This window comes from Hirundo rustica, chromosome 5, assembly GCF_015227805.2.
Source record: "Hirundo rustica isolate bHirRus1 chromosome 5, bHirRus1.pri.v3, whole genome shotgun sequence".
NCBI classification, from domain to species: Eukaryota; Metazoa; Chordata; class Aves; order Passeriformes; family Hirundinidae; genus Hirundo; species Hirundo rustica.
Window position 1 is genome coordinate 45,850,020 of NC_053454.1, and position 288,358 is coordinate 46,138,377.

The 288,358-nt window shown below is 36.5% G+C and overlaps 1 protein-coding gene and 1 long non-coding RNA gene across 6 annotated transcripts; both read right to left on the reverse strand.

Moving 5' to 3' along the window:
- Positions 1 to 6,022: 6,022 nt before the first annotated feature.
- SPOCK3 (SPARC (osteonectin), cwcv and kazal like domains proteoglycan 3) lies at positions 6,023 to 173,343 on the reverse strand. Of its 3 annotated transcripts, XM_040065473.1 has the most exons (11): positions 173,328 to 173,343; positions 172,995 to 173,168; positions 111,186 to 111,231; positions 99,240 to 99,354; positions 72,983 to 73,109; positions 54,296 to 54,410; positions 27,103 to 27,222; positions 16,482 to 16,703; positions 10,041 to 10,103; positions 8,740 to 8,877; positions 6,023 to 7,732 (listed from the first exon to the last, which is right to left on the reverse strand). In XM_040065473.1, exons 2-11 carry the CDS (start codon positions 173,166 to 173,168, stop codon positions 7,563 to 7,565), a joined length of 1,290 nt encoding a protein of 429 aa, XP_039921407.1. In that variant the 5' UTR covers positions 173,328 to 173,343; the 3' UTR covers positions 6,023 to 7,562. The 3 variants fall into 3 exon arrangements, with proteins under 3 accessions (XP_039921407.1, XP_039921409.1, XP_058276761.1); XM_040065475.1 differs by lacking the exons at positions 99,240 to 99,354; positions 111,186 to 111,231; positions 172,995 to 173,168; positions 173,328 to 173,343 and adding an exon at positions 86,293 to 86,365; XM_058420778.1 differs by lacking the exons at positions 72,983 to 73,109; positions 99,240 to 99,354; positions 111,186 to 111,231; positions 173,328 to 173,343.
- Positions 173,344 to 191,794: 18,451 nt separating this feature from the next.
- Positions 191,795 to 223,953, reverse strand: LOC120753095 (uncharacterized). 3 transcript variants are annotated; one of them, XR_009207870.1, is made up of 4 exons: positions 223,771 to 223,953; positions 196,430 to 196,526; positions 192,511 to 192,677; positions 191,795 to 192,190 (listed from the first exon to the last, which is right to left on the reverse strand). It is a non-coding gene; the product is annotated as an uncharacterized LOC120753095 (long non-coding RNA). The 3 variants fall into 3 exon arrangements; XR_005700957.1 differs by lacking the exon at positions 196,430 to 196,526; XR_005700958.2 differs by lacking the exons at positions 196,430 to 196,526; positions 223,771 to 223,953 and adding an exon at positions 194,560 to 194,700.
- Positions 223,954 to 288,358: the final 64,405 nt, after the last annotated feature.

Below are 288,358 nucleotides of genomic sequence, written 5' to 3' on the forward strand. Positions count from 1 at the left end.
GGCTCCTGTCTGCATGTAGAAAGAAAAAGACGTATCTCCAAACAGCAGCAAATAATAGGAATTTTGTGCAATTTCATCCCTGCTATTGAAGATGATTAGGCCTTTTTTTTCCTCATTGTTATGTAATGGTATTCAAGAAGCAGTGGAGTGGGAGACAATTTAATAGAAATTGACCTCTAATTAACAGTAACAGACATATTACAAATTTGAAAGAGGGAAAAAGAGAGCTTCTTTCACTCACGATAATTCTCATTATAATTGAAATCCAAGTATGGGCAGGCAACAGCTAGTGCTCATGGTGAAAGTCAATCTATGAATCATAGGACTGAACTGTAAACTAGGGGATCTACTCACTACCTCTTTGGCCTTAAGACACCCTTGTGTCAACACTGATGGTTTTTATCTTTACAAAACTGATATAGGAAATTTCATCAGAAGGCGATACTTTTTCTCCTATTTTTGCTGATTCAAATGAAAGTAACTATGCAAAGAGAGAAAATAGTAACACCATTTCTACTGCATGAAAATCAAGGTATCTTAATGGACAAGGATACAACTGTCAATGGTATTATTCCACTTTTATGTCAGAATCTGAGTAAATAACCCTTTATATAAACAAAAAACTCTGGGCACTTCCTTGTACTGAGTCAAACAAGCATTTGTAATGGATATACTAAAGTACATCTGGACAAACACCTGCTATAAAACTCCTTCTGAGGAATGACTTAATGTGGCAGTAACACCCTCAGCTTCCGGGCTGCTTAATGGTGCAATTCCTATAGATGCCACTGTGGGAACTGAATTCATCTCAGCATTTATGTGTAATTTCTGGTTTGAAGATAAGCTAGAAGGCTACATAGACTAATAAAAACATATGTGGTGAAATTAAGAGGGGACAAAGAAACATAAGCAATGAACTTAAAATCCTCACGCTTTTTAATTCAATGACAAGTTCAGTCAGCTGCTCAGATACATAGATGCTGTCCCAAGACTGTCATATTCTAATGTTTCTCCTGCTTTCCTTTCCTTTGAACTTGCCTTACTTTCAGCATTAGTTGTTATTTGTTCTGGGGTTTTTGGGGGTTTGTTTGTGGTTTTTTGGGTTTTTTTTGGTGGGATTTTTTTTGTGGGTTTTTTTTTTCGTTTTGTTTGTTTTTGTTCTTGTTTTTTAACTAGAAATTGTTTTCCCATGAGCAGAGATTATATTCAGGTACATTATATTCAGGTATGTTTCCAAGGCATAAATTAAAACAATGGTGCCCTGGGGTGACTTTCAGATGCTTGTATCCCCAATTGTCTGTTCTGTTTATGCTGTATATTAAGTTCTACACCTTTAAGACTGGTTATGAGAGTGAAGTGGGGCTAAGAAGTGCAGGGTTTGTTTGCAGAAACAGCACTCACTCCTCCACATTTTGCTCCTGGATTATGTCGTCTGAGGCACAGACAGACAGCAGTACAGAGGATCTCCTTCGCTTTCAGTTAGTTTTTAGTGAGCTGAGGCAGAGACATTCCCTGTTTGTTTTGTTTTGTTTTTTCTTGGGACTGTTTAAACCTGCTCTGGACTGAAAACCCAGAGGAGCACTGGGAGCTCACAGCCTGGGCCTCGGCATTTTCCAGCACTGGAGGAACTGATAAGCGACAGAGGGAGCTGAGCTACAACCCACAGCAAGGACTTTCTCAGTTTTGCCATCTCTCTCCAGAGAGGCAAGGGGTTTTATTGTTTCACATTATTCATTTTTATGCCGGAGGGCACTTTTTTGTTAAATAAATAGGGTTTTTTTTCACTTTTCTCTAAGGAGATTTTTTTTCCCCACACCGGTTGGGGGAGGGGCCATTTAGGTTTGCTTTCCCAGAGGGGTCCCATTCGGAGGTTTTCTCCCAAATTTGCCCTAAACCAGGACATATGGGTAGGTTTTCTTTACAAAATTATTAAGAGTAATCAGTCTTATCTAAATCATGCATTTGAATCTGCTGTGCCTTCAAAAGAGCCTCCTTCCTCTATTCTGGCAGGACTTCTAGGGACAGATCTTCGAGTTCTTACTGCTGAAGGTAGTAGTCCTGCTCAATATTTGATTTCTATCTTTCATTGGAAACTAGTCTATGTTTCCAAACACATGGGAAAAATGAGGGAAACAAATTCATTTGCACATGAAGAAATACAGACCGGTACCATCATCTTGTACTGTTGCATTGTCATTTCACATCACACATACTCTGAGTTACACTAACCTATAAAATGGTGATATCCATTGGGTCACAATTAATCACGATGACACAGCAAACAGACACTAGCTTTGCACAAATCTTCATCATACCACGCAAACGTGAGAACTTCCCAACACAAAATAAATACATAAACTTCCTATAGATACATTTCTGTTGTTCAGGTAGCTGCCACAGATGTTACAGGAGTAAGAATTCTTAAGCCAGTTTAACCCATTTCATATTCAATACTAAAATGTATGCCTCCTACAAACCAAGCATGGTTTTCACAGTAATTTTTTACTTTGGGTGAATTGGCTTGGATTTTACTGGTGGCATCTGTAAAACCATCTCTAAGTTTTGTTTACTTCAACAATGAATGCTTACACTTATAAAAATCAAATAAAAGCTTCACCCAACAGATTTTTGATTTAAACATGTTTCAATTCCTTAAGAATAATGCAGCACAATGGAATTATTATGTATTAATAAAATTTACTGTAGAAGTATAATAAAACTGAACAAGTTCTGAAGACATTTTAGGTAATGCACACAACCAATCAAATGTGACTTACAGTATACTTTCAAAGAACTGCATTATTCTTAAGAAATAAGGATAAAGAACCATGGCATTATGACTACAAAACTAGATTCTTCCTATACATTGCTATTGCCAGGTGTTTTTAAGAACAAGTTGAAAGCTCAGTAATCTTTGCTAGCTTTCAAACAAAATCAACGTATTTTGATAGCCAACACTCTCTTCTTACACCTCAGTCTTGAGAAATCATCTTATGGCCCTCCAGCCCCCTCAGGAATACGGAATCAATCAGAAGCATCCCATTTACAGTACAAGAGAGAAACTCCCTCTTCTTCACAGCAACCAAAGACCAGCAGACAATCTCACGGGAACCTATCAGTATATAAGTCAGTGAAGTAAATAAACTATAAAAAGGGAAAGTAATTGAAGAGTCTTCCCAAAAATGTATATTTGACATCAATGACAAGACCTCTAGAGCAGACCCTCAATGCCTTGTGCAGAGTACAGCCAGCTCTTTTGAACCTACACTTGCCTGATGAGGAAAATAATGACCTGAGTTGGAAGGACGTGGTTTTTGTTGTTGTTGTTGTTGGGGGTTTTTTTGTGGGGGGGGTTTTTTTTTTTGGTGGTGTTTTTTTTTTTTTTTAAAATTCAGCACACTGCTGGATGTTCCACAAGAACAGCTGTGAATGAGGCAGAGAGGGTGAACAGGTGACCTCTCTGTTCATATTAACTGATAAATTTCAGCCTTGGTAAAAACGGTTACAGGCATGTGCACCAGCTTTGTTCATATCCCTCTATGAAGTTTTAATCAAATTTTTATATGGAGTTGTGTGGAAAGCTAGTGAAAAAATATAAAATGTCTTGCATTATTATTAACACTATGGCATTCTTTTTAAAAATAGGCACAAATATTTCACTTGTAAAACTCACCTTCAAGGAGACACACACTGTGTGCAAAAGTTTCTTTTTCAGGATTTGATTCAATTTGCATCTGAAACAACAAAAAATTCAAGTGGAGGTGTCATCTTTTAGTCTAGGCAACTCTCCCATCCTTGCTCTGGTTCCTTAACTTCAGAGTAATTTCTACTGCCACTTGACTGGATAAATTAATAAATTAGCAAACTGCATCCCTCCTGCACAGCAAGTACAGAAACACTGTGTTAACAGAAATCAGATCGTGACAAAAGGTTTAATTCAGCATGTCCAGCATTGTATTTGCCTTCAGGAGGTGGCTAAGTTTTTTAAAACTTGGTGTTTTATTTACTCACCCACTGGTACCTTGTTAAGTTAGAGATTCATCCTATCCACTGCATTCTTCTTCATGTTAATATCAATCTCTCTTCACACAGGAACTTGCTGACAAACTACTTTATTGTCCACCGCACTCGCTGAAATGAAATTGTGTATGATTTGTTACCAATGTACTTAAATTAGCTTAAAAAAAAAAACATTAGAAAGAATTACAGTATTTCAAATAAATTTGTGCTGCCACGGCTTTACTGAAATCCAGTTTTCAAATGCTTTTAGTAATTAGAAATATGTTCACTGCTTTCATGAAGAATCTGTAAATAAAAATACTCTTTAATTTCCTATGAAGCATAAAGCTAATACACATCCTGATAAACTTATTCTACCCAGGCAGTGGAATTTTTAAATAAAAATAAAGGAAATGCAGTTCTAGTCCATGTGCATAAAACAGGCAAAAATTTTCCTACTGTCATAATGATCCACCTTCCTCCGTCTTGTACAATAATCCAATTTTCATATGAGCAAACTAATGACACTAATTCATTTCCTTCTAAACTAAGCACATCTGTGCCTCGACCCAAAATATTCCTTTCAAAGACTATATAGTATTTTATTGCACAGAGCTTGGTATTCCTTACTTTTCAATGAAACTGAGATTTATAATTCCACACATTCTCAGAAGAGTACAAGGATTAATCACTGTGTCTGAAAATCTCCAAATTTATATCACAATCTTTGCCTATCTATAAATACATGTGCAGAACTGTAAAATCAAGAAAAAGCAACAAATGACAGCAACACCATAAAAATAGTCAAGAGCTCCTGACTGCTTTCTGCATGACTGTAGTCATGAGGACAGACATCTGTGCAAATTCTTGCATTTTATGGAAAACAGGAAAAAGCTTCTGAATGCTTTAGGTATTGAGTATGTTTACATTATCAATCCTTTTGCCTTTATTTATTCTAGCTGCCCCTAATTTTCTGCATTTCTTTAATACATGAAAGAAGCGCACAGTGAAGTAGTTTCCAGTTCCTCTGGTATCGTGAAAGATAAGTGACACTACCACATTAATCCACAGACAGTTACCTACCTTTTACAAAACAAAAGGATGTTTTCAAAGGAAGACTTACACTGTATCAGCCTCTTCTCTGGCTTTTCCTCAGGAATATGTTAACAATTCAAATTTTTCTCGTTGTTGTTTTAGTTTTGTATCACAAAAATGACCCCAAATTATCCATATTTCCCACTGTCACTGTTCTTTAGTGAATTTAACTGCCTTGACTTAATTCTGAATTTATGCTAAGTAGCTTTAATACTCAGGGACTAAAATGCATCTATACTCCTCCTTTTTCAGTTCAGTGGGGAATTTTCAGGGAAGAAAGAACAAAAACTTCTTTCAGCAGGCTGTTCTGCATGCCAGTTGTTTTCAGAAAGCTCTTCATACTGTAATCCCTTTAGACAAAACACATTATGAATTCTCTTTAATTCTCCCAATATCACAAGTTTTAATGAAATTCATTTTCAGTTTGTCATCTAATAACCACTTGTCACATACAAAAAATTCCCCACCATAGTATTTACTGTATCAGCCAATAATGACAACACGTTTTCTTCAGCTTCTTTATTCAAAATCAGTTTATATATCAGTGAATTTCACTCATAAGAAACTGTTCTCTGACAAAATCCCACTATCAGAATGGCGAACTATTAACTATCTTTATTTAAGAAAATAACACGACTATGCCCCACAAATTATGACAGAGCTTGAAAAGAAGTCTCTTTATGCAGTGAAGACAATGTCATAGAAGTACATAACAAAGCTCTAGAAAAATCAAGGAAATTACAGAAAACCAGAAGCTCCCTATGTGTTTTGCCATATTCAAGTATTTTTAATGGAAATAAAACATTAATGTCTTTATTCACATAAATACATATTTTAATAGGTAAAATGCATCTGAAACATTAATTCTTCCTGATTCTAAATTTCAGACTATGTAAAAAGTCAAAATGATGGGCTATACTGGCCAAAGGTTGGTTACAAGAGATTTTATTTTGCAAACTATACAGAAACAGTAAAAAAGAAAAAGCATTATACTTTTCAATATTACATAAGATAAACAGCAGATTTAGTATTTACTGTGTAGAAATTAATTCAAATAAGAATCTGATTTTCCTTTTATTAATGATGGTAAATCAGTGATCCACTTTTAAACTATACAACCTGTAGTAATACATTAAACAGGTCACGTCATTTTTATTGTGGGTAGAAAGAAAGATAGGATATGAATGAAGATGGTGGAGTCCCAAAATGTCTACACAATTAATTAACATGCTAACATAAATACAGTGACTAAAATAATTTTCTCTACAGTCAAATCTTAAGTGCTACTCTACACAATAAGTATAATCTAGACCACATGGTAATTACATAATAATAGGAAAAAAATTAAAATAATCCATTTTCTCCATTCCAGCAGCAGTATCTATACTGGCATTAATTTGGTAATTGGGTGTGCTTAGCTATTGCCTAACATCCTATACTGGTATGCATGCTAAAAACCTCTCTAGTTCTATTTTGCAAGGCACCTTTACAATACGTTCTATAAGTTTCTGCACTAGTAACAGAAAACAACATGAATTAAGATAAAGAGCAAAACTATTTCCTGAAATAAGAAAATAAAAAGCATCATTATACATTTATTAAAAACCACCTTGGGGCAAGTGACAATACTCTGAAATATAGTAATGTATAAAGATAATACATTTTTAAACAAATCTTTTTCCCAATGTAAATATTTTACGCTAGTCTGATTAGAGAGAAATGCAGAGAAACCACAAAGGGTGAAAAATGTTTAAGTAAATAATGATAAAGCTTATGTGACCTTGACATGAAACCAAAAAATGGAAGGACAAAAAGATTTTAGATTTACAGAACTGGTGCTTGTCCATGCCACTGCTTTTGAAAAATCCTTTCAATAATCTAGCCAATTCCCAATAAAAACTAAACTACAAATGCAAACCCAAAGGAGGACTTCGCTATAGTTTTCCCTCCTGATTTTTCTCCATACCTTTGGTTAATTAAAGGCTTATTGAGATGCTACTTGTGCACCAATGTTTTTCTACTGCAATACATTTCTGATTCATTAAATGGACAATTTCAGCGCCTAAAACACTGATGGAACTTAAGTCACAGTATGCATTCTGAAGAGGACATGCACAGTTTCAAGTAAGGGCAAATATCCTTTCAGCAGAATTTTGAAGAGACTCGTTGGCTTTCTAGTGTGTTTTGCAAATATATGTATTTTCAGTAGCGCATAACATCTTTTTCCTCAGGCTAGAATTCCAACGTGTTTTTCTTCAGCACAACGCCATTTAAAAACTCAAAAGCACATGATATAATTATTCTTATTTAAACAAAAAAAGTCTATGACTCCAGCTGCAATGTTCAAAATAATCATACAAAATATACATATTTGTTAGAACCCTTTTGGTCTCGGAGAGCAAAGGGATTTTATGAAATATCATTTTGTGAAATTTAGAAAGGTACAATGTATGGACCTCTTAATATTATCAAATATATCCATCATGATCATCGTCATCATCATCATCATCCCCTTCATCTTCATCATCATCTTCAATTTCATCTTCATCGTTCATTATTTCATCATCATCATCTTCATCGTCTGTCCATTCATGGAAATCGCCAGAGGCAAAATCACCTGAAGCCTCTAAATCGATAGCTAAAAAGGTATGATAATTATAGAAAAGACTCACAAGATGCACTATATATTTATAGTACATTTTACATAATCATACAAAAGCCACACCAGAATATTTGCTTTCAGGACAACTACAGAGTGTTACGTTAAAAAATATATATATAAATAATATGAAGATTTATCATAAATTTATCATTAAAAATTCACCTCGATATAGAATTAATTTCTCAATGTTAACAAAAGGAGACAAACGTTATGGATTTGTAGAACTATAATGAGTGCTAAGAACAATTTAAAAAATTTAAGTCCAGCTCACAGGTGACAATAAGGACTACTGATAATATACTCTGCCTATTGTTCACTTCTTACATATTGTCTTGACCTAGATCAAATTGTCCATTTATCTAGAAATTATCCTGGATCAGATGGACAATAGGCCTGAGCTTGTACCTCAAATATTGTATACAACCTACTCCCTGCTTCAGGCTATGTCCTTTTGTTGCAGAAGTGAAAAGAGTCATACATGACTTTTTTTTTTTTTTTTTTTCTCCCCCCTTTTTTTTTATCTGGGACATCAAATAAAGGTGACATGGGAATTCTTGGCAGAAGCTGCACCATGCTGTAGGGAAGGGAAAAATAAGGGAAGATTTAGTGTGCTAAAAGCTTTTGGCAATTCCCTCAAATATAAACTGAAAAAAAGTCAAACTGAATTCAATTGCATGCTGGTTACCCACAGGAATTTCATTAAAGATTCTGGGACTTACCTAACGCTGCTCTAGAAAATTAATTTTTCCTGGGTTTATATACACTATGCTGAGCACATGTAAGGGGTGTATTAATAGTTGACACAGTGACAGGAATTCCAAAAATTAATGAAGCAATAACAATAGCACATTATATTTTGTTGAGTTTTGTATCCAAATCCACATAGTTAGGTCCCACACTTCCTGCTGAAGAAATTTAACCTGCTTGGCAATCAAAGGGAATAACACCTCTAAACAAAACACCACAGAAGGTTCTTAACTTACCACATTCCGCCGCACCGTTTGTTCTGGATCCCGACACTTCATTGCCATACCTGTCCACACACCAGCACTGCCCTAGGCTTCCATGGCACTGACTTGGTTTGTAATACCCATCCTCATCACAGAAGGGAATGTACTGGCCTGCAACACAGATCAATAGAGACAGATATAGATATAAATGTTGAATAAGTATATTAAAGTTCATGTCTTGGCCAATGTCACAATTATAGCAGAAAGCAACTACCTTTTCCTGTTTCATCATTTCAGACTCTACACTGACTGCTTTAGCAGGACTAAATTCAGTTGACTCAAAGTGACTGAATGTAACAAATGTGGGAGAGGAAAATAACACGGTCTTGGACTGGTTTCAAGATATAAAGTGAGTGATCTTCCTTTGAATTTTTTGTTGATCCTGTGATACTATTTCTTATTCTCTTGAATATCTCAGTTCAGATTTTCATGACATTCTGGTGAAAAGCCTCAAATGTAGGACCCACTCCTGAATGGGAAGTTCTATCATCTGTGGAGTACAAACAAGTCTGAATAGTAAGGGCCAGATTTCCTTACTAACAAACTATCAGCTACAATGAGTTATGTATAGTATGTACTTTACAAGCCACTTATTTACACACTATTATTTAATTATTCCACCACAGAACAAAAATGCAGCAGAACACACCACAAAAACCTGTAAAAAATTAATACTAAATTTGCATTTATATGTACAAGAGGGGCTTATTTTGTGAGGCAGTGACTTGCCTACACCTGAATAATCCACTGTTTATCACTCAGACCTAATGGAGACCACAATGAACAAAATATTCATATGAAAGCATTTGAAGTGTGTAGTTCTTGTTAGAAACCATCCTTATGAGAAATATAGTTTCGACTGCTTTGGGCCAAGCCTTTTATTGCAGCTTTTACACAGTGGCTAGTGGTAAATGAAGACTTTACACTTCAGAAATATTGATGCAGTATAAAACTGATTCACAACAAAGATTTCAATTACTTACAGAATATTACAGCTAAAGGATCAGCAGAAATACTACTTTAGGAGTACCTTATGCTGTCCCCCCTGTAACTGTAAAAATGTACCTTCCATCAGGGTAATAAAACAGATGTAAGAGCTTCTGGTAGGTAACATAATAAAACCAAGTTTAATAGCTTTCAAAAATTTCATAAATTTCGTTGCTGAGATTTACTGTGGTCTATCTTCATTGGATTAATATTGATTTTGTGTTGCTGTTTAACTAGGGTTATTTATGTAAGTAATAAAACCTTCAAAAGAATGATCTATGACTCACCTAGGAGCTTCTTTCCTCCTTGCTGCTTCTGAATGTTGCTGAGTTCTGTCTGGCAAGGTGGGTCTAAAATGACATAAAAATGTTAAATGGGTTACACAGTATCTAGGACAGAAAGCACATGACTACATTTTCACAGTTTGCTATGTTGTAAGGTCACACTAACTGCTGATCTTATGAAACACAGACATCTGAAATAAAAGAACTGCCACACCTTGCTACAGCTTCAGAATTATGAATCTGCACACCACCACGGATTTATGCAGAACACCACTCCCAGTTAACTCATCTCCAAGAGAGCATCTAGTCACCAGTCTGGAGGATTGAGGAATGCTAGACCAAAATAGTAATTTTATCACACAACCTACTTTACTGGTCTATAAAAATCAGTGCAGCTGTGAAGCTCGCCTCATGTATTAGCTAAAAACAGGATGGCTCTTTTAATTTCCCCCCTTTTGTCCTTTTTAGAAGTCATGTTCCAATTTTGTATTTCACGTACTACACTAAGAAAATAAGACCTTTTTCTCCACTGAAGTCTGCAAGATTCTGATTCTCTGACAACAAGACTGGATCCTATGGGTATGGAGCCCGATGTGCAGCAAACTAACTTTAAAAATGGAGGCCAAACTTTAGGTGGCTCTAAGAAGCAGAATATGTATTAAAATTCAGATTTCCATTCTTCAGCTACAGCTTCCAAATAATTTAATTTTTTACTGTCCATAAAAGAAAGTCAGAGTATGCCCCATGAATGGGAAGAAAATAAGATGTGAATGCATTTACATCACTGTTCAATGAGTTAAAGAATCAAAGACAGCAAAGCACTAATTAATCTCTGAACACTGGCACTGCCTATCACATTAGACCCTTATTAGCACCAGGGCATTTCTCATTCTGAACCAGCAACAGAAATTACTGAGTTTACTCACAGATGCTTTTAGCTTGCACCATTCCCAGATAAAATCTTACATGCCATGAATATTAAATCCATTTTCTATTTTAGCAGACTCTGGTCATTTGTAATACATCTTTGCCATGTACTTAACTCAAGGATCCCTTTTTTTCCATGCAAGTAGAAAGAGGGGTTCTCAGCTGGTTTAAAGATGAGTAAGACTGGCCCAGCCCACTGATGCAGAACATACATAAGACCATAACCCAGTCACTACATAAGGAACTCTGGTGACAAATGCCTAGATGAAGTGGGAATCAAACATATACTTCCAGTGAGAGCCTCTTGGCTGGCACAGCCTAGTTATTCCAACATGCCTTTGGTATTATCTAAAAGAGCAAATAAAAACTAGTGGACAATAATAACCCCTCACTGGCAGGAAGGTGTTCATTTCTCTTGGTTTTACATTTTAAATAACATTTACATATGCAAAACATTTAAAGAACATAGTAACTACTTCCAGTGGCCTCAACTCTGATGGGCCTGGCTTTTCACACTAAATGTACAACGATTCTTTTTAGAGTGAATGCTTGAAGGGTAGGCTCCACTTTCAAAATACTGTCAACAGGAGTCTTAATGCTAGAAGGAATTTTCAGGAGTTGTCTTTCCAGATAACGAACCAATTTCTCTGCGTGCATTTGAAAAATCACTGAGATTTGACATCACTGGGTGGGTATTGGATTTTAATAATTCAGTGTCTGAGTATTTGTTGAAGCTACATGAAGTTTTACTTTTTTTGTTGTAAGAAGTACTTTGAGGATGATCATGCTCACTATTTCATTATCTTTCAAAACTACGGTCTCTTTATTTCCCAAAATTTGATGACTTAAGCTCTTAATGCTACAACATTCTGAGGATTGATTATTTCTTAAACTAAAGGTATTTTCTACTATCTAATAAATGACAGTCATTTATCATACAAATATCACAGGTTATAAGGATCTGGGAATGGGGTGGATTTGGCAGGGTTAAGTTAGTGGTTGGATTATGTCACAGAATGTTTCCCACCTATTCTATTTTATCCTATCCTTTCCTCAAGATGGGATACCAATGAAGAAAAACTAGTCAAATAGGAAGAATACATGTCATTTTTTTCCATGAAAAACAATCCTAAATCAGAAACATAGATATGCACACATGAGCATTAACACATGGAGATGTAAAAATTATGGATCACACCTGAAGAAAAAAAAAATCTTTTATAGCTATAAATCTTTGGTGGCATAAGTATAAAAAGGAATACCACTAACCAAGAAGTAACAAGGCGACATGAGGTAGTTACTTACCCAAAACACTCTTCTCAGAAATTAGGTCTTCAAGATTCACACTTAAGTTTTGCTTCTCAGGATAAAAACAGCAAAAACACTTAACAATACTAAATCACTCTGGTGCTTAAAACTGTCAAAGAGAGTGGCAGGCTAGAAGTTCAACCAATTCCTTTTGGCTCACAGCACATTCTTTTTCCTCTCTTCTCATATCATAATGCCTCCCTCTTTATTTGCAGGTTAGTTCCTAAGTTTGAAAAGCTTTTGTTTAGATATCTGAAATTATTTCAATAAAAAAGCAATCACGGGACAACTTATGGTAGTCTTGAGCCAAGGAGGAAAAAAAAAAATCCTTTACTAAAATCAGGGTGGTAGCTTCTCTTGAAATAACAATGAATCTGACATAAAGTCTGCCCGAAAATCTGAATACAAATAAGGTATCTAATCATCTTCATCCTTAATCTACTTTCACGGATGAGGGAGGAATTGTCTTTCTGATAATATCCACGCATGGCTAGGAGGGACTCATGAACCACACAACACCAGCCATTCACAGTGTGTCAGCGCTCAAAGTACTGGCGCACACCAGAGTATCCAATGCTATTTATGCCAGACCTCAAGACATCGGCACCCAATCATGTCAAGAAGTGCTTCAAGGCTAGCACAACTAAGCTTTGATCTGCCAAAAGAGCACATTAACAGATGAACTGGTAGGTTTGACAAAGAATGTCTATGATTTTTTTAACAGATAGTCTCAAAGAGCTGTTACCCACACAGTGAACCTCCAGCTTTCAGAGATCCTCCTTCTTACCCAAATACAAAACAGAGATTTTTCACCTATCAAGTAGGTAATATCCGGCAGAGCCTCTAAGTTCTGGAATATGGCCCACTGCAGATAAGGCAGCAGTGACGTCTTGCCTGTACTTGGAGGCAAGAATTACAATTGTTGGACATCCAAGGTTTGTACTTCAGGGTTCTGAAGCACCTATACTACACTTCAAGAAGTCTGCCAGGGGATCCCATTTATGATCATTATTTATCTTGATAACAGCATGTTACATCTTCCTTTGTAACTATCTATTAATATATTTGAAGTCCTTGCAATCTTAAGACCGGCAAATACAAACCGCGAGAATTATTCTTCTGTAAGAGGGACTGTTTTAAAGTCATGAAGATGTCTTGCAGGTATGATACACAGAAGAGCCTCTAGGAAAAAGCATCTAGAGAATTGCTGGACTAATAGATCCATGCAGAGGCCTGTAGCAAAGAAATACTTTGTCACTAAGCATTAATACTCTCAGCAAAATTGGCTACTCTCCTACTCTGAATCAGTGATGCAACAAAACAAGGCTGCAGTAACCAATTGCTGGCAGAAAAAAATTCAACCTATAAAAAGGCCAACATTGCAAAGCCCTCAGCATTTCAGCATTTCAGTAAGCACTAAAGCATAACATTAGCACTGAGCAACTAAGAAAGTAAGTTCTGAAGATGGGTGCTGAAACACTAGCACAGATTGTTGAAACTAGAGGGCCATAGTGACCAAAGTGTACAGAAAGACTTGTAAAGAACACTGTGAATCTGCACAGTGCAGATTTTGATGTATTGCAGAAATGCATTTTAATGGCTTGGATATACCTCAGAAATACTAAACTACATTTAAATCAGAGTAAGGGCAAAAAAAATGCAACAGGCATCACTGGACTGTACTAAAGTGTTTACCAATTAGTCGAGGCAGGACAACTAGTACAGAAAGATCATCTTCACAAGAAAGACCTGACTTCAGGATTCATGAAAAAGTTGCTTATTTGACTAGAAGTTGTCAGCAATGTGCAGTAATAGCTCTAGTGCAGTGTAATCAAGCAGAAAGAAAGAACGAAACAGAGTTTCAAGTACTTGTCTAATCCTGACGGTCTTGCAATGACCATGAGGGGCTCTCAGACAATGACTCAAGAAAATACTATGTACTTTTAAAAAGCACAATGGAATTGCTATCCCAGTATATACATATGGTTGACTAATTCTTGTATTCCCTTTAGAACTTTAATCAACAAAGTACTGCAAAACCACTGATCTGCCCAGAAAGCACTACTAAGCTCACTGAACACAGAGAACTGCTCTACATGGCTTGAAGCATTCTGTTAATATCAACTCATTTTAATAAACATCAGAAAGAAGATGCTGAATTTCTCAGCTTTTCCATCTCTTCGCTATTAACAGTAAAGGCTTCATTAAAGGCCTTATTTAGATAATTCCATCAAGTAAAACATAACCAGACATGAACATATTCTATGGTTCAGCATAACAATGTGAATTACAGCAAATTCATCGGGTCACTAATGCACTGGGGAAGCAGAGCTCAGGCAGTTGTGCAACAGCTAATAATAAGACATGACAAAAGAAGACTAAGACTTTTTTCCTTACACCAAAAAATGGATAATACAGATTTTGATGACATTGTTAATTTTGAAAGATGAAGTACATGTTTCATGTGCAAGGGTTGCTGAAACTTGAGATTTCACTTCACATACATTTAGGAGACAGCTTTTTTCCTATACACTCAAACACACTGTGCTATCAAAGACTACCTAATCTGTTTGAAATCAGCACCTTTTCTCAACACCATTATCAAGACAGTGAAGAAATTGGTAAAAAGGGAAAAGCTTGATAATGCGGGGTTCTGCAATGTGAAAGTATCAGTGTCACTGAAAGATGGATCTGGTGGGGTGCCATTAATAAAATTCTGAAGTGTTTAAATCAGTCTTTACAATACTATCCTTAGTACGCTGAGCAAATATTATGCACAAAATATGTTTATAGGTAAGAAGATGCAGAACTACTCGAAACTGATCTGTGGAGAGGTTTCCTTAATGCCCTGGTTATGCCCTGCAGAGTAGGCCTATACATAATTTGCTGTACTTCCCCTGGCAATAGGAAAGAATTATACTGCCCTTCAAAGACTAAGGCTATAAATAAATTAAGCTGAAATTATTGTGGTCTTTTTTTTTATAGACAAATGAACAAAACATGTTATGTTCTTTACATTACTTCTGGGTTATTTCTAATTTGCTAGTGTTGGTAGCAGTACATATATGCTTATTAAAAAATCACACAAAAGTTCTTGTTCTACTACAAAACAAACAAGGCATTTTTAAAGTTAATATTTAAACTTTTAACAAGAAAGTTACCAAAGAAAAAATATCTGTTATTTAGTATTTACCTACAGAAGTACAGCTTTATTTTTACTTAGATTTACAACTGGCAGATGTAGCATGATAAAAACCTTTATTTCCACAGAAATCAGAATAAAACCATAAATGTTGAATGTTAATGGGAATTTATCATGAGAGTACAAGAGTACAAGTAAGATTTTAAAAACCTATACTAAAACTTTCAAACAGGCTGAATTAGCTTAGCAAACTTTCCACCAAATCAGTTTTATCTCCTCTAACAGCAGTAGAAATTTGAACCCTAGTTGCTGTTTATCCTTCAGAAGAACTCCCTCATGTCAGTATAAAAAATGGCAGGGGTTATTCTGACCAATTTCTCACAATATTCAATGAGTGAATTCCTTGATATGTTACAACTAGCTTGATTATATAATTTACATGATGTTTCACCTATGTCTAAAATTGTTATATAATCCTCAGGCAAATGGCTTGTAGGTTGTGTTTATTTGTCTAACCAAAATCACATCAGGAACATTAACAAGAGATTCAACTAGGCAATAAAAACCAACTGGTTTTAGGCCTAAATGACTGGAAATAACTTCATCCATAATGTTCATTCAGCTATTTTATTAGGCCCACTGAACATTAAGATACCCTACATTAGCAATAAAAAAGTTTATTTTATAATGTAGGCAAAGTAGACTGGGAAAGAAATAATTTCAGTAATTTTGTTCTTTATTTTTATCTCTTTCCCTCTACGTACATACTAAATTTCGCATGAGGAACAATATAGCTGTAAAAGCCTTAGTGGCAGTGTTGCACTTTATTTAGAATCCTTTATTTTCTAGCAAGCCTTTCCATTTAGCTTGAGCTGTTTGGCTTGTTTGTTTGTGGTATTTTAACTTCATTTGAAGTATTCACCATATGTCACAAGCCTTAACACAAATTCATTGCACAACATTTAAGAGCTTGTAGTTCACTGTAATCTTCTCAATATGTTAATAAAAAGCTAAAGCCCAACAAAAAGCTCAGTCATATACACATGCAGGTTGATCTCATCTTTTACCTTGCTGTCTTTGGAAGCAGTAGCACCACTCGTTGTTAGATATCAAACTGTCTTTGTATGTGTCACAAGAATTGAAGAACGCCCTGGTGCACGGCTCATTCTTGTCAAGGTAAATGCTTCCAAGTTCTGACTGATCCAACAACAGGTCATAGTTCGTATCGAGCCTATTAAACATCCAGCCGAGGGAGTCTTTGCAAATTGGCAAAATGCTGGTATCAAATCCTAGGAGGCAAAACAGATATAAAAAAAATATTATACAGGAGGAAAACTAAAGCAGCTGCTGATCCCAGCACCACAAAGAATGCTGCATCATGGAAATAGCTCTGGTGGTACAGAGATACCATAAATAAACAGTGCATGCTATTGGAATGCACGTAGAAATTATATGCCAGATTCACTTTTAAAATCACTAAACTAACCTGCTAAAAAAAATTAAAAATCAATCCTACAGTCCGCCTCAGAAACATTTAGAAATATGAGCTTTCCTGCCAAATACTATACATATCGCACACACGTTATCTACAGTAATAAAAGATATATAATGATTTCCTGGAAAATAATACCGATGAAGAATTTAACTGAAATTATAAATCAGGACAAGGAAACTTAAGTGGTTTGCAAAGTTTACAGAACTAAGAGGAGAATAAATTCCAGGTAATTTGTAGTCCGTGCTTGGGGTCTTTAATTTTCTTGTTCTGATGACATACATTTAAATCTATGAAAAAGGAACATGATAGTTGGGCTCAGCAATGCTTTGAAAATTGTATTTTGTCTTTACATGGTGCACTTTCTATCTTGGAGGAGGCCACGTAAAAGATGATTTCTAAGAGGAGCCAGCTGCCAGTATCAGACTTACCCATACAGCTTGCATCTTCCTACACCACAGCTTGAAAAAATGGCCAAATGGAACACGCTGAGTTAATTATTCCTGTAGCCAGACCTCACACCTCCTATTTATATGTTTCCTGAACTTTAAAGTACATGCAGACTTGCCTATGGACACAAAAAGGAAATGCAGAAACCACCAGGCCTCTTGCCTCTGTTGAAGCAGTGAGCCGCAGATGATAAAAACACTCTCCTTTTCTGGTTCATGTGCAATGAATACAGGACCCAACTGAATGAATGAGGCTATAGAGCAAATGTCTCATGCAGCCTTATTTGTAAAAGGTATCAGAATTATTAAACAGGTGTTTCTCATCAGAAAAAATCTGGAAGGTTCCTCCATCTCAAAACATGTGGCATGACCATGCACATAGTTATTCCACAGGTCAGTGTGGCCAGGCATTTGAGTATACAGCCTAACACAGAACAAGATTTAGTGCTACTATAAACATCATCCCTCTCAAAACTTTATATTAAAACTTACCACTGAAAAAAATGAGATTGGTAGATATGGCTATAGAAAAGTTGACATGAGAGGACACAGGAATTTCCAATTTCTATTGCTGTTGAGAATCAAGTCTGCCTGCCTTTGTTGTTGTTCTGACAACAGTAAAGAAATCTGAAAAGTGCTTCTATACTACTAAACAAGTTTAATGCAATAATTGCATTTAGAAGTCATTAGATGTCCTTTTAGATATATACCTATATCTGGAAATGCTTACTCTGGTAGAATGACCATTTCAGAAAGGAAAAGAAAGCTGATAGCATCAAAAATCCCTTTGCAAGTCAGAGCAACACATAAAATCAGTTTCCCCAGAAATTCTAAATTAACTATGACTTTTTATCAGGGTGATCTCACTTTTTCTAGTTCCCTGATGATCTGTTGTAGTAATTATTATTCTTAAGAAGACAAAAAAAAATTAAGCCAGTTATTTTATATTTATAAAGTTTTCATGTGTTTAACACAATTTAAAAACATACCCAAGTGCCAAGTGTTCAGCCAAAGATCTCTTTCCCTTCCTCTTCAGCCCCTGACAAATCATCAGGACAAAACTTTTTTTTTTGTGGATTATGAAGAGCAGTGAGATACAGGACCCAACTCTCAACTGAATGCATAAGGGTATAGAGTAAATGTCTTATGCAGAATGATTCAGCAGGTGTTTCGGGTTAGAAAAAAATCTGCAAGTTTCCTCCATCTTAAAATATTTTTTCTAAGGATTAATGTTCAGTGTAACATTATTTACCTGTAAGGCTCTGTTCCTGATAGCCTCTTAACATTTTCTCTGTTAATTTTGCTTTTAGCTAGAGATCTTCCTCATGACCTCAGATACCAAAAGAGGTCAACATGAAACATACTGCTACCTACCCTGCCTTTTGTGTGCCTGCATGACAGGAGAAATCATTCTTGTACTCACAACTTTTTTCTCAATTTAGCACTCTGGTCAGCTCACCCAACTCTAACAGATGGGCCAGAAATAGAGCAACTACGATTTCAATTAATAAGATGCCAACTAGAAGGGAATTTAAGATAAAAGCCACTTAAAAGGTGTATTTAAGGATGAACCTTGTGGGTCAAAGTAATTGAAGATAATACCTCTGCATGTGGAAATTCCAGCTTAAGTTTGTTGAAAGAGGCATCTCTTTCAAAATATTTTTAAATTAGCAGTTGTGGTTCATGCTGGCAAAGCTCACATCATGAAGTATTTGTATTTTAGGATACTAGAAGGCAGTTTTATTTTTTTAATAAACTACACTAAGGAAAAGCAGAAATCCCCCAAACATGTGTTTGTTTTACAGAAAAAGCTGAGCTGGAAGGGATCATTGAGTCCAACTCCTCAGTCAGTTTCAAATTATACTTTAAAAAGTACATTTATACACACTATATACAGTATAAATTTATCTGAAAAACAGTGAAAGAGAACTGAACATTTCAAAGGTGTATGCACCACTAAATTAAGGTTAGAAGAATATCATAAAACTGCGTAAGATTTTATCCCTTTTTTTTTCTTGATTTCCTTAACTAGCATTAGCTTGTGATTGGAGTTCATCCTCTGTTCCTATTCGTCAATTTTTTTCTCACTTATTTCCACATAGCTTTTAGATTTTTTTAAAAAGTGATGTCCCACCAGCATCTTCTCTATTACATTTTTCATAATTAAGGACAAAGCTTGAAATTTAAAAAAAATTGCACTGGAGTCAGCAATATAATTAAAAGGCAGATCATTTTATTACAGATCACTGATACCAACATGATTGCACCAGAAGAATGTTATTATGTTCTAATATTTTCAATAAATCCTGTCAAAGTTCAACATAACCATAGCTGAATATTTAAATATAGAGTATGAAGTCTGATATTGATGACATACTCTTCCTAGAAGATAGGAATATATGATTCTGGTATATCAGAACTAATAAACCTACTTCAAACAATAATATTTTATATAAGAAACGCTTACATTTATTAAAACTGTCATATCCTACGTGTTAAATAGCATCAGATACTGGAGGAAAAAAGCACTGTAGATCATGGAGTCTAACTTTCTACTAAACTGTTTGATTTAATAATTTCTAAAACTGAGCATGTTTTACCTTGAAAGTAATTTATGTTTCTTTTTTCAGAGTTCAACTCTGAAGAAGTTTGTATTTTAATTTACAGCCCAGGTATATTTGTTGTAATTTTTACTAGTTTTTCGTTCTTCCTCTTGTTTAGCCTATATAATTTTAGTGTTTTAAACAGATAAAAATCACATTTCTTATTTTTCATTAGCCCTGTTTCATAAAGCCAAAGTCTTTCATAAGCATCAGAAACTGCAATATAGAAATAGGCCAAATATTAGCTTTTCTCAAATAAACAAAATAAATAAAAATGGATCAAGTATTTCAGAGGTAAACCAGGCAGGTGTTGACAGAGACAGAAGCAGCTTTGTTCGATATAAAATGGAGCACATCATCTCTTCCAGAACTGCTACGCCACAAAGAGATCATCACTTCAGGTCTATATACACATTAACAACTCTTTTAGAGATTATTGTGGTAAAATTCTTGGTTCATTTTAAAAGAAACCTAACTGAACTGTCCAAACTTAAAATTATCAGAATTACTTTCTCCCAACAATTACTTGCTTCCTCTATTAAAATATCGATAAAATAATACATCTTGAAGGTGATATGCTTGGGTAAAAGATAAAAGCGTTTGAGTACATATCTAGAGTTTAATATCTGCTGACAGGGGTTGAGACATGAAGGCATCAGGTGTTGCAGAACTAAGAATCAAAAAATCACCGGGTGACCTAGACATAGGCAATTATTTCCCAGATAACATACTATGTATATTATCACTTGGAACACCAACTAGAATGCTGGGTTTACACATTTTTCACAGTTGTAACACAATGCAATAAGCAGAAATGAAGGAATAATTAGTATAATTGAATGACAGTAGTTTATTCTTGATGATTAAATACCAGGACATTATGCTGAGGAGAGCAAAAACTGCTGCGCAGATAACTAAATTATGAAAGATGTTTTTTTGTTTCATTTTAACCACTTACTCAAAAATCTATTTCCACATACCATAATGAAGTGAACTTTTATGCAGCTATAGTTCTGAACACTATCTAAAAATATGAAGTACCGGCTCATGCTCTTTTCCTGGTAAAAACAATCCCAAGGATATTAAGAAATATAACCATACTCCACGGCTTACGTACTGGGCATTCAAAACATTTGCTCAAAAGGAACCAACAGAAATGTTCCTCTTTTTGGTTATTTCTCTGGGGAGAATTTCAAATTTTACCTGCTTCGCAAGGTAAAACTATCGTTTGCCTGCTTATTAAGCACTTAAGTAACGTGTTCATTGAGGAAGACAGCTTTTGAAACCATGTGGAAATCAAAACAGCATACATACACAGGGCTCACTTATTGCATTATATAGAAATTGTTTATCTAGTATGACAAGAAATGCACCATTTTTTCCAATACCAGTGTGCTGTCTGAAGCAATAAAGGTCACTGCAAATCACACATGTGAATAGACACACACATTCTCTTTGCCAGACTCCTGGCTGACATCTAGACCGCAGATTTTACCTGTTCAGTGTGCAAGCTGCATAGCAAGAAGGCTTTCTTTCGTAATGGATTTCTGTAATATTTTGGTTAGCAGAAAACCTTCAGTGAACAGCAGCTCACAGCTGAAGCCTACTGTGCACAAGTCGGGAAAATGTTTCACTTCCTAATGCAATCAGGACAGAGCAGAGCCGGAAAGACTAAAATAAAGAGGACTATGCAGAGGTGAATGCTTTTGTACTTGATCACAAAAGTGGTGATCTTGCTGAGCTTCATCTGGCTCCACAAGAGCCAGGAGACAGATTTAGGCATAACACTCTCTGCCCCCTGTCTGAGGCTGTAATGCATTCCTGCTCACTATGATTACACAGACACGAGCAAAGCCCAGGTAAAGGCAAGACACAAAAACCCAGAACATCCTGAGCTGGAAGGGACCCATAAGAATCATCAAAGTCCAACTCCTGGCCCTGCGGAACATGGAGAAGGTACCAAAGGTATTTTGATAAACCTAAGAAAACTGACTCTCATGTCACAATGAAAGGTACAAGAGAAAGAAATAAAGTACAACTGTGATGTCCCTGTCAAAGTTTGCATTCTGAAGTCTCTTCCAGAAAGTGTTTTAAAGAATTTTATGTGGAAGGGGAGGGAGGTGGGGGGGAAGCAACATGATTCCTATATCTAGAAGCTATCAGTTTCCTAATAGATTGATAGATCAGATAAAATTTGCTATTTGGGAAACCAGAGTTACCATTTCATGAACAGGAGTGACTGCTAGAGGAAAGCAGGTAACAGAGGATAAAGAACAAAAAAATAAAATAAAGACCCACATTTCATTTAGTATAAGAATAATTCTGTACAAAAGATTGAGTCAAAACCAATTTCAGCCAGTAACACTGATGTGGTTCATTAAGAGACTTAATTTCAAGTAGAGATGGATTCATTAAAATTCTTGTTCAGATTTAATTCTAGTCTGGATTTCTTCTTGTAGATTTGTGCATTGAGGGTGCCTTTGTATGGGCTAACCTAACATATGCAGAAATTCATTGGAAGACCCTTTCCTTTCTAGCAAACTAGAACCACGGTTCAGGTTGTTCAGCTTTCTGTAAAATCTTCCGAAATAATCTCAGGAATTAGATGAAGCCATCAGTGTTTTGAGGACATCAAAAATACTGTTTTAAACCACAATTCTTCCCGGCTCCAGAACTTTCCTTACTCTAGGAGTAAGGAAAACCCTATTGTTCTCATGAGTTCTGTCTGTACCTCTGGGTTTTCAAATATACTTTTGCAGTGAAGATCAGGGAAATGTAAGTTATCACTGCATAATACCAGCTTGTCTCTTCATCAATAAGGAATTTATGATAGTCAGAATTAAATTAAAATCTTCAAGCAAAAATCTGAATTTGCTTATTTTGTTTACTTTTTTTTTACAAAATTAGTCTTTTCCTCCCACAATTTCTTATAGGGACTTGTCAATTTTAGTGTAATATTATCTTACTAGGCTAGTTCCAGACAAGACACTTTCAAGTAATTTTCTTCCAGACTTCTTGTATTTTTAGGTTATTTTCAAAATTATTAGTGTATTAGACTCCATCATATTATTTCCAAGCCATAAAAAGATTTTCTATTACCTTTGGTCTTCCAACTTTTAACATGACGAGATGCACAAGTATTCTTCAGAAACAGACTGCTGTTACCAGAAATATTGGTGGGACTATGGGGGTTTTTTGTGCTTTGCATATGATGTATTAATTTTGTGTTTTATCACACAAAATGAATATAGAAATAGAAAAAAATATTTGAATAGACTTTAAACAGGTATATAAAATGTCACTTAATATTTTTAACTCTGCATATTCTGATCCACAAGCAAAAAATAATGGCGGTATTATTGTAGTATGGGGGTCAAATATACTTTTCCCCTTTGTGTCATCTATTTAGACCTTTAAATAGCCCTATGAAAATATTTAAGTATGTATTTAGCACCTGTGTTATTGAAGCTTTTAGATATATTTTATTTGACCGCATCTGGATCCAAAAGGGATTTTGGAAATAATTACTATTTTTTTAAATATTCTGCTCCCAATTACTGATAACATTCTGCTCTGTTATTAGTCTGCTTTGACACTGGAAAAAAGTGTCAGTAAGACAAAATTACCTTACTCTTGTAAAAATACAGCCATGTAGCCACCTGACATTTTTAACTTTTTAACAGCATATTGATGGCTCCAGCAGAACACTACTGTTTGGTTTGTTTAGGTATATTAATGATTGTATGGAACAAAGTGGATTATTTAATGGCTGGAACAACTCCAAAAGCACCACTGAGGCACTATAAACTTGCACCATATCTGCCTTGGTCAGAAGGACTGTGCTTGAGTCTTTTAATATATCCCATCCTAAATGCCACCAGAGTGACAGAAATATGAAAAAACCCTAAATACAAAGAGACAGAGAGGATGCCACAAATTTCTTTAAATGCAGAATGGTTTTTCAGTAAGGAAGGAACTTTATGATAAGAATACAGGAAAGCCTAGCGGAAAAGGGTGACAAAACAGGTTTTCAACTCCCCAAGGGTAATGAACAACTCCATGGATCCGTTAGACTGGACTCTGAAAGGGGAAGTTGCATTCAGGTGGCTTTTTGTTGCAGCTGTTACTCTGCACAGACCACCAAGTCTCATGCGCTAAGTGTAAAGTCATTATACATGATAAGAAGTTATTTACAAGTTTTATTTGTAGCTGTTGCTTTTTGTATTTCCAAACATAGCTTTCCACATTTCCAAAACAGGGACTCGCCAGCGCTAGTATACTAAGATATCAATGTGGCTGGATGCCCTGATATACTTAGATATCAACAGTCTGATGTCTTGGACTTCTTATGACTTCAGAGACAGACATTGACTTAGATATCAACAGTCTGATGTCTTGGACTTCTTATGACTTCAGAGACAGACATTGAGGGATATTACTTGAGAACTTTGCTCTTCAAGAACAGTTTTAAGACTTTTTAAATGGTATTAGAAAGGACTTTACCATGCTAAATGGTTATCATATTTTATGTTTCTTTATGAGTTTAGAGGGACATAGTGACAATTCTCAACAACAGACATGCTCATTTCTCACAAAATGCAGTACGTATTTTGCTGCTTTAAGAAATTCTGAAGTACAGAAATTTACCTAATAGGAAAAACATACAGCACCAGTGAAACCACTTTTAAAATAATATGTGCAAAATCTACAAATGAAAAAACCTACTACTGAACATACAATCATTCAATTGCTTTCTGCCCTATAGATGGACTGAATGCCTCTGTCCCTGTCAAATTATTACAAACATGTAAATATTGTTTATTTATAAAACTGAGTAAATACTTCACAAATAGGTTGTTTAATATCTAAACCCAGTATTTTTTCACAATTAGCTACATGCAGTTTGATTAACTGACCACAGTATGGAAACATTACCCACTGAACAAATTGTTCAAATGTGAAACACTATAGGTTTTGTTGATTAGCTCTTTTTTGAAAAGAAAAAGAAGAAAACATAGGACAAGCTGAATGTCTCACATGTAATAATTTTGTAAAACTTGATTTCCTTTATTTTAGTAAAAAGAAAATAAACATCAAACCAAAGCCTATCATCAAACTTCGATCAAATTTACAACCAGTAATAAGTTAATACTTAGTACAACATTCCAAATTCTGGTACCATGATAAAAACCTAAGTCAAACATTTCTGACAGCATGATGTCAACAAGTAAGTTAAATTCAGTAATATAAAGGAAACAGAATTTCCCACAGAGATTGTAATCTTTTACCAGTTGATGAAAAAGAGCCCTGCAAAGACTATTCTTAGCCATTCAAATCAACTCTTGATTCTATCTCTCAAAAATGATAAAACAGCAATCCAAATTGTGCCTTAAATTTCACGTACCTCCTAAAATATGTGCATTCTGTACAATGCCAAAGGAGAGAACTTTATGATTTTGAAGGCTTCCAAAATGGAGTGTCCAAAAATCCACAAGATTCTTGCATTTTTAGCCTCACATATTGAAATCTTGGATCTTAACTCTAAATATAGTCATTGATTGCTATTATAAAGAAAAAATTTGCAAACATACAAGTGACATAGTAAATATGACCATATTATATCCACATACACATCATGGCACAAATGCCTGTTTCAAGTAGAGACTGTTGGTCTTATCAAAACCACCTGTGTGCTTAAGGAGAAAAGCCAAGGGAAAAAAATCTCACTCTTAAGAACTTTGCGTTTGCGCTACATCTCACTGTATTCAAAGTATTAATTATAAATTTTACTTTTCTTGCATTACATGGAGTCCAATTTCTTGAATCACTTACTTGTTATTTATGCAGGACATAATACTTAATAGTTCTACAGTTCCTTCTTTTATCATTGCCCAAATACCAAAGTAAGCATTCAACAAGAAACAGGACCCCACATGATACTTCAGTTTACCTTCAACTGAGCAATGCACTAACTTACATAATTAGATACATTTGATTTACCTATACAATAAATTCTTACTTAAGGGCTGCAAACTTCGTATTTCTATTGTTTTCAATACTGCATGAGAAGCAGATCACATGCCAGTTATGGGCACCAACCAGAATGTAAATTGGAAATATATGGGTTTAAATGCCATTTTTTTCAATATCAATACAAAGTGGCGTTACTGGATTACCACCTTACCTCAGAAACAATTTTATCAATGTTAAGAAAAATACTCCCAGATAAGACAGAAATATCTTTAATACATTCTCTTTTTACACAATTATTCACATTTTCTTAGTATGAAAAAAATCACACAACGAAATGGCATTTCCAATTAAGTGAAATTAATGGATTTCTTGGAAAAAAAGAAAATGTAATGCTACAACTTGAAACAAACAAAAGTTAAAAACAAATCTCAAATACTTTAAAAGCCAAAAATAAAATAAGTAAGTTAAGAAGCCAGTGGTGGCTAAGTTCTGTGAAACATACTCTGGAAGAATTCACAGTTTGCTCTTCCCATTAACAAAAGGTAGAGTCGTATGGCTTATGAAATCCAATTTGACTCCCCTCACAGTAGGACTTCACTTTTGGAACTATTAATGCACACTTCAGCTCCTCTTCTAAATAAGCCCTTTGATAATCACATTTTAAAATGTAACTACTTTTCACAACAAAAAGAAATCTATTTAAATATTTGAGGGGGTTAAAAACAAATTATGTCCCCTACTGTTTCCACTTCATTAGTATTCCTGAATCTTTTCCAATTTCAAGTATAACCTTAAAAATTCCTTTTCACTTATGAGCTTCTTTTCCATCTGTTTTTCCCTACCAGTACCTATAATGACATCAACTAGTAAAGATGGATCACACATAATTTAAGCTCCTTCATTTTATTTCTTTTAATTTGATGGCATTCACAAATTAAAGCATTGTGAATGGTAGCTGTGCAGCCAAACGATACTCAAAGTCTAAAGTGAACATCCTGTATTAGTACTAAGCCATAAAGAGGAAACTAACTTCAGAAAAGCCCAAAATTGTAGTTTTGTACCCATGTCTATTTAAAGCACACAAGAATAAGGCAGGTGTTAGCAATGGAAAAACAAAAGAACAGAAAAGGATCAAAGAAAACATCAAATAAGGAAAGCAGAAATCACTTACTGCTTCTTTCAGGCCTTTGAACAATCCTAGTCTTCTTATTCTGAATTCCACTTTCATGAAGTGCCTTAAACCAGTCTCTCAATCTGTTTGCAACTTCCCTGAATTCCAGGTCGCTGCACACTGAAAAATAACATGCAGAGTTGTTTAATGTTTTTTCTCCAGGGAGCTAAATAGAACTTTTCAAATTATGCTAAAAAAAAAAAAAAAAAAAAAAAAAAAATCCCTGAACTCCCCACAAAAACCAAACCCCATATAATATACAAACATGTATGTTCCATAGTTTTTAGAATTACTTTAATTCAGTCGCATTGCTTACGCATGCCTTCAGAACCCAATGAAGGTCCTCACAAATAAATACCTGCTGTATAAAGGAATTATAAAATTACAGTTACCAAGAAATAGAAAACTTCCTTTGCAAACTACTATAAACAGTTGTAGCATAGGTATTTTCACATCTTACTGCAGATGAGGCCGAGATACCCATGGCAGTCTTTTGTCTTTTCATTTCCATGTTCATTAAGGCAGTACTAATCCAAGCCCGACCAGAACATGTCAGAGGTGTAATTTAGGCTGATAATCACAAACAGTCAACCTGCTTTCCTATGCTGAGGCACGAAAAGAGGAAATAGGATTGACAGCAAAAGTGTTTCAACAATGCGCTGGAAGTTTATACCATGGAATGGAGTTTCACAAGCCAAACCTGTGAGCAAATAACAGCAAAGAGGCAACTGTACAGCCACTTGGTGATGGAAAGGATGCATTCTTTGACCAGAAATAGCAAAGTCAGAAAAAGCACACCCAACCAAAGAGAGCATCTGTAGTACCAAGAGCAGCAGATTAGTAGAAGACTGGCTGAAGTGCTGTACAGTACGGGCAGTTCGTACAGAAGCCAGCAACAGAAGCAGATTATCAGAGAGAGATGTGCAGTCAAGAGGCTTATTCACTGAAAAGACAAAGAAAGGACATGCTTGAACCAAGTAGATATCCCTCCCAGAACTCCATCGTCCCATTTGTTTGGGAAAAGCTAAGAGAAGACAAAAGAAATAACAGTATCTGGAAGATGACAAGAGCAGAAAAGACACCAGATATATCCTTGCTCAGTTAACAAAGTACCTTTCACTGCCATTCTCAACAGCTATCATTTCCAAATTGGGATCACTTTCCAGGTCTACCAGTAACTGATTAAGCTACAACCTGAAGAGTTCCTACCTAAGCCAGCAGAGCTTCAGAGTGACACTCTTGAAAATAAATCTCCAGTTTGCTTACTTTTCCTTTATTGTGTAGCAATCCAACACATAGTGACATAGCTTTTTTAGCACTTCATTAAAATGAACAACACTGTGAAGCACCTATTTGTATTTTGGAATAAGGACATAGTCAACAACTATCAATGCCTGTACAACTGCACGCATCTAAGCACAGGATTATTTATCCTTTACTTAAGTCCCTCTTGACACGAAAGACTAAAATACAACTACTTAGGTCCCCCTTCTATTCATGAAAGACTAAAACACAATTCATCTTTACATACATTTGTATATGTTATGGACTGACATTTTAGTAAAAATTATGTTTGTGCTTCTCTATTGTGTAACAGAACTATTTATGTTCTGATAATTTATAAGGAACTGGGAAAAAATAATGATAAACAGGCATGTGTACTCAAAAATGTACTACAACAACTCATGTGTACTCAAAAATGTGCTACTAAAACATGAAAACGGTCTCCTGATCCAAGACTACATATCAAAATTCAAACATGTGGGATTTCTATGTTAGCTATAATGACACCTTCCTGTACCAACTCCTGCAATTGGCTGACAGGTCAGCACAAAGAATCAGCTATTAACTTGGGACACTCTGCTCCTCTTTAATTTCTCCTTCCGTTACAGCTGTATATTGGGTTTGAATGCCCAGGTTTTAGTAGCAGGAGGCTACAGGGGTGGCTTCTGTGAGAATCTGCCAGAAGCTTCCTCCATGTCCAGTAGAGCCAATGTCACCCAGCTCCAGGACAGACACACTGCCGGCCAAGGCTGAGCCAATCAGGAATGAGGTAACATGTTCATGTTCAAACTTCATGTTCTGTAACAGAGATGATCAACCTAACAATCCACAATTCACCACAATGCTATTTGCCATTGAAACATGCTTGCTCAACGTTATACTGTATGATGAAAAATTATATTAATTAATTGATACATACTAAAAAATGTTTAGGAATTTTTCATCCCAGTGATGGGCTTGTAAAGATACAGTGTAGTGGAATTATTGTACAAATTTGTCTGTTTTAAAATAAGTCAAGATGCATTAATTCAGATCTATTCAGACTATTATTTCACCTGATAGACTGGAGATGAATATTTAATGGTGAAAGACAGACAGTAAAGGTTGCAGAAGGTTAGACAGTAATCAAAAAATGCATATTAAATCACACGAATCCACTCAGGAACCTGCCAAGAAGTACTTCTGTTTTTGTACAATGCCAATGCAAGGCAATCCTGCTATTAGAATCAATTTTAGTAGCCATTAAGAGAATTAGTACAAGGTGATATGAAGTCACTAGCTCAAAGGTTACTGGAGTCTACTGTCATTTCAAGCAATGAGACTGTCTTCTAAAATTAACAGCTATGGCTATGCAAAAAATGAAGGTATCTGAAAATTTATAGGTACTTAATCCAGCTATATCTTTATGATAAATATTATTTAAATGTTAGGTGGAAACAACTGTTCTATCTGTTTTCACATAAAGTAAATGTTATGATTTGTGCTGGCATTTGAATATACTTTACAGATTGGAAGCAAAATATCTGAAAATGCTGGGTCAGCCTGATTTCTTTTAGTGCCTTTCAACTCAAGCTAATTAATGAAGTAAAAATAGCACTACTGAAAGCTGTAAAGACATGCAGCTAGCACTAGCATAACCTATTAAATTCCCTAACATATTTAAACCAGTCTTAGCGTCCTGACACAACAGAAAGTAAGTTATTTTAACAGTGCTTCCTTTTTATGTAAACACAGACACACAAAAAATTATCTGCAGCTTAATATGTGTTGAATGGACACGAGCATAATGAGTGTACTGCAACACTGTTATATCAAGGAGTAGCTTTTGCTAAGTAAAGGGACATAAATATGATTTAGAAAAAAAAAAGAAGCAAGAAACACACCACACACTATGATCTTTCTCAGCACACACAGTCTCATCCAATCAGGAAGAACTATACTCATAAATCCATGTATACAATAAAATAATCAGGAAGTAAATATAGAGTATATAGAAAACCTGAAGAACAGGGTACATACCAACCATGTTTTAGAGTCAACTGGTAATTACTCCATGTGAGATGGGCAACTGATCAGTTTCTATGTGCTGAAGCAAGACTTCTTGCTATTCAAACTTTTTCAACATATAATCAATGCATATGACTTACAAAAACATTGCGATTAAAAACCAGTATGATATTGTTTGATTCACAGAATCAAACAATAGTGTATGTTAAAAGACACCTCCAGATGTAGTTCAGTCTTACTCTCTGCTAAAAGTAGAGAGTCTAATTACATCAGATTGCTAAGGGCAGTGTCCAGTCATTCATGTCCTGTGACCATCACACAATTCATGTGAGGGTTCCTCAGTGTCTGAGAGACATTCCCTCTTTGAAAGGCACTATTATCAACTGTTTTGAAGCTCTATACTCTTCTCCCTGAAAAGTACAGGAGTATTTCCTTATGCTGTGACTTGAGGATTGCACCCATCTGTCCAGGATTGCCGAACACCCAGAAACCTGGTAAGAGCAGCAATTCTGAATCAGCTGTAAGCAGGATTATTAGAAGCTGTCCACAGCAGATGATCATGGAGCCCCATGTCCTTTCAAAGCTTTACCTACCAACCATGTACTATCATATGGCTGCACAGTAAATGCTGAGCATCTGTTCCAGCACGGGCATTTAAACGTTCTTCTGAAAATACAGTCACCCTAAAACTGCCATCAGAACTCAGTGCTGCCTTTAAAGACACCACTTACATTGTCTACTTTAGTAAGCTGGAACATTATAGCACACGTAACTACTCAGTGACAGCACCCTCCAAGGCTACCGTTCTGCAGAGGTTTGTGAATTTAGGCCTGAGGAACTGATTACTTGGACTGAAAATTCCTGGCTCCAGAATTAGGGCTAGTACCCATGTGGCTAACTCTGTATGCCTAAGAATTGTATGCAAGTGACTTAAAATTCCTGCAATATAGAGCAGCACTTCTAGCTCTGCATCATCTGTCTCAAATAGGAAGAGTAACATATGGCAAAAAGAAATGTGCTAGTAAAACCCAATAAAATTTGGCGGAAGGACAAAAATCCCTCCAAACTTGTAACTAAAGGACGGAACAGTCATTTCAGTTATCTTTCTACCATCCTGGAAGAACAGCTAGAATTTTTTTTTTTGTTTTTTTTTAAAGGCTGTAAACTGACGAAATTCATGCATATATTTCTATAAGCTGGTATTTATCAGCCATCTGCTACCTCTAGGGCCAGTGATTTTAGGAAGATAATACCTTGAAATTAACAAATAAAAGCATTCTGGTTTCCTTACTATTTAGCTAAACATAATGAATTTTCTACTTCGGTTAGTCTATGTTATGAGATAATTAATACAAATGCTGCAGATACCATATCAGGAAACTGCAGCTGCTTATTCTTACTGCCCCAAATTAATGTTCCATACAGACATTCTGCACATGATTAATGCTTCATAAAATGCAAAATGATTTTAATAAATTACATTTTCATAAAATAAATCTGATCTTTTTGTGTCCTCACAGTTTTTAAATACTTCACATTCAAATACAATAATAATTTCTGTGTGCAGGAACAATAGCAGTAACCACTCACACAGAATTTATGTGACAAGTTACTGTCTTTAACTTGTGGCCTTACAAATATATTGCAATTAAATAAGACAATACTGATTCTTTAGACTCTCAGAAGTATCACAGACCTATTGTGGAATTTGCTAATTTATTTTCTGAAGGACAGTCAATGTATATGGCTCTGTTAAATGCTGCTAACCTGTAGTGTTAGCTAACATTTCTCATCGTGCTCTGCTATTCCAAACTATTAATTTCTGAGGATGAAAACGATATTATTAACCTGTAAATTGTGTAATTATGAACACAGCAGAAGAAGACAGCAAATATTCCATTCTAATATGCTACATTCCAAGACAGTTTTCAAATACTCCTGTATGTTCAACTGAATCCAGTATTTCATGTAATAAAATATATGGGAAGTATCAAATAGGGACAGACCAAAAGTTGTGCTAGCAGTGAAAGCTTTTAATAAAACCATAAACCAAAGGTATGGTAGTTTTCAAAATTCAGTTTTAAGGATTCCTGAAAGCACTACACAGTTCTGGGATGAAGTCTGGACGTTTTCCTCCCTTCAAGGTCTCTTCTACTGACAGAGACCTGCAAAGACTTCTTGCATTTGACACACAACCCCTTGAAACATGGTAGACAAAGATAAAAAGATCACTGACCAATGCCCTTTATAAAGAAAATTTTAAAATATTTTAAAATATTTTAAATATTTAAAATATTTTAAAATATGTATATATTATTTCACCACTTCAAATTAGGTATTTTCTGAAATCAGAAATGTTTTTTCCTGATAAAACACTTTAAAAGCATATTACATCAGGTAACCATGCACAGAACCTAGAAGGGAGTGATGGACCTTTCTTTCTGTTGTGAGAGCAAATTATTGCTCCTCATTATGATTATCTATTGGTTTGCACCTTCTCTCTGGCACAGACGGGCAGGACAATTGAGCAGTGGGTTGAACAATCACCCTTTAAAAGAAATTAGGAACAATCTGCTCTGCAAGTGTCTGGCATAAAGGAATCTTAGTTCATATTGGATCTCACTAAAGTCTAACAGATCCCAGGCTGCATTGCAGCAATTTACTTTTTTTCATATTTAGACTGTGATCTGATGCTTTGAACCACTTTGTATTTACTCTAGCTATTTGCTTTTGTGCTTTTTCTGAATGTTTAATCACTAGCATTGCTGTGAACCACGTAAAATTGTTCATTAAAGAGCACCGTTGCCTGTAGACCTTTCAGGGAGGACTGAGAGGACAGAATTACTCCAATCTAGATAATTATTTGTATCTTCCCTAAAGTAAGGCCAACAGAGTTAGACAAGCTCTTTCTCTACTATTGAAGAAACCTATAACAGTTAATCCATTACATAGTAACGTAACAGCGGGACACAATTTCCCTGGCCCAAAAATAACAGGCAGTGAGATGCAAACTCTACTACACTACCACCACCTCAGGGAAATCAGAATGCTGTTTAAGTAAATGTAATCTGCAGCTGTGTCTCCACACAAATTCACTAATCAAAAGTTTAAGGAGAAATGCAGAAAGTAATGAGTTTAAAAAAATATGATTATGGCACAAATACCCAAAATGTTTACAAATGCATACACGAAATATGTTAGCAAAGTGCAATTATGTTTTGCTAGTCTATGCATTCAGCACTGAATGGACTGTTCATTAATGTCTGATGTAGATCAGGGAATTTTTACAAGCTGTAAATGAATATTCATATGGATAGTCATTTATTTAGCTTTGGTAATTTCTAATGTGGTTATTCCTATATGTATTTTAAATCCAAAAATCCTGCATTACCAACAGCAATCCTCATATGTGCTACAGAGAACCTTTAACACAATGGAGTATACCATGTGTGACATAAATCAACATCAGATCCAAACCAGACACCTTGACAGGTCACTCTTGGTATCATTACAGGTTTCAAAAAACCCTTTTCCAGCTGAAGTCTTTCTGCTAGCTACCTGCATGAAGTGCTGTCTGCATGTTGACTTCTCAACTACAGAAGTTTTGAAAAGGAGCTACTTACAGAAGGCACCATGTGTATGCAGAATGGAACAAAGCTCTCCTAAAACCCTTACACTGTTGAAACCAGCAGTAAAATTCTTGCTGACTTCAGTACAGCCAGAATTTCACCCTCATTTTGATGCTGTCTAGACCAACTACTTGGTTCTCTGAAGAGGAAAGGAATGCAGACCCTGATCAACACGGTGATGACTGTTTAAACAATTCTGTTGACATTTTTCACAATGAAAAATTACACTTAATAAATTTTGCAATCTATCAAAAGAAAAGAAAAATATAACCTTTTTGTTTAAAGAAATGACATTATATTTTGAAAAAAGCCTATACAAGAAAATGTGTGGCATTTTAGACAAAATGTGTATCATTAGAATGTACACTGTTTTTCCACATGGTGATTAAGAACCTTTCAAGGCAAAAAGAGTATGGGCAATCAGAGATGCCAGGTAGTAATCTATTCAGTTATAATTTTACTTGTTAATCATAAGCCATGAAAGGCATTTATACTAACTGGTTGTGCTGATTATCAGCACCATTGCCTACAGCTGAAAAGACCTGCCAACTATCATCAACCATGAGCCGCTTCACCACTGCATCTGAGACTTCCAAACTACTGGCCCTAATAATGGCACCACTGTTTTGCACTCTTTACAAAATCTGTAGAAGTCTTTAAACTGTCAGTGACATCAGAAAGAGTCTGAAAATAAAGCATCGGTACCTGAAACTTAAACGTGAAAAACAAAATCAGTACTTTAATTATTTTAAGAAATAATGAAATACCTACTGAAAATGGTTTTGAAGATATCCTAGTAAGAACAGTAAGAAATATTTATAGTGTGAAATTATGTCTATTTTTCACATAGGTTCTTCTATAGGGCCAGCTACATCACTAGGCTATTTAGGCAGTTTTAAAAGATAAAGGCCCTGACAGCCACATGTGAATTCAATGTGGTTAAATGCCACGTTTTGTTATCACTGCACTGAGCTCAGAAAGTTGTTGCTTTTCTATCTGCATGGCTCATTGTCTCACTTTCAAGATGCTGAATATTGCTCCTCAATGACTTTCAAATAGCAAAGTCACATTTAGCAAGGTAAAGCTGAGGCAAATGTGTGCAGAGATTACTGGGCTCAACAGCAGGCACCATCACCAAAAAAATTAACTTGCAATGTAACAGGTCCAAATTTAAGAGTTTCTCCACAGCTCTTATTTCATTAAACAAATAGAAACACTGGTTCCATTTAGTGGGAGTTTTGTCACTGATTTCAGTTTTGCATTCAACAAAGATGAAAAACCCTTACTGCTACTGCATAAAACCTCAAAACTTCCTTCTAGTTTCACAGTTGTAATTTGAAGGCTATTGCTTGAATACCTGAACAGACTTTGGATTTCATTTGCTGCTGTCTGCATATATTAATTGATTAACTGAATGGAAACTATCAACACATTTCAACTTTAAGAACCAATGCTGCTATTATTTCTTAATATCCAATGAACTTAGAGAGAAAAAGCAGTAGTTTAGTCTAATTTTATACTGAAATCCTGTTTTAGAAAAAAAAAAAGTTTCTAGGGCTGCTCACAGATTAGTAAGAGCTGAATGAAAAATAAATATAATCCTACAAAGATACTGTACATGACAGAGTATCTTCTTTATAATTCATAGCAACACCTGGAAGTCTAGTAGGACTGGATGTACTGTGTAATTTTAAAAGGTCATTAAATGTAGAGAATAATTATATTGCTGTGCTCATACTGTTCATCATCTTTGTCGGTGATATGAACAATGGAATCAAGCGCACCTTATCAAGTTTACCGACAACACCAGGCTGTGTGCTGCTCTCAACATGCTGGAGGGAACAGATGGCACCCAGAGGGACCTTGACACACCTGGCAAGTGGTCTCACGCAAACCTCACGAAGTTCAACAGGGCCAAGTGCAAAGTCCTGTGTCATGGCAGTCCCAGGCACACCCACCAGCTGAGTGGAGAAGGGACTTAAGAGGAGGGCTGCAGAGAAGGAATTCAGAGTGGTGGTTGATGAAAAACTCAACATGAGCCATCAGTGTGCAGTCACAGCCCAGAAAGCCAGAGGAATCCTGGGCTGCACTAAAAGGAGCATGGCCAGCAAATGGAAAATTATTCTCCCTCTCTACTCTGACCTTGTGAGATCCCACCAGAGTACTGCATCCAGCTCCAGCGTCCACAACATGAGAAGGACATGGAGCTGTTGGAGTGAGCCTAGAGGAGGGCCACAAGGTTGAAAAGAGAAATGGAGCAACTCTCCTATGATGACAGCTGAGAGTTGGGGCTGTTCAGCCCCTGGAGAAGAGATGGTTGCATGGAGACCTCATAGAAACCTTCCAGTATCTCAAGAGAGGCTACAGGGAAGCTAGAGAGGGACTTTTCATCAGGAACTGTAGTAATGGGAGAAGGAGTAAGGGGCACAAACTGAAAGGGGAGAATTTTAGGTTAGACATTAGGAAGAAGTTTTTTTTATGTGAGGGTGATGAGGTACTGGAAGTGGTTGCTCGGGGAGGTTGTGGATGCTCCAACCCTGAAGAGTTCAAGGCCAAGTTAGATAAGGCCTTGAGCATCCTGCCCTCTTGTAGCCTCCTTTAGATACTGGAAGGCTGCTATAAGCTCTCGCCCGAGCCTTCCCTTCTCCAGGCTGAATAACCACAGGTCTCAGCCCTTCTGAGCATCTTCGTGGCACTCCTCTGGATTCACTCCAGCAGGTCCATGTGCTTCTTATGCTGGGGGTCCCAGAGCTGACGGCCATGACTAAATAAATTTTTTGCATGACATGATGTAGAATGGTCAGCAGTTGTCACTACAGTAATGTAGTTTAACATTCTGTACAAAAAAACTTCAGTACAACTTCAACTAGTATTTTGAAATCAGCCAGTAACTTGAGCTGCAAAAATATTTCTCAAAAAAAAAAAAAAAATTTACATTGAACCCTAATGTTTCTAAGTTGATAAGGGAAGTTACAATAAGAGCAGACTTCCCACCAAACCCATAGGCATTGAATTTGCAATTTAAAATGGTATCAAAACAGTTGTTTAAGCCTCAGAACATAGAAACAAACCAAAACCTCATTAAAGCTTCAAACTTTACAAGAAATGGACTTTCTTGTACGTGCTGAGAAGACTAAAATATGTAAAAAAAATAGAAAAGAATTTGTTATCTTCCAGATACTAGAAATTAAATTTGTGAATTTTGCTGTTTGTGCCTCAAGGTATGTTATACTGCATTTGGGGTAAATCTATTAAACAAGCAAGTAAGTGTGCAGAGTCCTAAATATAATCATAACTTAGTAATCAAATTAAAATAATGCCTACTTACTTAGAATAGTATTTCACTTGGAAGGGACTACAATAATCCAGCTGCCTGACCAGTTCAGGGCTGACCATAACACCATTTGTGTTATTAAAGGCATTGTCCAAATGCCTCTCAAACACTGATAGGATCATCAACCACCTCTCTAGGAAAGTTGTTCCAGTGTTTGACTGCCTTCTCAGTAACAAAATGCTTCCAAATGTCCAGTCTAACCCTCCTGTGGCACAGCTCTGATGCACTCCCATGCATGCTATCACTGGATACCAGGGAGAAGGGCTCAGCACCCTCCCAATCCATCTCCTCAGGCAGCGGTAGACACCAACGAAGTCACCCTTCAGCCTCCTTCTCTCCAAACTTGACAAGCCCAAAATTCTCATCCTCTCCTCACAGGACATTGTTTCTATCCCTGTCACCAGTTTCATTGGCCTCCTCTGGATGTATCCAAGGACCATCACTTTCTTGACATGTGGGGCCCAGCACTGCAGAGAGCACTCAGGGTGAGCCCCCCCAAGGCTGTCACCTCTGCTGGCTGTCTGCTCATGCTGCGCTTGATGCACACCAGGATGGGGTTTTGCCCTCTGGGTTCCAGGGCACACTCTGCTGACCCACACTGAGCTGCTGCTGACCAGCACCCCCAGATCCCTCTTGGCAGGGCTGCTCTCCAGCCACTCCTCTCTCTATCTAGACTTGTGCCCAGAATTACCCAGTAATACTGTTTCAACAGGAGTCAGCACAAGGGAGCTATGACCAAATAGTATCAATGCACAATACCTGATCCACTGAACTCAAAAACACTCCTGCCATGACACTATTGTGTAAAATATCTGATGTAAATAACAGCTGGCCAAAATAAATTAAATGAATACGCAGTATCTAGTCACTGCCTAAAGTCCAAAAACACCCAAGTGCTTGGTCTCTTAGAAGAAGTTAACAAACAAGGAAACAGAAACCATGACATTTCCAACACACTGATATCGATCGCCTGTGAAGAAGATGCAGGCAACAGCTCCTCTGATTCAGTCACTCAACATTGGTGATAATTAGAAGAAACTTCCTGAGGATATAGGCAGTGGTAATGGCCCACAGGGGAGCAATTCACACAAACTCTCCAAAACATCCCTGAAAGGTAGTCAACTAGGTATATTGGGTATCTAGATTTTATTTGTTTCTCATTTACCACACACACACACACAAAATAGGTCAGCTCTTCAGCAGAAGATAAGAACATACATAAATATATGGCTGAATATACACATAAAAAATAGTGAGTTTCTCTCCTCATGTCTATCTAGATGAGGCAGTCAAGCACCTGCCTGGTGGGCACAAAACTATGCTCCCAAGCCAAAGATGTAATTAGAGAATCATCATCTTGCTATTCACATTTTATTTTTTCCCCTTTCTAGGCTGTTTCTTTCTTTAGTCCCTCACATTTTGAAGTGTCAAGAGCTAATGAACCACCTATTATTTGTATTTCATTGTACAACACATAATCAAGGTGTCCCATTTCATCACCTTGGTGTTGAAAAGTTTGCTGTGAAATCATGTATCTGTCACTCAGCACATATTTCTGTGACAAAATTTCTTTTATCATTATCATACAGTTACTGAATGATTTTTTTCTACAGAAAATAATAAGTATTAGTTTTTTGAAAAATACTACAATATAGAACTTTTTTTTTTTTTTCAGAAAGGTAAGATGCTGAACATTTTAATCTAAATTAATTGATGGATATTTATCCAGTCGCTACAAAGAAATGAAGACACGTGTAATTTTTGAGTCCACATGCAACCCTTTTCTCTTATAGCACTGAAAGAAGTAAAGAAATTGTCTCCAGGAAGATGTCCAATTTTTGTATGGCCTAATATTGCACAGAAAAAGTAAATTCAAAGCTTTAAAAAATAAAATAATACAGGCTTACACTAAGATACTGATAGCAAAAAATAAGGCCTCTGTAAAGATCATAATAGGCAGATGTACTTTGTTTTCACCATTACTGTTTGGCTTCCACTGCAAAAGAAATTTCTCATCACTCAAAATAACACTAATAAGCATTTATAATGCTTGATAAGGATTTTATGTTCCATTTTGATTTATGTAACAGAATGACCCAACGTCCATGTGATACACTAGAAAAAACTGCTCAATTATACAGGAAAAAAGTTCCCACATTTCAGGTTTCTAGAATGCTGCTCTTCATCTATCCCAAAACACTAGAAATCAAAAGGAAATTCAGATTATAACAGAACAAGAGCAGAAGTTCTGACCAGACCATTACAGATTCAGCTCTCCCAGAAGAGTGTACCATACAAGTTTCAAGTCATTAAGCTGCAAGCCTCCAGGACACACCAGATTCACAGCACGTGCAGTGCGGGGAATCTGCACATATGGACTGGTGGTTTGCCTGGTGCTTAACAGACACATGCCAACACCATCAATCTCTTTGTAAATGCCTTCTTAATGGATCTATGCATTTCTATTTCCATTATATAAGTCCTTAAACCGCAAAAGGGGCATTCTTCCAGTCTGAAGAACTCTTGCTTCGAGGTAGAGCAATAGAAAAAAAGGAATAGCAGATTGTGCAATTATTCCATGACCTCTGTGGTAATGAAATTCAGTACAATTTTATCTTTATGCCGTATATAGTTAACTTGCTTCTACATATAAATATATATAGCTAGGAATTTAAAAATTACTTCCAAAGCTCCTTGTGTCCTTTGTCCAAATGTCAAGAAAAAATCATTACCCACTAAAATGCTTATTTCAGCATGAATTGAATGTTACACCACTGTGCCTGAAGCAGGTGGAAAACAAAGGCTCTTCTGTAGGCTTTATGATTTGCAAACGCTTCTTAGGAATTTGTATTCTGTAAAATATGTTGGATTTCTAGACTACTGCTATTACTACCGGTCATAGTTTTCAGTGCATCTTTTACATGACTATGGGTACCCTACAAAAAAAATCCACTCATGTCCACAGAATAGTTTCAATGTTCTAGATGCTTCATATAGATATAAAATATGCTTCATATATATATATATTTGTATATATATGAAGTATTACAACATCTGCATTGGGAGTGTATGCAGGCAAACAATATTTTTTTCTAAGAGATTTTTCTTAATGTAAGTTAGCATATAAATCTAGAATCACTGTAAACTGTACAAAGCCAGCTAGGAAATTTATGGATTTACATCACCACTAAAATGACAAAAAAAATTTTGTGATAAATATATTTTGAGCTATAAATCACATTTTCATGACTATATTTCATGCTATATGTTAAGCTACACATTTCTCAACTTGCTCCTCAAATGCATGAGATCAGACTGTATTTCTTTCTCTGTATTTCAGCTAAAAAAGAAAAATATGCATTTGGACATAGAAGCAAGTGTAATATTCCTTAATATACATACACATGCTATAGATAGTTCTCAGACCATTTGAAACCCTTTTTCTCTTTCACAGGTCTTCACAGCTAACCAAAATTGTCTCACTAACTGCTGTGAAAAATGACAAAATCACTCATGAGGTTCTATTATGATAGACAATTTTGGTTAGCTAATTATAATGTTGACCTTTTCATTTTACATTATGTGCATCGAAAGAATTTCATATGATGAAATGTTGAAAGCAGTTGGACCATTTATGCTGGAGAAGAAAACAATGGGATCTTATAATGTGAATAAATATCTGGAGGGAGGACATAAAAACAGAGCCAGGCTCTTCTCAGTGGCGCCCAGTGATGGGGCAAGAAGCAATGGGCACAAAGTGAAACAGGAGGTTTCTGCTGAGCATAAGGAAAGAGCTGTTTGCTGTGAGAGTGACTGAGTTGTCCAGAGAGGTTGTAGAGGTTCCATCCTCAGAGACATTTTAAAGTTGTCTGAACACACTCTTGAGCAACCTCTTCTACGTGGCCCTTCCTGAGCAGGGGGTTGGAGCAAGAGCACCTCCAGAGGTCACTTGAAACTCAACTGTTCTGCTACTCTTTGATTCTGTAATACCAGTGTGCAGCCTGGTGAAAGTTTGGTAGCAGAACATCTCAACAAAAATCAATTCAAGTGATGGTATAATTTAATTCTTCATTTACTGGATCTTTATTCAGATTCTCTGTGCTAGTTGCACAGATTATTTTGGCGAAAAAAAGATATTCCTTTCTTTCTCCTTTTACACTAAGCAAAGTTTTCCACCTCCACCTCCCCCCCACCTCCAAGCTTATTTCTATACTTGTTTCTGGTTTTGAAAAGAGAAATAGAGTAAATCAAAAGCCTGGCCCCTTTGTTATATCAAAGTCTGTTCTTACAAAACACAACTGATTTTAAATCTGTCCCAATACACTGGAGGAATTTGGAAACAGATTTAAAAGAGAAAGGAAAAAATATTTATGACACTAGGTATCACATAAGTAAAACAAAAATAATTTTCAAATAAACTAAAATAGCAAATGAAACAATTTCAGACAAATTAGTAACCAACTGCTTATCATTCACTCTAACTTTCCTACCCTAACTTACAAGGACTAATACCTCAGACTTATGACTTGAAGAGTGAAGTGGTACATGGTATGTGCAAAAATAGTACCAAGTGGCCTAGGGAGAGGAAAAAAGACAGAAAGTAGTAATATATAGTTCTTCAACATAAGAAAACTAGGATGTTCTCCAAAAAGCGAATATACTTCAGCTAGAAAGCTGAATTACAATACTTACTCTATACGGAGTGCTACACTCCTGCTGAGAACCTTTTTCAAGAAACTAAAGAAATCAGTTCCCTGTCATCACTCAGTGACATCCATGAACTTCTAACAACCCCCCCATGCAATGCAGGAAAAACATCCTGACAGACTGGCATCTTACACAACGAGATTCATGTTGCCCACAAATGAACACTGCAGAGGTGCTGGCTGTAACAGGTGCAGGCTGATAATCCTTACAGTCACTGAGAGCTCTCACTAATAATTAAAAGACCATCTGGATGAACTATGGACATGGTAAATCAGTGCTTGCATTACAGAATCTACTTTTAACTCTAGTGAATGAAATTCTAGAGACATCAAGAAATAAACACACGTACACAATAACCTTGTGAATAACTGCATTGATCTCTAGCTTTCTTAAGCAGCAAATTGTCACATATGCTTGTCTCTGATGACTGCATTCTTTAGCTTGGAACACTATATACTGTTGGCTATTGCCAGTTTTTGACTCAGAAAAAACCACTTTCAAGCTATCAATCAGTAATCTTTAAAGCTGGTGGACAACTCTTCTAAAGTATTCCAATCTGTAGTAATTTTCTTTTAAACTTGCTTTCCTAATGTTACATATCTGTCTGTTTTCTATGGAGTCTAGTTATGATCCGATGCGCAATAAAACAGTCAGAACCATCCCCACTGACTTGGATATACTTGTACAAACTCTCTTTTTTTCTCTTTGATAGATTTAGATAGGATGAAACAAAACCAGACAGTATTATTTTTTCTTTGTTTTTCTGAGCTGCGGCAGTATTTTGTTCATTCTGCTAAAACTATACCCTCTTCTTGTACTGCTTTCCCAAAGCTAAACCTTTAGAAAGAAGGTAACTACATAATACCAGCAATTGAGTGCCCTGTTATCTTCAACATATCTTTTAATCCTCTTAAACTGAACATACAGAAATACCACAGAGGTTGACCACCTTCAAGTACTGACCTTAAAAGAAAACTATACCAGAGAAATCAAATTCCTATGAGACATAGTAAATGTCCTTAAAACCTTCAACCACACCTGAATTTGAGACAATCTTGCTGAAGAGACCAAACAGAGCAAAACTGTCCTAATTATTTCGTTTCTGCTTAAAAAGAGTTGTAAAGCAAGTTTAAGTGTTTTGCACTCTACTACTGCTCTCAGTATTCTAACAAACCTCTACTAAAAACAGAATAAATAATGCAAAAAATATTGACAGGAATTATTACTGAAGATGAATCAATCCAGGATTTCTTATGACTTGTACTCTTCGGAACTGTAAATAGAAGATTTGTTTGCTGGGGATTTCTTCCTACAAAAACATACTTCAGCACTAGTAAATCCCAATTATAAAACCATTTAATTTTAGGGGGTAGCTATGTTTTAAAGGTGCCACCATGCTAATGAGCCAAAGCTTAACAATTTGACAGAACTGAACAAGTGCTGATTCCTGCATGTGAGGCGGCTGTAGCACTTGATGTTGCAGTATCAGCAGAACAGTTAAAACGGATGCCACAGCTAATTTCCTGGGTCATGGTGTCTTATGGAAAGAAGTTGGGTTTTTCATTTTCCATGAAGATTTTAATGTTTTATTTAGAGAATTTCTGACACGTAAACTAATCTGCATCTGTGATATAAAATAAAGATATCAAGAAAAAAAATAAAATCAGTATTGTATTTTATGATGCAGACAAAAAGCAACACAGTTGGGTAATTACTATGAGGCACAAAGAATTAATCTAATGATTTTATTAATACATGTTTTCATAATGCTGAATCATCATGAATACAAAAGAAATCTGTACTTACAAAAAATATAAACCCTGCTTTTTGGCAGTAAAAACCTTCAAGATATGAAAATCTATCACTTGAAATAGATTTAGATCATGCTGACACTAATACAATATTCTTACCAAGACTGAGTAAACCTATAGTAACCTATATAAAGACTCAAAGCTAGCAGGACTATTTTGCATGCTAGAATGAGGCGGGGAAGGGGAGGTTGAAGTACCCTTCTTTTGCTTAAAGACACTCGGAAGCATGTAAAAAATGTCCTGGAGTGTTACTGTTAAATAACTTTCTTCTAATAGTGTAAAGTTTTTTTCCAACACTGCATCATCATTTCAAACTTTTAGAAATTATCACAGCTAGAAATGCGTGATATGAACATGGCCTAGATGTCAGTATACCTTCAATGCACAGACAGGCATTCTGAGAGTATCAGTCAATACACGCAATCAATATTGAAAATTTAAAATGCTCAGCAGTGCCTCAAAACTTTACACCAACCAAGAGAACAATGGTTCTCAACTGTGAAAGTGTGTTCAAACATTTATTCAAGAAAAGCAGAAGTTAAAACAGTAAATGAATACTGTTCTTCTGTCTGTATGCTCAGGAGAGGTAAGAAAGATTGTTTTAGAGAAAACTTCTACTTTTATGTGTAAGAATTGATTATATATTTACTTTTAAAAGAAAGAGGATATTGTGTAACCAAGTAAGGATATGCTGATACCGGGTAAACTTTTTTCCTTGCATAGTAAGTTACTGGAATCTTTGCTTAAAATTAGCTTAAGTAGAATCTAGTTACCATGACAGAGGTCATCATCAAAGCATAAATGAAATACAACATGTATATTTAAAAAATAATAAATTGAAAGGGCCACCATATCACCAGGATAGAAACAAACTTCTGTCAATTTCAGTGTAGCAGCTGTAGAAACATCAGCAATGTCTGCCAGAGACAGACATTTCAATCACTGTCTTCTAAAGAACTTTGATATTCTAAAGGAAATACTAAAATTCTGGCAGTTATTAGAACAGTCACTTCAGAAAAGTGATACTGCAACTATTTAAGAGGGAGCACAGATAGTACAGTTGAAGTACTAAAGTAAATAGGATATTGAAGTATTCAAGACTCAATTAATGTTATTGAGAAGTGGTTGCCAAAAGGTTATCACATGTTCTTTAAATACCACTCAGCTTACATCCTTCTTGAAGAGGACTCCATGAATCTCATTGATCCACCTTCAGAAGGTTACTGAACCATCATCAGTCCATTCCCCAGCTTCCTAAGGATCTCAAGTAGCTTCACTGTTCAATAAACTGACATACCTTCAGCAAAAGTAATTCAGAATTAGATTATGCAATTAGCACCACATGTTTTACCTTCAATAAATAAGAAAGAGGAACAAATTAAGTAATTTAAAGTAATTACCTGATTTACAAAAAAACCCCTGATTTTTCTAGCAGTTATCTTCCACTGTTGAGTAATGAAAGACTTTTAAATATTACTTCATATTGATGGTATAAAAATAGTATCAGTAAAAAAAATTACCATCACATCAGTAATTGAGACACAAACATAAAAGCAACCTTAGCTTATTTGTACATTGAATGAACAGAAAGATAATGCTGATCCAGATACTTAGCATATGATCTGCATCTCTTTGGTTGTTTATTCTCAATATAACTACTGTGACACACTTGTAAAGCCTTTAATGTACCATAAGACTGGCAAGGCCACTTCATTTACATAATTAAGGCAATTATAGCCTTTATAATCAAATGCAGCACCATTTTAATGGTCTGGACTGTATTTAAGCTTCTGCTTTATAATCCATGGAAGCAGGTTGGCAAAGTGCAAAAGAAAATAATGAATATATCCTAAAAAAGCATGCTCTCATGACTACGTAAAATAGTTTTAAGGAGTTTGTTGTGCTACACAGACTAAACTTTGCAAATAATTTGCATGTTTTGGGGACTCTAGAACTGAATTTGTTCATTAATTGTTTCAAGATCTACGTTAAAATTATTATAAAACCTAAAATGAAAACAGCATTAATTATCTTCTTTCATCATAACAGCTTGCCTAACTCTCTTCAAATTGCAGCCACACACAAACCACAGGCTGATACACTGTAGATAACTTTTGCCTCTAAAGGCTTATTCACCATTGGGTTCATTGGGGCTTCCCCTCCTGTTAAAACACGAGCGGAAAGGAAGTAAACAAATCAATCAAGCTAATCAAAATTTTCATAATAAATCATTTCAAACCAACCTCCTTCCTATAGAACAATTTTTTCCCCTGTAAAAAGTATATGAACACTTTGTAGTAGTAAGAATACAACTTTGAATGACTGATTATTCATGTCATATATATTGAGTCTTTACCTAAAAAGAACCAGTGTATAAATGACACTGAGTGTTAGAACAACCCCACAGAAATCAAGGATTACAAAAAAAGCAATGCATCCTAAGCACTCACCCCATGCGTACAAGCTCACTCTCACATACTTACAGTGAACCAGCTAGCTTTGCTTGAGATGGAGTTTGGGAAGTTCACGCTGAATTGCTCCCTACACACAGGAGGGACAAGGGGCCCCACACTGTGCCCAGCTCCTCAAACATGCACACCTGTTTGCTAAGCCGCAACTTGCACAGGACACACATGCCCTCAGTGTCCTGTGATAAAAAGAACTCACACAGTGAGCAGAGACACAACACTGGCACTGTTTTAGAAATCAGAAACTATTACTCAAATTATTTTTAACACAAGGCCAGACCTGCCAGTCCAACACTCACTCGCTGGTAACAAGAAACATGTGCAGTTCACCACAGTAGGATAGAACTGCTTTCCACAGTATTGACACCTTAGGAATTCTCCATTTAAAAGTAAATTTGTGGATGTGACATACATACCAGGATTTGACAGAACTGTACAGATTTGAGTACCCAAAAGCTTCCAAAGGCAACCATAAAAAGTGGAATGACTTGGAAATAAACAGGCCAAACGAAAAACAAAGACAAGGTGGTTCTAGGGAGGATTGCTGTTGCAAAGGTGCTTGGAACTGTGAACAAAGAGCTGTTTCCAGTAATGGGTATGTAATATCCTCATCTTCCCTTTAATGTTATAGCTCTTTGCAATATTGACAACAAGCACTCAGTTAACAATCCTTTCTCATCCTGGAAACAATATAATGTTCGTCTTCAAAGCATTCTTGAGTATGTTCTGCAGTGTTATGGGAATTATTTTTTATAAACACAGCCTTTTTTACATAAACATTATTACTATGGAACAGACAACTTTCCCTTAATCATTTACCTCCTCCTTGTAACAGTCAAGCTTTAATTCATTCTGCAATTATAACTTAATTGCAGAGAACATCAAAAATATAGGTCACTGCTGAAGCACATTCCACCTTTTCACTTTTTTTTTTTTCACACTATCAGCTCCACCCTGATCTGAATTAATAGTATTCTTTTTACGAGAATGTCTCTGCCTCATTGCTCTACCTGCATTTGTGGTATCACTTCTTTTCTGCACAACACATACTTCTACCACTTGTTCCCAAATGTTATAATCCCTGCAAGGACAGAAAGAAAAAGCAAAAATTTTTAGCCAAAAGTTCATCTACCAGTATACTAACCAATTCTAGCTATCCCTTTTCAACTACGCATCTCCATTTCTCGAGTCCTTCAAACACAGCCACAGGCCCTTCATCATTTCCACATCACACATGGACAGTACCTGGCAAGCAGCCTGTAAAACTCCTTTCCAATCTTCCCCAGCTTCCAAAGGAAGGAAGCCCAGGTATTGGGTGTGCTCTGGCTAAGCCCAGGCTAGTTGACAAGGGAACCAGGTATTGTGGGCACACAGTCAGATCACTCTCATCCCAAAGACATTCCCTGTCATTCTACACCACATTAGATTTCTACTAATCACACTAGATTAGATTACTACTAATTATGATGAAGCCTCTTTTTAAAAAGCTTTAGCATGGAGCTCAATTAATGAAAAGATTTTCAATTCAATTCTACTTGGCTCAGTGTCACGCAAGGAAAAAAAAAAGGTTTAAAAATGTAAAAGACTCATGCAAAAAAATTTATCTTAGCATTAAAGAAACAATCAATAAAATTAGCTCCACTGAGCTTCTGTTATTACACAAACACAGTGAATCCTAAATAAATGCAGTATTTTACATACACAGTAACACAGTATTTTTGTGCTAGAAAATTCCCTTTCTATCATAGATATGAAAAAATTTACATATTGAAATTATTGTTATAAAGATTACTAGTCTGTTGTCTCAGAAATAACCTACTATTTATAAAATGCCTAGTAAAGCTCTAAAATCCAGTAAAACAATAGTACTTGTTATTAAAGATCAAGTAAAAAACGGTCTATCATTCACCTTATATACAACAGAGAAGAAAAGAACATTCCTAATAAATTAGGCTGACAAAATATCAAGGCATAAAATTGCACGATGGATCAATTTTCACTTTATCTTCAAATCACAATGTATATTTACAGCTCATCATTACTGTAAATGTGTGTAACAAAGTAAAAAAAGGTGAAAAACAGTAGCTTGGATGCTTGGACAATTACAGCTCAAAGATAAATATCATTAAGATTGAAAAGTAAATACGAAGTATTCTAGTAAAAAAAGCAATAAAAGCAAAATGAACATTTACTTGTAAGTCAATACCCTCTGGAGAACTACAATGTATATACAATAATATATTTTAGTTTCACAGCACCTTTAAAATCAAAAGGTTTCAGAAACAGTAATAAAATAGTGTTCAGAAACATTAGTAGAGTAAGAAGGCTTACCTATGGATAATGTCTTTTTCTCTAACAAGGGAACAATGAGTTAGAGTCACAACGTTATAGCCTATTTACATTAAATAAATATTATGATTCATGCTGATGTCAGCAATAAAGGCAAGAGCAGAAATATTAGCCCAGATTCAATTTTTGTTATGAGCCCACAATGACACCAAGTTCAAGCTGTACAGACAAGACAAACTCCTGGATTTCAGCGCTTCCACTGATACCACTCATCGTTACGCTCTTCTATTTCAGGCTTCATCTAAAGACTATATTGAGAAAAATCAGCAAAATCTTCTAATGAAAATGAAGCAACTAAAAAAGCATAGAGAAATTATTTTATTGTTGCATTCTATACAACTATAGTAGAAATTACATAAAAAAATATTACTGAATATAAACGTATGTCTAAGAAGAAGAGTAAATTAGAAAGCTGACAATTACCTAGTGCAAACCTCACTCACATACAACTGTCACTACCGCTTACACTCCCAGGCTACTGAGACCACCTCCTTCCATTTACTGTGCAGAAAAGTTAACTGAGAGCAGTTTGTCCATAATGAGAACGAGCACATTTTCCTTTATGCTTCTTTTTACAGGCTGGTCACTTTATTTTCTGTAACAAGTGTGAAATTAAATGTTATGATTAGATCTTAAAAAAAAAAAAAAAAAACACATACTGCCATATTTGTAAATAAAGCCCAAACAGCACCACAACATAACACAAATTTTCTTTGATGAGTTATTTTTGTCATATTTCAAGTTTGAAAGTTAAATTTTATCCTCGACCACACAGCACAAACCTCTTCAACTTACAGATGGGAAATTTGCTCACTGCCTCATCCAAATGGCCTCTTCTGGCAACCCCATAACTGGTCACTGATAATATCAGGCCTAATTGGCCTAGTACATGTTGGTTTGAACGTGGATTTTTATTCTATTGATGTCCTGTAGTTACTTTTTCAAAAGAGAAAATGGGAATTACAAAACAGTGGCATCTGTCACTGAAAGGCAGAAATACGAAGCAGAGATTAAGGAGTTAAAGTGCTATTTTTGGCCCACAATCCCTTTATTTGTCAAGTCTGGAAAACAGTCAGTGCTGTCCCTGAATGTAAACAAAACGAAAGCTCTTTTTTGGCATCTGTACCTGTACTATATGAAGAGTAGTGGAGGTCATGTATTGAAAAGATGATCCTATGCAAATTTAATCAGAGGATTTGGAATAGCGCTGCTTGGTTGTTTGTCCCTCTGTTTTTCAAACACTGATGCTCACAGAACCAACCAGTATCCACAGTGTCTTTAATCCTACTGTTATTTACCCCCATCTCTACAAAGCAATTAACAATTCGGTGGTATTCAGTATAAAAGAGGATGCAGCTGAGAGAGCAGTCATATTCAGTCATTGAAGTCTTTCAGATATGCTAACTGAAAATACTTTGAGCATGCAATGTTGCCTTTTCACCTCCTCCTGGCAAAAGCTTAGAGTCAAAGAGAAGGACATGTAAGAGCTTCCTTGCTGCCTATGTAGTCCGCCTCAGATGCCAAAACAAGTCCTTTTTTTCTTCCATGAATTTTAACCCCAATCTCTTATTTTAGTGAAAATATCAAGTGAGCTGTCAGCACAGGATTTATTAGGAGATTAACTCAAAAATTATTGAGACTGAATTCTTCTATTTCAATAGCTAATAAAAACGTATATTCAGTATTTTACCAACAATGATACAGTTTTTGCCATTTATACTGCAGGGCCTTCAATTTGCCCTGAGCTTTAGGGTGTCCCAGCTGAATCTTGACCCTATGTCAGGGCAGAAACATGGCCTTATTTCTATGATTAAGATATCCAGAGACGTAACCAAGAAGGATGCTGTACTACCCATCAGCCAAATCCTTGAAATAGACTGTTTGGGAGACCAGGATCCTGGGCATGTCACAGCTCACACTTGTCAGAATGTTAGTGCAGCTTGACAGGGAAATAAAGTACTTTGTCAAGATTTAGTTTTAAGAATAATCAAACTTTCCCAATGTATGTACTCTGGAGTGGAGCAAATTTAAGATAACTGAAAATAGATGCTTTTCTTAGACACCTTTGAAGGTCTTTAACCACAGCTAAGAGCTGTCAGTCATACACTCATCTGCTGACAAAATTTCTGCAGAAATGCCTGTGGTCTTCATTGACCACACTTTGCTTCATGTGCTTTTGTTCTTACCCATCAGACTGAAGAGCAGGACAAGCAAGGGACAGGGCTCACTACATCTCAGAGAGAAAGGACCATGACCACTATTTGAAAGAAAAAAATCATGCCCAGACACTGCCAAGGGGACAAAAGACTCTTCAGTTTTGTAAAAATGTGCAGTGCACAGAATCCTCCCTAGCTTCTGGTCCGACATAAACACCAAGAAAAGCCTCAGAAGTGCTTAGGAAAATAAAGATCTGCAGATTCCAGCTCAATGAAATCCTTTCATTCACAGCTGTGCAACTCAGTAGGACCTGGATATCCCAAATCCTGGCACATACTTGAAAAGGAGATTGGGGCAAAAGCAGGATGTGAGGCAATGGCTATGCTTGGAAAAAAAGATGCTCCCTCACATTCTTATCTAACACATCTGTCACAAGTGGTGGTGCCTCCCCTTCATTCTGCTTTACCTTCTTTTCTCATTGTGCTACTACACAACTTCCTAAGCCCTCCCTCTCTTCTGTACTCTCCATAGTCATTTATTTCTAACTTTGTGTTCCCCTAATACTGCCTCTAATTCTCTGCAGATGTCCCCCTCTCATTTGTCATCCTGAGTTTATTTATCCTTTCTATCTCTTTTTAAAAATTACTGGAGTACCTACTGTAGTTTATAGTTCATATGATACCCACTTCATTATCCAAATTACATTCAAAACAAAGATGGTAAAGGTTTTTATTTTATTGTGGGCTTTTTTGCTGTGGGGTTAGGGGTTTTTTTTTGCTTTTAACTTTTGTTTCTGTTAACAACTTACATATCTAGATGCAGATCAAGTTCTTAGCCCTTTCATTTATGGATTTAACCTGAGACCCTACACATCAGCTGGCTTCAACATTTCTAAACGTATCATTAAAATGAGACAGACCTCATAAAAGCCCAGATCCCCTTACCTGCCTCATGCATTCAGAGATAAGGATTAGACAGACTTCATAGCTCACTTCCAACTAAAAGGACCTTATGATTTCATTGTTAACTTCACATACATTTTAAGAAGAAAATCTGCTTTTCTGAATAGTGGTTTAATTTTGCTCCCCAAACGAGTATAGGAATCCACACCAAGACTGTTTTGGGAAAGTTCATAGACATAGTTTACCCTCCAGATACGCGTCAAAAAATCAGTAATTTCAATCTGAAAAGATGAACAACTGTCCTAAACAGCCTAGGTAGGGGATGTATTTTAGGAAAAACTCACTTCAGCAATCCCTGAAAAAGGAACAGTAACCTTAATTTGCCTGTTTGGCTTCATCAAATTTGTAAGCAACTCACGTGTATATGCAGCTTAGAATCACAGAACCATAGAAACATTTAATTTAGAAAAGATCTCCAAGATCATCAAGTCCAACCACTACAACATTTTACAGAGCTCCATTTAAAGACAAAAATTGTATTCTTATAACTTTCGTTAGAAGAACTTCTCTTGTAAGAAATTTTGTATTCTGTCACAATAAAAGCTGAAATTTCACTGATGATACCAAGCTCACTTTGATGTTTCTCAAGTTTCCTGGCTTTTGGCCTTATAAAGAAAATATATGAACAAATTTCAGCATTGCAACAAAATGTAGCACTTGGAAAAGCCCTGTATTTTACTTGCTCTGACAATCTGTCAGGACAGGATTAGTGTTAATTCCTATACCCATGATACCTTTTTTTCCTTCTCTTTTACATAACTAGGCACAAGTAATCTTGCTTCCTTGGGAACTTAAATCATCAAGAAGATGTCATTCTTAATTTTAAAAAATTCCAATTTCTGAAGCAAAAAAAAATTGCCTCTAGATTTTTTTTCAGTTTTTTAGCACAGGAGTATGAAAAAATAAATATGCTTGAAAGAACACACTCAAGTACAAAGATAACTGCATCGGGTAGAACAGCTTCCAGCAGAGAAAATGCTGATATTATTTTGTCAAAAACTAAGGACAATGATGGCATATTGAAAGACTAACACTGGAGAATGGCAGGCCTGCTACTGACAGAGAGATGCTTTTTGCCTTATTATCTTAATTTCATTTCATGCCCACTGTTAAGCAAATATTCCCATATCCATCTTGGAAAAATTATTGCTAGAGGATGCTGCAACCACATTAAGGTTACACTCACTGTATATCTTATCAAAGGGTCCACATTAGCCACACGATGCCAGGTCTTCCAGTACTTTGCATTACATTCAATAATTCAAGATGATGACATATTTATCTATTTATTTTCAAGATACTACATGAAATTGTAAATTCATGCTTTAAAGCATTAAGAGTACAATTTTGCAGAGGGGTTACAGCACAGGGAGTATTTAATTACATATATTCAATTAATATTTAATTAGACAATCAATTATTTTTCCAAAGACCAAAAAAAGGGACCTAAAGAAGTGTTTCAGAGCAGTTTTTTTAATTGACTTGTATGCCCACACACAGTTTAATCTTTATAGTAGTCATCTTCATTCATTGTTAAAACAATATAGTTTTGGCAGTAGCTACAGCTTATAATGGGAATTAAGACTATTCTGCACAATAAATCAGGAATAGTGCTTCAAACTATAATGAAATATCAATGTTAATAAAGAATGTAATATCTGTTTCTTTTATTGTTATAAGGTTTCTACAGGAAAAAAAATCTCTAAAACTAATTTTGCTGTATTTTCAATGCATTTTACTCATCCAAAGTGTTACTATACAGAAAGAACAAAAAGATGCATCAAACAGAAATCAGTCTAAATAAATTTTTAAAAATGCAGATCCCCAATCATGCTTTTCTTAACAGATTCAGGTCCATGGTAGCCTAAAACCTCATGACAGCTTTTTATTCAGAAGCACCAAAGACGGTATATCATGTTTTGTTTAACAACCACCTTCCACAACGGCCTGAGAGCCACTGAAATACAAATATGCTTAGCCACCATTTTTTCTCTCCAGTTTGCTCCAGTGGCACCCATGGCTAAGAAGAACTGCAAAGCAACTTCTTTTTCTAGCAGCGTGATCTCATTCGTGGTCCAAAAGGAAGCTGATTTACTCCTACCAAGCACTTCTCAAATAAAATCACTTACATAATGCAGCCATTACTAACAGCTCTACAGCTCAACTGCTTGCTCTTAAGACCAGCAACAAGGACTTCCTTTATCACACTTTATTTGCATCTATAACCATCTCAAGAAGTATTAAACAGCAAATGAAAAAAGGAACAGCAGTAACTCATACTACAATAGTTCATTTGAAAAATACCATGGTATTTTACTGTAGGTACAATTTCAAAACCCTTGGCAAAGAAACAACCTTGAACAAAACAAAGCTGGTTTATTCAAGAATAATGAGTGTTTCTGATAACAGTAATATTCCATGTGCAAAATTTCCCTTCCTTCTGGAAATGAGTATTAAAAATATGGTATGAATTACCATCACTCACCTCTCCTGTCACTTCTGCCCGCACTTGTGGATTTGTCAGAAGGGCAAGGGCAACGTCCTTCACATTTCACTGAAATTTGTTTTCCTGAGACACAGGCTTGATAGTCTAATTTGCACTGTAAGGAGACAAAGGCTATCATTAATATAAACATATCTCATTTAAAAATTCAAGTTCTAAGAAATTTGAAGCAATCTCTCATGAAATGCTTAAACCTTTGTAGACAGGTGTGAAGAAAGCTTTTGTAACAAAAATTAGATTATAGGAAGGTACAAAATTTTTGGTTTCTAGCCTGGCTACAGTTTTAGACTCAATTCAAGCATGAAGGCACTTGGGGTGTGAGACTGATTTGAATATCCATGCTAAATGGAAGTAGACTGCACTGGTTTTATCTGTATTCTATGAGCAAATAAACATAGCAATAATATCCATTATTGAAACAAGCAATAAACAGTCATTTTTTTATTGTATTGTATTTATTTATAGTCAATTGACTATATATACTCAATTATATATATTAATATATATAATTCATATATATATGAATTTCTATCTTTAAGATGATAGTATCCTGGTAAAAAGCATTAATGAATAAAATGAAAAGCTGTGCCTAAAGTAATTTTGCATAGTGATTATCTTTTCTGATACAGAAACAGATTCATTTGTGACGTTCTGATCTGCATACTTACAGCTCCAATCCAGAAACCACGTAAAAGCTAACTATATCTGAGGAACAAAATTGTTGTTTCAAGTGTATAAAAACGACGTAGTTAAAAACCACATACGGAGAAAATAATATCATTGTAAACCGTTGTCACTCTTACTGAAAAGCTAAACTTTTCCTCCAGTAAAACTGCTCTTTGCATAGAGATTTTTCTCTGGGATGTTTTGTCAATGTATTTTCAGGAAAAACAAACAAAAAACCAAGGGGGGGAAGCACCTACAAAGAGCTTTTTCAAAAAGCAAAGGAAGAAAGGTTGTCACGGAGAACACTTCATTCTTGAAGAAAAGATGCCAAATGTCTCATTAAATAGGTAAAGGACATAGAAGCATATGAGTCAGAGAACAAGATCAAGTAACAAATAAAAATATGAAGTGTTTTCTGTGCATCACAACACTTCAGAACAATCTCACCAGAATTTGTCTCTTTTATTCCCTGAGTCATATTTTGTTGGGGTACATAACTTCACTGTAATGAAGTTCTATTAAATGAGTCTCAGTATTTCCAGAGAATGCTAAAGTCAAAGTTTCTCTCTCTCCTAAAAATATGTAAGGGGTGGGAGCACTGTAGCTATGTAAGAATCAAGAAGCCTCCTGAAAGACTGCACTTGAGGTTCCCACTAGTACGAAGATGTAAGCGCTTGAAATTTACAGAACTTTATCGAACTTTTTAAGCAGTCAGACTTCGAGCCTTGTCACACTCTCACACAGCTCTATATCCTGCATAACCCAAAGTGTATCACTGTATCAAAATAGCACATTTTTGTACCATTGCCAGTACTAAAAAGACAGGAATTAATACCTCAAATTTTGTGTACTTAAATAAAGTCATTATTGTACTTCAGTTTTGAATGTGCCACCTTTTGCCAAAAAGGCACAGTTAAAGGAAAATGACACTAATAGAATCTTTTAATTCTCAAAAAAAAATCCCAATGTAGCTGTTCCAACTGAAAGCTATATAGCATTAATATCTCATAAAGGATGAGAAAATAGAAGGAAAGCAAACACCTGCCCATGCTGATTTTGAAACAACTGAATACTTTTTCTATCTCTACTATCCTGGCTGTACAGGAGAGTGCTTGCCTTACTATGATGCCCACCAATGCTCTCTCCAGAAAGTACATGGCCTAATTAATATTTTAATGCTCAAAGCAATATTTTGAGTTTGTGGAATTGATTATTGCTCAAATTTAATACTCGTCTCTGTTAAAAAGAGATGTCTTTCCTTTTTTAAGATCTGAGAGTTTTTATTATTCAAACTTAGTTGTTTAAGGATTCAAACCTACAGAGGGTTGTGCTTTAGGCTTTGATTAAACTGGCTGTTGAGATCACCACTTAATATTTGACATATAAATCCATTCCAGGTTTGATTTACTGAGAAACAGAATATGAAGTGTGAAGAAAAAAAAAAATAGTACCTTTATTTAATTTCTGAAGATTTCTTTAATCCTTTCTTTGAGAGATTTTTTTTTTTTTACAGTCTCCAATGCTCCAAACTTTGATTCACTCAAAGAGTGAAGTTGCTGAAGATACGTGTAAATACTTCATAGGCACTTCAGCTAGCATTGTGAGTTGCAAGTTTAGTTTTTTAATTTATTTTCCTTTGAACTTGTCTATTCAGTTCTATTTGCAAATAACACTATACTTATAAACACTAAAAAAACTTAATGCTCAACACCTGGCACAGGTAGAGATACATGAGATACTGAGTGCAAGGTCAGCACACAACACTTTCAAACCAGTACTCTCATTCACAGGTATAAAATTTTACCCTCGCTGAACTCATTTTAAGGACAGGCAGGCAGCGGAGATATATTAATTATTTTCAAAAACAAAGCAACATCATGGTGCTTGCATAAGCTGGAAATGAATCAAGGCAGTTCTGACAATTTCCTATTAGCAGCTAACGACAAGAGGAACAAAACTCTGGTTTAAACCTCTTGACATCATTCCTCAGATTAACAGTGCATTAGGATACTGTAAAGATAGCTCAGTTAAATATTGCTGGGTCAAACTTCCTTCAATGTTGCTCTTAAACTGCTAGAAGAGTAAGCAACATATCTGAAAAACTCCACAGAAAAAGAAATCACTGACACGCAGGCTATGAGGACACAATGAGAAATAGTGGTCAAAAAGGAGAGGTGGTGTGAGGGGATTCATGCCAGGGTAGTAGTCAAAAAGCTGCCTGATTTCCTGACCAGATCTCTCTCCATGAATTTCCAATGGTCTTGGGAATCTGGAGAATTAAAAGGAAGCTGGGAAAAGCTGACCCAGTCCCACTTCAATGCCTGGTAAAATTATGGAGAAGAATATTCTGGGAGTTACAGGAAGACATATGAAGGACAATGTAATCGTTGGTCACAGCCAGGACAGCTTAATGAGGATCAAGTCCAACTTGACAATTGCCTTCTACAACAAAGTTATCCACCTAGCTGACCAAAGGAAGCCAGTTGATATAATCTTTCTGGATTTCAGTAATGCATTCAATACTGTCTGTCTACCACAGTGCCCTTCTGGACAAAATGTCCAGCAGACAGCAGAACGAGCCCATCATGCAATGGGTGAGCACCCGGCTCGTGGGTTGGACACAAAGCACTGTGGGATAAATGGGATAACAGCAGGGGTACATCAGACAGTTACTACTGGGGTTCCACACAGCTCCACTGTAGGGCCAGTGCTCTTCTCAAGGTCCACATAAACAACTTGGATGCAGGACTCAAAAGTATACGAAGTAAGCTTGCCAATGATATGCAGTTGGGAAGAGCTGTTGACTCCCTCCAAGGCAGGCAGAGAGACCCAGACAAATAAGAGGGGTGGGCAATCACCAACTGTATGAAGTTCACCAAAGAAAAGTACCAGATTCTGCACCTAGAACAGGGCAACCCTGGATGTACAGATGAACCGGGGAAGGAGATGCTGGAAAGCAGTGCCGTGGAAAGGAAACGGGGTCCTGGTTGATGCCAAGTTGAATTTGAGTCATTGTGCCTTGGCAGCCAGAAGGGCCAAGCATGTCTTGGGGTGCATCAGGCACAGCAGTGCCAGCCAGGGAAGGAGGGGATTGTCCTGCTCTGGTCTACAGAGGTGGCCTCACCTCAAGTTCTGGGGGCAGTTTTGGGCGCCACAACATAAAGATATTATGCTATTAGAGAGCCACAAGGATGGTGAAGGGCCTTGAAGGGAAGCCGTGTGAGGAGTGGCTGAGGTCACTTGGTCTGTTCAGCCTGGAGAAGAGGAGACTGAGGGGAGACCTCACTGCAGCCTGCAGCTTCCTCCTGAGGGAAAAAGGATGGGCAGGCACTGATCTCTCCTCTGTGGAGACAAGTGGGAATGGACCAAAGGGAATGGCCTGGAGCTGTGTCAGGGCAGGTTTAGGTTAGATATTCGGACAAGGGTCTACACCCAGAGGGTGGCTGGGCACTGGAACAGGCTCCCCAGGGAAGTGATTACAGCATCAAGCCTGGCAGAGTTCAAGGCTCTCGGGCACATGGCGTGACTCTTGGGGGTGTCTTGCGTAGGCCAGGAGTTGGACAGGAAGATTCTTGTGGATCCCTTCCAACTCAGGTTATTCTATGATTCTAGAAGGTTGGAATATGAGCTAAAGGATATCCTATTAAACATGGAAGAGTTTTAGAATACAGAAATATAATAAAAATAGTCATAATATTAAAATAGGCTAAAATATAATGTAATTCAATACAGAAAACAGCTATGGGTCTACGTTACATAGAAAAAATAATCAAGATGTTAACAAAAGCTGGAACAATGGGCTAGACATCCATTCTAAAGGAAAAAAAAAGTCTAGTGATCGTTAAGAACAATTGAGCAGTGTTTAAAAACATTACACCAGGATATATAAATGCTAGTGCAACCTACAAAGCATGTAAGATAATTTCACATAGCTCTGGCAGCACTGTACAGCTTGTGACAAGACTTCAAACAAGACAGGAATTAATTGAAAAAGGAGTAACAGGAATAATGAGAAACCTAGTAAATAGTCACCAAAAAGAGGCTGAAGGACTAGGTCTTAAGAAAAGACAATTCATATTAAGAGCTGTCAAATAGGCAAAAGACGTCTGAAAGGTACCTGAAAAGAATAGTGCGATGAATGCTACAAGAAATGATTGTCTTCAATTGCTGCAGAGAAGTAGTAAATTAGATACTAGGCAGTTTTTTAAAGAAGGGTAATGACATCTTAAAACAAATCATTGGAGAAGCTTTTTGAATCTCAGTAATTGTCTTTACAACCAGGCTTAAATAAATCCATCAGGAATTACACCTGTGCAGCTTATCTTGCTTTGAGAACATGGGTGGATCAGATGGCATCAAGCTTATTCAGTTGGGAAGTATAGTACAGACTTGATACAGGAATGAACTAGTGTCAAGAGATTATTGCTTGCATAGATCTTGTTCATTTACTGAAGAGTTTGAAAGATGTGTAGTGAATGAACAAGGGAGATGGCACAAAAGGAAAGAAAAATAATGCTTGTACTGGTCTATTGATACTAGATAATTTCAGCAAATTTCTGTTTGGGTACTGAGTGTATTTTTGCTCTCCTGAGCCCTTGAAAACATGACATATGATTTGAGAACATGGTAAATATTTTTAGATAAACTAAAACAAAAATTAGTTGAATATATAAATGATTTGCAATGTGAAACATGAGAAAAAAATCTTAAATTAGATATCCACATCTCACATATAATTTATTAGCTTTCATCTGCAGATCCAATCATCTTATCTGAAAAAAGACATCACACAGAGGGACAGTATGTGAGACAGCTGTAAATTAGTTGCTATTTGCAGACTTCTGAAAACATACAGGGAATACATATTAAAGTATATGAGAAATTTAGTTTAACTGTCTGGCTACCATACTGTTGGAGTCCAGGGCATTCCTTTGGCTGCCCTGGAGGGTCAGAGACCTGGACAGGGGGGTCTGGGACTCCGGCCCCGAGCTCAGAGGGACACTGGCTTTGATCTCAGTCCATGGGAAAGGCTTCCAACACTGAGAGATGAATTACAGGCCACAAGAGTATGAAAAATAGTAGTTTAGCTTATCACAGGGTGAAAAACCAGTAAATCTAGGTTTCTAGCATTGAAGTGAATGGGGGCAAGATGGAGAATTTGGGGTGTTGTCTCCTGCCTCTTCTTTCTTCTTCCCTCACTCCATTTCAGCAGTGATGTTGGCACAAAGTAGTTTAAGAAGATTGGGTCAAAGTAGAGATGACCTGTTTAGTATAAGTGACAGGCATTGGCAAGTAATGCTAAATAAAGAATACGTAGCAATTAGTATAAAAGATAACGACAGCCCAGTTCGGGAGGAGTCGTCAGATGTCCAGGCAGCTGCAAACATCTTTGTTGGGCACTGAGAAAATTGTAAGATAAGAAATAATAAACGAAGCATGCAACCTTGAAAAACCAGAACCTGAAGACTCCGTCTCTTCCATCCGTTTGGCACAGAGCTTTGCAGAGGGCAAAAAGACTCTAAAACCACCTGAATGTCGGGGAAAGCACACGACACCATACAATAAAAGACTTGAGAGTGTACTGACAACAATTTCCTGATTAGATAAAAGGCAGTAATGTCCATTCCATGTGTTACGTGAGTGAAGAGCTCCCTGGAAGAAGGCAACAGAATTAGGATTGCATCATGAGTCTACCAAAAAAGAAAGATAAACTCCTTGTGCAGCATTGACTCTAGCATTTCCTGTAATTTTATCCATCTGCTTCTTCTCACAGACTTAATTCTGTTCCTTTTTGAGAACACTACAACCTCAGTGCAAGTTTTTCCACAACAGTACTGACTTGCCAGGAATATCTACTGGCTTTTAAACAAAACTAACCCAAACTAAATAATCAGGATACCTGTGACTTCTCTGGTAAGTAAAGAACAGAGGCTCATGAACAGAAGACTTGAGGGACAATCTGCAGACACTCCCCTCCAATCCCTCTTTTCCACCTGTATACAGCCTAGGAAGCCGGTAGCACATCTGGTACACCCAAGTCTGCACACAAGTCAGCAGAAATTAGCTGCCAAGATATAAATATCTAGATGTCCAGTGAATACTGTGTCCATTATGTGCTTCAAGCCCTTCACGCTGAAAGAATGAAGCTTGGCCAGATACAGAAAACATCCTTTTCTAAACAGAAGCATGTCTGTAATACTGACCAAAATGTGAATTCACTGATAAGAGAATTCACTTTCAGATATTTTCATCTGCTGAGGTGCTGATACTTACAGAAATGCTTTCTAGAACACCATCATATTTAATACTGAACATTTAGTAAATTACTTTTTAGACAACCAATAATTAATATTTATGCAACTGCAGAGTGTCTCATCTTTGAAACGTAACCATCACTTTGTATGTACCTTATATCAACAACAGCTCTGTAGAAGTCCCTTATGTTTTTGTACATTTAAAAATCAAACAGGCCTATCCAATTCTAGAAAACGATACACACATAAATAATTAAATTCAGATTCCTCCTGATAATTATCAGTTCATATGCTACTAATAGAATTGCTGGGTTTATTTGTAATATCTTTTCAAGTTTATATGTTCCCACCAAAACATGCTAGATGATCCACAGTTCATGGTCAGAAGATTTCGGACGCAATCAACAAGATCTCTGAGGAAAGTGCTCTTTGCTAGAGTCGCACAAAGATATTTTTTCCCATATCATTATATATGTCACAGGTAGAAATCTTTCCCATAGAGCCCCACATTCATGCATCAATACGGATGTTTTCTCTCTTGTTAGAACCTGGTATCTCTGCCAGATGAACAGATAATCTCTGATTTTACTCAGTACTATGTGCTTTCAACTTATCTTCACACTCTTTTCTTATAGACATCCCCCATTTTCAAACTTTATTCCTATTTCACAAAGCTTACATACATTCCCCAGCAGAAAATTTGCCTCTGCTGTATTAGGGGCAAATTGTTACGTGAAATTATGGCCTCAGATTTGAGTCGAAGTCAAATATGTAAAGAAAGTATCTTTTTTAACTCAGCGGGTGGGTCCTGTCACCAAACATAGGGGCAGGGTGGGTAAGGGTGAGTGTTGATCAGGTATATTCCAGGTCCAGCTCAACACAGATCATTACTTGTTGCAGAACATGGAAGAGAAGTAAACGACTGCTTCATGCAATCATTTTAGGCTGGCTTAAAATGAAGGTGAAAATATGGCCAAAGTTAATGATGTGGTAAACCTAATTTTGAAAATTTTATGTAATTTTGAATTTCCTTACAAAAAGCAGGCAAGAAGGTATAGAATTTCAAGCCAAATGCAGCTAGGCATAATGCCAAGAGATGACATTTTCAACTAATTCAAGCTTAGGAAAGGAAAAATTAATGTGCAAATCTATCCATGAAGCATCACCCAGATCTACAGATACCTTTGTATCTCATCAGTAACCTGCTAAGTATGTGCATTGCTCACCTAAAAATATGAGTTTGGATAAAAAGCTTTTCAGCAAACAAGTACTACTATCTAAAATGAAAACAACCACTGAATATCTTAACCATAAAGACATGCAATTAGCACTTTGATCAGAGAAAAACAGGAAATGTGTCTACAAACCAAGACCCTGAGCAAGGAAAATCTTTTGTGGATGAAAAACAACTAATGATACATTGTTTATGAAGCTATGAATTAGAGAATACTATTTTCATGAAAAAAACGAAAACCTGTATGCATAGTTTTCTTGCCATCCACCTCGTCTTTTTTCTTCAGCACTCTGCAGTGCAATAGTATAAAATTAAAAGCTTGAAATCACTGAAATCAGGCCAACTAGATATTCAGTGTTCTCTGGACACCCTAGAACAGAAACACGCTGAGAGATGTCTACTGGGGTTATTTAAATTAGGCACCTACTTATCTTTGCTTTCCTACTTAGAGGCTCTTAAAGACACATGATGCTTAGGAGCTTCTGCAAATTCCTTTGAAGAACTTACCTGCTTTTAAAATTGGCTGTCTGAATTTTTAGACACCTACTCAGTTTGGAAAATATACACCTCACAATATTATTCTATACATATTGCAAACAAGCTAACTAATATTTTATACCATTAAGTAAGAACACAAAGCTTAATTAATGGTAAATCCCTACTTGAAATACACTATTTCTAGTAAATTAAGAGTAATTAATAAAAATGATGTTAGTATTTGTGTAAAAAACATAATATATTTCCTCATATCCAGATTAATATTTCAATATTCCTCAAACACAATAAATTGTGTAAAAAGATATTTCAAATTAAAAAGTAAAATTATGGTTTTAAAAACTTATTCACAAAAGGGCTAAAAATACATAACCATGTTTTATATTATACTGACTGACTCCAAAAATATAAACGTTGATGCAGTCTGAAAATTTACTAAAAAGCTTTTAGTAAGCATGCTTAATACACACACACAAAACAAACCCCAAACAAAAACAAACAAACAAAACAAAAACAACAACAACAAAAAAAACAAAACAAAAAATAAAATACCAACCAGCAGAACCCAAAAGAAAAACACAAATCTCTTTCTGACATATACAAGCATATACTTAAATCCAGAAATTCTGGCTCTTATGCAGAGCTCTTGTCTGTATAGCCCAAACCTCAGCAATTAATCAGGCTCCTTGTTTCAAACTTCTCCATCATATTCATCCCACCCAAGCTAGAGATGCACAGATTATGACTCCACACTGTGTTGTATGTGAAATCCTTGGTGTTCCCTATTGCTGGGATTCAGTATTGTGCAATTTGGAGAGATTTTCTTGAGAGACAGAAAAAAAAGTATTGCTCAGACAAAACTAACTTTACACTTTCAAGTTCCCTACAAATTTGAAAATTAACATGCAAAGAAAATTTTTAAAGGAGAACAAAAACATTTCATTCTCCTACACAACCATCTTAAAAATAGGTGACTATATTGGTTCAAATATCAGAGAGCAAAGCTCTTCACTGATTTTCATCTGGCATGCAAATTTCTGAATAATGACAATAATAACACAGAAGTAATAGCAAAGCTGTAAAACATATATAAAAAGACACAAATTGGTTCTAAAAGCGTGCAATTTTTTGTTAAAACAATTTGCTTATTCCTTATTAGCATGCATTATCACTGTATTTTTAATGTGATAGGACTTCCTAAACCATGCTGGCTGATTTCATTGCTAATTAAAAAAGTTCAATTTATCCAATTATATCTAAGTTGAAATATTTATGAAGTTGTATCTGAGCTAAAATAACATCTAAAGGGCATACTCCTTAGTTTCAATTACAGGAAAAATAAGATTAAAAGTACTAAAAGCAACGTGCACAGACCTAGACAGTCCATGCTGGGTTATCCCACCAAAGTTTCAAAGACATTTAAATTATTCTTTGTCAACTGTTGTGGAAAAAAACCCCAAACAAACAAGAAAAAAAAAAAAAAAATCTATATAGTTCATTACAAGTAGGTGAAACACCTAGGCACTCTCAGTTTTCTTATCAGCGTGTTACCTGTACAGCTGTCTGCTTTTTTGCTCACCCAAAAATGTATGCTAATGTCATTTGAACTCCAAGTGCTGGATTTAATTTATTAAAACAGTCTAAAATACAAGACTCCATGTCCTACCAATGACAAAAAATATTCATGAAATTCCACATTTGTACTAGTTTTCACTCTGTCAGGAAAGAAAAACGGTGCTGCTGTACAAGTGGAATTAACATTCCAAAGCGTGACTGTTTTTCACTAGATCACATATCTCTTCTTGAACTTAAAGAGATGTATTTTGTAGAGGTACACAACTCTGCCTAATTCTTTCCCCCTTGTGCTGTTAGTACTTGATTTCTAAAACATGCAAAAATCTTCCCTGTTCTGTGACAAACACATATGGATTAAAACCAGGACAACACAAAGCCCAGTTTTCATATTTTGTTTTGAATGAAGAGCCAAAGCAACAAATTTGGCTGCATCAATGCTTATTTTTCTTTTCCAGTATGATCGTGGTGGCCTAAGATTTTACTTTTTTTTTGCTGTTGTTGACACACCGCTATGATGCAGAGGACGTACCTCTGGTACTCAGTCATGTGTCTAAATTTGTTTTTAATGAAATATCCATGTAGCAATTGGCTCACGTTTATATTATTTCACTGTGAGCTTGCCAGAATTAAAAATACAAAAAAAAAAAAAACACCTCTAAAACCAAAATGTGAGACTTGGATGATGATTCTTTAACATTACAGACATTCTTCCTCATTGGAATCCGATTTAAAAAAAAAAAAAAAAAAACCTGAAGTTTCTCTTTTTCTCCAGGCCAACATGAGTAGTTTATAGCACTACAGCATTGCTGGTCTAAATCTCTGTTATGGTGCCTGAAACCTAAATTTTACAGTATTTCAGCTTCTTTCTAAATGCACATGTAACCTGCACGGACACTGTGTAACAATATCTTTTTAAAAGCTAAACACTTTTTTCTGTTTGATTACTAAATTTAATTACATCTTTTAAATTTTTTAATTTGAATAATTACATTCTTTCTAGTAATTTTCACTTTATTTGCAGTTCTGTAGTTAACTGCTACAGAATCCTTTCACTGGGCCAAGATCTGAGTCAGTTCTTGTCTTCATCTCAACTTCTTTAACCCCATTCTTACCACAGATCGTTAGTATAAACTCTCAAAATCTGTTCCCTAGGTTGATGTTATTTCACTTCATGTCATTTTTAACCATTCTCTTTCCTTATTAAAAGCTTCTTTTCCATTTATTTTAGAAATAAATGCCTAAACAATAGCCTCCCAAGATCATAAAAATCCTCTAAACCCACCTAACCATCTCTTGAATTATTACCATCCTCATCTTCTACTCCACTGAAACCATATGCTTTAATGAGCTTCCACTTAGTAAATCTGAGGCAATTGTGTCTCTTTCTCTGTGATCTCCTTCTTGCAACTGACACAGCTCATCTCTAACTCCTACACTGTCTTCTCAGTGTCTTAATGTTTCAAGCTGTTTCAACACCCCAGACCTTCTCTCTGTTAGTGTCTTTACAGAACTGGTTTCTGCTCCACAAGGCTAACTATGCAAGTTCCTGTGTTTAGCTCCTATGCATTTTTGTCTGCATGTGATGTGGACACACTTTTCTGGAAAAGAATTGCTGTGCCGAAATGATTCAGATTATTTTACTTGTAATTCTAGTTACAACATTTTTAATACTATTTTCAAAAGATTAACTTCTGATGGTTAAAGCTCTCAGAGAAAGACTGTTCTCCATGTAAATATGTATGTCTCTAATGCAATCTAAGTTTAAGAAATCCAATTCTTTAACTATAATTTCCACTTCACTTTCAGAACTGCGGCTTCTCTTGTTTTACTGGCTGTCCCATCTGACAGTTAATTTACATTCCCAATTTTGTATCCATATCCTACAGCTGCGAGAGTTTTTTAATAAACACTTAAGACTACTTTCAGTTACCTGTTTGTCTTAGTCTTTTATTGATCTTTCCTTGCAGCCCAGATGCTTTCTCTTCTAGAAAAAACATAAAACCATTTTAAAATATCACACATGGAATCAGGGTACGACTCCATGTTTGAGGGTTGGAAGGGACCTTATAGATCATCTAGTTCAGATTCTCCTGCCATGGGCAAATAAATCTGCTTTTCTCAAAGCCCCTTCAAAGCTGGCCTTGAACAAGGGATGGGGCATCCACATCTCTGGGCAACCTGTGCTAGCAACTCATTACCCATATAGTAAAGAATTTCTTCCTAACATATAACCTAAATCTACTCATGGTCTATTTAAAACTGTTCTCCCTTATCCCATCACTACATGCACTTGCAGAAAGTTTCTCTCCAGCTGTCTTGTAGGTCCTTTTTCTTGGCTCCTCTATCACCTGGAGAATGAATTTCTCATTAATATATTCCAAGAACTCTCTGGAATGCTTATGCCCTGCTGTGTTGTCCCTCCAACAGGGCAGCTGAAGTCCCCCATGAAGATCAGGGCTTCATGTGAAAGTGAGGCTGCTCCCATCTGTCTACAGAAGCCCTCATTCATTTGTTTTTCCTGGTGGAGTGGCCTATAGCAGTCCCTCACTTTAATGTCACCTGTCCTTGTCTCCCTTTGATGCTGACCCTTAAGCTCTTGGTCAGCAGCTCATCCATTTGGAGGTCCACCTCCATGTAGAGGAATTACATAGATGAAGCCATTGGAAAATATTTTCCAGTCCATAAAGTTGCATTTTCTTATTTTTATTTAAGTATTAAAGTTTAGGTATCTCTTAATGCAAATTCAAGATATAATTTTATATTAAATGAACATGGTATTCTGAAAATGAAAAAGGGAATCAAATTCAATTCTTGCTTGTATAAATAACATCATCTTAGTCTAAGAAATACTGAGGTGCTCAGAATTTCAAAATATTAAAGTTTCAGTAAAGCATTTTTTTTATCTAAGCTACTGTCATCTTTCTCTACAGCTTTAGCAGCTATTTTTTAAACAGTAGATAAAGAGGAGATCAGTTATGTATAATTTGACATAATTTGGAATTTTTAGTACATCAACCCATCTAAAAATCTGGATTAAATAAAGTTAGCCACCCTTATGACATTTGTCTGGGTTTTTTTTTCCTTTTTTTTGAATACCACATCCCATCAATATAAAGATTCCAGATAGAATTTCACGCCTTACTGGAAAAACCCATCCATGTCTGATTTTCCAGCTTTGGCCAATCTCCTTTCCTTCTTTTTTCACTGTTTGCTGGTTTTAAGCATTTAAACAATAAATAACCAGTTTCTACTATTTCTGTAAAGACCCAAAGTGTACTCCAGAATTAATCAAGCATGATACATTTTCTTTTTCTCACTGTCTATTCATCATCTCACAGTCTAATTCAAGCAAAGATTTTACAGGGTTTTCATTGTTTGTGGAGTTTCTTAAGGGGCGAGAATGGTGCAGAATAAGGGCTGGCCATGGTTTGTTGGCTTTTTTTGAGGTTTATTCCCCTCCTCCATTTACATACAATTTTTTTTTTTATTTGCCAGTGTACCTCAGCCACAAGTTCATTTTAACAGTACAACCCAGATTTGGTCTGCAGAAAGTTTTAAATTTTTCCACATAGGAGGGAGTGATTTTGGCTGGGTGTTGCTTGGGCTAGTGACACAAATCTTAATTTTGAGATGCCCCTTTTGACATTTATTAGAGAAAAAAAATCAGTGCTGGTAGAGCACCTGGAAGAAACTGCTTCTTCCAGCTGCAAAAGTAAAATACCTGTATGTTGTCAAACAATTTATTTCAGAGAGATTACATTATTTTATTACTAAAGATGACAGGCAATAATTTAACCTTATTTTTGGCTATATTTCAACTAAGAGTTAAGTCTACAGCAGATTGCTTAGTAACAAGGCAGATAGAAATGGAAAGGCATAGTGGATTAGCCCAATTTAGGAAGTAAGACTGACATACATTGAACCAGGCTTGTGAAAAATACTTTCATTTACTATATAATAGCAATTCTGTTTCTAGCAATCTCTCCTGAAGTAGAAAAGAACTTTCAACAGCTCAGCCATGTGACCTGAAAGCTCACAATACACTAATTAAAAGATTTAAATCAATTTAAGTTATATCAAATCACAATCCTTAAAATAACAACAAAGATTAAAAATGCCAGTATGTTTTTTGTTGTTGTTTCTTCCCAACAAGCCCTCTTACACCAAACACACTGCTAGGAGATACAGATTATCAAGTTAAAATTTTAAAAATACCTGAAATTAATAAAGACAACAATGATTTCAAAAAGAAAAATGTTAAATATGGGATGCTCTGAGAATAAAAACCTATTTTAGATTCAGGCAAAATTATAAAAAAAACTTGAATGGAGTATTAAACTCACTCCTTCACAGAATGTAATTTTATCCCCAACTTTTTCAAACCTCCTCACAAAAAGGAATTGTAATTTGGGAAACTGATGAAAGTATTTGAATATTTAAAATATCTAAATCCACATACCTGTCTATCTGCGGAGTCTTTCAAAATTTTTATCTTCTTTTCTGTACAGGTTGCATCTAAGTCTGAAAAGCTAGTTTAGAGCCATTACTTTTGAAAAACATAACTTTTATTTTTATTTATACATACAGGGTTGTCATCAATAACACAAAGCTTTCATAGGTAGGAGAAAATATACTTCATAAAAAAATCACTAAGAATATGAAGCCATCTTGAGCAAATTGCTGCTAACAATAGAACTGCCAAAGAGATTCTGGCATAAAACCACGGGGCAATGGGCATAATATAAAGATAATGTTATTCCTCCTGTATTTCCAAAATACTGCAAGCACCGTTCATTGATCTTATTAAAGGTTAGATTTTGCTGAAATGGGACTAATTGTCAGCTGTATTCAACTTTAGAGAGAAAACTTCAGTCTGTTATACCAAATACCAGAGCTTAAATCAAAATATGCAAAATCCACTCAAAAGAAGATTTATCTGCATGACCATTTCCGCGCCCCCCCCCCCCCCCCCCCCATTTTTTTTCCTCCTGGCCATTTTTCTGAAAGTCCAGTTACAATATAGTGCAACATGGGAGAATTGTTCCAACAGTAGCATCCAAGGCTGAGTGTCACTGTCTCGTCCCAGTTACACCAGCTTTACAGCACGTGCTGCACAGCAGTGAGCTGCCTTCCTGGGTGAAAAAATGACAGCAGCTGGACTGCTGTCACAAAACAACCAATGAGCTGCAATTAATGTCCTTTTATTTCCCTTTTAATCCCAGGAAAGATAAAGCTACAAACAGGCTGGGTTTTTCATAGTTAATGTCAAGTATATAGGGGTATTAAAGCCTTATGATACAGCACTTCTTGAGAATTCCTAGTGTAAAGATGTATAGTGCACTTCTAATTACCAAAGTTTAGAGAAATGCAGAAGGTAAAAACAGACCAGATGTGGAACACAGCCAGTATTACTTAAAGGCCATTAAGTAAAAACTGTACCGCCACCGTGCCAAGGAAATGGCAGGGTCTCTTCATATGGACTTCTTGCACCATGATTCATGTTCGTGTTGATTATTCAAGGTTTCAGCATGTAATATTTTTGTTTCCACATTCTTGTAATGCTAGGAACAAACACCTTTCACCTGCTACTTCTCTTCTACACTGACTTCATTAGACTGATCGGAGCTGAGAAAACAGTAAACCCAGCCTGGACTGCAAAAATGAGAGGGAAACAAAATATCATTAAATGACACCAGAAAAGCTCAATTTAGGAGAGAGCCTTTCTTTCTAGATAGTCCACCTATTATATAATCTCTTTTTGCTTTCCAAAGCAAAAAACGTGCATGAAATAGCTACAGACACGTAACTTAATTCAAGTGTTTCATGGGCTTGTTCTGAAAAGCAAGGATATACTCCCAAAAGAGCATCCATCTGACAAATATCAACCACCTGGCTGTGTTCTACAATGCTATTACTATTTAATGACGTATTTTCAGAAAATGTATTATACAATTTTCCAGAGTCATTTATGAATGCTTTCTAAATACAAGAAAAGTGCTGTATAAACTCCTACTGGAGCTTGATGCCACAATGAAACAAACTTTGCCTGGAGTACAGGAACACAAATATTTATCTTTAGTCAATTTTTAAAAACATTGCTCTTGAAATAACCTGGCAAGGACCTCTGTTTTGATGTAACTAGCAGCACAGAATATGAAATCCTCACATCACTGAAAAGAAATAAATATTTATAGGCTAATATAGATATTCTGCAGCAATAACCATTTTAAGCATTTTTCTTCAATAAGCTGAGATTTGAAATCTACCATTACAAGGTAGTGGAAGACAAAAGTACAACCTTCAGAATATCTCTGCTGGTTACTCCTGCATTGTTTGCACGCAAGGGATATTGAGGTTGGCTAACATGTACTGCTGCACGGGCTGCAGCACTGACAACGCACTGGAATGGGAGTCCAGTGTGTCTATTTAGTCCACTCATTTCTCATCATTCCCTTTGAACAGCTGTACCATCAGTGCATGAACTGATTTAAAATATCCACATCATATCAGTATTTACAGACTTTTGTACACTTACTCCAGACCAGACCATGAGAGGCCACCTATGGAGCTATTTAAAACAGCATTCCTATACGGTAAAATAGGAAATAAGCAATGAGGTTAAAGTCAGGTGATCTTTGTATTACATTGGGAAGAACATAGGGAGACATTGCAATAAATTAAGTATACGGTATATAAAAAATAATATAGTTAATACTGGATGAGCAGCCTTTTTAACTTATCTACCTCATCTATTGAAATTGCAAAACTGAATATCTGCATTCTATCTGCATGCAGCCTGGACTTGAGAATTAAGGCTGCCTGAACCTTTGAGGGCAAGACAAAGTAAATACTAAATGACAGTATCACCTAATGTCTAGTAAGATGCCAGCACACTTTTACCTCATAAAAAAAAAAAAAAAAGGCAAGAGATTACAGTTAATTAAAATCAGAATACTTTTCAAATTCCTAAAGTCACAGTGCCAATGAAAGGAACTATTTTTTAGCTATGCCAAAGAGGCCAAAACTCATTTGTAGGGCTTCAGATAACCTGGTGTAAGGCTTAGAAATTTTTTCATTGCTTTCCTTAAAGGAAAACAACGATTCTAGACCAAATCCCTAAAATTAAATATTCAAGTTAGTAGGAAAAACATTTTTTAATATAAGATCTAGGATAAAAGCCTAAGTATTGTCAGGGTTAAGGACGCGCTAGCTAAATCTGATGATTTATTTTATCAAGAATAAAATATCCTTGGAGAAGATGTTCAATCTAACACCCAGTCTCTCCTGGAAACTAATTCTCATTTGTAAACTTCACACGTGACTACAGATGCGTAAACTTCAGATGTGATTAATTTGTGATTACCTAACAAAACCCAAAAAATTATGGAAACTCTAAAAAACTTTAGATGTTAGGAAATATCTTTAAAGCATTTTGTTTAAAATGCGATATGGAATTTTTTCTTTGTAAGCAACAACCACAGAGCTTTTTCATCTCCATCAATTTAATCTATTATTATACTTCTCTTGAAGCACTGGATATTATCTACTAATGAAACAATTTGTTAGTGTAAGGACACAGTGTCAGAAAGACAGAATACAGTAGCTCCTTTCACACTGCCGAATTACATGCTGTTTCTGAGAAAAATGGGTTTATCAAGAGCACACACTTTTTTCTGTTAACAAAGACTCAGTTGTTAATGATGGCTGAGCATTCTTCTGCTCAAAGTTTTAATGAAGAATGCTAAACAAATTAATCTGTTTTCAGCATTACGAAGTCACTCCATCTCACAGTTTTACCTCTGCGCTGTACTAATGCAGTCCAAGGATTTTTGTACTTCAGCAGGAGCAGCACAAAATACTTCATCCAAGAAAGAGTGGGTAAACTGATAGTGACATTTTAAGATTATTATTTTATCTCCAAATATGTATGAAGGAAAAGACAGGAGGGTTAAGGACTAGGAAAGGAAGATTTCATTATGATCTTAAAACTCATAATGCACTGTTGCAAGGAAAGATATGCAACAGTCATATTATTACATTTTTTTTCCTGGGTATGTTACATCTATGTCCAAGAGCCTGGAATTTGAAGAACCCTTCAGTGCTTAACTGGAAAATCTGACTTAACATTATCTATTCTATCCCCAGCTGGAGACACCCAACACTTTTTTGCTTACTCAAAACCCTGCTATGTTGTCTTGTCACAATGCAGAGCACTCTTACCCTCTGCTGCACCAGGTATTACTGGTTTATGCTGCTTAGGGTTTGCTACCATTTTGCTTTTACATCATACAAAATACTAGAATTGTTGTAGGTTACATTCTGTAATACATACTTTAGTCAAAACAAATAAATACTGGTTTGTGTTACAATACATTACTTTATTCCCAGGAGCTAGAATTGAATGGAACAATGAAAGATTAATTTAATGCTTTATTCAGTTCTTACCTGAGAAGAGTATGTGTGACCATCTGATCCACAAACAGGATTGGTATAAACTACTGGACACTGCTTGCAGTTTGATGAAATGGGACCACCCCTCCACTGTTTATGGCCTAAACCAGCCTCTTTCATACTGTAAGTAAACAAAAAGTATGTAATTCTGATAAGCAGCAGTAAAAATAGAACATATTCAGGGCATTTTAATGAGCCTTTAAAAACAGTAAGCCATACATAATTTGAACCATAACATTTTTTTTCTACATAAAGGGCTGCTAATGTCTTTGGCATAAAGTTCTTCACCTTTGTACTTTACTCTCCGTCATGATACTTGATGCCTGCATATTATTTCACTTTCTAAGACATACGAGTAGAAAAAGATGATTAAGATGATGCTTTGAGGACTGTTACACTTATTGATCAGTGAAAGATGTTTGATTTACATGGCACTTACTCTTTTTGTTATTAAACAGTATGAACAGAACTACTGTATCAACACTGGTATTTTATGAGGCAACATTTAGGTTTTGGAGAACAGTACCATAAATACTTCTATAAAAACAGGGAGGTGGTCCTACTGTTTGCCACACTGTGAACACTGTCTTTCACTGTTTGCAATTTGCAAAATTCAGTCAACACTCAATATAAAAGTTCAAAGGGAAAAAAAAAAGTTAGTCCACTGGAGCACAGAATCAACCTACACAAGTATATATGTGTATCCTCATATAAATATATATAGAGCCAGATGGATTACTTAAAACTTAGGAAAAGGCTATATACTGGGTCAGACTAAAAATCTAAAGTTACTAGTGCTTCTTCACAATAATTCTACAGTTTTCACTTTGTGGTATACAGCCACCATCATCAGACAGACTTTTTCTCTGTAGCTTTTTTATTCATTAATTTTTTCAATTTTTTTTCCAACTATGAAAGCATTTAGCAGCCACTGTACCCTAAAACAGCTCATTTATGCCCTAAAATATATGAAAAAGTTACTTCTTGCATTTAAATTTAAAATTAAACAATAATGCATGATTTTTATACTAGTTTTTTTCTTCTTGTAATCTTAATGAGGAACCTGAAACTGATTACACTTAGAATACAGTTTATATCTTATCAGGACACGCACAAATGTTCAAACTTATCAAGCCTCAAATCAAATATTCTTAACTGGAGCAGAACTCTCTCAGAATTCTTTCAACTACAGAAAATCAAGAACTATTTTGATAGTAATGAATCCCTGTTTGAGAAGAACTTGTCTGGAGTAATAAAAAGGAACATGAGAAAAACTCCTCATCCTCTGGGTTTTACCATGAGCAGAGCAAAAGGCTAAAAGCACACACTTAACAGTAAACTGTTGATGACAAAAAAAGCAAAAGCCCATTTCCAAGCCATGCTAATGTTTGTACACTGAATAATTTTAGCTGTAAACATGGTCTTTTAGATGAAAAAAAAAAAACACACACCAAACCAAATATCACAGAAGTTTACATTCAGGTTATGCTGTGTAATGAAATTTTGAACTGCATAGATTTTTTACAGTGTAAACAGGAACCTGAGATGCTGTACACAGAAACTGTTGGTTATTGGCTTAAAAAAAGCCAGAAATAGCTTTAGTTATATGTAGAATAAGTAATAAATTAGCAATACAGGAAGATTTTATGCCCACCAGGAAGTACTAAAAGGAAACAATTCAAACATACTGCCTTAATTAACAAGTAACAATCCTTTCTGGTAAGTTGCATAATTTGAAGGCAAAGCAAAACCCATCTCATTTCTATTATAGTAAAAAGAACCTGAACTGTATCTTTGCTTATGTACAATATGTAGTAATAATCAGACTACTGCTGCTCCTCTCACCTGACTGAGAATTTTTCAATCATTCACATGAGTTCCAGCATCATTAGATTATATAGATGGCTGCATCTTTCTCTAACTTCTTATTACTTTACAGCTCACAATTATCCAGAAGTGCTCCAGTAGCCTGAGGCTACTGACAGGATCAGCACCCCAACTACCAACCTGATGCAATTTTTGTTGATCAGAGATGCAGTAACTTTCAAATGCAGTACAAATCAACTGCAAAAGAGAGGAGCTCAACAGAGAGAAGCTCATTGGCATCAGCAAAAACCAGACTGGAAGTAGAATTTGTGAGACACACAGAGGGACTTGCTGTAGATGCCTACAATATATCAAAGAAAGGACTAGTGGTGCATTGTGTTTTAGTACATATGCACCCTTGTGCATGCCCTTGATGATGGCAAGCAAAAACAGAGAAAGGAAAAAACCCTCCCTTTTAGATGGAGAGAAGTAAAATCACCTGAAGGAAAAGAAAAGAGATGTCTCAGAGAAAAAAAATCACAAGGATGATGGAAACTAGAACAAGCTCAGAACATAGAAATTGCAGTTCTGTAATGAGTGGACAGGTATGAAGAAAACTGAAAATATTTGATATAGTCAGATAAATTACCTTCCTCAACTAACCTCTGCTTTGTTAGGTTTTTAAATGCAAATTGTCCCAGGGCACTCACTTCAGCTGAAGAGCATCAAATTTCCTTTTTGACACAGAACTCCTCTGACACCTTCAACAGATCACTGTTACCAAGATTGGCTTCTGTATAACTAACAGTATTTTTGTAAAACAACAGATTGATCTGTATTTTTCCAAAATTGCGATGAAAGGCACAATGATAAAGAAATTATAAAAAAATGATACTTTGAAAGTATCAATCCAGAGACCTGGTCATGGGAATGGTTTGTATGGATATGTATTCAGAAGCTTTAGTACAATGATGCTGAAAGTAGACTGTATTATCAAAGCCACTGAACTTTTTGACTGTCAGTCACTGACAGACGAATACAAAAAGTCAATTAAAAATATTTTTAACGCTAGTTATGGTACCTTCAAGCATTTAATAAAATATCTGAATAATGCATTTTACTTACGTACTCAAACCATTCCTTTCAACACCATTTGACAGCATCAGATTTGTTTCTGTTGACTATTTCTTTGTAATCAGGTGTTGGAGTTGTGTTTTTTACAGCTAGGCAATGATCACACATACAAACTATTGACATGGAAATAACTGAGAAACTACTGTGATTATAAAAATTATCTTGAGATAGGATCATTGATGCATGTCAACAATATCCTGAAATAGGCACAAAACTATAACACATATAATTAGTTAATACTTATGTGAGCTATGTAGATGAAGCACTACATATTACCATTTTAAAATGTTATGACATGGAAAAATTGCAAACAAGGCAGTTATTTCACTTTAGTAAATCGCTTGTTTCTTTCCTGTATTGTAATTCAATATGCAAGAAGAAGACCCATATCACTGCAGCTAATACCAATTTTGTCATTTAATTTTGAAGTTCTACTGCAATCACTACAAATGTTCTTGCCTTGTTCGTATGCTGTCACATCAAATATATGATGCCATGAGAAAGTCGATCTCTTCCACCTAAAATTTCCTGAAAAGGCTTTGGTACCTGTATTGTATTAAAATAACTTACTGAATGCAAGCTCTGCCTTATCTGATACTGTTGACACCTAAAGGGTAAAATTAAATATATGGCTTAATTTACAAGCTGTGCTTCTGATTGCATTAATTTGCATACACCAAACTGTGCACGCCTGCCTAGGAACATAATTAGCCAATCTGCCCAATTACTCTAGCCTATGTACCTGTTTGCATACATAAACTCACCTTCCTGTATACACAGTGATTGTGCCTGCAAATACTTTGAGAATGCTTAATGCAACCCGTTCAAAATTTAGCTTCGAGCAACTCTTTGGCAACATGACTTATTTAATAATATCTATAAAATGCATGAGTGCCCAATTCAATTGGAAAATGGTATTTTATAGCTAGATTTGATAATCTTCAAACACATCTTTTCAAATACACACTGATCGGAAGAAGCCTGAGTTACTAAAAACTAATCTCTGAGAGAACTCTTGTAATTCTTCTCTGATAACTACATTTGCATCTTTAGGAGATTTTAGAGTGATTCCAATTTAGAGAGTCTGCCTGATTACATTTTGCCATGGCCTTTGGGGGGACACAATCAGGCTGTGTCAGATTAACATTATCAGAAAAACCACTTGTATCATAAATCTAAATTGCTTTCTATAAAGTTGCCTGAATTTCCTTCGAAGTTGCCTTTTCACGTAGAAGCCTCTTGAAAGAAAACGACAGTTGTCAATATACTGCTAAGATTTTCTTTCAAATGTCAAAACATCACAATTCATTACTGCCAGCATTTTGGAATATATTATTTTCACTTGATTCTTTACTTTGCATTATTTCTAACAAACAGAAGAAAAATCCATCTGATTAACAAATAAAAACTGAATTAAACTGAGATAAATAGAAGAAAAATTAGTAGGATTAATGTGGGAATCAAAATAAAATATATTTTAGCAACTCATAAATTAACATTGTTGGTAAGACATTTGTATTTATTGATAACCAATCTTAGTGTAGATTGAATGAGTTAGCAAGTGTACTATTTTAATAACTCAAAAAAACAAAGACTGCACTCCAACACAGAAATCATATAATGTTCTAGGTTTGAAGGAACTTTAAAGATCATTTCATACCATGGGCAGGGACACCTTACCTTAACACCAGGTTACTCAGAGCCCCATCCAGCCTGGCCTTGAAGATTGCCAGGGATGGAGCATCCATAAGTGCTCAGGGCAACATTTTTCAGTGCCTCATTACCCTCACAGGGAAGAATTCTTTGCTATCTAATATCTAATCTAAACCTACTATTTTTCAGTCCTATCACTAAATGCCCTTGTAAAAAGTCCCTCTCCAGGTCTCTTGCAGGCCCCCTTTAGGGGGTACTACAAGGTCTCCCCAGAGCCTTCTCCTGAATGGGCCGAACAACCCCCATCTCTCTCAGCCTGTCTCTACTGGAGAGGCGCTCCAGCTCTCTGAGTATCTTTGCAGCTCTCTGAATCTGCTCCATCCCATCCACGTCCTTCTTATGTTGGAGGCATCACAGCTAGATGCAGCACTCCACGTGGGGTCTAAAAAGAATGGAATGGAGGGGGGAAATCACCTCCCTCAACTACAGGCCATGCTGCTCGGGATGAGCCCAGGTCATGGCTGGATTTGCACATGGCCGGGTCATGCCCAGCATCCCCAAGTCCTTCTGGGCAGGGCTGCTCTCAATCTGTCCAGCCCCCAGCCTGTGTTGATATCACCCCAACCCAGGTGCAACACCTCACACTTGGCCTTGTTAAATCTCATGAGATTCCATTCAGATGGAACTTCCTGTCCAATATTATTTATGGATATGCCTCCTACAGATCTGACTTAGCTCCATGCATTTCCTATATATGTAACTCAAAATGGACATATACATATAGCTGAAGCAGATTTTGCTTAGTAAATGCCAGAGATGTGGAAAGCAACTATGTATATAATAGACCTCATTTTCTGGCACAGAAACCATGCACTCAGATTTTTCTGAAGACAGGTGCAAGCTGACCCTTAACCTGTAATAACCTATTAAAATATCTGTTTAAATTAGCAGATCAATAAAATTACCTCAACAGAGACTAGTGAGACAAATTTGCATAAACAATACCTAGATAAAAAGACTATTAAACAAATTTGCTGTATGACTTCTGTGAATTTTTCTCCTTTTACTTCTACCTATTCTACAAATCCCACTTGGAAGTCCTGAACTACAGATGCTGTCAAAACTTTAGATTCACCCACTAAAGGTAAGAGTTCAGCATAAACTATATTCTCACTGTCTCTAAGAAATCTAAGCATGCTGGTCAATGAAGCAGCAAAGCACACTCCATCACCCCACAAGTTCAGACCATAAGAATAGGGAAGGATGGCATTTATTTCCCAGTTAACTCACAGCTAAGTGCCTAGCCTTTCTCCTAAGGACTGAGGTTTTAATACAGCATGGATGAATAACCTTGGCACACACTACTGAGGAAACTACTAAATTGTGAGGAAGGACTATCAGAAATTAGGTAGTGTGGAACCATGCAATGTAAGAAAGGTAAAACTGCAGACAGAATAAAGATCGTTGAACAAGGTTGGACAGGAGCAGAAGGGAAACCAGCCACAAATATGAAAAGTTATAAAATCATAAAACAAAAACAGACAGAAGTTTAAACAACACCGAGGACCAGTCCATTTCAATGAGTCATGGAAGTCAACACATTATACTTGGAACTGCCTGGCCAACAAAGACCCACTGCATACCTGGAAAGACGTGGAGAGCATCATCAGTACAGTCTAACAGCAAATTAATCCCAGCTAAATACCGTGTCCATTGGGCAATAATTATATACTTTTAGGTAGCATGTATTCCGCCTACAGAGCCTTTTTTCTCTGTAAAACTACTTGAATAAAGTGGTCCAGAGAGCAAAGATTACAATGATAGTTTCACAAGGAAACCTTGGATGAAGCAGGTGTTCACACCTGGCAGAATGACCCACATATCACAGGATGGCTAATTTGGCTCTTCAGCACAGCTATTTTGGCCTCCAGCACAGGAGCTGGAGAACAGTAAAGTTACAGGGAAAGGTCTTTCAATTATTTTGAAACTGTATGAAAATGTATCATTATTTAAATGATAAAGTTGCTTACTTTACTAGATACTGTTTCCAAATACCAGATCATACAAAATTACAGTTAACTTCATAATTTTTAAGCTTATCAACTCACCTACTGTTTTTCCTAATTCAAGTTTTTAGAGGACTTCCTGTACTTCACGTAAGAACTAAACATGACTCCTTTCAGCAGATATATGCACTTTTACTCATTCAACAGACGGCAAGAAACTAAGGATCTGCTAACTTAAAGTTACGTAAGTGTTACTAAAAAAAAAAAAAAAAAAAAAAGAGGCTTTATTTTAATCTATAAAAACTTAAACATTCCATCACATATCTCACTAATAATCAACAGTTAATTTTTTCACAATACAAACTGATAGAAATAAAGTTGTAAAGATTTGAATAGCTTCAGTGACTACATGGGATGCTCACAGTTTTAAGTCATTTCAGAACTGAACCCTCAAAAATTTAATACACATTTTAGTTGATATAACATGTACGCAATACTACAAAAGAAATTGAGATTCATACACACAGGTGCCCCACTTTGGTAAAGCAATTATGCATTATTTCGAAATATTTTTAATAGTGTATATTAACTTATGAACTTAGACTTCACCTTTTGATCACCAAGATCTGTAAATGTCTTTCATAAGGTCTTTTTATGCTAATCTAAGTGCTTGACATTGTCATAATGCAGCGTTTTAAAAATTTCTTAGAGATATTTATTACCTTTTCTCAGAACTGTTTTCATTTTATAAAGACAAAAGTATTACCAAACATTTCAAACCTATCATTTTCTACTTTGCAAAAAGAGAACATAATACAGATTTTTCTGTGTGTACTCAGCCTTGCAGAGTTTACCTCTTTGAATATAAATATATTCACTATGTATTAGTTCTATTGGAAACAGACATCAATTTGTGTTCCAAATGAAAGTAGACATTTTTCAACATTTTCTAAAACAGATAACACAGAACCAAAAATAATCACTTTTTTCTTTTAAACATTATTTAATAAAGCAGAAACCTTTTTTTAAAGGCAGCAAATAGTTATCTTCAGTCAATAGACATAATTTTAAGAACTACATCTAATAACTAGTGTTGCGCCACATCTTAAATTCTCAGTAGGTTGCTGAACAGGAATCCAAAATTCCCTAATAGTAAGAAAAGTGCAATAATTTCATTTGATTATCATCACGTAAACAGGAGTCCTATGTCTCAGCATGTTTAGCAATCGCAAAACTGCAAGGTACGGTAATGGTTTAAATTTTTCCATGATTATATGTCTGTTATTGAGACAGAATTCAAAGTTATTAATTCACAATCTGTTTTGCATAATATGATGCTTTCTGTTACATGCATTTGATAGTCCAAGTAAAATCAGTTTTCATTAGAGAGTATCCTAATGCTTCTGATTTATAAAAAACTGGTGAATAAAAATAATTTAAACATAAAAAACAAATCAAAATAAATGAAACAGTCAAATAACTAATAATCACTTCTACAACCCAAAGCAGATGAATAGTAACAACATTTTGACTAATATTACTATGAGAACGTCTACTCCTACAACACTCACTCCTTTATGCTAAACATAATTACAGAATAATTTTTCACTAGAAAATAGTTACAGTTTCCTATTGGCTCAAAACACTGTCTGCCACAAAAATGTTCTTTCACCACTATAAGAATAAATTGATATTCTACTCAGCAGATTCAGAACCCTGCAGAGTGATTCTCTTGCAATTTATCTTCCTCATTGCCTGGCAAGTGCAAGTTGCACCCCTGCTGCCCACACTCACAGCTCTTTCTTCCCTCACGCAGGATCAGTCACAGTGTCTGCTTAAAAATAAAGACAGAAAAGAAGGAACAAAAATCCATTTACAGTAATCAATATCCTAAAGAAGGATTTCCGTTTTCTTCCTTAATATCATAAACCTATGTCTGCTCTGTCAATGACTTAAATTTATCTTCTCTATACTCAACTTTTTAGGTAGGATTACAGGTGGAAAGCATAGGTTATTAATTTCAAATGAACATGCTTGGGGTTTTTTTTCTTTCTGAATAGTAAGTATAGAAGGTAACTAAAGAAACATACTTTGAACAAAAATTGAAAAACTGAAGGAGAGACATAAGGAACTATAAGTCTCTTCAGATTGTATTTAACAATTCTGAGTTCCTCATTACCTGTGAGGAACAATAAACCACTTCTACAAAGAATGCGTTCAAAGCATTCCTGTTCAGGAATCTGAATATCCCTTAATTGCATAAGTTACTCAGGGCTGCCTCAGAGTCCCTTTATGGCACAAAACCTTGCAGCCATCCATTTTAACAAATGTTCTTTGCTCTTTAGCACAGCTTTAGAGTGAATGATACTTCCCTGCTCCCCAGCCCCTGCTTCAGCTTTTATCGTACAGTACTTAACTCCATTCATCAGTGCGTCCATCTGTGTGGTTGATGCTGCACCCACCACCTACAGCTCAGCTTCTTAAACCTGCCAGGTTTAATTTATCATTCTCCCCTCCTTCAGAAGTACCACAACTCATTTGCTTTAAGAGTAAAAGTGGGATTTTTTATTTTAAACTGCTCTATACGTAATAACAGGCACTATGTAATATAATTCTGCCTACCCTGGACACCCATTTAGATTAAACAACTTTGAACTGGACTCATACTCTATCTAAATCAAGAATAATTCTGCTAAACAAGAAAACTATAAGGCATTACAGACCTCTTCATGTATCACCTACTGCCTGGTGCTGAGAAGCAACACAGGGGCACATAGGAATAGGACAAGGGGTAACGTGTTTACACCAAAAGAAGTTAGAGCAGATACAGAAAGAAATTCTGTACTATGAAGGTGGTGAGGCATTAGACAGGCTCCAGACTTGTGGATGGCTTGTCCCTGGAAGTGTTCAAGGCCAGGCTGGATGGGGTTTTAAGAAACTCAGTCTAGTGAAAAGTGTTCCTGTCCATTACAGTGGGGTTGTACTACATGATTTTAAGGTTCTTTCCAACCCAAACCTTCCTATGAACAAAGCTTGAAATAGGCCAGCTGTCTTGATAATTCTAGTGCTAGTATTATTTGCCCTTAATTCAAAGCTAAAATCATTTTAAAAGCATAAAGATAATGTCTGTGGTTACAGATCCTAAGACACAGCACACACAGACAGAAAATTAGGTTATGCAATGGTGCTCAGGATTACAAGTACAATCTATATGGTATTTAAATTAAAACTAAAGAACTATTATCACAAGCCAGTTTTGCTATTGTGGTTAATCCAGGTCACTTTTGACAAAGGCTGTGATTTTTTTAGATGGTGTTGTTAATCAGGTGCTAAAATAGTGCTGCTTTACAGTTCATGCATTTTTAAGAGCATTATCAATGTCTGTGAATCAGTACCTCATAAAAGTTCTATATTCTGGCACTGGTTAATAGCTATGGCATGTCTGTGAAAGAGAGAATTCCTTGAGATCATGTAGACAACTGTCAGCTTACTGTACTGCAATCTTCCAAGTGCTCCTTAGATAGATGGAAGAGTACCTATCAGCACTGATTTTCTCACTCCTGGAGAGGAAGAGGAGGAAAAAAAAAAAAAGAGACAGAAAGGCTTTTCAGCTTAATATTATCTTTTCTGCCAGAATGATGTCTTCTGAGTTTTTGAATTATGCCTGATAGCACCAGAAAATAGGAAGACAGAGCTGACAAGCGTTTATACATAGAGGTCTGCTCAGACAAAATGTATAGCAACAAGTGCATACATAGTTAGACGATAAATGAGCAAAAACGGGTTGTCAAACAATTAGCCATGGAGGATCATCTGCTGCAATATACTAACTTATTATTTTGATATTCTTTTATATTCAAAGAACATAAAACATTTTCTTTTTTATTTTTTTCTCTCCTTCGTTGCTTACTACGGAAGGCAAAGTTTGTCACAGATCATGAATGTTTCTCCTCAGATCTCACACAGCTGGCTCAGAGTAGAGCCTGCCTAGGCAATGACATCCGTGCATGCCACAAGACACCCAAGCCATCGGCAAGTACCATTTCTATTACACACTCACTGTGCAACACAGTCTGTACACCGTGGTCATCCATATTGGCAAATATGCAGAAATTCACTGAACGAGTATGAAAACCTGTTCAGCTAAAACTTCATGGGAGAAGGGAGCAAAACTCTGAAAAACCCAGTTCACCAAAGCATTGTACCAGCTAAATGTACTAAAAGAAAGAGCAGCACCTGCACAGCCTCCATTTTGGCTACATATTGCTTGTGTTTGCCCTTATTCTTCAAAACTTAACCATATTTTGCAACAATACTGATGTTCCCTAAATACTAGTTTTAATTTGTAACACTCTTTTACCTCAGATCAAATTCAAGGATTGTCAACAGTAACTCTCACTGGGGAAAACATTCCCTTAACAATTAGGAAGCAATTTAGCTTTTTTTCATATACTGCAAATGATGCATGAAAATATTAAATTTTTTAATAATAAATAAGTTTTTAATTATTAATCTGCTTTTGTTATAGACATATTAAACCCACAGAGATAGATACAGTTATTGCTGTATTGAAAATAAACCAAAGGGTTTAAAACAAAACTCTGCCACTTTCATAACCATGTATAAATGAAGGTATTTTTAAAACATAAAAAATTATTTGTGCTATTGTTCAAGGCAAGAAAATCAAAGTGCGAAGTTTTCTAGCCTGATAATTCACACTTATAAATAGATCATTTTACAGATGAAAATTTAATACAAAACAGACTTATCCATGATGAAACACATGTGCCAGAATTATCGATGAAAAATTGTCAGCAGTACTGCCAAAAGTATTTTTACTAACTACTGTGATGTTATTTCACGTTATTTAGTCTAGCATGACAGAAATTCTCTTTTATTATTTATGTTGGCATTATATTTCCCCTTATGTCTGTAAGAAAAAACAAGCTCAACCTGATTCCATAAAATACTCTGACAGGCAAACAACTGGACATAACTTCTTTATCTGCCATCAAGAAGTCAGAAATGCTCCAGTTTGAATACCTTTTCTATTAATGCTCATAAACACCAACAGTATAGACTCTTCCTTACTTTTTCTTCCTTCCTCAATTACTCTAACATGGGTCCCATAAAATGGTACCTACAGGATAATACATAATCTATTTCTTCACCATTCAAGCCACCCTGAAGCACCTCTTACTGGATATGACTGAATAAATAATAAGCCATGCTGAGTGAAAACACTAAGTAGAGTGATGAAGTAATATAGAAAAATGAAGAAGATTTATTTGAAGAGAGAGAAAAACAGTAAACAAAACCACAACAAAAACGCTAAAAGAATTCTTAAATAAACAAAAGCATGTTACAAAAGATAAAACAGTAATAATATTTCTGGGATAGTAGCACAAAGGGAAATGCAGTTCTGCTTTCTGGGCACTGTATCCTTGACATCTTCATTCTGCAGCACACAAAATTTTAAAATTCTATGACATTTCAAAAATTATTTCCAACTGTTCAGAAAAACTGAAAAATCAGATACCTAAGGCTTCACCTTTTCCTCTGCTTAATGACTCCTAGGGGATCTACATTTTCATACAACTGGGGGGATCCTGCTGGTGCCTCAGCTGGACACCCCTGGTATTCTGCATAGCATAACACTATACTGATCCTGATTTAGCCGCCTAATTTCATCTTCCAAGTCATGAATCTGCAGAACAAAAAAATCACCACTCAGCCTCACAGCTGAACATGTTTCCAAGTACTTTGCTTTAGAAGACCAACCACATACTCAGCTTTGAAGTCCCAAAACTTCAATGCAATAAGAGTGATAAAAATGTTGTGGTTACATGGAAAAACGAAAAAAATAACCTATTGAGAGATGACAAATGGAAATAGATATTTTCTATCTCCACTGTGAGGAAAAAAAAAAAAAAAAAAAGTCATTTCATAATTTGCTTGGGAAAGCATCTGTTTGCACAAGAGAAGGATTTTATTTTAAAAATCCAGAGAGCATACAGTGCTACTTTGTCCAGTGGCATTTTTCCTTCTCTACTTCATAATTTAGCTCAACACTTATTTTTATTACAATCTTTATAGATTCAGACATATATAAATAACTATCTTTTAATATCTAAATTGCTTTGGTAAGACGGTAAATTATGGTCTCTACTTGGACTAGTGTCCGGTCTGCTGATCAAATATAGTACCTCCTTGTAGAAAGCAGCTGGGAAGCAACAGCTATTCCAATGCAACAGCTAAGAGGAACTCAGGAGTAAAGTGATAGGAGGAAAAACTTACAATTCTATTGCAAAGAACAGGTTTGTCACATGTCAGAAAAATCAACTGTCTTACATGCATGCTAGCTTAGAGGATTGCTCTAGCTCTTCATGCACACAGTTCTCTGCTGCAGCACTTCCTGTGAGAGGAGAGAAATGAGCCAAGACACAGACTTCTTGTTTATCACAGCATAAAAAGAGTCCTGGTTTATTTCTCTTTACAGCTCAGCCATCCTGACTCCAACTATTCACTGGCTCAGGCTGCAGCAGGCTCCTACTGCAGGTTTCCCTTGCAGCCCCTGACTGATGGTTATTTCCCACTAAACTATGACTGCATGCATTAGTTTTCAGACTCTGACTGCAGGCTTTTTCCTGGCTAGACTGTGACTGCAGGTTCCAACAACAGCACTAAATGCAGACCCAGACTGACCTCACAGCAGTGATTCTCTCCCCCCAGGATCCTGCTTCATGGTCCTCTCTCATTCCCTCCTCCTCAACGTTCCTCTTCCTTCATCATCTCCCTCACCAGCCAACCCATCCCCTTTTATCACACTTATTATTAGACATAGCTGTGACTCATCAGGGGTGAGGCTGTATTAGGTAATTAACACAGCTCTGACTTATCAGGGGCAAGGTCACCTGTATTTCCTTCTCCTATATTTCTCAACCTTCCTTTTAACCACAATGCAGACCAAGAGCTCTGTGGCAGTAGTGTCTTTCAAAGTTAAACAGGTTCTTAAAATTTATTTGGAATCTGCTGCCCCATGTATTTTCCCCTGTCCTTTATTATCAGAGTAAATTAAAGTAACTGAGCAATGATTACATAAATAAAATCCTGACAAAGTCATTCTTACTAAGTTAGCACTAACTTAAGTGCCCATTTTCTATAGTGTCTTCATCCAGACATCTCTTTAGGTCTTTGATCCTATTTTCAACAGCTCAGAAATGTTTCTTGTTTCTGTATGTGTCATTTATCAAGATGGCCATAGATAGCAGGGCTATTAAATAAACTGTGAGACCGCATTCAAAAAAATGTTTCTTAACATTTACAAACTATTCTCTTTACCATTCTTTACAAATTTCCATTGTTTTGTTTGCTTTTGTAACTACAGCATCTGCCTAAGTTTTCCAAGTTCTTCACAACAACCCTTTGTGTTTGCTTCTCAGTTGAACATATAAGCAATTACTTATCCTAAGAGAAATTATCTTGTTTTACAATTTGAATATAGGAGAGTTTGAATATATACAATTTGAATATAAGACAAAAATATTGCAGTGTAGGTTAAAAAACGTGCAGCATTTGTACTTTGAAGTAAAGTTATACGATGTCATATAACTTCTAGGTATCTGTGCACATCTAAAATACAAAAAATTCAGCATCTCAAATGTGCAGAGAAAAAAGCCGAAGCTACCTAGAAATATTATTATTGTGACTTTTCTGTGAAAGAAGTGTATGGATAGAAAGCTCAATAGTATAGAGGTCTCCAGTGCTCACTGTAATAATGAATAAGGGAACAGCAAGCCCTCACCTCCTACTTACTACCATGTATGTTTGTTTTATGATATCTAATATCATCCAGAGGATCTTGGTGGTACCTTCATACCTTTTATAGACTCTAGTAGCATACTCCAAATATGCAAAATCAACCACTGATAACCTCAGGATATCACTTTTCCGTAGTTTTATGTTTATCACCCTATTCCCCAGCTTAAACCTCCTCTCAGGCAATCTTTTCTACTATTTGCTTCTACCTCACACCAATGAGTTTGGGGTTGAAGAGAACATCATGTCTGGGGCTGTCTTTAAGAAGGTGGCACAACAGACAAAGCTTGGAACATAATTTGTGTTGAATTTATGGATCAAAACTTCAAAACAGCATTTGTAACTATGCAAATCTTTGTACTACAAACATTCGTTGGCAATTAAAGTGAAAATGATGAAGGCAAAGTCAAGGAGAATGCATTCTTCAAGATGTGCAAATGTTTTCAGAAACGTTTAGGTGCCCAGATCTTCAGCTGACCAAGAAATTAAGTGTTGCCCTGAGTTTTAGCATTCTGATTTGTTTGCATTTTTGTAGTGGAGTCTTCTCATGGATCGTAACATAAACACAGTGATTGTTTTTGCATTCCTCTCTGATGAGGGACAATTGATGGACTTCTAGTCTGGCCAGTGGAGTGGAGAGGTGGCAACCTTATTGTCCCCTCCCTGGTCATTGTCCAGAAGCTATATAAACGAGATCAAGTAAATAAACTTCCCTTCTTTTTGCCCTGAACTTGGCTGTGTATCACTCTTTTAGTGTCCTCGAGCGATAATGAAGTAATCCCTAAATTACAATAATTATCTTAAATGCTGACACTTATGAAACTCTCTGACAAAAAAACCCACGCAGGTGTATTTCTCTATGAAACATCTTTCCCAGAGGCATTATTTCTAAGATTCAAAAGGTTATATTTTACAACAGTTGTTATTTTAGACTCTGAACTAAAATAATCTGCAGTTAATGAAGAAAGAACAATAATGAGAAAACAGAACAGAAAAATGATGTCCTATACACAGTCATGCTCAAAACCGCAAAGAACTAAATAATTTTAAATCACAGTGAAAAAATTTAGCATTGATGTATACATATCCTCCAAAATGGTAATTCTGGACTTGATCCATAGGTGCTATGAAATAGTTTGGTGTTCTCTTAATCCTTCTACGCCATTAGTTAGTGGAGAAAAATTGTACTGAACACAAGAGAATTGACACTTCTTTACCTGTGTAATTTTGTTAGTTTGGTTTGAGGTGGTTTTGTTTGTTTTTTATTGCTTTATGGAACAGTCTAGGAATCACAAGTCTGTGCCCATTAGGAAACTGATATACTGTAAGCACTGTTGTTATTGCATCTGCAACTTCAGGCAACACTCAGGCTATAAAATTAGGATACATCCTGAATGTTAGCTCTTTTGCAATCTTGTAAAAATCCAATATAAATATAAATATAAATAATATAATATGATCTAATATAAAATGATCATATAAATTTTACCCCCTAAGTGTACCTGTGTTTGAATGTTCAAATGTATCATTGAATGTCTGTATTTGAAAGAAGTATTCCTCAACGGAATTGAACCAGAACATGCTGGAGTCACAGCTACTACCTGAACTATGAATTCAGGTTTCCTCAGGTGTAATCTCTTCTTTGCCTCCCTCTGGAGCTCTGTTTAGACAGAATTTGAGTTATTTCCTTGACATTTCTGGACACAGAATCTACACATCACATGGATGTGCCACACATCATGTGGATAGCCTGTACATATACAACAAACCCAAAACAACCATTGAAACCACTGGACAGACAGTGCCTAAATTAAGGCAGTGGATTTCACAGATTTCTGAAGCTTGAAATCCAGTCTTAACTGTACTGAGATTATAAGAATCTTTCATCATTAATATTATTACTACTAATACAGAAGATGTATAGGTGTTTTAGGAAAAGTATTTGTGTGGAGTAAACATTCCAGTATGTAGATTTTTACATAAAATTTAAAAACAAAAACAAACAAACAAACAACAACAACAACAAAGCACTCCTTTTTTTTAGGTAATAAGGATTTAATTCTGAAGGATATAGTAATCTGTTGCAAAAGCCACACACCTAAGTAAAATACTTCTGTTCTGTAGCAGACTACAGCATTTTGTAAAGCAAACCTACTTTAGACAATATGGACACAGGGAAAGGACTTGGTCATTTGATTTTAAACAAAAGAAAAATACTGCCAGACACGAAATCCTCTTATATAATTGACCATGTAACAAACATGAACATTTAGAGACTCCTGACATGCCTTTAGCTTCCTGAGTATGCTATTTGATTTCCAAAAGCAGTAAAACATTTTACTGTAAAGTAGCAATATCTGCACATACTTCTTTCCATGATGACAAACTCCTTAAGCTACTAAACTTAACGTGTTTCTCAACACTGGAAACCTTACATGTACTGTTCTACATAAATGGAAATAAGTACAATGCTTTCTATTCCCTGAACAGTCCTCCTACTCTGTTTCACACGCTATCCTTTTCCCACCACTGGTACATAAGCAAAGCAACAGATGTATTCAGGGCCTAGAAACACCACTTATGAACCACAACCTTCGCATAAAATGAAATGTATAAGAACTGATGCTAGGTAATAATAAGAAAAACCCCAAATTTTAAAACCTGTGAAAGAACCCTTCATATACAAGCATCCTGAAGTTCTTCTGTGTTCCACTGCCAAGTGTTATAGCATTTCAGTAATACTGAAAGACAAAAAAAAAAATCCAAAACCAAATCCCAGAACACACAACCCACAAAGAAACTCCAAATTAAGTATTAACTGATTAAAAATGTTTGCATCAGCTATTTTAGAATTGATAATATTTTCTAATAAAGTACATTGAAAACTGATTCTGACAGCTAATTTTTAAAGCACCATAAAACATATCACAAGCTTAACAGGTATTTTTAGGAAGGGGCATTGAACTGTTCTTGAATTCACTTCGCCTACCTTTTCTAATAAAGGAATATTCAAGATTTTACTCTTATAACTTTGTATTATTTCAATGTTTACAGTTGTACAGTTGTGCTATGGACTGCAATCACAACTTCATAGTTAAGGGCACTGAAGTAACTTAAAAGCACTGTCTTCATCATTCTTCCTGATCTTTTTAACAAAAAAGCCATCTTTTAAAATAGATTCTCAGGAATACTGTAAGGAAAAAGACCATTTTAAAACAACCCAACAAAATCTGACACACCATTTTTTACAAACAGGACATTAACATCCCCCAGGATAAGTCAAAATTGTACACACTAACAGCAAAGCTTTCCTAGATAGTCATGTTTCCTAATCACATTCTTTCCTGTTATCTAGTTTATGAACAGAAATGTCCTAACTCACTGCTTCTAAGGAGATGATACAACTGACTGTGCCTTCAGCCACCAACAGCAAGAAGAAAGAAATACAGCAAGCTGAAATCCATTTTCCTGAAAAGAATTTCAATCCTCATTTATAATCTCATTGCAGGATTTCTAAGCAGAACTCTCATAATCACAAAAATATTCATTGTGTGCACTGATTATCCAGTGTACCCTCTCATTCCTCCAGCCAACTAAGAATCTGAACAAGCTTCTTGCTGGAGCAGGTAGAAAATGAGTAGGCCCAGGACTTATTTTAACTGAAGTCCTTATGATTTAGTCTAGCATAGGGGTCCACATTTTCCTCAAAAAAAAAGGCATTATCATGGATTTTTAAATGGGCAAAGTATAGTAGACAACTCCCGTTCTGCTAACAAATAGAAAACAAAGGCTCTGTTTAGGTCTCTTATTTAATGTCTGCTTTAAAAACAAAACAAAACAAAAACAACAACAACAACAACAACAACAACAACAACAAAAAAAAAAAAAAAAAAAAAAAAAACCACCCACAAAGCCAAACATTAAAAATATTAATATTTTTGGTTTTTACAGATACAGTTTGAAGAGTCCAGGGGTTGGGTAAGTTTTGGGTTTTTTTCCGTAAGGACAGCTATTTTTGAGTTTTGAAGCTGGACAGCAAGAAGTATAACTACTGTATGTCTTAGTAACGACCTTAATGAATAATAAGGCTGATACAGATAACATTAATACTGCAATATGCAATGCAACTGACACAGCTGTCTTCCACCAGTGTTATCAAAAGCTCCATATAGAGAGGGAAGGAATTCCATGGGAGGATCTTGCTTCCTCTAGCTGCGTACCCATAGCTCCTACCAACATGAATGGAGGAAACACAAGCTCACCAAGGAATTAACAGGCCTTCACAACACATGCACAATGTATAATGCACAGTGTTGGTCACCTTTTTTCCTCCCCAATGCACTGAAATGGTGAGTAAAAAAAGAAGCTTCATTTTCTCACTTTAATACATTAAATTGCATAGCATATAAGAATCTCCAACATATTCAAATTTTTACCTCTCTTAAGCACATAAAAGTCCAAATTATTTTCTCAGCAAGTTCAATTAAGTTACGACTAAGCAAATTTCCTTTTCAGTACTTTGTAGAGTGCAAGTATGATCACAATGGCATAGTTACACAATAATTGCTCTAATCAAACCTATATAATGTTAGTATTGTGAATGAAGTAGTGCTGCTCATTAGCCTATTACAAAAGAATTACTGTAAATTCAGCCTACGTGCAGCACTACTTCCTGTGCAAACAAACACAGATAATGCAACAAGCTTGAAACACTGCCAAGCTGGCAGGCTGGCAGCACAAATTATGCAAAGAACCAGAAAGCCTCCAGTAGATTCAATAGAGCTTGGAGGATAAGAATGATTAAGTGTTTCTGTGTACAACTACAAATCACAGTAATGAATCAGACTAAAATTTCCAATAAGGGACTTAACTGCACCAGCTGGCCTTCTTCAGCAGCATTATAATGTGAAATGATGACATCCTAAATAGTGGTGTTTGCAACTTTCACAGAATCTGCCCAAAGAAAGTCTTTTGTTTTCCTTCCGTTTTTCAAAAGCTTGTTTTTTTATGTTGGGTGTTTTTTAAATAATAAAACATTGCAGCACCTAAAATTACAGGAAAGCTACAAAGCTATACGGTTCCTTCTTCTCTGCGTCTTTTCCTTTTTTCCTAACCGAATGAGAAAATCTTCCATATCAGCTCTAATAGATTAGCTTTCAAAACTGCTCAGACTACTTAATACAACTACAGATTTGTAATTACATCCTTTTTCTGTTTTTAATCAGAAATTTAGTCTAAATTAAAAGTCTAAATTAAAACCCCTCTATCCTTTGTTGCAAAGGAGGGGAGATAGCAAAATACATCAGCTTCAAAAACATGTTTTGGAAACCTGGGATATATGTACCCATACAATATGAACAAAAAGAATATATATGCATGTGTACATATTCATTCATACATATGTATGTCAACATATGTACGTACATGTACACATTATATATGTGTGAGCATTTTTCTCACATAGAAGCACAAATAAGCCTCTCTAATATTTGGTTTTCTTGACTTTTTCCACTCGGGAGCATCTCAGCTGTGCAGTACCCACATGCACAGAAACAGAAAAGGTTTTTTGACTTTCTTTCACAGTGTTACTCTGAGTTTCTGACACATCATCCAGGCTAATCCACATCATGCTCCAAGGCCAAAACACTCATCACTTCCAAGCTAAGATGGAACACTTTCCTCAAGTCAACATACTGAGGTGATCAAACACAGGGAAGGACTTGTGATTATCTACCTTATTTAAAATGTATTTAGACTGATTTTACACATTTTTCAGAAAACCGGAAAAGGACAGAGTGCAGGGGAAGATAATGGTCTAGATGACCAATGATTTAACCAAATGAGCACTTCCAAAAGTCATTTAAACCAAAACCCTGAAGGAAGTTGTAACAAGATTAAATGCTACCACAAAATGCATGAAGCTATCCAGCTCCTCTACCTTAATAAACAGGATTAGGTGATGCAACATCTTTACCACTATCAGCTTCTGTGAGTCTGTAATAAAATGATACGCTTTAATAGTGAAACTGTCATACCTTGAAGACTGCACCCATACGCAGAAATATTACAGAATTTTTATTAATCCCTAAATTCAGGTCCTACTCTACACAGGCTAGGTCAGGGAACCATTGTCACTAAATCTAATTTCATTTCACTGAACCCTGAAGAGTCACTAATTCTTAGTGAATTCTGTACTTCTCACCTTTTATACTGCTCACCTCTACCCAGCTGTGCACCTTACAGATGTCCAGCCTGTACATTTCTCTGGAACCCGACTTGTGGAGCTCTAATAGAAGAAGAGCCACTATAATTTTTTATTTCTTACTTTTAACTTTGAGAAATGCTTTCTTATTGTGATTCTCTATCCATGACTGGTGAACTCTCATTATTTTCCAGGTGATCAACATCTGTAACTGAAATGTCTTTACCATGAAAAAGTCGCCACTCCTACCTTAACCATTACTTTAATAAAATGGATTGTGGGGTTTTTTTAGAATTGCCAGTATCACCAGAATCCGTGGCTTAGTTAGTATTTACTGAGAACCAGTTACTACTGCTCCCTACTCTGAAACCTGAGAATAAATGATTGGGAAGGTAAAAAATCCAAAGAAATAGGAAGTTTGATATCATTACACAAGTAAGTACTGTCAGGTCTTTAAACACTGCTATTCCATCTTAACATGTTATGGCAGAGACAGATGCAATATATTTCAGCCATAGTAGGGAACCTTTGTGTCGATCTGCACAATTCACATAAACAAGCTCATAGGAACATAGCAGGACGTTCACAGTGGGGCCAGGGGGATGTCTTGTGGGGAATTCATAAAAGAGACAGATCTACATCTGCCTAGAAAAACTGCACTTCAATGCACTAAATGATTTAATGCCTCCAAGCATTGATTGATTAAATGTATCCAATCGATTTTACACAGTACTTTCCTTCTACTTATGGAAGAAGAAAAAGAGACCAGTTTTTATCAGATTCCACTAGGATCAATAAGTAAGTACAAGATTAGTCACTAGATTCTAATATATCAAAGACACTGGGATTTACTTGAAACATGATTTTTGGCCCAAAACTCTCTCGCAATTTTCAGAACTTGTAGACAAATCATGTTGAGAGAGTCTTCACTGGTTTTCAGCTGTAAGCAGCCAAATCTTGGAATGGGCTATACAATAAGTAGGTCTCAACTGAATTCATCTCCTTTATAAATTGTCTCCTGCAGTGGATTGGAGATAAAAGCAAAGAGAAGCAATTGAAGAAGAGAGAGCCCATACCTCCTCTTCTTTCTTTCACCTTTAAGTATTAGACTTAAGTATTTTTGACAGAGTACAAAAATGATTCCAATAAAAGTAATTCACCTGAAACCACAGGCACTGCACCATATTTACTGTTATGCTTACATTAAAATTCTGGGTACCAACCCTTCCCCATTTTATCAAGTTTTCTTGCTCTTCATCTGCAGCTAACCTACTGGCTTAGAACTTCACCTATACACTGCTTAGTTTAGTACTGCAGCCTATTATTCACAAAATGTCAGTCTTAGTGAAAATTACAGTATATGTCAATATCATAATTGTCCGTTTCAAATCTAAAAGAATGTTAACACATTATTCATCAGGACCTGTAAATCTAGGATAGGTCACCGCTGGACTAACTTTTCCAGTTTTCTGAGCCTGGCTAGCTACCAGCTTCCATGGCCTTAAATAGCTCCCATATGTCATGGTGTCTGCACGTATCCTTTCTTTCCTCGCTCAAAGTGGCAATAAGAAGTACACGGAGATTTAAGGATTTGCCTCTACCACCTGCTGCACTAAATATACAAAAAAGTACACATTCCATTGCGGGCATTATGAAATGTCCATTACCACCTACAGCCATCTCCTCTGACTCATCCCTTTTTATTCCTCTCCAACTGTCTTCTGGCGGAACACTCAGGTAACTTTTTTCCTCTTCCCCAAGATCACAGCAGTGAACTCATAGTTACCAGAGACTCTTAGTACCACAGATACAAGTAACTAAATCTCTTGAGAGTGAAGAGATTGGAATCTAAAATAAGTAGATGATTCCTCTTAGTGTGATGAATATCCTTCCTGTCACTTTAACACTCACAATCAACACATCCCAGTAAAAGCAATATTGTATTTCATATTCTGCAAGTTGTATTCATAACTGAATAAGGTATACTCCAAAGCTTTTCATTATTTCACGTGAAGACCCCTTACAGGTTCATTCCCCATAAAGCTCTTTCAGTTAACCAATAAAGATAAACTGGAAAGCACAATGGGATGGCACATCACCATTCAGCCAAAAGAAAAAGTTAATGACAAATCCCCAAATTTCAAAGAATCAATGAAAATACTATTTTACACCATAGCTTGAATTATCTGTTTATGATGCATTCAAATGCCAGCAGATACTCCCTTTTCCACAGCAATCCACATGGGAATAATATGAACAACATTTATATACATATCCTGCATGTTTCCTCCTCAAGTACATTATCTTTCCTTCACAGCATAGAGCTAAGTGTGTAGCAAAACAGAGCCAGCAGAGATGCAAATGCTGTTACCTGCTACCAACAAAAACCTTGCTTCTTTAAGCACGTCCCTGTGTTTTCAAAGTCCTGGTACTTCCAACTATTCTCATGACCAATGATATACAACACCTATTTCATCCTTTTGTCAAATGCTATTCAGTCTTTCCAGGACAGCATATAAAGGAAGCTCTTGTGCTGCAGCCCTGCAGGAGTGCGCTAGAAGAGGACTTGCCATCTTGGCAGTCTACCAGAAAAGGAAATGAGCCTTGAGAGGAGACTGAGGGGAGACCATGATCTCAGCTGCCATGGAAACTGAGGAAGGCGCAAAACCAAAAGGTTTGCCTCACCCACAACTCCATGAAAAGGACAGTGAGACACTGTAGCTGGTTTTGAAACCATGCAAACGCAAGCACACTGCAGCAAAATCACAATGCTGAGATCCCTAAGCTAATAGAAATTTTATTACTTCTGAAAGAAGAGGTAGAATCCTCACTAAAGTGTGCTGTTAACATTAATTAATCCTGTTGGGACCTTGTCATGTCACCACCGTATCATGTCATTACCAGCCTTGCGGGTGGCTGGGATATCCCCCCATGCTTCAGTGTGCGACTGAGGGCCCCTCAGTAATCCAAACTGGCTACAGTAGTTTGGAGATTGTACTATACAGAGAAGAACACCTAGGACAGCATGGACTGAGTGACAATGTCTATGCCTATCTGTTTTTTCTGCAAGTTAATTTCTTGCAAACAACAAAAGAAATAAATTAATTGAGTCTTCCATTTGATAGAATTATCAGTCTTCTTGATTAGCACCTTCTCTGCTTATGCTATTACCTAAAGAAAGTAACAGAATTTATAAACAGAAATTTATGAACTAGTTAATAGGGCTGCTTGGGAATGCTGCTTCCAGTAATCAAGAACTCAACTATAAATCAGTGCATTTCAACTTGATGACACTACAGAAAAATCAATTCAGCTGTAACTGTATTCCATGCCTCTTTCCCCAGGGGTAGCCCAAAGGTGCTCATAAAGCTTTTATTTATCTTGGAAGGGTGCAAAATCTCCTCCTCCCTGACAGTCTCTTGGGGATCATCTTTGCCACTGTACCAATTAATATACTTCAAACTACTTTTTCTGTGCAAGAGTCTTGGGAAAAATCACTGGAACCTCTATGGATTTATACAGCAAATATGTCCAAATTAAAATCTAAGGGCAAGTTCTTTATGAAGAGTTCCCAGTAGTTCATGAAAAAGGTCTCAATTATTTTTTCAGAAAACATCCCAACCGCCTTTTCCTAATTATTTATATTATTTGATCCTAGAAGAACACCGCATGCGCACACACACAAACTAAGCAAAAGAAAGGATTACTGGAATGAAATTTTGTAAATGTTTATCCACAACGGATTACATGCAAATGATGTATTGGAAATGGATACTGGTAGATAGGTTATATTATCAACTGTCAAGTTATGCTTTCTCATCTAATTCTTACCGATACTCATACAGAGTAGAACTAGTCCTTTGGGAACCCTGGGAAACAGATGGCCCTACTGATAATCAGTATGCAAACTGTAGATACAAGTGCAGGAATAACATGCTGGGCAAAGAAAATCAGTAGTGGTAAAGAGACCCAGCAGACATGACTACTTGTGTTTACAATACTCATATTTTAATCCCACCATGTTACAAAAAGCTCAGAAACTGCATTAAGAAAAACCTTTTTAGAAAGAAAGCACAAAGCAAATTACTTCTCCTTGTATGTAGCAATCTGGGGGAATAGGGAGATCTGAGCTTGGGAAAACCCCGCCCTGGCTCAGCACAGGTAGGTAGAAAATTGCTTCATCTACTTTATAAGACTAGATTTACAGTTCTTTTTAGGATCATCAAGTTGCTGCCATTCCTAGTTTCCTATTATTGACTGCATTGTATTCAGGCAAGTTTGTCTTTTAAAATATTACCTTTCTAAAAGAGTACTAAGAACTGTGGGAGGAATAATACAGGGATGAAGGCTGATGTCAAAAAGTTTCTTAATTCAACAAGAGTATGCATCTTCATCTAATATAAAAGAGTTTTCAGTCATCACCTACTGCATGTATACTTAACTACGAAATGTCATTATTTTCATTGTTTTCCATGACACGTAATACCTCTTAGTAATTTTGAATTATTATGTTGTCTCTTCACAGTTAAGACTCATATATTCCTGACACTTCACATGCAGTTGAAATCAGACTACCTACCTTTGTCTGATAACAATTCTTGCACCATATATAGTACCTTATCAAACTAAAATGTGTCTAGCTCTACACTGAAATTGTTTAATATAAACAGTAATCCATAAATACTGTTGAGTTTTTTCATTAAGTACAGCTGCAGATCGAGAACAGTTCAAACTTTTCCTTTCACTATGTACTGTCTTGCTTGCTTGAAAAGCTCCAGATGGATGTATTTAACATAACTAGACACTCAAAGAACATTCCTTGTATCATTCATAAAACTGTACTTGAAATGATCCTCTTCCAACACACAAGGTCTTATTTTCCTCAGCTCTTTCCAGCCCTTCTGAGCAAAGCACTTCAACAGACTCTTATTTAAATCAATTTATTGAAATTTAGCCATTCTACTGTGTCTTGGTTTTCACAATGAAGTGGGAAAAAAAAGACCAATCTCACGTCAAAAATGCAATTTGACTCCATCTCCTCAGCACACATCACTCACGACTCAATTAAGTGTATGGTTCAGGTCCTACATATTCATATTTCTGCCTCAGATAAAGCCACAAAAACCCATGAATTTATTATGTATTTTCTCCTTTTCTCCTTACATTTAACCAGTCCAGCATGCAAAGAAAATAAAAATGAACAGGAGAAAAAGAAGAGGGGAAAAAGCCCCCACTAATCTCAAACAACTTACACTGTATCAGGCTGTTACCTACACTTCAGCAGGCAGTTTTGAGTTCTGTAGCTTCACGTAAGGAGCGATGTTATCAAAGTAATGTACAGCAGTAGGATACTATCACAGTAATTTTATTCATTTGGTACTGGCATAGTGGGTATTTCCCTAAGGGCACTTGTACCACCAGCTTGCAATATTTAAATATGTATACCTTCTAGTTAAAAAAAAAATCAGATAGTAAACATTATAATCAAGCTGTGTATACATAATGACTTCTAAAACCCACTTCTACTCTGCTCATACGTTGTCAAGTAATTAAACTAATTATAATTTATAGTTTACAAGTCAGTCATGAACACTACAAAAATGTCTACAGGATTATCTCTTGAAGTATTTACCTGTGAGTAAGCCTTCGGTGACTAATGCAAACTGCAGTTTGTTGATCCTGTGCAACACAGACTTTATGGCGACTACATTTCATCTTCAAACATGGATCTTTAGCCGGATCTAAAGCTGAAAATAGTTTTAGAAAGTTGTTAACAGTTATCTAGAATATGAAATTAAGGTGAGAAACACCTCACATAAAACCCACCCAGTATGTGGAGGGGACTGGCCTGCTGCCTGTACAGGACTGGACTGAAAGGAATCAGGAAAAAAAAATACAGCTGTTGTGTAGCTAAGTACTCCCTGCTATATTCTCTTAACAATCACCACTCTCTGACTGCCATCCCCAAATAATGGTACTGGCATTGAAAGCAGTTTCCCTTTAGTGCTAACTACAACACAAATGAGTTCCTGCTCTTCTACATTCAGCGGCGAACAATGACACTGAATTTACTGAGAAATTATTATTCAGATGAGATTCCAGTAAAAGAAAAATAAACTAAAATATGCTGGTGAGTGATTTATGTGACTCCATCTTTAAACAAATTCTACCTCCTTCTAGGTTTCTGTTTCTGCTTTGTTGTTTGTTTTTTGTTTTGTTTTTTTTTTAGCAGGTCTTTTAGTCATTATCTATAGTCATTTTTGAAGTACAATTCCAGCTACGAACAGTGATTTCTGGCTACAATACTGGAAGAACCAAATAATGGGGTTTGTTGCTTACTACTAAATTTGCATTTTTCTGAAGCAGCCGTGCCTACATGGCTATAATGCAGAAAACCATCTGCCAATTTCAGCCCTCACAAGAGACAACCAACTTCTCCCTTCTCCAATCCCCATGGCATCCTTTCAAGTAATCTAAGTATTCCAAAACTGATTTTTTTTTATCCCTGTTGGTATCCTTTTTTTAATCAAGAAAGCTATGAACAACTGGAATTCAGTTTTCCTGTGTTCTTCTTCCCATTAGCATATTACTGTTCAGCATTCAGTTATATTTGAGAAATGCTCCTTCCCCATTTCTTGCATCTGCTTATAAAATATCCCAGAATCACAGAATATTCTGAGTTGGAAGGGACCCACAAGGACCATCAAGTCCAGCTCTTGGCCCTGCACAGGACATTCCAAACAATCACACCACGGGCCCGAAAGCATATATTTGTGTATATATTTTCTGAAGGAAATTTCTCCTGTTCTTCACAATCAAGATAATCTCTTAACCATATCTCTGTGTGACCTGACAGAGGATACTAACCCAGGCCTGCTAACCATGCATGTACCCAGAAAACAAGAATCCAGCTGATCATCAGTTGCAGTTCTGATGCAAGATGCTGAAGTGTTAAATATGATTAAATATAGTCTGAGCAGTGACTTTTTCAGTTTTCTTTTATAATACATTCAGCTGTGCAAACAAATACATCATATCACCATCAAAGCAGAAAAGTGCTGGAATAATAATTCAATGCCAACAACAAAAACGTATTTTCTTAATTTCAGCAAAAGACATATGAAAAGATGTATTCTTCTTCTACACATTTTTATTTCTATAGCAAACTAGCCATTAAACCACCACAAGTAATCCAGAATAAATCTGATTATAACAATTCTATACAAACGGGAAGCAACTGCAAGAAAAAAAATGACTGAACTAGGGTTAGAGAGTCAGAGTCAAAATTAAGGAAAGCACAACCTTCTCCAATTTACTTCAGATTTTAGACTCCATTTAAAGTATTTTCTCTCCTTTAAGTCAGGCAGAATGCAATGCCAGCTACTAATAATCATTTAAGGTACTGGTCTAAGTACCTTTTCCCAGAATGTTCCCTGATGGAGACACTAAGGAAGCAATACTGGAATATGGTCTATTTTCAGATAACTCTTCTGTAAAACAGAATAGGTTAATAAAATTTAAAAAAACACAAGTAACAGAAATCTGGAATCATATAAGGATGCTGAGTTTAAAACTAAATAGGAAACAGGATTCAGGAAATACAATGAACATGGGAGATCATGAAACCATTCCCACTGAAATAGTTACTTCATTTCTAAAGTTCTTGGGACTCTGAAGATATGTTTTTACAATTCCATCGAATTTAGCTACCCATAAAAAATGGTTTTGGCAATGTTACATTTTGGCAAAACATTACAGGCAGAACACAACTTTACAAAGAAATGGCAATTTCCCCACTTTGTCTTTGTGACAACCTGAAATGAAGATGGGTATCAAATGGAAACCAGGATTTTCAGTGTTTACTGATATAAGTAATACAATCTTTTACAGCTGACTCAGTGGTTATGATGCCCTGTATGTAACCCTTGATCACCTCATGTGAGCTATATACTCACTAAGAAAGGTGAGTAAGCCAGCAGAGCCATGGGTGCCAAAATCACAAGACCACTTTTATTTTCAAAAGCATGTTCAGCACCCAAGGTCTTGCCGCTGACACTAACTTACATTATCATTCCACAACCTGCTGAACTTGTCAGCTATGAGCTCCCTGCAGAAGTGTTTTTTCCTCGCCTTACGTGTGACACATGGCCTCCCTCTTTCCCAGTACTTTTTCATGAAACCTCCTTAGCTACCGAACTAAGTTTTACTGATGCAGAAGTCAGAGAAGAATATATATCATTGGAAACAATTTTTTTAAAACAGCAAGGGAGAAATCAGATAAATAAGTGATAAAAACCCCACAAATTTTTGGAAGTCAAAAAATTGAACTAATGGAAGGGTCAATCTCTGCCTGGATTAACAACGTGCCAGAGGATAAAACAAGAAAGAACACAGAAAGAAATGTTGCTAGAAACCATGAAAACCACTATGAGTTTTCCTCTTTTTTTCTCTCTGAACATCAGATGCTCTAGTCAATCCTACACTATAAAATACATAGCATTCACATCAGATTGCATTAGCGATTTTTGCCAGCTTTGAAAAGACTAAAAAAATTTAGATATTTACAAAAGCATGGAAATGGCTTCCCTTTCGAGTCTGTTTTATTTGATACTTGGAACTGACAAATGAATAATTTCCATGAGAAATAAAGGCTAAACCACAAGAAAAACAGTTTTCAAAACCGGGGTCTGGAGTTCTTCATGCCAGGGAAGAACTGTAGTCCCCTTACAACACAGGGACACATCTGACTATATGTCTGGTCTCTACAAGAGGTCATCCTAAATATCATAAACTACTATGAAAATGCATACATTTGTACCAGGAAAAGTATCATAGATTTCCACTAAGCATGTAACTCATTTATATCACAAAATATATGCCACTAAGTCTTTACTTCTTCAGTCCATCTTCTAGCCATCCCTAACAAAACATTCCTGGCATTCCCCCACCTCAATCAGAGTATACAGACTTGCACACACAACACTGCATGTTTCTTTCCAATTCTGCCAAAATAAGCAGATTTGAAAAAGTACAATATTCACACCAAAATCATCACAAGCATCAAAATCCCGCAGTGGGACTGATGTATTCCTCACAGCTATTGTCTTCAACATGAAACAGGTATCAAGTATCAATCCAAGTTTTTATCCAATTAATATTTACTAAAATATCATCACATTTATGAAAATTAGAGGCTTCCCCCCCCCCCCCCAATTGAAGGGAAAACATCAACTGTACAGCAAAATTATACTGTTATTGAAAATTGGTAAAGGCTTGCATTAAAGAGAGGCGACTCTAGACATAAGAAATATATTTATGTAAGTCTTGTCAGAAATCATCTCTTTACTACTGTATCAGCTGACTTCCTACCATGTCATATACAACCAGATTCTAAAGACACGGGTCTGATCTTGGCTTTAACAACTTCACAATGTTCAGCTTTACACAGCTTCTAATATTCAGAAAACTACTAGCTATACACTTAATACAATATTTGTATAAACTTTATACAAATAGCCTACAGGGTATTTGTCTGCATGCCTACTTTACGTTTGTCCATCTATCTGGCTACAATACCACGAAATGTCATGTTAACTAAATTTCAACAAGCAGAAAAATATCACTGTCACAAAAAGCATATCAAAAGTATAAAATGTTTTTAACATCTACTATTTCTCTGAGAACTTATATTGTAAATGACAAGTAAGTTGCTCTACTATTAGGAACTTCTGCTGACTTTCAGAGATTATATGGATTTGATCTTCTCACATAGTAAGGAAGCAATTAATATCAGAAAACTTGATTCAATTATTACTAATGGATCTATTTATTTATAATTCAAATTTGGGAAAGCAATTAAGAAAAGCTTCCCATCATCCTTTCTGTAAGCTAATTTACAGCTAGCACTCTCAAAAACTCACATTAGTCAAAACATCATTTTTATAGGGAATATAACAGGAAATAAAGACTAGCAAGCCATAACATAGGAACATTCTTAATAGTAGTACTGGGGCAGAAACCAGAGCAAATTATCATTATTCCACAATCTTTTGAATGTATTCTAATATGTTCCTTACTATCCACTCCAAGTAAAATGAAAGGTGAAAAAAGGTTAAGGACAAAGTTTTCAGACTTAAAGGTCTATTTTGTTCCTCCAATCTTCTGATTCATTTCTGATAGGCAAAATAAGAAGCAACTACATATTTTGTTTCCATTTACTAAAACTGCAGCTATGCTTTGTGCATCCGATGAGTCATTTAATTCTATTACTTTAAAAGGCAAGCCTTGACTTTTCTGCGTACAAAGTTTTCTTATTTGACAATGCAGGGAAAAAATAAATTATCTGAAAGTTTTAACTAAAATATTAATAATCAGGTCAATGCCTAGGTTATAACCCAAAGCACACAGAGCCGTAGAAGGGAATGACTCATATTGCCTCCGTGATAAATCACACAATTCCTGAAGGTACCTGAAGACCATGAGAATCTTTACTTCTCCATTTTGAAAGATGACAATTTCTCACCTGCCACAGCAGGATTTCTCACTGACAGGTGTTGTGGGTCTAGGTAATTGCAGAATCCCAGCACCACTATTTTCAGTAACAGTAAAGAGGAGAGCAAGGCAGAGCGCACAAACCCTCAGTTGATATTGTCAGCTAACAGAGAGCCCAGATCAATGTTTAATTAAAATTACTAGTGGTAATGATTATACTTTGCCTAAATTGCAGCGATCAGAATTCAAAATTTGCATGTCCACATATAGACCCCCCTCAGTCACAGATGGTTTGAACCCACATTGCTATAGATTCATAACAAGAAAAGCTCATCTTACTATGTAACATATCTACTGAGAAAAAAAACACCTTTTAACTTCAACCTGAAAATGAATCATTGTGCAGCTAGAAATCTGAAATTTATAAATAAAAATGAGAGAATAAGCAAGAAATAGCCTATCTCAATAATTTCATGAGAGCATTCTGAAAAAATGAAACTCAAATTCTTGTTTCTTTTCCCAGGGGCTATATTTACCATGTAAAATTCACTATATAGCATAAAAAGCAGCATGGGTAACTACAGCTGCATGCTCACAGGGGGAATCTTCCTGAACACTAGTTCCATCCAGACACATGAATCTCCAACTTCAGTAAGAAGGCTAGAGTGGAGGTTTTTTCTGTAGGTGGCCAAAGAAGTAATTAGAAGTTTAGATTCAAATCCCTGAACGTCATTGGTTGCCTAGTCTGGTTTCTAACTTGTGAGCAAGTGCTTCAATAATTAAGGTGGCTATGTGTATGCAAGTAGTTTCTACCCAGAAACTCTCCTCTCACGAGTGCTCAGAACCCTCCATTCTGGTGACTCAAGGACAATTGTGTAAAGTCTCTATCAGGCTTCTGTAAAAAAGCACCACTGTTCCGAATGTTCTATATTACTAAGCTCTGCGACGTCAGCACTGAGTTTCTAGCTGCCCTGCAATGGTTGTAGTCACTCTACATGAAAGTTCTGATAAACAAAGAAATATCCAATACCAATTTATAACCATCTGACACTGGTTATAACCTTCTGACACAAAGTACTGCATATTTCCATTTTGCTCACTGCTGCAAATAAAGTTTTTTTCTAAAAAGGACACAAAAATGCCATTACACTGATTCATAACATGGTACCTGGTATTCTAGGTACTGATAATGTAAGTTAAAATAAGTGCTAAAAATATAAAATTGAATCTGCCAGTCTCTGTTCTTCCTCTGGAACAAATCCACTAAAGCTTAATCTCTTTTTCAAAATTTAAAAGACTTCACTCATTCTTTCTCCACTCCCTTTAAAACAGTCATCTTCACTGAGTCACATCTTTTTAAACCACTTGTGCAGTGACTAAATCACAAGAAATTCTCCCCCTCACAAATATCTATGATCTCTGCTTCAAAAACATTCCCCTTTTTTTGTGTTTTGTCTTTTGGGTATTACTTGAAAGTTTAAAAGAGAATGGGTTACACATAGGCTCAAAAAAGAGATGTAAATGAGAAATTCCATGTAGTCAGAGTCAAATGCCCACCTTATTATCTGTGACAATTCAGAAATAGTCCTGTTTATTTAAATTGATGAAAAATGTAGTTATTTTGGGCTCAGACTGGTGTAAGTGACAACAAAATTAAGACAATTAAATTGAGTTTCTTCTATATATAATAACAAACTCTCAAATATTCTGCAAAGATATCCAAACCCACTAAGACAAGGAGAAATGCAAGTGCACACTTCCCTGGCATACTTTTTAAGTTTTCAAAAGCTTTAGTAAAGCACTTTTGTTTTTTATTTTTACATCAAAATGTTCACTTTCTTGATTTGGCATAAAAGAAGTAACACCTTAAAACTACTTGAACATTCACAATAGTGATATATCACCAGCAAACAGTGAAGCATTATATTATCCTTTCCTAAATACACCAAATCATAATTTAGAGACATGCTGGCTGTGTTAGAACTGACTTCTGGGTTCTTCAAACTGGGCAACAAGGGCAAAGAAAGATCTGCAGACCTGTAAGAGCAGAAATGCATCCCCCTGAAAATTCTCTCACCTATTGTCTCACTTGCCAAGATGATTACTCTTGCAAAACATCCTAAACAACCTGCTGTAAGATACAGCGCTGGTGAAGCCGCACCTCGAACCCTGTGTTTAGTTTTGGGGCACTCCCTACATTGAGGCGCTGGAGTATGTCCAGAGAGAGGCAACAGAGCTGAGGAAGGGTCTGGATCACAGATCTGAGGAGGAACATCTGAGGGAGCTGGGGTTGTTTGGCCTGGACAAAAAGAAGCTCAGGGGAGGAGACCTAATCATCCTAACTCCCTGAAAGGAGACTGTATTGAGGTGGGAGCTGGTCTTTTCTCCCAGCTAACAAGTGACAGGACAGAAAGGAAATGGTCTCAAGTTGCACCACGGAAGTTTTAGATTGGATAGCAGGATTTTTTTTTTTCTCCTAAAAGGGTTGCCAAGCATTGTAACAGGCTGCCCAGGGAAGCAGCTGAGCCACTGACCCTGGAGGAAGTTAAAAGATATGTAGATGTGGCACTCAGCAACGTGGTTTAGTGGTGGGCTTGGAAGTGGTAGATTAGAGGTTGGACTTGGTGACCTTATAGGTCTTTTCCAACCTTAATGATGCTATTTTTGGTTTTTGGAGAACTCTGATTTCTGTATTTCATTATGTATTCCTAATAATAATTTCATTTTACAGTAATCAACTCCAGCTTTTAAAATTTTTAAACCAGTTAAACCAGAATACAGCAGACTATTCATATTAGATATATAATAAAACAGAAAGAAGCCTGGTCAAAAATTACCAGGAAATGCAGTTGTGGTAAAACTGAATTATAACCTCCACATAAAATAAATTCTGTAAAGAATGTCTTAACAATTTTTGTATTTCTAATTGTAAAGATTAACAGGTTTTTAAATACAAGAAGAAACAGGTCAAAAAGGAAACTTCTAATATTTCATGTTTCATTCTTCTATTCAAGTACAGCTCTTTTTTCATCTTTACAGTCTTTGCTTATTTTTTGGTTCTTTTAAAGGGACTTATTGAATTATTTCTTTTTCTCTCACCATTAAACTAATGTTATTTCCAATTTCATATTCTTAATACTTTTCTCTATTAGCTGCTTTACTTGCCTTCATATTGAATTTCTGTGGCAAGGATAAGCAAATTAGGTCTTTAAATGAGCTTGCAAAGAATAATTAGTCCTAGTACACACCAAAATATTTTCAGGTACGCAGTGCTCATGGACTTGACCATTGTCTGACATACCAGCACAGCAGAGAGGAGCTGGACTTCTGAAGTGAGAGATTGCAGGACTAAATTTTAGCAGGTTTGTAACTGCCAAGAAACAGTTTCACACACCCTTTTCTCAGCACACTGCCAGCTCGAGAAGCTCTGGTGCTGTACTCTGGACAGTCACTGTCATCCTGCAACACATTTCCACTTTCCTGACATAACTATTTGTGGGTCTCAACAGCTACCTGAATTCAGGATTTGGCCATGTTAAAAACAAACAAACAAAAAAACACATCTTACTTTATCTTCTAATAATCCTCGACACGATGACTCTAGACCTAACATCAGGGCATATAGAAAAGATGTCAGGACAGCAGGAGTAAAGGCTTAGACTGCTACTGAAGGCAAGCACAATCTCTTCTTATAGGTTCAGTGTAGCTTCAATAAGAATCCTTCCTACAGCCTCTTTTAAAATTAGCTATAAAATTTAGAATTCATTCGATGATCCCACAAAGATAAAATACTGAAACAATTTGCAAGCCATAACTACAAAAGCAGATGTGTATTATCCAGTGAACCTGAGTTAGGAGCCAAGTGTGTGAATTGTACAGGACAAGGCACTTCTGTGATGTTACCACAATAAATAAATTTATAAAAGAGAAATAATAAAATAATAATTTAAGCACAGCATCAGATAATTAAGAAAAAGAACTATGAAAGTGTTCCTCAGACTTCTAGAAGAGATCTTTCCAGGCAAGGGCTAGCTGAAAGTATCATAAAGCAGTGAAAATCTGTTTAACATAGGATTTAGTGTACTTAATTATTGAACAGGATTCCTAAACATACCGAAATACCTGAAACTGGAAACTGTTCACCAGATTAAATACAATTTAGTCTTTACAGTAAATAAGCATGAAATATTTTAAAAAGCTTTTCAGTCCTGCTCTTTTTGAAATTCATAGTGTCCTCCTACAAAGATACCATTATTTCTTTATCTGAGACAACATTTTAAAGTGCTGTGTGATAGATTTTAATTGTAAAGCACTGCAATTTATCTTGAAAGTGATGGGTATATATTTCTAGTTTAAAAAAATAGAAATTTAAATCAATAGTTTTACTATAAAAACTAGATCATGAGAGCACACATCAAATGCAGCAAAGTTAATTCTACATGACTGTTTTCAGTCTTCAACTAATGGATCTTCATTAAACTCCTTTATGACTTCCCAGGGCTTGCAAATGAGTGAATCAAATTATTTTACTGAATATGATTCTGAATTATTTCAGTTCACTGTACAGAAATGTATTTGCAAAATATTGAGATGTGTTTGCATATATTGGGATATCCTTAGTTACTCAAATTATTACAGAACTAGGTAGATGAAATACACAGAGCTAAAAGGCAAACATTAAACTAATATAAGTGAAATAGTTTCAAAATCTGGTTTAGTTGTATGACAGTATCTACAAAATTCCTGCTGTAAACAGACATCTAATATAACCTGATACTACAAAAGCCAAAAACAATTGAACGGAATGGTCTGTAAGAAATTTTATAAATACATCTACAAACCAACTATACCTTCAGGGTTTTCAACCTCTACAGAAATGTCACACTATTTTTTTTTCACTTTTCCTCCAATGTATTTCTATTGAGCAAAGGAAAACATCCTTTTCACTTTACAAAATTACACCAGCATCTTTGTGTATGCAATTTCATTCAATAGTTACACCCTCCAAGCTCTGCTACCATGTGTAGTCTAAAAATAAATTGAACCAAAAGCATTCTGTATATTTTCATCTGATCTAAAGTGCAAAAGTGGTGCATGAAGAAAATGTGTCAGAAAATATTGTGTGTATATGGGGAAGTTAATTTGAGTAAGCATTGATAAAACATTGATAAAGCTACTAAAGTAATCAATTTTGAAACACAAAACATTCTACTTTATTTCTAAAACCACTGAAAGAGCAAAACCTGCCTTTTAGCAGTAACTAAATATCCTAATAGAACACTCAGATTTATTCCAACAGTAATACCTGCCCCACATTATTGTTCATTAACAAGTTACGTAGTAGTATTTATAGAAAAACAAAAACATTCAGGGGTGTATACACATACACACACATATAAAATATACATTCAAAATATTTTAATATGCTTGTTCTACCTTATAAGGATATAAGCAAACAAGAGTTCAATGAGAACAAGTTCTTATTTTCAAACAAATGTCAGATGTTGCTTTAAGAAATGGTGTTGGTGGATTGCAATGCAAATTGTAGTGTTCTTACACCTTTTAAAACAGATCTTGCAACCCAGGAATAAATACCATTACACATTTTCACAGTAAGGGCTACCCTCCTAGTATGCCAGGACATGTATTTCCATATAGGAACTCTTATTAATACAACAGAATTACACAGATCTGTCTACATGAGCAGACATACTTTAAACTATTAACATAAGAAGGCCTTTCAAAATGTGCCGAAGTACGGAAGAATTAATTAAAACGCTATTCATAAAATCATGAAATAGTTAAGGTTGGACGGGATCCTAAATATCATCTAGTTCCAGTGCCCCTGCTCACTGCTGGCAGTGAACCTTCCACTAGACCATGTTACTCAAAGCCCCGTCCAGCCTAGTCTCCAACAGCTCCAGGGATGGGAAGTTCACAGTCTCTACGGGCAACTTGTTCCAGTGCCTCACCCCATCTTATAGTAAAGATTTTCTTCCTTATATTGAATTTAAACCTAGCTTCCTCCTGCTTAAGGCTACTGCCTCTTTTCCTATCACATGTCCTTGTAAAAAGTCCCTTCTCACAAGCTTTCATGCAGGCCCCTTTAGGGACAGAAAGGTTTAAATTTAATAAGACTCATTGTTTTTATAATATGCACAACAGGTTCAATTCCTTGAACCATGAATCTTTCTAGTATTACAAAAAAAAAATATCCCTCACAAGTCAGTATCCACCGTGGAGAAAGTTCTCCAAATTGAATAAACACGATCTTTGCAACATACTTTTATCTTGATCTGTTGTTTACGAGTCCCTGCATCATTTCTTCATTGCATTTATGCCACTGCTGCTATCCAAAAAGACAAAGCCCCTGAAGCATTTCTCAGAGCAATTAAAAAAAGGATCAAGATTCTCAGCAGTTTTAAAATGGCAGCAATACACTTTGAAACAAAATACATGAGAGGGATTATACTGACAGTAAATATTAAGTTCCAATGCCTGGGGAGGGAATGTGTAATGGGAATATTTGCTGCATTTGCTCATAGTACTCTCAGCCTAAAACTGTTGTACTGCAACATTCCCAAAGCTCCAGATGCATTTTGCCTCAAGACAGATCACTTGAACATGACAGACACCCAAAATTGGTTTTCTAGATCATCTTTTATCCGACGGATATAAAGAAACATTCAAAACCTTAATAATTTTTTTTCTTGACTGCAAAAGACACATATTAGACTGCATGCCTGTTTTTTGTCAGATATCCTACTGAAAAGGCCTGAGTTCTTAACTTAAATATACAAATAAAACAAAACCTTCCAAACCTCATGTTTTTCCAAGGGAAACTTTAAAGTACTTTGGAGCAAAAAATGCTCCCATCTCTTTCTCTAATCAATAAATGTTTGAAAAAATCACAATCATAAATCAATGATTAGCCTGAATTTCTAGTCCTCTATGAATCAATTATTTGAAGACAAATTAACAGAATTCTGCAAGTATTCTATAAGAGGAGCACAAATACAATTACTTAAATTATTACTACAATTATACAAATACAATCCCACACAAGTGCCTAGGAACAGAATCTTACCTTGATCAAATGGTTTACCCGGACTCCACGTACGAAAATAATCATCCTGGAGGGGGAGAAACAACCTAAGTTTAGCAAAGCATAAGGAATCCATGGAAAGCTCACAGTTTCATAAAAGACAGAAGAAGCATACCAACCTCTACTTCCTAGAAAAGGCAAGCAGCAAAACAAAATAAAAAAAGGAGAGAAAAAGATTACAGTTATCATAATTGGACAAATTATTTACACAGAATAAAACAGTGTAATTCAGAGGGCATTTGCATGACTCAAAGTAAAAATGCTACTCAAAAATGTAACTAGCTTTAAAAACAGAAAATGTCTTACTCACAGTACTCACATAGGTAATGTTTCTAACATTGTTTTTAAAATGTTATGGTAGTTTTCCTGTACTTTAACTTCAAAGGTATTGAAAAACTTTTCAATATTTTCAATGCATGATTTTTCAAAAGCTTCAAAGTCATCATCAATAAAATGCAGCTATTTTAAACAATATGTGATTTTTAGAAAAATAATTTGCTATGCAGTTTTAACTGCATGCGTAAGATCTTTTATTTAGTCAGTCTAGTAAGCTCTATTTTCTATGAATCATCTTTATAAACATAAAGTATCTTCCTAATTATGTCATCAGCTGTATTAGGCTTCAATTCCAAGAAGGAAAAACTTTCATTAAATAAATTGCTTTCAAGATAATGAGAAATTTGATAACAAATTCATAGCCAAGACAATAGATTGATCGGCACATCTCAGATAACAGGTGTCACAGAAAACTGGCTGATTTTATTTATTATTATGTCTTAATCCAACTAGCTATTCCCTAGAACAAAATATTTAAAAGACTGTACCAAACATTTTAAAATCTGCATAAATTAAACTTAACAAAACACAGTGAATGTACTGTCAAATCAAGCAGTTCCATTCCACTTGCTAAAAGATCATTGAAAAAAAACATCAATTTATGCAAGTTTTAACTACTTAGAAAATGTAAACCTCCTACAGTTGTCAAAGCCAAACAGTCAGAAGTTAAAAATGATCACGCATCAAATACCTCTTTGCAAATACAAAACACTTGTTTGGTTTTTACCCCAAAAGAAAAAAAAAGTCTAAAAGCTTAAACCATATTTGACTGATTAAGTTTTATTATTAAAAATGTTATGAAAATTTGTGCTTTGAAAGAGAAAGAAAGAAATTAGCAGAATCTGAAAGTGCAAAATAGAACTGTATTTCTGTACCAATACTTAACCATTCCTTTACTCTGGTGCTGCACAGATTAACAATCTACAAATCAGTATATGTGGTTTGCCTTTTTAATTACTACATTTTTAAAGTAATAAAATACATGCAGGCACATCATTTTTTTTTAATCACACAAGAAGTAAGCAGAAATTACAACTATGATAGTATTTTTCAAATATCCCTCCTAATAGTCACTATGTTATTCCTACAGTGGTGTTCTGAACAGGTTTGAACCAGCTGGAAGGCAATGCTGTTCCAGGAGTGACACCACAGAGGCAAAACTTAAAATCTTGAAAAACATCAAAGTGGCAGATTCTATGTCTACTAAAAATCAACAATATTTGATTGAGCCCATGCAGAAAATTGGGTTGTTATTATTAAAATGGTGAAAAATTAGAGTATCTAGAACATAAAGTTATTAGAACAAAAGAGAAGTCATCTTGAGGATGACAAATATCCCCTATAAGGCAAAGCATCCTGCATTTTGCTTAAGGAAGACTGTACAAGTGGGGCTTGTATAAATTACATGTTCTCAAGTTGGCCTCAAACCATCCAGAAGATAAATCAATTCTTGTTCATCTCTATACTCCAGACAACTTCACAGATCCCAAATATAACATCCCTCAGGCATTGCTAGAAGTCTTGCTGACTTGCTTCTGTCTACAAAGCAACTCTGTACCTTTCTTGTTACCCTTCTGTGAATCTTTTCCAAGCCTGTTTTCTTGGCAACTAGAACTGTGCAGAGCATTCAAGACGCAGCAGTATTGCAGATCTATACACAACACAACACTATTTTGTTCTGTATTCTCCCCAATATGCCTACATCCTCTATTGTCTTTATAAGTTGCGCCTGTGGCTTTGTTCTTTTTAACTGTATGACTTGAATGGTTTGCAGGGTATTTTCTATATTAAATCCAAAATATAAACACCCATAAACCATATACACTCATACTTATTTTCCTAAAGAATTATTTTTTCCAATCAGCTGCTTCTTAAATAAATAAATAAATAAATAAATCCACTACTGGATATGTTAAACAAAATCCCTATGTGCCTCTACAAACAATTAAAATTGTAAATCAATTGTCAGATTAAGTAAAGAAATTGCTTCAATAAATTATAGCTTTACAATTTTACAAATATTCCTGAAGCTGTTAAACCTTTTTCATAAGAACCTGGCTTCCTCTTACATTCAAACCTTTCCTGATTTTCAGTCAGCACGTTTCATTACAGTAACGTTCAATATCCTCTGCAAAATGTAATCAAGACCATTACGTAACATACAAAGCCTCATTTTCATAATTTTAATATAAAAACAGAATGAAGGAATACACAGTTTACAGTGAAGGCTGGGTAGCATCACAGTATCTCTAGGTAAAGTATCCTTTAACAATCCAAAAATGCAAAAGTCAGGATCTCAAGACAGAGCCTAAGTTTTCTGAACCTTTTTTGTGGTTTCTTTGCCTTTGTCCTGAGCATGTTAAGGGACAAGTTGTAAAAGCTCGCAGAATAGTCACACATTTGTGACTGTAACCATACCACTTCAACACTTTCAACATTTTCCAGCTAAATGTATTCATACATTTTAAACAGAAAATTCATCCTTATTGCTCTACTTGAAACTATGTGAAATGTCAGGATTTCTTTCAAGTGCCTCTTTGAAAGACACAAAGCACTTCTAATAGCCGTGGATGATGGATTTCAATGAGCTTAATATCTCTGCCTTAAAATTATACATGTTTAAGTACTATGCTCATTCAGGGTCATAGTGATGAAGTGTTTCTAAGAACTTAAGCTCATGCTACAATTATATATGTACTTTGAGACTAATATTTTTTTTTTTTTCCCAGAAAAGGTCTTAATATAAAAAAAACTATGCCATCTGAAAATCTGACAACTGTACAAAAAGAATCAAAACAGCAGCTTAATCAGAAAATATATTTTAAAATAGCAAAAAATATATATCTGCCTTGAATATTTTTATTGCTTCTTTTTGGACTTCAGTATTCTTCTGTATGTATTCTCTCACTGTTAAAAAGGAGCTATTACTTAAGTTTTCAAAAAATACACATTTAAGTAGGGTAAGAGAAAAAAAACTCCATGGGAAAAAAAATACAACAGAAAACCTAACCATATATGGCATTGTAGTCATGCAGAAGTTTTCGTCTTTCAATAGACACAGAACCTATGATCCTATTACTTTCCTTTCCTCTGTAACACATTTGTTACATTATTTGACCAATCTCTGCTCCGCAACATTCTGTGTAGACGCTGCCATCACTTGAACAGAAATCTATATTCTAAAGAACATAGTAATACATGGTTGATGAGTGACTCAGAAAACAGCAGGTGTCCACGGGCAAGGAAGGAAGTTTCCTCACAAATATTTTCAGACCGAGGTTGGCCTGAAAAACTGGATGAAGAAAACTCAGCCCTTGTTTTGTATTCAACGTTTTAGCTCTAGTACGGCCTATACAATAAAAACTAATGTATTAAAATAAATGTTGATTTGTAACAGAGAATCCACTAAAATTGAAGCAGTTTTCTGAACTTATAATTATCTTTATATTTTATTGAAATACAATTTCACTGCTGCAGCACAGAGATATTGTAATCTATGTGATTTACAAACTACCACTTTTAGAAGAAGCCTAATAGGCAACTGCCTAATCTCAGGCTTCATTTATAATAACTTTTCAAGAAACAATACTTCTAACAGTTACCAAAGCAGGAAAGACAAGATTTCCTGAACACTGTTCAACAGCGAACTTAATTCTGCCTATACAAAATTCCCCACAGATTTTATAAGACTTACCATAATACAAAAAATATATTTTACTGCTGGCATCCCAATTACTACAGAGGGATTGGTTTGTTTTTAACAAAGAAGAGTTACATACTTCAATATGTAGAGGGACATGGAATTGCATTTGACAATTTTAGAAGCAAAAGTTTTTCTGGCTGCACATGCTCCCTAAAAAACTTAAAACCTACAATATTAATTTTTTTTCCTCAGTGCCATTAGCTGTTTTCCTATTGAGTATTTCACTCGTTCAGTTTCAAGGAGCTCTTAATGGACTTTCCATTTCAATTCTTCTATCTGCATCTCAAGTACACACATCTGCTTCTCATCTGACACGAAGGCTCTTTACCTCTTTTAGGCTGGGTCTTTGCTATTTGGCACTATGCTATTTTCAGACTCCCCTTCAACAAGCCAACTCAGTTCAGCCAACTGTCCCACATTGCAGCTCTCCCCTTGCCTCAAGCTCACTTCTGCAGCAAACTTGAGCTCACCAAGTACATCCCCCTCACATCTTTGCACCAGACCAATAGCAGAGGATCTGGCTCACCTGCCCCAAACATCCCCAGGGCCTCTGTAACATACATTTGTATCCTAAGTCTCACTGAAAGAGCTGGGGTAGGGTTGTCATCTGATACCTCTGCACCAACCTCTTTCCAGTGCTGGAAAAAGAAAGCATGAAACGTGTGCAGATTTTTTCTTTTTTTTTTCTGCTTGTATTGTGTTCCAGGGTCTTTGGTCTAATGTCAGTGAGACTCATTATCCTACAAAGCCTTAAATTGTTGGTCATATGCAGAACTGTTACAGGAACAAAAGGATGAGACAACAACAAAGCTGCCATCATATGGAAAATCCACCAGTCCTAATACTGTAGTTTCCTTAAACAAATGGGGGCCACAGACAGCATACACAGAGGAACTATGATAGACACATCTAATGAGAGTACTACCCCAAAACATAAACCATAACTGAGGAACAATAGGTTGCACCAGGAAAATACATTATGCTTATATACTGGAAAATTCCTCAGCCTGCAAGCTGAGCCAGTCTGGAATTCACATCCAGGATGCAGGCATGCTGTTCAGCAGCATGTGGATACTCACTTGCCTATCAGATGCTGGTTTTCATCTCCGCTGACATGCACAGACATCTGATCTATCATAAGCCGTGTGAGCACTCTGCTGTACAAATGTGGAGTGTTAGTTTAGCCCGTTAAATGCAGGATAGTGCACACATGGGAATAAGGCAGACACTACTCTCCCCAGAAGCCTATTGACTATCACAGCATGTCACATATCTCAGAACACCTGTGAAGGCAAGAAGCCAGGATTGACCATGTGCTCCTTAGCACATTTTTTACTAATTGTCCCAGATGCATTCAATAAGCTTATGTGATGTTATATAGCTACAAGCCTGCAGTAGAACTAGGAACAGAACTAGTTCCAGGAGGGCAGGGACTGCTGTATCTAGCACATTTTTTGTGCTATATAGTACTTTTTTCTCAACAGGCCCTCCCTTTTCTCACCTACTGAAATACCTGTTATGCTTCCCATAACAGGTCACAGGAACCCTTCTTCAATGAATCCATTTAAAAAAAAAAAAAAAAAAAAAAACACAAAACAAAACAACAAAACAAAACACACGTTTATTGCACTTAGGAAATCTTTACAGGCTGGCAAAATGGTGACTTCTGCCAGCTTTGACTGCAGACTAAGTCTCCCATCAGAAACATACTAAGTTTAGCTAAAGCCACCAGGAGTTCAGTGTTCAAAGTACTCAGATACAGATAAAGGCAGTGGCCCGTCGCATCAATACCTCTGAGAATCAAGGAGTCAAGATACCAGTTTTGTAACTCAAAGAACCAACGTGAGAAAAACTCTAAAATAATGAACCACCCCAGAGGTAATATAATCATCCTTGCTCTGGCAGAGAGCAGGGCAGAGCCTTGCTGCAAAGCCCCTTTGCAGCTTGTCCGGCAGGCAGCGAAAGGGCGCTGCTTTGCTGCCCAGTGCCAGCCTCCAGGGAGGCTGCTGTCAGCTTCCTCCGCGGCTCCAGCTCCCGGGCCGCGCCACCCCTGAGGCCTGAATTCATGGGGCTGGCAAAGCACAATTAGACTCAATAGCTGCTTCCAGTGACTCTGGCACTCAGCTGCCCACGTTTAATGTTTATCCCGCTCCCTTCCTCTGCCTCGTGTTTCTAGTACCATTGATGAAGCTGGGCTAGGAGCCATCGCTTTTCAGCCCTCTCTGCTGCACAGCTCCCGTTCATTAGCATTCCCGTGGATGCTGTCCATTTGGTACTAGCAGCATTATTAACAGCAAGTTTGAATAGCACAGTATTTTAGATCCCTTGTCAAGAAGTAGCAAATGCTCACTAAAGCATATATTCAGAAATACAGAGAAAATATTGAAAAACATTTTGAAAAGGAAGAAATTCATATCAAAGCAAAAGCACTGTAGGCTCTAAATACCAGTAAAATTTAAAACATTGTTTCTTTAAAAGTGCATTTCGTATTTCTCATCATGAATAAAAGAAATAATGAGCCATCTTTTCACTACAAATACAAGAAGTTCTGGTCATGCTCCTATCAAGATTCAGCTTGTGAAGAAGGCCTTAAAATACATTTGCTGGACAACAGGAGAAAAAAAAATGAAAACCGATGACTTGTGAGGTAAAAAACTATCAATGGGACTTTTATATGCCTGCTCAGGCATTTCGTATGCCAGTTGCTGTTCCATTTCCTCAGGTGCCACTTCACTAATGCACCAGCTCAAGGCAACAAGGGCAAAAATTACTCCCTGATCCTCCGCATACAGTTCCACAGACAGCCAAGAGCGACAACACAGCACCAGACTATACAGGGAGCTCAGATCACATATGTGGGGCTGGAGGGAAATTACCTTTGTAAGTTGAAAGAGAATGGACAACGTGATTGTGAGGCTATGGTTTGTAACTGTAAAAAAAGAGAATGGTGAACTGCATAAAGGAGATCTCTGGAAACTGCAAGAAACAGCTAACATCTTAAAAAGTAAAAGCTAAGAAATAAATACTCAGTGCAAAGACACACCGAGGGCACTTGATCAGTCAGAGAGCCTTGCACAATGAAGGACCAGTTCTGTGCACAAGGAGACAATGGGGGGTGTGGTGCACCTTCTGTATCAAATCCTGCACTATTTCACAAATGACAGGAGCTCACGTCATTTGTCTTTTCAAACCCTTCTCTCTCCCTCCACCCGCCTTTTTTTTAATAATGCAGCAATAAAAACTTGCATCATATCCAGGACAGAAGTCCTATAAGATGTGAAGGACACACGGAGGGCACAAGGACAGTAACAACCTTGGTTTTAAAAGTCTACTAAAGTCTAAGAAAGGATATGAAAAGGCCTTTGCTCTTACGCAGTTTTTGGAAAACATTTTTTCAACCATATCTGACCACAGCAAGAGGGGAGAAAAAAGGGCTACTCATCAATTTTCATTCAGAAAGGTGAAAATTTATTTTTAGCATGTCAGGGATAAAAACCTGGAATCACTTACGAAACAGATACTATAATTTCATTGACATTGCTTTTGTTTGCTTGTTTGTTTTTCAGCCTGGAGAAAATCATGAGGTATCAATCACAAAGATAATCATGAGATCTACCATATCATGCCAGTTGCATGGACAGAATTTTGGTATGTTTCTCCCAGCAGAGGAGGAAAAAAAAAAAAAAAAAAATCTCACGCTAAGGCTCAGAACAATGTTCTAGTCTACCTCTCATTGCCATGGAGACAAAGGACACCCTAGTGTGAAAACAGTCCAAAATTGAAGAAATTAAGTAATACAAAATATTATGAGAAAGGAATTACAGTGTTACTGTCATTACAAAGCAAGTATGAACAGATGATGTCAATGGAAAATGGGATGGAAGGAAAACCACACGTATATAATGTTTGCAACTTAATAGAGGGAAGCAGTTAAAATTACTGGGCTCAGTTCAAGACTGCTACACAGATACTAAGAAATCAATTGGCATCTACAATTAAGGAATTTAAATAAGATGTCATGCAGTTTAACATCAGTAAGAGAACAAGTATACAGACACGAGAAAATAAGGTTGGTAAGAAAAAAGAACAATATTTTAAGTAACTCAGTCATCCCTTTTGGGTAGGATTGGTAGGATACAAAGAAATTCCCACACTTCTTGCCAACATTATAAAATTACAAATTTAGCACACTGAAGAAAAAGACAGAAGAAGCACACAGAGATTTCAGGGTGATATGTGATTTAATACAGTACTGGTATTATATCATGTGATTTGGGAAAATACGTATTTCAGCAAAAAATATATTTCTGAATTGGGCTTAATTATTAGATATATTTGGAAAAGATCAGCTGTCTTACTGGAAAAAAAATAGTTACTCTACACATGAAAGGGATTTCAGTGGCATATCTTAGTCATTGTTTAAATAGAACCAAGTCAGGGTCATTTCTTAGAAAACTATTTGCAAGCCAAATATCCCATGTGCTTAAGAAGAAATTTAGGCTTTAGTTTATCTCCATATGATATGTACTTCACCACTACAACTTCTTTTCAAAAACATGCCAGTCTTTGTAGGAAGACATTATAAGATTTCTGCTCATTCAACCTATATTTAAAGTGAAATTTAAGTCTAAAAATACAATATTACTTACCTGTTCTGAACTTCGCCTAATCAGATACTTCCTTTCCAAAAAAAGATCTATTTATATTAGTGGAGATTATTATGACACTACAATATTTCTCAGATAAAGAGAGGCTGCTGTCTTGAGAAGCTTTCTAATGTTCCAATTTTTCAAACACTAGTTCTAACATGTCCACAATTTAAGTGTTTTTTCCTCATCCCCAAAGAAACAATGTCTTGTGACATTTTTATTTTTGTATCTGCAAGTACTAAATAACAAAAATGCTGACAACACTGCACATTCCAATTACTTCCTTCCTTGACAAAAGCTGTGCTAAGTTAATGCAAGAGAGTTGCAACAATTTCAAATAAAATGCATGATGCTGATACCAGGGGAGGAACAAAACAAGAAGTTTAGGCTGAATCCTACTGACAGCGAAGTTTAAGAGTCTCAAATAAAAGTAAATTAATTTTAAAGAAATCACGGATGTTTTGTTTACAGCCACTATGCCTGTGTTATGGAGAGTTAAGGTTGTTTCAATATCTTAACCATGTGTGGTGAAGAACATGTAAACACGTAAGAAACTCTCACATGAAGCAAATACTACCTAGGATACTCTGTATCCTAATTCTTTAACATGCATTAAAACTATTTTATTAGATATTAACTTTCCTAAAATACCAAGAAAATCAGGATATGTTACAGAGAAACATGAGTCAGAACACCATACTTACTGTACATCTACAGAAACCATAAAATAGCTGAGACACAGTGGCCTTCCTCTGTCTTTCAAACTGCAGCTGTAGGCTCACTAACTGCAGGGGCAGCAGCAGCAAAAAGGGTTCAGACTGGTTCAGTTTCCCCTGTAAACACTCCAAGATATAGCAGGAAATCTGTATGTGACACGTTTGCTTTGCCCTACTGTTCATTTTTCAGAGAAGCTGATCTAGCCTTAGTTTTAGTCCAAATGTTTGGGAATAGTTCTAAAGAAGTTTCTCTAAGTCAGCTCCAACAGTGCACTTCTCTTAGGCATGTAAATGTACCAGACATCATCTGCTATTTACATACATCTTAGCTCAGCAAGCAAGGAAAACAAAATGAGGGTTTCTCTTTCTCCTAAATATATATAGAGATACTACCCTTAACATCACGATTAGCATCTTTATTGCGCTGAGGTGACAATATGTACAAAACCACACTTTGGTACCGCGTGAGGTTTTTTTGACTGTTTTTAATCACTTAATGTTATCTGTCAAATCTGCTGCGTCAGAATAGTATTCCTCAGGAAAATTACTGAAGAACGATTCTCCTCCAAAATGACTATCTTCCATTGGTTCTAAAGCAAATAAAGCCATTAGTCATTTTTTGTTAAGATCAAAGATTGGCTTCATTCTCATGGTAAATAACAGCGGAAAAAGAACAATTCAATATGCAGGACTCCATAAGACAATATTACTTATCAGACCCTAAAGCAGTAAGTTTTACTGATGAAGCCTCAAGAATGAATAAAAGCATTCAAAAGATCAGTAAAGGAATCTACAGGATTTTACCCTCAAATGGAAGTTTAGAAATTACCAGCATTATTCACTTAATAAATCCACACAGGATAATGAACAAGTATATCACCAAGCGCTGAATTTCTTGAAGGAATTATTCTTACATGCAACTTAAATTTAATTCAAAGTAATTGACCCAGTTCTTGTAGATCTTAGTGATGCATTATTCTGAAATATGTTTTCATATGCACTATACTATGAAGCTCCTGCTTTATACAGAAATCTCCAGTCAACCTCAGCATGTGGTGCTGTAAGATGCCCTGCAATGCATCCCTCACAGAAGAGCAAAATGAGGATAAAGAAGCAGCCCATTGCTAAATGATTTCCAGAACATTGGTATAGATCCTCTGACAGCAGACATCCTGAACACAAAACAGGACAGGGTAAAGTTCTACGCTAAGAAATGTCAGGAAAGACCAAGCATGAGCAAAGAAACTCCCATCACCTGTGTTGGAAACTGATGAAGACAGAACTGCCGTAAATTTAAGACTAGAAACTTTTGAAAGAAAAAGTCTATCGGCTGGTATTCCTGCTGCAGCAGCATCTCACAATGCACCCTAACGGACTCTGTCATAGTTTCTAAATTTCATTAACTAATCACCTACTCTTTACTTTTAGTCTTTATCTTTTCATTTTTTTTCTTAAAAATTTCCACTGTTTTTTTCTTTAAAAGCTACATTTTGCTTATTTCAGTCTTCTTAGGGCTTCTCCAGATCTCAAGGACATCCGCAGAAATATTTTCAGACAAGGTAAATGTTTGAATGCTAATTCCCATTCACTGATTTGACTAAAGGACTAGTTTGCACACATCAAAATCACAAAGCTATGTTTATCACAATGTTTGGATATTAACTGCCAACTGCCAATACCAAGTATCTGTGAACTATTACAATAAAATACTACGACCAAGACAAATTATTATTTAACAGTCAAAGAAATTATATCATGCTACTTTCACAACCTTACTGCACACCCCTAGCATTGCTCTCCTTTCCCACCTACAAGAGCATTCTGTTATCTCAGTCCCTCAGGTCTCATGTCAGGTTACTACAGACTTTAATCTCACACCTAGCAGATTTGGACCTTGCCAGGTTGAGTGACAAAGGATAATCCCACTGGCTGCAGGAAACCCTGCTGATGATTCAGTACATGACACACCAAGTCCACGCTGAACTCACAGAGGAGCAGTGTATTAGAAAGGACTATGCTGTTAGAAGATTTTTTACTTCTGAGGGACTTAAAACCCAAGACTTGACTATTTTACTTAGGCTAAATTCTTAGCAGCTGCAATTACAAGTGACACTACTCCTCACACATGTGCACGTGTGCACACACACCTCTTGAAAAGGAAGATGAGCCTTTTGGTATCCAATTAGGAAATTGCATTTGGCATTCTTGAGTTTTCCCTGTGCTTCAAGAACAGTGAGTCTTCAATTTGCCTTAAAATAGAATTGTATCACTGAGCACTAAATATCTGCTGTATCCTGCTGCAAAATGAGATTAATTTCAATGTTGCCAAAATGTTAATCATTTGTACAACATACAGTGCAATTTATTTGGGGATCTTTCCAAATAGAAGGCAATTTTTGAACTTCAGCCTCTTCCTATCTTCCTTTCACTTTTGGTTTCAGAGTTAAGCCCTGATGCAGTGCTCTATACTAAGGATGTCAAAACACAGAACTCTCTACTCCTTCTCACAAAAAGGTATTGTCTTTTCTGTTCAGAAATTTTCTATAGTACTTTAATGACACTTTGTTAAAAGGCTAATCTGAGATAAAATTATAGAAGATCAATTTAAATGTTCTTTTTATAGTACCTCTAAACCCCAGACTACATTCCTGTAAGAACCTCCATAGCCTTATGTGGTTAAAAAAAAAAAAAAAGTAGAGCTGAAAATCATCTTGCCTCATTTTCCATTTTACTATATCAAGTTTCTAAGCCTAGATTTCAGGAATATTTCCCCACAGACTTGACCCAAAATCCACATACACCCATTAAGACTTTTCCAAATATTTTTTTCACCTTGGGACCAGGCTTCACCATTACTTTAATCACTAGAAGAAGAAAAAAAAGTCATACTTAAAGTACACAGGAAAAGAGACTTTGACATACAACTAATTATAATGATTTGTTGAGCATATCCAGCCTGGCTATTGTTGAATTTTTTATATTATCCTAAACTCCTGACACAAAAAATAATTACTGATCTTTTAGTAGCTGGAAGAGCATGGAATTACTTGCCCCTATGTTTTGTTTAACACAGAGCATCTGTATTCAGAGCTTACTTTATGAAGAAATAACCAAGTAGCATAAACTGCCTTATTAAAAGACCAACATTAAATAACACTTTTATCACCAATTAAACACATTCTCTTCTTTCCATATTACAGTGATGTCGCTATAGAAATGAAGTGTTTTTCTAAACACAGTTTATTAAAGTGGCATGTTAAATTCAGCAAGGTACTATATGTGTCTGCCAGTAGATTCCCTGCCCAAGTAAAGCTTGGCACAGGGAAGACTGATCTAGTAAAAACAGCTGAGACTTCCCATTTCCAAATAAGGAAACATGATTACAAAGAAAACATCATGGATAACTATGCTGTTAATTTAACTCCATGTTGATTCTGAAAGAAGTACCCTATGTAAGTGGAAGGAGAATCAGACTTTCTGTCTGCATGTCCTCTTTGCCTGACATTTCCTTGAAATGTTGACATTAATATTTGATTCCAATTTGTTGTGTAAAGAGCACAGGTTTTGCAGCTATCAAGCAGACTGCAAGAGTACAGCAACGAAAACCAGAAGCACTTTGGCAGTAAAAACAGCTCTGCTTACAGAGAATGACAGCTCAATGCAGCAGATACAGTGCTAACAACAATTTAAAAAACCCTGATCCACCATAAAACTGATCTCTAAAATACTGCACGTATCATTGCCTTTCTCTGTCATGCAGGTTTTGCAATAAAAAAGTTAAATACCAAGACCAGGGATCAAATCCTCAGTGCCCTTACTGTGTGTTTACCTACAAACTCTGTATGTCAAGTTGTCTTAGTTACAGTGACAAACAAGCAGCAGCAGAATGTCATGGCTGTCATTGTGCTAGTTACAAAAAATAAAGCAACATACCAAATTTTTGCAGCAAATTCAACAATAACAAGAACTACAGATATAATTTAAGACTAGATGCCAACTCCTTTCTTCAGTCTATGGAAACGTTCAGTGGTAACACACTCTATATATAAATTACAGTTATGGCTGAAGACTATCTTTCATTATTCTTAATGGCCTATATGTGCTATCTTCCTTCTGTTGAAAAGAAAAACAAAGGCCTGAAAGGGCACTTGAATACAGTAACATTTCAGTTCAGTTCTTCTCAGTGATACTTTCAAGACAGACTGAGTTCCCATCCTCAATTAGTCATATTTTGGCAGGATCAGGTGTAGTTCACTTTGGTGATAGAAATTTAAAAAAGCAAAATGTTTTCCAGGTCAACAGTTATGACCTACTGCATGGAAAGAACAATCTTCCTTCTTAAATACTTGAGAGAACCAGTCTGCTTTGGATTGCGAGGTCAGTTGGGCTCTGAATCCTTACTCCAAGCTTCTGCATCCAGAGTCCAGTTGCCTTTATGGACCTTGAAATACTGTAGGAAAATCATGGTGCCTTTGAACAAATTGAATTTTGTCCTAAATCCTCTACTAGAGCATCTTTCTCAGATTTCATGAGTGATGGTCTAACCATGCTGTTAGATCCAAAAGTGGGTAACGCTGCAGCAGCTCCACTGGCCTGAGACTGTGTTTTCCTTCAGCCCCCCGTCTTGTCACTATGGAGTGAAACTTAAAACCATTAAAAAAAAAGTGTTGCCTCAGCAGCATCACTGCTAAAACATTTAAAAGGCTCAGAGGAGAAATATATCTCTAAGCTGTCCTGCTGAGCAATTCTAACAAAAACTTACTGATAAAAGAAAGGAGGTAGAATTAGTCTACTCTTTGGTATTACGATCAACATAGAAATAGATGTATTTACTCTTACGAGATAGGGAAATTACTAGACCAAAACCACTGTGCATACAGATAAAAGGAGAAAGTAAGACAGGCACAACAGAAGAGGAGACTGCCTTTGAAAGATACAAAAAATTTGTCCATCCTCCATTCTATATTCTTTTTAACCAGACTAGAAAGCAGGTTTCCTAGTCGGCTATTGGCACTTAGCAACAATTTCTAAATTTGTAAACCATTGCACAGATCTATGTGTTTGTGGTAAGGTACACATAAATACATAGAATTTTTCTCAAAAATATTCTGCAATTTAACTGCTGTAATTATGTATCATTTGTGTTACATCTAGAAAGAAAATTACTTATGTATTGTATCATTCTCCCTCAAGTATTTCCTGTACCCTGCTAAATAAATAAGCTAGAAAATAATGGGTAGTTGCACATTCTGACTTATGAAAGAAATGAACATCTAGTAAACTTCCTCAACAGAACAGTATCAGATCTAACACCTAAAGCTTGCAATTTACATTCACAAATTAAACAAGATACGATCACAAACTGTTTAGTGAATATTTTAATAACTACCTTTATTTCTTAAGTATAGCAAAGTCTCTTATTTAATATTAATTTCCCATATAATAATAAAATAAAATTAGGTTGTAAACAACATCTGGAAGTCATCTAGTCTTAACCACTGCTTAAAGCATGTTCAATTACAAAAGGTTGCACAGTCATGCCCAGTCAAACTTTGAGTATCTCCTGGAACAGAGATTCTAACTCCTGGTCTGGGCAACCCATTCCACTGTTTGTCTACTCTCAAAAGAAACTGTTTTTATTTCACTTAATTACAGTTCTCATGTTGTAACATGTTCTTTACCTCTAATCCCACCCCTGCCCAGCAGTAAGGAGAACAGCCTGGCTCCACCTTCTCTAAACTACCACAAAGCACAGTTGAAAACAGCAGAAAAATCTGTCTTAGTCTTCACTATTTAAGATTATTTTCACATCTTCTTCTCATGTAAACACTTTTCAAGGATGTTGTAAACATTTCTTGAGAGGCAACAGGCAAAATCAAGCAAGTTCATGCTTTCTTATTCTAATGCACTAGATATTCAGTATTACAACATATTTCCAAGTCTGGGATAAAAAAAAATATCTGTAGCACATAAATGAGGATCACAGCCTAAAAAATCCACTTCTTACCCTCTACATATAGCTCAAAAAAATAAAAACAAAAAAAAAAAAACCAAAACAAACCAAAACACACCCCACCAAAGATCTATTTTCTGCCTGTCAGGCCCTAGAATATAGTCAAGTCAGCTCTTCTTCTACAGCATAAATTGAATACTGGAGCTAGCCTATGAATAACCTGCCAATTTCCAAGTTGTTACAGTGTATTAGCATCAACAAGCCTTATTTTCAGCCACACACAAGAATATTACAGCCCAACAATTTTTCATAATAAAGTATTTCTTGTGTGTTGTTTTGTAAGATAGCTGACATGCTTAGGTAATAATAAAATTACCCATAAGAACAGAAGCACAAAAAATATGCCTCTCATCGTAAGGCAAGGGTTAGTGGTTTTAAACTCATAAGAACACAAATACAGCCTAGATATAAAGAAGAATTTTTTTTTTTCCTATGAGGATAGTGAGACACTGGAAGAGGAGGCCCAGAGAGGTGGCACATGCCCTGTCTGAAAACATTCAAAGCCAGGTTGAATGGCATTCTGAGCAACTTGGTCTAGTTTGGGACATCCCAGCTTATGGCAGGAGGTTTGCATTGAAAACCTTTAAAAGGTCTCTTTAAACCTAGACTATTCTGTCAGTTTAAGAAACACAGAAAAATCTTTTTTTTCTTGTAAGAACTATATACTACTATATAATTTACTTAAGTATGATAAAATTTAATCAAAAGACCAAAACTATGAGAACTGTTCTGCAATGCTAACCATATCTTTATTTCAAATCTCTGGCAGGGTTTTGATTGCCTTTTATGATGAAATCTATTCAGCAAAGAAAAGCATGTATTTCCATGTACTCTCTGGCTTGACAGTACTGCTTGCAGCTACATCAGCATCAATGGCTGCTCTCATTTGCAAACTTGAGCTCTCTTGTCACCTACCAGATCCCAATTCTGGGCATTCTCTAAAAGTGGCAAACAACATGTTTGAACTTTATCATAAAATCCTGTTGAAGAGACTCCCATATTGTTAAAACTCCTTTGGCTTTTTATCCGCAAGTCCCTTTATACTGAATCATCTTTAAGTTTTCAGGTCAGAAAATAAGAGACTGGGCCTTATTTATTTTGCTTTACAGGAGGAAGAGAAAGAAACAATACTGACCTTCCAATCTGGATGAATATCTGCAGGCAGATTTACTGCCTGAATAGCTTTAGCTGATATTAAGAAATTTATTATCTCAGAACCAAAGTTCAGTTCCAGATTTTAAAGCAGGTATGGGGGCAAGGTGCTTTTCAATACCTGTCCTCCCATCACACATACCATTAGCCTCACTGCAGCTTTCCTACTTATACAGAAATATTAAGACTACTTCTGGAGTATTTACAGTCATCTAAATGTGGACAAGCACTTTTCACAGAGTTCTCACACATAAAAGTCAAATAGAAAGAATTCCATTGTACATTATTGTCATCATCAAGACAGAAATCTTCACTAAAGCACTGAAGTACTTACATTATAAATTAAGTAACACACTTTTGGAATAAAAATACCAATTTTATAATACTATGTTTTGTTTTGGTTTTCACTAGAAAGTGGAGACTGTGTCCAAAGTGGTCAGTGAAAACTACTGATTTACTAAATAGTTTGATGGCTTACCATGTACATGCACACAAATCGAAGAAATTGCTCTTGTCCACCTGTTTATAAGATATCAAGCCAGTTATTTTCCAGAAGTCTACTGAAACTACATAAATCCTGTTTCAGAACTATGTAGCAAAGTCCATACACATATTCATTACAGTTAAACAAATAAGCTTTTCTTTCAAACTGTTTACTTAATTCCACAGCAAAATATGACAAATTAGACAGTTTTCTTACAAGGTACACGGATACACACATACACATATTAGCAACATTACTAACAGGAATATGTGCCTCTGTGTAGATCATGTTATGTTCTGGGTGTTTTTTTAAATAATCTGCATTTTAGCTTGTAAACATTATATTTAACTAGATTTTTTTTTTTCCCTGAAAAATTGAGGAATATGAAAATGAAGCAGAATAAACAAATTAAGGCACCCCCTTAAGCAACTGCTCACATTAAACTACTAAACACAGAAACAGAATTGTCGCAAGAAATACACATGCAAAGAGGAAACTCAATAGTCAGATCTGCAAGAAGGAAAGTCTGGACAGAATCCAAAAGTCTATTTTCTTACTCTTTACAAACAAAAACAATTTAGGACAATACAAAACAACTTTAAGAGTTGGATCATTTACTTTTTAATATGTGTGCGTGTGTACATGTAGCATATATTTGCACTGCTGTCACTTAGGTTGCAACAGAATTCTACCAAAAAGCTATGTGCTAGGCTTCTAACTGGGACAAATCAAAATGCCTTAAGAAGCATAACTGGGGGCGGGGGGGGGAGGAAGGCAAAAAAGACACACTCAAAAACTAACAAACCCCTAAACAAAGAAGACATTCTAGAGTTTATCAACAGTCTTCTTTAAGACATGAACTTGAAAACAATGACTAACAGCTTCATCTGTTGATTCAGGGAACTATCAGCACCTGCATTTTACAGGGTCAGAGAAAGAGAAGTTCAAATTTGCATGAACAACTGAATCCTTTTCATTTTACCCATGCTTCAAAGCAGGGTCAACCAGAGCACGTTGCTCATGACCATGTCCATTTGGGATTTTAATTCTTTAATTTACTATGTCAGCTTGCATGAAAGAATCATCATTGAAACTTTACATGTAATCTCTGCAGTTTATTCTGCAGCAAAACACTACAGATAAAGCAGTTGACTGACATTTTAAAGTAGAATCCAGTTTAAGAACTTTAAGTGATTTACAGTATGCTCATTCAGGGGGATACACAGCCTTTCTCTGAGTTTCACAGAAAGAAAACCTATGTGCAACCTCCCCTGAAGAAGTTGTTGCGTAAGAGTAGTCAGGCTTCTAAGCGTAGCATTCTCTTCAAGTATTCTCTTCAGCGCATGTTCCATTAGACATGACAATGCTATGGTATTGATCCAACATTTCTATTTCATTAAATATTTAATAGCTGTTTTTATATATATATATAAAACTATATATATATAAAAAACTTTTTTTTTGTATGTTACACTCAATACTATTACTTTCTTCACATTAGAAAGCTCGAATACTTAAAAATAAACACAGAAACAAGAGACTACATTTTGGTACACAGAACTTGAAGTATAAGCTAACTTTACCTTCCCTTTTCTTCCTGCAGTTCTGTGCCCTCACTACCCATTCTGCACTTTGAAAGATGACTGAAACCTAAGTGTAATGACTCCTAAGTCCTTTGCCCATGAAGTCAAGCACAGTTCATAGAAAATCCCTTCCACCTAATAGGTGCAAGGGATGAGCATGCAGGTACAGGGCTGTATCATACTGTGCAGCAACAGCAGGACCAATAAATGCATCAGGCTGAAATTTTCAGTATAATTTCTGAATGCTTGATTTTGTAACTTTCATATTCTAATGATCAGCCTGATATCTGTATATCAGATTGGAAGTATTAAGGTATCTGGGGGTTTTTCCCAGAGGTTGGTAGTGAAATTACTTGGCTGATGTAATGCAGGACATTAGGGTAAGTAAATAGTGCTTTTTTTTTTTGCTTTTTTTTTTGCCTTTTTTTTTTTTTTTTTTTTTTTTTTTTTTTTTTTTTCTGGCCTTAAATTTATCAATCAAGAATCTCTGCTTCTGTGGGTGTACTTACCATATTACAGGAACAGTACACGGAAAATTGGAGACCATCAAATTTCAAAAAAAGTTGACACTATAAGAAATACCTGACAAAACAAAATTTGGACAGATGTTCCAAAGCCACTAGTTGCCTATATTCACTGCAAAGAACAATTAGGGCCAAAAGTATTAGCAGAGTTGTTCATATCTCTGGGTAAAAATACTCAGTTATATTAAACAAGACTTTAAAAACCACCAGTATCAATCCTTGTATTCCAAGCAGTCAAACTAACATTGCTAAGGGTGCTACTAATACAGAGCTCACTGTAAAATCCCTTGTATATATAATCATACTAAATTCCTGCCATACTAGCCAGTCATATCCTTGCTAAATATATATCATTGACTACATGGAAGAAGATATCCTGTTTTACCACTTACTCTTTACTTTTGGTAGTTTGGGTTCTTTTATTCATCAGCTTTTTCCTTAACCTAGGCACTTTAATGGCATTTTCAACAGATTACTGTTACTTATGTCTTCATAACTTTCAGTACTCATTTCTGTTTTGTTTTCCCCTAACTTACAGCACTTTAAAAATAACATGGACGGCACTATGCAATTTTAAAAGAAAATATGACTTTATAAAATGATGCTGCTTATTTACACAGTGTTGTAGGGGCATTATCTTTGCTCATACCATGAAAATGCATACTGAAAAGTCCACTGATGTAACTCACAGCTGCTTTATTCCTGCTTTACAAGAGAAGGATTAGAATAATTCAGTAGTAATACTTTTACAGTTATGCCTTGATGATCTAAAGGATCTTTTCCAAACTTTTTTCTATCCTGGATTCTGAGTCATTGACCAGTCTTAAATACTCCGCACCCACACCATCTCCATTATAAGGAGACAACTTTAAGCATCAGCTCTCTTACACACACCACCACGCCAAATCAACATGACAAAATAATACCAGATTTGCAGCCTATTATTTCCCCAAAATTCTCCAAGAGCATTTGAGAAAGAAAGGAGGAATTATGACCACACATGGTCCAAGTTCATTCAAACTAAAAGAAAAAAGCAAATCAAAACAAAGAAAAATTGATTTAAAAATTGGTATCACTGAAATTATTCCAAACCAAAGCAATTTCACACTTCACGTGCTCAGCTCCTTTCTGCCAGCCCACTTCTATTCTGTCAATTCACCTTACTCTAAATCTGAAAGTTTGAAGCATCTTAGGGCTTGGATGAAACTTCCTTTGAATATTTTGTACAAAACCTGCATGTTTTGACTGACAAAGCCAATTACACATTCTGTTACTGCATCTATTTCCAACAAGTATACCAGGAAGAAATTAATTCTTTAGGCAACTTACATAATTTATGCCAAGTACCAGTCCTTCCATCCTTCTGCAATGAGCTTCATTGCTCAGGCTGAGTTCTTGACAGTGCACAATGTATCCTAGAAGACTGTTCTTCCAGGCTATTTCTGTTTTGGTCTTCCTTTAATATCTTGTAAAGTAAGTAACAGCAATAGAATTTTAAAGGCACTGCTGGTTGCCTTTCTAAAATGCAGTATCAACTTTCTGGCCATACCTTACCAGAAAAGAAAAAGATAATCATCATCGGAAACTGGGAAAAGTAAGTACTGCAAAAACAAAATTTAAAACCTCACTTAGAGAAATCAAAAAATAATCACATGTCAAGCCCTACTTGTGCTATATTATGAAATCCCTGAAAGATACTGAGATCTCAATGACAAGGACCAAGCAATCTGCAATCACAGAACAAGTTCTCCGTATCTATACCAGTCACCAGCTGGCAGTTTTGTCAGCAGTTCCTCAAAGAAAAGGGCTGCAGCAGTGATACTCCATACATATGGCTCCAGCCCATCTCAATTAATAAAAACTCCCACAATAGTTCTATTCATAGAATGTAAAGTGATAAATTTGGGAAACTGGAACTACTCAGAACAGGGATGATAAATCACAGCTAATAAACAGAGGTGCTGCTTGTGCTTACTGATATGCTTACTGATACTTTTTTTTACAACTCAGCCAAAGGAAGGAAAACCAAAATGAGTGGAAGTGAAGACAATAAAAGGTAAAGGAAAAAATCATGACAGGTTTGGGCTTTTTCCTTCGTTTTGCTTCTGTTTTTTTGCTGAGGTGAATTTTGGTTTTAAATTGCCATCTTGATTTTCATGCAGTAGCAAGGACAATTACATCATGAACTACACATGATTTTTGACTTTAATGTATTGGAAGCAAATCATGTGTCCACAGAGCATGACTGTTACCATAAAATAATAATTTTAGCAATACAATTCAAAAATGTGAAATCACCATCTGTTTTGCAGAGTTCTTTTTGGTCACAAGTATTGGTTTTGGTGGTAGATTAAACGAAAAATTCACCCGGCTTTTGTGTTTGCTACGACTGGCATAAGATGTAGAAAATAAATTTTTCAGTTTCCCTATGACCCTATTAACTGTTCCTTCTGTGAAACTGAAATTCAATGAAATTGAAACAAATTTAACGAGAAACAGCTCCTTTCTTCTCTCAAAATGCAGTCACCCACAAGACTGAGAACCCACCAATGTTGCAATTACTTACAGTACACAGACTTTTCCCTTGTCTTTGTTAAAACTATTCTACTGTCTTTGGTTCTAAATTTCAAGTGAATCCACCTTGTATTTATTCCACTAGAGTTCCTGTGCATTTAAATACTTCCACTGACATAAATGTTCCTGGTTTTAGAATATATGCCACCCTGCCACATGAAACCATCTACCCTAGTTTCCATCTCCAACTGGAGCCAAGAACAGACAGCTGTAGTCTGTTATTGAAGAGATACAGACGGATCGATAAACAGAGATAGAGATCTTTAGAGAAAGCAAGAAAAGCAACATTCTCTCATTACCTTCTCCCTATCAGAGTTCTCAAATATTAAGTAATTTCTACATCAAAATCTACTCTTTCATACCCTTTATCATTTATTTTTCTCTTTTTAATATTTATTCTAATTCTATACTATATGTTGAGGGGTAAGAAGAGGGATAATGACAATGTGCCCAACAGAATTATACACGAACTAAACCACACCTTCTAATTTGTTTTCTGTTATTTTCTAATAGTTGCTAATGATTTGACTTTCTTTTTGGTCAGGTAGCTCCTATTAGAAATGGTCATGTCCTGTAACTCATCACCTGAATTTTCAATGTATACTAATTCGACCCCTTATAGAAGAAACACTACTCAAAATTAATGAGAAGTTTCCATTCTGTGCTCTCTCCTTTACTCCATGGAATTATCCCACAAGGTTACAACCAAGTGAAGAGAGGAAATGCAAAAGAATGCTTAAATATAATTTAAATAGTGTTGTATTGTAACGAATGTTATAAACAAAAGTCTGAGGTCTCAAGTGTTTTCAGCTCACTGACAAGCAGCAACTAAAAATCAAATTAATCAATAGTGACACAAGAAACACAGCTAACAATGAAAAAGGATAAAGCCTTCAATATTGCAATTTTAATAGGAACCTTGGCAAATAATCCAGGTACATAGCACCCTTAAGACATAAATACCTGGAAAGTATCAATTCTTGAAGCTGTTCAGGCACACAACTCTGCAACATGTTATTAATTACAGCAAAATTTTTATAGTACAATTTCAGTAACACCAAGGTTTATGTAAAGCAAGAATATGCCAAGTGCACCAAAACCCCAAAACTTCCTTCCAATACTCCTGATGTACAATAGTGAGTGTAAACATCCGATAGTACCCGTGCTGCATGCTGATATATATCTTACTTTAAAAAAATCCCAACTCATTACAATTTAGTCTTCACGTATACCTCACCCAACACCACAATTTTAAAGCCCAATGAAGAATTAAGCAAACCATTCTCAAGTCAACAATTTCAAGTATTCAGCACGTTGCCATTAAGAAATACCATATCTCATTAGTGTTTCTTCGATAGCTGGTCTCATTAGGATTCTGAAATGTCTGAGTTATGCCTTGTTTTGTCTGTTTGCCAAATCAAGTAGTGAGTTGAATGAATGAAAGGACAATAATAATTTTAAAAGATTAAACTATAATTAAGGTCATCAAAAAACAAGTTTTACAAATGTATTTAAATACATACAGAATTAATAGGTTATCTGCCTTGACAGCAGCTATTGTAGGACAGAAAACAGACTAAAAGAAGAAAAAAGGAAAAAAAAAAAGTAATGCAAACTGAGTGGGACAAAAAACTAAGTACTCAACTCAGTCTACGCTGATGAAGTGCGTAACTGTCCTGAAGAGAGGCATACAGGCGGGGTAGTACTTCAGCATTAACTTATCATGTAATGCTTCTACATTAGAAGCAAAATGGGAGTCTGGGAGAAGCAGCTACCTCTGACTTCCACAATTTATGAACAATGTATGATTACAGTAGCAATTCCGAGTTTGAGAAGTGTTCTTATAGACAGAATAATGACAAATTTTGTGAATGTCTCGTCTCTCACAAGAGACAGGCTTCATAGCAGGAGAGCAGTGAAAGCAAACATGGGAGAAGCAAGGAGGAGGCAGAACTCCAGCAAGACAGAATAGAAGTACTCAAATATAGAAGCCATGCAAATAGGAACTGGCAGCAGGCTGCACTCAGTCTGGCTGGCATGGAGTTCATTCTCATATAGCTATAGCAGCATGTACTGCTCCATCTCCCAAGTCTGTGTTTGGAAGGTGCAAGACTAAAGCATCCATGTATTGCTATCAGTGCACATCATCAGCCTGCCCATTTAAAAAACAGGTAATTATTGCATGGGTAAGCACAATACACATCTTTTTCCAAACAATACATATGGAGATGATTTCTTTTGTTCAAACCTAAACCATATGTTTCTTTAAAGTATAGCCTGCATCTAAATTAAAACATCTGTAATCCCAAATCTAGCACACATCTTAAATAAAAATTGGATCAGATCACAAACTAACTTCTTGTTTTAAGTCTTTTTTGATGTTACAGTGATACCACACCTAGGTCACTATTTACATAGTCTGTAAGGTATACAAGCTCAGTTAGCTGGGATGAAGAAAAAGATGATTCATGTATGAAAAAGCCTTTGTCCTACGATCATTTGTCTCCTGTATGAAGGTAGATAAAAGTAGGGAGGAGAAATTTTTTTTAAAAGACACCACAATCAAACAGGTTTTTGAAGGTAAAGAATGACACTTGGAATTGAGAGAAAACCCAACCATCTCCAGTCTATAACCACATGGTAACTTCGAATTTGAAAGACTGAAATTGCAAGTAGCTATTTGCAACATTCAAACAGTCAGAGAGAAACTGGCTCTTCCTGAACTTTTAGCAGTGTAAGGCTCAAGTAAGGAATACTTGATGCTTCCTTTAGAGATTATACACTGGCAAGAGACCCACATAAGCTCTGAAGACGTCAAAGACGCTTCATAATGTTAAATGAGACACAATTGCCCCACTCTGCTATCAAAGTAAACAAGCAGCAGTTTACTTCAATGACTAAACTTTAGGATTGCCTCACTCCTTTCTGTAAGTGTAGCATTCTGGATTTAAATACATACCCACAGTGCAAACATTTTTTCACTAAATGATAAAAATGTATCAGAGTATGATTAACCTGAAAACATCCATATGCTCACTGAAGAGTGGTAAAGCTCCAGCACGTGCATGAACGTTCCATTTTGCCATCAACATCTGCCAAACTTTATCTACATTTTATATCATTATCTGTAAGATAGTTCCATAACATCAGCTTCAGTTATGTCCACATAAAGCCTAAACAAGATATAAATCCAGAATTATTGATCACGTTCCACAAATACACTTCACATGCTCATCCTCTAAATTTCATGGGAGTTACTGAATGCTCTGTGTCATGCTTTTGTTTCAGTTATATAAATCCTCTTAAAGAGATAGAAAAACTGAAGAGCAAAAGTGTAGAATATTAATTTTTGCAACTCTGCAGGTGATACGCGAAATTTTAAAATGTTCCTGTCTCCTATTTGAAGCTTGTGTATTCCAAAATATAAGGCACCATTAAGATTTCTATCCACAATTTTTCCATATTTCACAAACTCATCATTGTACTATATTATTACTTGGGGCCCATAATATCTAACGTTTTTTCCAATCGCCTCAGTATTTTAGATTCCTCTAAAATGAATTTAATAAGTCCTTTAACAATCACTTTTGTAGCTTATTTTTTCTCCTTCCCCTCTGTGTTGACTGTAACCTAAATTTTCAGAAAATTGATGTTAATCTTTTGAAGATCAGTGATTTGTGGAAAAAAAAAAAAAAAAAAAAAAAACTAGTAATACTTAGCTGCTTAAAAATGTAGATCACTGTACAAACCGATTCTATCTCAAACACTGATGAAAACATACAATTTGCCTTTGAATAAAACAGACCAACCCACATCAGAACGTGTTTCTGGAGATAGTTGTCTTTCTAACCTGAATTGCTCTGTCTCTCCTGTTTTTTGTAGCAACAATACATCAGTTCATTCTAGTTAAATCTGAAGTCAAGAGAAAGTACAGAAGGGCTGACCTTATAAAAAATGCTTAAATATAGCCCACAAACTCTAAATTCAGTCATGACTACCACAATTCAGTTTATTGCTTAAGATAAATCTCCATAAAAAACAAGGCAACAAGTAAAGTACCATGATAGTGCCTAATGAAAGCTAAATTCCATGCGATTATCAAGTTCAAAGATTAGAGGACAGATTACACAAGAATTATATGAAGGTAGGTTACGAAGAGCTAAGTATTCAGTTAACAAATTCACTGGTAAATTGCTGTTTTATCCTTTTTCTTATCTGATCATCTGATGAGGAAACAGCACTGATAAAATTCAAACACCTTCAGAGTTTTTAAGTACTGCAATAGCTTCTAATTTGTAAGCACTGCATCTAACAAACTAAAGCAGCTGTTAACCTGAGGGAAAGAAAAAATAGAACTGCAGAATTGATTGTAGCGTGATCAGAAATGTTAGAATAATTTTACTGGTACACAACAAAACACAAACAAGCAATATTAAGTGACAACTGAGATTTCTCAAGAATATCACTGTTTTCCAAACTGCAGCTATCCCACAGCCACTTGTAATAGTTAAAAATACCCTTTAGTGTAAGAAGAAAAAAAAGACTAATAATTTCTTAAGTTTTCATAAGTAGGATAAGGGATCACTGACAGACTCAGGCACAAATCCAGTGCTAGGAAATCCAAAATAACTGGATTTAAGAAGGGAAAAAAAAAAAATATATATATATATATATATATATATGGTCAAACTTAAGGAAAGCAGAAGTAACTTAGTATTAAGACCAAAATAAAAACCTAAATATGTTTTTCCTTCATTATCGGATGCAAATGTTTGTTGGTTAACTGTCGAAAAGCAAAGTCAAAAATATAGAATTTTTGCTCCTTGTTAAAGTAGAAGGCAAATGATGGTTGGTGGTGAAAATCCTTTCCACATCCATAGCTGGTAGAATCCTTTCAACTCAGAAGTATCTTAAGATCTATTTTAACCAGAAGGTCAAGTCAGCTCCTTGTTAAATTCTATGGAAATACTGATTATATATGGTTCATGTAATTCAGTTAAATAGAATGCCGTTCTTAATTTTTAAAAATCCATATAGGACAAGGCCTGGAATGCAAAATAAAACCATTACCCACTAGAAGGACAGTAATTTGCATTCAAAGCTGCAACTAGAGCTGTGAATAGCCAGACAGAACACAAAAAAGGGGAGCAGCTATAGCACACTAGAGAAATACATTAAGATACTGTAGCACTACAGATTTTCAGAGATTTATTTAAAAAAGAGGAAGCCTCTGTAACTACCTTGATGCTTTTATCTGCTATTTTGGTTGCTTGTTATTGCCACCTATCAGACATAAGCTGCTGAGACTAGAGACTTTGAGCTCGACTTGCTTTATTTTTCCTCACATATTTCATATAAAGCTGTCATTACTACGGATGTACGAGACTTTCTTCTTAGGATCATTAGATTGCTGACCATGTACAGTTTTTCATTTTCTCCATATTTTTATGCAAAAAAAAAAAAAAAAAAAAAAAAAGGAGTGTAGACAAAACAAGAGCAAGAAGGAACACAAAGGGCAAAGGGCAAGCCAATGGCTAGCTTAACATCTCTGCAGGTGTGCATCACTGGCTTCCCTTCTGCATGGAAACAGTGTATGTTTCAAACAAATTTCATGCAAAGCTATAGATGTGTGAACAAGACATACAGTTCTAGTCCAACAAGAGAGCTATCTTCAAATCAGTATCATTCAAAGTGTCATACAATGCCATACACTTTACCTATTCCTTAAAGCTTATTTGATCATGACAGAAATATTAAAGGAGAGAACTAAAATATAGAAATTTGCATGTGCTCTTATCAGAATTTAAATGTTACAGATATAGCTAATGTTTGATATATGGACTGAACAGATTGGTTACAGTCTTGTTCTGGTATAACTTAAAGAAAAATTGATCTTATTTCTTCTGTACATTTATAGAAAATATTTCAGAGACATTGACACAGTTACTTCAGACGCTATTTTTCAGGAAGATGAAGTCCAAGTAAGTTTTAGTAGAAGTCGAGATCATAACTGACTCCTGAAAAACTCCACATTTAATTCAAAAGTGGAAGAACTACAAAGCAGACGGCTAATAGCCAGCATCACAAAGAGCAAAAGACATCTATGGATCTGTCTATCAATGAAGGCATTGGGGTTTCTTCCTCTAAAATATCTTAAGATTAATCCCCACAGTAGTTACAATATCAAGTAGACTAACTGGTTTATTTTTAGAACAATCCATTAAAAGAACCTAGAGACACAAAAAGCTGAATGAGTGTAACTACAAATTTGATTGCATTACCCAGCAAAAAACAATTATACCGTGGATGCAGACTGTTCTTCCCTCAATAATTACTTCATTAAGGTGCAGTCTATAATTCACTAAATGCACATTACTAAAACAATAATAATAAAAAAGAACCTTGAATGTAAGCAGTTTGTTAAACAAACAAGCAAAACTGCCTTCAAAAATGCAGGATCACATAGTTAAATACACAACACATGTTCAAAATGATAGAGGAACGTGATTAGTTGAACATACCAGGTTTTTAAAAGAAAACAAAGCAACCATGCATTCTATGTCATTAAGGTTCAAGTTGCCAACAGCTTATCTGAGCCAGTTTTGAAGCAGTCATAAGGAACACAATCATTGAAAAAGACATTTTTTCTTTCCTACATTCCATCCTTGAACTGTCACCCATCTCATGCAGAGGCATCAAGAACTTCTGTTTGGAACAGAAAGAAAAGTCATCCATGTCAGTTCTTCTGATGTATCTGGAAAACCATGTGTTACTGTGGGAACACATTTCTGGGGAAATCATTTGTTTCAGTAATTCAGTTGAAGAGTCATAGAATCACCTCCTTTCAAGTTGTTCACTATACCCTGTTCAAGAAAAGTAAGTAATACACTAACAAATACATCAAGTTTTTATTTTTATGGTCACTTTAAAAATAAAACATTTCCTCTCCAGGAGTCATTTGGAGTAGATAACCCTGCACTTATTCAAGAGTATGAGCAGGTAGGTCAAATCTGAGAGAGAAGAGAGGGAAAAGAAACGTTTATTAATAATACAGGTAAGAGTTCAACTCCTGGACAGGAGTTGGTAGAAATGCCATGAAAACAATTTCTAAATTAATTTGAAAATGCTTCAATATTCAGTCAGGAAAGAATCTCATGTTAAGAGCTAAGGTATGCCTCCTTCAGTTGTATATGCCAGAAACACCATTTGACTTTTAAATACGAAATTGTACTACAATAGGACTTAATTTCTTTTTTGCTTGCAATAACCAAATGTGTATTAAGGTATTATAAAATTATTCTTCACGTTATTATTATGACACTATGAAAATCAATGCAGACTATAGTTCCAATTGTAACGTCATCAATTCTTTTCTATAATGAAAGGCTGCCTGCTACAGGGGAACTTCAAAGCTTTTTCTTAAATATTCTGAAAGAACACTCCCAAAATTTATTTTTTTAAACCTCAAACATCTTATTTTAATAAAAGTATATATAGAATATGGAGTATTTTGAAAAAACAAAGAAACAAAATATACATTATTACACATACAGATTTACCAAAATAACAGAGAGAATTTCAATGCTTTACATGCTTTGCTTTAATTGAAAATTGAAGCATTAAATGTATCAAATGAGTCTTCAAGCCATTTGATCCACCATAGGCACAGATGAGGCACAAGCAAGTATTTGAAGTTTGCCACTTTCCTGCTTTAGAAGAGTTTCTAGTCTTTTTTTCTGCGTTTTCTTGGATTTTTTAATGACTCAGGGACATACCTCTACAAAATGGCACGTTCATCTTACCCACTCAACGTTTCAAGAGAAAACCTTTGTGAAATACAACGGATATGGAAAAGATGTTGTGGAAAATATATCGAACTGCCACTAATGAAAATGGCCCTTTACTACAACTCATGTTAGTAGGTAGCTGTACACAGATGCAAAGGTTCAACATGTTCCTCTGCCAGGCACTACAGAAATATTATACTGTAAATATAATATATTTTAAATTATATTACAACATATCATCTATGCAGACCCACCGAAAATTTGTCACTTAATTTACTCTGCCAGGACTATTTTTTTTCTTTTAAGTTCTCTAATTATAAAATTACCAATTCTACATGAATCAAATCAAAACTTCTATCAAGTCACATTGAATCCCAAAGAAAAAGCTTAACAAATATATTTATAAATGTATACAAAGAATGATAGAAAAAATATTATAAACATACAGTCCATGTTAATTACTGTCTTGCACATGAGGGATAATAAATCCACGATTTCTATAAATCAAGTTACTCAATATAGAACCTGCCAAAGCACTTATTTCTACACTGTAATATCTCATCTAGCTTCGCAGTGGTTTGACCCAGGCCACATTGAAGCTTTTACAAAATAAAACCAACCATGGCCAAGAAGCCCAAATTTAAACAGGAGCACACCACAGCTTGGTACTGACAAACCCCAGGAAGAAAATGCATTCCCCTACATTCTAAAATCAGCATGAAAACTAACACCAAATTAAGTCATTGTACCATTCCCTTCCAACGAGATACACATTTCATTACATACACTATCTCATCTGACAGCCATAATTTTATGTCAAACAGGAAAGATATTCTTTCACAGAAAGACAAATTAAAATTAAGATGTATCAGTACACAATGACAGAAGATAATATCCATTTAAGCAACTAAATTCGGTGACTAAAATCAATTCCCTGCTTGTTAAGCAGCTGAAAGGTTTAGAGTAGATGGTTTTATTTATTCTAACTATATTTTAATTTTGTACATAGTTCTCCAAAAAATCTACCCCCTATTTCTACTGACCTAAAAATGTATGAACATTAAGATGTGTCATCTTTCATACCTAAACTGAGAACAAATTCATTACCTGTCTCAGCAAAACTTTCGTGCAATTTTGTCTAGTTAAGTGGTTTGCTTTAAAGCCAACATAAATAATAAAGTCATATGTAAGCATAAAAGGAAACTCCAGGAACTACTCTGAGTTACAAAACAAAACTGTATCTTGTTTCAAACATACAGGAAGAATGTCAGTGTCTCCAGCATCAGGGAAATGGACTCCAGAACAGTTATTCCCAAACTTACATGACTAAAGACTTTCTATTGTAAACGAAAGAGTCCCTTGGATAGCCTCATACAGATTAATGCTCTTTCAGACCATGAAAAGAAGCAAAAGACTCACAGAAGATCTTCTGCTTGCACATGCCATCAGAACTAATCCAGCAGGAAGATGTAAAACTAGCCTGGTGATGTTTTACATCATTCCTATGAAACATACTGTTTCAAAGTTGGTCTTTCAGATTATTGTTGCTACACAATGAGCCAAGACAAGACGACCTCTTCAGTGAAAATGAGAATTTTCTTTAAAAAATATTCACCATTATTGTAAAGGGGAAAAAAAAAATCTAATAACACTGACATGCAGAATTGCAGCTGATTTTCAAGAACATACAGAAGTGAGGAGCATGCACATTTAGTTTGCCCTCTGGTGGCCAGTTCCAATGCTGGCTACTTTTAGACAAGGATGCACTTTGGGATCAGCGTCATTGAAAGGCAGCAGGTATGTTACAATTACTTTTACAGCTCTTCATCTAACCCCTCATGTATTTTTAACACACAACTGCAGCTGTTAACTTGATAATCCTTCTACAGTTTCCAGCTACATACCTTTGAGAGTCTACCAAAACACTTGTACAGATCCAGTCATTGGCCAGGTTTAAGATATTTTAAAAACTACCAGAATGTAACTTTTTAATCTCCTGGAAAGATAAAAAGGTGCAAATAGAGGGCAGAGAGTTTTGAAGGACAGAATAACAAACTGATTTATGTAACTGATTCAGTAAATCAGAGGATAAAACAGAACTCCAGAGAAAATTACTGGAGTTTCTCAAAAGCACTTGTGAATTTGTCCATATAGGTAAGTGACAGCTACCACTCAAAAGAAGATTGTTACCGCTGTGCACTTCAAAGTGTAGAGAATTTGATTCAGTAGAATCCTTGAGAAAATTTCTTGCAAGAGATTGATGAAAAAACTCACAGCAGAACAGAACAAACCTGAAATAATATGTAGCTACTAAGTTGTCAAATGAGATAAGAAGCCATTTCAGATTCTGTAGAACATTTCTGACGGCTGAATTAAAATTAAAAATTTCACAATTTTCTGTTCTAGACAGACACTTAGTCTGATGAGCATTATTTGAGAACATGCAATTCTCTGTGATTCGGAGCATCAACACATCAAGCTGACCAGTATGCAGCAGGAGACCAAGCTACTTAAAAAAAAAAAAAAATTCCTTTCCATTTTCTTCTGCCCAAATTGCAATTGTCTGAAACAACCATATGCCTCATCCACACACTTCTCAGATCAAATCTGAGATTAATGTCATCCTTCTATGCGAGCAATTAGCCTGGTAGATTCTCAAAGAGGTTTTCTTTTCCGCAGAGTTTCGAGTATATGAAAATTTAAAAGAACTCAAGAATTCAAGAGTTTGCTGAAAATATAGGCTTTACTTGCCAACAGCATTGACATTAACAGTTTACTCCAATGAAGATTTCAGGCAATCCTGCAGCCCCATTATTACAACATCCAACAAAAGTATTCTGATTGCAAACATTCAAAAAGCTGCCAATTCTGCCTCACAGGCTAAATAAATGCACAGAGGCAGCTGCCTGAGGATTCGGAAAGACCGAAAGTGAGATGAGAACATATTATCCTCTAGTGACTGCCTATCAGCTAAAGAAAAATTGTAAATATCTGCTTGTGTAGTCTGTGTAATACAGCCAAGAGGGAACTTCCATGTGCAACTAAGTTGGGGAAAAAATAACTAATCCAGCCCCCAAAAAATCCAGTGACTTGGACAGTAAGACATATTATTGCACCTGAGCCAACTTAGTCTAAAACAGCCAACAATGGCCTCAAACTTACAAAGCATTTCTCAATAATTGGTTTTCTACATGAATTGGTGAACTGCAGATGGAATGATGAAATAATTACCTTCTTTAGCTGTAATCATTTTAACTGTACTGGAGATTTGTAACATCTTTTCCCTTACATCATTTTTGTCAAATATCTATCTGATTTGTATAGTGAAAGATTTATGAAGGAAAGAACTGATGCAACTCTGATAAAGCCTGCTGCTCTATCATTATTGGCTGCTCTGAAGTGCTTTTGTATCATTTCAAAATGACAGCGTTATGCCTTTGTGGCTTTTGCTTTTTTATCTTAAGTAGTTTTGACACTTAAGTACATGGTGGAGTAAATGGACAGTCTTTTAGTTATAGAACAGATTTTGGAATACACAAGTTACACAAAGCCTTCCCTTTCCAGGTGTATCTTTCATACATGCAAAAACAATTACAAGCTAGACACTTGACAGCAATATAAGCTACTATAAAAATTCATGGGAGGGGAAGAGTGAAGAATGCCCCAGAATATCTGCCTGGCTTTTCTTCACACAATTCTGCAATATGATGATCTAACCAGTATACAGAAGAAGAGTCATTTTAATAGTCTTGATCCAAGGTTTCTTCACTAGTCACATTAATTCCAGCATCAAAATATCTTTCTTTTTTAATAAGTAACCATTTGAAACTTTCCATTTCTTTCCATTCAGGAGAAATGTGTGGCATTGTTTCCCATCCATTCTGTAAGACTTTGTGATGTTTTTCAAAATATAAAGTAGAAAAAAAATACCAACTTATTTTTGAATCTATACACGCTTTACAAGAAAAACGTACCCACACACATAGTCAAAAGCAATCCTTTGTTCAGAATTCAGATTAATCTAGATCTGTAGTAACAAAAGTAAAACTGGAGAAATGGAGTTCATCTTAACAATACTGATTAAGTAGGCTTTCTTTCCCGGATACTGTCCAGATAAAAAAAAATTGCCAGGGCTCTTCAGAACAGTTATTTATTCTCAATAGGATTATAAAATATTTAGGTTCGCTAGGGAAAAGTACACTTCCAGAAGGAAAAATAAGACATCTCCCACCAGATGGTCACAGCTCTGTATGACAAAAACTCTGAAAAAAGAGCTTAGGCAGTGCCAAGAACTAGAGAGCTCATCTTCAGGCTACCCTAATATAGGAGAAATCACAAATCTAAAGCCTGAGGGTACATTCAATTTGAATAAAAAACGAGTCAGACCTCAGAATAAAAGACTACTTTGCTGTAAAACTACTTTGCCATGTGGCATCAGTGGATAAACTGTTCTCTGTAAGGACAACTGTAATCTATTAATTTTAAATTACTGCAATGAAATGGCACTGGAGGTTTTAAACAAAATACAAATTCTGACTCCAAATACCACATTTTTTCTCGTTTCACTGGAGAAAATAAGATGGGACTAAACCTACTTGTAACCTCCTCCACACTTATTCAAAAAAAGTGAAGTTTCAAGAGCACGAAAAAGCAAATTGGGAAGAATATCAAAGTTAACTGAGCCTCATATAGACTGAGACATCAGGATCTACAGTTAATACTTCCTATCCCAGTCAGATTTTTGACAAGGTTGCTGAAACACTCAAAAAATAGAAGACATCATAGACACACAGAATGTTTTGGTATGAAGAGATCTTAAAGATCATCTGGGTCTAACTCACCTGCCATGGATGGGGAACCTTTATGTAGACCAGGTTACACAAAGCCCTGTCCAGCACACCATTCAACACTTCCAGGATGGGGTATCCACAGCTGCCCTGGGCAACATTTTCCAGTGTCCCACCACCCTCACTGTAAAGGCTTTATTCTTAATGTTGCATCTAAACCTCCTCCCTTTCACTTTGAAGCCAGTCCCCCTTCTCCTATCACTACATGGCCCTTGTAATAACTTCCTCTCCAGCTCTTGCAGCCTCCTTTAGGTACGGGAAGAGACTAAAGTCTCTCCAGAGCTTTCTGTTCTCCAACTAAACAACTCTGACTCTCTCCTGTGTGTCTTCACAGGAGAGGCACTTCAGGCCCCTAACCATTTTCACAACCCTTCTCCAGACTTGTTCCCTCTTATCCATGTCCTTCTTATGCTGGAGGCTCCAGCATTCCAGGTGGGGTATCATGAGAGTAGAATGGAGTACCATAAGAGAACCACCTTCCTCAATCTGCTAGCCATGCTTCTTGTGATGCAGCCCAGGATGTGGCTGGCTTTCAGGGCAGAAAGCGCACACTGATGGATTATGTTGAGCTTCTTATCCAACACACTGAGTCCTCCCCAGCGTGCTCTCAGTCCATTCTCCACCCAGCCTGTATCTGTGCTTGGGGCTGCCCCAGCCCAGGTTGAGTGCAAGGACCTTGCACTCAGCCTCGCTGAACTTCCTGAGGTTCACACAAGCCTATCTCTCAAGCCTGTCCAGGTCCCCCTGGATGCCATTCCTTCCCTCCAACATCATGATCACACCATACAGCTCAGTGTTGTTGGCAAACTTACTGAGGGTGCCCTCGATCCCACTGTCCACGTCAACAAGAACGATGTTAAACAGCACCAGCGCCAACCCCCAAGGAATGCCAATCATCTCCATGTGGACATCAAGATGCTGACCACAATCTTTTTAGTGCAGCCATCCGGCTAATTCCTGATTCCCTCAGTGATCCACCCACCAAACACACCTCTCCAGTTTAGATTACGATATCGTGCAGGACACTGTCATATGCTCTTCACAGTTCCCAGAAGATGATATCAGTTGCTCTTACTGTATCCACATTGTAATCACATCAGAGAAGGCCATTTGGGCTGTCACCAATCACTTAAGAGTTTCCAAGAGGAACTTCTCCATGATCTTGCTGGACACTTAGGTAAGACTGACTGACCTGTGGTTTCTAAGGTCTGCCTTATCTCGCCTTTTAAACTGAGGGTTAGGTTTCCCGTTTTCCAGAAGGAACTTCACCAGACTCCATATATGATGGGTAGTGGCTTTGCCACTTCCTTGGATGGCTCCCACAGGACCCACAGTTGTATCTCATCAGGTCCCATGGACTCTCAGTTGCCTTAGATGGTCTAATGTCTGATCTTCTACATTGGGTGGTTCTTAATTCTTCCAGTCTCTGTCTTTGCATCCTGCAACTCAGGCCAATGTGACTGACACACTTGCAAGTGAAGACTGAGGCAAGAAATTTGTGGAGCACATCAGCCTTCTTCATATCCTGTGTGACCTGGTTCCCTGCCTCCTTCCTGAGAGAACCCACACTTTTCCTAGTCTTTCTTTCATCAGTGATAGATTTTCCTGTTGCCCTTAATGTCCCTAGCCAGATTTAAATATATCAGACTTCAGCTTTCCTCATCAGTTTTCTGACTGTTCAGACAATTTCTGTTTTCCTCCAAGGCTACTTATCCCTGCATCCGCCCTCTGTAGACTTCCTTTTTGTGTTTGATTTTACCAAGGAACAATCTGTTCACCCACACAGGCCTCTTGGTGATTTTGCCCAAATTTTTCCTTGTTGGGATGCATCACTCCTGACCTTGGAGGATGTGATCCTTGAATATCAACCAGCTTTCTTAGACTCTTCCCTCCAGGGCTTTAGCCCAAGGTACTCTACCAATCACATGTATGAAGAAGGCCAGCTCTGCTCTCTGGAAGTCCAGGGTAGCAAGCTTGCTGTGCATCTTCTTCAATGCCCTAAGGATCTTGAACTCCACCACTTCATGGGCACTGCAGCCAACAACCAATTCAGATTCACATTCCCCATCAGATCCTCCTTGTAGCCGAGAACAAGGTTCAGCAGAACACCTCTCCTCGCTGGCTCCTCTATCACTTGGAGAAGGAAGTTGTCATGAACACATTCCAGGAACCTCCTGGAATGCTTATGCCCTGCTGCATTGTCTCTCCAAGAGATACTGGGTTGGTTGAAGTCCTGAATGGGACTGAGGCCATTCCTATCTGTCCATAGAGGGCCTCATCCCCTTGGTCTTCCTGGTCAGGAGCCCTGTAGCAGCCCCCTACTACAAATGTTACCTGTCCCTGTCCTCCCTTTAAACTTAGCCCATAAACTCTCAGACAGTGTGGAGCTCCATGCACTCTCACGGACACAGAAAGTGACATCCCTTCCCCACCTCCCTTGCCTGTTTTCCTAAAGCCTGTCTTTCCATTCCAACATTACAGCCGTAGGAGCCAACAAGAAACATCTCTGTGATGCCAAGAAGATCACAGCCCTGCAGGTGAGCACACATTTAACTCTTTGTTTAACTCTTAGCTACGTGCACTAGCATAGTGGCATTTAAGCTGGGCCCCTATGAAGCTGACTTACTGGAATTCTTTCGTGCTGCCCTTGAGGTCCTCTCCTGTTGCTCTGCATACCCTCTCCAGCCTCTGGCTTCTCCTCTAGCTCTGGTATCAAAGTGCTAAGAGGGGGACGGATTGCAGTTTCCCTTTCCCAATAACTTTAGTTCAAAAGCTCTCTTCACCAGCTTAGCAAGCCTGTGACCAAAGGTACCCTTCCATATCTAAGTTCATCTGAAAGAAACACTAAAGAAATAAAAAAGTAAACTCTTAGATTTTCCTGTAGAGCACAGTACCAATTATTCTTTGCTTTTAAACACAAAATTATTGATGATACTAACATGTTAATTCCTCTGAACAGTACAAAGCATCAATTTTAATTCATATGAATATATAAAAGCATTATTCATTACTTAAAACAGCACTTACTCCCAGCCGTTCAAAATGTCTTTGCTCACTTTACTCCACTAAACAAAGCTTCCATTTAATGCACTCAAATTACTTTTAAAAATTAATTTGACTTTCACATATAATGCAGTCTACTTTGGATTCTTCCTTCCAGATTATCTTTCTGAGTATATCTGTTGCCTAAAATGACCTTAATTTTATAAGCTAAAGACAAGCATTCTTACAGTTCATAATAAAAGACTTTTTGACTAGCTAGAAAAAGAAATTCAAATCACTGAATGTTTGCTAAAAGAACTCCTCACACACCCCCTCCTCTATTCTGTCTGAAGAAGAATGAATGTTTTTTAGCCAGGATGTTTCAAAACCCATCCTTAGCCTAATGCCTCTGCCTTCACTCCCATCCCTCTTTCTAAAACAAAGTCCCTTACTTAACACTACCTTCAGAAAACTCATACTTTGAACTCTCATTGCCTCTCAGGCTAAGGCTATGTAGGACAAGAAAAAAATATTTGCAGTGAAAGTTGCTTCATATCAGAAAACATGGTGAAATTGTCACGACATCTATTTTTTCCAACATTTGGGACATTTTGGGCTAAAATCTCAAGCTTTTATCTTTGCATAGGTAGTTCAATATACTGTGAAGTCTCCTTCTCTTTTTTTACTCAAAACCAAACAGATGTAGTGCAAAGCCTACGGGTTTCACATTATTTTTTTGTACGTGCAGTAGAAACTTCAGAAATACTATATAATGCATTCCTAGATAACTGGAGTACAGCAGCTAGTATACACAAAACTTTTTTGTTTACTTCATTTCTTGTTTTCAGTTTTTTCTCCATTTCTTTCTTGTTTTCAGATTTTTCTCCTTTTATCCTTTCTGGCTTTCTTATGTATGGATATATCTGTATATTTTACCTCACATTTGTGTTCTTTCCATATAATTTATGTAGTTAAGGGTTTTTTTAAACTCTGGCCTTATCTGTTTTCATTTCCTCTTCAGAATTTACTACCGATCCTTCAATTCATTACTCCGATCAGCAGCTTTTGAAGGTTCTCCCTGAAACTCTGGAAGATAAATGGATGTGGTTAGTTGAGTGACAGAAGAGTAATTCACAGCTACAAAGCTACACTTCCCTAACAAACTACAGCACACCTAAGAATGTTTTTGCTGTAGCTCCCTGGAGAAACCAACACCCACTCTGCAGACTGCAGCACTACTGCAAAAACAGAGTTTTTGTCAAATATATACACCTATGCCTCCTTCAGAGAAAGTACTGTAACACAGCGCAGGTGAGGCAAGGAAAGAGTGTCCTGAGACATTCATATCCAGAGTGCATTTATCAGCATGGTCCTCATGGACCCACAGAACGCTTAAGTACTCTAAATATTTCCAAGGATTTCAGATCATGCCCTTTATCAGTCATCTACCATATATAAAACACACTGCAATATTTCACGTTTAAACAAGCTAATCTGAAGATCAGACATTTCTGTGGGAAAAAAAAAAGATAAACAATTGATAAAAAGGATATAATGTATCTTCTCTAACATAGGTGTAGTCATTAGAAGGTATTAACTATTTATAAAGTGTATTAATTTACCAACCATTTTATTGAACATCAAAGGATAGAAAAATAGTAATCCAGAAAAGTTCCTGTAGGTGATAACTATTTTATTATTCAGGAATAACCTTAAACGTGATTGGAAGCAGAAGAATGTTGAAACAATAATTAAATTTTTAGTAACTACATAATAGCTATACATGTCAGGGTTAAAGGTTTTCAACTTCTTGTAGCAGTATAATGCTGCACTGTAAAAATAAAATAATCTTCACATTAAACACCTCTTTTACATGCAGGTTCAACACCTTATTCTTCACATACTGAATTTACAGAAAACCAAATAACTGTCTTTCCATCAACTTGTACAAAACACCTAAAATGGGAGACTAGTATTAATCTAGTACTAGTTGTACCTTATTTTAGCATTTAAAAATCACCTGTTCTATCTATACAAAGCATCTAGGACAATTAGCCTTCCTGAAAGAAAAAGAACTGATATTTCACACAAAAAATCAAAACAAAAAAGTGTTTGAAGCAGACACCTGTCTCCACTTACCATATGAAGTAAGTCTGCAGAGAACATGCTTATGCTAATGTTCTAAACTACTGCAGTTAGGCAAGATGAGTCTCAGCTTCACCTTCTGAATAACCATTTCCCTTCTCAGTAGTTATTTGGTCAAGCAAGGAAATCCTGATTATCACCCAACACACAAACCCAGCAGTGCTTTTACCCAGACAATGTACAAGTTTTCTTTTTTGCAAAATTTACCCAAAAAGACAACATTACTTTTCCAAACATGGCTATTTCAGGAGGAATGGGAAAGGGAAGATGCTTTTTGATGCACATTTTCTTCCCTTACAGTTGCAGTACTATGGCATCTAGGTAGCAGTTTTAGGCTGGAAAATTATGCAACTCCACACAACAAGGAACAAGACATTACTATCACAATTGATTCAACCTCCATCAGAATTGGCTTTCTGGAAGTTAGCAAAAATAGTTCATTGACATCCAGGGTTTTTCTCTCTGAAAAAAATGTTGAAAAATCTTTAATGTTGATATTTTTCTAGGCAAAACAATTCATTATCTCAACTTGCAACCTAGTAATATCTAATTTACATTCTATTCCTAAGGAAAGACAAATTAATTTCTAGCCTCAGGTGCTGGTGAAAATAATATTCATAATTTATAAGACTTGGAAAAGAGAAATAGCTGAAATGTAAGGATAGAAATCAGGTAACGAAAATAAGGGGAATTAAATTCCTGGTTGTTTAAGGAACCAAGGTAAGAGTCCTGGTAATGAATAGTCTTCTTAGTTCAACAAAAGCCATGGAAGTTATACCCTAATTTCACTTCTTGCCTAGTAATAATTTTAACAGAAAAATGAATACATAAAGATAGGTAAATTATACAAAGAAGATGTCTCAAAAAATCTTCCACTCAGGGTGATATATGTATCTATCCATGATAAACTGCACAATATCCTGACATCCTTGAGAAAGCAGCATTCTTGTTATCAAAACTTTTCTTGAACAGGTTCTTTCTGTTTTCTCAGCTTCTAAGGATTTGTATCCCAATGGTAAAGACACAAATTATGACAGAAGTCATGATGGGTTTAGAAAAGGTTTCTTCACTTCTAGTTCTTCTACCAAAACTTTTCTGAAATAAAAATTAAAATCTCTTTTTGACTTATCACAGGACTCTTTCTTCCACCCTACCACAAAGAAATGCATGAAGCTTTCAGGTAAATTGAGGTTCAGGTTAAAGCAAAACTCCTCCATGAACACTACATTCATAAATATGAATGACAGAAGAAAGACAACAAATTAATGTAGAGCAATAATTAGCTACAGTGGAAGTTATCTAGAGCAATCCTACCAAGAACTATTCAGCATTGCAAAATTTGACACAACATATTTCTGCCAACTGACCACTGCCATATGTGATCTTGTAAATGACCAAAAAAAAAAAAAAAAAAAAAAAAAAAAAAAAAAAAAAAAAAAAAAAAAAAAATCAGCATGTAAGAGATAGAGAGGGAAACAGGAAAGAAATACAAGAGCAGGAAAGACAGAAACATTGGTCAAATCTTCGTATTTTGGTATAGCAAAAGTAAGTATTTACTATTTGCAGCTGTACTGATGTGCAGACTTTCAGACTGGGGTTAGAGATGCACAGGTACAGAGCACAGACCTTGCACACACCACATGATCTGATTTAAGGCAGAGAGGGTAACAGCCAGTCAGCAAAAATAACATGCTCCTTGAGAGCTTGAAGTCTTTTCATTCTTCTGATGATAATGCTAGCAATTTACTCCTGCCTGGACTGTAGTCCTCATCATTCAGATGGAGGGAGGAAGAAACTTAGGTATAGTTTTAAAAGGCTCATGCAAGGAGGAAAAGTGAAGAGACACGTCCTGAGAAAGAAACTCAGGCACTTGGGAAGCAGAATTTTTACTCACAGCAGATTTGCCCTTTCAAGCAAGTGTAGTATCCATTAAGCGCACTCCCCTTTTAAACAACTCTTCCTTTTAATTACAGCTCAAATTATGTGGAAAATGGATGACCTTTCAGGAGATAAAAACTTCAGCAAAATTTCTCCCTCTCCAACTGTCACATTAATCAATGCTGAAAGGTTTAAAAGCCTTAAAAATGTGTTACTAATTCCTCCAATTCCAGATAGTTCACAATGAAAAACAGAAAACAGAGTCTGAAGTACAGGAACACCGTTAATAAAGTAGAAAGGCTACTGTAATATTAACTAATACCTCCTATTTTAGCAGAAATTATACCAAGACTAATATATACACACTTTAGGAGTTTTAAGATTGTCTTAGATACTTAAAGTGTCATGGAACAGTGGTAACAATATCCAATCTCAATCACGTGCTTTTTCCTAACTGTGATCTTTCATTCTGGTACTTTGGGGTTGAGCTCCTCATCTATCCTTACAAGAAAAGGGGAGATGCAATAGCCTTAAGCAAATTAAATTACACCTCTAAAAGAATTTCAACACATCAATTTCCCTTAGGCTGCTTTGAGAACCTTGAAGCAACACATCAATAGGAAGAGACTGCTCCCATTTTGATGCTCAGCAGGAAAATTACTTAAATATTATGTGCATACACTGCAGAGCATATAAACATCTAAAACAATGCTTTCACTCAGTTTGAAGTTTTCTTCTCTCTCCAATCACTCTCAGAAACAGACAAGGAAAAAACCATCTCTCCTTTCTATTTTAAAGGTTTTGGTGTGCATACACTTATTTTCCTCTCTCAATTTAATCCTTCTATGTGCTCTTCATTCTTTACCTCAGAAGTGAGGTTAACCATGGACAAAAAAATGCCTAATTAAATTTCCTCCACAGATTAAGGACTCTTCCCTCCTCTCATACCTACTTCAGTGGCTAGAATAAAAAGAATCAAAGAAAACATATCCTCTGAAAATCAAAAAATAGTCACTTCTAAATTTTGGGGGGGGGGCCTGAATTAAGTCCCAGCTGAAATATCAAAACTTCTGTAGCAGTATAGCTGATTTATGAATAGCATTAGTAAACAGAGCCCCTGATCTGCATGGGCTCTTTGTCTGATACTCACTCTTGTGTCTGATACACACAATTTGGAGAGTTCTGAGTCATTACCGAAAGAAAAAAAAAAAAAAAAAAAAAATCTGAAATGTGTCAAATACATTCTTTAGAAAACTTTCTTTTTCATTTGAATTAAAATTTAGTTACTTTCTTTTTCATTTGAATTAAAATTTAGTTACTAAGTCAAAAAAATTAAGACACCAACAACTGAAATATTTTTTCAAGTTTCAGGTTTAACAATGAGTAAGCTAAATATATTTGGAACCTTTTTGGTAATAGCAGTGATTTTCAGTTGCCTCCAAATAATTGCACACCAACAATCTACTTTCATAACATCGCCACTGAATGTTTTTTGGTTTCAGAAAGCAGCAGTAACACATATGCTGCTATCCACAATACATATAATTGTTTAGTGGCTGTTGTTCAAAAATAAGCTCAATGGACCAACTCCTGCCTACAAGCAAGCTGGCAAACTGCTCTGCATTAAGTTTTCACTTGGAGGTGACAAAAATGAGATTTATATTAAGCTACTTCATACAAAGGCACTTAAGCACTTTTACACAAAATGTGTAAAACTGCACATTTTGTTCAAAGTGCCACACAGATCCATTCAAATCACCTCTGCACACCAAATTCAAATATCAAAATCATTGAAATGGTGAGCATATATTGCTTTTTTAGGCATTGCTAGGAAACAGGATAAACTTGCTTGCTTATCGCTCTGCATTACTAGAGCTATGCTATTTCAGTATTATTATTACTTCCATAGCCTCACTCATTACACGTATCTCTTGACAGCATTTTTGCCACACAAATGCACCTTTAGTCTCTCCACAGGGAGATTACCAGAAAGTACAGCTAAAGCACTTCCTCTCTTTAACTACTTGTTTTATATTAATCATCATATACATGTATCATGTGTTGATAGCAATTTTCTAATCAGGACTAAATTCACAAGATTACTCTTACTTCAGAAAAATATTACCTGTTTCTGTAACTCTTCAACATGAAACCCTGAGATGGATGTATTTCCATCACTGATAGAAAAAGTGGTCAGGAGAAATTAATACCCATAGGAGTGACAGATGCCCTGATGTCAAATACTTTTTTAAACAAATATTGAACAGTTTTAGCAAGATCTTCCTAGTTCATTTGAAGAGAAAAATTATTCCAAGGTTCTCTCTTTACTCACTATAATTGATACAGCAAGGATAATATGCTGTTAATTGATCACAAACTGATTTAAGTCTTCCTAACATTCCCAACTTAAATGAAATATTTCTATATGAGACAAAAGGTTTAATTATACACATGACAAACTTAAAAAGTCAGTATTTTTGCAAGACTCCTTTTAAAACAAAACAGTGCAAGCTTATATTTTTGGACTGCAAGAGAAAGAAAAATCCCAACAAAACAATTTAAAAAGCTTTTAATTTTCCTACAAACTTAATTTATGCCACATCATATATGGCAAGGTGTACAATAAAAAGAAGCTACACCACCCTTTCCTTAAGCTTAGCTCTGTAATTAGAATTACAGGAGATGTAAAATGAGCAACCAGCCTCATCTTCTTTTTCTTGCACTCTTAAAAAAAAAGAATATTAACATCTCAGACCTACAGTTAACAGTTAAAGGAATTTTATACCAAAAAAGTCTGCCATGTGCATATGTACACACATACTAAAAAAAAAAAATCTGCTCCTCCTGCAAACAGCCATGTATTTGCCTGCTGGTTTTAGCCTAAAAAAATCTAAAACATCTAACATTGTCTTTAAAAATCCAGCTATGAAGAAACTGCCATACTGTTGCTATAATTTATTCATCAGTGAGAATATCCTTCTAGTGCTTGTTGTATATATATCAACATTTTATTTTCCAGTTTCCCCTAGAGAAACACTCAGCTTCTTTTGTTCCATTAGTTATCTAATAAAGCAACACAAAAGTAAACACAAGACACAAAGATATGAAACACATTGTAGTAGACCAATAAAAACAGGAGAATACATGAAGATGTAAGGTATATTAAATTACTCTTTAAAACCAGAAAAAAAAAAAAAGCACATTTACTTTGTCCCTTTAAATAGACTATGTATGCGAAAGAATTATTCACCAAGCAACCAAATCCAAATGCTAACTTAATAACAAGAAAACTTAATTATATGCAGCAAGTTGCTTCTTCTTTGGTTGCTTAGCCATTTGGGTGCTTTTAGAATACAAGCTAAGAATGACATATATCTACATATGATCAATCACCAAAATCCATCAAAAAATACGATGCCTATTGTGAAACCACATTGTAGTTTCATGCTTTCATTCCAAATCAGTGATACGGGGCAGCAAGGTACTGACAGAAACTACCAAGAAAGGCACTGACCACAAATAAATTGTAGTATTGTGAAATAACTGTAAGAATTGGAAGTGCCTAATAGCAATACACCGCCCATTTAGTTTTCATCAGGTATTTTAGAGGGGGCTTTTTCAACAGCCTGATAAGAGTCCACTACTTTTGTTCTTAGGTCAGAGCTCTACCTTGAATTCACTACAACCCATGAGAACCTTTCACATATAAACAGTACCTCTGGTGATTTTTTTTCTCCCAGATAGTGCTGTGTAACAGTTTATACTACAAGTCCGTGAGCATGCAAGTAATTTTCCGAACCACATTTCTCTAAATTCGCTTCCTACAAAAAAAGTCTTAATGAAGACAAATTGACTGTTTACATTTTCAAACATTTCAGCAAAAATCACCAGATCTGCTAAAAATAATTAATTTTATATCCAAAAGTCCACATTTTATAAGAAAAACACAGAGAAATCCCACTGGAGAAGGCTATTTTCTATCTAGAAATTGAGTCCTTTCTACAGAAGTTCAATTTAAAAGCTACTTTCATCTTCTGCTGGATTCATCAATAGCCTTACAGAACCTGAAACAATTTCTTATCAACACAAAATTTTCCCAAGGTACTCAAAAAACATAAAAATCTATTCCAGACCAGTGTTTTCAGAGCAGCAGCTCTAGCTGAACACAAGCACATGAACTATGGGAGTTGGCTGCTAAAAGACACCTGGCCCACAGTTCATGATTTTCAAGGTACATTTCATATACTAAGTTCTCCCCTAGGATATAAAAAATTGAGGTCACGCTCTTGAATTCTGCTGTTCTTGATTAGTTATTGCTTATTCTTCAGCAAGTTATCATGAAAGATCTCCAACAAAAACATATCTGCAGAAGAACAAGTAAGTTTACAAACAAGGCAAGTTTCTACAATTCACGTACTGTAAGCCAGTGTTCAAAATGAACTGCTGGTTTGTGTGTTACAGAAATGTTTAACTTTAAAAGAGCTACATCACAGGAAGGGGCGAGTGGCTTGTGCCCAGATATAAAGGAAATATAGAGTTTTGGGGCACAGAAGAGTACACTAAAAAGATGGGATATACAGCTGAAGCTGCAGAAACTAAATACCATCTTAAATTCATACACAATCTTACTTTTAGCTTTACTGTTTAACATAAAAATTTGAAACATGTACAAATAAGATAAACTACATTAATTGCGGAAAAGATTTTGGGGTTCTTGATGCATATTCCTCTTGAATAAATTTTAAAATATTGAAAAGTGTAGTGTTTTCTCAAGACAGTTGTACCTGCAAATAGCAATCTAGAAATTGATCTACGTGTTTTTACACACCTGATCTGATATTTACTGCCACTAACATTATTTGCTCCTGCACAGCCATTCCCCCCACAAATCTATGCTTTAGATAGTTATATTACACTAGTAATGAGAAACTTAATTTAAAAGAAGGTTGCAAGTTTCAGAGGTCAAAAAACACAGTGGTTTTCGCATTTTCTTAAAATAAGAACCAAATAATTTCTGACACGACAGTAGTCTGACAGTTTATCATATTTCCTTTTTTTGGTGTGTGTATGAAATGTGAATTAGGCTGTCAAAGTAACTGGTGCTATAATTCATCTTTCCAAAGTATCAGAGCTTAACTTTTTAAAACGTCCAAGTAATATTGTCATATCAAACCCACCAGTAAGGCATTACCTGTGCCAAAAGCAAACAATTCAACCACTTCATGTATTAAAAAACAACTCCACACTACTGCAATCAACAGGAAGAAACAGAAACTGGCCAGATAGTAACGATCTTAATTAATAATCTTACTTAATGGAATCACAACAAGCAATTTCACAGGAAGCTTGTTCACAGGCTTACATTAGCTACAGGCCTAAACTCTTCGCTGGACAGAATACAGAGCACTCAAGATGCAAGACATTCGAATTCAGTATGCAGCAATCAGTCCCAGTAGTGATTAACTAGGATGGCTACACTGTCAGTTTGGTTCAACTGAGAAATCCAGCGTCAGATCCCCTCTAAGACTGACATCAACCTATCCAAGTACTGGTCAATAGGACTGGACTAAAATCGAATCTTTATAGTTAAATGCTGTATTAAACAATTATTATACCTGACCATTTCATCGCTGATACTTTGGAATGCACTTAACATGTTCAAACATTAATGGTTGTTGTGAAAATTAAGACTTGGCGCTCGGTCTTATTTTCATCACGTTACTAAGTGATTTAAGGAAATAAGCAAGCTATTTTTAATGTCGTAAAATACAGACTCCTAGAAATTAACTAGGAATCTGATCCAGTTAAAGAATCAGATAAATTCCACTTTTCCAAACAACCACACATAGTAAGCTGCCTGTAGAGGGTAACTAGACATCCACGAGGTAGAATCTCTGGGTATTTAAATGCCTTTGGATGAATATTTGCTCACATATTGTGCTGTTCCATTCTCATGAAACAATACTCGTGTGATCATAAACTAGCAATATTTCTTTAGAAACCCTCTAAATTGCTCTTAAGCTCACTCCCAAGAATGCTGATTTAATTGCTGTGTGCAAGAAACTAAATAGAAAGAAAACAACATAAATTGAGCAATGACAATGAACTAGGTGAGAAATCAAAGGACAATATGTAATAATTATTTCATATTAGTGTTATTTTTTAACTTCAAAGCAAAAGCTATTGGGGTGGTGCCATACTATTTCATACTTAGATAAAAGTTTAAGTATTCTGCTGTTTCTTAAGACTTCACATATTTTCCTAAAGCTTTTCTCAGAAAGCTAATACATAGTGTTTAAAGATTTCAGGATTCTTCCCTATCCTACGAATCTACTTGGAAGCCAGTCATTACAAATATCTGCTCCTAACACCTCAAGCCAAAAACCCCTCAGAACAGCAATACACAGCTAAATAACAGTATCAAGTCCTTAACTAATTCTCCACTGTTGGAGTGAAGCCCTTAACCTCCTTTTAATGCCCTACAACTCAATTACTTCTTAAGCCTTTTTCCCAATGAACCATCTACACTTTTTACAGGACATTTTCTGTGCCAAACTGTTGTGGTTTATAATAAAAATCAGGTACACGATTCCTTCTGAATGAAAACTAAAACCAAAAAAACCCCACCAAATGACAAAAATATGAAAGTACCTGTATTTCGAAAAGCAAGAAGGCATTATCTAAGAGTCACAGCCAAATTTCACAGAACACACACACAAATAAAAGAGATTCTTATTACAGATATTTAACTTCAGCAAGCACACTATTCACTCAATCCCTCTTTAGGAAACTTAAAGTTGGAGGAGGGAAGCAGGAAGACTTCCAGACTCACAGAGTCTACTTGTCAGAAAGGACAAAAATAGAACGAGAAAAATTCTTCCAAATTCATGACTTAAGTGGTAAGATCTAGAATTCTGATCTGAACTGATACTCAAGTTTTTTTAGCTAAGATTTTCTATTTCTGACACAATGCAACTGCACTGGCCAGCTTTCCACTAATCTAGGTTCACGGAGGGTGAGAAGTTTACATGCTCACTAACTCTAGCCCGCAGTGATGGGGATGGCTGGTGCTGTTGACTTGCAGTTTCAGAGTTTATAGTCTCATGCATTTAACAGCTTAAAACAGAGGTGATCTTGATGATTTTGATCCAGGTTGAAAAAGGAAGAAGTTCTTTCTTCACCCATTTTTCCAGTTCCATCATACCAAGTACATTTAAAAAAAAAAAAAAAAAAAAAGGTATAGAAAAGGCATAAAATCACTGGCTCTTGCCTGGACACTCCAAGCAACACTAACACTTGAGATGTTTATGGGATTGACCAGAAACTTGAACCTGGTGTAAAGGTTGAGTAGAAATGGACATTTATCACCATGACCCACGTCAAAGAAATATCCACATGGATAAGGTACTTGCTGCAAATCCCTACAGCCAATGTAACAGTAATAAAATTTTGACTTTCATTTCATCCTAGCCTCATTTCTATTTTTATGATGGACATCATAAAAGGAAAGCGACAAATATTTTGATTTTAGTGAAAGTATTTAAACTTGTGTTGCCTAGTCAAGGAGAGAAATAACAATTAGCTTAGCAGATTTCTGAAGAAAGATGAGGAAAAAATACAAATGTCAGAAACACCAAAGGATTAAGTAACATCTTAAGAAAATAAACCTGAGACAGGTGTAACAGAACTTCACTTAAGACAAGCAAAGTAAGCAGGATATACAGTAATATGAAGAGATATTAGATACAGACTTCAAAAAATTTAGCTATAATTACACAGTGGTCTATCTTACCTAAATCTGGTTTTGCCTTGTTCTGCCTAGAGATTTGTACCTTGCTTGGGACATCTAAGAATTAACAATGCCAGATGATCAATCTACTCTAGCAACAGATGAAAGAAACAACTACTGTGTAAATCCATCCCAGTACTTTGTTTTGCTATCAACCGTGATTTCCCACTGAATTAAGCTGCACAACAGATGCTTTAATACCTCTGACAAAATAGGTTACTCAGCTTTCGTTTTTAACAATATTATTATCTATATAAATGGCCTTTCTGATACAGGATGAAAATCTTGCCTCAGAAATATCGTCTTGCTATGCGCTGTGCAGCTTTTTTAATGCTTGCCTGACTTTATTTATTTCTACTTCACAATTGTCACGCTCCAATTTACTTGACTTTCTGCACTGTTTTGCACAGCGCAACATGTGATTCAGCAAAAGGGGAAAGCAGAATGATCATACAATCTGCAATTCACTGTAAAGCAGGGCAACTCCACGAAGCAATGCAGCAAATGAATCAGACACAGACTTTAAACACACAAACAGAAATCCCCAAAGATTAATTAGCCAAAATGAAATACTTTGATTCAGGTCAGTGAAACTGAAAGATTGTTTTGTACCCACAGCTCGCAAATGGCTGAAGAGGGGAAGCAGTGGGGAAGAGTTGCAGAATAACAACATATTCAGGAAAATAATTTATTGAAAAGGAAAATAAAATCCCTAGTCAAATATATCAACAAAATAAAGAAGCAATGTTTTCATTGTACTACATAAGCTGCAACAAACTTTTAATTGTCTTATACCTAATAAAGCCAAAAGAAAAAAAAAAAAAAACCTACACAATAATCTTGGTATTCACACTACTTAAGACCACTAGAGAGGTTTTTCTAATGAAAAATCCATCTATTGGATGGATGACTTAGCCTGTTATCCAGTTTAAGTTTGCTTTCTTTCAATTTTTCAAAGATGCAAAATATATCCAGAAGTCTGCTTTGTAGACTCAATTGATTTAAAATAAGCAGATGGGCATAATTCCATCTCCTACAAACATCAGTGAACATATCCTCAGTGACTCTCTGCAAACCAGGTTCAGATCCAGTCTAATACAACACCATCCCAGAGATGCCTGGAGAAAAGGCGACTCAGAGGTGACCTTATCACTCTCTACAGCCCCCTGGAAGGTGGTTGTAGACAGCTGGGGGATGGCCGCCTTCTCCAGGCAGCCGCTGACAGAACAAGAGGACACAGTCTCAGGCTGCATCAAGGGAAATATAGGGTGGATATTAGGTAAAAGTTTTTCATGGAAAGAGTGATAAAATACTGGAATGGTCTGCCCAGGGAGGTGGTGGAGTCACCATCCCTGGATGTGATTAAAAAAAGACTGGATGTGGCACTCAGTGCCATTGTTTAGTTGAGGTATTAGGGTATGGGTTGGACTTGATGATGGATCCAACTGAGTGATTCTCTGATCCTGAGAACCCACAGTGAAGATTTGGTAACATGGAGAAAAGAAAATAATCCAAAATCTTCAAGCAGAAATGTTTCACTTCCCAAAAAACTCCTTAAAAATACATTATTTGAACAACTTCCTTTAACAATTCAGACATTACAGGGTTAGCTGACTACACATCACTTTGAAACTATAATTAATTCAGCATTATGAAGATTATTTTCTTTTTTCTCCTTCATTTTCCTTCAATCAACCACTTCTCTTGATCAACACAAGACATAAAATAATACACCACAATGTCTTTTGTTTCATCTCTATACTTGATTACTCTTGGCAGGTTTTTTGGTCTAATGAGCAAGCTGTTTGGCTACAGCTACCTAAGTTAAAACAACTGAAAAATTCATTTGTCAAATCTGAAAATACATCTACTTCATTTTCAAGCTTAAATTTGTTTTATTGCAGTATAAATGAATGACGCACATTCATATATTTTAACTCAGTTGTATAAATACTGTGAAAACTTTTACAGCTATAGACATTTTAGCCTCAACTAGTAGGGTTTTTTTGTAATTAAAAAAAGCATCTTTCTGATATAACTTAGCAAGAGTAGGATCTGTGTATGTGGGAGTTAAGCATGTACAAATCACTAACCCTCATCTGCATTAGAACAAAAAGCATAGACATCTGTAGAAGAAGCAGCACTAAACAGATATTACTAATCAGATGAACTACTTATTATTAATAATGTTTGACAGCAATTTACAATATTTTACAGAAAAGATTTCCTAACATTCATGCTGTTGGATCATCCAGCTACACCCAAAGTGATCTGGAAAGCCACAGTCCAATTGTAAAAAAATTCAAGATCCTGTTACTTTCCAACTAAAGGAGTATGTTTGACAAGAAAGATCTTTCTAAAACCTCAACTATGTAAGATGCTATCACATTTTACAACCAGATAAGCACCGTTAGAATGAAACATCAGCTTTGCTTCACAGAATAATTTCTCACTTTTTCTTAAAGTATTATTTTCCTAACTTCTTCCACCTTTCTTGGAGAAGCTGGAGTTCAAACCAACATTTTCTTTACAATCTCTACATGTTTGTACCAATACTTGCCTTGTTCTTATGTGATACTTATAGGAATGTAAAAAAAGATGTAGTTCTTCCAGTCAGTGAGCTGAAACTATTGCAGGTAATTGCCTCACAAATCTGAGATATGAATTCAGAACTATTATTTCATTCTGCACAACACAAACATTGTTAAACCCATGTCACCTTCACTATTATCCAAAAATGATCTGCAATCAGTGGGACATCAAATGCTAAAATAAAACTGCAGACATAGTAAGGTTGGACCTCTAAAATGCTTCTAATATTCTGCGAGGCATTTTGCTGCTCAGAATGAGCGATAGACAGCGTAAAATCACTTTACATTTTTATTGATCTGAGGTACCAGTTAGACTAAGCAAGGGTGTGCCCTCACATACATGTGGCCTCATTCATTTATTATTAAAAAAAAAAAACAAACCCAACCCAATTAAAAAAAAAAAAAAAAAAAAAAAAAAAAAGAAGCCGCACACAACAGCTCAACTTTTCCATATGCTAGACATCAAATACTCTATAATATTAGTACTTTAGAACCTTCTGGGGGAAAAATGTTATTGCTTTCCAATGAGTTATGTTACTCAAAAATGTCTTCTATTTACAGAAGATGTGCTACAATCCAAATCTAGAAAACTTGGAGGAAAAAATGAATAGTTTCATATGACCTAAGAAACTATCATTGTTACACCGGAATGAAAAAAGGAAAGAGAGGAATTGTAAACATTCAGCATACATAAAAAGCATTCAAAGACAGATGGGTATGGTAGCTTTTGTCCAAATCACAGTTCTACCACTGTGTAGAACCCCATTTATAAATCCACTTTCAGTCCTAGTGAAGAAGATTGGAATGTTTTGAGGTTCTATATGTCTGTATTATTCGCTCTGCAGTACAAATCTACATAGTTAATTCTACTTCTGCATATTCCCCCCTCTCCATCTTTATGAGACTATACCCGCAGAGCTCAGAGAGAAATCTTATGATTCATAATCATGTTACACTTAACTTGGCTAAGATATTACTTACAGTAACTACAAGGCAGTTTGGGGCATATATCCCTGCATGCTTTGAGAGGATATTTTCTTTTGAGGAGCCCATGAATATCAGCGGATATCACAGGTGGAATCAATTGCCTCATTTTCTAACATAATTGAGTCTTTTTCTTAATAGTGTAAAGAAATTCTGTCCACTCATGCCCCAAGTACCAGAGTTCATCAAAACAGGACATTGTAACTGCCCACCAAGAAGTCTTGACTAAAGTTAAACACATACACCTGTAAAAATATGTACATGTATGAAAAACTGAACGGTTTAACAGTTTAGGAGAGAAATCCTAGATTGAGTAAGGTTTAGAAAAATAGTTATCCACTTAGTGTGCTTCAATCCAGCTCACATATGAAATACTGTGCAACACAGTGAGCAATCTAACAGCCCTCTGTAATGAAGGAGCTGTTCACATTCGTGTTTTTTGTTCCTGGATGTTGGAAACAAGACTGCCTACCTATTTCTTAAAATGCTTAAAGACTTGAACACCAGATTTAGACAACAAGTATGTATCCTGGTGATTATCTTAATCAAAATTTGGAAGCCATTTCTCTATCTTCCTTAAGATTTGAATTGCCTCGTGTTCCAACATCAAGTGTGATTTTTCACACAAAAGCAACAGGCTTTTATTGCCAATGCACACAAGAAAATTCTATCAAGATGGCAGAACAGAAATCCTTTTCAACAGCAAATTAGCATAAGAAAAATCAAGCACTCATTTCAGTCATTTCATATTTGGGCCAAAGAAGGAAACACTTCCAGATCAGACCAATATGAATTTAAATGGTATTCTTCCTTATTCTTCTGCAAAACAACATAAATCTGTTGCTTAGATCATCTGGGATTATTGCAGATAATTAATTCCCTCACAGTGCAGGCCTTAAAGAGAAAACCTTAATCTGTGCCAGTAGCACACAAAGACTCCTGAAACGCTTTTGCCAAAGTAGAGTTTTGGGTGTAATATAATCTGTCAGGATATAAGTAAATAAGCCACTTTACACAGACAAGCATGTTGTCAAATCCAATGGTCTCCTCTGGTCCTAAACTTTATGAATACAGAGTTCTCAGAGCTTGACACGGACTTTCTAAATCTGACCAAAGTGGTTAACTTACTCTGTTGCAAAAGGCTGGACAATGGATTCTTGTCACTGCTCCTTTACCTACCAATCAATTGTTTTCACTTCTAAGAATCACTGCTTGGGTAGTCTCCTAAAGTGATGTTCCAGTCACCAACACAAGGCCTGACAAATCCTCAAATATATATGCATCATTAAATATAGATCCCCACACTCTTCATACTAATAACTTCCCTCTGTTTTAATGAACAGCTGGTAAAACACAGACCGTTTTTCACATGCAGTCTCATATAAGGAGTAAATTCTGTACTTCTCACTGCTGTGTTACAAATATTTAACAACTGGAATGAATTTCATCATCAAAAGTGAGCTCAGTAATGTCAAAGGAGTTTGTTTTCAGCTGCATGAAGGTCCCAGCGTAAGTGGACTACATAAGATTGATGACTTGCAGACTTTTTTTAGAGAGATACTGAACAAGCTGCAAACTGACAGTCTCTTCTGAGTCAGTGAGTATGTATCACATGAGAAAAAATTAGTTCATAAGAATTTTCTGCAGCAAAATGTCAAGCACTGGATAGTCTGTAATAGCAACTTATTAAGATAATACTTTCTGGAAGTGGTATAATACCAAAAAGTTTGAATTACTTCAATCTTTTAAACCCATTCTCTTTTTGTGCTATGTTAAAGCAGCCAGTTGCAAAGACAGTAACAGACCAGTGAAATCACATCTTCATCATAATGTGAAAGCTTTGTCACGGGTTATAATTTCATTCTATCTCTCCTTTTGGCCTGTCCAAGATTGCTACCTTAAACTGCACCACCTTCTTTAGGTACATCATTAATTCCTACAGAATTTTCCTTACCGTCATCTATCAGTGTGAAACGGGAAAGTAGAAGTGAAAAAACATTTAAAAAAAAATCTAACAAATACCTAAAGATTGTTCAAATTTGGTAAGAATTCCCAGTGAAACTCTGATCACTGATGTAACTAGCCACTAACTTTTCTCTTTCAGAAATCAAATTTCAAGAAATGCGAAATTTACAAAAGCTTTAAATTCAATCCCCTATGCTGGCATTTACTAGAACTGCCTCCGTGGTATTTGTTTCTAAAGCAAACAGGCAAGATTTTTAGCATTAAGCATAGTAGGACTTAGAGATGCAGAAAAATAAACACTCTATGGTTACTAAGACATTAAAACATGTCAAGTTAAGACAAATAGGAAAATACAAAAGCAAAAAGCAATAGGAGAAACACCACTCCAAAATTAGTATCAAAATTTTTAAAAGATATACATTAGAAATATTAACACAAAACAAAACAGCCATTATACTAAAGTACTTTTTCAATACTGATAGAAAAGTGATAGAAATACCTTGGCTGGAATTAAAGTTGCCTTATGCTTGAATACATGGGAGTTGCTCTAAAGCTAGGTTCCCAAAAAAGTAATCAGCTTTTCTTATTTCAAGAATCTTAACAAGATTTTCTTATTTCCTTCAGCATATCTTGCAGGGAAGTGGGGGGGGGGGGCCGGGTGCAGGGACAACATGCACACACCAGGAGTCATGACAACACGGACGTGACACAGAAAGAACACAGAAATGCTCCAACTCAGTCAAAGAAGTCACACTCAGAAACTGCCCAACACTTGCAAAGGTACTAATCCAAGCTATCATTTCTTTTTTTCTGCAGATAGTTACATCAAATACTTCAATTATTACGAACTAACAGAAACAGAGGAGATAGGAAGAAAGGATTAATAGCATCAGTCTAAAAATACTCTAATTATTCAGTCTAATTATGCTCAATTCACTGTTTTCTACATTCTGCCACCCCTTACAAAACCTCTCAGGCATCTTTCCCTTATGACTGTAAAGCCAAGATAGCCTATGCAGATTCTGTTACCATCTATTTGTGTATTACAAAGCTATTTATACTACACTGTAATAAGCACAGATGGCTAGAGTCAATCCCAATAAGATTTAATGGAAAGACAAGAGAAGACTGGGTATCCATAGCCACTAAATAACCTACAGCATATAAAATAAAGATTATTCTTCAGAGAAAGGAGATAAAGTTAAGATGAAACAATGTTATCAGCTTTACTTTAGATTATGAGGGCAATCTAAGGAAAAGCACATTACCATTTACTTAACTTATAAACGTTAGCTATATAAAGAGCTTCCAAGTTAATGCCTTCCAAGAGACATTTAAGAGTTCAGTGTTAACAATAGTTTGAGATTAGTAGACTCTGCCTTTTCAGACAAAAAAAGTATTTGGCACTAGAAACAGGCAGCAAAAACAGACCATAGGAAATGTAATCATGCGAAAGACAAAAGGAATCCATACTTGGGAATGAATTAAAAGCGCATATAAAAATTAGAAGCCTTTGTCTACAATACAGAAGAAAGGAAAATTTTAAGATTTCCATTACTCTTTCCCACTATAATTTGTTATATTCAATTTAGAAGTTATGAACAATTCAATAGTTGCTTAAATTTCCTTAATTAATTAAAATTAATACATATTCCTAACACTTTCCGATATTTTACAGTTTAAAAAAGAGCATTCAGGTTGTTATTAGTTCCATTTCAAAGGCAGTAATTATAGGTGAAGGTACAAAATACTTATTCTTTCTGTCAGACCTCGTAGGCTTCAAAATTTTTCCTCCTTCATATTAACAAAACTCAGATCATACAAAGCAAGTCATGGAAAAAAGTGACTGACACTGCTTGAGATGTGCTGGTAAGTTTCAGCTAACAGACTGGCAGGCGGAAAAGACTCAAAGCCCTATTTGCAAAAGTAACTTTATGTTATTACAAGATCTTGGTTTAACTTAGGCTTAAGGCAACAAAGAAGCAGCTCATCTTTCAGGTTTTGCAATTCCATTTTCTCCTGATGTCATGATCATGACACATTTATGTCATAAAAGAGTTGCTGTACCCAATAATAAGGGGTTTTTTTTACCTTGAACCATAAAAAGTGCTGGAGAAATAAGACTACCAAACCTTTTTTCACAGCTAATGAGTTAACACGAGTTAGAGAAAAGACAATGAGTGCTGCGCTATCCAATCCTAATTACTGAGTTCCTCTAAACTGCATTTAGGGTCCTCCATAAACAAGGAGGGCTTCTTGTCCATTGCAAAACTCTTGCTGAACAGAAGTCCTCCTCAAGTAAAGGTACTGGTCCAGAAGCATGAAAACCTTTAGAATATTTACATGGTAATCCCACAATGAAGCGCAAAGAACTTGTGACAAATCCCTTTTAAGAGGGCCTTGGCTTACTCAGTGGTACGAATATCTAGCTGTGATCTGTTGCCCTGAGTCCTAGCCTCCTGAATGTTTACATTTGTGTAGTGGAGTCTTCTCAGGCTTGTAACATGAACAAAGTAGTTGTTTTCGCATTCCCCTCTGATGAGGGACAGTTGATAGTCTTCTAGTCAGGCCAGAGGAGCGCAGAGGTGGCAATCTTGTTGTCCCATCCCTGGTCACTGTCCAGAATCTACGTAAGCACAGTCATGAAAATAAACTTCTTTTTTCCCTGATGACTCGAGCGCGAGTATCATTTCTTTTCACCTTCTCTAGCGACAGTGATCCACGGTTGGACAGAGATGTTCTGCTCACAACAGTAACGCACAGTGGGCATGGAGCTTGAGGGGCAGCGCTTGTTTTTGAGAAGCCTTAAACCTCCAAAATAGACAAGGGAGTAATTAATGCTGGCTATTACTGAATTTGTATGGAGAACTAATATTCGATTTATCTCCTTTCCAAACACAGAGGTTTAGTTTTCACTAATGTTGAAAGAACGTACTCTTTAAATACTCCCAAGACTCCTCTGAAAAGCCAACACAAGCTGCCCAAACTTGTCACATCTTACAGAAGGCACTACATTTGATGGTCAGTGTGAACACCCCACAGCAAAGCAGAGTAAAAAGGAGTAATTCCAGTGCAAACTTCCTCTTAATAGATGACTGGTTTCACGGTCTGCTCAATTTTCTTCTACCTTCTTTACGCTTGGTAACTGTATTAACACGGTGGGATGATAGTTAACACTGCAGTATGATGAAGATGGCTACAATGATAACCAACCCTAATGTTTCACGGCTGTACTATGACACAGTTGAGGTGTGGAGTTCATTGATCAACTTAAATTTGAAAATACAGCAATCACTTTAATTATGACCTCTGGGGGAAAAAAAAGAAATATATATCGCTAACAAGCAAGTTAGAACCCAAAATCTCTCTTCCAGCAGAAAGTAAAATTTACCATATAAAATACAGTCTTTTTAATGAACACAAATGCACATGACACCTTACAAATATCAATTACTAAAATGAGTTACTCTATAGACTATTTCTTCACTGCATTTTATAGACATTAAAATTAAAATTTCTGAAAAGAAAATCTGAAAGTTTTTCAGCTAGTGATACAACAGACAACTATGGTTGTATGCAATTTTGTCCAACTGACTATAAAGATAATACAAAAAGACAAAATTATTTTAAATGACAAAGCCACTGCATTTTGCCCTAGGATTAAAAACACCACCACTATTTGGAAAGTAATCGGAAAGAGAGAAATAATTCCTATATTCCAATACTCTGGTTTTCTCCACAGATTTACATCATTATGAGTAATGGAGGTTCACTAGATAAGATTTAGGATGTTCAAAGTAGGAGAGTATAAATGTAATACCATTTCTCAATCACATTTTTCAAAAATAATAATCTTCATTTCAGAAAAACTACAGTCTATGTATATATATTTATCAAACGTCTAGTGCTATCATCATAGATAAAACCATAACCACAAAGAATTATCAATATAACAAAATATGAATGAAGAAGAGACCCCAAACAGCACCTACTGAAAAGCCTCAGTTCCCAAGCCTGAAATAAACAGAGGATACATTCCCATGGGCTAGAACCTCCCAGCATCATGACACCACTGGCAGCTAAAGCAGCCTAACCAGGCAGCTTGGAAAATCTTAATAAACACATCAACCCTGAGACTTATTTTAGTGACAGATGTGAATAGTTGCAACTACTCAGCAACCGGATTTCAGCAGCACTATGAGAGGGTTAAAAACTCTTCCTCCCCTGCATTTCAGGCAAAAAATAAACATGCCCGCATATAGAACCCAAAATGTTTGACTTGCCCATACAACTTAAGTGAGCTGATATTTGACATACTCCATCTCCCACATCGTTAAGATAGAAAGTCTCCTACTTAAAAACAAGACTATTCTCAATTTTTGCACAAGAAAAAGGAAGTAGGAAGGCAGGTAGCCTCTAGCACACACCTAGTTTCCCACCATTACATGTTACGGCACAGTTCTTGCCCAGACCTATTGCAGTATTTCCAACAGATTTGTCAGAATGACCAAGACCTTTCAAAAGAAATGAAGAGTCAGTTACAGTTCTGCCTGTACAAAGTACTGAAAAGAGCTAATAATCTCACTTTAATAACACTTACTGACAAAACTGACATTTTAGAAGATGTTAAGAGAGCTAGGCTTGCAGGTTGGCTTGGTTTTTGTTTTTTTATAAATAAAATAGCATATCCTGGTTTATCAGGTTCTGTAAGGGTTCCCTTCCTGAATGACTGCGTTCTTTCTCACTGTGATCTAAAACTCTTAAGAAACTGAGCCAATGAGCCAGAAGTCAGGGTCATTATCTTCCACATTAATCAGTCCTGTCAGTTAAGTCTTAAGTTAAGCCTTTAAATACTTCTTTTCACACCAGAATTCCATCTCACCCTTACATCTGTAGAGTATTTAAAGCCTGCAAAAATATCCTACTCTAACCAGAAAATAAAATTATAAACACAGGCCTTGCATACCTTTATTTTAACTCTGCAAGACAGTTACCCCTACATATGTTTCAAATACTGCTATCCTGCTCCTTAATAGGAGGCCAATCTGAATCACTAATCCCACTGCTAATTATAATTCCAAAACCAACAAATTACAGTCACACAAGTAAATTTACTAATTATACAAAAATGCAGGATGGTAAAACTTCTTCATCATGTTATATTTAAGTATGATTATTGATAACTGTTCTTACAAGGTATTTTTCTAATGCATTCTTGCACAGGTAGACTAAGATAGTTTGGAGGGGGGGGGGTTGTTGCAGTTATATGTTATGAATTGCTGAAAACTACCCATGCTTTAAAGGGAGAGCCTTGTAAAATTAAATAAATATTCCAGACTGGGTACCAATCAATAGGACATAAGCATTCTGCACAAGAAACGAAAGCATACTCTTCACTGAAGCACTGGCCTTATAAAACTTACACAGAGTAAAAATAAACCAGCATATTTGCAAATTGCCTCAGAAGAATCAGTATGCAGCATTTCCTCAAAGCAGTCACTCTTAAAACCCTTGGGGACACCTACTTGTCACAGAATAAATTATCTGGCTAATATCCAATATCACAGTACATGTCAGTGGGCACCCAGGAGACAGGCATTAGAGAGCACTTAGCTGCCTCAGCCTTGCAGGTTAGTCCTTACAAAAATGACTTTGCCCAATTACAAAACATAACTAATGTACATATTTTGGAGTTTTCTAGCAGCAGCCTTTAATCCTAGAACACTTCTACAGCACCAGCTATTTGCCTTTTTTTTTTTTTTTTCCTAAAATCACAGGTTCCACTGCATAGCATACTGAACAGGTATTTTTCACATGAACCTAAGCTCGTTTTTTAAAGATATTAAAGGCAAACAAAAATATCTGACTGCTGATTGGAAGCACTCTCAAACACCAGAATTATGCTATTTAATAAAAACCATTGAGAAAATAAGTTCTCCCACAACTCTAGTAGTTCTTTCCTAGTTGCTTAAGATAAATAGCCAAGTCTGCATCCTACATGCAACACAGACAGAAATCTAGAACGTACATGCATCACAAGACACACCAGGTCTCAGAAAAATAAGAGACTTCTTGGAGACATTTACTTCAGTTTGCTACAGCAAACCGCAGTCATCAGCAGGCTGTAGAACAAGAAACCTGTTGCCTCTTAAGTTGCAAACCAAATCGATGCTTTACACCAAATCAAAGAAATCCAGTAGGTTAAACAGCGAAGAAAACAGAAAATTATTTTGCATGGTTGGAATGCGGGTTTTTAAAAGTGACGCCAAGGGACGCAGGATGATCAAAGAACATCTTTTCCACTGAAAGAAAAGCGAACGGCTTTTGAAAATAGGTTGTGTTTCGCTCAACTCGCAGCAGATACAGCCCGAACTAGGCGCACAGGGGAAGCACGCCGAGGACGGAGCCACCTTACAGCGGCAGGTTTCGTAACTGACGAGATTCGGGTCAGGCTGGGGCTGCTGCTCCCGGGCTGCGAGCACGGCGCTCCGGACGCCGCGCACCGCCGCGCTGAAGCCCCGCACCCCCGACACCGCAACCCGCGGCCGTGAGCCCTGCCCCTTCTCCCGCGCCCTCCCTGCCGGCACTTCTGACAGGGCACGGCGAGACGCGGCGGTGCCCCCGGGGAGGCGTCCCGGGCGGCACCGGCGGAGCGGCTGCGGGGCGAGCCCCTGCCCCGGCGCCCCCGCCGCATCCCTTCCCGCAGCGGGGCGGGAAACGGCAGGAGGGAGGACAAGCGCGGCTCTCCCCCTCCACCGGCTGGCGCCCCGCAGGGCGGGAAGCGGCTCCCGCGGCGCGGCCCGCTGGGCCCCGAAGGTGCGGGCCGGGCGCCCCGCACGGCCCGGGGCACGCCGGGCGGGTCCCGGCCGCTCCGCGGCGGCAGCGCACCGGGAACTGCCCGGCGGCATCCTCCTCGGCGACGTGCCGCGGGCAATTAATTAAGAATTAAAATTCGTGCAAAAGGGGGAAAGTTGAGGCTGTACCCCAGTACCCGCTCCCCAAAGGATGCCCTACACCCTGCAGGAAGGGAACCAGCGGGAAGAGGCTGGGCGCGGCTGCCGGCTGGCAGGGTGGAAGGGCTGAACTTACGTCTCGGAATTTGTTCCACTGCCCGACCTCCTTGTCGTACTGGGAGATGGTCGTGAGCCATTGTTTATCGTCCAGAAAATTGCCGCTGTCCGGTCTGCCCCCGGCCGCCGCCGCCGCCGGGCTGCACCAGGCTGCCGCGCACACGCACGCCAAGGCTGCCGCTGCCGCGAGCATCTGGGCGAGAGGAGACACGGGCAGGGGGGTTACCCGCGGCGGAGCCGAGCCCCGGCCGGGGGCTGCCGGCGGGGCGCGGGACAGCCGCCCGCGGCGGGCCCCCTCGCCCACCTGAAAGCGGCGGGGGAAAGGGGAAGGGGAGGCTGCCCAGCCCGTCACCTTGCTGCGAGCCCCGCACCCGCGCTCCTCGCCGCGGCCGGAAAGGCGGCCCCGCGCCCGCTCCCTCCCCGCACGCGCCGCCGTCTGCGGCCGCCCGTCCGTCCGCCCCGCTCCCGCGCCGCGCGCGCCGCCCGCCCCTCGCCCCGCCCCGCGCCCGCCCCGCGCCGCGCCGCGCGCCGCACCGGGAGAGGCGCGCGCCCGCCGCTCCCGCCCGGAGCCGGGCGCACCGCGCCGCCGGGAACCGCGCGGGACCGGAGCGCCGGCACGGCCCCGCCGGGCCCCGCCCGACCCCGCAGCAGCCGCGCGGAGCCGCCGCCTCCTCCAGGCGGGGGTGGATGCCGCTGGAACTTCGCTACAGCTGCGTTGGCACCGAGCCGGCACCCGAGTTAGATCGGCGAAAACCCCCAGGCGGAGGCGATCCTTCAAAACTCACAGTCGTGTCAAGATAGAACTTCCCGCGCCTTCGGGGCAAGGAGAGACACCAGCCGGCGCATCGCCCCTGAGCGCTGATGGAGGCGCGTTGTAATGCCGCCTGCCCGTGTTATCCCTTTTGTAAGGGTCGTGCACTCTTCCCTCCCGTTCCGGCTTTCGTCTTTTAAACAGCAACAGTATGTTAACTCCAAGTCTTCAATGACATCTGGTTGCTTTCCCGAGTTAGTTAAATTTAATTTAGAATTGAGCAAGGTGCAGAAATAGTTCCATTACCTCTCCAGCATAGCTGCCTGCATATTTAAGTTCTGCCATCCTGTTGACCTAATTAATCTAATTTTTAATGTTAGCTTTATTCCCTAGACTTGAGTAACAGTGCTTTTTAGGTTTGCATTAGCTGCGTGTTGCAAAGTTTCGGTAGAGGGAGTGGGGCAGAGACTGCGGGGTGGGCTCTGTGGGAAGAGGTGTGGAACTCCCGTTCTGGGAACAGCTGGCTCCCTCCCGCTCCACAGTGGAGACGCTGCGGCCACGGCTAAGCCCTTCGGCAGAGCCGGCCGTGCCGCTGTGAAAGCATAGCTAAGAAAGGGCAGAAAATGCTGTGCGGAGAGAGGAATTGCGAACAGAAACGGTGAGAAACAGGGAACGCCGGGGCCAGAGAGATGAGAAAATGCTCTCCGTGGCAGGGCACTGCGGACCCTGCGAGACTCATGCCAGAGTAAAGGGATTTACCCAGAGAAACTGTGGCAAGCCCAGATCAGAGCTCATTTTCCTGAAGAACTGCAGCCGATGGGAACGCCGTGCTAGAGCAGAGGAAAAGTGTGAAAAGAAACGAGCAGCAAAGAGAAATTGTTACATGCTGACTGTACGTGCCCTCAATTCTCCCTGTGCTGGTCAGGGAGAGAGGCGTCTGGAATGAAGCCCAGCCGGGGAAAAGAAGGGAGAAAAGTTTTAACGTGTGTACTCTTCTTTACTACTACTCAAACTAGCTACTATATTTTTATTTTAATTGGCAGTTAATCTTTTCCCAGTCAAGTTTGGTTTGTCTGCAACAGTAATCGGTAAACAGTGTTCCCGATTCCTTTATATTAACCCATGAGCTCTCCCACTCCAGTTCTTCCTGTTAGCCAAGATTAACCCACCGCGAGGTAGCCAAGCATGTCAAGTACACAGCATGCTCAGTGTAGGCGCTGGAAGTATTTTTTGTGGTAAAATATGAGTTACTTTCAGCCTTGAAACTAGGGTCAAGCCCATCAAGAGGTTCTCTGATGGCAGAAAAATGCCACTTCATGCAAAAAGAGAAGTGATTATGAGATTGCCACTGACTTTAGCAAGTTTTGATTTTGGTCATAAACTGTAACTACAGACAGCAAAGTATTAATTAAATCAAATAACCTACATCGTACAGTACATAATACATGCCATTTTGTTCCTAAACTTGTATCACTAAAATCAATGGAAATCCTGTCATCTGTATGACAGAGAGGATGATTGCCAGATTAGGATTTATGTGCCTGACTCTAAAAATGCTACCTATCGAGAACATTATATTCTGTAACAAATGAATCATAAAAGTCAAAGCAAAGGGATAGAGGGCCTGCACAGAGGCTAAATAAGAATCAATAAAACAGTCATGTTATTCTCAGGGTGGGTTATAGAGTCAGTGCTTTATAGAATCATTCTCTGACAATCTTGTTTGTATTTGTCACTCTTAATGTTCATTTCATACAAATTGCTTTGCCCTTTGGCAAAGAAGAAATTTTTCTATAAATCTAATGTGTTGGGATTTGGGATTTTTGGGGGGTTTTGTGTTTGTTTTTATTTTATTATTTTATTTTAAGAATTATTTATTTAAACTTTTTTAACAGTATCCCAGTTCCTGAATTTGTCTTTTCAGTTATCCAGCAATGAAGGTGATCTATATTTTTTTTGTTTCCCTCACCTGTGTTTGACAATTTCATCAAGATAATATTAATTAGTACTTTTAAGTTTATGTTCATCTTTCCATGATGAGAAGAGAATAATAAAATAATAGAAGTGGCTAAGATTTCCATTCAGTAAAAGTCCTTTGAAAGGGCAAATCTCTTATGATTTGAGTTTTAAAAGTTTCACTGCAATTTGTCTAAAAAGTGATCTTCAACACCTATGACTACAGTTTCTACTGACAACACATACTAATGATCAATTATATGCAATTTTGCCTGAACCAAGCTATTTGAAGCCTTTAATAATTCTAAATGTATTCCTTATAATTTTAAGCACTCTGATCTCCACATAATTGATTTAAGAGCCTCATTCTGATCAAGGACTTTACACAAGTTGGTAATTCCATTTATTCAAGCACACAATGATACTTGATTGAAATGGCATTTTGAAGATGGAAAACTAATAATTTCTCTTTTTTTTTCTCAGTAATTTCACTTCTTTTCAAAGATTAAACTCATGTACATTGAGAAATATCCTTTATTTTAAATGTACATATATTTCTTACAGAAAATGTAATTGTATTGTTACATACTGATGTGTTTAACAATAGCATCTTTAAGGTGTGACAAGGACTATGTTACTGCAGCAGTGGTAAGAAAATAATACTAATGGTAACAGGAACATAATTTTGAACTGAGAATTTAGAAACTCTTACTCATAGCACTTTATCATTGTCCAGTCAAGAAGCATTGTTGTTATTAATTAAAAAAAAAAAATGTTCTTCTTGGTTCTAAAATATTATCTATTTTGCAAAATTTTGGTAACAATATTTCAATAATAAGACTTACTGATTTAGAGTAATAACTGTTCAGGTGTCTTCCCCTCTGAGTAGCTGATTCATCCTACAAGGAGGTAGCAAGTTACAATACTGGCGTGAGTAATATGGTTCTTGCACAAGGAAAAGGATGAAAAGATTAAAAAAAAGAGGGAGTATACATTTAAATATGTGTTTTGTGTACACATCTGTGTGTTATATGAATGAGCGTTGGAATTATGCAACATATGCGAGAAGATACATATTGGAAGAAAAGTTTGTATGCAGAGGTTCCTGATGGAACAGAAGTGTCATGCTGAGAAATTATTTGGAAATGCAAGGAAATTTATGCCCTGAACACTGTGTCACGAAAGTGCTTTTACACACTTCCTGCAAATGAAAAATATGTTCACTTCAGGCAATTAAGTCTGGATTTCATTTTTTAAAACTGTTTTACTGCAAGGGCTGTGTTATTATATTTGAATAAACTTATGTTGAAGGGATTTCCAAGGGAACATCTAGATATCCCACTGCCCACAGGCAAAGCCAGATAGACCTTGCTACTGCTGGCAGATGTTGATCCAAATCTAGTTCTAGAGTCACCATCAGTGGAGTCTGTCAGTGATAGAAACTCCACACTGATCTGTGTCAGTGGGTTTTACTAGACTAATTTTAGAAGAGGTTTCCAATACCTGAAACAAGTTGATCTTACTGCAGTTTAAGCTTATAACTTATGGTGAACCCTATTCACCAAAAGCACAAAGAACAAATTGCACTTTTCCTCTGATCATCAGTCTTTCCCATATTGGAAACTATTATAACTCCACTCTGTATTTCATCCCAGTCCTGTGTTTATTACCACCTTTTTACCCTGTCCTTTTAATCTTATACCGTAATTTCGAGATCTCTGATCACTTTATTATCCCTCTGAATTGGGCTACGAGGTTTTTCCATTGTCAATGTCTAGAACACCGTTGAACAAAGCAGAGGATTTACTTCATAAACATAAATGATTTTGGCTTGATAGGATTTTCATCTTTGGTATCTTCCAGACATGTAGACATAGCGTGCTGAATAATCTGTCCCTGTATCTTCCAGAAACTGAGGGTAGAACAACAAGAATTTCATTTTCTGACCCTTTTTCATCCACTTTTTTGAAGGTCCCTTTTTCAAAGAAACTCTTTAACTTTCTTTGGTTTTTTACAGCCATCTTTTACCTGCTTGTTCTCTACAGTTTCTTAAAAGCAATGACTAACAATTCTGAGACCCTTTCAAACAATCCCGTGAATATTCAGGGCAGAGTTCATAAGATGATTACAACAATCTAATTTTTACAAAAATTACAAAGTAGATTTATTACGGACAAATTTTTATCTAAGCTCTTTTTTTTTTTTTTTCTTGTCATTGCTGTGATGACTGAGTTAACCAACTACATGCCAATAATGATTGGTGCATAGGTTTTAAATTACTTTTTCTTACGTTTCTCTCCTTACTGCATTCTTCCTCCACAAAGGGAATTTGTGGAGGAATCCTTCCCAAAGAATCCTTTCCTTTCATCTTCTTTACAGTAATATTGTGTTTGCAATTATTTCTTACTAACCTTGATGTCTTTTGCTAGGTGCATCTCAACTTCTCCTTGACTTTTGCTACTTGTGACTTGAACTTCTTTGAATGATTCATCTTTCATTCTTCTTCGACTTTCATCTTCTACTTCAAGCCACTGCAGACCAAGATTTCATGTATTTGTCTTCTATGGCTTTCCTTATTCTTCTGCTATTACTGCAATTTTATCCTTAATATTTTTCCAGTAGGGTAAATGTTCCAGGGCACTCATATTTCTCATTCTTAGTGAATTTGATTAGATTGCTGAACACCTGTGGATCTCTGCTAACACAAGTACTGTCAAAAAGGCAGAAACCACAAAGATCCAGAGAGCATGATGGTCAGCATTAAGGACACATCCATCTGTTTTTATGGAGAGCTTACATATACCGCAGTATAAGGCATTGTTATGTGGACCTGTCCAAAATTAGAGGCAGCAGACCATCTCAAAACAGGTCTAAGCAAAATCCTCACAAACTTACAACTAAAACAGAAAACATCTTAATGGTGTGACATCTCTGCCTGACACTGCATCTAATCTTTCTGACATTGTGTTTAGGCCCAACAACCACATAAGATGCATCAAATTCACAAAGATAAATCCTGGAACTCAAAAATAAGATAATTTCCTCTTCATCCAAATTTGTTAAACTCAGAAAGGTCTGGCTTTTTATATAATACAAAGTGAAGAACTTCCTCAACCAAAGTCAGGTTTGATCAAGCCTATTCAAGAAAAATATCTTGTCTAGAGATAAAATCTTAATTTTTAACTTTGACTACAGAATATTTTAAGTTATCATTGTCAAAATTAAGTTTATGTTTCTAGAAAAGCATGCAATGAATTTTTGTATTTGCAGATGTTCAAAAATTCAAAACTCTTTTCTTGTCCTGTGAACAATTTAAACTGTATGTTAAAATTTACAACACAATAATATGCAGTGCCTTGATGCCAAGGACAATCTTCTATCTCTATATATCAATTCTTTTAGATGCAGTTTATTCATTATAAGTTATGAACTCTTCCCATCTGACTGATTTTACTAGATGATAAAAAATCTGAAACTTTTCCTATCCTGGAGTTTTATCTGGCACACATCACAGCTTCCAGAAAAAGGCAAACGTCTCTTGTGTCCTAGTCCCAGACACACCCTTTCAAATCAAACACTGTATGCAGGAGATTTTCTGTGAACAAAAGAGTCATAACATCATAAGATTGATGGAGCCTCTAAACCAATGCCTGTTAAGACCTTCCTGTGTTATTCACAATCTCCTTGAGAAGATATTTTCCTAGTTTAAGCATCTCTATTTTACATGTTCCTTATACAGAAGTACTCAGCTTCAACAGCTATGGCTGAATTTTAAGATCTGGCTTTATTTCAGCAACAAAAAATGTTTGGCATCAAGTTGACATTTGTGTGTTGGATGGTTATGTGTTTTAACCATCTCACACAATAAAATCTCAATAGAGGCAATTCAGAAATTGGGTAGGACACAGGTACCTTTTGTGAGCTTTGACTTCTCTAAATTTTTCTCACCTTTCTCACCATTTTCTATAATTAAGTATTCTAGAAGTTTATGGAGTAGGTCAGCAGTTTTCTAACTCATACTCCCTATAGTTTACGTTTTCCAAAGTATGTGACTGAATAAGATCTTACATGTTTTTTGTTCTTGGCCAAAAATGAGAAATAAGGATAAGCAAAGAAAATGTGATACTTCTCCTATTTTTACCCACTGAAATTTTAATGTTTGCTCAAATCTGTTGGTCAGAAATATAAATGTACAAGTTGAGTTATGCTCAACAAAAGGTACTGTGGGTGATAGTATGATATGAAAGGTATATTTGGTTTGGGCGACCTTATTTCACTACGGATTTTCAAGCCTGAAGTTATAATAATAATTTTGCAAATGCACTTGTATAACTTACCTGGGCAAGTATTCTAGCGCAGACCAAACTAGAAGATGAAATATGTAATGAAACTTTAGCTCTTCTCTTCCCCTTTAGCTATTCTTTTGAATAAGAATGAAAACAACATGGAAAAAAATGCATATGCAGAAGAGTTTGGGGTTTGGGGGGGGGTTTTGTTTATTTTTTTTTTTCTCCCTGAAACACACTCTCCTGTTTTCCTTTACTAAAACCAGCATCTTTTAAGAAATGTGTCGGTAACACAGTTTGAAAAACACTAATTATTCTAATCATTGTGGCTGATTAAACAGGTAGGGGACCCTTTTTGATTCTTCATTTACCACTTTTTTCCTCCTTCCTGAGAGTTGTGCACAGCTGGAGATTTTCAGCCCCATTGTAGCCTCCTCATCTTAGTAAAGTCCTTTTGGCATGCTAATTAATCTCCTTCCCAATATTTACTCTCCCTGACCACAAGCCATTGTCTGCTCTAACATCTTATTTTGAAGAGACAGGGTTCTTGAAATTCTTGAATGCTTCTCTTAACAATAGCTCTAGCCTATACATAATGTAGCAAGCGAGAAAATTATTTAATGATAAATTTCTAACCTTGAGACTGTTGGCATGGAGGTTTTTAAACACATTACAAGACTTTGCTTTTCTTCAGGGTTTTTTTTGTGCAAAACCAGGGCTAGGTTTTTTTTTTGTTTGTTTTGCCTGAACACTAACCAAAATGGCAAGGTTTACTCAAATACATAAACAAATTTAATCCAATTAATCCAGTATAGAAACATTCTTCTTTATATTAGTTCCTATTTCAGACTTTTTTTAATCTTATTTATTAAAAAACTAATGTTTTCCTGTAAAATGTTTTATGCATGATGTTCAAAGCAATTGATATAACACATCTTCTTATTATTATATACTGGACATATATTGGATATTACATATCAAATATCCTATCAAGCCTTTTCTTAATAGAGCACAAAATATAAGACTCTTGTAATGTATTTATTGCCATTAAGACTGTTACAGAGGATTTAATAAAATCTAAATAATTCTAGTAACGTCTAAAAATGTTCACAATAAGGTGTCATTTATGAAGAAAGCTATCCTTCATCAAAAAGTTTCATGTGAGAAATAAAAGAAACAAGGCTTATGTTTTTTGACATTAAAGACAGGTAGCTACAAACTAGGTATAATGTCATGTTTCTGAAATATGTAAGTCTTGACAACTTAAAAGGGAACCAAAGTCTTCACAAAAGCTAAGCTGATCATAATTGAACCATCTTGCCCATTTCTTCTGTCAGTAACCAAGCAAAGGCCCTTCCCCACAAGTATGCTGTATTTTATAGTGATGACAGGTTTAAATGCAAGACTTTGTTGACTAACTGTAGGCTGATGAATTAACCTATGGCCCTAGCTAGAAACAGTCATATTACTTAGAGTTTGGTTGAACTCACCACGCCACCTCCACCTAAAACATCTCATTACTGTAGAATCATAGAATCATTTAGGATAGAAAAGACATTTAAGGTCATCATTAACCAGCACTGCCAAGCCCATCCCAAGCCATGGCTGTAAGTGCCACATCTGCATGTCTTAAATACATCCTGAGGGATGGTGACTCAACCACTTCCATGCGCAGCCTCTTCCAGTGCCTGACAACTCTTTCCATGAAGAAATTTCTCCTAATATCCAGTCTAAACGTCTCCTGGTGCAGCTTGAAGTTGTTTCTTCTTGTCACCCAGGAGAAGTGAGTAACCCACACCTGGCTAAACCCTCCTTTCAGGCAGTTGTGGAGAGAAATAAAATCCCCCCTGAGCCTCCTCTTCTCTAGGCTCAACAGCCCCAGCTGGTCCTCATATGATTTGTGCTCAAGACCCTTCATCAGCTCCATTGCCCTTCTTTGGACCTGCTCCAGCATCCCAATGTCCTTTGTGCCTGAGTGGCCCAAGATTGAACACAGGTTTGAGGTGTGGCATCATAGGAGTTGAAGATCACTTTTTAGACAAATTGCAATGAAACTTTTAAAACTCAAATCATAAGAGATTTGCCCTTTCAAAGGACTTTTACTGAATGGAAATCTTAGCCACTTCTATTATTTTATTATTCTCTTCTCATCATGGAAAGATGAACATAAACTTAAAAAGTACTAATTAATATTATCTTGATGAAATTGTCAAACACAGGTGAAGCAAACCAAAAAAAAAATAGATCACCTTCATTGCTGGATAACTGAAAGGACAAATTCAGGAACTGGGATACTGTTAAAAAAGTTTAAATAAATAATTCTTAAAATAAAATAATAAAATAAAAACAAACACAAAACCTCCCAAAAATCCCAAATCCCAACACATTAGATTTATAGAAAAAATTCTTCTTTGCCAAAGGGCAAAGCAATTTGTATGAAATGAACATTAAGACTGACAAATACAAACAGGGTTGTCAGAGAATGATTCTATAAAGCACTGACTCTATAACCCACCCTGAGAATAACATGACTGTTTTATTGATTCTTATTTAGCCTCTGTGCAGTCCCTCTATCCCTTGGCTTTGAATTTTATGATTCATTTGTTACAGAATATAATGTTCTCGATAGGTAGCATTTTTAGAGGGAGACAATCACTGCCATGGTCCTCCTGATACAATCTGATGCCATTATTTCTGACACAAGCCAGCATGTCAGTGACCTCCTTGGCCACCAGGGCACACTGACGGTCGACCAGCACCACAGGTCCTTTTCCAAGAGGCAGCTTTCCGGCTGCTCTTCCCCAAGCCTGCAGTGCCGCATGGGGTTGCGGCTGAAGTGCAGGACCCAGTATTGGGCCTTCTTGTGCCTTAGACAATTGGCCTCAGCTCACTGATTCGGCCAGTCTAGATCCTTCTGTAGAGCTTGCAACCCTCCGGCAGATTAACACTCCCGCCCAACTCGATTATAATCTGGAGGATTGCACATATTCAACAGAACCTTGCTGTGAAAGTCAAGCTTTGCTTAGTCAATATGATAGACTTCGGAGCGGTGTAAGCTCCAAATTAAAGGAATTTGTATTACAGCAGAAGAGGAATCTTGGTTTTACAGTTCAATCACACACCATATCTATTCTTTGGCTCTGTTTCTAGACCTGTGTAAGAATTGCATGGATTAACTGGCTTATTTTTCTTCTGCAAAACAGCATGAAGTGTTGAAGCCAAGTCCATTCCTAATCAAATATATAATTTGACAGGAGTACACATTTGTTTCCATTACAGTAATTTGTTTTGGGCCTGTAGGCACTATCACACATGCTGTATGTCTTACCTTGTTACCAATTCAGTCACAAGTGAGAGGAGGCTACACAATTAGGTACAATTTCTTTACAAATAACGTCCATTTAAAGTCTAAGTCTCTGAAATGACATTTTTTTTTCCTTATTAATGTGCTGTAATCATTAAACCTTCTGTATAATTTAAAAGTAAGTTAAATTGATCATAAATCTTGTAAAAATATAAGAGAGAATTTTTAGGATATAACTCAGAAGAGCCTCTGCACATTTCCACATAACTTTTAAATATAAAAATATCAAGTTTACTGAAGGGAAAAAAAAAACCTCACAATGACACAATTCTTCCCAGAAATTTCATTTATTAAAACCACCAATACCTTTCTCATCTTTCTGTCTCTCCCCATCTTTCAAAACCACTTCTTTCCAATTCATTTCCTTTTCTGTGGTTTTCAGAATAGAGATACATAGTTTCTCTTTTGCCTGTTCCTTTTCATCTTTTTTCATCTTTCGCTTGTTCTCTCACTTTTTTCAGTTAACTGCTTTGGCTATATTTTATCTTGATAATCATGTATATGATCTATTTCAGAAGTGGAAAAATCGATGTAGAACAAGAAGACCACAATAACAAACAGCACTGCTCTAGAGTAGAGTTGGCCTTCCAGATTACCAGGACTGATGAAGCCATTGGGAGTAGATTGGTACTAATTTATAGATTATTGCTGTTTCCAGCCTAATCTCCCTGTATTGAACTGGAAATTTTGAATTGGCAGTAGTGTTTCACAACTGCCAGCTTGTCTCAATCAGGACATCTAGGACCTAAATATCAACACCCCACAATCAAACAAAATAAACCACCAGAAAACTCAAGGAACACAGGAAAGGAACTCCTGTTCCATGGCACTCCAATTAACAAATAATCTAGGTAAAGAGTCAAAATGTGTTAGTACAAAATAATTTATTCTTGTAGGAAGCTAATTCTGCTTATTCTGAGGGCATTTTCGCACAGCAAAATTTAACACTTCATCCAACCAAATAGAAAGATTTAATTTTGTCAAAATTTAGGTGACCTACTAAAAAGTACTTTCCAGCATAATTGATTGGCTGCAATTTGTAGTTTCTGTATTTCAAAGACTAAGTTTCTGAGTCCTAGACTCTCTGAGTCAGATGTCTAAACCTCAAAGGAGACCATAAGTTGTCGATGATGTTGTTTTCTCACAGACCCCAGTCAAAGATCTGGAAATTTCTAACCATCAAGCTTCTTAGGCAGACCATAGGAGATAATAGGAACATAGTGTTTAAACAATAAAGAAATAATTTAGAGATACCAGTAGATGCAATTTAACATTCAATTAAATTTAACTTTTCAATTCAAGGCAATTAAAGCACTGAAATTAAAAAAAAAATTCATTTTTAAAGTTAGGATTCTACAAATAGTTTTAGGACATTGATGTTTCATCTCAATTTGACATGTAAGAAAATGTGAAAGGAATGAAATATTGTACACATTGTGAGGAGTCTGGAAAACAATTTATAAATCTATTGGAAACTTACATGCCCCTTACTTAAAGATGATTTTCCATTAGCATGAGCTGTTTCAAAGGGCACAAGATACCAAGGGGAGAATTACCATAATTCCAATCACAAACCTAATTCCCACTGAGATGGCAGGATCCATGGCAAACATTTTTCCCTAGCACAGACACATACTATGCCAAAGGGTTGTGCATATAGAGGAAAGTGGGGAGAGGACATTGCTCAACCTCCTCCACTTACTTTGACAAGTATAGGGCTTTAAACATCTTTAATTTACTCAGAATTTAATCCAGCTAGGTTTAAAGAAATTTGTTAGGTCACAGGTTTAACATTTCTATGGTGTATTTTGTTATCCTATGATGCCTTTCTGGGCAGCACTGGAGATGCTACTGTCAGTCTCATGGTAACCCACTGAGCTACTGCCTAGATTCAGCAGTACCCCACCAGTAGACTTCAGTCCTCCAGAGACTCCTATAGAGCTCAACAAAAATGCATTGATGCAGCTGATGAAACTTCCTTCTTTCCCTTCTCTCGCTTTGCACGCGGCTAGGCTAAATACTAGACCGTAAGTTGACCTTCAATTAATAGCTCTTCAAAGAATAATTGTTGGGATATTTTGTTAGTTTGAAACACTATGTGTCCAATAGTTTCCCAGTTCATTAGAGTAAAATAATGGTATATTAACACACAACATAGAACTTTGCATTCTTTTCTATGTCATCATAATAAATTATTATTATTTTTACTTTTATTATATTAACATATATCACACCCATCTTAACTATACCAACCCAGGAGAGTACCACAGCAAGTAATTCTGATTTCTCATTGCTATTTGTTTTGGGGTTTTTTTTGTTTGCTTTTTTTTTTATTATTATTATTTATAGTTCTCCTCAGATTCCAAATTTCCTTTTATCTTCAAACATTGTACATGTGAAATAATTTCCCTATATTAAAGACAATAATTTAGAGACCTCCTTCCTTGCTCCAGGATTCATTTGAAGGAGGCTGCTTGTGTTTTAGAGAAAACTCTAATACCCAACATAGTCTCTCCAAATACCAAATATAAGTAATTGCTCAAATTGTAAGAGAGAAAGAAGGCTGGTTCTTTCAAGAGTTTTTTTTTACTCTTTTGTACAAGTGCAGTTCTGGATTCTACACAGAAATTTAATTTTCATGTATTACTGAATGATACACTCAATAACAAAAGGGAGAGTCAAGAACATAGGAGCTGAAATTTTCCAGCATCTTTGAGAATCTAAACCCCGAACTTTTAACACCTTTGAAGGAGGGGTTGCATTGCATTCATTAAGGGTTGCAAATCCAGAGTAACTGTAGGAATCAAAGTCTGAATTTTTCCAAAATCCCACACAGCATCCAGCCTCATATTTATCAGAAAAATATCAAAGAATCACCTAATTCTAATAAAAGGGTCTCTCTCAGATTCAGAGTTACAGAACAGAACAGTTTTAGCCACATGACAGAAGACGTCCTTTTAATCAAGGTGGAAGAATGTCCCCATTCTTCATCACACTAACTTTTTGTATTGGTGACCACATATCAGTCATAACGCTGGAGTTACTCAATCCTTTCTTTTTGAGAGACTCACAACAGATTTCCACCTAAAGTACCCCTGGAAGAGGGTGAAAATCATGCACCAAGAGAAGTTTAAAAATCATGAGTTAATGACTTTTAAATAAACAATAGGTGAATGACATAGAGCTTTCTGATTTTTGACATCAATCTGTAACTATTTCGGTAGTATGAAAATTAGCTCCAAGATAGACCATAGTTCTCAGACCTAAACAGAAGCTATGGGGATAGGTAATATTTTGAGACTTGGCACAGACATTTTTAGACTCTGTCATAAAACTTGTGGCTAGGAAATCATCCTGATACCTCCTGTCAAAGATTGTTCTGAAAATGGTGCATAGAATTAGATCAACAGAAGCAAATTATATTTTTCATATTAAATTAATAGGCTGCATTGATCAATATACACCAAGTCGCATTATGAATGCCAGAAGGCTGTACTAATCACTAAAGACTTGAAATTGTGTTTTAACCTGATTATTCCTGATCCCAGGTCATGTACACAGATAATATAAAAAGACAGAAAATTATAAAGCATGCAACGAATGCTTTTCTCTTAATAATAAACTAGGTATTTAAAATATAAGTGTCCTTTCCCTAACTTGTTCAAAGTGTTTTTATCAATCTGAAAAAGTGTGTCTGTACATATTGACTAAAATGCCCATTGTTCTAATCTCTTATTAGATTTTTGGAGTGAGGTAATTAAGAGGTTACAGTGAATGAAACTGAAAGGTAAATGATGAAATCTTTGGGCTTTTGGTTTATAAAAATTAGTGTTTTATAGTGTCACTACTCCTTTTTTTTTTTTTTTTTTTTTTTTTTTTTTTTTTACTTTTTGAATGGCAGGTATTTCCCTTTTCTTTTAATTTCTTCATTTCTCTGGTCCTATTCAGATATAGTCACTAGCCAACTGCTTTATGCAACTGGAAATGAAGTTGCTTTGTCCTGTATACAATGCCAATGCACACTCAGGGAATGAAATACACATTTGGGTTAAAGGTTTGAAGAATAGTAGTGGTTCACTATATATATATATATATATATATACACACACGCACACTTTGAACATTTGGAAAGCTTTTATCTTTTGTTCCTTTAAGTCAAAGTAATAAGTTATAAATTTCTTCAAAAGTATATGGATAATAAATAGGGAAGTATTAACTAATGTTAAGCTAATGGTTACAAACAGACAATGAAGGTTAAGAACATGACAGATTTATGAGAGTACCTTTGAGCTCGAGCTCTAAGCAAAAGTAAGATATTTAATAATAATCTTCATTAACTGAAATCAAGGAGAATACATTAAACATTCCAGTTCCTTAAGACACAGTCATTTCTAAATTAATTTTTAAATTGAATTCAGTCAAAGATTCAAGAATTCTAGGAACGTGGCTCAAAGTTAGCGGCCAAAATATTCTCACCTTTTAAAAATGACTTCCAGAAGCCTCTTTAAATAGAGCCGTGCCCATGCTAACCTCTGGCCGGGATATCCCGGGATGTGAGATGTGTGCCTCTTTCCCGAAGTACTCGGGAGCCGCTCGCCCCCCGGTGGCGGCGGGGAACCGCAGTTACTCCGTTGGACCTCCGTCGAGATGGGGACCAAAGCCGAGGAATTACAACTCTGCTGCTTGCTCGCCGTCCTAGCAATAATTCCTTACATTGCTCGTTTTAAAAATATAATATTTAATTTTCTTCCTAATTATTTATTTAGAGAAACTGGCTATTATTTGTGTTTCTGGGTGTGTTTCTGTTTGTCCCTTACACCGTAACTAGTTAGCCCTATAAAAATTCTTGATCCCGGAAGCCTTTCTTGCAGCTGCCAGAACTCATGCCTTTACAATTATCCTAAGGTTTTCTGGCACCCCAGTGTGATTGCAGACATGTTTCAGGACTGCTGTTCTTTGAAAAGCTAGTGCAAGAGTGCCAGTAAGAGCCATGTAGCGGACTCTTGTAGTGACCAGCATTCTAATGCCCACAGAAGTCCGCTGTGTAGATCTGTCTTTAGGATCAGCTGTGTTTCCTCTCAGCATGACATTTTCTTTCTACAGCAGTGCAGCAAGCAGGCAAGTAGTGCTATCACCCTGCAGTAGCATGATGACAGACCCAAGTCCCATAGCCTTCCCTGCAAATCTGTGATTCCTTTGAAGACAATAGAAGCTGAAATTAAAGCACTGTGACAGCAGTTTATCTTCTTAAGGTGCTTGAAAAGCATCTGCAATTGTTCCATGGATACCAAGGAAATATAGCAATTTTTCAAAGTGTAAGCCTACCACAGATTAATAGATATATGTAGGTGTGTGTAGTAAACCAGATTACATGGCAAGAGGAAGGCTCCCTCTTGTTAATGAAGAAAATATACAGGTCGTATAATCAGATACTATATCATACTATATTAATGTTTTTGACAATTTCATGTAAAATGGCTGAACATTTTTTAATACTATTTCCTACAGATAATATTTTGTGGGAAAGAGTTAAGGAATGCAAATTAATTGTTAATAATAAATCCATTGTCAGGAATCCAAAAGGAAAATTTATGCACAGGTTGCAATTCTGACATAGCAAAGGAGGCAAGATCAAAAGAAATGCTTCCTGGAGAAAGTAGCCTAGTCTGGAGATGTAATGAGAAGTGTAACACGATAGTTTATCATTTAGGAAGCAAAGACAAATTCTGCAAAGACACTCACAAAACCTCCACACCTGTGGAAATGTTTACACTTGGGCTGCCTGTATTTCAAGGCAACAAAGCCATCCACCCCAACTGAGACAAGTCAGATCACTAGCTCTGCCACTTACAAAACAGGGCTGAGTTCAAATATAGTATAAGGTTAAGCAAAAAGCTCTGTCAAATTTTTCAGAATATGAAATTTATGTAAGACTACTTTTCATAAGCTTTGACTGTTATTGTTAATGTGCCTGGGCAATGTTCTTGCTTATGTCTAATGATAACACTGCATCAAAACTTTAATTTAAAATGGGCTTTTTCAAATCATTTAGTATTTGTGTTTGAGCCAAGTACAGCAAACAATTGCAATAATTACCCATTTTTGACTCTGCTAGAACTGCATCACAGTCTATGAGGGATGCCTGGCACTCTAAGGCATTCTTTTACATCACCTTCAGTCGAGCACCAAATGTAAGGGTTTTGTAACTTCTGTCTGGCTGTTGAAGGAGCAGCTTGCTGTCAGCTTTATAGTTATTCTTCCCACTTTAATCTTTTTTCTGTATAACAAAAGTCATATTCTCTATTTGTGGAACAGCAGACAGGGTCCATAAAGACAGTATTACTATCAGCCAGATCTCCCAGTGCCTCACTTGTACTCTCAAAAATACCTTGTACACAAATAGGATTAGGGATTGACTAGTTAAATGTATTCATATACACAGTTCTGGTGTTTTGGGATGTGGTAGCTCTTGTTTTCAGCATTGTTTAGAAATGCCTTTCTATGGGACTCAGTATCTCCATCTGCACAGCTACCATCCCTGATGAAACCACTTGGGCACTGACACATATCAGTACACAGTTGCCGGTTTCCTTTATATCTTTTAGTGTTTCCATCCTTAAGAGTCCCAGATGAGGCAAGCTCCATACTTTAAAGATTTGCACATACACAGTTAATTACATTGTTAATACTTGCTAATACTGGCCAAGATGTTTTTCAAAAATTTAGAAGCACCAGTTCACAGGGTTCAGAATTAAGTGCCAAGTGTCTGATAGAACCTGAAACAGTTGCATGTTTTCGCCAACTTCAAGTTTCTCATTCTGCTGCTAATACAGAGTGGTTTAGTAATGGAAATGCTGTAGAAACCCCTCATCTTGTTTCAAAAATGGAGATGGGAACACTTTGAGCTGCACAAGATCTACCTGTGAGAAGACACTGGGGGCAAAGGGCAGTCATAGGAGACCCTGGGAGGAAAGGCCTAGACTGTAGTGGCCCTTAGGCCACCCACAAAGGCTACTGCTCTCCCATGGAGAGTGTGCAGCCTGGAGGCTGGCTCCAGCTGTAGCAGTCTCCCCCTGGGAAGTCTCCTCAAGAGACTTCTCTTAGCTCATGGTGACCAAAGCACATCAAATCCATGAGCCCTGGCAAAGTCATGGTAATTTGTTAATTCCCATAGGTTAGTTCCCCAGTTCCTGGTTTTTACCCCTATTGATAGGTTCTTTTTGGATCCTCTCCCTGATTGGCCCCTTTCCCAATTCCTTTCCCTATTGGCCTATTGGGCTTGTAAAACCCCACCCCCTAGCTACCTATATAATCCCTGCTCACCAGAGCTATTCTGTTCTTCCCTCTTGGATTTAGCTGAATAAAGAAAACTCCTGAGGACTGAAGAACCCTGTGCTGCCTCGCCCAAAGTGGCAATTGCGGCCCTGCTGCCAAGGCAGCAGTCACAAGAGAGCTGATCACTCTGAGTGCCTGTGCCTGCACCATACAGAGTGTCTTTCCAAAGACACTTCTGGCAAGGAAGGTTGCGGCACCTTTCCACCACCCAGACCACAACTCTAGACAATATTGGATAAGATTGTAACAGGAAAAGGAACTACGACTCCTTAGATTAGAGCACCCTGAATTCTTTAGGTAAAGTGTTTCTACCCCGTAGTAAACTAGGTGAAAATACGGGAGGCACAGAAATTTCCTGACAGAATTTTTCTTGAGGAGGAGATTTTTAACGAGGAGATAAATCAAATGTAACATTTAGATCACCACCTGCTGTTGTTACCTGTTTACTGGTAGATTTTTCCCAGTACAGATGTGACTATAACTGAAGGAGACTTTTTACGACTTTGGGATCTTTCCAGATTCCTGTTTGTCTTTCCCTGGCTGAGGTAATAGCAAGTTTATAGATACTGTGTTCTGTTGTACTGTGCATGTACTTGTTTTGTTGTTTTTTGGTCTGTTTGTTTTGTTTTGTTTTTTTTAACTACAGACTTTTATCACAAAAGCAGTTAGTATAATAAATTTTGCTTAAATGTAAAACTACAGTCTAAAGCACTTTCCTTTCTCCTTGTATTAGCACTTTACTTTGTCCTCCAGCCTGCCAGAAGAGTATGCAACTTTTCAAAGTGTATCTTAGTGGCAGAAAGGATCTACCTGTTCACCAGTTTCCTTACATTAAAGTAATACCTCTTCCAACTATTCAGTGATTTTATTATCAGGACACATTTTTCCCAAGTGCCACTGGACACTAATATGGGGCTAAAAGAGGCAACATGTGCTTCCTCCCTCACCCCATTCTTTGGCTCAAGAATAGCATGCTTCAGGGTCTCTAAGATTTTAATAGGACATCTGAAAATTTTGAATAGTCCTCACAGAACCGATGTTCCTTCAAAGCAATCACAAAATGCAAAACATACTACAAGTGTGCAATTTATTTTTGCTGCATAAAATACTCTAAATTTTGCCTTTGGAGATGAATATAACATTTTCAGAAATTCCATTAAATTGTTTATAAAATAGACTCTGATTCTACAAATGCAATACTATTTTTAAGGTACACATTTTTACCCTGTATGTTTTTCTTTCTTGCCATTCAAAAACACCAAACAAGCCAAACCCAAGAGTTCGAATTGGCATTGCTAAATTTAGCCTCTGCATATTCTGGATGCAGTATTAAGCACTTAAATAACAAGCTCCATCCTCCCAGAGCACAATACAGGAAACAGTGCATAGCAGACTCAGCTTACGTTGTAGAAAGCCACTTGTAATGCAATCAGGTTGAATGGACCTGGGTTCTTCCACTGACGCACAGCAAAATGTTGGCCTCTTGTTGAACTTCTGTCCACAGCTATTGGTCTCAACAACTTCTGGAGAGTGGAAAAAGTACATCAGCACTACTAAGCTGCTTTTTGCCTCCCAGATAAACTGTGCTATACATACTTCTCTCTGCTCCCCTAATCCCTTCAGTGTCTCACCTAATGCAGTCTTCATTGATTGAGCTTTACAAATACTCCTTGCAAATGAACATTTACAAAACTCCAAAGCACATTATTGTTTGTTAACAGTAAGAACTTCTCTCAGACTGTTCTCTTGAAGTAAAGTAGGTGAATTAAGGACTTTTGAAGAAATATTAAACCACGTTTGTGCCAAAGTACAAGATCAAAACTTTCCATTAATCAAGACTTACGGTTAAACTGATGGTTCCAAATTCGACCTAGAAGAACTGCAGAGCAGTACATCTCCAAAAGTATGCATCCACCATAGGATTTTTTAGCTTTCTTTCCATTAGCCACTCAGTAAGGTCATTTTCAGCACCCAAATACTTGGCCTCCAGGAGTTTCTTGCTCCTGTCAACTATGGTGTGCCATATCAAGATTGTAAAAAAGGGGAAAAAAGATAAAATGCAATCTTAGAGGAAGTTACACCATTTCACTTTTAAGAATTACTCATAATTTCATCTCTTGTCATTCTCTCTATGTCTTCTTTGCCATTGGTTTGATTACTTTTTCTTTCCTCTGAAAAACCCTCATTTTAAGATGAATTCCAATTCCACCATTCAATTAAGGAGGAGTGGTCTCTCATAGATAGCCTCATGCATATCATTGCAAGTCTGTCTTAAAAATACTGTGACAGAGACAGAAGAGGGGAAGTCTGAAAGCTGTCAGCAGAAATAAGACATTTGATGCTTTTAGTTTCTGTAATGAAAAATTAACTCTCAGCTGGTAAGAGTGAGTTAAACAGCATTACACTCTACAATGACTTATTTAAATTTAATGACAATGTTCATTTTTTCGGTAAACTGTCTGGAAATGACATAAGCCTAACATAAACATGGTTAGCCAGTTCTGTTTCCTAATTCAGTCAATTTTCCTCCTTCAGTGTCATTATTTCATGTTGCAAAACTTACTATAACATCTGTATCAACACGTAAACTTATCACAGAGTCCAAAACAGATTTAGGTGTTTCAAAATTCGTAACTCAATCTGAAGTCAATAATGTACATACAAATTGTGCACATTATTGAAAAGATGCTCAGGTTTTCCACACAACATTAATAAAATCCATGCTGCATGCTTTCCCCTGTCAAAACAGACTTTAAAAAATACAATAATTTTCAGCATAAAATCAGAGGGATCTCACAATATAAATTAATTTCTTTTTCATAATACCACAGCACTTCATAATATTTTTTAATCCAGTATTGGTATATCTGTTTCACAGAGAAGTTTATCACATAAGGGAGAACCCCAAAAAACCAATCTACAGTTGAGAACTATGTAAACATTTCCTTATTCACAGTTTGGTAAACACAATATACGGTGCCAGCTGGAAAATGTAACTGTATGGCTTTGCCCTCCTTCCAACCTGTTGTACATTAAAGATGACTTCACATACACTGTGAGGTCAGTTACACTCTTTGGGGTATTCTTATTGTTCCATCTCTAGTGGGTTGTTTATGTGAGTAGTTACTTTTAGATGCAGAGCAGCTGGAAAACTTGAGTTCATCTCCGTGGTAACATCCACATTTTCACTGGAAATATCAGGTACTTTGAAGACTTTCCACATTCATGCAATTAAGATGGAGGTAGAAAGCATAAAGCATTGTGGTTTTAGAATGTAGGGTGATATTAAAGTGTTGTGGAATTAATGTACAATGGTATTTTGAAAAAAAAAAACTGGTAGGTAAGAGTAGGAGTAGTTTAAATCTAAGTCCTAGTACTAAGGCTATTTAATTTCTGATTAAATAATATCATTATTACTAGAGGAGGTTTTCATGGCAACAGTCTGTGATTATTTATTCTAAAAAGACTAGTTTCATTACAATATTTAGTACTGGAAAAATTTATCAAATATTTCTACAATTTGTGGACATATTGATGGAAAATCAATGGAGAAACTATCATAACAGTGTGTTTTATTTGCTCATTTATTTAGTTTCTTTAGAATCTAGGTTTCAAAATTAAAAATCCTTTATAAAATACTTTAAAGATTGTATTACTCTCCAAATGTGTATTAACCCTTGTAAAAGGGTCCTTTCTAGTAGAACATTCTATTTTTTTTTTTTAATACCATATTTTCAAATTAACCACAGTGTTTCACTTCCTTCTCTCTCCTTTTATGTGAAGTTTTACACAGGGAGGAGCTGATATTGGGCCACACAATGTCCCTTCCTGGACAGACAGTCCAAGTGAAACTAATTCATAAATTCCATTGCTCTATCCACTGTTTACACACCTCCTGTTTAAAACTTTTCCTTGTGACTGTAGTGGGCATCATTTTAAGTTGATTCACTGCAGTTAAAGAGCGTTCTTCCAAGGTGCGTGATTTGTTCAGCTGATTCTTTAAATCACATTCATTACTTTTATTTTGTATTCTGCTATTCAAGTCTTGCAGTTTTTCAGTAATAATAAAGCAGGTTAGAGTTGTCAACAACCTCCTGCACATCATATGCTCTGTAAATCCTATACATTTTAGAAGTACACTTCTGAAAAGCAAAATTTAATTTTCAATATGTCTTTTTGACTATAGTTTGATAAAAGCAGTTTAATGTTAAAAAAATATTTTTTCCTTTAAAACATTGTAGAAAAAAATACTAGTCTTTAAATGACAGTGTTTTCTACTGACTTTAATCATCTCTGGCTATGACATTGCATTCCTACAAAAGATACTTTTAAGACTATCTAGACTCAGTTTCAAAATGAAATATATATTTAGCATTAATTTCACCTGTACTTTTTCATACGATACAAGTCTTATTATACTCTATGAATTCATATACTCCACATATACACGCAACAAAAGGGCCTTATGAAAGCTTGTGAAATCCAAGATACAAATTATTCTAGAAACCTGTATCAATTCAGAAGAGACAGGAAATGAAAGAAAAAGACAGGACATAATTTAGAATTAAAACTTGTTTGAGTTATTAAAATGAAAGAATTAGAATGACAAAAACCCAGCCAACAGCACAAGATGCACTGAAAGGGCTTCAAGCATTCACAAGATCAACTAAGAGAATATGAGTACTTTGTCAGTCTTAAAATATAATTTGTTAGCAAAAGTGGATCTGTAAAACAACACTGCAAGAGAATCACAAAGCAGAAAATGCATTATTCAGAATTCAAAAGGAAATAAACAGAAGTTTAATCAATTTTTTTTTCTTCAATTCCTTGAAAAAGTTTATTGCATGTTGATTATTTGAAGTACCTAATGAAACATTCACAATGTCATAGGAAGAAACCTTCCCTTCAGCTAAAACAAATCAGAGAGAGAAGTGAAAATATTTCTGGGTAAATGAACTCTTAAAATGAAAAATAGGAAAGCTGAGTAGAGAAATAGCACCACTTTGGAAAGAATCAGAATATTCTGAGAAAGTTATTTTAAAATAAGTTTCGGTGTATTGTCTCATAGTGAGATGTTACGGCCCCAGATTTTTTCTCCGGAGTTGTGGTGAATATAGGTCAGATTTTAAGTCATGCTGCTTGTTGAACATTTTGGTTTATTGTTATGTAGGTTGTGATGATATCCCATGGTCCAATCAATTCTAGCATTGCTCTATGCTGTATTTCTTTTCCAGCTGAATGGCCATTAGCTCAATTCAAAATGGATTTTTCAAAGAAGAGGCTGTGCATGGCGAACAATAAATACTGTTATCTGATGCACAACAGGAAAACTCATTTTGAGATAGCTCTTGGAATACCTGGTGAGTAGGTTATAGTCCCTGAAAGTCTGAAGGAGAAAGCATGTGGAATTTTCCACCAAGGCAAGCAAACATTATGTTTAGCCAAAGAGAACAAACTAGCAGACAGATGAGTAAATCAGTCTGAATTGGCCCACTCAAGACACTGAGGCAGGCTAGATCCAAAGCAATTTACTTTCCTTTCAGGAACTAGAAGGCAGCTAGGGAAATAGCCATGATTTGCAGAGTAAATACTCCCATCTTTCTTCATTCATAATAGAATTTAAGCTAACAATTTGATCCTAAAGGTTTTGTTTAATAAATAGCTGTGGAATGATGTTCTGTACATGGATGTTAATCACAATGTTTAGAAATACAATAACTGAAAAGAGATATTGTGTAGCACTTTCCAATGTGGACAGTTACCTGTCTATCTGCACCAGCTCTTTATAAGCCACAATATTCTGACTTTATTTTTCTTTCTCCTTTTCAACAGCTTCATTTTCTTTTCTTTAGTTCCTTTCTGAGAACAGAAACAATAAGAAGATAATAGTGCATACCATTTAATAAGATTTTATATTTAATTTATTCCTTCTCTTTTTTGTATTGCTCTACTTGTAACTTCTTTTACTTCCTTCTCTGAAACAAAACTAAGAACAACAACAACAACAAAAAAATCAACAACAAAAACACCAAAAAAACCCCCTCCCAAGAGTGTAAAAGACATTTGTCTCCAGATTCTAGTTCCATACACTACTGTACATCTAAGTGGAACTGAGTCAGTGAATCCACATGCACTTTAAATTGATCTATTTGAAAGATAAATGACATTTCTTATTTGACCTCATTCTGGTCCTACCTCTCCACTTTAAGCATCCAAAATGAGCAAATCCCTCTTTTAACCCATGATCTAACAGCATCTAACATCCTACACTGATGATGACAGTCAATCATAACTTACTCATACACAGTTAATATCCATTTTTAAACCATCTTTGTCTTAAAAATCTTCAAAGGAAGGTTACACTGAGGTGGAGAAGAAGGGGAGAGGAAGGTTACTTTAAGAAGGCAAAAAAAACCAATCTGCATTCAAGACTGTGAAATTAAGCTTCTAAATAACCATTCATAAGCTCTAGCATAGCCAAGTCAATAAACTTGAAAATTTAATGCATTTTTTATTTTCAAAAGTTCTTAAGACCCTGTTATTTCTAAAATTTAATTCATATAGCTTTTATCTAAAGTCTCTAAATTCCTTCTCTAACTTTAGTTGACAGCTGTATAGAAATTAACTTCTTCCACACACCAGGAGCTGTTCCTGTGAAGTGCTGATATTTCCTTGGTCTGGTGTCTGATCTGATTCCTTCATGGCCTGGATTCTACCTCCTCTTTCCATGCCAAAATTGCCTTCTTCCCTTCTCTGCTCTTTCTGTGACTCACTGGTGTTAACTGAGCCTTTGCACTGAGGAGAGTGTGCAAAGAGCTCAAAGATACCAACAAATCCTATTTCGTTTTCTACTCCAAGTGAATAATTTCTCACTATTGTGCATGTTAGGAAGAGATAAGGGACTCTTATCTTCTCCTAAGAGAGGAGATAGAAAGATACTAAACGTTTTACTGTTGTTAGATCTGGAGGTGGCAAGGGAATCCGAGAAAAGAGGAAGAGGTTTAAAGTTATCATTTATTCCTGAATGATTCCTGAATAAATGCCATAAATTCAATTAAAGGGTATCTTAAAGGAAAGAAAAGTGGATTACCCATTAGACCATGTCATGATTAGGAAAAAAAAAATGCAATATGAAACCTGAAGCCTGTGATTTAACTAGCATCACTGATAAGATGAAATGAAACCTCTTCCTTTATTCTGTGAATCTAGAATAAACTGAAAAGAACAAGAAGGATGCATATGAAGCTACACAAAATACCTGCTAGCTCACAGATGTTACAATGATGTTGTCACCTAAGGCACTGATCACCACCACAGCAATATCAAAACTATAGTCCTGACTTATGAAATCCTATGTCTAAAATAAAATCATAAGGAGTTTGTGTGCAGCCAATAATAATTGGTCGCTTTTAAAGTAAAATAGCTTATCTAGTCCCATATAAATTATCAGGCTAGAGCATGGTGCTAGGGATGTTGTATATGTATGTACACAGTGCTACAGGCACCAGCCAGTGCAGTGGTGCCATTTCAGAGACATATCTAATTCCCCATAAATACCAAAAAACTGCTGAAATGGCAAGTTGTTAGAGCAGGGGAGGGGAAAAAAAAAAAAAAAAAAAAAAAAAAAAAACAAAAAAAACAAAAAAAAAACAAAAAAAAAAAACCAAAAAAACCCCCCAAAACAAAAAAAAAAACAAAAAAAAAAAAACAAACCAACAAAAAAACAAAAAAAAAAAAAACCACCTCTGAAAATATAATTCTAAATTTAAATTTATGCCATTCTTAGACTATCATGCTGGGGGAGTAAAGCTGAGAAAGATTTCTACTCAATGGCAACAAAAGTTTTAAAGCAGCACAGTTTGAGCATAGAAATACATTTTGCAGAGCAGAGTATACGTTACTGAATGGTTTGAGAATTTTCAGAGATATTAAATCAGACCAACAGATTTTCTGAAAAATGTCTTCAAAATGGAAATCATTCACATTTCTTCCTTGTATTTGAGGAATTTAATCTTTTTATTTGCTTTGGCAGAAAGGGATTGCAGATGAGGAAGAGAATGCCATGCAATTATACTGGGTTTTGACTGTAAAGATAGATTAATACATAAAACTACAAGTTTCCTATCAATTTTAGAGAATTTCTTAGAAACGAAACTATGGCTTTGGTAGTGAATGGAAGCTTAAAAACTAACATGCTCAAAGATGAGTTCAGAACGAACAGGTAACACATTCTTCTTCAAGCTCATTGAAGATGTAACAGTTAATATAGATAAGGGAAACTAAGAAAAATAGCTCTCTGAAAGAATCAGATAGCCTTTCACCACTTCCTTCTACATAAAAAGGAAAAATAGTTGAAGTAGAGAGAGACTGTGAATAATGTGTAAGAGTCATTGGAAAGAAAGATGAGCCAAAGTTACTAAACTGAATTTCTGGTAGCTCCACACTTGAAGTTGAACACTGAAACTTTTCTATACTTATCCAAGCACCAAACAAATTCCTTGGTGTTTTTGGGGGGTTTTTTTTGTTTGTTTTTGGTTTTTTTGTTTGTTTGTTTTGTTTTTCTTTAAATGTACATGTAAGTTAGGATCAAAATGTGACATGAAGCTTTTAAACCAAAAAACTTTTGTTTTCTCAAAATAGCTGAGTTCAAGACAATGAACTTGGTTCCCTGCGTCATGAAGAGAGGAGTATGTCATTAGATTATATCCCATTAGCAAATGGTCCATGACAATGGAACAACCCACCATATTTGTCACCTGGACATCAGCCTTGCTTGTCCTGGGTCAGTGCAAACCTAAGAGCTCTGCTTTGCTTTTAAAATATGATCAACATTTCACACAGTTCTGATATCAAAACTTTTCACAGCTCTCTTCAGAAGATCCTGTTCACAGTCAGTATCTGATATCACCAGCCACTTATCATCACAGCATGTTAGCACTGTAATGTGCACTGTTTCTGTTGAGGTAGGTAGCTCATCCCAGTATTAAACACTTGGAAGGCACTGATGCATTTGTTTAATTAAAATTTCATATGGCTTTTTCTGGGTTTATCTGATTTGCAAAGAATTTGTCAATTTGTCCCAGAAGTTGCTATAAAATTTGCTTTATCTTCCTTGCAGATTTCCATCACTGAAAGGACACGTTCTGAACCACAATCCTGAAAAATTAGTTTTCACTCATTTCTTCAGGGATTTTGTTTCCTATTTAATTCTTCAATTATTTTGAATTTTATTTTAAAGTTCTTTAATAATTTAAGGAATAAATGTTTATTCTACCAAAATTATTTTTACTTCTTTGATTAATTTTCACATAGCTGGAGTGTCATTAGTCTTTACTACACAAATTAATAACATAAATTAAGAGATTCTCTTTTATCAGAGCTGATCAGGATCAGGCGATTAAGGACAGGAGAAAGTCTTAATACTAGATTGGATTAGATTCAGTACTGAATTTCTAAATTGAATAAGGATATTTTGACCTCTGGTTTTATTTTAAACATCTGTAATTTAAAGATATCGAAGGTGATCCATGAGATATGCAGGCTACAAAATTTCTTTGAGTAACATCCACCATCTCCCAAACGCTGAAGGGAAAACTGAGAGCAGAGCCCTGTGTCCCTCACCTGCCTGCATGCACACACGGCCGAGAGCTGACCTTACGTACACATCTCTCACATGCTTAAAATGCCTGCCTTGCTTCTTTCCCCACTTTATTTCATGGAAAACATAGTGTATTTTTATTTGTCAAGTAAGCTAAATAAACTCCACTGACCCTCATACACAAAACCAACCAGCTTCAAGTCTCCGTCCTCACTTCTCCAGGTTCCATATGCCAATTTTTGCTGTCAAGCACTGACTTCTTTTACCTACTTCAATTCCCTGGGAAGAAGTTCATACTCCCATATAGTAATATGTTATTCCCCAGATAAAGTTCCCTTTTCATTTATTCCAGTCCACCTATGAAAGAGGCTGGAAAACACTGTGTAACCCCTGTGGAGGTTATGCAGTGGAAAGACCTACTCTTTAATGGAACACAGTGTTCTGAAGTACTAAAGCAACTAAGAGGTAATAGGAGGAAGAAATACAAATAGATGGAAAACACATGCAGCCTCCCTTATCTACTTCCAACAGGCATTATAAATGGAAAAAAGATGGTCCTTCACCTTTTATTGCTGAATTTGGAATATGTTGGTCTAAATTAGATGCTCTTGCTCTCTGTTGCTTTATGTAATAGATAGAAAAATTTTATGGACTTACCGATGTCCCAAATTAATTTACTTTCCTAGTGATCCAGTTAAATGTATTTTCAAACTGTTGAGACAGCTTAAAAATCAATTTTGACATCTCCCTAAGCTCTAGCAGTTCCTATTTGCTCTCCCAAACCAGCTGGGAAACAGGTGGAACAGCAAGCTTTCTCTCTTCTCAGTATGGAAGGAGAAATTTCCAGTAAAAATTCTTTCATTTGTGAATGTCTTTGTATTCTGTTGCAACTGGCTAGAAATAAGTGTCACAATTTAAAACACACAGGGCATGGTTCAGGGTGCACATGGTGCATTTATAAATCACACACACTTCTCAACTTCTTTGCACTTACAAAAAGTTATTACAGCCTTGGTGTCTACACCCAACCTGAAGATGAGCACTGCCAATGGTGCGATAACATCAGAGGCATCACTTGCAACTAATTCAGAAGTCACCAACAGAAGCAAAAATGATGAAAGAAAAAGTAATAACCACGTGACAATGTAAAAGTGTGTGGTATTTTAAATGCTGGATATAACGATGAAAAATAGATCAGAGCACTGTGGGCATATCTGAAAAATGAGGTCATAGCAGTAAAGATTAAGAACCCAAAGCACGATAAAATGGCAAAAGCTTAATCTTTATACTCACTTTCTATGCACTTTTGCATGACTGAAGGAGGTTTTGTTTTGCTTTCACTTAAAACTACATTGTAATATAACTTCTGCAACAATGTGTAATTTATTGGTGATAAATCAGATTGCCTTTTACAAGAGATACGGTTCTCTAGGTATATGCTCCTCAAATTCAACAGTAAATACAGCTACACATAAATACAGAAGAAAATGATTAAAACATTTTCTCTTAGTTCACATATTTATAACCCTAATTCTGTAGCTGACTTGTTTTATGAATCACCTTACTAATAAACCGTGGAAACCCACAGCGAGAAAAATTACAGAGCTGTCACGCTCTTCTGATGATTAGTACTTGTACAGAGCTCAAAACTCTTAGATTGTATCTCCAGAGGTCTCACTTCATGAGATTGCAGTATAAATAGCTGTTTTCTTCAGAATTATTTGCTGGATTCTTTCGGGATATATTAGCATATCAACTCTAAGTCACAGTATACTGCTTGTGACCTTCTTTCTGAAGCAGGAAGGTTTGCTCTTAGAAACAAAATATTAACTATGGTGAGTGACTATGGTCATACCAACACACAAATTCATCCATTTGTAGAACTGTTCATAATTTAAATCTATCAATAAAAATGAAAGTATTAAAAAAATCCCATTCTGAATATTCTGTGTTGAACAAAACCAAGAATTTATGGCAGAGTATGGCAAGACTTAGCCTACAAACCATTTTTTTTCTTTACACATTAGCAAGTATTGAGTACAAAGAATCTCCTGCCACGATTGTTGCATTGCACTGTTGATAATTTTCCTAGCTGGGCAAAGAAATCTCAATCAGTCTTGATGAAAATAAGATAATCATTATTCTGAACTGCATTTATAATCATCTTCATTTTAAACTTCCTGCTTTTCTTGGCCATGGCCTGTTTTCATTAATGCCTCCTGTTACTGCTCATTTCCACGCTCTGCTCCAAAACTCCATTTCTAGGTAGGGAACATCACAACCATAAAGACTTCAAGAGACTGTTGAATTGCAAAGTTTCCCCTTTTGCAGGACAAATCAATACGTATTAAGCAAAGTAGGCAGAGTCTCAGTTCCAAGCCACATGGACTACCCCTATTGCTCAAATTTAAGGAAATCATTCCAAGGCAAAATGTATTTTTTTTCCCCTACTTCTGAAAGGAGCACTATGATAAACAACTTGCTGACTCTTCTCTGATATTTAATTTGGATTGTGCAACAGGAGTATTGCTTTGCAGAACATCGACAAAAACAAACCAAACCAAAAACACACACACAAGTCCAAATGAGTACAAACACTTATCCTGACTCTATTCCTGCAAAGGCTGGATGCATATCTGAGTAATGAATGCACTTTTACCCATTCTTTCCAAAGTTTTTAGACACACCTCAAGTGAATAAGCCACTCCCTCTTGCTAACCAAGATGCCTCCAGTAAAAAAGGATACCACAAGTTATCGAAATACCACCAGAAGATGACAGATGACAAAGATGTTACTGGGAGGAGCTGGCATGCAAATCAAGGCTCAGAGCTAAGCCATTGTGCCTGACCCTAGCTGGAACTCTAGCTAGGCTTTCTGTAGGATAACCAAGCACAGGAACTCTCTGCTCTTCCCTCCAGCCAGGATCACCTGTCTAAAGTCTAACTAAAGATTTACCTTCATTCTGGTTCTGAGTTTCTCCAATCAACATAGTAAGAACACATCTTGGTTGGTATGAAAACATAATTAAAAATGTGAAAATGAAAAAAAATTTTTGTTAATACTTTTTGATTGATCAGCTGAATTTTACTGGTCGATTGGTTTTGTTGAGTTTGTGATCTGGGGTTTTTCTTCTTTGCTTTTAGAGCAATGGGCTGATACTGTTAAAAAGTAATTTGATTGTTATTGTAAAGAATTTAAAATTACAGTGGATTTTAGTATATGAGATCTGGCCCAGGTTCAAACTTCACTTATATGGCTACCAATATGGAACAAATTAGCCAGCTAACACTAATGACAGAACTAGATTTCACAGTTCACAGCTGATGTCATTATATGTGCTACATTATACTTGCTCCTAGCAGCACTGCCAAACTTTTAAAAGAAAAACCTCAAAATTCAAAATTAAATCGAAGTAACTATATTATACAACTATTAAATATAATTACTTTTTCCAAATTCTCATATGGTGTTTTTACTGTTGTAGTCTCAGCTATGTTTCTGTTGGTAGGAACCACCAATACATTTGAAAAGCTTTGCATTAAATTGCTTTTCTGTGCCATTCTGCACGGTTGACCTAAACAGAATAATTTTTTTCACCTTAACTACTCAAAGCCACATGGAAAGAAAGAAATTGTAATACATGATTTCCCATATGAATTGTCACATTTCTTGTGATTAAATTTTAGGCAGTTATGATGTTATCTGTTTCTTTAGACAAGTACAATTATTGTTGGCATGTGCACCCAAATTGTATTTCACTTTCTGAAAAAAGAGCTCGTTACAACTGGGAAAGTCTCTAGTAAAAGGAAGGCATAGGAAAAAGTACTTATAAATATTGACTTACTCTTAGTACCTGTCAGCAAAAATGCAAATGGTCACAAATCACAGCTGTAAAGGAAATACAATAAACCCCAGAAACAGATAGTATTATACACTGGCAACAGTAAAGTGATTTCCAGATTCCCATTTGTCCAAACTGAAAAGAGCCTAAGCAAAACAAAGATGCTCTAGATGGATATTTTGTTTCATAATTAACATCTCACATATATATAGGTATTCTGTATCATTATAGGGTAGAATATTTTATATCGAATTTGGTTTTGCAAGATATTCAAAAGCAGGTTCATAGCTGTCCTATTCTGCTCCTTTCCTGGTATATTTGACCATAGATGTTAGGCTTTCAAATGACCCACGACCTAAGGATGCAGCCTGATTTCTGATCTGGACCCTTCTGCTGTTCTCATTGTCAAGCAGCAAAAACTTTACAGGGATGACACTGAGCAGTTAGTTAGCAAGTGGATCCTTCCCTCTTGGAGAAGTGGTGTTCCCAGACCTTCAGAGAACATCCATACCAAATACCATGTTTCCTGATGCCTTAGAAATTAACTTACTGTTTCAGCAATAAGATTGGGAACATGGAATAACATTTCTGAGGCCACTGGGGAAACGGTTCTTTCTAAAATCAGAGTTTTAGCTTCTTTATAAGTACAGAACCCCTATGGTGACTACAAAAGACAGTCTGGGGGGAGAGAGAGGGCTGGGGTGAGGGGTAGAGAGAGACTGAGCGCGCATTCACTGCTGCATTCCCTTCCCACACAGTAAATTAATTCCTTGAAAGTTTATTGCAATTACTGTGTGTCGTTATCTGCAGTGGCTTAGTATAGTTCACATCAATTTTCCTCACTCTCAGCTCCAAGTCTGCAACCAGGTGAACTAGGGATGTCTCCTGACTCCTCAGGTGAAACCTGAAGTCTGCCAAGATCTGTTAAAGTTTAGCCCTTCACTAGGATCAAAACTTCTGTGCCCATTGAGCCTCTACTTGAAACATTTTGCACTCATGTAGCTGATCAGCCAAAGCAAGATAGAGGAAGATACATCCTGCACAATGGCTTTTCCAAGTATAGAGTGGCATTTTCTGAAGAAATCCCTGAATTAATTTATGATTCAAGTCTCAAGTTGGCTCATTGTATTGTTTCTGTTATTTAGGTATTTTTTTAAAATCCCACACAGATACAGAATTAAGTGGCTCATAGACATGTCATGTAGAAAAAGAATTCAAAATACTACTTTATTCTGCCTTCTGCCTTCCAGTCTTTTTCTTCTCCTGCACACAGAAGCCAACTTTATATACATTGCTGACACAAAACAATTTTAAGTTTCTTTTTCTCAGAAATAGCTTTTTGTTACAGGACAGAAAAAGAAACGACTCTATTTTATATTTGTTTTATTCATAGCATTTCCAGGCTTTTACTGACATTATCATTGCAAAAGCATAGCCATTTAAAACAGGCTTCAGAGATTTTATTTAGTGAAGTCATCTGTGCTTTAGCTACACGTATAGGCCTTGATATTTAAGTGTTACACAGATAGCAAGGGCTGGCTTCCTTTTTACCTACATGAAGACATTTAGAAAATACTGATTACTTAAAAAAAAAAAAAAAAAAAAAGGGTTGGGGGGGAGGGGGCAAAAAAACCCCACACATGTCTTTTTCCACATATCCTACTCACTCTAATATATCAAAGGCTGACTGAAGAACAAACATTGTAGGGAATAAAAATACAAGAATGCACATTTTATCAAACATATAGAGAAAAAAGCAGGCCAGGAAGAAGGTCAGTTGTAAAGGTAAAGAATGATAGATGGTAAGAAATACAGGGAAGTTACCCTGTTCATTTTGGCTGTTAGATGAATGATGGATACTGCTGAATGTCTGTAGAAAGGTTTCATGAGACCTGTGAAAAATACAGGGGTATTGGTGTGGGAGAACTGCACAACTCAAACTTGGGAGACATTTCTAGGAATATTTACAAAAAGCCTCAATCTTACCCCTAGATAAATCAGAAGGACTTCTGCCACTTTAAAAGAGACTGAGACTGATCCTTTCAGTCTCCTGACAAGGCAATTTAGAAAAAAGCTGTCCATGAATTCATATGCCAAATGGGAAAAAGGAAAGCCGGTGAATTTAATCTTAGTTAATGCTTCAATAAAGCACTGTCATTCAATATAAACACTGAAGAATGAAAGCACTACAACAAAAATAAATCTATTTTTAATATAAGTATCTTTAGGAAATGTAAAATAGTCTAAGAAAATGGGATCAAAAATCGTAAGAATGAGAATAGAAGATAACTGAAATTCACTCAAGGTGAAATTAAGAGAAAATAGGGCAACAAAGACCAATTTTATCAATTATAATTGAATAATCATGAACAATAGAAGCAATGAGAATAGTTTTAAATATTGAATACTCTAAAAAATTGAAAGGAATTTAAATTCCTAGGTGAATCAGAAGCAGACTGAAGAACAAGAAAGAGGTTGTCTCTCCATTATAGGAGAGGAGAAAAGAGCTATTCACACACACAGAGCAATCTCACTGCAGTAAGATCCTTGATTATAGTATGCATATGTAGTTCTCTAAAAGTCGGAAAATTAACTGGATGTGGCTGTCCCACCTTTAAGCAGGAATTTTATCATGAGTCTGGATTAAGTGCTCTTGTAACTACTTTTTAAGATCTACAGTCTTAGAATCTGTCTTTGCTCTATATAAAACAGTTCTGTCTCTTGCTGTGCTCATTTGTCAACATGAAAATATTTTCTTTTAAAATCTGAAATAGTCTCTTTGCTCACATAGCTTGTGTTGGACCACACAAAGCCTGATTCACATCTGATACTTACTATTTGATCTATTTGGTTCCAAGTCTGAAAAAAAATTACACTAGAAGATTCCATGAAGAAATATTTGTTCAGCTTAACTACAAAAGTTTTTCTCTTTTTATTTTTCCCGTTATATTGAAAATGTAACATTAAAGCAGTAATTCTTCCACTGTACGCTCCCTTATGTACTCCCCCAGAAATAAAATCTTGGTTCCCTGAAGCGGCCAAAGCTGTGTGTCATATTATTGTACTTATTTCAAAATTGGTTATTCCTCTTGCTTTGGCACTAAAATCAGAAGAAATGGTCCTGAATGTTGATGTAGGTTGTAATAGTAGCAAGCAGCAATACATTTCGCCAGTTCTATGGAAATCCTCCAAAGGTTGCATTTAATACTGCCTGGGTATTTATTTAGGCAAAATAACTAAATATCAGCCATGTGTTTCCATTTATTAACAGTCCCTCAGGAGCACAGGCAATCTATGTCTTGACTTAGAGACTTCTCCAATTTGCTTTCAAAAGTGTTTAGTTTGGAGATTTTTTCTTCATTTCTGTCTATTGCTATGTATTTTTCCTAGCAAGGGCATAATTTGAAGAGAGGGGATGCGAGACTTGCTTGCTCTCAAGCAGAGCCTTTAAGAGTTTCAATGTCATCAGAAATGAGATTTAATCCTAAATAGGACGGTGCATCATGCCGGTTTTCCAAAATGGGTTTTATGCTGTAATTTCTTAAGTTCTTTTAGATATCAGAAGACTCATCTGGAGTTCCCTCAGGATGAAGACAGATTTTGAAGTTGTTTCCATTTTCTGACCTAAGCCTGAAGAATAGGAGGGATGGGGTGGGTCAAAGACATTTACAAAAAGCTGTTTTACTGATGAGATATGCTTTATGAATGTGCAGAGGTTCATGCTTCCTAAATGCTGAAGATTTTCACTGTTAAATCAGAAGCTTTGAGCCACAAAAGTTCCTGTTCAGAAATGGCAAGAAGTACATATATAAGTAAGAACAGTGACAAACGCCTCCTTGCACATCCTCCCTGTCAAACAGCTCAAAGTTCAGAAGGTAAACAATTAATGGAAAATTAAACTTTGGTTAGGGAATGGAGTGTTCTTAACCTTCAGTGCAGCACAGAATGAGGTGTAAAACACAAGTGTGGTTTATAGGCAAACCAAAAGCCTTTGCTTTTACTTTTTCTTAGCTAGGACTTTTATATTTCTTCATGGCAAACAATTCTTGTCAATTCATAAAAAACTATACACAAAAAAATTAAATCAATAATAGTTTCAACTAACATATCTCTGATACTGTAGCAGAAAAATAAGATCACACCCAGTGAACCTGTCACTGCTTAGCAAGAAACAAAAAAGAATTCCTTGTACCAATGATGTGCCACTATTGTAATTAAAAATATGGTAATCCTCTCAAAAAGAATAGTTGCTAAGAACACAGGAAAAGTTGATTTTGCTGGAATTCAGCCCTGAATTTGTTGCCAAGTAATTTTTGCCAAAATGCAGGAAATTTCTTTGGGTTACAGGCCTGAGGCAAATGAAAATAACATTATCCATCCCAGGTACCCAAGACAAATTCTACTGGGCTCGAAGCTGTGCCTGACATTAACTATTCCATCAAGATTTAGTATCTGTTATTAATAAAAAAAAAATATTAATTCACCATAGAATCCTATTGCTTTCTGTACCATAAAAGTTAGCTATCATCCTGTCTTGGTTAGATGACCAGCCAGCCCTAAAGATAAAAGTACTAAAAATGCAAATGGGGAACTGGGAGACCAAGATAAAGAAATGGCAGATTTATTAAGCAATTACTATATATTTTCTGCCTTTAGATGAAGAAAGAGGATTGATGGACTGCTGCTTGCCATATTGAATGGTATAATACAGTTAGCAATTGTAGTGCACAGATAGCAATGGAAATGGGTCTGAAAAGATTAGTCATATATTAAAATAGACAAAGTACTCTGTCTAGCGATACATTGCTGAGAGACTGGAAGGAAATGAAGATGGAAATGAAGAAAGTTTTTTTGTAACACTAATCAAAAGCCTAAAAAATATTAGAAAATTAAAAGTCCTCAGAAAATAGCCATAAAAGAGACTGTGGTCACTTTACCCAGTCTGAACCAAACTATCATGACACCTTCTCAACTCGCAGCCAGGAAAAAGAAGAACTTTCTAGAGAATGAGCCCTCTTGAACTACCACAACAGATGTGCACTTGTAATCTCCCTGACAGCAGAGTCCAAAACCCATAAGTCTCCTATGCTGTCATGACATAAGCTTACTTACCCTAGTACTCCAGAAGGTTTTGGTGCATCCACTGATCTGTAGATTATGGCAACAAAACTTCTGACTTGTGGAAGTCCAATGACTGCAGAGCAGATATGTACAAACAATAGTCTGGCTTGAAGGAAAAGCAGAGGAAGAAAAGCTCGATAGCTAGATTTTCTTGCCTTGAACCTTCAGTATTGATTTTTCTATACTATTACTTTGGCAGAGAAGTAAGTGGAGGTTTGAGGCATTAAATAGTGCAAGCTCATATCCTGTATGTTAAGATTCTTTTTATTTAAAACATAATGCCACCCTCCCATAAATGACAGAAGATACAGTTTTAAGTGTTCATAAGAGGACAATGTCATATTTGCAGTACAGAACCAGGTTCAGTGTATTTATAAAGTAGGTGAGCACTACTGAAGGAGGATGAACAGAGTGACAGACATATTAATATCAGATTTAGTATAAAGGATATATTCCACAGTGAATGAAAAACATGCTCTGACAGAGACCAAACATGAATTTAAGAGATAAATGCCATAAGTGACATTTTTTAAGATCTTACCATTACAGCAGGCACGTGAAAATATTGCATACTTTAGTTTTTCAGAAGCATCTGATAAGAGCATACCCTGAATGTCACCTTACAAAAAATAAGGCAAGAAAGAGGCATAACAAAAGAGGGATAAGAGCAGAGCTGAAGAAAACAGAAGCTGGTGACTGGGTTGCAGGCCAGGCCACGTATCCTCATGAGAAAGCAAAGGTGTTCTGCTGATCTCCTGAACTCCTCTGTGTGGGAATGCCAGGCACTTTGTATGTAAAGCAAAGGACTTCTGCAACAGACAGAGTATCATTTTTGCTCCCAGAGAGAGAGGTGAAGCTGACACAAGATGCAAGATTGACCATGAGTAAGAAAGATAGAATTTACCTCCCCTCAGATGTTAATCAGTGTGTTGTGATTCAATCCTCATCTGATCTCTGCTGTTTGCCAGGACTGTGCACTGTTTTCCTTGTGTTTGAGGAGTTGTCAGAGTCCTGAACTGAGCTGCACCAGAATTGACAAAGGTGGGTTTATAGGATCAAATAAGTGTATTGGAATGAAAACAAAACCAAAGAACAAAAAATAAACACCGCCAAACACAAACCCAAAACACAGCTTGCTTCTTGTGCTCTAATTATTTTCAAAGTATGGAACTTTTAATTAAAATTATTGTCAAAGTAGGGAAATTGGTATTTTAAAATGCATTGGAAAGGTCTACCATTTTGCATCCATTCAGAGAAATGGATTTGTTGTAGCCTGTTAGGAAGTAGGGGCAACTGCTTGGCAAGAAAGAGAATCACATAAGATACATACAGAGAGAAAAAACATGAGCAAGATGGCATTGCCACAGTAAGCAACCGAGTAAATACATTTTTGTGAGAAGAGGATGAGAATATGGAATAAATCAGGAAAGTGGTATCAGAATTCCCCGGGAGTGCTCTTTCCTAGAAACCCCACTGAATAAAGTCAAGTTTTTCAAACCAAGAACCTTGCACAAATGCATAAAAGTAAAACCTTCCAAGACCTTATTTTGCACTAATTTTCATCCACATGGCTTTAAATAAACAGGTCAACCTCTTTTCTAGAGAAATTACATTGTTTTGGGGATTTAGAATATGTGTAGTGAATAAAGACTAGGGCTATCCCAGAGGCAGAAGCTGCTCCTGTGAACAAGGACATGAACAGCACACTGCCAAGCTGGATGCTACTGCTGCATCTGACAGGATCGATGTCCACAGCACAGTGGGAATGCCATAGTAATGCAGATGAGCTGAACTCTGCATGTAAGCAAAGAGATATAACTGCAGAAACACACTAAAATGAACTGTGATAGAAACACAGAATCATAGGATTGTTTATGTTGAAAAATACCTCTAAGATCATCAAGTCCAACCATTAACCCAGTACTCCCAACACCACCACAAACCCATGCCTCTTAGTGCCATATCTACATATCTCTTAAATACCTCCAGGGATGGTTTACCACTTGGCAGGCTGTTCCAATGCTTGACAACCCTTTCAGTGAAGAAACGTTCCCTAATATCCAATCTAAACTTCCTCTGGCACAGCTTGAGGGCCCTTTTCTCTCTTATCCTGTCACTTGTTAGCTGTGAGAAGAGACCAACCCCTCTACAATATCCCTCCTTTCAGGCAGCTGTAGAGACCGATAAGATCTCCCCCAAACCTCCTTTTTTCCAGGCTAAACAACCCCAGCTGCTCCTCATAAAACTTGTGCTCCAGACCCTTCACCAGCTCCATTGCCCTTCTCCGGACAGGCTCCAGCACCTCCAGCTCCAGCGTTTCCCATAGTGAGGGCACAGCATTCAAGCTGCAGCCTCTCCAGGGCTGAGTCCAGGGGGACGATCACTGCCCTGGTCCTGCTGGCCACACTATCGCTGATTCAAGCTGACATGATGCTTGTACAGTCATTGATATTAAGCTTCACAGCTGATACCAACATATTTTCTACTTATAGACACACATCTTGAGACTCTGCAGTCACTGAATCGTCACAACTGTGTGTAAAGCTGATCAGAAGCTTTCAATACTGATGCTACTTGATGCCCCAGGTCTTCTTTCTGGGAAAGGGAACTAATGAAATATCCCTTTTCTCAGCACCATGAAAATTAGTTCATGCAGTTGGATAGGACAATGAAGATTTACAGAAAAGCATATGGGCAAAACAGTTTTGTATCTCTAGCAGGGTTAGAATAACAGTAGATAAGCTTGAGTGCCATATACTGAGCAATAAGATTAAAAGGTTAACTAATGATTCCTACCTTTTAATTGCAAAGCACATTTCTGCACACAAAATAAGTCTAGAGACCTAGAGGGGTTAAGGGAGCAGTATGTGACCACATTAAGGTCGTTGCCACTCATATGCTTCCATAGGTTGGAATGATCCTGGCAGTAACCACTTTGAAGTATTTGACTTTGCAATTCTGGAAATAATGTTAAATTATTTAAAAAGGCTCAAAGTTAGGCCATAACTAATGCAGAGAAGCCAGTCTGCCTCTGAATACATTTTTATGATGGTCTTTTCCTCATCCTCTACCCTTGCATTTTCCCAAAGGGCAGAGATTTCTCCTTGAATCCAAAATATGTAAATAAAACAAAGGCAGCACAATTACTTTCCAGACATACAAGGGCCTAAAAAAATGTGTCACAGAGCCAGCACAGTAGCAGATCTATGGCTGACAGGAAAGAAGAATCAAGCTTGTATCAGGTTAAAATAAATGTCTAGAAGATCTTATTTCAGGGTCTCTTTTTTACACGTGTTCCCATCCAAACTCAATGCAAAACCAAATAAATCTATGGCTGTTGATGGTGATAAAAACATATCCTAAATATGGTCTCTCATACTACTGCTATTGGGCTCCCATCTGTAATCAAAGCCATGACAAAAAAGACTCTGCTGTTATGTCAGACCTCCCTTCCACATGGACAAGGCCTGAGATGGCTTTACCACAGTTGTCTGGAATTGTAGTCATGTTTGTACAACCAGAATTTGTATCTGCTTGGAAGAACATTAAAAAGAAAAATCAATTGCTATCGAACTTGAAGTTCAATAGGTTCTTATTGTGAACAGATAACAACACAACTACACATGACAAAGAGTTTATGGCCATCACTCAATTGCAGTGTAAAGCTACCCTTCCCCACTAACAGACACCACTACTTTTACAATCAGTTTAATCACAAGAAAAATTATAATCTCATCACCCATCAGTAACAATTGTGCACGGTGTCAGATCAGTTTGAAGAAATAATTAGTTTCTGTATTGGAATTCCCCAGGTAGAGTATATTAGCACACACAGTTTTCATTTGCACATAAGCTGTGTAAAACAATATATGTATGGGTGCAGAAGTACAGTGTACAAAATCCAGAAATAATTGAGCAGCTTTATATACTCAGATCTTTCCATTACCCTCCTGGCAGCCTATCACAGAAAACATGTATTTTATCCTCATCATTTCACAGGAAGTTTACTGAAGAGTTTGTTTATTTTGTTGGGGGGGTGTTTGTTTTGTTTGGGTTTTGTTGGGTTTTTTTTGGTGGGGTGGGGTGTTTTTTTGGGGTTTTTTTGTTGGGTTTTTTTTTTGAGGGGAATTGTCTGTATTACCTACTAAACATTATTTCAGGATATGAAATCTTTGTAGGTTTGTGTGTGACCTCTGAGAGAACACAGGCAAAGCTGCAAGTTAGGCTCCTTAGCATGACTGCAGGTATGCATGTAAGCCACCTTTTAATGGTGCAGGACGTTGAAAGTCTTTCTAGTCCTCTATTTAAAAGCTCAAAATGATACTTCAGCAAATAAAGAGCTTTTCAGGATCCCAATATACTGGTTTGAATCTTTACACATAGGATTTAGATGTGCTGTTAGAGAGCCTCTATTTATCCCTAAATATTTTATATCTCACTGTAATGTTAAAGAGATGAGGCTCTTAAGATGACCCAAAAATCTAAGTTCAGGATCAAGTCCACAGAGCAGTGAGATTGATATAAATAAATTATTTTTCAGGTTCTTGGTTTTTTTTTTTTCCTCTGCAGGAATAGCTCTATATTATGAACTGACACCAAATAATAGGCTAAGTTTACTACTCTTCCTCTTTTTGGACTCTTCTTTAAAAAAATTTTAGGGAGACATGACTCATAGATTGCAGATTGGAAGCCACAGTTTTACAACCATCCCATTGCTCCTTCACCATTAGAAACCACAGAAGCCATCTGAAGGTTCTACCCTGAGGTGCTCTTCCAAAAGCAGCTAAGCTGCCGGAGAGGGAAAAAAGAAAAAAAAGAAAGAAAGAAAAAAAAAAAAGTCAAACAGTCAGGCTGGGACAGCTTCATGCCTACTTCAAACAAGAGGCTATACAAATGTTAGATCAGACAAGGAGGAGGTACTGAGTTTTACGGGAAGATGACTGCTAAACAGGACTTTTAAAACAGAAGCATGGGCTTGAAGTCTGTTTAAATTCCGTTTTAATGTTCGATGTCGTTCTGTATGACTCAGTAAGACTTGTAGACGCCTGTGTATTATTGAAAGTCAATGAGAAGGAAGTCCTGAGTCACCAAAGTACTTTTTTCTTTATTGTTATTTCCATTAGACAGCGTGATTATTTAAGTCAAATACTACAGCAATATTTTTACAGCAGAAAGATACAAGACTTTCATATTGACATTAGGCGAGTAAAAACACCATCTTACATAAGTTTTATAATCCTAATAGAAAGAGAAGTTAAGTAGTCTTTTGGACTATTGCAGCTAACATAAATGAAAATATTAAACACAATTATTAGTCTGCATGTCTTTTATTTTTTCCCTGTGTACATAATTACTTTTTGAAATTAACAGAAGTGATTTTTTTAATTATTTTTCCTACACATCTTTTGTTCATTATTATTTGGCTGTACTTAGGAAAAAAGGATTTGTAAACCACAATTGTTCTTTGAAGTACATCCAAGCTAATTACACAAACAACAATATAAACCCAACATAATTCAAGCAATTTTTAGCACAGACACACTCCTTTTTTGCTTACAGAACTTCACAATTTGTATTCTGAGACCATAATAGCAGTCCTTTTCTCCTACAGACCTAATCTTAAAGGGTATGCAAGTATTGGTAGTACACACTTTGGAATGCAAACCAAGGCACTCACATAACAACTGACAGCTCTCAGAGTGACTCCTGCTCTGTGATCTCCACTGATTGGAGATTCCGCTGCAGTGCTATAAGCCTGGTATTGCTAACTGCAGGAGTGCAGAACATTGCAGTTAGAGACACTACATTTCTTTTTTTTCTTTCTTACTGAAGCTTGTTACTGGAGAAGGACTTTGAATTGTGAACTCAGAAACAAAGGGGAAAAGTAAAACACACCTTGTGGAAAGTAAGAAACATTTTCTAGTTTTGCAGCCAACACTACAAATTCTGGAACAAAAGGAGAGCTTTCAGATCCTAATCCAGAAACTGAGTCTACAACAGAAGGCAAACTTTTCTCTTCAGTCATCTGAGAGTCAGCAAGCAAGAGGTTCAGCTGCAGAATCAGGAAGCACAAGGGATCAAGCACAGTGAGTTTTTTAGCATGTTGCAGAAACAATTGGTCTGCTCAGGAATACTTAGTAAATATAAAAGAGTGTATGGGCAAGGACAGTAGGAAAGGGAGAAAGACAAAGAGGCCAAGTGATTTGCCCAGTTTGAATAACTCAATCTCTCTCTCTGATACCAGCCAGTACATGTACAGTTTACCACTTATTTTCCATTCTGCATAGAAATCAAATATTCTGCTTTTCTACTACCATAAACTACCAAAATTCACAACCCATAAACTCAATTGCATCTGAATATAGTTCCCCCTGGAGTAATGCCATAACCCTAATTTAGGACACCTATGTGGAAGCAGCTTTCTCGGAAGTGCTTGACCCCAGGAGCAACTTTCTACTGAAAACACACAAGCTTGCACAGGCTCATCAAGCACACCTGTCCAACACATCTGCTACCTTCCTCTCAGGTCTTGAAACCTGGCTTGACATTAAAGTCTCCTACATCAGCATTGAAGTAAGCTGAGCAGTCTGGCAAGGACACACATCTTTCTAGAGCACTGTATCAGCTCTCCAGTGTAGAGCAAACAGCTCAGTCTGACAACAGCATAGCCAATGGATGAGTGGAGTGCTCATTTGCAGCGTGATCAGCACTGCCTTAGCCACTAACAAGTTCTTTGCTGGTTCTGTTGTAGCTAGTGTTACTGGTACCAGTATCTCCCTTTGCCCTATACCCAATGAAAATAAGAACAAATCACAAATGACTAAACTTTTAGGTAGAGGTAACAATATACAATGTATTTCTACAGCACCAAAAAGCAGGTTATACAACAGGTAACACTGGTAAAGAGCTCTGCAGAGATCTAGGTCTTTATAGGAAAAAAAGATAGCTTGGGCACACAGAAAGATCTGGCAGATCCTTCACATATTTGAGCAAATCCCAGTGCTGCACTGCAGAAATGAAGCTGTTGTTATTCCTGCAGCAGCAGGTGGTAAAGAGACAACCACCTCTGCCACCTTTCTGTGCGCTTTAGCTTGTGGCACAGCATTAACTTCCCTTCCAGCACAGAGGCAGCTCAGCAGCAAAACAGACACGCCATGCTGAGAGATAAAGAGCAGTAAAACCTTGACTAACCTCATGTCCTTTATGACAAAGTGACCCATTTGGTGGATATAGAAAAGGCCAGGTCATGCCCTTGGGTCCCAATGACCCTGTGCAGCACTACAGTCTGAGACAGAGTGACTGGGAAGCTGCCCAGAGGAAAAGGACCTGGGGGTGCTGGTTGACAGTGGCTGAACATGAGCCAGCTGTGCCCAGGTGGCCAAGAAGGCAAATAGCATCCTGGCCGGTATCAGCAATAGTGTGGCCAGCAGGACCAGGGCAGGGATTTTCCCCCTTTTTTCACTCAGCTCTGGTGAGGCTGCACCTTGAGAACTGTGGCCAGTTCTGAGCCCCCCACTACAGGAAACACATTGAGCTGCTAGAGTGACAATGGAGCTGGTGAAGGCTCTGGAGCACAAGTCCTATGAGGAGCAGCTGAGGGAGCTGGGGATGTTTAGCCTTGAAGAAAGGAGGCTCCAGGGAGACCTCATTGCTCTCTACAACTGCCTGAAAGAAAGGTGGAGCCATGTGGGGCTTGGTTTCCTCTCACAGATAAGAAGTGACAGGAGAAGAGGAAAGGGCCTCAAGCTGTGCCAGAGGAGAGTTAGATCAGATATTAGGAAAGATTTTTTTCACTGAAAGGACAATCAAGTATTGGAACAGGCTGCCAAGTGGTAGAGTCATCATCCCTGTCAGTGTTTAAAAGACATGTAGACAAGGCACTTAGAGCCATGGTTTGGGGTGGGCATGGCAGTGCTGGGTCAATGGTTGGACTTGATATTCTTAGAGGTCTTTTCCAACCTTGAGTGATTCTATCCTCCATTAATGTGTGAAATACATCCTAAAGCTTCATGAACTCAAATTAGAGACACCAGTCACATGATCACAGAAATTGCCTGGCCGTTCTTCCACCCCAAATGTGCTAGGTGTCAAGAGGGAAACCTCCCCTTTCTTCAGCTTCTATAATTTCTTCAAGAAAAGTCCACTTAAACTTGGAAATAAGGATGCAATTTCACTTTCCGATCGCAGTACACAATTAAAATGCATGTCGATCACTGGAAATAAATTATCTTAAGAAGTGCCAGGAGGTCATTTTGTTTGTTCTGTTTGTAATTGCTTGGTTTTCATTTTAATTTTTCAGGTTCTGTTTGATTTATTCTGTGGAAGATTCTTGTTTGTGTCTGGTGGTTTTTTTGCCCCTATTGTCCTTGTTACATAATCTACATTCTTCAGTTATATAAATAGCTTGAAACCAGAAAACAAAGCCCTCTGAGACAGAACACCTTCAATACTTACATTTCAATACTGTGTATCATAGTAACACTATGACCATAGATTAGCATGTCCAGTTAAGCATCTAATTATGCTGATCAATGCCCTTGTCCATTTAAATACCTGAATGAAGCTAGCTTCTCTTTCTGCAGTATCTCATTTAGGTACACACTGATTTAAAAAAAAAAAAACTTTGATACGCATGAGCTCGATCAGATTTTTTTTCCACTTTCCTAATTTCTTAAGTACCTACATTATTATTACTGCTTTCCCAAGTATCAGGTATTGATATACTTTAAATTCAGAGAATAATTGAGTGTTCAGTTAAATGCTCAATAACCCAGGCAAATATGCAGTTCCATATATGCTCTAAAATTTGTATTTCTAAGTAACACGCAGTATATTCATAAATTACTGGCCTAATAAAAATTACTTTGCTAATACACATATAACTCTGTTTTCAGTCATTTCTAGCAGGCTCTTGGGAAGAAACAGATGACTAACACATAACAAATTTCAAAGTGCATAGACGCATATAAATCAAGAAGAAAGCAAAACCACCAATGTTACATCTTAATTTTGCAAAAGGATAGAAAATTATGGCAAAGAACTTTAACATTTCAATAGCCGGTATTTATATTGAAGGCTTTGGGATTTTTTTTAATCTGAATCTGTAGACACTTCTTCACAATGTGTTATTTGTTGAATATAAAGCTCAAAGCAGCATTCTGTTTTATTCATCTGAAATAATAAAAATATGCTAATCATCATTGTTCCTAAATATTTAGACGTCTTGAAGGGAGTTATCTTACATATAAGGCATAACACTGTTACACAAATTTGCACACTCCTCAATTACTGCCTTTACTGCAACTTCAACGCTTTCAGAAGGCATCCATTCTATTTTGCATGTAAAAATTAATCCTGAAGAAAAATCCATGTCAATAAATTCCAACAAGAAACATGCATACTTATACTAAAAGGAAGCCATATATGCATGTTGGATCCTAACCCTCCAGAACATCATCTGTCTACGCTAGTTAGATGATATGCAACAGGGCAATGGATGAGAAACAACACTAGTCATTCACTTAAAAAGAAATAGTTCAACACAGCACGCTCTTGCAACACAAAATACGATAGCCAGAAGTGGCAGGGTGCTAATTACTCTAGTGATGTGATGCATTTTCTAAATAGTGAGAACATCAATAATTCAGTGGAAGTGGCTGTTAAAAAATTTAATGTCTGACAATCCCAGTCTGGCAAGCAGAAAGATAATCTTTTGTGTCTACTAGTTGGCATTCAGAGGCTTTCTTTTCATTAGAAAATACAAATGCATTTTTTCTGCTTGAGGCAGTCTAGATTATGAAAGATGACAGATGTGTAACGTGTCTAGTTTTGATTGTTTCAGGTAGGAAGGCAGAACCCAGCAGACAAAAATGCAGATGTCATATATTTAATGAAAATTAGGTTTACAAATATGTTTAATAAAGTCTGAACGGTTTGCTAATGGTAGCAACCCAATTACATGGAAGCGAGTATAGCTACATAAACATAATGATATGAAGCAATCAGGTGGCTCTGCTGGCTGAATATTGCACTTCCAGTTAAGAAAAATCCCCCGCTTATTCACAAGAGCTTCATTTAGCTGCTGGCATCAACATTTCTGAGAAAGAGCATTAACAACTACAAAGTCAAAGCATATTGAAGAAGTGGACGGGCACAGCATTCTTTGCTCACATAGATTTCTAGCTTTCATATATTTGCAGCAATGTAGACAAAAAATAAGTGATAAAAGCCTTCCTGTTTAACTATGTCAGAGTGAAATTTGGGTATGTGTTGTTCTAATAGAAAAGGTTAGAAAGGTATTGCCTTTGACCAAAAATTAGAACACGGGTACCTGCATAAACTACAGCTCTGAAGAAAAGCATTACTGATCAGCTATTCCAAGGTATTTAAGCACTTAACTTTCTCCCATTCTGGCTCTGCCAGTCCAGTCTCACAAAATCAGTGACAATTAGGTGGTCAAATAAGAATTAGGTTCTCAAACAGCTTTGTGGATATGGGCCTATGTCCCAGATCTAAACAGTTTAAATGCTTCAATTAGAAATTAAGTGGATCATAATATAGTAGTCCTACTACAAGAAAATTAGTTTAGCAATGCTTTTTCTCTCCTTTTGCTGCTCAAACAGAATTTTAATGAAGGTCTTATAAAACAATCTCAGCATAGACAAACTGCTTAAACACCCAAATCCTTGAATCATCAATATTTCAGCCCTCATGATTTTTCTCACCATAGACCAACAGACAGAGAGCTTTATATGGTTTTCTAAGTCCCAAATGTAATCCTTCATTAAAATTTAGATTGATCCCTAAAGATGATACTTCACACGTTCTTGCTTCTGATAACTGATAATTGAATTTTATTAGTTTTATGATTAAGGTAGAAGCTGAGACCATGCTTCAATTACTTGCCGCGTAATGTGATGCTCTTGAAATTTTTGCTTTCTAAAATTCCTCTGACATTAGCTGCAACTCTTCATTTCTAGCAACTCAAAGTAACACATTTCATCTTAACCTCAAAGTCTTGTTGCAAGCACATGCTACCCATAAGCAAAGAGTGTCTCTAGTCCGGGATTAACAAGTACCTACAGATATCAGCGATCTTAAATTATTTCACTTCAGGCTCTTGAAAGGAAACTTTTCTCTTATTTTGCTGCCCAGACCACTTCCAAGGTAACTCAACCTGAAATTCAAACATCATACAAGTAGTCACTTCTCAAAACTTTGTAAAAAGACGAAATTACTTCTTTTCTGAGAACGGGTCCATAAAAACCCAGAAATAATCTCTCAAAACTCAGAACAGTTTATGTGAGAAGATGGGTGATCTTGTAGCATGTACTCCCGGTAGAGCCAAGATCTAAATGGGCTGCATGCATATCAGAAAAAATGGATCCATGAACTCAGATGAAGGAAGAGTTCTCAAGGAGCTGTAAACTGGTAAAAACTCATGACAGGAAAACCATAGACAAAATAATTTAAACTGAGCTTGAAATATAAGATTGGGGGAAAAATCTCCAAAAAAAAGCCCTTATAAAAACTCCACTAACATTAATCTACCTACGATGAGTCTAAGCAAACCATTGTCAAAATCTTACAGCATACCTAATATATTAAAAGAAAGTATCTACACTATTTGTACAAAGATGATATTTTGCATGAACTCCTACCAGAAATGCCCAGCCTCTATAATTAAAGACTGACTTTAATGCTTTATCTTCTGCCTGGATCATTTAAGGTTTATTAAATGCTGCAGTCTACAGTTAGCCAACTTTGATAATTGATTTTCTCTGGGAGAGGAAAAAAAAAAAAAAAAAAAATCTATTTTACCTCTTTTCCAGTCACTAAATCAATGTTTGGGAAAAACAAAGATATATTTTCATCTCTTTAGATTTATTATTTATTTTTATTCCTGATAATCACAGGTATTTGCCCACATATTGTTGTGTTGAGAATATAGTCCCATAAGTATTAAAGATTACTTTGTGAAAGTCAAATCTATATGTTAATAGGGAAAAACCTAACCAAACAAGAAAACATCACAGATACTTCAGAGATTGTTACATCTCCACTAGGAATCAGTCCCATCTGAATGGGAAATGAAGAGGAGGAGAAACCCAATCACACAACACCAAAAAAAAAAAAAAAAAAAAAAAAAAAAAAAAAAAAAAAAAAAAAAAGGGTCGCAAAAATATCCTTTGAGCAACGTCCTGTGACTCAATCCTTTCTGACAACATAAGCAAGGAGATGGAAGGATAAACTCCCAAAAATGTTAGTAGCTCAACATGTAGTAACTTTTGAGGTTTTACTTATGGCTCATCTTGTTTTCAAGGCCAAATTAATCAGTGTCTCCAACTAATGTTGGAAGAAATATATTTCTGGTGGTACAAACTTTTTCACTGAACAAAAAACTTACTGAGTGCAGCTGGGTGGAATATTGGACTTTTAGGCAGAAATCAAAGATGGAAAACAATTATAAGTATAATTTAGTGGAAAACTGGAATTAAATTTCACAATAAAGTGAATAATTTGTAAGTTTTTTTCCTGCATTTTGTATAAATATATTTTTCAAGGCCAGGTTGGATAAGGTCTTGAGCAACCTCATGCAGTGGGCAGTGTCCCCACCCATTGGAGAGGGAGTTGGGATTAGGCAATCTTAAAGGTCCCTTCCAACCCTGTAGCATTCTATGAATATTATGTGGAATTATGTTGATATGTCAGCATAATGTTGCCTATGTGCAACTATAACTGGATTTTAGTAAAAATATATACAAACTTAAAGTTAAATCTTTTAAATTTTTCCCCTTGGAAAAATGATACTCTCATATACTCACAGAGTATCGATCCACTGTTTCCACTAGAAATGTCAAACTCTATTGTGCACTGTGTCTTATGGAAGTCTTCTGTAAACTCTGCTTCCCATTTCAACTTAACCTAGGAAATTTTTCAGAAGGCATTTGCTAGTTTGCATCAGCCCATATCACCATCACTTAGCTCACTTCCAGCTGCTACCCTGGAACTACTCTGGCACAGGTTCCTTTAGTCTGTATTGCAGCCATTACTTTGCACAGCTTACCAAAGTCTTGGTAACTTTAAAATTTAATATTCAGTATTTTTTAAAATGTTTTTCTCTCCCAGTTTGCAGATGAAATACAATGTGTGCCTATTCAAAATCCTATGTATTTGGTACTTTTTGAATTATTCCTTTGTGTTGTTATAACCTACTAAACATAAACACAAACTGTAACAATTAAACTTTGGAGAAATTCCTAGTGCCCAGTTTTCAACTATTATATAATCTGGCAACACCTAAATAGTTTTTTTTGATATTTTTCCCTGCAGTAGTTAAAATATTTACCATGTAAATATCCACCTTTTATTCCTCTGTAAGCGGTTAAAGCATTGCTTTTGTGATAACTCTAAAGGTCATCTCCATCAGGCAGCATTAAAGGAAATCATCTTTCACAGATGTTTGTTTCTAAAGCAGACTACAGAGAAGTCATCAGAATGTTACTGTGATTTTGTTACCTTTGGGGAGTGTTTATTATTCAGCTGTCATCATTAAAAATTCAAAGCAGTACATTGGCAAAGCAAGCTGAAATGAGATTCTCCCACCACCCACATTTGCGGCTAAACAACTGGGGAGAGATTGATTAAAAAAAAAAAAAAAAAAAAAAAAAAAAGTGGAGAGAGAATAGGTTGCCCTTAGAAACAGTAACTTTAGTCATTCTAAAAGCTGCAAAAAGTCACTTAAAAATCCACAGGTTTACAGTGATTTTGCTTCCAGAAACTCTACCCAACATAAACCTAGGAAAGTGCAAGGTGGCAGTGTTTTGAACAGCATATTGATTTGAAGAGCAGCGCTCAAGATTTGGACGTGACCAAGCCCTTTTGGTTTTTTTTACTTACTCTAAAAGCAAGAGCTCTGTATTGTGCACCATTAAACCAGCTAAAAATTCTTTGCACTGATGTTTCTCTTTGGTGTGGTACCAAGGGTACCACATTTGGTAATGGCAAATTGGCATGACCAAACCTTTACTTTGGCTCTTTAAGTCCTGTAGGAAGGGAATAAGGACCTCAGATTACTTCATTGATTTGAAATTGAGATTGTGTTCTGGAGATACACAAGGCCTGCCACATCTGTTCTTTTTCCAATTTCCACAGCTGCTCAAAGAAACTGAGAAGTGGGAGAGCAAGGCAGCTCAGAAGAACTGCCTTTCCATCACCGCCACATTGCCAAAAGGGACACTATACCCCTGGGTAAGAACTCTATGTAATTTTATTTTTTTTCCTTCTTTTTTACTCAAAATAAAATTTATAGTTGACTTCCTACATCCTAAAAATTTTTACTAGGAAGCTCTCTGAAGGGGCCAGTAAAGGAGGCTAGAAAGAAGAATGTATCTGAAATGTTGCCCTTTCCCAAATTTAAACATTTATTTATAGGATGTAGAGAGAGCCCCCTCTGTGAACAGGCTTGTCAACACACATCTTTTGAACTAGAGAAACAATTCAAGAAACAAGATGAAAGAGAAAACAAGTTCTATTCACCTACCTGACCATTTTGTCTTCAGTAAAGAATCCACAGAAAAAGTAAATCACAATAAAAAATGAATCACAAACAAATAAAACAACAACAAAAAGCAAGAAATGTGAATTAAGTCAGAAGGGCTGAAAGCTGCTGCCAGGGTCCTCAGCCCAAACTACCAGTTATCCTAGCCCAAGGCCACTCCTCCTACTGTCGTATCAAATCACAATATGACACAGGAAGGAGTTTAAGGCCTCTAAATTTAAATTAGTCATCCCTATCAATCAATTAGCATTTAGCTAATAATTTCCAACCCACATCTAATTTTGTGGCTCAAGCTGAGTGTAGCTACTCAGACTCTATCATCAAAGGAGCACCACCATCACCTGCCTCTATGGGAGTCACACCCTGAGGGCCTCTTGCTGCAACACCAAAATGTATGGAAGGAGCAGAGAACATCTTCTTTCTCAACTTAAACATCTTGGTTAGAACCCTAAAGTTCATAAGGGTGAAACTGATCTATAGAATCAGTAGGCAGAGAGAAAGATAAAGGTTTTACTGGATTGGCTAAGCCAAAACCAAAATTTGTCTCATAGAGAAACATGCCTGTATTGAAGACTAAGTTAGGTCCCTTCCTGAGGAATGTGGTCTAAGTGGATTTCCATGACAGAAAATTCATTTATTCAGCCATCTCATGAAAACTAGTGAATGACCTAGTTATGTCTATAACATAAATCTTTTGTTGACTTATTTTTGTAAAGCACTTGCCAATCATCTACCATATATTAGAAAATCCAGACATCCTAAAAACAAATCTGTCCTCCATGTGAACAGGAAAGGACACCACTTTGCTGTATATCTGTTTCAGAGTTTATTAAAAAACATTAAACCTATAAAAACTCGTTGCCGAAATTTGAGGTTAGGACAAATTGCCAGTTATTGGTAAAGAAATTAAAGTATTCTACATATTCCAAAGAGAAGTGTGATATTTGAAGGCTCGAGGTTTCACCTGATATATACTGTTAAAATCTTGGCACTGCTAATTAGTCAATTTTAACGCAGAAGCAGTAAATAGACTCTCTTAGACTGCGGCAAAGTAGAAGAGACTGAATGCTTTTTTTTTTTTGTACTTTAAATGGATATCCAATGGTCATCTCAATAGGTAAAAAATAAAGCTTCTGTTACAGACTCTCTTGTGTGTTCTATTTCTTTAAAGTTGTTCCATTTTTCACACCATTAGTGAGCATGTTCCTTCTCAATTCAGCACTCCTGAGAAAAGCACGTTATCCGGGGGGGCCTCAACAGAGGATGCTTTCCACTTGCAAAATTTGAGTCCCCTTCCTCTCTAAGTCTGCAGCCAGCTCTGCTGCAGGCTCATGCAGAGACACTGCAAGGCTGCTCAGGTTTCACGCAGGCATTCCAACACACAGCAGTAAAGCCTTACTGAACAAGTGAGGATGCTTGTGGGCCCATCGGGCAGTGGTGTGTGGCAATGATGTGGCTGGAGCCACATGTTAAACACTTTTAACATTCATGTCTCTCATTTGAACAGAGGCTTTCTTTTCTCCTTCCTGCTTCTAGGCTTCTGAGAACTTCACCTCAATGTGGAGACTGCCCATGGCTCTTATCATCTGTTGAGAGAAAGGCTGCAAAGGAAGCAACATGGTTTGCCTAGGATCAAAATACACTCTGAAGATGATTTTTCTCTTTTCTCTCTAGACACAAAGGCCAGAGCAACTCCTAATTTAGGCAGCCCAGACAAGTGCTTAACATTACCTCTGCGACAATCAGCTACATTAATTATCCTCTTTGCTTTTCAGGTTGTTATGAACTATAACCATCCACATTTGCTGAGAGGACAGTGGTCATGCTTGACAGATTGCCCCCAAATTAAAATATGTCCAAAGTGATGGCTCTACAGAGCACAGCTACTCGAGATAATTGCATTGATTCATTTTGGTAATGACATTTTAAAATAAATACTGAGGCCCTGACTGAAAAGTTGTAGCTATTGTCTGGTAATATCTTCAACAAACTACAGAACACAAGAAAAATTAACTATTATTGTCTGTCAAGTTTTGATACAGGAAAAGTCACCCTTTAATAGAAACTTATTTTCTGACCTTGTGTCTTCTTATGTGAAATATGCAAAAGAGAATAACAAAAAAAAAATCTGCCCTGTTAACTCCTATAGCAAATAAAAGAAATACTCCTGAGAAGTATTTCCACACACATGAAGATCAAGAAACTGACTGGGAATAGTCGACTTCCTCTTCAGGAAGAGGAAATCCCACTGGACCAACCTGATAGCCTTCTCCAATGGAGAGGCTAATTTGGTGTGTGAGAGGAGAGGTGTGGATGTTGCTTACCACAGTTTTACTGGGGCCTTGGTCCAATTGAAGGCAAGCCCTGAGTGCTGCATCTCAGGGCTCACTAATGGGCCCAAGGCTGTTCAATATCGTCACTGATGACCTGGAAAACGGGACAGAGAGCAGCCTTAGCAAGTTCAGAAAGGATACAAAACAGGGATGAGATGGCAGACAGTTGTGCCATCTTTCAGAGCGCGGCTGAGGAGAACACCATGCAGTTCAAGAACAAATGCAGGGCCCTGCACTCAGGGAGGAATATCCTCAAGCGCCTATATATCTTGGGGCCCACCAGCTGGAAAGCAGCTTTCCTAAGAAAGGCCTCAGTGTCCTAAGGAACAACAATAGAAGCCAGGACTACACCCTTGAAGGAAAAAGTATCCCCAGCTTCATAAGGATCCTTCCTGTCAGGTGGTTCTTCCTCTCTTTTTGGTGAAGGTGCGTCCACACCGCAAGTGCTGAGTCCGGGTCTGGGCTTCTGAGTAGAAGCAAGACATGGATTTTTTTGTGTGAGTCCAATACAGGACTGCAAAGATGATTAAGAGACTGGAGCATCTCTCATATGGCCTGAGAGAGCTGAGACCATTCAGCCTGGAAAAGAGAAGGCTCATAGAGGATCGCAGCATAAACAGGCACCGATGAGAAAAAATTATGAAGGGGAGCCAGACTCCTGTGCAGAGAGATTGGACTAGAAGACATCCAGTGGTCCCTTCCAAACGTACTATTTTGTGATTCCATGATTCTATGAACTGAGTATTAGTATTGCATATGTATATATTTTTTTAACTGAAGATCTTAAGTAAAGCATATATTTCCAGACAAAATTCAAAAGTAAAAACCTTAAAAACTCTCCAGGGAGATAGATGAGGTTGAGCAGGGAGAAGGAATCAGCAGGGCAAAAATAATTCAGATCAGCTAAAGGTCTCCTGTCTTACCTGAAACTACTTAAAGTCAGTTTTTGTGGATATGTACAAAAGAGCTAATACAATCCTTGTAGGTAAAGAGAAAAAGGGTAAGGTAAAAATGCCAAATTATATCACTAAATGGTGAAAAACATCACGTGGAGCACCACAACTCTCTGGAGCCAGCAAATGCAGGGTCACTACTGGGGCTTATCCTAGTGCAGCTCAAAAGGGGAAAGATGAAAATAGGATGAATTTACAGATAAATGGGATGCCTTCCCATTAGTCAGAATACATTTTTAAGACACCTAGCAAAATCTTGCATTGAAGATATAAAAGCCCTGTTGCTTCCAGACACTCAAAAAGAAATATTCCTTTACTTTATATTCTCCTCCTCCTAAGTAAGAGTATACTTAATCCATTTTTGTACCTGTAACTGACAAAATTTTTGACCTTCTGTAGGGATTCCCCTTTCTCTGCCTCAGTTTCTCATTTGTTACATGGCAAAATCACATTTTGAAACTTGACAGGAATGTTAGTACTACAGTGTATTAAAGGCAGAGGGGTTTAGATATTATGTTGATAAAGACTGATAAAGACTGCTATTGATAAGTAGTTCTATCATCTGTATTTATAAACACATTAATTGAGATAATCAGAGAATTATTTTTGAATTTCACTTTCAGAAAACCATGGTGGTGTTGATCATTTGTTTACTTTATTCCCATAGACAAAAATGGCATCTGTAGAATAAACTTCTAGATAATAGTCTAAAACATTACCTTTTCTGTAGCACTCTCATTTCTCCCCTGTTTCATATGCAGTATTTTCAAATTCCATTCATTCTATCTGCACTCTTTCAAAATCATCCCGTCAGGTTCTTCAGTTCCATAATGTGAAATTAAGTGCTTCGGGGTCAGGGGGACTGAGGAGTTCTGCCTGCTGGCTGATATCATTGCTCTGTATCAGCATCTGTTCTCAGAAACGTGGAGGCATATCTAAAGAAGTCAAAAAAGAACTCCTAAAAAAATGTTACAAACCTAAAACTGTAGCCATCTGGCACAAGAGCAATGCCTGCCATGAACTTACATACCTCAAACTCTGAAGGGTTTTCAAGCTGAGTGAATTGACATCTGACAGAGAAACAGGCAGAATTGCATGTAATGGAATGCAGCATGGCACCTAGCTGCAATTAAAATTATAATTAGAGAGCCTTATTTAGTGTGCTCACAGTAACCTATGATTTTTTTTTTTTTCTCGTAGAGACTGAAAGGAAGGCCCAGTCTAGAAATGAGAGTGATCTAGTGGCTGTTAACATGTTGTCTCTTCCCCAGAAATAGCTCCTCTTGCTTGGAACAACCCCAGGCACAGCCAGCTGCTGCTATTCCCATAAAGCTATTTATGTTTTTGAAGTCCAAGAGGAACTGTTTCAGGTTTTTAGCGATATATCTTTACCAAATAAGGTTACCTGATTTCCTGATTTCCAGCATAAATTGCCTCCTAATACAGGTTATATAAGAAGTAAGATGCATGCTGTTTATTGATGCTGATACCCACTGGAAATCCGAGCCAGACATGTACTCCCCACCTGTTTTGTTTGATTCAGAGAACCAAAACTTGAATCTGTAGGTCTGAGACATGAACAGGGCAAAGCTGCCCACTCCACTGATAGTCAGCATGTGGACATATTTTTCATGGGAGAGGTGTAGAGTGCAGTGGATTCTGGTGTCCCCCAGCTGAACACTCAGCAATAAGATGGGGCCCTGAGTGGCCGTCACTGTTATAGGGGCCGCCTGTACACTGGCTCCACATCTAAACATCCTCACGGAACAATTACATTATTTTTAGTAAGCTTTATCATCTATGATCATCTCTTCCTCAAAATTTTGGTTTGTCATGTTAAATTTCTAGATTCAACATAAATACGAAAATTAATTTGGTATAAAATCCAAAGACTAAAAAGCAGCTAAAGGGGCAATTTTACTTATTTTCATTTCAGAGTATGGATAATTGAGATTTACTTACTATGCCATTCTAAAAGAAAGTAACATTAAACTCTGTTATCTTTTGGAGCTCTTAAAAATTATAACAATTATGTTTCTAGAGTTTACATATGTAATTAAGGAGTGCTTTTAAATATTTCAAAGAACCTGATCAAATTTCTCTACCTGCAAGAGACTTATCTTTGTGTAATTTTTGGCTTTAAAAATATGAATGCCATTACAGAAGAGCAGGGCACAACCTTATTCATCTTGACAAGCTCAAGGCAATGATGAATGATTTCTAAGAGAAAAATCTGTCAGCATGGTTTGTAGTACTCAAGAGAAGAGACAGTAAATAAGCCACTGAGAAAGTGTTCAGAAACACTGTGGTATTTTTTATTTTTTTGCAGGTGTAGTATGAAATAATTTTTAATAACTGTCATCAAAGAGGACTAAGTTCATCAGCTGTCATAATAACATGACTATAATTTGAACAAAGTTGTAGTCTTATAATTTTAAACTGAGTCTTCAGTATGTGAAAAATCAGGAAATTAAAAGCAAACATCTCTTCTGAATTCCCTTTTTTGTTCCCAGGCAGGCCTGCGCGAGATATTTGCATGAAAATACAACCAGGATGCTACATAACACCTATAACAGCTTAGGAAGAAACCAATTCATTTCATTATGTTTGGGGGTTTTTTAAAGTGTAACGGGCACTTAAATGTGATCTATTGCTTTAGTTACTTGACTAGGAAGGCAGGGGTTCTCTTGTAGAAGAATCCGAGGAAGCAGAGCTGGAATGAAAAGAGTATTTCCTAACAGTGTTCTTTTATGTTCAGAGCAGACGGCCAGAAAGGTGCACTATCATGAGAAACAGAGCTGAGTCCGGTCTGTGTCCCCTGAGCTTCTCCCCTGCCTGTCAAACTGCAAAGCTCAGACTTCCTTAACCTGAATTTCAGATAACTAGCTTCACTCTGCAGCTGAGACAGGCGAAGAAGATTCATGCTGTCTGTTCCTGCAGCCCAACTGAGACAAACAATATCTTGTCAGGCAGCAGTAACACAGCCAAGATCTACCATGGGTTTGAGCCCAGCATCATGCACAGGCTTGCTTTCAGCTCACGTGCCCTACAGGGTCCCTAAACTTCACCTGTGGCAAGCATGAATTAGCAGGTGACAATTGTGTCCTTTGGCTGGGGTCACACATAGTTGCAGCTCACTTTAAAACTCTTAATTTTTTCATTCAAGAATGTCTTGTACAATATAAAAGCAGTTTATTCTTTATTAATGAACATGTGGCAAATTAAGGAGTTCAGAATGGTTATTTTTTAATGAAAAATATGCTTGACTGCATTGCTGTTATACAACTGACATCATGAAGAAGGACTTTCAAAAGCATCTTTGGAAGTGACTGTAACAACACGTGATGCTTTTAATCCGTGAGCTCCTGGCTTCTGAAGTGAATTCCTGACTTCTTGGAGCTAGTTGTGGAAAATCCAGGCATTACAGACAGGACACAGTTTCACTCCTGATGTAAGTTTTCCCAGTTACAATAAAAATACAAGCATTTAGTATTTACATACCTTATTATTCAGCATTTCTCTCCTTGTGTCATCACTAAGCTTAAAGAAATTATTACATAGTTGATGTGGACTTTACATCTCTCTCTATATTACAAGAATATCATCTTTCAGCTAAGCGTGGTGCAAAGAACTTAACTACCAATATGAATTACATACATTCAAGTATAAAGAATGATCTCAGAACTGGAAAAGATACTGAAAAACTGAAAATGAATTGAAAAATACATTGACTTAGTGATAAATATAATTCACAATAAATTATGCTTTTTCAAAAGTCAAAAATACCAGTGCCATGTTGTTTCACTAAATTATGCAAGGGGAGGGGCTGAAGCACAGCCATTTAAGAACTCTGAAGACAAATTTGGGTATACACCTTCTGTATGGCTTTACTGAACATCACTGCATGCTCTTCCAATCCATGATAATCTCTCACACACATGATAGAAAAAAATGAACTATTACTCTTCTATAAGGAAAAAAAAAAATCACTAAGAAGCATTTATGGGTTTTCATATCCAGTTCATACAAATTTAAAGACCAAAGTTTGTCTTCAGTGCAAGCAAGGGGGTAATTTGGCCAAAAGCTGTAAAACCTCATATATAAACAATGAAAGTGTGACTATCAATATGAAGTATTTGTTATGTTTCTGGAATATAGAGAATGTTCTATCAGCTGAACAGAAAATAATAATCAGAGAGGGATCAGAAAATTGCATAGGAAAATACTATTGTGGAAAAAAGAACCCATATCTAACAGACTTTTTCAAAAAAGTCTACAGATTTACTTTAAATGTATGATATTTTTTATAAATGATCATTTTAAAAATACAAGCATGATGAAGGGTGCATACATACTAAAATCAGGTTGATAGGGTGTCCACCTTTCATTGAACCCCTATCTTGGTAAACACCCTTGCTTCCACCAATAAGTCTACATGTTCAGAGCAGCCACCAGATCCTTGCCTTCTTGGCCTGTGTGGCAAATTAGGAATGCAAGCTGAGAGTCTTAAGCCAAGATCAACAAGCCTTCCAAAACACAGTTTCAAGGTTGCAACAATCAGTGATATGAAGTGCTTTAAAGACAAGCTTATTTTACTCTGCTAGAATCATTGTACATCACTGTTGACAAACAAGAGTCTAAGGCAAAATATTCTGTATATTTTGAGTTTCACAAATATAAAGTAACAAAGACTTACAGAAGCAGGTGCTTGACAGGAAAAAAGACCAGACTATATTTTGCAGCTTCCTATCCACAGATTTTTTATCTCCAGCTGACAAAATTTAGGCATTCAGAGCTATAGAACAAGAGTTGGTTTCAAAACATACCCAGCATTCCATGCATGCATTTTATGAATAATGTTAGGACTATGAGAACCTTGAAGTTAACTCTTCATATTTTTTGCCCTTTCTCAGTCCAAACATCATCAGATTGACCATTTTTTTTTTTTTTCCAGAAACCAAGTGTGCTGGTGTTTGGCAAGGCACTGAGCAGATTCTTAGGCCATTTTGTTGATGAGTAGAATTTCCCACCTGCACAGTCTAGTAGTCTGGTGCTTGTTTTAGAGCTGGGCCCAGACATGAGGTTAATCAGAAAATCTGAGGTGATTATGAACTTGGGGATAATAATCTAAGGATTTATCTTTGAAAGGTAGAATGACAGACACATTTAGGCATAACTTTGTTTTCAGTTGTTGTAAAGATGATGCTTCCCTGGGGAAGTGCACAGACTGCAAAATGGAAAAAAAAACAAAAAAACAAAACAACAAAAAGCCAAGTTTGATTTTACTTAATTAAAATATAAGAGAAAAATATTAATTGCAATGGAATTTATATTGTAATCATTTGGAGGATTTCAATTAAAAAAAAGAGTACTCACTTCTTGAAGTCTAATTCTTGTGTTTCGGTGTGCTCAATAAAGATGTCACATATTAAGCTAGAAATCCAGTGGGCAATTTACATTTTAATAGCTTGGAAGCAGTTTTCTGTGGAGTGTTGTAGAAGAATCCTCTTTTGGATTATCCAGGCATTTATTATGTGCACTAGTCATCCAAAATTTTTCAGGATGTAACTTTTTCCAACATAGTTTAAGCTTCAAAAGATCCACAAAAGACAGCCATTCAAATAATTATAAAAACAGAACATATGAGTAATTAGATAATACCATGTCTTGAAATACTTTTTTATCCATCTGAGCCAATTTCCACAATCTTCTTCTCCTTAAAAGAATTGTATTATTATCATTCCCCAGTGATTCTATCGCAATAGACTGATTTGTCTTTCAGACAAAAGGATATGTTTGAGAAATTACAAAAATGCACCTTTTTTTTAGCAACTACTTCCATCATAGTTTCAGTACACCCCACCCCTTACCTTTTCTGTATGGCCTTGAGAGAGGAAAAATATTGACTAGCTTCACAAATCCCTATGGTTCCACACACCTCCAAGAACGAGGTCCATGACCCATTCTCAAAGTTGCCCACACAATGCAGAGACATGAATGTGCACAGTAAGTAAAACCTGGACATTAAGAAGCTGTGCTTTAACCCCAGCTCCATTTTTTGCTCTGCCAGTGTTACCAGTTAATATACCACGATGTAAACAGAAATGCAGTCAGTGAGTGCTCCTGTACCCATTTAAGCTTTCCTCGTTAAGAGGCACCACTCTTCGGATATCAGACACTCTAATCAGGTGCTTGTTCCTTTTCTAACGAGGTTGTCCACAAGTGTCTGAAAAGTGGTATCCCTGAGACGACAGCTTCAGTGGAAACAAGTGAATCACATGGATTTTTTCAACTGTCATTGAGTTTGTCTTTCAAGGAACAGTATAGAACTATTGCAAAATCTTTTTTGGTGCTTTATATATGTTTGGCTGATATATTTCCCATTTCCTCAAACACTGGAAGCAGTATTTTCTTTATGTTTTGTACTATGTGTGCCTATCACAAGATCAGGGCTATTTTAGCTGTTCAATAGCATTATGAACAACATTTTTAATAGGCTTTCAATAACCTTCTCAATACACCATCAAGGAAATTAAAAAGACTATTGTATTTCTTTGAGGGGAAAAAACCCCAAAACTAAAAACAAGAGATTAAAGTTCAAGTACTGAAGAAAGCAGGGAAGGTGTTAATTCAATGATACTTTTATACAATAAAAATATTGTACAAGAGTATTTCAATGGTTATTTTACTTCCTATGTTCCTAAGTTACATTTCCTTTTTATTATGAAGTTGTTATTGCCAGAAATCAATTGAATCAACTCGTTCAGTGCAGGGAATTTGTAGCATTTTATGTTTTGAGGGAGACACTAACAGCTCCTGAAGCTAATAATAAATAATATTTGTATTATTGTAGATTATTGCTGGCATTTCTCAGTGGATAGATAGGTCTTACTATGCCAACTGTTTTAGAAAAAAATACTAGTAGAAAGTAGTTGCTTCGGTGGAAAGTTTATTCAAAATGGACAATGGTTTTGAAGAGAAAAAAAATGGATTCTTATAATATCCTACATATATAAAACATACTGTTGGTTACCATCAAAATTAAATGCAGCTGAAATGTGAGAAAATCAGTATAACTAAAAAAAGGTTAACAAAATAATATCAGGATCAATAAAAAACAATATATGCACTGAGCAAGCTGAAGAGGTACCTCATAGTTTGTGTCAGCATCATGAAATATTGCTGGACTAGCAGTTTTGTTTTTACAGATGTTTCACTTTGACCTTATTAGTTTGGCTTTTGCAATGACACAGCTGTCAAATTTACAGCAAAAATGGAAAAAGTGTTAATCCTACTATTCAGTAGTACAGGGATATCCTTTCTTATTTTTCCCCACCAGCGCTATTTTATATCAAATTAATTATTTGGTATGATTTGCAGAACAACAAAAGAATTACCACAGGGGGTAAAATTGATATATTAATGTAACTTAGCAGGAACACTTTTACTGGAACTCATGCTTTTAATTCAATATTGAGCTAAAGAATACTCTTTTCTTAATTCCAGTTGTCTTACAAGATTTCCTACAAGATACAGGTTAATTTGACTTTTTTTTTTTTTTTTTAATTCAGGTTTTAATGCTATTATCAAGAGTTATGACATGTCTTCAAATACTGTTTTTACCTGAACTTATCCAAATGAATGCTCACATTTGTTATTAATAGTAGTTATGAAGTGAATTATAATCCATAGATGGATAACAGAAATCTCTAAATTTTGTACTTGAAAGGAGACTCAAAACTGACCCATAGAATTTGTAGGGGGGGAGGGAAGAGGAGGAGGGAGGGCACTGGGTGCAGGGCACAGCTAATTTGCACTCCCACATTTAATGCTTTTTCCTTTTCCCAAGCCAATCTGACATCTCCAAATTAGCATACTTGCTGAGTCTTTACTGGTTGTCATAAGCTATTGCTCTAAATAGATACTTCTAAATCACTGTCCTTAACACTGTTTCAGGAGTAAGTTTTAAATATGTTGCTTCATGGTCTAAATTCACTTGTCCTTGTCTAGTGGAGACATTTTGATTATGATTTAGATATCTGTTCTTTGACACATCCTTGGGGGACAATGACCCATACAGCGTAAGTAAATAGGGCAGGGGAGACCCACACTGCTTTGCAGTGATGACCAGGCAGGATGCTTTAATATATCTAAACTGTCCCTAGATGCCAATGTTTATTGTAAACCAAATTCCACCCTTAGAAATGAAAGCAAAGATGAAAGAATAAAGGAACTTGACCTGCTCACTCACCTTTTAAAATGATCTTTTCCAAATGAGGTTAAGGAAGACAGAGTATTGAGTTCCTACTATGGGAAATAGAACCTTTGGCTGTGAATCTCTGGCAATAGCTGATGATCAGTAGGAAAGAACCTGTGAGTATCTAGAGGAGGATGTGCATCAAGGACATGTATAACACAGTATAAAAAAAAATTCGTATGAGGCACCAAATACTATTAAGAGAGGAGAGAATTAAAAACCATATTAAAAAAACTTTCCTGACTCATAAAAATCAAGCTGCCAAATAGCCTTTCAAATGCTATTTCTCTTTGATTCCTACTGCTTGAAATCCATGACCAAAGAAAACAAGAATATATTTTTAAAAAACATTTTATGAAGAAGAACTCTGCACTAAAACAGAGACCTCCCGACCCTATCCAACTCCTGATCCCTATGCACTGCGTTAGAAATTAGAATATCCACAGTCAGACTTTTTCTAACACCATATGCCATTAAAACAATGATTCATTTTCACCCACTGTTTAAGCTTGTGATATATGTCCTAAAGTTAATTCGTGTTAAAAGATATAAAATATAATACAAACCATATAAGTTTTGTTTAGTTGCGAGTTAACTCAGGGGAAGGTGGCTCAGTAAAGTACCGGAATTTCTCTGTCCTGAAAAGGCATGGGAGGGACACGAAGAAAACATGATTGGAATTACCAGAAAGGGGGACACAAAAAATGCCTCTGCTGGGAATCAGTAAAAGGGAACAAAGACGACAAAAAAGGAGATGAAAGCCCGAAGAACCAGATGATTACATCAGATCAGTATCTAGATCGTCTCCGTCGGAAATTAACATCTCCACACCACACCTGAATCCGACCATTAACGGCATTGTACTCCTCCGCTGACCCATTCAGACTCTTAGAACTGAAACCTGCATGTTTAATGAAGATGCCTCGGAGGGGGGACCGTTGAAATCCCGAGCTTCTCTCCGCGATCCAGTGTATAAAAAGAGACTGCTGCAAACCAAAAAAGGTGAACTTGGAGGACAACAGACTGGCAGAGTGTGTTATTGTTGTTCACCCAGCGGCGACCCCGGGCTCGACGCTGTCCTTTTAGTTGTGGCTGTCTGAGACTGTCATTTTGTCTCTCTCAATAAAATTCCAAATTTTGATTTATCAGATTTGGTGAATCGTATTTATTACAAGCTGTCTTGAGTTTTGTTCAGTTATTAAGATCCATGGGGTGTACATACAGAGGTGCTACTTTTCAGGGGGTAAGAAAGCAACCAAAACACACACCATACTATTCAATTGTTAATATGCCTCATCTGACAGTTTGGTTTCTTCAGTGTAAGGCTCATTGGAGCAGTGCTCAGGCAAGGTAACAAAGGGTCCCTCCTGGCAGAGCAGGCAAAGGCCTCTCACCTTGAAGGAAAGGCAGGTTACCCACAAAGGTGCAGGCCATGCTGTCCTACTTCTCCCCCAGCTACCCTTGTCACTTAACGCACATAGCCAACACGACAAAGAGGAGCTGAAGAGACACTGATGTCACGTCTCACTCTTCTGGAGCTCAGTTGTGACATTTTGGAGCCTTGCACTTGAAATACTCCTAGAGGATGGCATGGTGTTCTGTCACTGCAAGTGATTCACAGGGTTAAAGCATGAAGAGCCCATCCTCAGTAAGAGTAAACCTTGCATAGCAAGGTTAAGACATTCAGTTAGGGGAGTCTGTGATTTAGACATGCAAAAAGACTACAAATGAAAAGCAGAAGCTTATCTCTAACCCTGGTAATTTAGCTGTAATTTCTTCTGCTGTGACTTTCCTGTGAAGTGCTTCCAATAGATACGGGGCCTCCACTAAGAGCATGACAATCACCCGATAGAAACGATCTTCTCCAACGGAAATAATTAGCATAAAAATCAATACATGGATTCTGCTTAATTATCATAAATAACTCCAATGAGTCATTAATGGCAAAGGAACCCTTATTTTTTGGGCACAGGTGAGTTTTTCTTAGTTTAACATATCTAAAAATTACTTTGGGTATTTGCTTTTGCATTTGTATAACATTCTATTCGGTATAAACTCAGAAACTTCACTTTAGTAGTAAAAAATAGAAACTTTTAAAAAACATTACCGTGGAAAGGAAAATCTCACTTTGAAGAGGTTGAAGAAATTTTTTTTAAAAATTGAAGAAAAATTAACAGAATGGGCAAAAGAAAAAGAAAACTACAGGGATAAATAACAGAATTTTATGAGTGAGGACAGATGAATGTAAATTCATGTAAACTGACAGTTCTACATGTATCCCATGGCTATTCACTCAGCTCCTGCCCAATTTTGGTCTAACACAATGCTCATGGTAAGGCCGCATGTTTGCTGAGAACAGTGCCAGATCAACTTTGATTCAAGGAAGTGTTGTCCTGTAAATTTAAGAGATCCAGTTGAATAAATATTTGGTCAAAGTGAGCAAAAAATCTGTATGAGCATGGTAGATAAGAATATATAGAAAAATGTGAACAAGTATTTCCAAGATGCAGTTCTATAAGATTCTGATAATTCTCTAAAGCAGATGTTAACTGGGATAGTGTATTACAGCTGAACGCTTTTTATGTTTCTGGGAATTATATACTATATTTGAGATTTAAAGTATACTCTGTGTGTGCCACCTACAAGAAAGGCAAATTACTCTGTCTGCAAGAACAAGAAAAACTGAAAAACTACAAAAAGTGTATTTTTAAAAATATTCCTACACGTTTAATCTTATGCATTTAATTCACCATATATAAGTACAAATTAAGTTGTGAATTAGAAAGTCTTCTCTGAATTTTTAGAATGGAACAAATTTACTGACTACATATTATTTTCTTTTCATATAAACTCTCATAATGATTAAAAGAAATATTTGCACTGCTGAAGAAATTCTAGATCTTTCAAACATATATTAAGAATGTTAGCAACATAAATAATGACAGCCCATTAGAGTAATTATGTTATGGATATAGATATGCGTGAGTCTCAGAAAAACTTTTTTTTTTAATCTGAAAATCATTATTTTTGCTTAGGAAGATACTTTAGTCTGCTGGCACAAAGAAAAAGTAGCATATTCAGCACTCCTTGATAGGAGTTGCTGAGTTATTAGAAATGCTTCTCAGCCAGTATTGCATGCTTTGTTTTAAAAGGAATTTGCATTATGAAGTTTCATACCATAACTATAATCTCCTCCACTAGGAAAAGAAAATGGCAGTATGACTATGTTACAGATAGATAAACATTCCTAGGAAAGCTCTGAGTCGTATAATGTAAACAATCACACTTCATTTTTGTGCAAAAAAGCAGTAGTAGTAGTAGTACTAGTAGCAGTAGTATCACAACTTCCTTTCTCCTACTAACACTAGCTTAGGGTGAAACGTCTCAGAATCTCATCCTTGGGACCAAAAAAAATGGGACTGCCATTTTCAAAAATTTGAATGAAGCATGGGAACAATACAGTTTTTATAAACCAATTTTTCTAAGTTTGCAGGTTGGTGTCTGAGGTTTGAACTTGATACTACCCTAGAGTGTACATAAGCAATTGGAGCAGAGCGCAACTGAAAGAAAAACTGGCCCTGCACCATCTGAGTATTGTAACTCAGTGGCTTCACAGTAATTTTTACAGGACATTATGGCATTGCCAAGATCATTGCTGAACTTTGCAGTGCAGTACTGAATCTGCTGCTTTGGGACTTATGCTATCATAAACCAAATATGGAAGGATAATTGTCTTTATGTATGAAGTCCTCTTCCTTTCTTCTGAAGCCTTAGTGCTGGCCCAGAAAACTGGTTGGTCATCTCTTTCCAGTTCAGGTATTTACTTTTCCAAAAGTACATTTTCCAAATTACAGCTCTTGATACAGTTTCAAATGAGGTCCACTGTGGAATTTAACCATGATTTAAAACTGGGTTTAATCCAAATATATAACACGTCACTTGTGTAGCAGACACCTTCAAATGACTTAATATAATAATAAAAACACTTGCTGTATAGTTAGGTAATTAACTGTATGAAAAAACTGAGCAATTTTTCTGCTATAGTTTAATTTCTGAAAAAAAGTAAATCACCTGTATATTGGTAGCCCATATACAAATACTGTTTGTGTACTGTAAATTTTCAATTTCCCTGTCTTAATTTGCATCCTTTTTATTTGTCTCCTAAAAATGCACATTTTTTCATTAAAATGGTTTGAGTAATGATATTGGGATGATATTCTTCACGGCCTATTTATTTTCAATTCTAGTCACCTGTGAATTATATATTCTTTATTACTTGAGTGAAGACGTGCCATTAGTAAGATCAAAATAAATATGACTTGTTATCAAAATACAAATGGAAAATAAAACTATACTCTAAAAATTATGAGCCTCCTGGGATGAGTTAGCCCTTGATTTATACTAGACTCCTGAACACTATAAGGCTATGACAAACCATTCTCATTACCTATGCTCTGTCTGCATTTATCTATTGCATACTTCAGGGCAGACAGTTACACATTTACAATATGCTCATTACAAAAAAAAGAAAGGCACATAGAATTCCAATAGGTCTTTACACAGAATCATCCGCACTCAAATAAGAATTGGAAGGGTCAGATTTCTTGTAAAAATTATTGTTAAATTAATCTACAAAACTGATGGCAATATTTTGGCTAGAAAAGTAAAAATACTATTTCAGACATCACGCATGCCAAAGAGGCTCTCTCCTAAAACACCTCTGATTTGGGGTGAAGAAGATGGAAATAACTGGGCCTAAGAATTTTCCCAGTGTGGAAGGAACTTCAGAGCAGATCATTATTTGCCCCAAAAGCTCACTCTTTTCTGAGGCCCTTTCCCAGTCTGTAAGGAAGCAGAGTGGCTTGCAAAGGCTTGAATGTACTATGCTGTTTTAGGCAGACAGTACTTTTCTCTCTGTGTAAAAAGAGATTGTACCTTAGGGGAATTTTCCTGTGCTGTATAATACGTAGCTCTTTTTTCTTTTATTCCCTGCTAAGTTTTCTAATATTTTACGCTCCAATATAGAATAAAAACAACAGAAAGGTAGAAATTAAGGGAAATTCTGCCAATTCTCACCCAATAAGGTGCCTAGCAAAGTTAGCAACGCTGAGTGTGTGACTTGAAAGCTGCTCTTTAATTCAACACATGGTGCCAGTTGCTAATCTGAAATATCTTACAAAAGGAATATTGAAAGTCTGAGCAATAAGAGTCATGGGAATTTTCATGAGTTCTAGGTGCAGATCATACAGAATATATTTGCACAGAAAGAGCAAGAAATTAAGAGTTGGGGGTTTTTTTGTATAAACAAGTGATGTGGATTTTTCTTTCTAAAAAATAATAACTGTAAGCAAGCACTTTCTTACCACTCTCCCTTCCATCTTTATCAGAATTCTGCATCATAGCCTGTCCAGAAAACACTTCCTAGCCTCGAGTCAGGTTTTCCACTTGCTTTTTCAAGAGAAGTTTGTTCTCATGGGACCATTTTACTCTCACTGAGCTACATCTTAATCAGCAGACAATTCACTGAATAAACTCAGTTTGAATTCTTGTTTCACCTAGTCACACTCAATTGAACGTAGATGCTGGTGATCATTAAAGGCCATGCCCTTCTTGTGGCAGCTTTGTGGAAAATGTCCAAAATCTACACAGTGACTGAATTTTATATCCCCCTGAGATGAGAGGTGTGCACTGTGCAATGAGATGATTTTCTGTTGCTCTTGCCCCAATACACTCACATGTGGATATTCTCACACTTACAGCAGAAATAGCCAGGAAAACTGAGAGCTACAAACTTTAGGCTGAGTAATCCTACCAGATGTACCTGTTATCTCAGCTTGCTGCGAGCATAAGAGACACAGTTGAAATGCATGGACCCACTAAGTCAAAGGATGCAATCTCTATAGTGGATATAGGTAAATTTCATGTTTTGCACTCAGCGAGTTTTCACCAGGAGTTTTAAAGAAAATCTAATGTAGGATGAAAGGTCTTGTACGCTTGCATACCTGGGACTTATTAATATTAAACTTTTGTTTCTTCGTATATTCTCAAAGGGTTTCAACTATTTCTCCCATCCATAACTTTAAAGGAGTAAAGTTTATAGTATTTGCATCAATGCAAAGAAAACGGTTGTCTTCAATATGTCAATATTATTATATAAAGCTCCAAGGTATTTTATAATCTCATCTTTAAAATGGATATTAAAAAAGGCAGGGGGGCTCAAAACTCATTTACATGTAAAAAAATATTCAGACACTGCCTTCTGATCTCACTTCAGCAAAAGTGGTATTGATTGAATCACAGCAGAACAGAACAAAAACTCCAAATATAATGGAAATTAAGTAAAACAATTTCTATAAGAGAATGACAGAAAAATATTGGATTTTGGCTGGTTTTATGTTGACCTCAGAGAAGAACCTAGGTATGCTTTAACCAAAAATATAGAAGCAAAGTAATAAAGAACTAAGCCCTGTTCTTCCTAGTGGTTCCAACAAAAGTAATTCTTAGTCATTAAGAATAGAGAATATGTACTAGGTCATGTATTCCATTTCCTTACTGGGCTAAGTAATTTTGGCTAATGTACAAGTTATTTGGAAAAAATCACATTTTTTGTGCATCATATTATAACTTGTTTAAATCGTTTTGAAGTAAGAGCAATAATGGAATGTAAGGTAATTAAGCTCATACTTTGATTATTTTACTGTTTGGCTCACAAAGATTTTCTAGAAAGGCAGTTTATTGAGAAAGTGGTACATCAGCTCACATTATGAATGCTGGTTTTGCAATGCAGGAAGCCTGTTTATTTATTTATAAGTGACAGCTTAGATTCTATCAACTACAGTATTGTCAGGCAGCAACAACCAGCTGACTCACAAATGCTGGGGCCAGAGCATGTCTTGGCAGAAAATCCTGCCCACACAATGGCCAAGACAGAAATGAGGTTAAATCCAACCCTTACGGTGTCAGATGAGCTTGTAAAATGCACCTTTTTGGTAAAGACTTCTCCCAGAATCACTGGTCTTAAAACACTTCTGTAGATAGTCAAAGTTTTCTTCCTTTCAGCATTTTGCTCCAGATTTTTCTAATCTCTGAGGCTTTTACTGAGGATTTTACCCTCAGGTAATGGTTACCCATGTTTAATGTAAACAGCCAAGCCCAATTACAGGACTTATCCTAGTGTACAGGGAGATAATAAGATGCCAGTTTACAGTGCATTACACAGGAAAAGAGCATGTCTCCATTTTGCTCCCTGTTTGCTGTTGGCTGTTAAGGGAGGTAAAATCTCAACATCACAAACAAGTGATAGATGAAACTGAAGTCATTAGATATAGTGTTCTGTGTACTTTCAGACTGCAGACACAGCCATTATGGCAGACAACTTATTTTCAAACTGGTGGATATTGGGCAGATATTTAAATTCACAAGAAATAGAACTAATAAGCAGGAATTTCAGGAAGTAAACAAGTAGGTTATTAAATCTGCTTACGACAGTAGCTAATAATCCTCATATACCTAAGGCATCCAGATATCGTCACTGCAACTGATTATCATTTGCTCTCCCATTTTTTCTATGTGCACTTAATAACATTTACTAGGCAAATAAAAAATGCATGGAGTCCTAAAATAACAGAATGAATGCTAATATGTCAGATTCGTTGTACGATTATAGAACATGTGAAAAATATTTATAATCCTTCATATAATGTTCAAATGGGGTAATCTGTATAGATTTAGATTGTGGAACTGTACAGAATATGCCACGACTAGCTACTCTATTCACAGGGTAATTTTTCCACAGATTATTTATACAGTACACAGAGAAAAATTTGAAGTGATTGAAGAGGCTGCCAAACACCATACTCTGCCTTCAGGATATAGATGATACCTTTAAAATGGGTGAAAGGCTAATTAATCTTGAACTGTTCATGGATGATATATAAGATAATATGCCTTAGCCTGACAGCATTTTGGGAAGGCAGACAATTAAAAACAGAGCCACAGTTTTCTCCGCAAGACAGCACACATACAAAAAATCAGACAAGAGAGTTTATTATACAGATGCATGAGAATTCGGATGCCACTTGAAATAAAACTTGAAACTCAATCTTCCCTGGGAATATTATGATAGCTACAGGGCAGACTGGTTGAGTTTGTCAGAATCTACAGCTTCAGGCCTTGAACAGGTATTTTACTGGGGGAAAAGGCTGCTATATGCATTTTAGTGTACTATCACTTTCTGGCAATAAATCTGCTGCTTTCTAACAGATGCAGCTTTCACGGCAAATTACAACTGCATTCTTCAATTTTCTCAAAGCGAGCCATCAAGATATATTCATCCCATAATGAAGCAACTGTCTTCTTTACTGTTTCATTTATACTTGTTCAATATATCTACACACCTATCATTATTGTTCTTATTCTTTATCATGTCTAAAATGATGTGCTTCCTAAACAATGACTATATCAACACAGAAGTCATGATTTTATCCTGAGTTAAAGAGAATTTAAAGATTTCATGCCAAATAAGTCCAAACTTAGAAAAAATAGAGCAGTAAAAAATAAATTGCCTTTCTTCCTAGATGAGTTTTTCAGCTTGCACTGTACTTAATGGCTAGATTTCTTCCTGTACCTGATCTAAGAGGTTTGATTGACAATAATCAAAATATTTTGTTCTACAGAAATATTTGGCGCTTTTTGGAGTTATATGAGTAATAGATAGAAGGGGTGAGATTTTTGGATCTTTTTGTGCTTAATGCTTAGCCATCTTCTTTAGGTACTGAACAGTAAGAAATATATGGGACATAACAAATTAATGATATAAACATCTTTTTCCAATTTCCTTGATTGATAGACATAATATCTGAGTATATTAAAAGTAATCTACACGAAATTTTACCATAACATCCTTCCTGGGTGATGGGAGAGGGCAAGGCAGAGATGACGTGGTTTTATCACCCAAGAGAACAGGCTTGCTTAATCTATAAATACAGAAAATTCACCCTTTCACTTTTTTTTTATCACATTCCCCTGGCTTGCACTATTTCATGCTGTACATAACACAACTTTAAGCGCAAGATTGTACTGGCATTGACATGTAAAAGAAATTTTAAAATACCATTTGCACTTTTCGCAAATGGTATCAAAAATGGTGCCTACCTCTTTTTTAACCCATAGGAAGTTTGATTACTTGCAACTATCCAGATGGGTCATTGCAGGTAGCAGATGCCCCCTGTGGCTCACACATTTTTTAGCACGCCTCTGTAATGTAAATCTTCGCCCTTGCTTATGTTTCCCAAAGTACTTTTTCCAATGGTTTGTTTAAATATATCTTCATTTGAAATGGCCTAGCACGACACTTAATTGCACACTTAAAAATACCTACTTTCACAAGTCATAGTTTTGATCTCAAATTTCCATGTTTTTTTTGGGTTTGGTTTGTTTTGTTTATTTTTTTAATCCAAACTTATATCACTATAACATCCTGTCCCCACTATTTCACTTTGAGCAACTCAGCATGACACCACACAGTAAGGGCACATGCTTCTACCAGACCAAAATAATGTATTTATCATTCACAGCTCTCCAGAGTTTCAGTACCACTCAGGTTAACATAATTCTCATACAACTTATTTAACATTTCACTGTTCGAAGGATTGACAATGAAAGCAGACACCATATACTTCTCCAGGCAATCCACCAGTTTTGCACTTGTACCATTTTTTTGTACTTATTTGTCTAGATACTGGGATGTATGAGAGATGCTTGTGCCACCAATATTTCTGGGACATGAACCATAATTAAACAAGTGTTCAGTTCTGGAAATGTCAGTTTAGGAAAAATTAACAAGGCTGTGTCAATACCCAATGATGCAAGGAGACAAATGACGTGACATTGCTCTTCCATTACTGCTAGCCCTTAAAAAGTCTCTATTTTTATTTTATAACTTTCATTTTTTTTCAGCCAAGTAGCATATTCTAGGGATAATCAATAACTAAAACTGAGATAAAGATATGAGGAATGAACATTTTTAAAAATTAAAACTTTGTAAACCTCTCATTCTTCCATCATGAGATAGTACATCTCCAATACTAATAAGTAAAGCTGTATTTATATTTTTTCATAGAACCTTACTGTATATAATAGTATAAAATACATTACAATACAGTAAAAATAGGCTTATGTTGTTACCTAATAGTGAGTGGAAACAAATGTACTAACTTTTAGAATTAGACAAATACTCTTTTTGGAGCTCTGTCATTGGCTCGATAGCTATCACTGCACGAGGCCAATAGGTCACTGAACTGTTGTGAGTTTAATTACTCCTGGTAAAATACTTAGCAGTTTCTGAACAGAAAAAACTATATAACATTCTAAGTGCTTGGATTAAGACACCCTGGGACTGACATACAAATAGCACAGAGTCCCCAGTTTAATCAAGAAGTTTTTGCTGTGTTATAAGCAACTGGTCCTTTATTAACTCAGAAGAAAGTCTGTGCCAGTGTTAAGAAAACTGAACATTGCTTTCCAAATTGAAACTTGGAAAAGGTAAGTAAAAATTTAAAAGCTAGTGTCTGGCAAAGAAAAAAACGGATTTTGTAATCAGAAAAAAACCCTATAAGGCTAAAAATGGGAAACTCCCTGAAGGGCCATCAAGCCCAGCCTTCTGCTATGACAAAAAAATGTACATAACTAATCCCATTGTAAACTAATCAAAGACCAGTTAATTTTGAGGGCTTCCTTCTCTGCTGCTGCTGTTTCAAGGCTGTTCCAGAATATTATTCCTACAGTATTTATTCTTCTTTTATCTTAGAATAGAAAATATGTTTACTCAGGCCCATTACTGTTACTGTTAAAGTTTTCTTTATCTTTTATCTTAAGTAGTAGCTTTCTGTGTCAATCTACTTATTCAACTAAAGGCATCAACAGGACTTTGAGGGAAAGCAACCCTACCCTCCTGTGTGACTGCCAGAAGGTCTCATGACTGGAAAGTTTCCTTAACATAAGCTAAGTAGGGATCTTTCAGTCTTGGCCCAAAGGTATGTCCTCTGTTGTCCCCATCATCCCACACGCTCTTTTATGAAACTTCAGTTTAAAAGCTCACTGTTTTAAAATCCATAACCTGTAACTATTTTCAAGTACAAGCACATTTAAAACAGCAAATGACTTGGATCAGATGGGACTGGATCAGGAGTAGCAGTCTGTAGCTGTAAAGGGCTGTGGCTATAAAAATGTTAGGAGAGAGGCACCTACCATAAAGACTCTGAAGCTGTCAGGCTGTCATTTGATTTTCTCTTATAAGAACAAACATAATATGCTGTGCTTGTGAATTAGGAGGTGGGAATTAACTTTTGCTGGGTTTTGTGGTTTTCTTTAACCACATAATCCTTGAATTATATGCATGAAAGTATGCTAACAGTTTTGGAATATGATTTCACCAAAACCTTTTACAAAAGCACAAATACTTTCTCTGTCTCTGAACTTACACATTCTAGGAAGGCTTTTGTCTTTTTCAAAGCTCTATTACATAGAGAGTCTATTATTAACTGCATCTCTGTCTTTATCACTCATTTTTAATTTACAGTAGACTTTTTATTAGCAGTTCTTAAGCACCTGACCTTGTACTAGAACATTTCATTCCATTTCTATTAATGCTGTTTTAAGGTCACCCTGATCTTCCTATGTATTATTCTCATCTTCCTGTGAATTTTCACCGTCTCTCAACTTTGACTGATTACTAGATTTTTCTATCTGGCCCCTGACATTTCAGTAGTACTTTATTGTTTCACATCATTTCGGATGATGTGGATGACTGAGAAACAGTGGCAAAGAACAGGTGGATGCAATACATGGAGAGAAACACTAACTGACCACCACAAAATTAGGCACAAAGAAAATAGCTGGAATGCCACTGCTCCATATGGGCTCTAGATTCACATCAACACATTTTCAGCATTTAAAAGAAATCTATTATTATTTCTTATACTGTCAATGATTTTCAAATAAAATCACTTTCAAACATTATTCAGCCCACTGAATATCTAATTCACCATTAGAATACAGCTTTCTAATACAGAATCCTAATTTAGGTATGGTGTCCAGGTGCCCACATTTACATGGAATTATCCTGGACTTTTGTGACTAGTTTCTAAGTAATAGGAATCAACCTAATCCAAACTTTTCTCCACACACGGGCACTTTAAAATATGGAAATGAAAAAAATTACTTAAATATATTCATCAACACTTTGGAATTTTTCCTATGGGTTATTCTATGGACTTCTTTCTAATAGATTTGGTCCTCTAAATTTGAAATTGAACATCCATAAAACCAGTATTAAAGTACAAGTACCACGTATGTGAGCAACTGTATGACTCATGTCAAACTATACATACAAACCCTCTATGTGAATTTTGTACTCACAATAAAAATAGTGGCATTTATTTTGCTAATTTGCCTACTTTGCTACTTTAAAATGATGAAAAATAATTTTGTTTATATTGGCCTTTATCAAAGTATTTATATATATACAAATACCATCCCAGTCACAGATTAGGACCCTTCTCTGTTGGATGCAATTAAGAAATATTTTCTAAATCAGTCTTAATCAGTCCAATTTTATCTACAACAGCATATTTTGTCTCTTAAAAGGATAATTTATTCATTGCCTATTCTGTCAAGGACATTTTTCATTAAAAATCTTGTTGATTGCTTTGGGTCCAAATGCATGTGTGATATTTTTATAGACAGATGTGAGTGGGTGAACAGAATGGCTCTTTTTAAAATTAATTACCTTAAAAAAAAAAAACAAATCCACCAAAAAAAAAACCCCAAACACAAACAACAATACAGGGCCTTATAACCAATACAAAGCCAAATGGGCTGGACAGAAAAGTGCTGCAGCTCTGCTCCTATGCACCTGCATAGATATTTTTTCCTACCACCCTGCTGCAGAATGGTGGTTCTGAAGTTGTAGAGGGGATATTTGGACTGTAGTAAAGAATAAAATAGGCAGAAAATGGTTCCTTTTGTTAAACCACCCAAACAGGTACCAACAGGTACAACATGGGATACTGCAACCCAAATGCAATTTCTGGTCTACATTCTACTTTAGGATCATAAATGCTTTTATAAGCTCTCTGAGATTGAGTAGTAATTAGAGAAGGGAAAGTGAAGTGAGGCTTAAGCACCTGAGCAGGAACTCAAAGGAAATGCCCTCTTAAAATTTGTGAATATGAGATAGATACACAGCACCTCACAGTAATGAGGCACTGGGAGAGAACAGAAGCATGTTTCAAATCAGCCAGGGAAAAGAGCAGTGGGAACTGGATATTCATTGTATCAGGGGAGTCAAAGATAGACCTTCCGGATGAGAAATATAGCTTTTACATGCAACCACAGAAAGGAGAGATTTACCTTTCTGAAAACCTTTCCCCTCCTCCTTCAAACAGCCATGCAGCCTGGAAGGTTGTAGGCACTTCCTATTGTGCCAGGCACTCTTTTTCTCCATCTGCATTTGTCATACACAGTTTCTGCAGTGCATCTGTTTTTTCAAGGCCAATCCAGCATTGTTCAATACACATATATTTCTGTGTTGTGCATCTCTCTTTGTAAAGGAGATGAATGACATCCTTCAAGAAAAATCTTAAAAAAGGCAATAGATTTGAATAAGAAATATAGCATTTTCTTTTCATGAGAAAATGAAAGCAACCACTCTTCCACAGAACACCCACAGAATCAGCTGAAACATTAATGAGCAAAAGGGAACACATACCAGTTCCTTTGCCTGCTTTATTGGCTCTGCTTTTCCACGAATGGCAGAAGATATAAATATTACTGTTAGCCTAGGGGCTTTCTTCAAAAATGCTTGTCTGTATCAACTCATATTGTGAAAAAGTGTCAGTAGCTGTGTTAAACCACTGCAGGCTGAAACTGAAAAATGGCACAATAATTTTTTCAACCAGTGCATGCAAGATCAAAGCTGTTAAGAGGGGATGACAGGTGGCATAAACGTCCCAAGGCCCTGACTCACTAGACACATAACAGCATCCACTATAACTCTAATAAAAACAGTCCCAGTAAAAACATCATAAAAAGCAGCAAGTAGCCTGTTATGTCTTTGACCTTGGGGTCATTCCACCAAGAGATCATCTGGTAGCCCAGTGAGAAATGTGTAATTGTATTTTATTCTCACACACTAGGCTAAAAGTGCCAGATAATAAAATATCAGAAAGACATTATAAAAGACATATTTATATTGATTGCAACGATAAAATCAATGCCAAAGGTTGATCTCCTTATGGAAACCCATTTTCAAAGAAATTGTATCACTTTACATGACTCGCAATTTTGTTAATGGTCTGGTTTCAGACTTGTAGCCCTTACTTCAGTTAAAATAATTTAATTTAAATATAATTTAGTTATAGTTACTAGTTAATGAATATTAATGCATAATCTATGTGACAATAATGTTTTGTAGCAGGTAGTACAATGTGTCAAAGCCAAACTTCTACTAAACCATATTAATACTTGTAATTTAAAAATTTAAAGGACTATACTTTGTCTTTGAAGAAAGTTATGAAAATAATTTTTTTTTTCTTCTACATTCTGTAATGTGGGTTTTCAATTTCTCTTTATTTTTCTATGACTATAATCGTATTGGAAACAAACCTGTCTAACCTAACAGTTTTTATTTGGATGGCTTGCAGCATCTTGAAATATATATCAAAGCAGATAGATGAGTGGTAGTTAGGTACTTACTTTGGAACGAAATAGAATCATGACAGGAATTAATAGAAGAAAGGATTTCAAGTATCAGTACTACACAGACTAGATTTAGGTGTTAGTTCTTTGGGTTGAAAGAAAACAACTTGTCTTTTCCAACACAGGACATAAAATGTAGTGATACTCACTCTGATAATAACCCAAAGACCTTAGGAGATACACATGCACATGCAAAAATGCAAAGTTCACACAGGAAAAAATAAGGCTAAAGCATTATTTATAGGGATGTGCTTGGGCCCTTAACCTGTAAATAAATCATACTGAGATTTTTTTATGTGAGTGAAGCCTCAGATTTATTACTCCAGAGAAAGACATGAAAGCCTGCACTGCTTTGTGAAGCAGACCTGGTACAACAGTAGCTTGGAGGCAGAATGGAGTTAATTTGAATGTTACTTAAGCACCAGCTCTGCAGTGTTTAAAGTGGTCTCACATCAGCCCAGCTGACCTTTGACGAACAGATACAGGCAGAGCTGCAGGGAAAGGGGCTTTGCTCTGCAGGGAATAAGGGCACATGCTCCCAAACCAGGCTGTGAAATCCTATTTGTTCTTAAGAGGAAGGTAAACTGGCCACTGATTAATGGTCGTTTTCAGACATACGCAGTACATAGTAAATGTTTACCTGTTGTTTTAAGAAGTAGCACAAGCATTAATTAAGCATCTCGCTAAAACTTCACAACTTCAGGTACTACTTATTGAGCGTGATCAGCTGGGCACTCATTTTGATGAAGTTATTTTGCACTACACTACAGCTCAGGTTCACCACTATTCTTGGCAAGTCAAGGAGACCCACTGCCAAGTCCCAGCGAAGAGCTCCTGCTGGGGCTGCTGTGTCATGTGCACAGCCCTGTGAGGGCACAGGCACATCCAGACACCTTGCTGGTGTCACCCAGCTGGCCAATGGGGCTCTGCGCTGTGCTTCCAGCTGAAAAGGTGAGTCTTGCCCAGAGCTGCCGGGAGCCAGACACCTCACTGCTGTGCAGACAAACCAGGGACTCCCGGTTTGCAGGTGCAGTCCAGGCATGCAGATTACCCAGGCACTTTTCTCGCATAAATTCCAATGTCAGTGTGCTCAGTGTAAAGAATTATTTTTTCACATGCTTTTACACCATGGTTAAACAGGAAAATTGGTTCTATCACTTAAAAGCTCAAGTGTTTTATGAACTCAAACACTCCAACATGATACTTTTGGATGGACACATACTCTTCTGATGCCTAAGTGAGAAAGGTAAGGATAATATTTTTATGAGAGGGAAAAAAAAAAAACAACCAACAAAGAAACCAACAATAAAACACGAAAACCCCTACCAAACCAAAGTTCTGAGACATCTCCCAACCCAATATTTTGAGAATCCTAACACTGACTGAATAAAGCAGTGAGCCTCAAATACTGTACATACATTAAACCATCCCTAAACCTCAGCATTCAGACAAATGGTTACTGCACTCAAGTTGAACTGACAAATGCTTCCAGCGCCTTAAAATGGACGTCTTTGTCTTCAGTTAGTGACTGCTTCATAATCCCAAACAGCAAATGAAAGGACAAAAGACTGAAAATCAAAGCCCAAAAGGGAGATATTACTCTGTCAACTTCAGTTTAGAATTTTTTAATTGCCAGTTATACATACTGGTTTTCTATCAAACAAGCAAACAAATGTGAGCGTTTCTGGAAGAGACATTGCTCTTCTTTCTCCTGTCCTCTTATAGTTAAGCAATTATGAAGTTAAAAGAACAGACGAGGAAAGGCAGCAAAGCTTCCTCCCCTAAGTGGACAATTGTTTGGGACTGTCAATGTGATAGCTCCAAACCAACCATGTAAGGCAAGTAGTATGTAAGGCAAGTAGTACTTTTCCCTAAAATAGTTTGCTGGTAGAGACTTTATGTTAACACAGAAGCACTTAGTGCCTAACATTTAAAGAAAAGCAAATCATAAGTTTAAAAATAAGTCAGACATACTATGTGTTTTATAGGTATAAGGACTGCTGTTGTAAATTCACTCAGTGCTGTGGGAACATGCCCTACCTGCTGTGTACAATATCTGCTGATCAGGTTTCTCAAGAGCAGACATAGCTTCAGCAGCCGATTCCTAAGAATTCCCTGTTTATCACAGAGACTAGTATAATTTTCTCTCTCTTGAGAGATATGATTTTTTGTTTTTTGCTTTCTACCCTTTTATGTAATACAGCTACTTGTCCTGTATCAAACGCCTGCTTGAAAAGGTAAATGCTAATGCCAAATAATTTACATAAAGGAAAAACTAAGCAATTTTTTTTCTAATTGTTGGCATAAAGCAATTTGCCTTTTGAAGCAGTAAAGATAATTGGTGACAATATTGTTACAACATATTTAAATGAGTAAAGCATTGATCCTACAGGGGAGCATAATTAGCACAGCAGAAGTCATGCAGGGAGGGACTTAAAAAAATTATTGGAAAGTGACTTGAATTTTAAGTAAGTTATATAGCTATTTTTACTACACGTATTATGCATAGAGTTACCCACATACCAAGACACTGAGTCTTGATGGAATAAAGAAGAGCATGAGCTACAACGATTTCTCTCCTTAATAAATACTTTAACAGATATTTTCTTTATTATCCTTCAAGAGACTTTAAAAGCAATAATGAGAGGCGGAGCCTTGCCTGTTGGTTTCAAAGCAGTGCGGCTCAGGCATCCCCTCGCTATGTGACACTGAGTCTCGAAGGTGGCAAAAGAGAGGTAAGGACAGCACAGGAACTGCAGCCCAAGGGGTGAAAGCACAGGGAAGCGAGAAGCACCAGCCCTGATAGTGGCAGAGGGAGGAGGAGCAGGCTCATGATTGAGAGAGGAGTTGCACTACCCTGAGCTGCTGCCTGTGCTCCCAGCATGTCAGGGTGAGGAAGTGAGGCTAACACCCCCTGCCCAAGTGGAGCATGTTCAAGAAGAAGGAAGAAAAGAGGAAAGCAAGACCTAATTTTTCATTTAGAAACCTGGACTTAAACCAGATGATGCAATGCTTCTGTTGTACTAATTACAGCTTAAATCAAAGAAGCCAAAAAGCAGAAGGAGTATTGCTATGATACAAAGTAAACTTGGAGGCCCTGCAGAGGAGTCCCTGTGCGTTGGGAAAAGCCTCCTACCAAGGCAGCAGGGAGGGGTTCTCCAAGCACCCTGCACAGCCATGCGCAGAGAGAGCACAGCTGCTGTGGTCCACAGGCAGAGCGGGCAGCGGCTGTGCTGGAAGAGCACCCGGAGATGTGCACAGGGACGGGCTGGAAGAGCTTAGAAGCATCAGGGGTGGCCCCACACACTACAGAAAAAGGATGTGAGAACACACTAGCATTCCAGGGGCTATCAGGAGGTGACCAGAAGCTGCTACATCACCTTGAATGTTTATGGGTTCACCATTTGTGAGTGGGGAATTATAGAAGCTGTTTCGACTCCAAGACTTTAAGGAAAAGAAATGCTAGCACAGCTGCGTTAACTCTTTGATATTAATGATGTTGCCAATGCAACTTAATTAAATGTGAATGACCTGTGCAGGTTTGGACATTGTAGTATGAAGGGCTGCACTCATCCTCTGACTATGGCAGCATCTCATCCTGTGATTTTCACATTAAAGGAATGCTTCCCCATATCTGAGTCTCTGCTGAAGTAAAATTGTGGCTCTCTCAATGACAAGTGACCATGAGCATGTGTTGGACAGATTTTGTCCAATTTTATTCTACTCTGACACAGCTTTCCTGTGATGTAATCATGATACATAATTTATAAATAATTCATAATAAATTGTTCACTTACTTTTCTTAATTTTAAGTAATCACTGTAACAAAACTGTCTAATTGAAATCATCAATAGAATAAGACTCAAGATTCCTTGGTAGAAAGTTTAGATTAATATGAAAAACATATTCTGAGTTGCTATACTTGATCATTAGGGAAAGCTGGTTAATTACCATAGAGTGCTTATGACACAGGCTGAAGTAGAAGCTGGATTGAATCCTGTGATCATCAATGTGCTCAGGAAATTGGGTAACTAGGCTTGTCATCTCTAGAAATTCTACTTTGCAAGATCTCTAACCAAAGCTGGCAGCACATCAGAAAGGAGATGTAAGGCTGAAAGGGGTAAGGAAAAAGAAAGAAAGGGAAAAAAAAAAAAAAAAAGTAGAAATATCTCATAGCTGTCACTGTCATCTCTGTTTCTCCAGACAGCCATTTTTATCCCAAAATCTAGATTAAAATACTGGGAAGGAGAGAGCATCATATTCACCACTATCTCACTGAAGTCAGTGAGTTAGGACCCTCCAGCTCACATGGGTGTTTGTTTTGCTACTACAAATACTGGGACTGCTGTAAGTGTAACTATTTTGTTCTCATTTATTCAGCTTCCAAACTTCAAAACTTAGCCTTGTGCTAAATAAAAAATAGAGAAGTTGCAATTTATCATGCCAATTTACAATGATGATAGAGGAAAATAGTCGAAGCTAATAAAAGAAAGCAAGTTCAAGTAAACGATTTTTTTTTTTTCTTTAGTCACTGTTTGCATAAGAGCACTCATACTGGTGAAGTGGTAGGGAAAGTGGATGGAGACACTGTTAAGAGGAAATCTCAAGACAAAGTGGGTGATCTGTGTTCTCAATTGGATTAAATGACTGTGAGGTATAGTAAGCATTATGGAAAGAATGGGAAAATAGTATTAAGCCTTGAGATAAAAATTCGGAAAGTATCCCTACAGTATTATTGCTCACTGAAGAGGCTTGGAAGCTAGGAAAAAAATTACATTTGAGAACTAAAAAAGGTATTTGGAATGAACTAAGACTACCTTCCTTCTTCTTACCTTTATTTTTTCAGTGTTTAGGAAGTGATTCTTGCTCAGCTTCTGCAGACATTGTTGAATAAAACTCATGCATGGGAGCTGTCCTAAGGTCAATGAAACTAATCACAATTCACATGCTTACAGCAAAATGCAAGCTTAAATTTAGCTGTTTACTGAACCACTTTGATGGACTTTATTTTGTACAAGGTGGTTGAGCTTATGCAAACACAACATATTCTTGCAGCACCTACTTACAAAAAGCTTCTATTGAAATCTACATGAGAAATCCAATTTAAAGTGGGAGCATAGTATCTCTAGTTCTGTATTTTTTTAATTATCCTCTTAAAATAAAATCTTGAAGACACATTACAATACATTATTAAATGAGCATGCACTGCACTGATGGGAGCAATTTCTGTTCACACAAAGCTTTCCACTTTCATTCATTAACTTATTACATACTGTGCATCAAACTTTAAAGCTATTGCATAGTCTCAGGCAAAAGGAGTGATTTTCTCTAAAAATCAGACTGATTTGCCTGGTTATCCATTCTTTATTAACCATCTGGATAGCCAATTCCTTCCTTTAGGCTTAATGCTGCTCCTAACAGCTTGCAGTCACTATTGCTAAGGTTGCCACATCGGGAGATAAGGGAAAGTACTTATAGACATCTTGAACAATCTTCCTTCCTGCACACATTAAGATTTTATGTCAGAGCACAGCAGCACCCTTTCCTTCTTTTCTTTCCCTCTCAAATTAGGTCAAGTAGCTCAGATCAGATATGAGACTGCCTCACATCTCATTGCTAGAGAAGTGGCCTCTCAGTCTGGTGTATGGGGGACAGTCCCTCCCTCATCCACTTGCTTAAGGTTTCATTGAGATTGCTGTACTTCTCCAAGTCATACTTTCCTGGCAAAATAATAAGCCACAACACTGGAAAAAATCACAGGTTTGCTCTGTGGCCATTTAAGATGCAGACAAACCAGCTTGCCTGAAGTGAGAGGCTTTTACAGTTATCCACTAGCTACCAGTGGGAGAACACAGCACTGCTGGCACAATTATTGAGTGGTTTAAACTTACTTCTGTCTTTAAATTAAAGCTGCACATAAACATAATATTTCACAAGTTGCCTGAGAAAGTAGTATGGGAATTAGAAGCTTAATGTCATTACTGAAGTGAGTGCCTTTCTCTGCCCCACTTGCAAACACAGATATATAGGAGCTTTTTTCGGTTTATGAGGAGACTCTGCAAAACAGATTTACAGTGAAGAACTTCATCACACACTGAATCCTGTTGCCTCCAGAGCTTCTTTAATGTTAGCATCAGATGTTTTTCAAAACTTAATAAATATTCCCTTCCCTGACCAATTTGCATCTTTGAAATTTCATGCAATTAAATTTCATCTAACTTCTTGCTCTTCCATGATGATGAGTTATGAACTGCAGAATTTAGAGGCATGGATTAAAAAAAAACGCCTTCAGAGCAACATCAATACGTGAATGAGTATACATCTTAGTTCCATTACTCTTTTCCTGGTGGCAAGCAGAATATTCAGAGAAAAATTGCTAGTGGATAATAAATGTGATGCCTGGTGGTCCTACAAAAACACTACATTATATTACCAAGCTCAATTAAGGTCACCTTGATATAAAATTGATATGAGAAGAGATGAAGAAAGGAAAGTAAAAGGAACCCTGAATGATGCATAAATCTGGGGAATAGAGTTATGCAATGAAACTAGGCTTCTTTTTAAAAATGGAAAGACAAGAAAAGTAAGATATGGAAAACTATAAAGACAATAGGAAATATTTGCATGACTTCAGGTACCTAGTTCATACAGTATGACCGAGATGCTCATTTAATGAATCCCTGTCTTAAAGTTACTTAGTAATAAAATGAATAAACTGAAGTTATTACAAAAATACACCTCTATTCTATCACAGATAAACTGTAGTTTAATAACGAGAATGCACACTCTAAATCCTTGCTTTGAGAATGTCACTAAGAAAGAGCAAAACAAAAAACAAATCCAATTAGAATTTCCTTGACAACTGTGTAAAGCTCTCTGCTAATCATACAGCTGATAAGTAATAAGAAAGCTATTCCAAAAACAAATTTGTGAAAAAACTGTTGTAGAAATTGATAACTATAAACAAATACAATATCAAAATTAAATAACACCAGTCATTTAATTTAATTTAATCTAATCACTAAGTTCCCATTGAGACACATCCCAGCTCAGCAAATGGCAGTAGGACAGTATGAAACCCAAACCACGCTGTTAGCCCATCCCAAGCTCTCAGCCTCACTAGCAAAGCTGGCGCTGGGGTCACCTGGAGGATAAGGGGAGCTAAGATGTGCAGAGCTGCCCTCTGACACCCTGGCTGCACGTGTGTCAGCACTGCCTGAGCAGCACAGGCAGCTTCAACACAGCCAAACAAGGCAGGGCTAAGCTGCCTAGAAAAGGCAGCACTATTGGAAAAACTGACATTGCAGAGAGCTCCCTGGAAAACCTTTGCCTCATTTTCCTCCACTGCAAAAGGAGTCTCATATCCTTTTTGCACCCTTCTGTGTCATTCCTTGTGCTGACCCAAAGTTATTTACCACCTAGAGGAATAGAGGAAAAAGTAAGTTAGGATTTCTTTTTTATGTTCAGTTTCTATTAAGTAATGACTATAAAGTTAAAAAAGGGTGGAAAAGAAAAGTATATATATAAAAACTTCACATCCTGGAATTTTCTGTCTCCCTTAAAATTTATGATGATGTTGTATTTCCAGCATCTACGTTATCATGGTGTTACGGAATGAGAGCAGCTGCAATTTTATACTGTAATAATTGAAATTAATGAAAGACTGAAATATAAAAATATACATCTCCATCTGAATTCCTAATCTATACAATTTGGCAAAAAATTTCATTTAGAAATAAAATGGTGCTTATGTTTGTCCATAGAACTTTAGAACTTCAAAGAGATGTGGTTTTTTTCTGGGTTCTTGTTTGTTTGCTAGTTTGTTTGGGGTTTTTTTACTTTTTTTTCTTCTTTTTTTATCAGGGGTGGGGTGGCATGATATGCTTTCTTGTTGATGTCAAGTTTAAGATTTTTAACATTCATTGTAAACAGGTTAAACAAGCTAAATATTATGTTTACGGAAGGCATTACAGAGTATATATTTTCTGTGCTACAAGAGTGCAACAGTGCAGATATTCCTATTTGAGATTATTTTTGTTGACATGTAAACTGAAATAAACAAACAAAAAAACACAGGATGTAAAAGAAGACAGAAAAAGACTTATGCTTTGTTATGTCAAATGGCTAACAGAGTACTGTTAATCTGGAAGAGAGTTGATGAAGCATTTTATACCAAGATGTTTTCTTTGAGATAACAGTTCTCTCTGCAGGTTCAGCTTTCAGTGTCTAGAAACCATCACCTTATTATAAATAAGAAAATGGAGTAACAGTTGTCTAATGTGTGCGTATAAAACTGATTATATATAGCAGAAGATGATGAACAGCACAGAATATATATGGTATTCTACCACAATAGCAACACGGTTTAGTCCATTTTCATTTTAGAAGTTCCAGTAAAATGAATAAAAACCTGAGGGTACCAGTCTCTGTAGTTTTGTTATGAGTTCTCAAAGGAAGGATCTAACACATTGTCATGTTTTAAAATTTAATCTAAAAATCTTGAATTAAATCCTTAAGAAGGATTTTTCCTTACTGCAGCCACGGCCAGCATGGGTGTGTTGTTTCTTCTTTACCTCTGTCTCAGCAGACTGGTGAGTGAGCAGCTGAGTATGGTTGCCAATGTCCAGTCCACAAGCACACCTATGTGATGTGCACTCTGGTGGATTTAGGCAATGCCAAATTTAAATACTGGTATAAGGACTTCTCTGTAATCCACTCCTGCCAGCAATTAATAGATTGTGAATAATTGAGGCATAATTGAGAAAATAATGTATTTCATGTGTTTTACTACATGATAATATAATTATGTTAAAGCTGCTGTTAGGAAACCTCTCACAGCCTTAGTGGTTTGTTCTTTTAGAGCTTGTGTCAGATTTTTCACCTCTTAAGTTCCTCAAAAGGAAAGAAGAAAGAGGTGCTTCACTTCTACTTGCAAATTACCTCCCAAACTTCACATCTGGCTGGAATACATAGCACAATATCTTACAGAGGAGTTGCGCTGTGCTCTCACATGCAGATTTTAGGTTTTTTTCTTTTTTCCTTTTGTTTCTTCCTAAAATGCAAACTAAGAGCTGTTTATATGAGAAGTGCATTGTTTCTATTACAACAGTAATAACACACTTCTACTTTTCTGCCATTTGAAAATTACAAGCTGTTCTCCGTTTATTCTTCTTAGTGTGGTTTGCTGATGTTTGTCGTTCAGAATGCCCCAGTAATTCAGTATATCTAGCCACGCAGCTCCCTGTGAGATACAAAAGCATTCCAACTATGTTATAAATTTGAAGTTGCATCAGAGAGAGTTTATGGGCTAAAACTATGCAAATGCCAAGGTATCCTCCACAGTGCATTGAAAATGATAGGCTTTTCAAGTGGGACATGCACATAAACCCCTAAGCCATAATATTACATTATCAGCCATTAATCGGGAGAAAATGTTAGGGACAGTGACCCCCACAGATTGGTCCTCTAATAAAAGTCAAAAAACTCTTGCAGAAAATTTGTATTTTCAAAGTTTCTTATTAATGTTAAAAAGACACTCTTGTCTCGTGCTGCTTCTATTTCATACTGGAAGAAAGTCACATGCACAGAAGTTTTTCGGTGTTTCAAAATTCTAGCAAGACTGCCACAACACTTCTGCAGAGACCTTTGTATCTAGCTCTGTCAAATTCATGTTACATTAAACTAACATCTAACAAGAACAGAGTTGGAGAAACAGTCACCAACATAACCTATACCTTTTGCAGACAGAGAGTTTTGTATAAGTTTTGACATGGATTTGAGGTTTGCAGTGACTGGGAGCGCATAAAAGTATATTCTAGAAACCCTTAATACCTGAGATGTCTACCATATGGTTCTTCTCATCGTGTGAAGGGTGAGTGAATGATTCAGGCTTTCTCTGTCAGTTCTCTGTTAGCAGGTCTATGTCAAGTCACAAAAAATCCCAGTACCATTAAGAACTCAATTTAAGTCTCCTCAAGTAGTACTTCAACTACTACAACTTCCCTTCTCTTTAATGATATAGTTAAATATTTAAAGTTATTAACTCAACCTGTTTAATTAAGAGATTACAGTTATTTTGGGTGGGGACATTTATTGGGAAGATCATAAGGTTAACTAAATTTGCTCACTTTATATGCACACTTGATAAAAAGAGCTTATTTGAATTTCTTCTTACAGCTCTCTAAAAAGTGCACAAATTTTTACAGTTTAAAAAATTTTTAAAATTTCCAGAAAATGACAAATTTGAAAATGTCAGTGGTTCTTGCAAGTGCTGTTAAGACAGGTCCAAGGTCATAAAAAGTGTGATAATTCTGTCAATTCCGCAGTTCAACTCTTACTACAGTGGTGTTTCAGATGCTGTACTGGTAAAACACATGGCTTTTCCCAGTCTCAAACACTGGCTTGCCCATTCCATTTCCAGATGATAAAAAATTGGTAGGATACTCCAGATGTTTTCTTTTTACCAATGACAGGGACCTGGACAGTCTGGAGTATTGGGCTAACAGGAATCTTCTGCAGTTAAGCAAAGAGAATTGCAAATTCCTGCACCTGAAGGGTAATCCCATGCACCAGTATGTGCTGGGAGCTGACCAGTTGAAAATCACGTAGGCAAAAAAGTCAGTTCCATTTAAATAAAATAAATAAATTAATTAAAAAACAACCAACCAAACAAACAACCACACATTATATGGGATCAAACACTGGAATAGGCTGCCCAGAGAGCTGTGGAGTCTCCAACCTTGCAGATATTCAAAACACAACTAGGCATAGTCCTCATAACCCTGCTCTGAGCAAGAGAGTTGGACTAGAAAAGTTCCATAAATTGCTTCCAGTCTCATTGATTCTGAGGCTCACAGACTGGAAGCTCAGAAAAAGCTGTTTGAGGCTTTACTGAAGTGGTGAATTCTGTCAAAACGGCTGGCCTGTAGCTTCTCATTCTTCTAGACATTGCATGCAACCTCAGGTAAACAAGGAGCCAAATTAAAAGATAAATCATTCAGTCATTTTAAAATTATAGGAAAAGGAGTTACCTAGACCAAAGGATAAAGTGAGTTGTAGTTAAATATAAAATATCAAAACTCAGAGAGTTCTTCATCATAGAAGTAAATAATGTAAAGAGATAACAGGTGATATATATTTACAAAATATTTGTTCTTTTTGCCCATTTCTCCTTCAGGAAATTTGGCAAGGTTCACTACATTTGCTGCAAGTGCACACCTGTGTTGGATTGGTGTGGCAGGGTTTTGGTAGAAGGGGGGATGAAGGGGCAGTTTCTGTGAGAAGCTGCCAGAAGCTTCCTCCATGTGTGACAGGGCCAACACCAGCTGGATCCAAAACAGACCCACTGCTGGCCAAGGCCGAGCCCACCAGCAACAGTAGCACCTCTGGGGAAACAGATTTAAGAAAGGAAAAAGTTATTGCACAGAAGCAATTGCAGCCAGAGAAGAGAGGAGTGACTATATGTGAGAGAACAGCCCTGTACACACTGAGGTCAGGAAAGAAGAGCTGAGACTCCCCTGCAGCCCATATTGAAGGCCATGGTGGAGCAACTGTTCTCCTGCAACCCATGGATGCAGAGATCCACCTGTGGCTCATGGAGGGCTCCACACCAGAGCAGGGGGATGCCTGAAGGAGGTTGTTACCCTGTCAGAAGACCATTCAGCAGCAGGCTCCTGGCAAGACCTACAGCACTGTGCACAGAGGAGCCCATGCTGGAGCAGGTTCGCTGACAGGACGTGTGACCCTGCAGGGGCTCCATGCTGGAGCCAGCTGTTCCTGAGGAACTGCACCCTTTGGAAGGGAGAGCTAGAGCAGTTTGTGAAGAACTGTAGCCAGTGGGAAGGACTCATATTGGAGAAGTTCATGGAGGACTCCATGCTGGAGCAGAGGAAAAGTATGAGAAGTCTTGCCCCTCAGGAAGAAGGAGGAGCAGAGGCAACATGTGATGAACTCAAAGCCCCCATTCTTCATTCCTCTGAAATACTGATGAGGAGGAGGTAGAGAATTTAGGAATAAATTGAAGTCCAGGAAAAGGGTGGGGGAAGGTATTTCATGATTTGGGTTTATTTCTCAGTATTCTGCTTTAATTTGACTGTTAATAAATTCAAGTAATTTCCCCAAGCAGAGTCTGTTTTGCCCATGACGTAACTGGGGAGTGATCTCTCCCTGTCCTTATCTGAATGCAGGATACCTCTTTTATACATAACTGGTCAAGGTCTGCATCTGACACACTCAAATGCTGATGTGATACTGCAGTTCAAACTGAGCCATTTTATAAATTCAAATTCCTATTATCATCATCCAGCCCTTTCAAAAGATGAGCCTTCAGGAATGATCCAGCAGTTAAACCAACACTCCCCAGTCAGCGCGCTTCCTGGGCACAGCAACTCTTTACTCAACCTGCTGCTTCTGGTGCTGGAGGTTAAAAACAAAAAGGAGTCAAGGGCTTTGAACCTTTCTGCTCTGTTTCTATTGGCCCTCGTAAGATGAGGAAGAGAAAATCCATATTCTTGATGTTTAAAATCTGTTTCTAAACTGGGAAATAGGGCTGAATGTGATCAATGCTGCATAATAAAAATAAGCAGGTATTGATCAGCAGAAAAGTTTTAGTAGCTCATTATACTTCAAGTAAGAAATGAATCTTGACGGTTAAGAGTACTCATAACATATTTCTATAAACATAACAAGCATAACCGTTGTTAAAATGTGCCTGTGTTAAGCTTCACTCCTTCTTAAGTTTTTTATTTTTACAGCACTGCAATGAACTTCCCCAAAGCTACCTCAGCTACCTGCCACATTCCTTGACCATGGTATTTTGGCAGAGCACAATAAGAAGGAGAAGCACGTACCTGCAGCAGTGACTTATGTCCCTGACTCTCAGAAGAACATAAATCCCTTGCTTCAGTGTTCCTGGGGAGCTGCTCTCAGGTGGCCACAGGCCAGGATAAGGAGCTTCATAAATGCAGAGCATCTTTTATTAGAATTAGACTGCAGCATTTTGCAGAATAGGCTCAAAAGTATATCTTAATGCAGTAGAATGTTTGTAAAGAAACTGCTATTACTTTTTCACTCAGAGCACTGCTTTGTTGGATTTTTTCCCCTCACCATCCATTTGAGAAATGAGGAAAGTGACTATGACAGAGATACTAGACATGAGGTAGGGTGAATAGCAAAACAGTTTATACCACTCAAAGCTTTTTTTTCTCAGAGTTACAGTAACTCTGATTCAGGAGAGAAACATATCTACTTATGGAGTAAATCTGTGTAGAATCAACCTGAATAAAAAATAGTATAAGCCTCAATCTCCTGACCAAATTTACTCCCACTTGTCATATTGGTTTTGAGCTGAAAATGTGCTTGGTTGAGAATACAAGAGTGAATTGGACAGCAAGTTCACTTTAAGAGGACAGCTGCTTCCCTAGCTGCAAACACATGAAGTGAGGCACTTTCTACAATGTCTTAAATTAAATGCATATAATTCCCTACTTCTCCCTACTTAATTAAACCTATTTTTCATATAATTCCCAGAGCTCTTTTCATTTCTAAACACAGAAATACTTATGCTGTCTCCAAGCAATTGGCCTTGATGCTATTAATTTGCAGGACGTAAGACAACAGACGATGTCACAGAGAGTTAAGAATGCTAATAAAGCACTTCAGCAACTAATTTCAGTTTTTAAGCTTCCATCAATACAGGCAAGCAAAAACAAAACCCCTACAACTGTCTTCTAAGTAGCTTTTTGAAAAAGATATTGTATATGAATTTACATATCACTATGAAGGAAAGCAAGTCAAAGCCTTCAGTAAATATCACTGACTTCTGACCGATATATTGGAAGGACTTTATTTACTGTAGGGTTTACATCTGTTATTTGAATATTTCTAGTCTGCAGCAGAGGTGTAAAGCTACCATTTACTCATCATTCATTTAGCTGTTTGGGTGCACACAACTCCACATACTATTTAGTTTAAGGTAACTTTGGAAATAATATTAAATAATTATTGGAGATAGGATAAGAAAGTAAATTAGTGTGTACAAGTCTGCACTAGCTGCTACAAAAGCAGTCTAAATCCTGTTAGTTTTACTTAGGTGACAAGGAAATTAGACAATGGAAAAGTCAGAGATCCTAGAGACAGGTGGTTCTGTGAGAAATGGACCTTTTTTACAGGCAAATCAGGCAAATAAGATTGCACTCAAAGTAGTCCACATTTTAAGTCTAAAATAATGTGAATTAAAATGCCAGCATATTGAATCATCTTTATAAAAGGTGTACCATTATAAAAGACAGTAAAATCAGGCTTCAGCACCAGGATGCTGTCCCCAGGTGCTGAGTGTACATCCATGCAGGGTATTCTGTCTGCAATGCCCAACAGCTCCTTCAAGCACAGATTAAATACAGATTTTTCGGCTCTAAAAAGTTAGCTATTTATTATTGGTCTTCAAAATTAGCTTAACTATTGTATTTACACAAATTTATTTATTTATTTATTTCATTATTTATATGTGCACCAACTGCATATATTATATATTCATGCATCATATAGATATTTTGTGTCATATCTGAATTGCTTCTGTTCCATTACTCATGTTATAGACCGTTAAACTTTTCAAGTAAAATTTTTTCTTACTCATTGTTGTGAGAATTTGGTCCATTTGAACTCTTTAGTATTCTACAATAAATGTTTAGTAATCCAAAGAGAGCTACAGATCATAGAATCACAGAATAGTCTGGGTTGGAAGGGACCCAGAAGAAACATCAAGCCCAGCTCTTAAGTGAATTGAACCTACAACCTTGGCATTATTAGCGCCATGCTCTAATATATAGCCCTATATTAATAAATTTTATTCCTAGATCAAGTTCTATTTGTAGCACCTACCCTAAATCACTCAAAATTAGATCCAAGAATGGAAAATGCCTTGACTTGTTCCCCCCATCAATGGCACAGTCTCCAAGATTCAATAAGTCTTCAGTGTTTAGATGTCAGAATAAAAGACATTTCTCTCTAAACAGTGTGGTAAAACCCCTATCAGACTCAACAGAATCTCTTATCTCCATTTCACACATCAACTGCCACTCCATGCTGACATATGGAGCACCATAGCCTCCTAAACAAAAACAAACAGCAAAAAAAATAGTTATTAAATATACAGCTGCTGGCCCTAACCTCATTCCCCAGGCTGGGATGATGGCATTGGGTAGAAAATAAAATGTAAAAGCCCTATGGCAGATTTTAGCAGAAAAATTTACAATTTTATTGGGTTATTTATTGAAAATATCCTGAGATAAAATGAAAGGACAAAATCAATTGTCTCTTAAATAATGACAGAAACTGAAATAATATCAGATCTCCTTTTAATCACATTTCTGCCACCCACACCCTTAGCTACTGAGTGCCCTTGTAAGGCTCTCTGGAAAAAATCTGAGGCAGTATGTTTGATTAATTAGTTACATCACAGCACCACCTGTCACAAGAGCATTGTGCTCTTTTGTTTGTAGAATGCCTTATCTGCATGAAAGCACTGCCTGGAAGAAGTGCCTTGAGAATGTGCAGGACAGATTCACTAATTCCAGAAACAAGAGCGTGCTGGAAACTAGATAGCACAGGTGACAGATACTCATTATAAAGTATCCTCAAAATGAGGAGTCAGTTGTGTAAAAAGTTGGCATATATAAATTTAACAACACAGATTCATGGATTTTAGGGCTGGAAAGGACTATTTGTTTGACATTGTTTAGCTCGACCCAGCGCGTATCACAGTTTTCCTGTACTGAGTAGGATCTGTAATATGCGCTTAGCTAGACTACGACTTCCAAGAGGGCATTCTGTCCTGATCCAGGGATATCAAGAGATGAAAAAATCATGACTTCCATGAAAGCTTGTACCAAAGATTAATAATCCCCAGCATTAAAAAATAATAATAAAGTAATGTGTATAGGTAATTTAAATTTTAATATATTCCAATCATTAGTTTACAACATACCTTTTGCCAAGTCTATTGAAAAGCTTATTAGACCATAATAATCTTGAAGATTCTTAGTCACAATAATAAAAGTTTTTAGAATACAAATCAAAGAAAAAACCCCACCAGACCCAGATGGCTATCTCTTCTGCTCCAAGATATCTTTTGGAATCAGCTTCACAGTTTCTGATTGCATTATTATAATCCTTTGAAACTATGGATGCCAGAATTTTATGCAATATCCTGGTCATATGACCACAAATACACCCACACTTATTTGCAAAATAATGTATTATCCTACAGTCTGCCTTACACACCAACTCTATTTGCTATCAGGTCGCTCAGAGAACTCTCATGCAGCTGCTTGCCCACACTGTACCCTTTTCTGGTAGGCATTACTTTGGACTATAGCCAGTCTGGTCTCTCAGACTGGATGTTCCTCAGTGGCATGTTTGGGAAACTGATTTTAAAAGCATCATCTGAACTAAGGTATCAGTACAAGCCCTTTACAAAATCTTAGCGGCTTCCAAATCACTGCTTTCATGGACAGTGTCTCTAAACTAGTAGGCTGAATTCCTTCTCCTTAAATAAGACTTGTCTTTGGTTCCAATAAAACACCCAGTCACAAATTCACATTAACCATCTGCTTCTTTTAATTATTGTTTCTGGATTTTTTGTGTCTTTCACGAGTTTTATCAGTAATCACATTATAATTTATTTTTATTATTATTTATGTAAATCATGCAAAGCATCAAGCTGAGTATTAATTCTGTAAGAATCATGCTTTGGATTTTCACAAGTAGAATGTGTTACATCTTATACTGCTGCAGTCTGCCTGTCTCCATCCAGCCAGCTGAACAGCCTTGAGGGACCTCATATAAGATCATCCTAGTATGACAGAGGAGGAGGGTGGCATGATCATCAGGGAGTTAATTATAATCATCCCAAGTTGCCTTAAGACAGAACCATTTCAGCTGGCAATGGACTCTGAGGGATTTGTCACTCAGGGAAAATGGCAGACCTCTGCTTTGGCCATTTATCCTTGGGCTGCCCACACTAAAGGGCAGGGAGAAAGAGTGACAGAAGGAAGCACGTTACTGAGGAACAGATGTTGTAAAAGAAATGTCTTTTCTTTGCCTTACTGAGTTTTAGTAGTAGCAATCATCCTTTCTCCACATTTGCATTATGAAGGCCATTTAAACAATAGAAAATTTATTCAGATAAATAAACATAATTTCAAAGAATGAAAAAATGGACAATTTATCTTCATACCTTATGAAACAACCAGACATGAGTGGCTCCAAACTCTTTGGAAAAGAAAGGTAGGAGTATCATGTCAAATTAATTCTACATACGTTCATAGGTTGGACCTTAACCTATGCATATCAGGCATAGGGTATGTTTCCCATGAGCCACGTAAATAAAGTACTCCATTCCTCCCCTAAGACTAAGCCAGCACCCCTTTCCACTCAGAATCAAAGGCTTTTATGTCACACAGCCCATCTGCCAGATTTTGTCAGCAGGAGTTAAAGGGCTGTGACGAGCCGTGAGATGAGGACAACTGAAAAGAGCAGCAGGCAGGAGCAAACGTGTGCAGTAAACAGCTCTGTGAGAAGACAGCAGCAGGAGGATGAAACAGTGGCAGCCAAGTAGGAGTTCAAAGCAATGAGTTGCAGGAATGTCAATGGTACAAGAATGCTTTTCTACATCAGAAATGGTCAGGCAATTTTCTTAAAAAGCAAGAGACAGCACAGACTCAAAATCCAAAAACTTCCAGGCTCTCTGGATTTCTTCCTGTACTTTTCTAACATACAGAAAATGTTAATTTATTTTACACATCATTCTCCATTTCTCACAACATTTCTGTGATTTATGGGGCCATCTTGCCAAGATATATTCCTCATCATAAAGCAATTTTTTAAAGAAATGGCACTTATAAGAGACAGAAAGTAATTTATATTGATAAACAGCAGTGGGAGTTCAAAAACTCTGAAAAAAGGCAGTATCTTTTACAACTACTTCTTACCTTATCAGCTGGCAAGGAAGAAATCTGAATTTCACATGAGTTTCTCCCACTGAGGCTGCTGGGAAGGAAAAGTAAGGACTCCAAATATTTTGCACTTAGTGAAATAGCAAGTAAGTTATGGCCCAAGACTAAGACTATAATGTAAAATAGCAATTCTTGACCCAGATTTTCTAATTATTTGTATATTGGCTATTATCTGACCATTGCAACAATGGATTATCAGAATATATTGATCCAATTTTCCACCAGATGTGGGACTATACAAATCAGCTGTTCTGGTAAGCACTCAACTTCATTCACAAAATAAACATATTTGGTATGGCTGTATTTGTCCACAACACCATTTTATTTCTAATTAAATTTAGTTAAATTGCTTGCAAATGTACTCAAAAAGCAGACAGGAGTATTTTCAAAAAATTATAGAAAGATAGCACATGTAGTTCTTGTTTGCACAGCCTCCTGTTTAACAGGGCATGTGCATCTAAAACACTGCTTTCTTCCTCCCTTTTTTTAGCTTTGCTTCACCTCTTCACAGAGCCTATAGCTTGTAAATTATTGCTTTGCCTTTATTTAAAATAATAAAGTTTGTTTATCAGGTAAAAGCAGATGCTAAAACTAGATTCTCTAATTATCACATAAAATGGATCCATACATATTTATGACTTTATCAGGTAATAACAGGTACTGAATATTTATCCCTCCAGTCACAATGGCTACACATTACAAATTTATGACTGCACAGTATCTACTGTGCAGTGTTTCCAGTAGGCTCAAATGGACAAATCTCAGTTATCTCTCCTGGGGCAGTGATGTTTTCAGGATTTGTTTTGACTACGCTCAGTTTGTGTAATCACAATTTTATGCCATTGTGGTGCCCTCAAAAAAAAACCACACAAAGATTAATATCCACCAAATTTCAGATTTAGATGCCAAGGACCTCTGTATGTCAGAATGTTAATAAACACACAAATTAAAATTATTAAACAGATAAGTAATACTTCCAAATGAAATGAAGACATTTTTCAGATGACCTTGAGATACACCATTGGAAGCATCTCATAAATTTTCCATGATGATGACCTAAGATGAAATCCCTATAGCAAACAATAAAATCCAAAGCTTTCTGTCCCTGGATAAGTACAGGATTATTTATGTTTCAGTGAATATAAAAATAGCTTTTTCTCTCCTTACTGAAAGGAGAAACTTCACAATATGAAACTAGGTAAGTGTCTAAGCCAACCTGATCACTCCATAAAGAACTGGAAGCATGGCATGCACACACCTTCTCAATGTATCATTATTACAGAGCACAGTACCTTTATAATACAAAACAGTTCAAGTTTCTATTACTATGTTCTTATAGAGCACACTCTTGCTAGCACACAGTGTGTGTGAGGTTATGGAAAAATCTAACAAAATTCCAAGTCAGAAAATTGCTTAAGTAGGAGACTGACAGGGCAAAGTAGACAGCAAGTATTAAGGTAAATTATCCAACATTGTTATCCTGCTCTCGGCATCTCCACAGTCTCACTGTCCCTCAACTAAACCCGGAGCAAGGGTCTTGGACCACTTCAGCCTTGTATCACAGCTGGACACACTGTTTTGAGTATAGGGACTGTAATAAAGCCTAGTCCCCTATAGCTTTGTACCCTTTGATCCTTAATTTCCTACCTTCAGCTTCCTTTTTCTCTCCCTTTACATTCTTGTATCACTTCAGTGAGGAAGAATCAGCACATTCTGCCAGCTGAGAGCTGTAAATCTACTAAGTGAGTAGCCAACACATCTGTGCTGATTAACCAACTGGCTGCCACCGAATAACACACCACTGCCCTGCTCTGTGTGCCTACCTTTTGTAGCCACACTTTCTGTTTCCATTTGTCACCAGCTTCCTATTATACTAAAGCAGTGCTCAGGCTGAAATTTTCAGTGCTTCTGCTTCAATGGGCACCTGCACAGCTCCACCTGTAGGTACAGGAGTGGGGTTTTGGGCTTTCCTAAATAATTTAGTACAAAACAAATGAAGCCTAGTCCCACATTTGTTAAACTGTTCACCTATATTTTTAATGCATCCTTCTCACTGAAAAAGGGAAAATATCATAACCCTTAGTTCACAAAATATTAAATAAATAAATTATTTTTTAATGGAAAGGACAATCTGGTGACAGAAGCAGTATGAAATTGGTTCTGTCTCCAAAGCATAGTTTGAAAAAGGCTCATAAATCAGAAAATACATCATATATTTCATTCACAGAGGTATGAGACTAGAAACTGATCTTTAAATGAGTGCCACATACCTGTAAGCCAGCAGGCTTTGGAAATATAATACATGATGAAATAATTAAAGAAAAAATTGGGGACTATTTGTTTCCTGTTCCTAATGGTAACATTTTCCACACTGTTTTAGCAAAGGCTGGCAATATCTGAAAACAAGCAAGACAAAATTGGCAATTAAGAGCCTCAGTATCAGAGAGAAACAAGGGAAGTCATTAACACTTGCAGTCACCAGTATTGTTTTAATATACTAAATTTCAGTTGACACTATGAACCATGAACTTTCTTTCCTATTGTAAAGAAAAGGTGAGTCATACTGAGAGTAAAAATCTCACTCAGAATCAAAGACGAATGACAGCTTTCTATCCCTATATTTCGATTGCAAAACTAAAGCCCTCAATTAATTAAATATCCATATCCACAGAAAGTGTTCTTTGCATGGTATCTATTGCTCTAAAGCCTAGATTTTTTTTTTTTTTTTTCTTCTAGAAAGTGATCAAAAAATAAAAGTTAAATCAGCATTAAAGTGCCTAGGAAGACCTAGACATACGTTCGAAATGCAACGATAGAGCCAGTAATTGCTGTCTCACGGTTTTCCATTGTTCTTCAGTCTAGAACTATTCCAGTTTTTCTAAGTCGGGATTTATCAGGAGTGGATCATGATTTTGTCTTCAGAAATGAAAAGGGAATTCTGGTCCAAAGACTGTTGAATCTCAGCCATTACCCTAATCTCTGTTCAAAATACATTCAATTGTGTTATGCTAAAGTACAGAAATCCTTGGCTTTCCTTTAAGAATGTAATATGTCAGCTTTTGGAAGACTCTAAGAGTGATTATGTGTGCATATTTAAATGTGAAGCGTGAGATCATCAGTCCTACAGAGATCACTGGGATTAACAAGGCATCTTTTTTAATTGAACAAGGCAACCCTGTGAATGAACTCAGCATCTTTTTGCAGTCTACCACCTTCAAAATGCCATACCATCTGCTTCTCTTATATTTTTAATTGTTTTTACAAAGTGATATGTGACATTTGTGCAGTGCATAGGATATTTTGAAAAGGAGATTACAATAGACTTTTTAATTATTCAGGATACAAGTATTTTTGAATGTGGGTATAACAAGAGAGGTATTTTAGATGAGAACTTGTCTGTGAAAAGAGCATTATAAAAATGGGAAGAAAAATCTCAAAGCCAGTTTTCATACTTACACAATGTGTATTGATGGCTTTTCCCTTTTGCTAAATCTGATTGTAGTGTCTCCTTTTCTTGGTTTTAAAGGAGAATGGGCAAATTATAGGAAACACATGACTGTCCTACCACCAGATGCATGCAATTCTCTTTTATTTCACCTGGCTATTTCTATCATGTACTACAAAACTGCGTGCAGGTAAAGAGGAAAAAGTTTGTATTTGAACAATAGAATTCTAAACTTCAAAGCAAAATTGAGAGATTGACCTTTTGCTGTTGAATGTCAAAGTTATTTGCTCAAATCAAAGCTGATACATAAATGTCCTCTTCATAACATGACCACAATAAACAAGCACATATAATAAATTAAGCTAGCATTGTCTTATTATCTATCAGTCAATAACAATAGTCATTTTACTCAAGCTAGTTTAACACTGCTCTAAAAATTTCTTCTATGTAAAAGGGATTGAGACTTGTTTCACAAAATGGGTGCTTAATTTTTTGTTAGAATGACAGTTTTGGGAGATTACTGTCTTCGTTTTATGCATAATAACCTTCCATCAGAGGGTGCAGAAAGCCACAGACTTGCATCCAACTCTCATCTCAACTTTAAAACTATGGATGCAGGGGAAATCTTATAGCTCCAAGAGGAAACCTCCCCAAAGCCAAACACTAATTTTCAGGAAGTCAGATCATCAGGGCCACAGAGGAAAAGACAGTTTTAACTCTCTACCCAATAAAGCATGTTCTGAGGAGTGTACTCACTTTCAATGACTGCGTATTTTTTAATACATCATTTAATAAAATAGGTATTGACATAAGGGTGACAGTGAGGAAGAGCTTTATGATTTGCACACCCAGATCCAATGCTGATATTTAGAATTTTGCAACATATAAAAGTGTACCATCATATCAGGTGCCTCAGAAAATTATGCCGTAATAATTTTCTTGTTCATGTACATAACCCAGGAATTTTATTACAGATGTTCATGTTAAAATGTTAGTAAATAAAGCTTAGTAATGAATTACACATGTTGGTACATGAAGATATCATTAAAACCAATTCACTTACAATATGCCATGAAATTCATGGGTTTGTACTTCGCACCAGATCTTGGCAGAATAAATAATCAAGCCTTTATCAATAATTAACGTTGTTAGTAAGTCTGTATGATAAGAAAAATATGAAAATCAGTTGAGAATTTTCAGGATTTGGGATGATTGGAAGGAATTTAAAAAAGAAACATGTGAAAGCAGGAGCATCATTATACTTAATGGAAATCAAAGAAAGATGATGAAGGGAATAAGAGGTTAGAAATCAGGAGGTATCAATTTATCTTCCTCATTATGCTCCATTAAGTGAATCCATGCTAGCAAATAAAAATGATTTTGTGTATTGATGTAAAATTTTTCTTTCCAGTTTGTAATTATGAACTCAGAACATTTGTATGTGCTCCTCAGCTCCAATATGTTTATGACAATAGCCTGAATTTTCATGTCTTTTTAACTCAGTTTGGACTGAAGCCCCAGAAAGTATTTAGTGTGGATTCAGTTTCTCTAATGAAGACATTTGAGAATTTTCCAGTAAAATATTTTTTCCTATAAAATTAAGATATATCAGCAATGACCTTTTGATGGGAACATGAAGTTTTTGCAAGCATTTTCTAAGTCACAAGCATCTGTCCCTCAGAGACCATCTTAAATTTTTATCATCCTGCCATGCACTGTTCAGATTTCCAGACTGAGTCTGTTGTTTTAAAATAACTCCAGGAGGCAGATTAATCCATTCTTGGGAACTTACAGGGTTTTGAGTTGCCTTCTTCCAAGGAGGGGCAGATGAAGGGAAGCAAATACCATTTGGGATCCCAAGATTACGAGCACCTGTAAAGACTTTCTGCAGTCTACCTTTGGGCTCCTGGCTGTTTAGCACAGCATTGGGTCTATGTCCAGAGAATTTTAGCTCCAAGCAGAACTTAATTTCCAGCTTTACAGAAATATCTGAAGCTTACCAAACTGTCAAGATCAGATTCCAAGATAGGAACTCCTAGAACAAAAGAAGTAAGCAACCTATTCAGGAAGAAAACAGAGAAGTCTGCGATATCCAATAGCTAAATTTAAGCAGATCATCATTATAAATGTGATTATCACAATAATATCTCCATTTCCATCACAGGGAAATAATTTAAGCACTTTATATTTTCATCCAGATCGCTCCTGTAAGCAGCCATGCTGAAGAGACTCTATTCCAAAGTCTACGTGTCATGTTCCAAACTTTATGCTTTGGGCATATGAATCATGACTAGACAGCCTAAAGTACGTATCTATGCATATTTAGAAGGAGCAGGGCTGGCTCCAAGGAAAAAAAGGACACCTTTGTGGCACTGTAGATATTTGTACTAAACTCTGTCAGATAGACTAAAAATAAAAACAAAACCCCCAACAGTTAAGAAACAATCCTAGAAAGATAAGCTTGAAAACACAGACTGAGCGTGAAGGGACAGTAGCATTCCAGATGCTCACCCATTCGTTATATGACTTCTCTTCAGGAAAGCATGAATATGAAAAATGCTTCTAGCAGCTTCATATTCTATGACATATTTTATTTTAGCTTCCAGCACAAAGAGAAGTACAAACACTGTTCTCTCCACACATCACCAGAGAATGAATTCTGCCATTTGGGAAAGAAGAAAACAGAAACTCATGATCCCTTTTTCCCAGTAAAATGACACTGAATATATGCATCTAAAAAAACAAACCGTATCTACATCACTGTCATCAGATGTCTTTGGGAGCTATTGCATTTCAGATTTTTTTTCTTTTAAGAAGAAGAAAACAAACTTGCCTGTAAATGGTGAAACTCGACATTTTGCCACACTTTGGACTTGAGGATACCCTACAGATAAAGCAGGTCCATAATTTTAATGGCAGTACACCATGACATCTTAACTAATAGAATGAGTCTCAGAGTATTTAGCAGTTTGCCACTAGGAGGCAGCTTTATTATTTAAATTCTCTCCTTTTATTCTATTTAGATATGAGAAAAGGATTCATGTTCTTTATTTATTCTTTCTTACAGTTTTCATTATTATTTTCTAAATCTATAATGCTTTATTTACTCTATTTCATGGTCCAAAGCCTTTTTGCAGTTTCTTCTCTCAGTGCACTTTGTAGACAAGCCACTGGAATAGTTCTATGGTTCTTTTTTTTCCCTGTCAATTACTGATAGTACACTGATTGTACTATTTTTGAAGAGAATAAACTGTTTTTTCATGATTAAACATTGTTCTTTAGCACAGATACAAACAATTATGAAATAAAATCTCCACTGGGGTTATAATTTTGCTTTGCTCAAGGAGGTATACTCTGGCTTTTCTTCTATATTTGGTTTACACGTGCAACCTAATTTGGGTAACGCAAGTGAGTTCTAAGAGTAATTATATCTTTATAACAACTACTAGACTCTGAAATAATATTACATAAGCATATATATATAAAATATAGTGTATCTCCTGAAGCAATATTCTAGAATTTGTAGTGTATAATTTGGGTTTTAGTGTCTGGAATATTTGCTTGCCCTTTTCTAAAGGAAAATATAGTGTTCCGCTCTCAAGATGAATAGCTAATCAAGAAGCTAAATGACAAATGGATGTTACGGCAGTATCAGAAGTTCTGCTAAAATTATAATGTGGCAGTAGTCATAAATTATCTCTCAAAGCAGCAGGTGTGTCTCAGTGTAGGACCTATAGCCAATTCACCAAACTCAGAAGTGTTTCTTAGGGAGTAATATTGGAAAGAACTGCGCTGAAAGCTCTGTTGTAAGCTTAATGCACCAAATATCTACAAGGAAAATTTTTAAAAAGATCATATGGGAAGTGAAGTTGATGTAACATGGAAACTCTTGAGCATCTTCAGTCCAGCACATCTGAACTGCTGGGTATTTTCATATGTACTTCATAAGAGACAGTTCTTGTCTTCCCTTGCCTCCCAGCGTGGACTGCCTGAGGCTCTTGTTGCAAGAACCAATACAGATCTTTCTATTCCCCTGTGCTAGACTATCCAGAATACTAAAAGCAAAGGAAACCCTGACAATTGGTCATATTTCAGAAGCGAAGAATAGGTAAATAGACTCACTTCTCCTAGGAGACCTAGAGGACTGTGAGAGGGATTCATGGTTTACTCCACTGCTACTATGTGCACTTGCTGAGGGCCATGTAAAAGTGATGGAAATTACATCTGAAGAAGAGAAGAGTTTTGGGTTTGTAGGATTTGTTCTTCCAATTGGGTTTTAGGCATACAGGACCAAATTTGCATGTCTCTCAAAGTTTTGCTTATGTCAAAATAAATACCTAGTATAGAAAACTTTGTAATTTGTGAAGTTTTGTTAATTTAAAATAAACTAAGAATGTGACAAAGCAGTAGGATGCAATGTGGAAAGCTACTGACATATTTTTGGAGAGGAAGGATAGTATCAAGGCTATGAGGCACACATCCAAAAAAATTGAGGCTGGATAATGTGCAGGGAATGAGAAATGAAGCTTCATAGAGAAAAGATTACCTATAAAGAACTGAGATGTCTTAGCAAATGCATTTTATCTAACCCTCAGTCTAAGCAAGGCAAGAGTCTTTTGACAAATAAAAGCAAGTAGCTAAGCCTTTACAAGCAAACATCTGAATCAAATTATTTTAGATCACCGATGACTCAAGTAACCTATAGTGCCACTTCACTGTGGTATACAGGGAGGAAAACCATTTACTCTGGGGTTTCTTTTCATACTGCTAATCTGTATTAAAGATTAATTTGCACTTAAATTGTTAGTGTCCTCTGTTCCATTTGTAGACAAATCTTATGAGACCCTCTTTGACACTACATTCAGTTTCCTTACTAATTGACATTCACTTCCATTCAGGTTTCTGAAAAAATTTAATCTTGGAGATTTGTGAGCAAGATCCCCACTGTCCCAAGGTGCAAATGCTGTAATAGCCACCAAAAATGCAGCAACTCTCACCTGCTAATCAAAAATCTGGCACCAGGATTGGTAGTTACTAATTTGCAAGAGCATCTAGAAGCCTTTACTATCTTCCTAGAAAACATTAAAGCCTTGGAAAAAAAATGTTGTTTATGTATCAAAAAAACTTGACTATTTGAAATCTGCGCACAGTACTTCTTTCCATAACTGGATGACATGATAAACAGAATTTTTCCTATTTGCTATAATAGTATATACATACAAATGCAAGCACTGAAAAGGAGTACTTAAAACAGGAAAAGAAAAAAATCTCGATGAAACCTCTCATGCTAAGCTATGGCGCTGATTTAATTCTGTCTATGTTCCACAAGAAGAGTAAATGCCTGAGTAGGCATTTACTACTGGATTCTCTGCTTTAAATCAACATAGCAAATTATCTAAACACTGAAGGGTTTACTTTTTCATTATGAAAAAGCCAGAAATATGGGCAATTTAATTAGGTCAGTAAAACCACTGTGCATTTTCTGGCATAAGGAGAATAATAGAGAACATGTATTTTTGTCAAATTTCTGTCTTGTTTCAGAAATGTTTCTAAATGCCAAATGTAAACCTGTATTGTACTCAGGTTGCTTTAAGCTAATTAGATGGACAAATATTAGCTACTTAAATGAGATAATGACTAAGAGATTAATCTAAGGTGAGGCAATATACCACAGATCAGAAAGAAAAGCCTGTGAGATGACTGCATGTTATCAGTGAAAATCAAGAGGAAAAAAGTACATACCAACAGAGGTTTGCCAATTGGAGTGGAAGTTAAATTAGAGATAATTTAATGAAATACTTATTACTGACTGTAAGATATGGCTTTTGCATTTTCCCAAATGGGGCTCCTTTGAAAAGTGTATTGATTAATCTATGTGCATTATCATGCTCATGTTCATAGCAAATCCAAATAACTTACCAAAGTTTTTATATAATTTAAAAGCCCCTACATCTTCTGATAGTTTTGTTAGATTCTGGAATGTGTGTTATTTATACATGTAAAGCTTTAGTGCCTTACAAGTAAAAAAGTGTCACCATGGAAAGGAAAATATACCAATGTATATTGTCAACATTTACCATAGCACTTCGTTTATAAGCAGTAAGTATTTTCTAAGTAGTATTTGATGTGTATTTTGGATATAATAAGAAGAACATTGACTCAGTTGCTGTGTAACTGCATGTTATTTTAGCAAAGCTCATGTTCATTTTCCTGTCTGTTTCCCGACAGACTGTTTTACACCATAGACAGAGCTAGCTTCTGACAGTCTTCCCCTTAAAGAGTTATGTGAACAGGGGTGGATTTGCTGAAGGATGTGAGAAGGCCACAGCTGTTTTGAGACCCCCCCATTTTGGCAGTATTTGAGCATCATCCCAGGTGAATGCATCTACATTCACAAATTGTTTGTGCCGCTCTTCAGCCTTTCAATGTGACCTGAAGCACAGTAAGCCAGACAAACAGCAGTTTCAGGTTTTCATCTCTGCTATGCATTTATGTTATAGGAAAAATACGAATTAGAGATTTAATGGAATCATAAATTTTTGGTACCTGATGCAAAAAACCTTCTGTGTTCATGATGAACCCCAGAAAGTGGTATAACCTGAGCTGTGACTAGAATAAGTCCTCACTCATAATCACTTTCTGCTGGGACACAGCCCTAGTGCTGCTTGCATTTAAAGTGATACTATCTGTTAGTATCACTTTAAATGGGTATGAATCCACACCCTTTCATCTTACTGGCACTGCTTGTATGTTCATTTCAACTATCCTAAAATCTGATCATAACGGGCACTGAACAAACATGTAATCTGTGTGTAAGATGGTAAGAAAAAAAAAGAAATGGAAACAAGAAGCTTGCGCTGGGCTCAGCCTAAGGATGTAGTGAGAAGACAGAGGACACTGGAGGAACATATATAGACATTTATGAGAAATCTTCAGGGAGCTCCTCCAAAACAGGAAAGCAGTGCAGAAAAACTGCCACAGTGCTTGTTTGAAAACTTGGCAAGTGGATGATAGATGAGCAATAAAAAGAAAACTCGTCCCACACACAAGAGAAAGCAAGGCCTAGGATGCTAAGAGCTGCAAAATTCAATCAATTTGTGTTTGAGATAACAAAGCATTAGAAAAGGAAACGGGGGATAGAGGTCAGAGGTTTGGAGGAGAACAAAAACAGTCTAGCAGAAGGTTCAAGTAGGCATGTAGCAGAATTGTTTGTGAAACTACATTTGCCAACACTTAAGAAAAGCCATGAGTGATGAGGTCCAGGGCACTTTAAATTTTGTGGATATGTTGGAGAGTAGATAACTAATGACAAAACTCTATGAAATTGTGCCGGAAGTCAAGAATAATCCATGCTGGTTTTCAGTGTGATACAGAATAGAGAATACTTTAGTAAACTGGACATAGAAATCCATGGGTCCTGATGGGATGCATGTTGAGAAAATTGATATTATTACACTGTTGATTATCTAGTAATAATGAACATGGGAGAATTGGGAGAGATGTTTGAGGACTGCACTGTCTTCAAAATGGTTAAGAAGCAGGAACTGGAGAACTACAGGTTGGTCAGCCTGACCTTGATCTTTGGCATGATGATGGAGCAACTAATTCTTGAAATCATTTCTAGCCTCATGAAAGACGGGGAAATTATTAGAAGCAGTCAGCATGGCTCCATCAAGGGTATGTCATGCTTGATCAGTCTGATAAACTTTCATGATGAAATGACTGGCTTGGTAGGTGAGTGGAGAACAGTGGTCATTCTCTTCTTAGACCACAGGAAGGCTTTTTTGACAGTGTTCCAATAGCATCCCCACACAGTAACCCTGCTTCAGTTGGGGCTGGACCAAGTGACATCCAAAGGTCCCTTTTAACTTCAACAATTCTGTGATGCTAATGAAGTCAAAAGACTTTGATGAAGAACATGATATACCGTTTGAGGCATAGTACTAAACATCTTCTGAGATTAGGCAACACTTGGATAAAACTGAAACCACAGCTGTCTGAAAAATGCTGTATAGATCACACACCAAAAATTTGGTGAGATTAAATATAACCTCAGCCTCAAAAATCTACCATACATATCTCTAAGCTTGAAAAACTTTATCTGACAGTATAATAAATAATTTTTTGTGCAAAATAAAATCATGTTTTTCTGAATTTGTTTCTTTTTTTTTTCTAGCTTATTTAGAAGTGTGTTCCTTGAAAACATTACAAAAATCAAACTGCCTTCTGAGAACTCTATAAAGTAATACAGTGATTAAATGCAACCTCAGTACTAATTACCTCCTGAAGGGATTCTGCTACCATGTTTCATCAGGTTTGAAAGGCTTTAGTCAAGAACACCGAATATTATCTGCAAAGGTGAAATTTTCATTCTATCCACTTGTAAGCTCATTTATCCAGCCTAGACTCACAACAGTGCTAATTAATACCCCAAGGCAAAAAAAGGGGCTTTTGTGTCCCACAAAAATATCTGAACAAATGAAAAAGTTTCTCAACACAAACAAGAATATCAACCCTGTTAATTTTCTTCTAGAATATTTAAAATCCCTTAAAAATATTCAGCTCTAACAAAAAGCATGATTTTAATTATATTTTGCTGATGTTGTACAGTATTTCTAAATATCCCCAAAGTTCCAACAAATAATAATAAGCATGTATATATTTGAATCTTAACCTTTTTGCTCACAATTCTGCTATTTTATTTGCATTAATCAACAAATTTTCTCATTGGAAATTTCTGTCACATTTCTTCCTCTAATGTTGCTGTCCTTTCCATCCATGTAGTTGTCCCATTCTTTGCATAATACTGAGTGATTTTTGATGCACTCCAATATAGGATCAAAGTCTGCATTCATTTACGGAACATAATTTTATTATATTTCTATTGCGTGGTGAATGACCGCAATGCAATTAGTCTAGGTTAAAGATGAAACTTTACTTGTGTTTGTAACACTGTCATTGGATTTTGGTTCTTTGTTCAGAGAGGTGTACAAACCCAAGGTTCTTTGTAAAGATGAGAAGACTTTAAATATATGAACTAGCATTGAACAATGAAACAGAAACATAGATTTATAATGTAATTGAATAAAAAGTTGTATTTCAGTGATCTGGACTTTTTTAACCTCTCTGCTATTTCTTAGGTGCGCTGTGTTCCAAAAGCTGTGTTTCATAGATATACTATCTGTGTTATTGTATGTGCCATGGAACTGCACTCTACTGTAAAACTTTCATTTATCTGTAAAGGCTTAACAGATGTGTTAATAGAGCCCAGCAGGTGAACAGCTGTGACTCTGAGAGTTGATATCCTCTAGTGCTAGATTCATAACATTTTAAAACACAATCTATTCATATCTATAACATGTTCACAGTGATTTTCTTACTAAGGCTTATTACCTATTAACCAACATAATTTTTTTTCCAGATTGAGAATGTGATAATTTGGCTATAACTCTCTGTTTTCCCTCTTCTGAAATATGCTCCCATTTAGATACTTGTTGCTTCTTATGCTGGAGATGTTTCACTTAATTTCTTAGGTATTATTTTTCTTTTCTCTACTGTTTTTAACTGCATAAGGCCTTCATATTTAGCAGAAGAGTCTTGGACAGCATTTGGCTTGCATATGGTTTCTGTTAGAGCAGAATTAGTCAGTACAGATTGAATAGATCAGACAGCAAGAACCATTCAGCTTCCTGACATGTACAGGGTAATTAGTAGGCAATATAGCAAAACAGAGATATACACTCAGCTAGTGGGAATAAGCAAGACTAAGCACTTGAGAAAGAGCCAGGGTCCTGCTTCTACCACTGTATTTTTATTGGTAGAATGTGCAGAAGCATATATGGAGCTATTACAAGATTCACAGGAAAAGTTACAATTCAGACTTAGTATCTTTGAGACACGATGTCTCTTTGGGATACTTACAGATTTTCCTAGTTAAATATTCTTACTCATGTCAATGTTTAAAATTTGAAGCTACTCCTAAATATTCTGTATTTGTTCTTGAATATCTGATATTTTAACCTTTGACTTAACTCCAGATGCAGATGAACAAATGATCAGTGTACAGTCTACCCACCTCCTTGTATTTGAAAATTTCTTTGCCTCCCATTTATTAATAGAAGAACTACATCAGGATCAGGAGTTTACTGCTAACTCCATCATCATCCAGGAGACTACTTGTGGATTGGTTCTGTCCTAGAGTACACCTTCAAATTGGCAAGGTTATACTTTGCATTATACCACTCTTTTAAGTGATGAAAGTGTAATTCCATAGCAAGACCATGCTCCATTACTCAGATTTCCAGAACAGTATCAGTGCAACAGCTGCCTTCCCTCAGAAAAATGTCCCAAGGGAGTTTCTTTAAACCGGCTAAACTCATCATCTCAGGACTGATTTAGCTATTGGTTTTAGCTTTTTCCAAACAAGGGACATTATGTCCAGAGTAGCAGCCAAGACAGAGGTTATGGCAATCAGTTCCAAAACTGCATAGCTGAGAGTTTCTAATGATATGACCACAGCATTAAAAAAAAAACCCACCAAGAATGTTGGCCTATGTAATGCCCAGTATGTAGCTAAGAAGCCTATATAAGACAAAACCCTCAGACATTCCTCCTTTCAGTAGATGTCCCTGCCCATGCCAAGGGTGTTAGAAGCAGATGTGCTTTACGGCTCTTTCCAAACTATTCTATGATTCTGTGACACTTGAGGGCCACTGTCCAGTGCCATTTCAGCCAGCCATGGCCTTTAGTCTGCCTGTCTTCACCCTCAGTCAGTGCCAGAATCAGCAGTACTCACTGCTGGGTGACCAGCACCAAGACATTGTTGTTGGGCCATAGTCACATATTAGCATTGCTGTTGTAATCCTCTAACAATGGTATGTCTGTGGTTGAGAAATCTGAACAGACCTTCCATAACCATCAGCACAGATACAACAAGCTATCACACTTCGGGCTAAAGCAGCAGTGTAAAGGTTTAATGTTTTCTACTCAGGTCACCCCATCCCAGACCAGAAACTCACCTTCAGGCACTGCTGCTGCCTATTACTGCTGACACACACTGGTCTTATTCAGCTTATGAGGACTTTTCAATTAACAGCATTGAGAGAAGTTGTCTTTTTTTTTTCCCCTCAACAAGTCTGCATCCGACCTCCTTCAGCAATCCTACTCACAGATTAGATTTTTCCAGACAGATTTCTTCCCCTCCTAGTCATCTGCCAGTAGTTTTTTTTCTGCAGATGGGTCTCTATAGCTTTACATCCCTAATTGCTGCTGGAGTTAATTCCTTCCCTGCTACATAGTGCTTATTGATCCATCACTCCACAAAATGGTAATTTTACCCTAGACTGTATTAATCTACTTTGGTTATGAAGATGTCAAGATCCATAATATCTATTATTTCTCTCTCTTTTAGTAGCCAAATTATTATGTAAAATAAGAAAATCAGAAAGATTTTTCAAGAAAAAAATCAATGCTTGCTTTTACTTATTTTCCATACACTTGTAGGTTGCTTAGTAATTTGTTCAAGTCTCTCCTAAATGAACAAAAAAACCCAGATGGGTTTGTAATTTCAGAGACCTCTAACATTCCCTCCCATCTAGCCCTGCCCAAACTGGGGAGAAGTTCTACACTACAGCTACTTCAGTTTTCAAGGATCTCACCAATTTTCCACTAGCTCCCCCAAAAGTCACTAGAAGTTTTGGCAAGATTCTTAAGTATTCCAGGGTGAATTTCATCAAGGCTTTGCTAAGTTGAAGTTATTTAATGGCTGTATTGTTTATACATAAATAACTGATCCAGTTGTATATATCATAGGGCATATTTAGATATTGTTTTGAGATTAATGGAAAGATGAATTCCTTATGAAGGTGAGTAAAAGCTTTAAAGCTCTCCTTTGACTATACTGCCTTCTACAACTATCCCAGACCCCTGTGTGTTAACTCCCTCAAGGAAAAGGGCCTATACTGAGAATTATTAGACAAATATTTTCTTCATCTACACTGAAAGAGTTTATATGTGTTTGATATTGTTGATTTTTAAAAACTGATTCTTTTGATAACTGCATTTACTCTGCACTCCTGAGCTGCTTACCCAGTAATAAAGCACAATATTGCATCCTTTAGAAATTTATATCACTTGGCTTTTTAGAGGGAAAAAAAAAAGGCAGAGTACTGCAGCAAATGTTTATTGTAGAGACCTGTGTATCACTATAAATTCTAATAACACTGTTGGAGATCAACATCTAATAAAAAGGAGTTTCTCACCTTTAGAGAGGTTCCTTCAAGAATTCTTACCCATCTATCCATTTGTCTTTAAAGATCATTACCCCTCTAAAATATCAAAAGTCAAATATTTCCATTAAAGAAATTGAGAAAACATATATTTTATAGAGCTTTTACATTCTTGATTTTTAATATTATTGAAGTTTTCCACTGCAACAGTGCAGGAATTTTTAAAGTACATGTATCTGAAAGCACACAGTTCTCAAAAGAACCATCCTAGATATATTTGTTGATCATACAGATCTGTTTCTATCTGTTTGTCTGGTTTTAAATGGTCTTCTAGTTTTCTTTAAATATTATAAATATCAAAAATGTCTTCACCATAGTTTTAGATTATGCTGCAGGTTTGATGAACATTATAACTCACAAAGAGGTTTATGTGCATTAGGATTTTCCCCTTCTTTGCCTCAAAGTTCTTCATTATTCAATTTTCTGAAAAATTTAACAAAATAATAATTTGCTTTTACATTTTATTCTAAGGAATATCTTGGAATAGTTTTTTGTGGTGTATGTAGTTTTGTTTTAGTGAAATCTACAACTTCCACAGGCATCACAGATTTTTGGGTTTTATTATTGGCAAGTTTTAGAAGATAGTGTTTCTTAAGAAACATTTGAAATTAATTTGGTGTTATAGGATCAAGTGGTGTTCCTTTGTAGAAACAGATCTTTACAATCAACAAACATATCTGGAAGGGTCTTAACATAGTAAAAGACATCTTGTGAGAACTTGGAGCTTTCAGACACATGTATCTAAAACAATTCCTGCATAGTAACTGTGGCAAACTTCACTAATTAGAAGCACATCTTTTTTGGCACAGCATCAATGAATGTCTTTTGTTGGCTATAGAACAATTTAATCATCCTTGGCAGTGAAAGTTGCATTTTCTTAATTAGTACTACTGAAGGTACCTTTGAAGAAAACAAGTAACTTGGCACTGACTGCATTTGGAGTGGAACTATAGATGGAACTTTTTTCAGCATAAATACCATCCCTTTTTAAACTTTCTTTCCATTGTTGTCACATAAAGCTAAGCCAAATTTGGGATCAGCAAAGGAGTTAAAACTGCTTTGTTAAAACTTCAGACAATCTTTTATTGGAGCTATTAAATGAGGAAAATTTCAGCGAAAACAGTAATGTAGTCCTTGGACTGCCTAGGAGAAAAATTCTCTGCTTCTTAACCAGTAATTTTATTACAAGATCTTGTTCTCTGGACAACAACTTCAGTATTAAAACTCCAGAATCACAGTTTGTAGGTGCTTCAGTACTAAAATTGCTATGTTAACTGGCATCTTCACTAGTTATAAAGAATGAGAGGAAAGCTAATGCCTTTACAAACAATTTGATGGGTGAAGGTATGGGTTAACATCTTTGAAATGGGTCTTAATGTCTCTGCCAGCTTTGGGCAGCAGGTTGGTTGCAGAGCCCAGATGGCTTGGTTCCTGAAACAGACAAGGGTCTGCACAAGCTTGAGTTTCTGAGCTTTGGCATAAAAGAGTAGGTTCTAGTGGGGGGATGTCACCGTGAAACACAAAGAAATCACACGAAGACAAGAGATTTCTGCAGAGGTTCTTCTGATCCAGCTTCCAGCTGAAAGGGTGGAGAGAAGACACCCCTTTGTTTATTCTTTTACTTTTATACATTTGTGGGTCTAGCAGAAGATTGGCTTTTTGGAGTTTCCACCCCTCAGCCTCAGTGGCCAGACGAATTGTCAGTTACAATTGTTTTCAGGTTAGAAATATGCAAACAAAGGACAAAGAATGAAAAACAAAGGATTTGTTTATATTACTTCTGTGGGAAAGGTAGAAGAACTGCTCTAATATTCTACAGTAACTAAAAGATCTGACTCCATTTATGAAAATCAAAAGGCTAATAAAAAACTCAGAAAAACCAGGGTAACAGGGGGATATGTGGCAGGCGGTTTGGGAAGGCTGTGCCTTCTGAGTACTTCAGCCAGTGGGGAAAGGAAAAGGGTACCATGCAGCTGGGAGGTTTTGGATCAAAGGAGGCTGTGCCATCTGAAACCGAGAGAGAGAAAACTCCGTGGGCGTGTGCCCCAGTGGACTCTCTCCCTTTATTCGAATAAGGTTGCAGGACTCCTCTGTTTCCTTTTTGGACATAAACCTCTGGCGTTTATGGATTTTCCTGACAAGTACATCTGAAGTAAGCTTTGATAACATTACTTCCAGCACAGACACAGATGACTGAATGCATGAATACACCTCCTTAATTTAAGAAATGGTCCAAACTCTTGAACGTGTGCGTCCTACAGGTACTTTTTTTTTGTTTATGTGACAAAATAAAATACAGAAAGTCCCAGAAAATAGGCATCTCTTTGGGATGGTTTCAAAAAAAAAAAAAAAAAAACAAAACCCAGGAGACATACACTGTTAGTTTTCACTCATTTGAACTGAAAAAGTTTAACAGAAGGTATATGAATCCTCATGGGCTAGACCATGCTAGTCTATAAAGAAACAGAAGAATGAGAAAGTAGAGAAAAAGAAACAAACAGAAATCTACTAAACTAAAGCCATAAATATTTAAGAAGTCTTTCTCTTTGCTATCTTTTTTTTTTTTTTTTTTTTTAGTATTATTTTCTGTACAAAAAGCTGTCTACTATTTTGGATTTTCTCAAGCAAGGAGAACTGCAGCACAACTCAGCATTTAAACTGACTATGCAGCTTTGCTGTGTGTGCTAAACCGTATCTTCTCTCACAGATCCATCAAGCTGGCAAAGGAGTACGTGAGTATAGTATGTTAGCTATTATTCCAGATGAACTAACATGTTAAATGACTCATAAAATGTTTCTGAAGCAACAATAAAAATAAACCTGTTGTCAATATCATAGCATATATCTGAAATTATTCAGGTGCAGAGACATTTTCTGCTCTGAGAACTTGTTCCTATAATGTATAGGATACCTTAGTAATAATCCACCAATAGGTTGGTACTGTAAATTCCAGCTGGTTTTAACATTATATGATCTCTATTAAAGTGCAGGACTTTATGTTTTTACATATTTACTATGCTACAGAGCCTTAGTATACTGAGACCTTTGGTTAAAGGAAGAGAACATGGAAAAAAACATGTAAACTGTTAATCTAAAGTCTCGATCCTGGCTCTCCTGCTTCAGACCTTACTGAATCTATCAGGCTGCTAGCTGTTGCTGAACTGACCACTGTAACCAGGCTGCCAGCTGTCCCTATGTGACTGAAAGGAACTGGACATGAGGTGCGGGGCGCGCAGCCTGCGCTGACAACACGTGGGGCTGCACAGATGGGGTCCTGGGCAGAGCCCACCACACGCCATCCACTGAGCCTCTCATTCACACTGACATTCCTCTGAAAAGCTGTTTGGTTGGGTTTCAGGCAGCTACTGCTTTTATAAGATATGGGCAGACTGCAGGTCCTGACTATAACACTAACTGAAATATTTCTGTATTTATGACTAAATATATATATGAATATCTTTTTTGACAGGGTTGTAAAGCACTATACATTGTAAGTATATATACTAAGACTAAGTACATACATATATACTAAGACTCAATCCCAGGATATTGGTTTTCAAACACATTTTGCACATCCTGAAAAATCCAGCAGTAATAATGCGCTACAGTAATAACATCAGATATATATCATTATTTCTCTTTCAAACTTATTTCATAAAAACACTTTTATGAAAGTCATTCTTCTAACCCCACAACTACAAGTCATATTTAATGTCTTCACTGTTGTGAAAAAGAAAATATTGGTTTATGATCTGAAGAAATATCAGTTTTATAAAAGTTACAGAGGAATAGTTCTTCAAAAATTTGCTTTTAAAAGTCCACTGAAATGAATCAAGTATCCAGATTTATGCCAGTTATTTCCATGAGTATATTTACAGCTATTCAGTATACAGAAGATAAATTATCTCCTTCAGCCTACAAAAGTTGCATATTTATCTAGAACTTACTACTGTAATAAAGCACTAATTTATTTTAACTGACTTGCCCTTGGTAAGATGACTTCATAGTGTGGTTATTCACGGCACAAACAAAGGATTTGTTTAGTTAGTTAATAGTTTTTATTATTATTATTTTCTTGTTAAAAATGTATAGCTTTTCTGACCAAAGCATATGATGTTTTGACATCAAAAGTAGCAGTGAACTTAGTCTTTATGTTTTAATCCCCATCTAACCACCTTCCCAAAACTACATGACAGTCAGTTTCCTATGTGATAACTATAAAGCAGAGAACAGCTTGATTGTGGTTTGTTTTTTTTTTTCTTGGGATGCAAATGCACCAGTGAAGAGCCTACAGCTATATACATTACATGCATTATGAATAAATAACTTCCATATTCTCTAAGTTCATTGAGAAACATGGGCTAATTCATTAATTCTGTAAGTTAATAAACATATGCCTCCACTGGTTGTGAAGATGAGAAACACACACAGACCAATTTCTGCATATATATAAATTAACAGCATGAGGACTGCATAAAGAAGGGGGCATTTTTAAACAGGAAAATGAAATTAGTTCATTGTTCCATG

What these genes read in the sequence shown, in the direction of transcription:
- SPOCK3 (XM_040065473.1), bottom strand. Translation starts at nt 173,168, where the DNA reads ATGCTCGCGGCAGCGGCAGCCTTGGCGTGCGTGTGCGCGGCAGCCTGG. An exon ending in AGTGGAACAAATTCCGAGAC is followed by an intron (nt 111,232 to 172,994) that starts GTAAGTTCAGCC and finishes CTCCCCCTCCAG; the next exon opens with GATGATTATTTTCGTACGTG. An exon ending in GGGTAAACCATTTGATCAAG is followed by an intron (nt 99,355 to 111,185) that starts GTAAGATTCTGT and finishes AACTATTTTCAG; the next exon opens with CTTTAGATCCGGCTAAAGAT.